Here is a 288,358-nt window from a genome sequence, read left to right on the forward strand (position 1 = left end):
GTTAACACCACACAAGTTCCACATAGTCACAGAAGGCAATTAATTAATCCTCCCTTCACGCTCAATGACTCTTTTGTTTGGAAGATTTTGCTGACCATTTAGCGACTAAATTCATTTACACACAGGATTGATGTAACATGGAGCTGACATCTGCTTTCATTGTATGTTGTTCAATTCCTACAATGTTTACTTGTGATGACATTTGCCTGACAAAAATGGCGCGTGCACTGTAAGTTATTAGGCACAAGGAGTGGCTGATTAATATAGAAAATGTATTTACTCATTGGAGTTGACAAATGATGACAGTGTTGAAAAAAAAGAAAACATTTTCATTCAGTGCTCAGCAATGGTTCATTAAGAGGATGTTTTAGGCTCAATGTGACGGAGTTCAGCAGTACTGTTCGGTTCTCATTTATCGTACTAACAATGATACTCCCATTGCAGATTAATGCTCTGTGTCCCCTGTCATGCCACATAAAATCTACTTTCATTATCTTCCCAGTCCCTCGACTCTGAAAGACATGACCACCAAATTAAGTGCTACTATGCCTTAGGCAGTTTTAGTGTTACTTCACTGCCACTTAGAAATAAATTATTTTCATATTGCTGAGGCAAAATGACAGGATGCAGGGTTTCATAAACCCTATACTTAGAAAAATAGATTTTACTCAAAACTTAATTTAATGATGTATGCATGATTTAATAATTGCATTGCAATATAGCACTGATCATATTGAAAGTCTAAAGTGATTCAGGTAACATTTTTCCTTTTTCATTTAAGAATAAACGTTCGTTGAAAGAAATTTTGCGCATGATAGTTTGCTGCTACCTGTTACAGGTATATTGTGCCAATGAAAGACATGTACTGGTAACAATTTTCCTTCAACAGTTTGTGAATGGGGAATCTTCAAAAACATAAGGTGAAAATTTAGAGGTAAATTGGAACATGCTATTTGAAAAATAGAGGTTGCCCAACCATTTATATATAGCTCATGGGCCACATTTTGGGCATCAAGACCAAACACCCAACTAGCCCAGGCAGCTCCACGCCAAATAAATATGTTGTTTCCAGTAGCTACCAAGCCACAATATCCATGGCACAGCCATAAATAAAGAAATATTCAATAAAGAAAAATTTATTTGGTTGGCCTCCCACTGATATAGAATGATTAACAGGAACTTCAACCCAACTAGTCTGAGCCAGTGTTTGTATTCCACACAAGCGCTCACCCTTCCTATTTCTTCACACATACCCCTCTACTATCTTCTACATCGTGAATGCATCACATTTTCTCTAAATAATAAAAATAATAATCCTCGCATTTGATATAACGTATTACCACATCGTTGAGACGTCTCAAAGCGCTTCACAGAATATACTGTAAAGTGAATTGACTGTATATTTTGTGGGTGAAATGCAGCAGCCAATTGCACACAGCAATTAAATACACTGATGCTATTTTCTTGAATCAAAACTTATGGCAGTGAGTTGTACAGTCACACAGCCTACTGAATGAAAATGTTCCTCCTGATTTCCCTATTAGATCTACTACTGGCTATCTTATGTGTATGCACTCTAGTTTGAGACTCACCAACAAGTGGAAACAGCCGAGCAACATTGGCCAAATCAGGTGGCCAAAAAGAAATAGATGGAAAAACGGAATTTACAACAAAAAGTAAATTCTCAAGAGGTTTATTTATCATAGCATCATAGAATCGTACAGCACAAAAAAAGGCCATTCGGCCCATCGAGTCTGTGCCGGGCTCTTTGAAAAGAGCAATATAACATCAATCCCACTCCCCAGCCCTTTCCTCATAACCCTGCAAACCCGTCCTCCTCAAATACCCGTCCATCACGTTTTTAAAAGTAGTTATCGAAGCGGCCTCCACCACGATCAGGCAATGCTTTCCAGATTTGAACAACTCGCTGCGGGAAAAAAATTCTTCTCACCTCCCCTCTGCTTCTAAATCTGTGACCTCGAGTCACCGACACACCCACCAGTGGAAACAGTTTTTCCCTTTCTAACCTATCAAATGCCCTCATGATTTTGAAAACCTCTATTAGGTCTCCTCGTAACCTTCTCTGCTCCAATTTAATATTTATATTAAACTATAATATAATTAAAGATAAATATTATCTTTATAATAGATAAAGATTATCCAGCCTTTCCTCATAATCAAGTTCCCACATTCCTGGTACCATCCTCGTAAATCTCCTCTGAATCCTTTTCATGCCTTAACATCCTTCCTATAGTGTGGTGCCCAGAACTGGGCGCAGTATTCTAACTGAGGCCTAACCAGTGTTTTATATAGGTTAATCATAACCTCCTGACCCTTGTACTCTATGTCCCTATTTATAAAGCCTAGTATACCATATGCCCTTTTTACAGCTTTATTTACCTGTCCTGCCACCATCAAGGATTAATTTACCTGAACCCCCAGGTCTCTCTGTTCTTTTACCCCCCTTAAGATTGTATCACCAGCCTATATTGCTTCCCTTCATCTTTTCTACCAAAATGCAATACCTCACATTTCTCCACATTGAAATTCATCTGCCATGTGTCTGCCCATTTTACCATTCTGTCTATGTCTTCCTGCAGTTGGCTACTATCCTTCTCACTGTTTACTACCCTACCTAACTTTGTGTCATCCGCAAACTTGGAAATGGTACTTGCTATACCCAAGTCCAGATCATTTATATATATTAAGAAGAGCAGTGGTCCTAATACCGATCCCTGGGAGACGCCACTGTACACTTCCCTCCAGTCAGAAGAGCAGCCATTCACCACAACTCTCTGCTTTCTGTCTCCCAGCCAGTTCTGGATCCATGCTGCCACTGTCCCTTTTATACCATGAGCTTCTATCTGTCTTACAAGTCTTTCATGTGGCACTTTATCAAATGCCTTTTGAAAGTCCATATAAACTACATCAACTGCACTACCTTTATCCACCCTCTCCGTTACCTCATCGAAAAATTCTATTAGATTTGTTAGACAAGTTTGCCATTAACAAATCAGTGCTGGCTGTCCCTAATTAACCTCGTGGACTGGAATTCGCCTGCAGGCTGTAGTTTGGTTGGCACTGCTTAAGTATACAAACCAAATTACTGAGAGTTCCACATATGTATGGAAAACTTCTGAGAGTTTATGTGGAAGTCATAGAAGACAATGTGCAGTATAGAGTGCGTAATCTCTCCCCTGACGGATGAACTCTGCTTACCTAATCCTGGACAGTTAAGATGTAGGTTGGCAAGTGTCAAGGCTTGGGTCCCCAGAGTGTATTTGGGTATTTCTGGAGTTTAACCAGTAATCAGTACTAAACTGGAGTGTCAATTTAAAGTATGAACACAAGTCCCAATGTGGAAATTTAACTCCATAACCTTCTAACCAAGAGATGAGAGTGCTTACATATCCTACAACCCATTGACATCTATTTTCGATTGTGTACTGCATCTGAAAATCATGGCTTATTATTATACTCATGTCACTATTTCTACTATGACAGAGGCAGACACTTCAGTTAAATGATATCCCAGATTATTATTATGCTAATTCTTGTTTTATTCTATGAAGAGCTTTGAGACATCTCAAAGACACGATAAGCCACTGCATCAAATGCAAGGGTTATTATTAATAATTATTAATATTTATCCAGCTATTTGCTGCCTAGATCAAGATGTTCACTGTCATGATTTGCTAGGTTGCTCCACAGTAGGTATTGTTATTGATAAGGTATTGTCTTGAAAAAGCCCCAATGCATTGAGCATCCTCCAGACATGTACAAATGCAATTTGTTGTTGATTTCTGAGAAGGTTTCTAATGCACAAGACGATTAATCAAAACACTGATACAAATAAACATGGCTACACACATTGGACACAAGATACAGGAAGTGTGAATAGGAGGATGATGATAGAGTGTTGCTATCCATCGTTGTCTTAAGTTTTTATAAATATTGCACTTATAGATACAATAGAACTTTTTAAAAATCATAATGATATCTCATACATTTGTACTTCACAAATATTATGCCACCAGTGGATTTCGGGAGATTATAAGGATATGAGATAGAGGGATGCAGTCCTTTAACCCTCCAGTAACCGTATGTTTTGTGAAATTTAGTGCCCAGTTGAATGGGCAATATGCACGCCAAGTATTATTGCTGCAGGCAATGTATATACCCCTACTTGCTTCATTCATAGAGCTCTTGATTAATCCCTTGGGAAAACATGTCATTGTATATTGATTCAATGCCAGATAATTTCCTGGTAACAACTTCTGATAAATAAATAATAAATAAATCCTAATAAATTCCAATGGCTTCAGTGCCCTCATCCAGACTACAACCAAAGCTGCAGAATTTCTAGTTCTGCAGTTAATTCAAATGTGATATGGCAAAGAATACATCATCATAACCATCATCATAATAATAATTCTAATAATAATACCTTCCTTTGACATGGTGCCTGTAATGTTGGGAGGATGTCCAAAGTGTTTCACAGGATATACTGTAAAGTATATTATGATTGTGCATTAGGTAGGCGAAGTCAACAGCCAATTTATGCATAGCAATGTCCCATGTGAAGTGAATGACCAATTTTATTGTGGGATTGTTGGCTAGGACACCAGGAGAAACTCTGTATCATAAGATCTTCAATGTCCACCTGGACAGGCAGATGGAACCTCGGTTTAATGTCTTAACATAACATAACATAACATAACATGTAGGAGCAGGAGTAGGCCATTCGGCCCTTCGAGCCTGCCCCACCATTCAATCATGGCTGATCTTCTAATCTAACTCCAGCTAATAACCTAACCCTGCCTTATCCCCATATCCCTTAATCCCCTTTGCAATAAGAAATCTATCTATCTCAGTCTTGAATATGTTCAAGGACTGAGCGTCAACAGCCCTTTGGGGTAGCGAGTTCCATACATTCACCACCCTTTGAGTGAAGAAGTTCTTCCTCAACTCAGTGCGAAAGGGCTGGCCTCTGATTTTAAGGTTGTGACCCCTGGTTTTAGTTTCTCCAACCAGGGGAAACAATCTCCCACTATCTACTCTATCATGCCCTTTGATGATCTTATAGGTTTCTATAAGATCCCTCTAATTCTTCTATATTCTAGAGAATATAGGCCCAAATTGGTCAGCCTATCCTCGTAACTCATCCCCTTCATCCCTGGTACTAACCTAGTAAATCTACGCTGCACCCCCTCCAAGGCAAGTACATCCTTCCTTAAATAAGGAGACCAAAACTGCACACAGTATTCCAGGTGTGGTCTCACCAGGGCCCTATACAGTTGCAGCAAGACTTCCCTACTCTTATACTCTAATCCTTTCATAATGAATGCTAACATACCGTTCACCTTCCTAATTGCTGCTGCACCTGCAGACTAACTTTCTGTGATTGGTGTACAAGGACACCCAAGTCCCTCTGGACGCTAACACATTCCAATCTCTCCCCTTCTAAAAAATAACCCGGTTTACTGTTTTTGCTACCTAGGTGGATGATTTCGCACTTCATATACTTCATCTGCCACCTACCTGCCCAATCACCTAACCTATCTATGTCTCGCTGCATTTTTTTAATCTCATCCTCTGTGTTGACACTTCCTCCTAATTTTGTGTCATCCGCGAATTTAGATATGTTAACTTCGATGTCCTCATCTAGATCGTTGATGTAGATGGTAAATAGCTGAGGCCCAAGGACTGATCCTTGTGGCACTCCACTAGTCACATCCCGCCGTTTATCCGTACTCTTTGTTTCCTACCCGTTAACCATTTTCCAATCGACGTTAATATGCTCCCCCCAATTCCATGGGCCTTTATCTTTTGGACTAACCTTTTATGCGGCACCCTATCGAATGCCTTCTGAAAGTCCAAATAGACCACATCCACTGATTCACCCTTATCTAGTTTCCTCAAAATATCTTCAAAAAACTCTGTGAGATTTGTCAAACATTTGTAAAGCCATGTTGACTTGGTCTAATTATATTGTGCTCCCCTAAATATTGCACTACCACATCCTTAATCAATGATTCTAAAAAATTTTCTATCACTGATGTGAGACTAACTGGCCAAAAGTTCCCCATCTTTTCCTTTCCACCTTTTTTAAATAGTGGTGTGACATTTGCGATCTTCCAATCCATGGGGACTGTTCCAGAATCCAAGGAATTCTGGAAGATCAGACATAAGGCTTCCACTATCTCATAAGCTACCTCTTTTAAAACCCTGGGATGCAAGCCATCCGGACCAGGGGATTTGTCACTTTTTAGTGCTACGTTTCCCTAGCACCAATTCTCTACTGATGAAAATTTCCCTAAGTGCCCCCTGTCCTTATCCCCTTGGTGCATCTCTATTGTTGGCAGACTTGTTGTGTCTTCTAGGGTGAAGACAGATGCAAAGTACCCATTTGGGGACCCTGCCATGTCCTTATCCTCCGTCTTACCCAAGGACAACACCTCCAACACTGCTGCACACCCCCAGCACTGTATTGGAGTGCCAACCTAAACTATATGAGTTTCAATGTGGGATGTGAACCCATAACTTCTTGACTCAGAGGAGAGTGCTACCAACTGAGCCAGGCTGATACACATATTCCAGGCTGCAATATATCCATATGCATTGTTGTTCTCTTAAGAATATGGAATTAGAAGGAGGTCATTGTGGCCATTGAGCCTATTATACGATTTATTGGATCATGGCAGATTATTTTAATTTCATCTCCCTGTCTTTTATCTATTTCCATTAATACCTTTACTTCCCAAAGTGTACAGCCACATTTGAAAAGCTTGAGTGGACTCTAATGTGTGGGATTTTCATTTCTTCCATCCAGTATGCAGGCAAAATTGAAATAATAAGAAAACATGTTTATTTCTGAAGGTTAATATATATCTGCTAATATTCAGTTAACATATATTATCTGTATAATAAGGATGTTGTACTGGAAGAATGCCTGGAGGACACTTTTGTCCAACAATATTCCACAGATAGTTTTAGTATATCAAGACCTCACTGGAGTCTCTTCCAGAGCTAGAGTGAACCTTGTGGTCCAACAGGAGAATTCACATAAGACGCATATAAAGGAGGGAGTTCTATTGAAACTTTGATTTGATTGGGGAAGCTGGAGACTGATGGATAAGTGAAGAAACTTACTTCTCTTTTCAAATAGTGCCAAGGAACATCAACATGAACAAGGAAAACTGGACTTTGGGTTAACATCCCCTCTGAAAGATGGCACATCCAACAAAACAATATGGAATTCCTCTGGTATGACATAGGAGAGTCAGTCTAGACAGCAGCTGAAATCCCAATGTAGAGCTTGAATCCACAATCTTCTGATCCAGAGGAGAGAGTATTACCAGCAGAGTACAGTTTATACTCAACATGCGATAGAGAAATGAAAAAAGATTGCAACATAAGGCAAAGTTGGAAGAGACGGGTGAGTGAAGGATCGCCTGTCAAATGATGTGCCTTTTTGAAAATTGTTCAGAATTCTGAGAGCAGCAAGAGAAAATGCAATTGGCAATCTATGAGAAGAAAGAGTGGGGAGGACAATGACTGATGCTCCAAGGCCATTGGGAAGCACAGAGACAACATCTGTTAGTGGTCAGAGCAAAGGGAGAGCTGAGAAGCCAAACTAGATATGAATCTGAAAAAAACTAACAGATAGCATGAATATCTGCAAATTTATATGGTGCAAAATAAAGCGAGATTAATGATTTGTTTAAATACAAATAATTTATTGAAAATAACAGAAAGTTTACACATTTTCTCAAGTATTGACATAACAGCATAGTTGTTGAGTTGGATCTTACACATTTTATGCACCTAGTATGTCTTTTAGAGTGCTGTATTGGGAAATAATACCTATTAGCCGGGTTATGGTTATATTAGGCTTATTGGAATTTATTGGGTACTAGAGTTGGATGGGTTGTGATCATTATGCAGCCTTGAGAGGGTTGTGGTTTCGGAAACTTGGCTGACTATGATCTTTGTAGTGGCAAGCAATCAGGCATGCAACATCCCACAGATGAGGTGGGATTGACTGAATTGAGCTTTTGGAAAGTGTCCCACTCCTCCTGATGTTTGCCCAGCTCCCAGTCCAGTCTGTACACCACTGGTAAGAAATTCCACCTGGGTCGAGATTTACTCGATTACTGTAGCATTTTAGAGTATCCAGAGTTTGGCACGTTCTTCAATTCAATCTTAACTCTGAAGCCAAATTTGTGTATTTCTCAGAATCATAGAATCATAGAAATTTACAACGCAGAATGAGGCCAATCAGTCCATCAAGTCTGCATTAGGTCTCAGAGCCAGTTGTCCATTCAATCCTCCTGCCCGCCATATCCCCATACCCCTGCAAGACTTTTTCTTTCATGTACATATCTGCTTACCTCTAGAAACCCATTATGGACTATGCTTCTATTACCTTACTTGGCAGGACATTCCATGTCCAACAACTCTCTGTGATAAAATATCACCTATGCTCTCCTTTTTCTCTTCTTGTCACATCTTATATCTATGTCCACTAATCACTGACTTTCCTAGCAGTAAAAGAATTTACGGAAAATGGATTTCAAAATTAAGGCTGCATTACGGCCAATTTCTGAAGACTCTGAAATCTACATTATTAGAGTATATCTTACCCAGGTGAAATGTCTCATCACCTTTTCTGTCTAGCAGATCCTTGGTTGGCTGGTTTATTAAGGTGTTGCTGAATGCATCATATCTGGGGGATGCACCTCCTTTGTATTATGAGTGAGAACTGTTCAAGAGGTTTCTTGCTCTGTTTGACACAGGTCAAGCTTTATGGAATTAGGACCAGAAGGAGAGGTAATGTACAGCCAGTCACAGGCTCAATGAGCTTTATGATCTCCACTTAATGGGCTGGAAATCAGGCATGACCAGAATGTTTGCAGAAGTGATTTAAAGAGAAAGAACACATGTAGGCGAAATACAAAACATTGAATAACTAAAAAAAAAGAAGACTGGAATTGAGCAAAGGGTGTATAGGCAATGAATGAAGATCAAAGTCCATCTCACACATGATCAAAAGCATGCTTGTAAGGCATTGCTGTACGCAAAACTGGCTACCACATTTCGCCCACGATATACACATACAATTCACTTTACAGTATTTCTTGTAAAGCACTTTGTGATGTTTCATTAATGTGATAAGGCTCTATATCAAATTCAAGAATTACATTATTATTAATAATAATCATATGCAATAACCATGATACTCCTCAACTGAAATGAAGTTTCAAAGAAATCAATTATTTAATTCCTTTTATCAATAATTGGTGTTAAATAACATTTATATATTAATAATAATATATAATAATAATCCTTGCATTTGATATAGTGCTTTTCACGTTCTTCTAAACATCTCAAAGTGCTTCACAGAATATACCGTAAAGTGAATTGACTGTATATTTATATTATATTAACTGTAATATACAGTTCTTGCACTATTATATGATTTTGTAAAGGATCTTCTACTACCTTAGCACAGATTGGTGCCCTTACCTAGACATTATTGAGTCACAGAAATGAAATTAATAATGTGGTTTATGGCTCGTTCCTCAAACTGATTGCATTTGAGGCTGGGAAAGACTTTAAAGTATATAATCTGAAGTGCTTTGGACAGCCTCCCAACATGAAAGGCGCTATACCAAACGTAAGGATTTTTATTATTAGTAGTAGTAATAGTATTCATTAAAAATCAAGCATTCTGAGACACAACCAGGGTGAAGGGTGTTATATAAATGCAAATTGTTGTTGCAAAAACATATGTTTTTTGATCCCAACCACCAGTTTGGGTGCAGATCCCTGACTGCCCAATGCCTTGGGATGTCCTCCTGACATGAAAGGCACTTACCTTACATTACAAATGTAATTTGTTGTTGCAGAAACGTATGGCAATTTATGTATTTGTTTTCAACATTTGATTGAGGTGTCAAAATAATGAAATGTTTTGACACAGTAAACAAAGAATGAACCTTCACTTCAGGTGGATTCCAAGACAAAAGGATATAATTAAAATTAGATTAGAATTAAAATTCAGTTTTTTTAAATGGATCATGAGAATATGGAATAGATTGCTTCAGATATGCACTAACATGAAGAGTTCAAGAGAGATCATTGCTTGGTAAGTAAGGATATCAAGGGAATGGAGAAAAAATGGGAATCTGGAATTAAAGTTGTCATAGACTTGCTGATAGCATAGATTTGACAGTTGAATAATAATAATAATAATGATCCTTGCATTTGATATAATGCATTATCACGTCTTCGAGACATCTCAAATCACTTCAAGAATATACAACAACAACAATTGCATTTATATAGTGCCCTCCACGCCGGGCGGCATCTTAAAGCGCTTAACAATGGTGCAGCCTGATGCTGAGCCAGGGGGAGGGCAAAGGTGACCATAGGCACGGTTGAAGAGGAAGCTCTTCAGGCGCAACCTAAAAATGGGGAAACAGGGGGTAAGGCAAAGCGATTGAGGGAGGGAGTGCCATATACTGTAAAGTTAATTGACTGTATATTTTGTGGGTGAAACGCGGCAGCCAATTGCACACAGCAGTGCCCACAGACAGTCATGGATTGAGTGACCAAATTATTATTATTATTATTACTTTTTTGAAGGAATTATTATCCCCTGAAAAGCAATCTGCCAATCGACTAACAACTGGACTCCTACTTACTGCTAGGTAAACAGAGGCATGTGGAGTAAGGATACTTGCCCAACGTTTCGCCCTGCCGTGAATCAAACCCAGGTCACTCGCTTCTGAGGTGAGTGCTCTAACCACTGAGCTACAGAATAGCCCGCTTTGCTTCTCTGTTCTTTATCTAATCTGTCAGAAAGTAACATCAAATATTTTGCTTCTCAAAAGCTCATCGTATTAAGTGTCTTTCTCTCCTCGGCAACTTGAATGGTGCATATTACAAGGTAGAGTCCAGAGTGGTTCCATTTACATCAGTGGGGCAGCCTTAGAGCCAATTTCCAGCAGCCCAATCCTAGATAAACATAATACTGAGCTACTGGAGGACTTTCCAGGTCTGGAGAGCTCTGGATTGACTTTCTAGCCAGTCTAAATTGCAACTCTTCATTGAAGTGTCTGGAGTTGCTGCAGGTGGTTTTTCCCTGTAACATGTATCACCAGAACAACTGAGAAGAAAGAGAGAAAGGAAACCCTAAATATCAAGGCTTTGTGAGGCAACACATTTTCTGACACAATATTCTTTCAGATACATCTGGAAGAGAGCAAAGTGCGTAAAAAGTACACCTCCCACATGTTCTTTCTTTATTAAAATGCAAATTGACTTAAAATAATAATGAAGAAACCCCTTAGTGATTTAAACAAGGTAATCAATAGAGATCCAAGTTTTACACTTCTCTTTCCCTTGCTGGCTGTTGCTCACCATAACTCAATAATATTGACAGTGGTGAAAGATTGGCTTAATCAACATGTACAAAATAAACATCAGGTAACATTGGTACCATTGTCAGTCACGATTTTCTACTCTTAAAACTCACCTCAGCCGTAGAATCACTCAGTGAATATAAAAGCAAACTTCATCCTCAGTACACTCATTCTTCATATGGATTACGGGGTAAGTTTGTGCTGTCATAAATTCAGTCACTAGGGTGAAGTACCTGAGTCTCTAACTGATGCTCTGAACACTTTCAAGGCATTATCCTTCATGGACAATGCACCTATCAGGCCTGTAACTCTTTATCTCATGTTTCTCATATATTTATGTTCAACAACGTACCAGAGTCAACTGACGTAAATGAAAATCAGAACATGTTGTGGGATGGGAATCAGTAAGTGATAATAATGGACTAATTATCTCAGCTGCAATTCATTATCTATTCCTGGGCTGTGGAAATGTTAGTAGCAGCAATAAAATAAATGGACCTTTCATCTATGTCCATTTGTTTTAATAATGTCAAAGGCTGATTCTGCTGCCAAATAAAAAAAATAAAGATTTGTTTTGGCATTTTTGTCCTTAATGCAGAAATGTGCCCAGAAACCTTAAGTCTTGCTCTAGTATGATATGACTGCAATGCTGTAATATTATTCTTTTAAGGTTTATTCTGCCAGAATAGCACTCTGTGGAACTGGCCTTGATTAAACAATTTTCTAGGCTTTTAGAGCCACAAATTCCACCCTGTAAGACCACTTTGTCTTAAACTTTAAGATTGTGCAGAATTGTGGAAGATTTTTAGTTCTTAAAAACTTAAGGCTGAATTGAAGAATTTTTCCACAATTTCAGTGCTTCACGTTATATTAGCAATATAGCACAACTTATAGTTTTGACTTTAATCCAAGATATGTTAAGGTACATTGCTTGCAAGAGCAAAGAAAACTAGAACAGGGCAAACAATGAGAATATGTTTCTCTAAATATCTTTGTAGAATATTTAACTCTTCCTGTGGTTTCTCTGCCTTGGACCAATCATGAGCTCAGAAGGACACCAGGACATCAATGAACCTGCTCTTGAACTGCCATCATGGAATCAAAATGCGAGAGCAAAAGTATAAGACAGCTAGTCATAGCTCATAGGAAGTTTAGGAGGAGTTTCTTCACAAAGAGGGCAGCGAGAATCCCAGAAGCAGTGGTTGAAGCAAAAAGCATTAACAACAACAACAACAAAATTACATATGTATAGCACCTTTCACGTTGGGAGGATGTCCCAAGGTGTTGGACAATCAGTGTTTCGGACCTGAGCTGGGGTTGGCATCTGGGAGAGTGGAGGGCAGGAGGACAAGAAGGGAGATCGAAGGCACAGTCGAAAAGGAGGGTCTTGAGACAGATCTTGAAGGAGGCAAGGGAGGAGGCGAGGCGGAAGGAGTGCTGGATGGATTTCCAGAGGGTGGGGGCAGAGTGGCTGAATTAACATATTAATATATTAATCAGAAAGCTTGATGCACATATGAAGGTAAAAGGAATAGTGGGGTATAGCAGACGGAAATAGGAGGGATGGAGGCTCGTGTGGAATATAAACAGCAGTGTGGACTAGTTGGGCCGAATGACCTGTTTCTGTGTTACACTGAACCTCACATAAGTCGTATCAGTTGGGACCATACGTTTAATATGATTTATGCAAAGTATGAGTTATGCCAAACTTGCATAGAATATAAACTCTTGAATGGGACTGGGGAAGATTAACAATTTAGGCGATTAAAATTTGTAGGCTCTGGAGTAAGAGCGGGGGAGTGAGACTCATTGGATAGCTCTTTCAAAGAGAGGCACAGGTTTGATGGCTCGAATGATATCCTTCTGTGGTGTAAGATTCTATGATTCTATGATTCTACGATTTATACAGATTAGACTTATGTGAGTTTTACTGTATATCATTCTATGCAATTCTATGTAGTGCTGTATCTCAGTGATTAGCGCCTTGGGACGTCCTCCCGACGTGAAAGGCGCTCAATAAATGGAATCTTGTTGTTGTTGTTGTATTAGAGCACTTGCTTCACAAGCAAGAGACCTGGGTTCGATTTCTGGCAGGTGCAAAATGTTGGGCAAGTTTCCTTACTCCACACGCCTGCGATTTCCTCGCAGTAAGCAGGAACCCGTTTGTTAGTCGATTGGCGGATTGCTTTTCCAGGGGTAATAATTCCTTCAAAAAAATAATAATAATAATAATAATAATAATAATGATAATAATAATATATTGGTCACTTCAATCCATGACTGTTTGTGAGACATCGCTGTGCGCAGCTGGCTGCCGCATTTCGCCCACAAAATATACAGTTAATTCACTTTTCAGCATATTCTGTGAAGTGCTTTGAGACGTCTCAAAGGTGTGATAAGGCGCTATATGAAATGCAAGGATTATTATTATATAATTTATACAGATCAGATTTATGTGAGTTTCACTGAATATCATTCTATGCAATTCTCAGCTTTTGTTTTCCCTTACCTATTCAGGAAACATCCTTCTCCAAGATCCATCCTCTTCTGATATTTAAAATAAATAATTTTGCTCAGAAATGTGAGGCTCAACCTCCAGGTTAGCAGTCAAGTAATGTATTGTCCAAAATGCCCCCAGGAAAATTGCATGCATGCATACCTTGAACTCATCATGTAAAGTAATCATTAAAGGTAATTAGTTGAGAAAATGGACTTTGGATCTGCCCTCTTCTATACTGGAAGGTATAGTAGTGTAAAAAATGGACACCCAGCAATTGTGGATGTGAATCTATCGTTACTCAAGGGCACACTGTGTTCAAGAATTAACATGTATCAACAGCTTACATTTATATAATACCCTTCACATTGGACCATTCAATACTCCTCAACCACCTCTCCTCCCATCTCAACCTCCAAGGTTCTGTCCTTGACTGGTTCAGGTCCTGCCTTTCACACCGTCTACACTTCGTCTCAGCTAACGGCTTCTCCTCCAGCCCCCGCTTTGTGCGGTGTTCTTCAGGGCTCTGTCCTCGGTCCTCTCCTCTTCACCCTCTACATGCTCCCCCTTGGTGACATCATCCACAGGCATGGGGTAAATTTCCACATGTATGCGGATGACACCCAACTCTACCTCTCTGCCTCCACCCTCAACTCTAGGACTACTAGTGTTCTGACCAACTGCCTGTCCGACATCAAGTCGTGGACGATGGACAACTTTCTCCAACTGAATGTCAGCAAGACTGAGGGCCTCCTGATTGGCTCGCACCAACGCCTCCGCACCTCAGGCGATGGCAGCATCAGCCTCCATGGCTGCACACTCAACCTCACTAAGCCAGTCAGGAACCTGGGTGTCTTATTTGACCCTGAACTGTCCTTTCTCCCCCACATCCCTTGCCCGACTCCACAGGCTCCCCATCCCTCAGAGGATCGAATTCAAGATCCATGGACATCCATGGCCTTCCCTCTCCTACCTCTCTGACCTGCTGACTCCATACCAACCTGCCCACTCCCACTGTTCAGCGGGCTCTGGCCTGCTCCATGTCTCCCTCCCGACCCGCCCTACCAACGGTGGCCGGGCTTTCCCCACACTCTGGAACTCCATCCCACAGTCCCTTCGCCTTGCTTCCTCCCTTGCCTCCTTCAAGGTCGGTTTCAAGACCCTCCTCTTCGATTGTGCCTTTGGTCGCCCTCCCACCTCTCTGCCTTCCCTTACCCCTACTCCACCCTTTACCCATGCTCGGATCCTGACCCCTGACTGTCCAGCGCCTTGGGACTTCCTCCTGACGTGAAAGTCTATAAATGTAATTTTTTGTTGTTGTTGTTCACATGAGATATCACAGTATTTCATTTCAAACTCTAATATTTGTGGTTAATATGCCCTTAATTTAATGCCTTCAATTATACTTGCATATCAGTAATGATAGTGCAATCTGAGTTCTCCGGTTCTAGTTGAAAGGTCCACATATCCAATTTTCTCAATGGTATCGGATGGGAATTTTATTATTTTTTGCCTTCTGGTCCAGCACTGGAGGGCTGTATTCTGTGATGGTCTAGGAAAGCTTGTATCTGCTGGTATTGGCATTATTTTCCTTTTCTGCAATTATCAGGTGGTCTGAATTTGAAATCTGAATTAATCTAAATGCTAATTCTCTGATATTCAGTAAATGTCTTTATTGTCATATTTCTATGGATATGCATAACTTTAGTGGGTTTCCACCTTCTGGGATTTGAAATTGACTAGAGTCAGCTCAATAGAAAGACTATTTTATTGTCTCTTGACTGTAAAATTGAAATGAGCTTATATTGGGTTGGAGTCTCAATTAATTCTTAATGGGCTCCCAGGAAAAATCTACCCTTAACTTAACATTAATAATGATAAATATTTTTTGCATTCAATATAGTGCTTTACCATGTCATCAAGTTGCCTCAAAGCATTTCACAGGATTGAATGTAAAGTGTAGTGACTGTATTTGTCTGCAACTGTGGCAATCAATTTGCACACAGTCATGTCCCATAAACATTCATGAAGTGAATGACCTGTTTTTTATCTGGGGGATTGTTGGTCAGGATACAGAGAAAAACTCCCTTCTCTTCTTCCTTCATTAAAATAATAATCCATGATGGCCCATGTAGGAAGTGTGTAAAAAGAAATTATTTCAGATTTCCAGCATCTGCAATATTTTGCCTTTTATTTAAAAAAATGTTGGTACAAGAATGGGAGATCTACTTAGGATTATTGCCGAGGTAGAGCAGAGGGAGTATCACCATGATATACCTGACTTGGGAGTACATGGTGATGGCATTGAACATCTGAAATAGACAAGAATTCCTCTTCTGCACAAACAAATCACTCATCCTCATAAGGCACCTTCCATTTATATATACAGTTTACATATTCTCTGTTTACCAACCGTAAGTAGGAGCCTGGTTGTTAGTCGATTAGCAGATCGATTTTCCGGGGGGAATAATTTCTTCAAAAAATAAAAATAATAAATAAATTAGTCACTCAATCCATCACTGTTTGTGGGACACTGCTGTGTGTAATTGGTTGTCACGTCTCACCCACAAAATATGCAGTCAATTCACTTTACAGTATATTCTGTGAAGCGCTTTGAGACATCTTGAAGACGTGGTAAGGTGTATATCAATGCAGGGAATATTATTATTATTATAAAAATCCTAGACTGATGATCATGTGGCACATAACAATGTCAAGGTGATGAAAAGTCTCAATATTGTTTTAATCAAATTTAACATTGGAAAACGCTAGGAGGGAAATGCAGAATAAATAAAAGCAGACCAGCAAATTAAAACATTGTCAGCTACCTGGAGAGAGATAAATCGATTGGATGCCTATAGCTTACTTGCCACTTTGCTACTGCCAATTTATATCCAGTTCTTCATCTTGTATTGATGCTATATCAAACCAAATATTGGCACATCATGCTGTTTTTATTTCAGAACTATCATGGTGGCATGTGGCAATCAATAGACCGCAGTCACCTCATCCACAGTCTAACCCTATTTGAAATGTTGTATTGATTCGTTTACACGATCTAGATTTCCAATGTGTAAAATACTTCCTAGAGAAAATAATATTCTTTCCCTCTACTATAGCTGTTGAATTATGCTGGATGATCATTCAATGGACACTGTGTAACCTTTGATATAGTATATAAGGAGTTATTTATCTGGAAGCCTGGATAGTGAGTGTCAGCAAGTTATATGGAAGGCATTACATATGAGACCAATTCAGTTCTCACTGAGCCTCTCCCCTTTCATAACACACTCTCTACTGGAGCTTTGTGGATAGAGTTTAAAGCAACAATTTAGCCCCTCCCTGGAGTGACAAGGCAAATTGATGCATTCCTGCTGATATTCTGCTCAGATCAACCAATCCAATACTTGGGGCATTACTGACCTTTATGTCTGATTTACCCATTAATTGGTCACATTACCTATTTAGCCATCCCCCAAAATGTCTTTATCTTTAGAAAAGCTAGTGTATAACGCAACACTACATTAGTTATCCCGGTACCTAATGTAGTAACAAGCAGAATATGATGCAAATTTAGGAATTATACGTCCAAAGCACAAAAATCATGAAAATTAGATACTTGTTTCAGTGCCCATGGACATCCTCTCGATGTGAAAGGCGTTATATAAATGGAATTTGTTATTGTTTCTGGCAATAAAAATGGCATTTAACATTATTATCTTATTAAGTACTTATGTATAAGCAAATCAACGGAAAGTATGTTGTGAGTATCACCTGGAATAAAAGAAACAATTAAATATTAATAAAAATCTCTGCGTATGATATAGTACCTTTTCACCTTCTCAAATGTTTTACCCACAAAATACACAGAAATCCTCTTTACAGTATATCCGATGATGCTCTTTGGAGCTCAACGACGTGATACGGCACTATACTGTGGAGTCCTGTAGCATATTGGTTAGATTCCTGGGCAGGGCAAAACATTAGGCAAGTTTCCTTACTCCACACGTCTCTGTTTACCTAGCAGTAAGTAGGAACACGGTTGCTAGTCGATTGGCAGATTGCTTTTCTCGGGTTAATAATCCCTAAAAAAAAATTTAAAATGTGATTACTCAATCACCACTGTTTGTGAACACTGCTGTATCCAATTGGCTGCCGCATTTCACCCACAAAATATACAGTTAATTCACTTTACAGTATATTCTATGAAGCACTTTGAGACGTCTCAAAGACTTGATAAGGCGCTTCATCAAATGCAAGGAATATTATTATTATTAAAGAGCACTGTACGATTGGCTGTAAAGTGTGGTGAGTGCGCATTTGAAGGTGAAGTCAAATGCATTTCGGGGAAAACAAAAAAATAGATCCAGTTGCAAGAAGGGTTACACACAGCACTGGGAATTTCCGCAATATTGCCCCTCCTCCTCTTCCCATGGATAAGTTTGGGAAACGATTAAAACTCGAGCAACTTTCAGTGCAGGAAGAAGCACTGAGGATCCTGACGTCAGAGTGTAAAGACCACAGGCATCCCGTGTAGGAAGTGGATGTCAGCTGGAGTTTGGGGAACGCTTATCCTTCAGTGTTTCACCTGTATCCACATCTTCTGCAAACTTGGATCGACCCACTGGAAATGTAATGATTTCGAGGAAATTTCCCTTCCATCCCATTCTGTGCTGGAGTGAAATCGAAAGTGGGGATAAGACATTTGCTGTAAGCCTGGTGATCCCCAGGTTATCCATCTGCCAGGGAATCGTGGAATCCATCTGATCTGGTAAGACTTTGCAGTGGAATAAGATGGAGTGCAATGCTTTTTGACTGACCAGATTCAACGTCAAGCTTTTTCTCTCTATATATATTTTATATATATATATATATATATATATTACGGGGGGTTGTTGTGTGAGTTTGCATTTCTTAACACAATCGTGCAATGTTGTGGAGTGTAACACGACTGCGGTGATTGCTAATGCTGTGAGAAATCGCGTCTGTTAAAGCACCGTTTTGCAAAAAAAAAGTGAATGCCAAGAATTCAGGAAGAGAAACGCCGGACTTGTCACTGCGTTTTCACCCCCTCGGGGGCATGGATCGGGAATCCCGTGGCTTGGAATATATATATATAAAAAAAAAGGAACGTGCACTTGCAGATGCCCCGGAAAAAAAAAGGCATCCCGTGATATTGCATTTTATTTTTACTGAAACGATGCGCTTCACTCCAGTGGCAAACACTCTCCGCCGCTCAGCAGCGTTGCGCTTTGCAATGCGAGTCCGGCTGACATGGGGGGGGGGGGTGGGTATGTCTGTGGCAATGTCGGAAAATAGCGACCCCAGGCGTCGAAGCGAAAGGCGCAGAATAAGGGTTTAAGAAGAAAAAAAAGAGCACCTTTTTCTTTGCACACAAAAGTGCCCATCAAAAGTGCTTTGGCGACTATTTAACGTGGTGCACCCAAGAAAGTAACTCGATTAAAACTTATTGCTTAACAGTCAGGGCGATCCACAGTTTGAATATCACATTTGTTGTTTTGAGTTTGCAGACAGGGTTTGTTTTTTTTTGGGTGGGTTCCTGTGTGATGGCAAGTGGAATTTGGGTTATTGCAGATTTTTTTTTAGATTCATGTCATTAAATCTTAGCGTTCAGCTAATTCTGCATTCACAACCTTTGCAGGAAAGCGAGATGAGGTGTGACCACAGATCTGACTCAAACTTCACCTGAAATTGTCCTTATCTGTGACTGGGTCATAAAATAAAATGACCAACTTGACCTTTTGTCCCCAAACAGGATGTCACCAATGTTGCAATGGTTGAGACCCGTCACGTTTTTGTTCCGACTCTTGTGTTACTTTGCTCCGATACCCACATCTATCGTTCTTGAGGATTTTAAAGCAGATCCCATTCCATTTCGTCCTCAGAGTTGCATTGCAACTCCCCGACTTTATTCACTGTAAGTGGTGTTTCATTTTTGACTTGTTCTGCGCCGTTCAAAGGGGGAAATGCAATAACCTCCATCAGAATATCCTTTGATTTTCTAATCTGATTTAAACGACTGCGTTCCTAACAATCCTTTTGCAACGCCTTTTCATTTAATGCACTTAAACCCCCCCACACCCCCCAAACCCCCCCCACCCCCCACCCCACCCCGTGCCATCCATTGCGAGAATTGGTCATTTCAAAGTCGGGTTCGGTTTCACGATCGAATGGTTTATTTTTCGGTGGTGGGAGAGAGAAAAAGGAAAAGGGGAGAACTGGCGAGAAATGCACTCTCTCGTCGGTCCGTTTGCAGGACTGCAGTCAGAGTAAATCAAAACTGTTGTCTCGCCCACTTTTCACGTACGCCAAAGCCAAAGCCAAAGCTAAAGCTAAAGCAAACGCAGCGGTGGAGAAGTGCAAGGTTCCCCAGGGAGCACTCGTTGCAACTTGGGAGCTAAATAGCTGTTGGGAAAGCTTTCAGTGAGTACTGCTGTGGAGGAGTGGGGAGGGGGTTGTTTCCATCAACCGTGCGCTGCTGCTCCCCGATGGGGATCGAGCTCCTTTGCATATACTGTACAGTCGCTCAATGCATTTCTTTGTGTTTGCATTTCATCGCTGTGGGGAGCAATGAAAGTACGGACGTCTGTTGGTATGTGTCGCGAATGAGACGGGACATTTCGGAGAGGATGCAACTCAGTAATTTTGCCGACTCGCGCTGGAAGGCGCAGTGAAGGGTCTAATATGTTTTTGACAGCAAGATTGCATTTGTATTTTTAAGAGAGATGTGTGTGTGTGTATATATATATATACTACAACACGACCGGTTGTGCTTCGTTATTTTGCGTAATAGAAAATAATGATATAATTAATGTTGGAGCCCCAATTGGATTGTTCCCACTTTATTTTGAAGCGATGAGAGCCATGTCCCCCCCCCCACCAAATAATGCACAGGTATCAAATCCGTCTGTAAATTTATCAATCGTGGGGACTGACGTGTGTGGGTGTAGCACTACACCATGTCAGCACTCTGCACGAGCTTTCCTTTCGCTGTGGTCCCTATCGATCTAAATCCATTGCAATGTGTGGTTCACTTCACGTCGCTTTGGAGATCGAAATGAACTGTTTGGGAGGAAAAAAAAAAGGTGTGTGTTAATCCATAACACGTTGTGAGATCGTTTTCGTCCGTTTGCACATCAGTTTGTCGGGATACGCAAAGGCAGTTTGCAATGAGGCAGCGCACTCGGATGTCATTTAAGTTTTCGTCCCAAAGTTTTTTTTTCCCCCCCAATCCGGGAAGATGCGTTTGCACTCGCATTCAGGTGGTGCTTCACTGCACCGACCACACGGTGCCCCGCAGTACTCCCGGTGTCGCCGGGGGGGGGGGGGGGGAGACCGTGGAAAGCATTGCCAGAGGAATCCTTTGCAGGTCAGCAGCGGAGGCAGAAACACGTCTTGCGGGAAAAATAGAGAGAAAGTTTATGGTTTTAAGTTACTTCGGAGTGCGCGACTACGGGTTAAAACTCCCCGACAGATTGTGATCTGTTTGGTTTCTTTCTTTTTTTTAAACGGGCAAACCCCCCCCCTCCAACACCCCCCCCCCCCCAACCCACACACACACACATACAACACACGCACACACACACGCAACACATGTGTCGCTGCAGTGTGCACAAGGCTTTGAGCGTCAGTTAACTTTCCCTTAAAAATCAGTTCCCCTGAAACCGAGAGAGAGAAAGAGAGAGAGAGAGAGAGAGAGAGAGAAAAGTTTTGAACAAAAGCCTTTTTGGACGGGGAGGAGGAGGTTTTGGACCTTCGGCATCAAACCTCAGGGGCGAGAAGCAAGTGGGATGGAGACATTGGTGGGTTGGTTTCTCTGCAATCCTCCCCCCTACCCCCCCCCCCCCCCCCGACCACCAGCTCCGATCCAGTAAAGTGCAGTTACAACGAAGGCAGCAAAGCGTGTGTGTGTGTGTGTGTACAATGGCATAAGGTGGTGGAGGAGGAGGAGGAGGAGGGAGGGAGCTGAGTGCTGAGGCCGCCCCAGCTCAGCCCCACAGCCACGCTGCGCTGTTGCATGCCAAGGAAAGGTAGTGCCGGGCACGGCGCATGTGGTGCGCGCTGAGGTGCGGTGAAGCGGCGAGGACTCAGGGGGTGGTGGTGGGGGGGGACAGGGGAGAGAGAGGGAGAGACACACACACAGAGAGAGAGAGAGGGGAGAGACCACCTCAACATGGTGCGAGCTGCTGCAACAACCCCTCTCCTCACACCGCGCCCGACGCCAACCTAACGCCGCTCCAGGTTTGGGAAGCACTTTCTTAACTGTTCAGGCGAGTTTGGGAAACTTTTTCTGCCCCCCCCCTCCCCTCCCCTCCCCCTCCCCTCTCCCCTCTCCCCTCTCCCCCCCACTCCCCTCTCCCCCCCTCCCCTCTCCCCTCTCCCCCCCCTCCCCTCCTCCCCTCTCCCCCCCTCTCCCCCCCTCCCCTCTCCCCCCTCCTCCCCTCTCCCTCCCCCTCCCCTCTCCCCCCCTCTCCCCCCTCCCCTCTCCCCCTCCTCCCTCTCCCCCCCCTCCCCTCTCCCCCCCTCCTCCCTCTCCCCTCTCCCCTCTCCCCCCACTCCCCTCTCCCCCCCCCTCCCCTCTCCCCCCTCCTCCCTCTCCCCCCCTCCTCCCCTCTCCCCCTCCTCCCCTCTCCCCCCTCCCATCTCCCCCCCTTCCTCCCCCCTCCCCTCTCGTCCCCCCTCCCCTCTCCCCCCCTCTCCCCCCCTTCCTCCCCTCTCCCCCTCCCCTCTCCCCCTCCCCTCTCCCCCTCCTCCCCCCTCCCTCTTTGAGAGTGTTTCATTGTGTGGGAGGTTGGTGTGTTGGTGTGTTGGTGTGTGGGGGGAGTTTGGGGTTTGCCTTACTTTGTAGCCTCCCAACACCACACACCGTCTGCCAAAGGCTACACTCGACACAACCGTGAGTTTTCCCAACTTTCCCCCCACACACGGTCTGTGTGTGTGGGTTGTGGTGGTGTTTTTTTGCTCAGCGCTCCATACAGACAGAGTTACTTTGGGAATAGTTTTGCTGAGAGTTCATTCCATTCCATTTCAGGCGTTTTCATTTGAACCATATCAGGGAAGAGAGAGGGAGGGAGAGGGGGAGGGAGGGAGAGGGGGAGGGAGGGAGGGGGGGGGGGGAGGGAAGGATATAGTCTACGTGAAAGGAATGGGAAACAGCGAGTTTGAGGAGGAATCATGATCCGAAAAGCAAATCTGGAACATCTGCTTTACTTTTACTGGTGGCGGCTGAAGAAAGGGAATTGCTCCCCCCCACCACCCCCCCCCCCCCTCCCCACACCACCACCCACCCTCTCCCCATCCCACCCCCCACACCACCACCCACCACCACCCACCCCCTCCCCACACCACCACCCACCCCACCACCACCCACCCTCTCCCCATCCCACCCCCCACACCACCACCCACCCCACCACCACCCACCCCCTCCCCACACCACCACCCACCCCACCACCACCCACCCCCTCCCCACACCACCACCCACCCCACCACCACCCACCCCCTCCCCACACCACCACCCACCCCACCACCACCCACACCACCACCCAGCCCCCACCACCCACCCTCTCCCCACCCCACCACCCACCCATTTGCCTTGATATGTCCACATCATTCGGTATTTTATTCCAAAGGCAGATTTGGGTTTTGTTTTACAAAAAAAAGACCAGCCCTCTGCACTTCATCAGCGAATTGCAAAGAAAGTGTGTGCAGATACACCACACAGTTTGGCAGAGGAGCTCGAACTCTGTTGGTATCGAGGGCTCAGTTACAGGAGTCTTTTGGGAAGTCAGGACAAGGGACCTGTGGACCTCCACAGAAGGAGATCTTAGGTTATATGTTAAAAGTTCTCTGATCCCTATCAGTTCGTTTGGGGGGTGGGGGGGGGGGGGGTGGGGGGAGGAAAGGAGATCGTAATTCTGAGGATAACGTGTGTTATTCCGAGTGTATGTTGTATGTGATTTGGAGAATCCTCAATTAATCTGGCTGTGTGTGAGTGAGTGTGTGTATGAGAGTGAGTGAGTGTGTGAGAGTGAGTGTGAGTGCGTGAGTGTGTGAGAGTGAGTGAGTGTGAGAGTGAGTGAGTGAGTGTGTATGTGTGAGTGAGTGTGTATGTGTGAGTGAGTGTGTATGTGTGAGTGAGCGTGTGTGTGAGTGAGTGTGTGTGTGAGTGAGTGTGTGTGAGAGTGAGTGAGTGTGAGAGTGAGTGAGTGTGTATGTGTGAGTGAGCGAGTGAGTGAGTGTGTGTGAGTGAGTGTGTGTGTGAGTGAGTGTGTGTGAGAGTGAGTGAGTGTGAGTGAGTGTGAGAGTGAGTGAGTGTGTATGTGTGAGTGAGCGTGTGTGTGAGTGAGTGTGTGTGAGTGAGTCTGTAGTGTGTGAGTGAGTGTGTGTGTGTGAGTGTGTGTGTGTGTGAGAGTGAGTGAGTGTGTGTATGGACATGTGTTACAGTGCAGCAGCAGCACTGAGAGAGGAGGACAGTCTGGGGGGGAAGGTTCTGCCCTGAACATAAAACCTTTAATGTTAAACCCGGCTCCTGGTTCAGATAAAATGTTAGCGTGGCACGTTACACATGCACAGAACAACCCATCCCACATCGCTTCTGAAAAAGATATTTTTATGGTGCTCTCCCCCCCCCCACCCACCCCCCAACCACTTAAGTTTTGACCGGGTAGGAAGGCGAAGACGCACATGATGAAAGACAGATCTTGCTGTTTATGGCTTGTGGGTTTGACGATTGATTTTTCCACCCCCCCCTCCTTCCCTCCTTCCCTCCCTCCCCCTCTTCAACCTCCAGCCTGAAAGTAAACGGTTGCGCAAAAATCATTCCCTCTTCTGTGATCCAGACGTCAGCAGCTGCCTGGACAGCTCTGAATCCTATTTAAAATGGTTCTGAGTTGAAATGCTTTCTTCATTGCAGTGAGTAGCTCCTGTGTGTGTGTGTGTGTGTGTGTGTGTATGTGTGTGTGTGTGTCATTTGTTCTGATCCCTCACTTATAAATCTGTACCCTCCACCTGACAAACTCCAAATAACTCACTCAGTGTTGCCAAAAAAAAATCAGATGATCGTGACGACGATTTAGTGTCCAACTTAACCCTGTTTCCATTTTGTTAACGTGTTTAACTCGTAATGTTGGGGGTTTTGACAAACTATATTTGCTGGTAATTCACAAAGGGTTTCTTTTGCGTTTTATTTTTATTGTGAAGGGGATGAAGGGCATGCACAAGCAAAGGTTAATTCAGTTGCATTTTTTTAGGAATTTTTTTTCATAACATTGCTTCAGGTTTGTGGTGACACTTCTTGGAAATCAGACATGCGACTGGTTGATTTTATATTTTTTTATTAAAAAAAATGTAATCTCCACTGAATTGAAATTTAACAAGTACGTAAGATTATAGGAAAAAAACTGCAACTTCAGAATTAATTCTGCAGTAGATGTTGAGTCATTTTTTACGACAACTTTGTATTGAAATCCCTGAAGTACATGACGTGTTTTCTGTCAGATTATTCCATTTTTTTTGAAATATTTGCATGTTTAATTCAGATTTACGATGCTCTTTTACTACCTGGCAATGAAGCAAAAGGTTAGGGACTGCTTGTATTCCTAATGGTAACATTTCAGCATCATTAACATTGATTTTGGTTGGTGGGTTTTTATTTAGTTTGCCATAATTGTGAAATCTCAGCAATTATTTTGATCTGATTAATACAGTGGACTATTTTGATCCTGCACTGGATGATTATTGTCAGGACCCTGTTTGGGAATCAGCAGCTTTGTTACAAGGCTATTCAGGTCTAGTGGGTTAACTAATGAGGAGAGGGGTAATGTAATGCGCTAAACCTTGTGTAACACCAGATTTTGCTTTCTGGATTTAGTATTGTTAATAATAATAATCCTTAAATTTGACGTAGCATTTTATTATATTGTCAGATAGCATTTCACAGGATTTATTGTAAAGTAAATTTGCTGTAAAAATCCAGGAACTATATTACAGTTTTTAAAAGATAATAATGATATATTATATCTGCTGCAGAAAATTATGTTTTAATTCTGTGTACAAATTGGTAGCAGTGTTATTTTGTGGTGAACGTTTTGAACTGTTCAGAATTAATGTAAAAGCAGTAAGGCTATAATGTAAATTTACAAAAGACATAACTGATAACAGTCATTCATTTTTAGAAAATTATCACTTAGTCTAAAAAAGCAGTGAAAAGGATTATGACGTATAAAATGATCAATAATGGAAAAGAAGACACAAAATTGACAGCATGGCATATGTGCTTCTGAATGGTAGTTCATCACTGGTAGTCAGGCACTACACTGATTAAGTTGAACCTTGGCAGAAACATAACTCTGTACAAAGGAACAGATTGCAAGAGTGGTGGCAGAGTGTGCCAATCCCAGTTTATCCATCAGTATTAAGGTTGGACATGGAATGTTGGCTTCATGGAAAGGACGCTGCTAATTCATAATTGTAAACTCGATAACCCCAGGTTCTCTCGCTGGACAATAACAAGGACTTCTTTTGTTTGAGTTCTTTAGCAGGCATTTTGCTGAGCAATAAATATGTAATATGGTTGCCATTGCCTTTTTGGGGGGTGGGGGGTGGACGGTGCATGTTTTTGTGATAAAGAGATTCCAAAGAATAACAGTTGGGGAAATTGCTGAGTACATTGGAGATAAGTTTAGTGCTCACTGGGACATGCCTGGGCGAGTCAAAGAAAGATCCAGAGTTTATTGCCCTTTGATAGTTTGTAAAACTTTTGGGTTGAAAACTGCAAAGTTTTCTATTCAGGTTATTTTAAGAATGTGGGAAAATAGAAATTGATTCCACGATAGTGTCTGAAAAATGTGAGTTTTGGATGCCAGTGACCACTCTTGAAATTCAGTAAAATGTCTGCTGGAATAAATTAGCTTCAAGCATAACCAGTTTTATACACACAAAAATACTATGTGTGGTGCTGCCATGCAGTTGAGTTAACTATAATAATAATAATAATAATCCTTGCATTTGATATAGCGCTTTTCACGTTGGGAGGACGTCCCTAAGTGCTTCACAGAACACACTGTAAAGTGAATTGACTGTATATTTGTGAGCGAACACGGCAGCCAATTGCGCACAGCAATGCCCCACAAACAGTCGCAGATTGAAAATGACCAATTTATTATTGTTTTTGGTTTTGGAGGGATTATTATTAGGCTCTGTGTGGAGTAAGGAAACTTACCCAAGGTTTCGCCCTGCCTGGAATTGAACTCAGGTCTCTCGCTTGCAAAGCGAGTGCTCTAACCACTGAGCTACAGGACTCCCGTTGCAGCCAATGTAAGCAAAACCAATGCCTGGAATAAATATACTATGACATAGAGGTTACTGAATGATTGGCAGAAGATTGTGAGGCAGAAATCCAATTGCGAGATTCAGATGGTATCTTGGAGTGGGTTTTCAACATTTGAATCCCTAGTTATTTTGGGGTTGTTAAATACACAATAATTCAACACCTTCCATGTAATGTAATGCAATATTTGTTGCAGTCACAGCACCTTGCCAGTATCACTAGAAAGGTATTCACAGAAGTCAAGCTCGACCACTCATTATGTAGAAATGTAAAGAACCTGATTTTGTCAATATGGCTCTTGTACCTTAACACGTTTCCATGCTCTGTTTAGATCAAAATTGTGCTTAAAAGAATATTATAATGGGAAGCACATCATCAAGCGCAAAACAATGTTACACCTTTTGTAGGAGCACTGTACCTGGTTTTTAGAGTAATTTGTTAGATATATGTCGATTTGAGCGTTCCTTTGATAGTCCTTTGGTGCTTGAGCCTTAATTTGGAGTAAAGACCCCAAATTTGATCTTGGATCTTTAACAAGTTAGCTGGTCATAGCTCGCGTGACAGAAGAGAAACACACTATAAGCTGTTGTGGCAGAAGAGAGAGACACTACAACTGAACCGAGTGCACCTGACCTAAGGAGGAGAGAAATCCTGTTCATAATTGCCATCCAGTAATCCTATTGTAAAGTGTATATGTGCAGGGGGTCAGGATGTCAGGTGAGGACAGGGAGGAGTTTGATCAATAGCCTACAGGCACATGCTGTGTAAGGTCATACTTAAAGAATGGCACTTAGGTGAGATACCTGGTGGATAAATTCAGCAGGAATTAGCATCTTCAGAAGAGTAGGTGTGGAAATTGGGGATGAAAAGGAAAATAAAATTATAGAACCTGCATCAAATTTACATATGATTGGTATTTATGCTTGGAATTTATTTGGGAGAAGTGAAGGGCATCTAAATTGGGGTGTAGGGTACTACATTGTGATTGCCCCACTGATTTCTGGTTGCTCAATGAAGGTTTAGTATTGAAAGCACCAATAGAAGCATCCAATGGCTAGATAATCCAAAGGAAGAAAGACAAAAAATTTATGACTGACTGCATTTTAAGCACTCCCGAGATGCTATCCTGCCTGAAGGGTGCTATATAAATGCAAGTTGTTGTTTTTTTCAAGCTTGTTAATAATAAATAATCTTTGCATTTGATACAGCACTTATAATGGTGAAAACTCCAAAAGCACTTCACGGGTAATTGATGTCAAGTGTAGTGGCTGCATTTCTACACAAATGCAGCAATTTGTGTACAGTGACCCAAAACATCTATGAATGATTGACCAGTTTTATCTCGGGGATTGTTAACTAGGACACTAATTATTGCCTAGAATATGTTAAGTAGTTTTATACAGGCACCAGGCATAAAAGTACATGTATTCATTGAAATATGCTGGGTTTTATGTTTGCTCATACACTAAATAAATGCCAGTTTATAATCCTGATATTGTTCCAATGGAAGTTTAATTTTTGTTTGTTATTTTTGCAGGTCAGTTGGTGATTAGTCGAGTATCACCATGGTGAGGTCCAGTGTACTGCTGATTCCTGTGCTGCTCTTGCAGTTATTAAACAGCTGTGAAGGAAATCGAAAGAAGGAGCAGGCTTCATCTGTACGGTTCACACAGCACCATTATACTGCTTATATATATGAGAATTCTGCAGCCAAGACTTATTTAGAAAGTCACCAAAAAATGGGCATTTACATTATTAACCCCTCATGGGAGTTTCGCTATAAAATTGTTTCTGGAGATACTGAAAACTTGTTTAAAGCTGAGGAGTACATTCTCGGGGATTTCTCATTCTTACGTATCAGGACCAAGGGAGGGAATACAGCGATCTTAAACAGAGAGGTGAAAGACCACTATCTACTGACGGTTAAGGCAGTTGAGAAAAAATCTAACACCGAAACACGGACGAAGGTTAAAGTGTACATTCTAGATACAAATGACTTGAGACCCTTATTTTCACCGACCTCGTACAGTGTGTCTCTGCCAGAAAATACACCTTTGAGGACCAGTGTAGCCAGAGTCAGAGCCACTGATGCTGACATAGGCACAAATGGTGAGTTCTATTACAGCTTTAAAGACAGGACCGATGTGTTTGCCATTCACCCCACCAGTGGCATTATTATGCTCACAGGGAGACTGGACTACACTGAGACCAGGTATTATGATATGGAAATCCTTGCAGCTGATCGTGGTAAGAAACTGTATGGCAGCAGTGGAATCAGTAGCATGGCAAAGCTTTCTGTTCACGTGGAGCAAGGTAATGAAAATACACCAGTCATCACGGCTGTTACTGTTACCCCTTCAGACACGGACAAGGATCCAACATATGCCATCGTAACAGTGGAAGATAACGACAAGGGAGCCAATGGAGAAATAGCCTCTCTAAATATCGTGGCGGGTGATCCCCTGCATCAGTTCAAAGCAGTGAGGTCAAGCCCTGGCAGTAAAGAGTACCGAATTAAAGCCGGTGACCAGGTTGACTGGGAGAGCCAGTCTTCTGGATATAATCTTACACTTCAAGCAAAGGACAAGGGGAGCCCTCCTCAGTTTTCGTCTGTGAAAGTTATTCATGTTACTTCTCCACGGTCAAAATCCTCACCATCTAAATTTGAGAAACCTGTATACAAAGCCAGATTGAGTGAGTTTGCACCCCCTAATTCTCCAGTTGTGAAGATTACAGCTGTTCCAATGTATCCGCATGTCAAGTATACTTTCAGTCATCAGCCTGATAAGTTTCGTATCAACCGTAACACTGGCCTCATCACTACCACTGGTTTCGTAAAGGCAGAGGAAGCATCCAGCTATAACTTTGAAGTGGTAACTACTGATGGACAAGCAGCGACAAAAGTGATTGTTGATGTGATAGATATGAATGATAATGCTCCTGAATTCACACAGTCCTCATACCAGGGCAGCATCAATGAGAATGTGCCAGTTGGTACCACTGTTCTGAGTGTGAGCGCCACGGATATGGATAACGGTGAGAATGGATATGTGTCGTACAGCATTGCCAACTTGGTTCCACCACCTTTTGTCATTGACTATTTCACTGGGGTCATCAGTACCTCGGAGGAGCTGGATTACGAACTAATGCCACGGGTTTATAATTTGCGGGTTCGAGCATCAGATTGGGGCTCACCTTATCGGCGCGAAGTTGAAGCTTTTGTGACTATTGTCCTAAACAACCTAAATGACAACAAGCCATTGTTTGAGAAGGTGAACTGTGTAGGAACTCTTCCAAGGGATCTAGGTGTTGGTGAGCAGATTACTACAGTATCTGCTATTGATGCAGATGAGCTACAGTTAGTAAGATACCAGATATTATCAGGGAATGATTTGGATCTGTTTGAATTAAACCCCAACTCTGGTGTTCTTGTGCTGAGCCAGCCTTTCACTGATGGACCTGGTGGAAAACAATCTTTTCACAGTCTACAAATTATAGCTACAGATGGGGAGAACTTTGCGACTGTCACATACATTAACATCACTGTAGCAAACAGCCATAAACAAGTTAATCTGCACTGTACAGAGACTGGAGTGGCCAAGCAATTGGCAGAAAAGCTTCTCCAGTCAAATAAAATCCACACTCGAGTTGACACCGAAGACCTGTATTCTGACACTCACTCGGTTAATCGCCATGGCCCAGTGTTTGTTAGCTCTTTTCCTAGTGCTATAGAGGTTCGGGAAGACAAGCCAGTAGGAATGAATTTACTGTTCATAAATGCAACAGATCTTGATAGTGGCTTCAATGGAAAATTAGTATATGTCATTTCAGGAGGAGATAGTGACAGCAAATTTATTGTTGATCTGGAAACAGGGTGGCTAAAGGTATTTGCTCAACTTGATCGGGAAGCAACTGATCATTACACCCTTAATATAACTGTATATGATCTTGGGATACCTCAGAGATCTACTTGGCGTCTCTTAGATGTTGTCATATTGGATGCAAATGATAACCACCCGGAATTTTTCCAAGATAGATATTCAGTAGAAGTGAGTGAAAACAAAGAGGTGGAGAGTGAAATTATTCAGCTTGAGGCCACAGACCGAGATCTGGGTGCCAATGGAGAGGTCAGATACTCAATTCTTACAGACACAGATATGTTTGCGATTGATAGTGTGACAGGTACAGTGAAGGTTGTAGGCTTGCTGGATCGAGAACAAATCCCTGTTTATCTACTGAAAATTGAAGCCAGGGATCAAGCTGAACAGGAGCCCCAACTGTTTTCCACAGTGCTGTTGAAAGTGACTTTGGAGGACGTTAATGATAATCCACCTCAGTTTTTTCCACCAAATTATCATGTTAAGGTGCGGGAAGATCTTCCAATAGGAACAGTTGTAATGTGGCTGGAGGCATATGATCCTGACCTTGGTCAAAGCGGTCAAGTACGCTACACTATGATAGATAATGGAGAGGGGAACTTTGATGTGGACAAATTAAGTGGAATTCTTCGTATTGTGAACAATTTGGACTTTGAGAAGAAGCAATTTTATAACTTGACGGCCCGTGCAAAGGACAAAGGACGTCCGGTTTCTCTGTCCTCGACGTGTTACATTCAAGTGGAAGTGGTGGATGTAAATGAGAACTTATTTGCTCCTGTTTTTCCCTACTTTGTGGCTAATGGATCTGTCAGAGAAGATGCTTCTCTTGGTACACTAGTAATGACCATAACAGCCATGATGATGACAAAGGAAGAGATGGAGAAGTTAGGTACTCCATAAGAGATGGATCTGGCCTTGGAGTTTTCAAAATTGACGAAGAAAAAGGTAGGCTCATTTAAGCCCCAAAACCTGGAGTAAAACAAATTTGTCTTTGTAAATCAGAAGTGTATGGTTAGATTTCTTTCCATTCCACTGTCCTCTTACCCTTAACCCATCTGTATTTTATCTCCTTTCTCTACTTAATTGTGATAGAATTTGAATTTCAGATGTAACTTAAGACTTCAACTTCCAGCTACTTGAGGTATACGAAAAGATGCTTGCTGATGATATCTGTTTATGTATTCTCTTCATTGACACTTACTGTAAAGAGTGTGTGAGGGTATGTTGGGTGAAGTCAACAACTAGCATTTATATAGCAGAGTATGGTCCCAGAGTGCTTTCAGCGGCAGAGCAAGATGCAGAGCCGGGGGAGTGGGGAGGTGACCGTAGGCACGGTCGAAGAAGAAGGTCTTCAGGCGTGACCTGAAGATGGGGAAGGCGGAGGGATTGAGGAGGAGAGTTCCAGAGTTTCAGGGCGTAGTGGTTGAAAGTGTGGGCACAGAGGGCACGAAGGACAAGTAAGAGGCTAGAGCCAGTCAAGAGGAGGCAACGGATAGTGGGTTGGGAGTCAGCAGGCCAGAGAGGTAGGAAGGTGCCAGGGCATGAAGGGATTTGAAGAGTGTAAGGATCTTGAAATCGATCCGTTCGGAGCCTGTGAAGCCTGACTAGAACTGGTGTGATGGGGGTATGAAATTAGCGCACGTGAGGATATGGTTGGGCTCAGTGTGATGTCCTGACAGTCAGATAGGTTGCCGATACTCAGTGTCTCTTGTATGAAAAATGATTACTTGAGAGAGGCCCTGGATGGTGGCTCTGGAATTGTAATGCTTCATGAATTGATACCTTTAATACCAGTAGAGGAGAAGATCATTTTTTTAAAAACGGAGAAACCAAAAGATTGCTCTCTTTGATGTAATGTTGCATTCCTGGAAGTGTCCATCTTGTGTCAGTTAGTATGTACTTTTTTCTCTGATTGTTGCTATTTACTGGATTGGGTATTCTGTCTGTGTTGAAATCTGAGAAAATCCTTAAACTTTGATAAGACCGTGGGAAAAATATAAGGGTTCATTGTTATTGCAATTATTTAATCATTGCAATATTGTGAATTACCTATCCAGTTAAAGCACAACTGCACAATTCTTAATTTCTGTAACATCGCTTTATGAAAGAAATGACAGTAGAGCCCATTATAAGGTGCTTCGGTGCTTTGTTATAGGGTGCACACTGATATTTACTTGCTCCAAAAATCCAAAATGTGTGCGCTGATCTATTGGCATTTCTAAAAGCCTCTCAGCACACACAAAACCTAAATGACAAACGTCAAGGTCATCAGTTTGCTGTCAACCTCAGTTCTGTGTGCTAAGTGACACCAGTGATATAAACCAAATGATATTGTGTTTTGTATTAGGCCTGGGTTCTGAAACTACTCCTTTTAGATAACAGTCTGCTGTTGTTAATTCTATTTCAAATTATTTCATTAACTTCTCTGGCAGAAATGTATCCAATGTGCCTATATTACCTCCACAGCTAATTCCACCTGCTGGATGTATATATAATTACATAATATAATCATAACCACGAGAGTCCTCTTTCCTGCAAACATTAATGGGGAGAAATTCTGTCTGGGGTTGGATTTACTTTATTGTAGCATTTTAGAGAATTCTGAATTTGGCAATTTGTTTAATTCAATCTTAACTTTGAAGTCGGTTTTCTGTAGTTCTTAAACGAATTTAAAGAAAATGGACTTCAAAATTAAGGCTGTATTTATGAATTTGTCAAATTCTGAATGCTCTAAAAAACTACATAAATAGAATAAATCTAGCGCCAGATGGAATTTCTAACCAGTAATGTGGAACAATGAAAACTGCCAAATTGAGTTGTTGTCAGTTATTAAACCTTCACATTATTAGCAAAATAGATAATGTACAGTGGATTAACTTGAATTTCCAGAATAAACTGAATAATAAGCAATAATCTTAATTCTAACACAACTACTAAATCAGTTTCATTATAGAGGATTGTCAGTGGTATGTAAATTGCGAGTTGGGTGCTGAAACTTAGTTTACAAATTATAATCTGTTAAAAATGTTTTATCAAAAAATATGTAAGTTAAATTCCTAAATAATTTACATCACCACATAATCCTTCAAAATATGTAGAAAATCTTCTACCATGTTCCATATTTAGTGTATTAGCGTAGAGATTTTCTTTGAGTCTATACTTATCTCCTTATTTTCACTGATCTCAGCTACAATTTTATTAACCTTTGAATCATTTATATATCTCTCACTTGAGGCACAGCCGTCTTTTAATGAGACACATATCTTGTGACCTGCGGTCGGTTATTACCACTTATCCAGCTCCTTGTATGTCAGAGGGTATGGTTTTGATGTGTTTTCTCGAAAGAGTTCTGTGGTTTTCTCAGTATTGATGTATAACACAAACCTCACTGCTGGAGACTGAGGCTTTTAAAGCTGCAAGGCAAAGAAAACTGCATTGAAATTTCAAATTTTTCACTGTTGCTTTTTGCAATAGTGTGTGATTGCAGTGAGGTTAGGGTAGAGCATGAAATAAATATCATGCATCAACTTCTACTTGGCTGGATTCATACACCCAAATATCCCTTGACGCTTTCAAGACTCCCAGGATACCTTCTGTTGGCTTGTTGGATAGCAATCTGAAATACCTCGGCTGCTGATGAATTCCCAAAGTTGAACCTTTTGCTTTGCTTGATACCAATGTGGCAGTACAACAACTTTATTTCAGATCTGACTTGAAAGACGAATCTGATCCATTCAGCTCTGTCATCTCGCCCACGTTTTGATTGTTTTGCTTGCAGCATGCATGTCCACATATAACAAGGCATCATCTGGCTTTTCAGTACAACCATTGTTGGTACCCAAGGGGTAGCAGGATCATCTATCTTCAATTATATAATTTTCCATCAGCTCATTTAACTTCTCAATTTTCTCGGAAGGGGAATAAGAATTTCTTATCTTGTTATGTGACAAGCTGCACTGATCTGTCTAAGTTGAGTTTTGTTCGCACACCTTACAGCTTACTGATGCCTTTGAAGTAAATTCCTTGCATATTTCAGCAGTGCTGCTTTCCTTCACTTTGTTTGTTCCGTCACCTATACTCAGCAATCCAACTCTGTGGTCTTAGGAATGACCCAGGATTGCCCTTTACTGTGCATACATTGCCATCTGTTACTTTTTTCTGGTTTTATTGTCCCTAGCACTAATAGAATTGTGCTATAACCATCTAGCATTAGTTGCACTGAACGTTTCTGTCATCTTAGATGCAAACAAGCATTGTGTTGGATTCTGTTGAAGCTGAACCTATCATTGGGTACCCTCTTAAGTACCTTGAAACACATCAATGTGCCCTCAACTCTTTTTAGCCACATCGACCAGTGAATCACAACGGGAGATGAATGCGCATCAAATACTGATAGCATAGGCATCATATAGGTCATGATCATAGCAGCCACAGAGACCACACGCACACATAGTCAAATAGATATTTGTTTAAAACTATTCTTTGCTGCTTTTGTTAATCCTCATTGTCAATATGTGTGAAATTGGAATATGCATAAAATTGAAGAGAAACGATTTCTTTCAGAAAATCCATTGTTTTTGTATTTATTCCTTCTGTTTCAGGAGATGTTTTCTAACCCCACTTGGCCACTTACCTCCCTGCTAAATATTTACCCAACAAATGGCAATATTACTTCCATAACTGGCTCCCTCTGCTGGATTAATATATGGTCATGTTATAAACTTAAACATATTGTGTAGTCATGTATTATAAACTTAATAATGTATAGTGGTATAAAATAACCTTAAACACTACAGTGAGCTTACTTGTAGAAGCAAATTGTTTGCATTAAAGTTGATTCATTTGACAGAAATGTATTTGTTTGAGATATAATGATCTGGAAGAATTGTGTGGGGCTAAATTAAGTCAACTTCAACTCATAAAGCAAGAAAACAAAATAATGAATTTGAATGAAGTTTGAAAGTGGTGATTTTAAAAGTTGCAGGAAGTTGAATGCTGTGGCTAAATGGACCAATTCTGCAGAAAATTGTTACTATTTTTCGAAGGGGAGACAGGGAGCATCGTAGAGGTCATGATCATAGCAGCCACCGGAATTAACCTCACTAATTTGCTTGACCCAGCTCACACTTTTTTTGGTGTGTGTGTTAACCACTAGCTAAAACTTGTATCCATAATAATTGATTCTTAATGCTGCAGGGAAAGCTCACTAGGTTTGTAAGCAAGTAAAACTTGTTTATTTCATTAAAATTGTAATCCATTTGATAGTAGCTTTAGCTGCATCACAAAGCTCCCTGAGGGGAAGAGAGATTCTGATGCTGTTCTGGCCAGATGAAGTTGTCTATTAATTTTATAGCTGGGATGTTGCTGTGCGTAAATTGGCTGCCATGTGTTTGCCTACAAAATACACAATTGCTACACATTACATAAATCCAGTGAAATACTTTGAGACTTCCTCTCAAGATTGTAGGCACTATATATAATACAATGATTATTATTAATATGCTGTTAATAAGCTGTTTCCAGAAAAAAACATTATTTATACCTTCTGACCGTCCCTGTTGCTCTTCTAAATGATATTCATTAATAATAATAATAATAATCCTTGCATTTGATATAGCGCTTTTCACGTCAGGAGGACGTCCCAAAGCGCTTCACAGAACACACTGTAAAGTGAATTGACTGTATATTTGTGGGCGAACGCGGCAGCCAATTGCGCACAGCAATGTCCCACAAACAGTCGTAGATTGAAAATGACCAATTTAATTATTGTTTTGGGTTTTTTGGAGGGATTATTATTAGGCGTGTGGAGTAAGGAAACTTGCCCAAGGTTTCGCCCTGTGCCTGGAATTGAACTCAGGTCTCTCACTTGCAAAGCGAGTGCTCTAACCACTGAGCTACAGGACTCATTCCATTTGTATCACACAGAAACACAATTCTGCTGACCATGTTTTGAAAGTTATTTTGCATTTTATTCAGATCAGCCTTCACAAGCTCTCTTGACAATTCACTGTACACTCAGCTGTCTGTAGCTATAAGTTACCTTGCACACCATGCATATTTGGACACCTGCCTTCTCAGACATGTGGTTTGAAGTAAATGCAAAATGATACGGGGTTGTAAAATAGCAGAGCACTGTCACAGGCAAAACAAAGACATTGCACTTGTGAAAAAGTTTTTTGTATTAATGTTTGTAGGTGTGAAATGGAATATGTTCTTGCAGCATGTCATTGAAATTTATTGAGTCAAATAGTAAACTGATTTATGTGGTAACAGCCTAAAGAACAATGAGCCATTAACAGTAGGTTAACAACACAAATCGTTATTAACAGTGTTTGCTCACAGCAACTGTAATGGGAGTACTTTAGGAAAAAGAATCTCATTTCAAGTGAGCATTATGATCCCAGTCATGATCTGTGCTTTCGTTTCCATAGCCATTTTCTGGGATTTTAAAAAAGAACACATATCTAATTCTGTGGTTGTTGGGAGAAGAATTCAAAGGTCCGACAGTTTTCAACGATTACAATAATTTTCTGAATGTCATAATAAATCTTCACGGGGCACAATTGTGGGGCAGTTTGAATGATAAACATAATGTAAAGCATTGTGGTTAAAAGAGCCTCCATTTTACATCAACCAACCCTGTCTGCAGGAGGTTGAGCAGAGCATCCCAATCCATTTACATTGAGTTGCAACCTGTGCAAGTTAAATAACCGAGAATCAAAATTCTTTACCGCACAAAAGATCCTTTGTTTTACGAAATAATTCAAAGATATTGTTTACCACTTGTTTTGTCACTAAGATTTCAATAAAGTATAATTATAGACCTAGATTTATTTTTACTGCAGCTGCACCATATCCTTTATTACCAATGGGGTTTTAGTATTTCATAGAAACAGAAGAATATACATAACTGAAAAGATTATTGCAGACTACCTCGCAATCCCAAAGCAAAAATAAGTGATGCTCCACTATTTCTCTTACTCCTCAAAAGATTTATTTCTTAAATAGTTACCCAATTTCCTTTTGAATTTGCTGTCTCAAAGGTGCCACTGTCTCCAAGGAAAGTGTATTCCTGATATTTACTGTGCAAAGTAACTATTAAAGTAGTTAATAATAATTATAAATTGTGACAATTATGGCAGCCAATTTGCATACAGAAATGTCCCACATATGGCCATGAAATGGATGACCCAATTTTATTTGGGAGAATTGTTGAGCATTATAGCAGGAATGTGAATATTTTTTCTGCTGCGTAAGATATCTGACAATAGAATTGTAAAAAACAGTACATAGTACATTTTATCCTTTCAGATCCGGGTTGTTCCTGGGGGAACATTTTGAGTTTTACAGCAGTAGTGGTCAGAGCAACTTGAGGGTCACATTGCACAAGAGCACACTGGCACAACATTAAAGAGCCCAGAATGCAAATAAGCCTACTGACATTTTTGATATAGCCACCACATTGTAGCTCTGTCCTCTTGTTTACCATTATAGATGAGAAAGTGTGCAATGTTGACCAATAGAAATCGTTGACTAGCCACTAGGCTGCAAAGACACCATTTTAGCAACATGCGCTAATTTTAGTAGAAAACCTACCTACTATCCCCCTACTTACCTGCCCGTACCCTCCGTTCCTCTGGCTCCGGCCTGCTCCACATCACCCGCCCCAACCGCCCTACCTTCAGCCTCTCAGCCCCGAGGCTCTGGAACTCTATCCCCCAGTGCCTTCGCCGCCTCCTCCCTTTCCTCCTTCAAGGCCGGTCTCAAGACCTTTCTCTTCGACCGTGCCTTCAGCTCCCCTCTCGACTCTCTACCCCCTCCTCGCTCCCTCCCTTCCCTCCCTCCCCTCACCATTTCCCCCCTGCTCGGGTCCCGACCCAACTGTCCAGCGCCTTGGGACGTCCTCCCTATGTGAAAGGCGCTCGATAAATGAAATCTTGTTGTTGTTGTTGACCTGCCAGAGCTGCCCTTGGTATCTAGCCAAAATGGGTTTGGATGTTGCTTGCCCTTTGCCGGGACGGGCCCTGTTGGAGCTGCTTGTTATTGGTTTGCTTGCTCTGCTGGCCTGGAGCGGTTATTCCAATTGGCCCAACTGACCACGATTGACAGCTCCCATCTCCAAACAATTTTGCTGGTGTTGCAATGGTGCTGAAATCTGATGTTTTCACCCATGTTACATGCTATTTTAGCAGATGACGGATAAGCAGTGACCTGGGGAATCCACATATTGATTCCCAATTCATCACATGTGGCTGGCTCATGGCTAACAGGAGACATCTGGAATAGTGTATAAAGTACTTAGTACTGTATGTATTTGCAACCCGAAGCTGTAACATTACAGTAGGATCAGTTGGTTTAACAAAATGGTGGATTAAATTGTAGCATTGGTAAAAGGATCTGAAATATTTTTTGCATGTTGATTAACTTTCTGTTTGATTTGAACATAAGGGCATCTTTGTACGAGGAACACAGTGCTTTACTGCTTCTTATAGGAATGTAGGAAAAAACATGCTCAATAGCACAGAAAACAATACACAATGTAGACTGGATCGTGAAATCTTAGGGTTCTCAGTGCGCAGTACTTATTATTAAGGTGGTTTTCTTTTGTTTAACTTAACAGTCGAGAATCACAAGGAAAAGGAATTCAATCCATAGATGGTAATGCAATTGCTTAGTGGCTTCTTCAGTGTGGAATGTTTCTGGTACGTGCTTATGGTGGGCTCGTGAATTGGAACTTATGAGGTTCTGCATTCTGTTTGTTTCCGTGGGAAAGCAGGCACATTGACTGAAGATCTACCCTTCACGGTGGAATTTGTTTTGCTTGTGTTTTATTTATTTTTACATTTTCTCCAATAGAATTTACAGAAAGTCCAGATTCCTGTGGAGCGGTCTTTTTTGTTTTAATTATTATTATTACATGGATCTCTGCTGCTCATGATAATAAATTGAAAGAATAGTAGCATCTAATTTAGTATGTTGTCAACAGCTTGTCATGGACATACTTTGGAGTCAATCCAGGCAGCAGGAGCTTTGCTGCTTGTGAACTATCAAAGAAGATGTAACAGTTCAGCCGCAGAACACAGTAACTGTAATCAGTGATATATGAAAGCAAATATTTCCAAGTTTGTAATTAAGATATAATTATAGACAAAAATAAAATAACAGCACGGTTTAAAAATTGCTCTCAAGAGGTGACAATCTGCCATTTAATAAGTCCCTTATGGGAGGATGAGTATGCTCAAATCGTCCTCCAGTTCAAACCATCTGTTTGCTTCTCAATTTTGTCCCAATCTGTTCTGATTCTACCGGTTGGTTTATGGGTAGAATGTCAATCGTGGTGACCCCTTTATTATTGGTGTTAAGGCTTAAGTATTGTCAGGTTATAATTATCGAACACGTGTTTGTTATTTTCAAAATCTCAGTTAAATTGCTTTCTTTTGCAATCACAATGATGCCTTCTCACATTTATTTGGCCAGTTAGACGACAATAGGTTTTATAATACAACTGATGTGAAAGCAAATTTTACAAACTTTCATAAAATCCATAAACTTTAAATTAAAGTTCATAATCTTCTAAGGTACAATTAACTGTGTTTACATACATGTTTAGTGTTAACAAATGTTTAGTGTTAGTGTTAACAGTCCTACCGGCAAGATTAAAAATTGACCTGGCGTTCTAATCCTGGTTAATAGAGTACTGCCTGTCCAATAAAATGTTCACATTCAATGCTCCCTGTTTGCTGATTTAGAACCTAATAGAACACTGATATGTCTTGTAGATCAATTTCCTGTGTGGTAATAATTAAACATTTTGTTTTTCACCTTGAAGTGATTTTCTTTCCCCTAATTTTGTCCAATAGGGATAATCATTTAATAAATACTTGCGTTGTTCATTTTCTTCCATGAATATGTCAGCTTCGCATCCAAGTTGACCCAGTAGCAAAATATCACTAGAACAGGTAACCATTTTTAGCACAGAATTACCACGCCCATGCTTCCCCTCCTCCAGTTGCTTCATCTTTTGAATGGTGAGGTATATGACTCAGGCTGTTTTATGGGTCGCAGCTTGCTTTGGTGACAAGAGAATTGCCCCCTGGGCCAGCTCTCTGAAGGAGCAAGCTGTGAAATTACCACGTGTGGTCAGAGGATTACTCTGGACCGTAAATAGAAAGCCTTCTTTACTCTTGCGGAACAAGCTTTGTACGAGGAGCACTTGTTAGCCTCATTTAGGCAGTGGCTGAATACTGCAAATTAAATCCTGGTTGTGTGCGTTGTGATTGAAGACCATTTAGATTGGGCCCAGTCTCAAGCAACCTTTTATCTTTATCTTTGTCTTTGAAGATGGGGCTGAAATGTTATGATTTAGTTAACACTTTGATCATTGGTAACTATCAGTAACTAGTGACAAGTCTTGAGGTTCTGTTTTAGCTGGCCTTTCACAGTTTGAGTGGTATAGTTTTTATCTATGCTGGTAAAATGACCACTTTTCTTTTGCATCACCTGCCACATTCTTCACACTGCCTGTAGACGGTGTAGCCACTTGACCTTCTTTTCCCAAAACTACTGCCATCCTGCTGTTGGGTGGGATGTGGTGGCCAAAGTTTGGATTCTTTTGTCTCACACTATGCACATCAGAAGCTGCCCGGCTGACTCTCATTCACACATATCATTGCAGTTGCTGTGCAACTAAACCTTGGAAAATCAGCAGTCCACAGTTGTATTTGTTCACTGTAAGTCTAACAATACTGTATCAGCTCATTGAAATGTGTGAGAAAATTACCAACGCTGGTGTTTTGCCATTGGTTGCTGTTCTTTCGTAATGATTATCAAATTCTATATTTGCTCAATGTATTAATAGTGCAGTAAAGGGCGGCCTTCGCTTTGTTACTAAACATAAAAATTATTAGATTATTAGGTGCCATCCTGTCTTATTTGGTAGCACCCTTGTTTAAACCCCATGTCAGGATTTTGAACTCAATCTGAGTTGATACTTCAATTTGTTTTTAGCAGGAGTGCTACATTTTTGGAGGTGCTGTCCTTTGGATTAAATTTTAAATTGAAGTGACATCTGTATCTGAGTAAATCCACCTGAACAGAGAAGGGAATTTCTCCCAGTATGCTGGACAACAATCCCCCAGATAAAATCAGTCATTCACTTCATGACTGTTTGTGACAGTTTGCTGTACGCAAATTGGCTGCTGTGTTTGCCTACAAAGTAAAGTCACTACATTTTACAGTAAATCCAGTGAAGTGCTTTAGGAAGTCCTCCATATGTGAAAGGCACTGTATTAAATGTAAGAATGATTATTAGTAGTATATCTATCCTTAATCCACAGCTTTCCCAAATAGTTTCAGTCCACCTACAGGTTTTGTGCATTTTGTGCAAGTGGGGGTTGCATTAATAATATCCAAGTTTAGGGTACAGACCAGAATTCTCTAGTCCCATTTATTTAAGGATTATATTTTATCTATTTTAAGTGCAAGCATTTTGTATTTTTGTTTGCCTTTTTGTGCGTGACCCTAGTTGGTTACAAGTGAGTAAACAATTATTGGAAGGCATTCCAAAAGTTGATTAAATTATTTATAGTTATATTAAACCAGAAAAAAAGACTTGCAAAAATTGTCATGCTGTGGTAGTGATTTCAAAAATGCTTTCAAGTACATTATTGGAAGGAAAATATTATTTTTATTATGCCTCCTAATTTCCTGAAGGTGCTGACTTATGTTGGAGTATTGTTCCAAAAGTGCCTGCTGCCCCTCTGGTACTTTGCCCAAGTAGCCTTACTGATTCTGCGAACCGAAACTGTGAGACTGTTTAACTGTGGGGTGCATCTCAGCCAAGCCTGATCTTATTCTCTTCCGACAGTTACACATGCACACTTTCCAGTGGTGGAGGTGTGTATGTGTGTGTGGGTGGGTGGAACTGGTGAGTGTCAGGGTCTCCACAACAACAACAACAACAACAAAATTACATTTTCATACATATATTTGTGATGATAAGCCATGGGAATCCTGGTTTGTTAAAACTTGTTTTTTAACACAGATATTTCAAGGCCTCAACAAACAAAATCAATTGGAATTTGTTAAATACGTACCTGTTAAATATTGATCAGTAACAGCAAGATGCATTCTGCGTTACTGCTCTTTCTGACTGCTAGCACTGAACCTTGTGTCTTTTATGTATGTTCTGTGAATGGGCATTGTTTGCTGCTTTTACTCCCTCCCTAGTGAAATATGGGACTGTGTTGCCTTTCTCTTTCTCGCCCCCGCCAATCTATGCCCTCAATACCAGCAAGTAAACGTGGCAAGCAGGGATGCGTTAGGGGAACATACTTGCATGAACACACAATTCACATAGCAGCCAGAAGAAGCAGTACTGTAGCATACAAAATAAAATACCAACCTGTACCAGGAAACTTTAACTATTGCCGACTTCCAGATTATTTGAGCAAGTATGTATTTCTTGATAGTATGTTGCCATGTCAAAATGTCTCAAAATGCTTCCTAGGTAATCGCTGATTATTTATGTTGGTAAAAATTGTGCTGCTATTTCCACCAGCAAGTTCCTACAAACAGCTACAAGTGAATATTCAGTTAATCTGGAGGTATTTTGGTTTTGAATAGTTTATTCAACATGCAGATTCAATCTCAGTTTAACATTTTATCTGAAAGGTGATATGTTTGACAATACAGAGCTCCTCTTACTGCAGTGTGAGCTGGAGCCTTGTATCAATTTCGGAATTGAGTTTATCCTCTGTGGCCATCTCAGTAATCTGGTTCTTGAGCCAGATGGGTCCATAGTACTCCATAGTACTCCATACTCCAAGGCACCGTTTATGACAATCCAGCCAGGCTTGCTTTTCAGCAGACTTGGAAGTTCAAACCATTCACTTGGGCATTTTTCTTTCTGGCTCCTATTACCCAGCAAAGCCAAAGTATTGAGAGATAGGGTGGTCCTAGATTGCCAAGCAGCAGAAACCTTGCTGGACTATCCTGTAAATAGAAATCTATACAGGTTTAGCTGGTTAAATGCAGTTTGGGGCCGCTGAGCTTTGGCTATTGCTACCCTGTGCCTAATACCTTCAGGGTACGTCCCTCAAAGGAGAGATTGCACATTCCATTCCAGACACAGAGAGATTTCCATGGTTAGGTAACATGCACATGTGGAACTCTCAATCTGCCTTCGAACACTCTTCATCATGGTGTGTTTCTGCACATGTCAGATACTCGAGAACCAAACAAATTCAGACGCAGAGACAAAAGTGCTAAGATCCGAGCTACACTTACACACCACTTAAAGTTACTCTTTTGTTTTTTTTCATTGCATTTTAAATTTTTTGTAGTTTTTTTTAAAAACTTTCAGTAATATCTCTGCTGAATTGAAAAATCAGGTTAGCTAAACTGATAGCAGGAAAGGCGGGACACTAATAGTCTTGTTCATATTTGGCTGCAGGGTCCCTTGCATCTCGCGTGCTGCCAAGAAAATTATTGATAGCACTGAAGGTCAGACCTCACTCGCACGTTTCTTTCATTAATCGCTCAAGCCAAGAGTGTGGTTTCTCTCCATTGATGAACACTGCCCCATGACCATGAATCGAATGAACCTTGTTTGAAAGATGTTGCCTCAGAAACACAGAGAGGCATTTGCAGTGGGTTAGAGTTGAATGTGGAATGAAACAATGTGGAGCACACTTCCTCTGTTTGAATTTGCTGCTTTCTTAGGCTATTAATTCCTTGATGTCTCAAGGGCAGTGCTCCATAGCAAGGCTTTAACAAATGCGAGAAGATGCTCATTTGCAATTCTTTTAAACATTTGATACTGATTAGCATTGTAGGATGGTCATATGATTTGGGCTGAGCTAAGCTGTATTTAACTCGCAGTCTATTTGAGAACTGGTTCAGTTGGAACCAATACTTAAATAGCTTGTGGCTGCTAATGCTTGCCATACACCCAGTTTATTTGTATCGGTTTTATATCAGTAAAGTCTGCACCTGAGTTCAGAATTGTTTTTGAATAATCCGGTCTGCTGTTTCTTCTTTCCCACTGAAATAAGTAAAAATAGAAAGCGATTGACGCATTTATAATAATAATAATCCTTGCATTTGATATAATGCTTTTCACATCTTCTAGACGTCCCAAAGCGCTTCACAGAATATACTGTAAAGTGAATTGACTATATTTGTGGCCGAACGCGGCAGCCAATTGCGCACAGCAATGTCCAACAAACAGTCGCAGATTGAAAATGACCAATTTATTATTGTTTTTGGTTTTGGAGGGATTATTATTAGGCGTGTGGAGTAAGGAAACTTGCCCAAGGTTTCGCCCTGCCTGGAAGTGAACTCAGGTCTCTCACTTGCAAAGCGTGTGCTCTAACCACTGAGCTACAGGACTCCCAACACTGAGCTACAGGACTCCAGTGCATTTCTTGCCCTGTTCTGTTGAAGATGCTGTGATTCTTTGATTGGATTTTCTAAGTTTTTTTTCAAATACAAATTGCAGGGCAATTTGTTTGCCTTGAATGAAAAGCTTAATATTCTCATCCTTAATCCATCATGATCTATCAAATTCTTTCCTTATCTCATTCTCACTTAAAATTGATAGACTTGCAATGAAAACAGATGAAAGGTCATGATAATGGATTGAAGCAATCCTGCTTAAGCAGAGGGATGCATTATTTCGGTTACCACACGCATAAACATAATCAAAATAAACATAAACTTTTTTACAGCTTGTTAAAAGGTTTCAAAATATATATATATATATAAACAATACAAAACACAATACAAAATATAGTGTCTTTCACATCAGAGGATGTCCCAAGGCACTGGGATTTTGTACTATATATGTTATATATTTGCTCCGCATACAGTTTTGTATCTATTGAGTTGGATGATTAGGATAACATTTATGATTGAACCTATCTCCTTGGAAAAAAACAATTCAAAACAGCAATACTCGAACTTCAATACAGTCGCTGTATAGCACCAGCAGGTAAAACTTGGGAATGTTACACAGCCAGTATTTGAACTTCAAGGCTTCATTACCATGGACCAGTGGAGCATCATAGTTCCATTTACAATGACCAACATTGGGGAATTCCACAGTAGGATGGGATTTTTCAGCTTTGGAGTCTTGCAGAATGAACAGAGCCTCTGTGGTCTTGGAGGATCATTCAACCAGAGGAAGTATTGCCCCAGGAACCCTTGCAAATTAATCGTTCCATGTGACTGACACTTGGGAGATAAATAAATGGAACATGAAGCCAGTCTTTTTTTTCAAATCATAATTGACACTTTTGAGTAATATCTTGCGATAATATCCAACTCATGAGCCATGTTCCTGAAATGAAACAGGCCTTCTGCTTTGTCACAGCTTAGGCACAGTGCTTCTCAGAGTTCTGTTTTAAAGGCGCAGGATCATCATTTTGGTTTACAATTCTTAAATTCATCTGTTCAGACATCAGACTATCAGTGGAGCCCAACTTGTATGTTTTTTTTCCCATAGGTGGATTCCGACCACCTGCTGGTAGTATTTGAAGTGTCTGTCAGTCTAATTGCTATTTTTTGAGAAAATGGCGGAGGCCTTCTACAAAGTCGAGATTCTTTTCTCAGATCTAGCAGAAAGCAATTTAAGAGAGGACACAACTTCTTGCACATAGTTGCGATGCCCAGGATACAAGGAATCTGACTGTGCCTTTAAAGACACCCAAAATCAACATCCCAGTCTACAATAAGGGGAAGGACTAACTTTTATTCAGTGTGGTGATGGTATGCGATCATCGAAGAAAGGTCACCAATGTGAACCTTAGGTATTTTGTAGGTTCACAAAACACACTGATGGTTGGTTTGTACTATGCCCAAAATTGTATGAAGACACTGCCCGAAAAGAGGCAGTGTCAACAGAGAGTTCTTGTCAAACCACCGTAACCTTTACCTTAAAGTATTCTAACTTCAGTTGTGTGCTGATGTCTAACCACTGCATAGAGATAAAGAGTCGGAACCTCGGATTTTCCCCTCTCTAACATAAGAAATAAACTTACCTTTGATGCAACATTTTTCACATTAGGAGGACTTCTCAACTGGCTTCACAGGATTTACTGTGAAGCACAGTGACTGTATTTTGTGAGCAAATGCAGCAGCTAATGTACTCGCTCAGTAATGTCCTACAAACAGCCATGAAGTAAATGGCCAATTTTATCTAAAGGGCCACTTAAAAGCAATGAGGTTCAGCTAAGTCCCGAGTAAATCAGTAGAGATCAGCATTCAAATCTACGACCCTCTAGTTTGTGTGGCCAAATGGCTCAATGCCTTTACCTACCAGGGAATTGAAAGAAGCATTGTTTCCATCTTTTTCATCACATATTGAATTCAGTATTAAAATTGAAATTGTACACAATATGAGACTTACTGAAGCGCAACAACACCGAGAGAAGCTTTGAAGTTCCTTTATATATGTGCTTACAGTAATGTGCGATTGTAAAAATAAAGTTTAGGTATGGAGTCTGCTGAAATAAGAAGACATAGTCTTTCAATATTTATGTCTGAAAAATGGATTGTCAAACTGGAGCTGTTGAAATAACTTCAAATGAGTGACAATGGATTCTGTCTGGGTTTGTACTAAAAGAGTTGCTGGACTGGAAATAATTGGTGGAATTTGCCCGCAGTCCCATTGGGCATCTTTGATTGCACCATTCTGTTCATTCATATGGTTTTATTCTTGTGGTGCCTGGCTTAACAATTGTTCTACTTCTGACCTAAATACCAGACATGGGACTTTCAGTTTATTTATGTGCCTCTGGCATTCACAGTGGGGTTGAGTAGTCTCCATGTTTCAGACACGTATGTGGACCATTTTTTCAGAACAAAAATAATTTAAAAGTTTCAACACTTTTGTCTGAAATCCAAACAGGTTGTGATTCCATAAGATTTGTTACTTTCTGATGTTTACTTTGACAAGAGAGTTTATAAAACTTTTTTTAAAATTCCTTTGTACATTGTAACATTGCCATAAAGTTGCATGATGAAAGCATTGAAGACTTCAAAGGACTGGTAGAGACACGACTGTTCTATAGTTTTTTCTGAAAAAAACTTACAGCGTGACAGTAGGTCAAGCTTACTGAGACCATTCTAAAAAATACTTAAGGAATATTTAAGGAGAATTTGTTGATTTAAAATTATTGTTTGGGGTTAATTGTATGATTCAGTGTATTTTGGCTGGGCAGTGTTCTTACATTGGGGGTGTTTTGCAGTCGTCGTTTTAATCTTGCATGGAATATTTGGCTTTAGCCTGTAAAATGGCATTTGAATCAATTATTATGTTGCCTGCATGGAGTTCTTGTTTATTTAGCTTGTTAAAAGAAGAATCCACATGCTCTTTTTCTTAAAAAAAGCTTGCATAATTTAATACACAGAGCACTCATTTGCTATCTCATAGTACAACCTCATTTTGAGAATTTAACCTGTATGATAAAAGCAAGCTTCAAAGTGCATGGTTTGTACTCCCGAGAGATAAGCCGTCACTTCTGTACAGAGATTAGTTTTTGTCTTTTGCCAGCCAACTGGATACCACTCTGGATGATACTGGATGCTCGTGGCAGGCTGCAGTTATGTAGAAATAAAGGTGGTGGTTCTTCTATCAAACCAGAGAGGGTTGCGGAGGGGGGAGACTGTACAAGGCTTCTGCAATGTGCATAATTGTGGGCTGAGAAAAGGGAGGCAGTGATAATTGGATTTATTTTTAAAAAAGCCCAGCTTCACTCCATAATTGCACATTCTGACAGGGTCCACTAACCTTCTGCCATGGCGAGAATTTCCCCAATAGACTTTAAATAATGTTAAAAGGAGATAGATTCCAATTCTTCAAAACCAGCATTGTGTTAGCTATGTGAAGGAGGAAAGGCTTATCATTGCAAGTGGAGACCATTATTACCACGCGGCCTTAACATTTCTGGATCAACATCGTGCTTCATATATGAGTATCCTACTCCCAATACACTCTGTGCTCCACCTCAGTAGAGTTCATTGGTAAAATGACTTAATTAGCAACTTGAGTTATAAATTTCCCCTTAGCCACATCACACTGAAGGATGAGATCTCATCCCCAATGATATACTGGGTCAAGCAAGGCAGTGTGTTATAATAATAATCTTTGCATTTGATACTGCAGATCTCATTGTTACGTTTAGTGACTATTTATTGTGCAAATGCAGCAGGCAATTGCATACAGTAATGTCTAGTGGACAGCCATGAAGTGAATGGCCAATTTTGGCCAGAATACTTTCTGTTTTCAAATAGTGCCATGAGATCTTTGAACAGGCAGACAGGTCCTCAGTTTAATGTCTCATCTGAAGGATGACACTTTCAGCAATGCAGCACCTCTCCAGGACTGCATTGCAATATCAGCCAAAACTTTGAGGTCAAAGTCCCGATGTGGAGCTTAATTTGGGCAAGAGAGCGTTACCAACTGAGCCAGACTGACATCAAATCCTAACTAGTGATACATTATGGTTTTATGTTGGAAATTGAATGGCCCTGGGGCCTTCAAATTGTCATCATGCCACCCTGTTTGAACATGAAATTGTATTAGGCTTTACCATTTAAAATCTCCAGACCACAGGGTCTTTCAAATCAGCACTGCATTATTTTTGTGGGCTCTGGAATTTTGCAGAGTGTGGAAGTCTTTTGAATGTGCTTATTCTGTTGAGACTGATGATTTATTCCAGCCCAAGGAATGTAGATACAAGAAGAGAGAACAATCATAGGATTTTTACTTTCTGTCACACAAACAACAACAAAAATGACATTTGTATAGTGCCTTTCACGTCAGGAGGACGTCCCAAGGTGCTGGACAGACAATGTTTCGGACCCGAGCTGGTTTGAATTTTAGCGCTCAAGTGGCTCTTGCAAGTCTGCATTGTAACAGTAAATATATATGATGTATGTGATACGGAAATAGTAAATATAAATTGGTGCATGTGTACAGAATATCCCATATGAACTGATAATTTACTGGAACAACAACTTGCATTTATATAGCGCCCTCCACACAGGATAGCGTCTTGGAGCGCTGCCCAGTGGTGTCGTTGGACAACGAGCAAGGGGGGAGATGATCGTAAACATAGTCGAAGAGGCAGATCTTGAGGTAGGATTAAAGGTAGATAAAGAGGGGTCGAGGAGGAAGAATTGAGGCAGCGATAGCCCAAGTACAGACATGGTAGTTTCAACATTAAAGAGGAAAAATAACATGATATGTGAGTTAAAAAATTACTGCATAGCAATAGCTTTGGCAAATTATGATATTCCCATATTTCTGAACAAACCATAAATATCATGTTACTTCCTTAACTGTGCAACAATTGTTTGATTTAGTACCTAATACTGAAATAGGGGATAATGGATAACCAGCAGTGACATAGGTTGTAACTCCTCAAGAGCTGACATTTAGGATTTCTAAAGATGGACTGAGTTCTCACTTCCATATTCAGGTTCCAAGAGCCTAGGATTTCATTTAAAGGGTTCAGTAAAAATAACTTAGAAATTAATCAGATTCAGATAATCATATTGACACAATTAAATCAGAAAAGCACAAAATTTCCTCATGGTTGTGCAAACCATTTTTCAAACCTCTTTTGCAGAATTGCAGCAAAGCAGCTTCTAAATTAATACTGATTTTGAAGACATTTCCAGAATATTATTTGAGTCTCATGTACTATAGGAGTTTTGATTGTAAGATTTGGTAGTAAATGTCAAGGAATAGCAGACTTCAGGTTATATTCATGTTGTTGGTCAGTCCTTCCATTTGATATAGCACCTTTTCAGGTCTTCAAGACATCTCAAAGTGCTTCACCGAATATCCTGTAAAGTGAATTGACTAGATTGTGGGGGGCAAAACACGACAGCCAATTGGGCTCAGCAGTGTCCCACAAATAGTCATGGTAGCATTCTTAACTCTGAGTTAGAAGGTTGTGGATTCAAGCCCCACATCAGGAATTGGAACGCTAGGAGTGTGCTGCATTGTCTGCAGTAATGTCCTTCGGATGAGATGTTAAACCAAGATTTTGTCTTCCTTTCCAAGTGGATGTTAAAGATCCCATTGCACTATATGAAAAGAGAAATTAGTTTCTCCTGGTGTCCTGGCCAACAATTACCCTAAATAAAATTTGTTACTCACTCTGTGGCTGTTTGTGGGACATTGCTGTGCACAAATTTACTTCTGTGTTCACCCCAAAATATAAATAGTCACACTACTTGTGAATCATGTGAACTGTTTTGAGATGTCTGAATGATATCAACAACAACAACTTGGATTTACATAGCACCCTCCACGCTGGACGGCGTCTCAGAGCGCTTTACAGTAACAGATCCCAGGACCAGGGGAGGGGGAGGAAGGTGACCAAAGGCGTGGTCGAAAAGAAAGGTCTTCAGCAGAGACCTGAAAATGGAAAGGGAGGGAGCGAGACGAAGGGAGTGAGAGGGCAGTTCCAGAGCCTCAGGGCATAGTGGCTGAAGACACGGCTGCTGAGGGTGGAGTGGAGGACTCGGGGGACGAGGAGGAGGCCAGACCCGGAGGAACAAAGGCAACGGGTACTGGTTTGAGGAGAGAGGAGGTCAGAGAGGTAGGGGTTGCAGAGGAGTGCAGGGACTTGAATACAAGGGTGAGGATCTTGAAAACGATCCTCTCTGGGATAGGCAGCCAGTGCAGTCTGGCAAGGACCGGGGTGATCGGGGCGTGGAGTTTCATAAGATTCCATATCAAATGATAGAATTATTATTTTAATATTTATTATATTACAGCTTCTGTCTACTATTTCAGGAATTTGATAGATCAGTTCTTACATTGATATATAATTCAGTTAACTGAAATAAACAATTAGAATGGATGAATACTGATTTAATGGACAGCAATAATACAATGGGAGATCATCTCAACTAAGAACTTAGCCTCAATTTCATTATTGTGTTATTAGTGTTCCATTAAGGACCTTGAGTCACTGACTGATATTAAATGTCAATTGATTATTTTCCACTAACTCATCTAAACTTCATTATGAATCAACATCAGTTAGCTACAGTCCCTTATTAACTTCCAAAGAAAAAAATCTCTTCCTCACTGGAGTGGATCAATTCTGGCACTATCAACCTTCAAGCACTTAGAACCAAATATTTACTGCTCTGCCTCAAATAGCGGGACATTAATCTTTAGGTGACCATTGGCACCTTTTATTGTCTTCTGTTAGAACTAGATCCCAACCTGGTGCTTCCAACATTGTGCTCAATTATAGGAAGTTGCAAAAGGCAAACATGGCTTTACTGGGAGAGAGGCAAGTCATCTCGCACTATGTAGGAGATTTGAGAAAGATTTAATTTTGAATTAAAAACTTCAATGTGAAATCCCAAAATGATCTTTAAATACAGTGAAACAACTGCTACTCTTTGCAAAGGACAGAAGCTTGCTTTAGAATCCAATTATGTTGAGCTTGTCTTTAAGGCATGTGTGCATTTACATTTCATTTGGGATTGGCAGTATATTGGGTGTGAACATAAACTGGCAATTGGCTTTTTATGTGGAGTTCGTAGAAGTGCTGACTTGGCAAGCAATCCTAAATCAAGGAAAATCATTTTATATTCTTCGAGATTTTTTATTAAATCTCAATCATAGGTAGAAGTATGCCTGACCACTTGCAAGCAAAACTGATAATAATGCAGCTTGTGCTACCTTTCTGTTTTGCATCACATAAATCTGCGTTGCATAATATATTAACAAGCGGGTGAGCAACAAACTCACTGCATGTAATGTGTCCTTGGCTGGTCAGTTGCATGGTTACGTCTAACCTTGTTCTCCCAAGTACTGTGATCACTTCTGTTCATCACATGGTGGAGTAAAAGCAGCATTTGCATATCATAACCTTGCAACAATAATACCCCAAATTATACAGTGGGAAGAAAATACCTGTTTGCAGTGGAGTTCAGGTTTTGTTTCAAAACAACAGCAATAAGAATCTGCACTTACCTGCATTTGAAAAGGACCTTTCATGTCGGGGAACAATTCAAAATGTTTTTCAAGTGTAATGTGAGACAGACACCAAGGAAGGATGGAAGTAATAACAATAATAAAAATAATCTTTTCATTTTATAATGAACATTTCACAACATGGCAACATCTTGGGGGAAGGTACTCAAATGCACAATTACAGAGGCAGTCTTTTTGGTAGTTTTGAAAGCAGTGAGAGAGGATACAAGACTAAAGGATTTTGTTAGGGAGTTTCAGAGAGGGGGAATAATAGCTGAAAACAGCCCTTACGGTGGATCAGAGGGGATTTGAGTTTGCAGAGTGAAAAGAGTGGGGGTGGAGGAAATTTCAGAGGTAGAGTGATGTGAGAGTTTGGAGGGATTTGACAGGCAGCAAGAGAAATTGATCCAGTGGTTGAGCCTTGGGTGGTTAGGGGTGCAAAATGCAGTGAAGCACATTGGCATGTTTGGATTTTAACAGTGGAACCCGGGCCATTGCTAGAGTAGTGCAGTTTCAACGAGGGTCAAATAGTTTTGAACTTGCAGCCTTGAGTTGTTTTGTGACTCAAAAAAGCATATTTTCCAATTATGAGAACTGGACATGTTATATTTGATGGTTTAAAAATAATGATGCTGGAAAATCTGATTCTCCATACACAGGCTGTGCTGGAAAGTTCTCATGCGGTGCAGATGCTATGGAATGTCTGCTCCCTTGTTATGTTTGAGAAGTTGATGAGAATTTGCTTATACAGTATATGTATGTGGCGGAAGGTTCATACGAGGGCAGTGGAATGCAGTGGCTTTTGATGGCAGGGCTTTAACTGCTCAATACACAATTTAAACAAAGAGAAACGTATGACAGGCTTGTTGGGGGGCATTCTCAGGTCTTTTAATCTGACTTACCACGGTCCGTTTTTTTAAAATAAATGTGGAAAGCTACAAAGGATTACTAACTCACACAAGCATTCCACATTGATGCAGGAAAGAGAGAGTGAAAGGATGCAGGGAGAGAGTGCGCATTCCAATCACAGGGAAATTTCCATGGGTAGGTGGTGGGCATCTGTGGAAATCAGTCTGGTTTGGATACTCGTAAACATGGTGATGGGTTTCCAGATGTGTCACACACCCGACTGATCAAAATAAAATGCAGAAACTTTGGGTCTGAAATACACATTGTTTGGATCATGTCACCTAACTGGTGCCAATTGGTTCTTCTGATGAACATACAAATATGAAAATAAAATGTAATGCAGTGTTAAGGATGAAATAATATCCATTCAATAAAACATTCTTTTAGGTAAAAGACTCCCTCCCTACCTTACAGATTTTTGGCCTTAATAAAATATTTTTCCTAACAATTCCTTTTCAGCATGAGGTTGGCTATTTTAGTCGCTGACGTCTTTCACAGGAAAAAGACCCGCTGAGCTTCCAGCTTCAAACTTAATATTACTGGTAAACAATTCATGGGTAGAGTGGGGGGGGAGATGATGAACTCAATTCTGTCCTCCACACATGCACACCTTACAGCAATGTTTTCTCAGCAATTGGGAGTGGAAACCCTGGTTATTTTTTTTCTTCCCTACTGAGAAGATGTTAAGGCCAGCATAGAGCTGATAAATTCTCCAATACTAAAGTGGTCATCTGGGTCTGCATTGTAACGAAGTACATCTGAAAAAATATCCAATGTGTCAAACCCCCTCAGACATCAGTTCCTGTGTGATGCTCCCTGCGCTGAGATAGTCGACTTCCAGAGCTGGACCTCTTCTACCTACTCTTCTTGTAGGTAGAAGAGAAAGTGTGAGGAAGGTTATTGTTGGACTGGAGGTATTGTGTGAGCAATGGTTAATTGGATAGAGAAAGCATGCAGACTACTGTGCAGACATCTGTCAGTTGATTGCTATGTTGCAGAGATAGCCAGTGCAGTACAGTACTGGTAGAAGTAATAGGGGGCAATGGGATAAAATATCACTGAATTGACACTACATTAAAAAGACAAAACGTTTTTGACGAAGGATAAAGGATAAGAATTGTAAATATCGAATTTGAAATCAAATGGAAATCAAAAACTTGAAGAATATGACCATATGTCATTTCCTATATGGTACACATGTTTGGGATGTGCAGGAGTCATCTCTAACGTCACCTTCTTCACACAGTGATGTCAGTGGCATTTCCTTTACATAATACATAGGGACAATGTGTGGGAAGCGGCATTTGCAGCATTTCCTTTGCACGGACACTATGGAAGAGCAGACATTGGTGGTAACATTGCAGCGTATGGTGAGGAAGTTGGTAAAAGTAGGTTTAAGGAATTTTTTAAAAAATATGACCGTTTAAACTTTCTGTGAAGCCTTTGAAGAAAAGTCATTGAAGTGGAATTCAGAGCATGATTTATTTATTCTGGTTGAGTGGTCAGAGAGGAAATTGAAATGTTTGAATCTTGGAAATAAGGAAGGAAATGGAGCATGTTAGGCCAGTCAGTGAGTGAGCTTCATGCAGCTCACAACTGCATCAACCGTTTTACTGGGGGCAACAATGAAGTAAACAAACAAACAAACAAACAAATACACAAATAAATATTCCTCGCATTTGCTATAGAACTAGAGGATATTGTGTGAGCAATGGTTAATTGGATGTCTCAATGCACTTCACAGGATACACCATAAAGTGGATGTACTCTACATATTTTGTTGAGAACGCGGCATCTAATTTGTATACAGCAATGCCCACAAACAGTCATGAAGTGGATGACTGTTCTTATTTGGGAGAAATGTTGGCCAGGACACCAGGAAAAATTTTCTTTTTGGATAGCGCCAAGGGATCTTTGCCATGTACCCTGAACGAGGAGATGGAGCCTCGGTTTAACGTCTCATCCTGAGGACAGCAATTGGAATGTCGATGTAGACTGTACAAGTTCCAAATCCCAATGTGGGGCTTTAACCCACAACCTCTTAGGTCAGAGGCGAGAGCACTACCAACTGAGTCAAGCAGTCATATAATACAGATCACAGCTTTATGGAAAATCTTACAGATTTATTTTGAACTGAATAGTGTTTGTTAACAAACAAAGGGGCTGAATAGTTTCTACCCATTTGAATTATAAAATAGTCAGTGTGGAATACTGACTATGGCATTTCCAGGCTCATTAAATTAAACTTTAAATGGTCACTCGTTTTTCTTTCTGTGTTTTCATTTTGATTAATTACATTAGAAAGGAGATCTGAAACATCATGTTTCATGCTATAGAATAACCTTTATATGCGCATGCAATTCCCAGGACAACGTGAACAAAACTAGGCTTCCTTGCCATTGTGAAATCCAGGCTTTGATTTCGGCTAAAGAATCGTATATTGCGAATGTTTCTTGTAGGTAGAGGAGAAAGTGTGAGGAAGGGTATTGTTGGACTGGAGGATATTGTGTGAGCAATGGTTAATTGGATAGAGAAAGCATGCAGACTACTGTGCAGACATCTGTCAGTTGATTGCTATGTTGCAGAGATAGCCAGTGCAGTATAGTACAGGTAGAAGTAATAGGGGGCAGTGGGATAAAATATCACTGAATTGACACTACATTAAAAAGAAGAAAAAAGTTTTTGACGAAGGATAAAGGATAAGAATTGCAAATACCACACTTGAAATCAAATGGAAATCAAAAACTTGAAGAGTATGACTTTCTGAGACTTTCATTCACAATGATTGCTGGTGAGGTGCAATTTTGATAGGTTTCAGGCTATAGAATTTTGTATTTTTACAATTGTACTTTCTTATATAACTCCCATCATATACATGTAGAAATAAAAGGTGTGTTTCATTATTGTTTGGCACATTTGATTTTTTTTATATCAGGCTTCTAAATATTGGTAAGATAATTTGTACATCGAAAGTAGTCAATACCCCTTTCGCTTTTGTTTATACAGAGTACAACAAAAACATATTTATATAGTGCCCCTCATGCAGGGTAATGTCTCAGAGCCCTTTACAGTGGTGGAGCACGACACCGAACCAGGGTGTGGAGTTTGTCTAGTAGGCACGGCTGAAGAAGAAGGTTTTCACATGCGACCTAATGATGGGCAAGGTGGAGGGATTGAGCGAGAGTGTTTCAGAGTTTTAGGGTATAGCAATTGAAAGCCCAGCCTCTGATGGTGGAACAGAGGGTACAAGGGACAAGCAGGAGGCCAGAGCCAGTTGAGTGGAGGTGAAGGGTAGTGGTTTGGGGAGTAAGTAGGTCGGAGAGGGGTTAGGGAGATGCCAAAGCATCAAGGGATTTGAAGAGAAATATGAGGATCATGAAATTGATGTGTTTGGTGATAGGGCCAGTGGAACCTGGCAGGAACTGGTGTGATGGGGTATGGAGTTTACTGTGGGTGAGTATGCAGGCTACAAAGTTCCAGATTAATTGGATTTTGTGGATAGTGGAGCTGTGGAGACCAGCGAGGCGGGCATTGAAGTAGTGATCTTCAAAATATTTTGATCATCATATCGTGAAGATTAGTTTGCATTTTTCAAGCTATTTATTCGACCGACACATGATGATTTTCAGCTATCAAGATAGTTTCAAATTATATACTGCACAAAGCAACAAAAGTCAAGTTGTGGAAATGGATAAACTGCAGTTAGTAAAATGTGCAATTGAGGGATAGAAAAGTATAATGTTCTTCAATATTCTTCAGCGTAACCCCATTATGCCAAAGCTGTGGTTAATTTTCTCTCTCCTTAGCCCAGCGTGAATACTGATGCCAATATCAGCACCTTACTGTTGCTCTAACTGAAACCGGCTAATTCAGCCCATTCTACAAATTAAATCTTTTGGGTGTGCTTGGCTTGAATAGCTGATTGCCACACCAGGCAATGCATTTATTCATTGAGATATTCGAGAAGCTGCTTCTGTGTATAACTTCTGCTAAAACTACGAGAAACTTATTTTTAAGTATTCAATCTATCCAGTGCACAGTTAAGCAGCACATAAATACTTTATTGCCATGGTTTCAGTTTACGACCTCATAATTCATTACTGTGGATTCACATTTGGATTCCATAAGCTCTTACCTTTCTAAACATATTCTACTTAACGGAAAATCCAATAACACAAGTTAAATGATAGAATTTTGCTGGCCGGATACTTATTTGGATCAAACTGTACCCCATCTCACTAGTTCTGGCCAGACTCCACTAGCTCCCTATCACCGAACAGATCGACTTCAAGATCCTCACACTCGTGTTCAAATCGATTCACTCCCTGGCACCTCCCTACCTGTCCGACCTCCTCACTCCCCAATCCACTACCTGGTGCCTCCGCTCGACTGGCACCGGCCTCCTACTCGTCCCTCGCACCCTCTGCTGCACCATTCATGCCTTCAGCCACTACGTCCTGATATTGTAGAACACTCTCCCTCAATCTTCCCTCTCTCCACTTTTTAAAGTCCCGCCTGAAAACCTTCCTTTTCGACCATGTTTATGGTCATCTCCCTCCCCCGGCTCGGAGTCAGACTCCGACACTGTTAAGTGTTCTGAGATGCTATCCTGCGTGGAGGGTGCTATATAAGTGCAAGCTGTTATTGATAGCATGTTAATTTTTCCTTTGCAATCTGGATTATTGTATAGCCAGGGTGAAACCTGTTGATTTTGCTCATCATATCTTGGGAGATTATTTTGCAGCTTTCAAGCACTTTAATTGATTGAAACATGATGATTTTCAGTGTACATGAAGTTTTAAATTATTAACTGCACAAAGCAACAAAAGTCAATTTGTGGAGTTTAATATACTGATATTAGTGAAATGAGCAATTGACAGGTAGAGAAGTATAATGTTCTTCAATATTTTTCAAACTTTGCTACTTGTCAAACGGGGCAGAATGTGCTTTTCCAGATGTGCATCCAGTATTTCCGTAAAATCTAATTTGCAGTATTCTTTGACTGGATCATTTAAGTCAGAATTCCCATTTACCAGTGGGAACTCCAGTTTGGAGGTAGATCGGATCAGAGCGGCATTCCTGTGATTCTGTGGCATACTTCAAGTTACAGGAAGATGTTCCTGCATGTACAATTCCAGTTTCTTATTAAGAAATTGTGTTAATAAATATTGATAGATTATATCTTCAAATCTCTTCATGATGCATCATTATTGGTACTGAATTATTATGCTTAGTACATTAAGGGACTAACATTTTTCTCTGTTGGTTGCGCAGGTACAATAAAAACTACAGAGCTTCTGGACCGTGAAACGACTTCACATTACTGGCTGACAGTCTATGCCACAGACCTTGGAGTCGTGCCTCTCTTCTCCTTCATTGAAGTCTACATTAAGATTGAGGATGTAAATGATAATGCTCCACAGACATCAGAGCCAGTCTATTATCCAGAAGTCATGGAAAATGCTCCCAAAGACACATCAGTTGTACAGATTGAGGCATTTGACCCAGATTCGAGTTCCAGTGACAGGCTGATCTTCAAGATTACTAGTGGCAACCCACAAGGTTTCTTCACGATGAACCAGAAAACAGGTAAGTGTTGACTTTATTTAGGATTGTTGTAACTAAATGCTTAGAAATGTCCTAATATGTTAAATCTCTGTAAAATGACAGAATTGGACTAATAGTTTGTGCTTTCTTATTGACAAACATCCTTAAGAATAAACATAGACGAAGCCCATCTGCTGGTTCCATTAGTGCTTCATAACACTGGCTGGAGCATAGGAAGTCCAAATTGACAAATTCCAGATAATCAGGTCACTGTTAATACTTCCCATACACCAGCTGGTATTATGAAGTGACCAGCACCTCGCGACGACCTTCTGACGTGAATGCAATTCGTTGTTTGTTATTGTGACGATGGGGCTGTCTGTCTACAAGCACAATGAAGGTGAAGAGACTGACTGGAGATCGTGCCCCATTATAACACTGTTGGGGATTTTATGCAACATCACCGCCTCCTCCACCCCTCCACTATCACATTATACCAGGCTCTAATATACATCTTTGAGGCCCACACTTTGCTGCAATTAGGAAAATGGTACTGACTATCTTGGCTACAAATGTATTTGTGCCTGATCGCATCTCCAGCTCATACACTGCCAGTTAAAACAGATGCTTAGACTTATATGGCACCATTCATATCAGGAGGATGTCTCAAAGTGCTGGCTGGGCACCCAAGCCGGGAGGTGGGGGAGCTGTCTTGAGTAAGTAGATGTTAGATAGTGCACAGATAGAAGAATATGCTTCTATATCTGAGATATTGTAACATTGACTGTCTCATTTAAAATAATTACAAATGCAACAAAACAATTTAATTGTATTTTAGAGCAGTTACACCCTTCAACAAATTCCTAAAAGTTTGTGGATATGGGGAATGTACCAGATAAGTATGTGGACTTTGCCCTGTGGTTTGGTAGTTTGTAATCCGTCTATCAGATATGTCTATCATCAATATCAGATATTGCTGTAGTGGAGAAACTAAGAGGAAGTTCCTGCCCAGGTAAGATAAACTGCACCCAGGAAACTACTGTACAATTATCAGTCCATTGTTTAGTGGAAGACCTTTAACCTTTACATTTTCCTTTGAATGTGTTAGTAATGCAACTCGACGATAAAGCAACATGGTTTGTTTCACAGGAAAAAGCAAAGAAGTGTACATTCCTGTGGTAATGCTTTAAAAGTGCATTAATGAGACTCTACAATATTTGCACGCACTGAAAATGTTAAAACTTGTTCTCCTACTAAACATGGAACTCCCATCAGCTTTGTGTGGGAAATGTTTACTGGACATGAGCCAGAGCTGAGGTTATAGTCTAGCAGCAGAGTGGATCCTGGTTATTTCCAAATATCTCACAGCCTTCATTAAGATATTCTTGTTTACATAATGCATGAGAAGTCACTTGACTGAATTGGGTGCCTAAGCGATAAAGATACATGATCAGAATATCTTTAAATGATAATAATAATCCTTACGTTTGATATTGCGCCTTTCGCATCTTACAATACAAAATTATATTTATATAGCACCTTTCACGTTGGGAGGACGTCCCAAGGTGTTGGACAATCAGGAATTTTGATGCGAGCAGGGGAATTAGGATCAGGGAAGGTAGAGGATAGCCGAAGGCTCGGCTGAAGAGGAGGGTCTTCAGACATGCCTTGAAGGAGGCAAGGGAGGGAACCAGACGAAGGTACTGTGGGATGGAGTTCCAAAGATTGGGGGCAGAGAGGCTGAAGGCCGGTCCCGGTGGTCTGTTGCATGATTCATTTTGGACAGTTGGATTGAGAGGCTGGATGGATCCAATGGTCACTCCTACTTGAAACTGATACTATAGACCGGAAATTTCAGCAAATCTTTGTCTTATAAATTTATCTTAAAAATGGAAGATGATACAAAACTGTATGGAAAATGTATTAATTTCGGTCTTAATTTGGAATTTGAAGAACTGAAGCAAATTACATTCAAAATAAGACTGAATTTAAGAAATGTCAACAACTTTGTGCATTATTAATTTTAAGACAAAGGAGTCTCACAGGTTGACCAGGTGGAATTTTAGGTCTTACATTGCTGTATAACACCTCAGTAATGTGGTCAAAGTCTGCTGATGTTACAGTGAACTGTCTCTAAATTGAGTAAAGATAACCCGCATCAACAGTAAATATATACTTTTGCATGCTTAACATTTCAAAGGTGAACAAGTAATTATGGGCGTTGCCTAAGTGATAGCGTTCTGTGGATCATCATGTTTGTTAGGTGTTAGCATAGATCATTCAGTAGTGCTCTCGCTTCTGAGTCAGATGCTTGTGGGCTCAACCTCCCACATTAGGGACTTTGAGCTCACAGTTTAGGGCAGTGGTGTCTGACCTTCAGTTGTTTGTGAAATATTCACAAGATTATTTTGGATGAAGAAGTCACTTTGGCCCGTCTGATCTTATCCTTCCAAAATACCTCCCATCACAGCATCAAGCTTTTTTTTAAAAATGAGTCCAGTGTTCTGGTCTTCCATATTCAAATAAGGCACCATATCAAATGCAAGGATTATTATTATCATCTTGTGATGACATCTTAACTGAAGATAGCTGAAGGCTCTTGTGCTGTTGTCAGCGGCTTTTTATTTCAGGCTTAAAACCTTTAGTCTTCACAGGTTCAAGGAGAAATGGAAGACTACAACACACACCATGAATTTAGCAGAAGATTAAAACTATGGCCTGTCAAACACAGTGCTATTTAATTTTTTATGAAAATGGATAGCATAGATATTAAAGAAAGAAGGGAATTTAATAAGAGAATTGTAATTTCTTCTCATTTTTGTTTCCTTAGAAATCATGCATTGTTTAGGTCTTTGACACTGTAGTTCCATACATCAGACCTTACAAGAATTAAGTTTATTAGTAGTCCCAGTTGCATCTTAATTTGAATCCATCGCAGAGAAGCTCAGCTCTCAATAAGGTGAAATCCTACTAATTCTCATTTGTACATTACTATGAATTTTGAGGCAATTGATCTGCCACTCGTCTATTTAATAAAAATATGGACAGAACGCATGCCAAGAAAGTTCATTTTAAACAAACTGTTATAACAAAACAATAAGGTTTCCATGGTTACAAACAGGACTCACTAGGCATTGAATATATAATCTGGATTCTACATTTATACTTGAAAGTAGATTTAATATTATAAATCTTAAAATAGAAATGAATGCTACATATTGGGGCTGAAATATTTGTTTGTAATTGCACATATTTTTTTCATTAGCAGACCTTGGATTGCACTGCCTTTTGTGCTATATTAAATTACTGTATCTGTGAAAACACTGCCACTCTCTTTAATCACTGAAACATTTCAGGTAATAGTTTAATAATAATAATAATAATAATAATAATCCTTGCATTTGATATAGCGCTTTTCACGTCAGGAGGACGTCCCAAAGCGCTTCACAGAACACACTGTAAAGTGAATTGACTGTATATTTGTGGGCGAACGCGGCAGCCAATTGCGCACAGCAATGTCCCACAAACAGTCGTAGATTGAAAATGACCAATTTATTATTGTTTTGGGATTTGGAGGGATTATTATTAGGCGTGTGGAGTAAGGAAACTTGCCCAAGGTTTCGCCCTCTGCCTGGAATTGAACTCAGGTCTCTCACTTGCAAAGCGAGTGCTCTAACCACTGAGCTACAGGACTCCACGATGGAGTTTGTGGATGGATCTCTTAAGAAAGGATAAAAGAAGCAATACCCAGATTAAGGAGGGTTTAGAGGTTGTGAATCATATGATTTATATGTGATTTGTTTAGTTCCAACCACCACCAATTATATATGCGAACTACAAAGACTAATGTTTTGTTGAGTCAAAATGTTCTGTGGATATGCATGTTAGTGTGCATCCACATTAAGATAGAATTTGAGACTTCCCAAATTATGCAAAGTCTTTAGGTTTAAGCGAATAGTGTTAAAATTATGACATGAGCAATTTTCAAAATATAATATCTGGCAACTAGATAAAGGTGTCACAATGTTTTGAATTACCTGTCCTGTAAAAATTAGTCTTGACGGTTTTGTCTTAGGTATGAAACGCGGAAGTTAATGTGACTACTTTGAGGAAAACATTGGTGTGTAGAAGTGCTGAGCTACTCCTGGTTTTCCCCTTGTTGGTTTGTATCATAATTAAGACCCATAAGCCCACTTCAAGGGATATTGCGTCCATCTCTGCCTTTTAATCTAGCGTACATATTGGTCAGGCTTCCTGATAGATATGCTTGTATTTTCCAACCATGTGAACTCCAGACTGGCCTGATTATATTGAACAAACAAAACATACTATTTAGAAATGTATCCAAAAAAGCACAATGTGGGTGGTCTTAATAAGATCCCTGAAGTTTTTTTCCAGAAAAAAATTGCTACCAACTTTAGTCTGTTTGCCAGTTTCTTTGATGTCTGCTGGATTAATGTGAAGGGAAGATTTTTATGAGAGGTTAAGGTCAGTGAAATTAGACATCGGCACCAAATGCAGAGGCAGCTGGTCTTTTTGAAAGGCAGATCGTTAAAATAAACTCTTCCCTTTTAGCCTTTCTGGAAGACAATATATGCTTTCAAACATTCTACATGGTGTTATATTTACAGTGCATCATTTTTTATTTAATGACAGATGATATTTATTCCTGAACAAAGGCACTGCTTTGCAGATGTGCTTTGAAAACATTATGTTTTTCTTTTAAAACAAAAATTGTAAAATATTTTGAGCAGCAAGCAATACAAGCCTCGAGTAAACTGGAATATTGTGTGAATATTGAAATGTTATGGAATAGAGCTGATACAAGAATATAAAACCACATTATCATTCCGTGTGAATATTAATAATTCTTTATATTTGATTCCTTTAATCTAAATATTTAATCGCACTTCCAAGTTGTATACTTGGCAATGCATTTGATAAAATATTATTTGAACTGCACTGACGTTGTAACAAGATCATGATTTTCATACATTTAATTAACTGGTCTACAGTTCTGTGCATGGATCTCCTATATAATTAATTACAAATATCCGCGTAGGTATTTGATGATAGAAAGCTAACAGAATTTGTTAGCTGTGAACTTTCCACACTCAGACTTCAAACCTAATTAGCTTAAAGTGCATTTTTTTTTGCAATTAATGGTCTGCAGTGTGTCATTTCCTTCTACGTCTGAGGAAATGAGAAAATTCCATTCAGAATATTGAAAGCTGAGGATTAAAGGATGGTCCAACTAATATAAAGTTTTACAGTGCATTCTTTGACGTCTTCTGGAAATTCATATCCATTCTCAATGGAATTTCTATAGCTTTGCTTTGAAAGGAATGAAATGTGTGTGTGAAATTTCTGCCCTTCTGTGGCGCCAGATAATCTTAAACAGTGCTCTAGGTCAGATCTTTGTTGCAGAGTTCACAGTGAAACCCTCAGCTGGACTAGGGATGGGGGGAGGGGCTTGATGCATTTAGCTTTCAGCATTTACACCATTACAAGCTTTACCTTTTAAACCTTGAACATTTGGAAGTCATTTATCTGTACCACAACTCTGAAAAATGGTTGGCTGATTGAATCATGCCTGTTTCATGTGTTGTTTCTTCTGAAATCAACACTGCTGTCTACATCATCTCATAGTGCCCCATTCGCAAACCTTTGCTGCTCTAACTTAAAGCTTTCAAAGTGTGTAGTGCATTGCTGAGTTTTCTTGAATGTTCTGAGAATGCCAATTGTGAGAAAACTGCAAAAAAAGGTTTATTTTCAATAGAATTAGCAAACGTTCTGTGATTCTGGATATAGCACTTTATCACATCTTCGATACATCTCAAAGCACTTCACAGAATATACTGTAAACTGAATTGACTATATATTTTGTGGACGTTACTTTTGGAGGGAGGGATTTATTTGTGCTTAGCAAAGAGATGCCATTTCTGCACTGTGCAACACTTTTCCACTTACTGCTTTCAATATTAACAGTAAGTAAATAATTATTTGTGTACAGAGTCAGGATGGAATCAAAACTAGTGGAGAACATGGCTCTAAATCTTTTGGGAAGTTAGATAAGGAGGCTAAATGGACCAGCCAGTGGTTTATTGTATGACTTCTTACTATGTAGCTATAAGTTTACATGTATTGTACACAACAATCCCTAGGTAGCCCAATCAGTCGAACACCAATTTAGGACTAGAAAGTGGAATTGAATCCTAATTGTCGTCTTGCCTCAGATTGTAGCACTCATGTCTCTTAAGTTCCAAGATTAGAGGTTCAAGCCTCATGTTAGGACTTGAGCTAATTGTCTAGGCTGATAATTTCATTGCAGTATTTGGTGAGTGTTGTACTAGGCTATAGAGCTGAATCTATTTCACAGGTTTCATTGATAACCCATATGGGCCATCCATGCTAACTGTAATATTCCACCCAAAAAACAGAAGGTAATATTTAATGCGTTGAAGATTTTCTGTCAAAGCTAATGTTTTTTGAAAACTGTAATTAATTTGTTTAATCCTAATGGTTAAGTTGCTCAGAATATAACATCTGATTAAAATCATATTGTGTGGTTTAAGATGCCATGGAAATAATTCTATACTATTCTGTGGTCTGGTGCCCACACAAATGTGTTAAACCTTTCTGTGCCTCAAGGCAGTTTTACTTATAGTCACTGGTGCAAAGCACTTTTTACAACACCAAATAAATATTAAAGAGCCAATTTCAGTCTCTTTCAAGCGCACTTTAATGTTCTGCACTAGAAATTTGTATAGCTAGAATGGAAACTACCTGACTTGTCATATACAAATTATTAGGTTAATCTTTTCCCTAGAATGAAGGAATGTCATGAAAGTTTCTTAAAACAATACACATAGCAGAACTTAAGGACTTACTTGAGTGATCTGGAACAGGTGTAAGCCTTTTTGTTGCACTTAAAACAAAAACACATTACTTTGTAATCTTCTGTGAAGTATTTTGCAACGTACAGGTCACAGCAGGTGTACCACTTCAGCTGAATCAAAAATCCAGTTGGCAGCACCTCAGACGCCACTTTAATGCAGCCACTGCTCACTCCCAAACTGTACACCACTGGCAGCACATGCTGCTACAAATTGGGAGAGAAGGGCTTGAGCATGATCCAGTATTAGTGAAATATATATTTACCCTCACATCAGAGTCTATCTGACTTGCCTTAAATTTGTTGTCAAAATTTGTTTGCCTTTATTGAAGCTGCCATTTCCTCTTAACCCATTAATTCAATTCAATTCCAGGCAAGGCGAAACCTTGGGTAAGTTTCCTTACTCCACACGCCTAATAATAATCCCTCCAAAAACCAAAACCAATAATAAATTGGTCATTTTCAATCTACGATTGTTTGTGGGACATTGCTGTGCGTTCGCCCACAAATATACAGTGAATTCACTTTACAGTATATTCTGTGAAGCGCATTGGGACCTCTAGAAGACGTGAAAAGCGCTATATCAAATGCAAGGATTATTATTGGAGTCCTGTAGCTCAGTGGTTAGAGCACTCACTTTGCAAGTGAGAGACCTGGGTTCAATTCCAGGCAGGGCGAAACCTTGGGCAAGTTTCCTTACTCCACACGCCTAATAATAATCCCTCCAAAAAAACAAAATAATAATAAATTGGTCATTTTCAATCCATATGACTGTTTGTGGGACATTGCTGTGCGCAATTGGCTGCCGCATTCGCCCACAAATATAGTCAATTCACTTTACAGTGTGTCCTATGAAGCGCTTTGGGACGCCCTCCCGACGTGAAAAGCGCTATATCAAATGCAAGGATTATTATTATTATTATCACATTGAATTCTACAAACTAGAGATGATGAGATGGCATTGGTAATATGAATGATGTTAGTTTTCCTTTATGTATTAAGATTTGTGGATTAGTTAGGGGGTTGGTTGATCCTGATGATCAAAGTACAGGGTGTGATCTATCAGCTATGGGCAGTTTGCCCTAAATCCACTCTTGTTTTTCCTGTGGTTAGTTTGATTTGTAGATGCAAAGCATAAAAGCTATTCTGTTCAAACCCTTTGATTTTTCCTGTCATCTTCTACACCAGAATAAGTTGAAATTGAGGCACAATATTTTTATCTCTTCTGAGTTTGTAAGACCTTTATATATTAAAATTTATGACTGCACAGAATTGTGGAAAATTCCTAAGTAAAGAATTTTCCACAGTTTTGCATGATCTTACATTTAAACGTCTAAACAGTTTTAAAACGAATGAGACTAAATGGAATTCCTGGTCTATGGATGGGTTAATTATCTGGTCATCAGCAGAACAGCTTCAGACCTTATTCAGATATAATGCTAATTGGGTGGTTGTGTGAAGGATAAGCGGTATCACTTTTCTTTGGAATAAAATGAAGATGATAACATTACTTAAAATATATGTTGGACTTTGAATAGAAGAGGCTGGCAGGGTGCCAAAGGGCAGAGGAAAGTTTAGAGGCACATCACAAAATGCATTCAGGTTTTCAGTCTTAAACCCTGTGAGGTGTCAGGTTTTCAGTGTTAACCCCAATTATCAAGTGTAATGATAATTATCATTTATTCTTCTGAAGCTGCTACATCAGAGGCTCTCTGAAAATGTATTGGAAGCCCACACTGCTGTTATTTCTCTTTTTCATCTGCCTCAATTTAGTTTGCTTCAATTGGTAGCACTCTCACCTGTGAGTCAGAAGGTTGTGTGTTATCCTCCTCATACTCCTGGATTTCTCCACCATGTTCAACACAGTCGATCATGCCATCCTCATCCACCGTCTCTCCTCCATCATCCACCTCAGTAAGACTGCACTCACTTGGTTTGAATCCTAGCTTACAAACCACCAGTACTACATTTACGCAAATATTTTTTCTTCTTGCCCCTGCCCGGTCACTTGCAGGTTACCCCAAGGCTCCATCCTTGGCCCGCTTCTCTTCCTCATCTATATGCTCCCACTCGGAGATGTCATTTGCAGACACTGGGTTAACTTTCGCATGTATGCGGATGACACTCAACTTCTCTTCCTCCAGCTGCATCCCCAGTCCTCTGATGTTCTGTCAGCTTGAATGACAGACATCCAGGCCTGGATGAGCGCTAACTTCTTGCAGTTAAATGTCAACAAGGCAGAACCCATTGTATTTGGCTCCCGTCGATGACTTCTGTCCTCCGGTTCAGACCTCCTCAACCTGCCTGATCTGTCCTTGAAACTCTCTGAACCCGTGCACAATTTAAGTGTCAGGTTCAATCCCCAGTTATCCTTTCTCCCCCACATCCGGTCCCTGACTAGGACTGCTTTCCTCCACCTCTGCCACATTGTCCGTCTCGGACAATAGTTCACTCCACAAGCTGCCGAAGCGCTTATCCATGCCTTTGTCACCTCGCTGGTCTCCCCTCCTCCACTATTCACAAAATTAACTAATCCGAAACTCTGCGCCCGAATTTTCACCCGCACTAAACTCTGCACCCCGATTACCCCAAACCTTGCCAAACTCCACTGGCTCCCTGTCACAGAGCGGATCCACTTCAAAATCCTCACTCTGGTGTTTAAATCCCTTCACGCCTTGGTAAACCCCTATCTCTCCAACTTCCTCTCTCCTCACAGCACTACCTGCTGTCTCCGCTGTACTTGCTCCATTCTCCACCTTGACACTTGAGTCCTCCGCTCCACCATTGGCAGCTGTGCCTTCAGTCACTACGCCCTGAAGTATGGAACTCCCTCCCTCAATCCCTTCGCCTTGCTTCCTCTTTCCCTATATTCAGGTTGCACCTGAAGACCTTCCTCTTCTACCCTGCCTATGGTCACCTTCCCTCTCCTCCTGGCTCGGCATTGGGCTCCACCATTGTAAGCGCTCTGGGATGCTGCCCAGCGTGGATGGCCCTATATAAATGTAAGTTGTGTTTAGTGCTCTAGCATGGAATAACATTCCAAAATGTAGCAAGCTAGACATCCATTCACTTGAAGGTAATACTTAGAATCTGTTCTTGGCATTACACTGGCAGAAATTCATACCTCTGTACATTAGCTAATGGTCTTTTATCATTTGAGTGATCCTTTGAGAGCCACACAGGCAGTAACATTCATATGTAGCCTGAGGGTATGACCAGTCACTCAATCTTTAACCTAATTTTAGCCTGCTTCTATGATTCTTTTGTTTACCACAATGGATTTGAATGGTCCCTAGATTGCTGGAAAATCATGCAGGAAATCTATCCAATTCTCCCAACAACTTCCCCTGCTTCCTGTAGTACTACAAATGGCAGACTGAAAGGAAGCCAGGTTGAGACCTACATAATGGCATACAGTTGATTGGAGAGAATACTATTTATTGTATTTTGTACAGGCGGGTCTGCAGTACACTAGGGCACTGCTGATGACAGCCTAGCCAGTCTAACTCATCAGTAGGAATTGGAAGGGCAGGGGCATATACAGTGCCTCCAATGTAGTGTCCTGGAAAGCTTGACAGTGGCGGAGTCTGACCCCGAGCAATGGGGAGAGGTACAGAGTTTTGGGGGCATGGTGGCTGAAGGCACGGCCACCGATGGTGGAGCGGAGGGGACAAGGGACAAATAGGAGGCCGGAGTCAGCTAAGCGGAGGCAGTGAGCGGTGGAGTGAGGGTAGGCAAATCGGATAGGTAGGGAGGTGCGAGGCCATGAAGGGATGTTAAACCAAATGAGAGGATCTTGAAATTGATCACTGCATTGAGTTTTCATCACTGCAACATAATGGCGGCTGCTCAGGCTACAAAATCAGTGCAGAGGAGAGCAGCAAGAATAATTCTCAGTGTTAGAGGAATAAGTTATGACCAATGATTAGACTAACTAGGGCTCTTCATCCTTGAAAGAAGCCATACCTTATGAAGGTATAAAATATTCTGATTCAAATTGAAAGTAAACACAGACCAATGCTATCAGATATGCCAATGCATTAGAGCAAGAAAGAGACAGGCTCAGAGTTGCAAAGAACAATTTCAAGACAGTTACCAGGAAGTTTTTTTTTACCCAGAGGATAATTAATAACAGGAATCGGTTACTGAGATGGGTGGCTATGGCCAAGACTGGAATCATTTAAGAAACAGTTTGATGCTGTAATGGGAGGATGGTGTTCTGGAAGGATGAGATCAAACGGGCCAAAAGGCCTTCTTCATCTAAACCTTTCTTGTGAACCTATTCACTTCCATTTAGTGTCAGACTGCAGCCCAGGTTCTAAAAGGGTACCACATGTTTTTATTGCAGCTGTGAAGTTCAGCTACCGACTGTGGCAAATTACATCAAAATGTTAGTCTGCAATAAATGAGTGCCAATACATTGCCAAGTTTATAATATATTTCATATCAGGAGCATTCATGAATGCAAGAAAGCACAATTATATTTCAAAGGGGCTACTTAAATACATAAAATATCCCAGATACAGGGTAAATATGCAATCTTTTACAAAGAGGCAAGCTTGTTAAACTTGTTATACTTCTTGGAATATTCACATTCCATTTATGTAGAGTGAGAGCAGGAAGTTGAGATGCATTGGATAGTCATATCACTATGATGTCAATGGGTGAGGGGAGGTGAAGAGACAACAGTGGCCAGGCAGTTTCAATCATTCGCACAGATTAACCACCCTATACTGCTGATGGGATCGTCGACTCTTTTCAATTAGAAGATCAGTGTGGACAGCAACAGAAGTTTTAAAAGGTGGGAGCTGTGCTGACTGTGGTTGTCCTGCATCCCTGCAAAGAAATTCCCTGATGTCTGGTTTATACTGCTGGAAGTGATAACCAGTTCGTCCCAGCATCAAAGCGATTAGGAGCAGGAAGTCTGATTTAAATTTCCTCCTCTGAGATTGCATTAACCATGGATGAACATATTGCATCTAAGTACATGTGCAGAGCTCCACTTAATGGAGCATGCTGTTCCCAAACTGAGGATCATACCTAGGACTTTCCCACTCGAAATGGCTCAAACACAATTTATGCTGTGATTTTTATGCTGATTTGGCATTTTTGTGCACCAAATCAACATACAGAAGCACATTATAAACTAACTATTAGATTGGAGAGTAGTTATTGGGGTTGCAACAACACTTTTTAGGGCTGGTATAAGAAAAATTGCAGTGTGATACTTAATATTCCTTATTGCAAAACCTCCAGATTGAGTCCCCATTTGCAGTCATGTGCTGAATATGGTCATCAGAATAAACATCATAGTAAGATTAGCTTTGGTGTTAATTTACTTGCAGTAAATCACCAAACATTTGCATCTTTGTCTGTTCTGTACTGTTAAACAGTTTTTTTTTCTCTGTTGACAATTTTCTCCTCTTTTCCTGAGGGTGTTTGAATTGTTTGAATTGTGCCAGGAATCATTTGGTAACTTGGCCAAGTGGCCATTATTCGGCTACGAGCTTTGACAATGATTGTCGGCAGCTATTCAGTTGCACTGGCATTGAGGCCAGAACTGACTGTGACTTTATCTGATGCCCACACATGTGCAACTGCTGTCGGGGTTGCCAGGAACCTTGTCTTCCTGAGCTGGCTGTACCATCAAAGAGCTCTGTTAACTATTAAACATAAACAAATAATATTGTACTCCTAACAAGGATTGTTAGGGTTAAGTTTGAACTTTTGCATTCATATTTTGGAAGAATTTACAGTCACAAAGCAATAGGAAAATCACTATTGTTGCTGGCTTTAGCTAAATTGAACTTCTTGTATTTGGATGAGTTTCTAGTTTCAAAACATTGGCAGATGGATGCAGGTCCTTTTTATCTGGAAATGTATTTTGGGAGACCTGATGCTAGGAAGCTAGACTTTTAGTTTTCATGTGCTCCCGCATTCCGTTATGGAAAATCTATGTTGGACAATAGCATACTCATAGTAATCCATGTCTAGGATTGATAATGATAATTTCTGTGTCCTTTCTTGCCTAAGCAGTAATGAAGGGTAAAAATGGTCTAGTTTCTATACTTAAAATGCTCGGAATAAGAAGCTGTGTAGTCATAGCAAATAGCAAATTAGTAAGTACTGGAATTAAAAAGATTACATGTACTAGGATAATAGTGTAGAATAGCGCAGTCTAACCTTTTGTCTGCTGAGGGCTGGATGCCGCATCTCAGCAGGGAAGCTGAGGAACCCCTGTTATAGCGCCTTTTGATATAGTGCTGGCTCACTTATAGCTGTAAGCTGAACTCTATATTGGAAAAGAGAGAATTAAAGAGGTGATCTTTTTGAAGTTTTTCCATCAGAACAACGACAGTAGATAACCTGGACTTGAGAAGAAATCCACAACAAGTAGTTACAGTCTCAAGGTCAGAAGAGCTGGAGATGGTTTTGATTTAATGGCTTTACTGGTTGATGTGTGTAACAGTTCACCTCAGAAAGAAGTGAACTTCAAGAGCAAATTACATTGTGTTCAATGTGTTCAAATGTAAACTGTTTTGATGGCTTAATGCAGGGGTGGGCAATTATTTTGGCTGGCGGGCTACTTCACGAGTTTTGGCAAACTTCGCGGGCCACACACTTAATATAGAGGCAAATGCTTAATAATAGCTCAAAATCAAGGCTTACACTTGTACATGCATAAAATAAAGTCTATATAATTGATATTCATTAAAATTAGTTTAAATAAAAATAACTCATTGAGCAGACATTTATTCGATATTTATTCACTTATTCACATATTGATGAGAATGTGAGAAGCTCACTCAATGGGAAGAATGAAAGCACTGATGTGATGTGTGTTAACCAGACAATTGAAGTCAGGCATTGTCTCCGTTGTTGCAATGTGGAGTACTGCTGCAAGGTGGTCATCAGTCATCACAGATCTGTGTTTTGATTTATTGAATTTCATCAAAGAAAATGACTCCTCGCATATGTATGTTGATCCAAACAGCATAAGCATCCTCTGCGGATGAGCATTTATTTTTGGAAAGGTATATTCATTAAGAGAGGCATAAAAACTGGGAAGCGGCACTGATTTGAATTACTACGCAAGCAATGGATCACATTGCAGGTCAATAAGCTCGAGTTGGAGGTCAAATGGGGCTTTGTCAACATCAGATAAGAAAGGTGAAGACAGGTCATTTCAACCAAATTGAAATGTTGGAATCGGCGAGAAAATTCGGCATGTAAGCCAAGTAGTGACAAAATATTCTTTGTAAAGCTTTGATCGGAAACAGTAATCTGCTACAAAGTTGGAAGGTGGGCGAATGGGGCTTTGCCAACATCAAATAAGAAAGGTAAAGACAGGTCATTTCAATCAAATTGAAATGTTGGAAACGGCGAGAAAATTCGGCATATAAGCCAAGTAGTAACAAAATATTCTTTTTAAGGCTTTGATCGGAAACAGTAATCTGCTGCAAAGTTGGAAAGTGGGCGAACAGCCGGTTTCCTATCTGACACGATAAAACAACAACAACATGGATTTATATAGCGTCCTCCACGACGGATGGCGTCTCAGAGCGCTTCACAGTAACAGATCCCGGGGCCGAGCCAGGGGGAGGGGGAAGAAGGTGACCAAAGGCGCGGTTGAAAAGAAAGGTCTTCAGCCGAAACCTGAAATAGGAAGAGAGGGGGCGAGGCGAAGGGAGTGAGAAAGGGAGTTCCAGAGCCTCGGGGCATAGTGGCTGAAGGCATGGCCGCCAATGGTGGACTGGAGGATTCGGGGGACATGGAGGAGGCCAGACCCGGTGGAGCAAAGGCAAAGGGCACTGTTGTGAGGAGAGAGGAGGTCAGAGAGGTAGTGGGGTGCAGAGGAGTGGAGGGATTTGAAGAAGAGTGAGGATCCAAAAAGAAATAATTTTATCATAAATTACTTGACACTGCAATACAAATCATGCACAAAGGCCCCGTTCCATTGCAGTTTTGAATTCAGTTCATTCATGTGGCCCATGATATCAACGGCAAATGCGAAATCAGAGAGCCAATTCGCATCATTCAGCTGTGGGAAATCCGAATCGTTTTGTTTCATGCCCAAAAATTAATCAATCTCTGTTCTCAGTTCCCACACTGTTTTCAAGACCTTTCCTAAACTAGGCCATCTTACATTTGTGTGATACAGAACATCTGTTTGCTCAGATTCCAATTCCTCAAGCAGAGTTACAAATTGGTTTAATGTAGTTTAATCCTCTTGCTTGAATGTAGTTGACCACTTTCGTAACTGTGTCCACGACATTGCTTAGTTTTAGAACACTCTTACAGATGAGCTCTTGGTGGATAATGCAGTGTAGAAAAACAATATTCTTTTGCCCATCCCTGGCATAATGGGTAAAAGCACCATTTGAGGTACAGGAGGTTTACTGGATACATTGGAATGGTAACACAGTAGAAGTCAAATGTCTTTGGTTGAATGGGAGAGGGATAAAATTGGAAGAGAAAATGTTGCTCGTGGGGGAAAAAAGATTTATGCTGATTGTGATGGGGATTGAGGAATATGAGATAGAGGGAAAGAATAGTTAGGAAATGGGCCAGTTCTGCTTTTCAGTCATGTTCATATCGATATTGCTTAAACCTTGAGTGGTTTTGCCTGATATTGCTCACTTTGTTGTCAGATTCATTTTCTCTATTGGTGCAGTTCATAAATGGTGAGCTGCGCCTATGAGTCTTGTGAACTGCTTAATGGAAGTGGGCTGATTAAAGGCCAGCAAGTCTAGTGAGATTTAGAGTGCCAGCTTCACATTATCAGATTTCCACGTGTGTAAGTCATAATTTATGGGTTGCATATATTACTGTGAAAATGGAAGCTATGCCTTATTTACTTAGTCTTAATAATAGAAGACAAAAAATTCTCTCTGTCCCATTTTCTTGTGCTTCTTCCTGCTCTGATGTTGTACGCTGAATGAAGTTACTCTTAATATTTTAATAACCCGATGGAGCCTTTATTAATTTTACTAAATTAAAAGTATAGATATGTATAAGTTATAAGAGATGAAATATGGGGATGATGAGAACAAAGGGAAAGAATAATGTTAGAAAATAAAGTCAGCCATAATCCGTTTGCAACCAGATATCAGACTGTTTTATTATTATTCGTTCGTTATTCCCCAATATCCCGATGGGTCAGACCAAAGGCCGGTACAATCAACAGATCTTATAACAGAATAATACCACCGTAGATATCTTGAGTTCAACACTGTGTCTTTACAGCACACAAGCTTGATTCTTCATGCTTTCAGTCTTCTTGCTTTACAGCTTTCAATTTTCCATCTGATATCCTCAGTCTTAGTGTTTCCAGCTCTCAGTCTTCCATCTCCCATACCCTTGTCTCCTCAGCCCGGGACGGCCCCATCTCCCGTACCCTTGTCTCCGCGACCCGGGACGGCCCCATCTTCTTTTAAGTGACTGGTTATTTCTTATCAGTATCCCGGGATGGTACCACGGTCCTCTAGTTTAAGCAACTTGCTCGTTAGCTGCTATTCTTGAGGGTTGCCTTTTGTTGCTCTTGAGTGTTAATCATGAGTGTCAGTCCAGTTGGCCCCCACACTTACTTAAAAGTTAACCCGTTCGCAACATCTATTATGATTCTAACATTATACAAAAAGTCTATATTCTAACAGTCCCCACCTTGATACCGAATGTACGTGAGGTATCACAAAACTACAAAAAGAATATAATACAAAGTCAGAAAAATAATGCAAGGTTACACAACCTGATAGTACAAAAAGACAGATAATACAAAGTAAGAAAAATAGTACAAGGTCACACAACCTGAGATGGAGGATGGTACTTCCAGGAGGCAAACTCTCTTAATGAGCTTTCTCTCAAGTTTCACAGCTCAGTCATAACCAACAGGTTATTTCGAGCGACCACAGTCACAATTGAAATACAACAACATTGAATTACTGTCGGTCCCGGTCCCTCTCCTTACCTGGAGGTAATAGAGGATTTCCCACTGACTGTTCGAACACCTGAAAGTTACTCTCATCACTTACGCAATTTCCACATCGACACACAATATATCAAATTATTTGAATGTCGATAACAGCTCTGCCTGCACAGTGAATTGATTGGCATCAGGGTTGACTAAGAGGTTGATATTTTAACAAGAATTATATTTTGATTTCTGAAGCATATTGTAGATTGGCAATGAATTTATTGTGTGCTGACTGGTTTCATCGCAAAAGAGATTGATGAGAATATTTTTTTATTTTTGGTGGGGAGCTTGTTGCAATCCCCTTTGTCAAAAATACAAAACAGAATAATTATTTTGCATCTGATGTTGTCACTTTGCCCTCTCTGAAGTGTTTTAGACCCGAAATCAACCTGGTATTTATTACATTCTGGTCATAATTTCCATTTTACTCCTTCTGTTATTTGCTTCATTGATCTAACAACGTTTGAATGGTGATCACCTCAAAAAGAAGTGAAGAACTGGTTATCCTTGCGAATTGGCAAGATCAACAAACTGGATAATTAGGTATCACGAAAAATACAAAACGACTACAGATCTAACTAGAAAATTGTTCTCTCATGAATTAAATTGTCACTATAGTACAACACTGCCAGACCTTTTCATTCGCTGCCACTCTCTAACCTGTTTTCTCTCTCAGACTGTCTCCCTCTCTACCTCCCTCTCTCGCTTTCTCTCTTTCACTCTGCCTCTCTGAATCTCTCTTAGTTCTCTACATTTCATTGTATAACTATCCTTTTCTGACTCTGACTCAATTCTACAAAACAGTATAAAGACTTGCTAATGTGAAATTTACGTTCACGCAAAAATCATGTTTTCTCTTGCCTGCATAAATGCAAATAGATCAATTTTTTTGCTGATAATCTCACAGCCGGTGTCCACTCCATCTCCAGAGCCCAGTGTGATAAACAGACATGCAGATAATTGATGTGCAGATTACTGTATGTGCTACTGCAGTCAAATTTTATACTTGAGTCAAAAATAAGAACATTTAATTGCCTGCTATCTATAACATTCAGTGAATTGAATATGTATTTTTTAACCGCAGGATCTTTCCGACTGAAAGAGAACCTTTTTTTTAATGAATCTGATTCATGTACCCACCTGATCTCAAATGTTGCCAAAACCCTTTGGCTGTAGCTTTTTAATGGCTGATATACCTAATCCACATGACTTTTTATTTAGTTTCACAACTGAATGAGCAGGAGATATTTTACTAATAAAGAACAGAGCAGCAACTGATTTGCTCTAAGCTTTAGCTTCAAGCCCTGAAAATTATGAAAATCTATTGTTCTGAGTGTACTAGTTCAAACGATTGAGAGCCCAGCAATCCCCCATGCTTGAATAAATTATCCAGATGAGGGGAGAGTGGAATAACAAATGCATTCTTACTTTGCGTTCTGACTTCACCTGTGATCCACACACGGCCAAATGTATGGTTGGGTATAGAAAGCCTGTCTTGTTAAAATGTTTTTTTCTTCAGTTAATGTATCACATGATCCTTTGTTAGTACAAAACAAGAGAGGTTATAGAAAGCACAGTCTACAAGGTACTGTGATAGAAACAGTGCAGCTTCATGTTGCAGACTTTGTTGAGGGACTATTAAATGGTATCTGCCTTTTTATCATCACCATTTCTAATGCATTCCATTTGGGTAGTCCTGTCTCTGTTTACATCATGCAACATTCAACCATGAACAATATGGCTTAATTTTTAAATTAAAGACTGGTGCTTGCTGGGGATATTGAGACTTGAGACAAACGCATGAGAACAAATTTGAACTTGGCAATACTATTGTCTACTCATCTGGTCTGGAATTGGAGTTGCTGCAGAGGAATGCTGACCAAATATTTCTTCCCACAACTGTGCCATTTGGCAGATGTTTGCAGCAAGAATTTTTAACGTGCAGTTATGCTTTTACGTTTCGCCCACAAAATATACAGTCACTACACTTTATAGTATATTCTTTGAAGCGCTTTGAGACGTCTCAAAGATACTCTGAGTGCTATATCAAATGCAAGGATTATTATTATTTATACTGGATGTGTCCCTGGTAGAAAATTAGCCTCACGCTTGGTTGCTGTGGCTACAAACCCCACCATAATGATAGAATAGCTCTGTGGAATGAAATACTGTAAAGAAAGCAAATGATCCTCTTTCAAAACAATTTAGATTCTTTCCACTGGATTGATATTTATGGCAAGGTATTAAAAGACAGTCTTTGAATAAATACTGTAAAATGTTATCCTATCCAACAAACCCAAGTTTTGCATTGTTTGTTAATGTTTTACTTAGTACTTCCAATCCTTACCGATTTTACCAAAAAGACTACATTTTAGGATTTTATTGGCGAAAAATTCCACCTAGATCTAGCATTTCAGATCATTCAAAAATTGGCAATTGTTGAAGTCAGTCTTAGCTTTAAAGTAGTTTTTCTTAAAAGAACTTACCAAAACAGCTACAAAATTAAGAGTGTTTAATGCAACCCTTTTATAACACACTTCTTTATAGTGAGAATGTGGTTGTTTTCATTGCACATGTGCATAGCTTGTCTGCTGTGTTCTCTATGGTATGAAAATAGAGTAAATCTAAACCCGGGTGAAATTTCGACTCCATTATGTTTTAAAGTGAAGATTTACTTATGTAATCAAATGAGTGTTTCTGGTAAAACTTATCAAAGACTTAAGCAGGTAGGGAGTAAGAAGTCCTGTGAAGGTGGACAAAAAAAATTGGAAAGCTTAGATTTGGGGGGAAGTGAATGTAGTAGTCTGTTGTAGAAGCTGCTTTATTACATGTTTTTTAAAAGAAAAAAATAATTCAGTGTAACAATGCAACACTGTTCTCAGTTTCACATAAGCTGACTTGTGGTGCAACCAAGAGTCATTAATTTCTGAATTGTGGCTAGAAGGTGTTGGCATTCAACTCAAAAATGACTCCTGCTTTCCCATAATACTATTTTAAACCTGACCAACAATAGGAAGGGGGGGGGAGCAGTTAGGGAGTCATATTTGAAGGTTTCAGCAACAACAAATAATATTTCCATGCTTCTGTAATGAAAAGTGCAAATAACTGAAACAAGAAAGATAGGTTCATCATCACATTCAAACATTAACCTAACCTCTCCTGATACTGATCAACTAGCAGTGCATATCCAGCATGATCTGGTTATTGCCGTTTCCAGTATGCACTCACATTGTATTGTATTTCATCCGTGCGGGCAACTAAACTAGCATGGCTACATCATTACCAATTCAGGGGAACAAATTGATTCTTTTGCATATGTGTCAATCTAGCTATTTGCAGTTTTAAAGAGATACATACATATGCAGTATTTTGCTTGATGTAAGGTTTTCTTTGTGTTTATAAAGGTAAATTCCAAATGGATGCATTAATTTGCTTTGCTTCGCAATGCTTTACTAATCTAACTACATTATTTCTTTTAGCATTCAGTATGTAGTCATCTAGGTTTCCTGTTTTCTGTATGTTTTTATGCCGATGAACAAATCCCAGTCTCTTTAACAGCCAGTCTTAATACACAGTAGTATTCCTGCCTCAGACAGATAGTGACGTTTCATGTAAATAAATAGCTGGTTGATTGATTACATCGAGAGCTAATTGCGGGCAGCTGTAAATGCAGGAGTTTGTTGAACACAGAACCTATTTATACAACTGTGATTTTCACACATGCTCCTACTCTCAGGAGATTTCCACATCTACATTAAGAGGTCATCATTTCAATGCTTTTTTTTCACACAGTGGCATGTATGAGTTGCTGTTGGTCACGTTTATTGTACCTATACATTCTAGTTGAGCATCAGGATGACACTATTTTCCTCTGAGAGATTTTTTGCTGTAATGTGAGGCTTAATTGGTTAATAAGATATTTGTTGGATAATGTGATTTTCTATTTATTAGTCTCGCTAATTTTATGTCTTGTTTGAAACTTAAAGCAGCTGTTATATGCAGGATTCATTGTGGCAGTTTGAGTGGTATAATTTTGTAATGTTGCAATTGTACAGAATTTGGCAAGTGGAAACTTCTATTTGGGAATCAGCTACCACTTAATACAGTAATTTTGAATAAAATGTGCCATTTGCAGTCTGAACACACTTGCAAGGTGGTATGTGAAATGAATTTGGGTGTGATAGGTTCACTGCTGTATTTGTTACGGCACCTAAACCAGCTGATTCAACTGGGTTGTAGAGGTGCTCTCTTCAGAATGAAACATCAAAATAAAACAATTTTCAAAAATAATAACCTGTAGAATGGAAGAGGATATATTACAATCATAAACATTTAGAATAAATGTACCATACTGATCTTTGAGAATGTGAATGCAATTTTCTAGTGGATGACTCTTAAACGTTATATGTACATACAAAATATTTCCCACAACTCAATATTTAGTGGTCACATTAGAAGATTTTTTTCACACGGAGTGTGGAACACCTTACCGCAATTGGCTGTTGAAGTTGAGCATTTAAAAAAAATTGAATAAATAGTTGAGAAAAATAATGTGAAGGGGTCTGAGGAAAGATTAGAACAGATGGCTCCAGTGGGGAGCTAACACCAGAACAGATAAGATGGCCAAGTATCCTGCTGTACTGTAATCAAAAGCTGCGATACATGTTATGATAATAATAATCCTTATATTTGATTTAGCACCTTATCACGTCATTAAGACGACTCAAAGCGCTTCACAGAACAAACTGTAAAGTTAAATCACTATATTTCGTGGACAAAACACGGTAGCCAATTGTGCACAGCAGTTTGCTGAGCTTGTTACAAGCCAGGTATTACGGCAAAAAACAATTTCAACAGGCAGACAACATTTGCTACAATACCACTTAAGTTTTGGAACATGATGTGGAATTTAGTTGAACTGTATGGCTTTTTAGCGTATGTACTGAGGTAGAAATGTGAATTCCCATGTGATAGCTTATTCAGTGGTGCCAGTGAAGATTAAATTTGGGATGTTTCTGTCATGACTATGTGCAGACTACCAATCAGACCGCATGATGTGTTGCTGCGACAGAACTGTGAATGTTTTATGATTGTACACTGAGTTGCGTGAAATAGTTTTCATACACAGAGTCGTCCGTAAGAAGATTACATACATAATCGAGTCTATGTTGTATGAAATCAAAACGCTACAAAACTCATTGACTCAATTTCAAATTGCAATACATGTATCGCTTCAAAATGCTACTGGATCTTCCCAATTGGCTGAGGCCCCTTACCCATAGTCAAAATCGTACAAAAATGCTTATTTTAGAAAAAAGTTAGAACGTTAAGTTGAAAAGATAATAACAACAATAAATGGACTAGTATGCAAGTCCAAGATTGCTATTACAATTGCCACCAGCCCTTCAATTCTCTTAAGAACCATATCCTATTGAAGCGGTATTCTTTCCTGTGACTCTTCAGAAATCCGTGTTGCTAGACTGCCAGATTACTAACATTTTGCTGGCCTTTTTAATGAAATGTTGCCTGTTAGGGAAAGCTACTTTTGAGTTATTTTCAGGGATATTGCTAAGTACAATTTTTGTGGTTGTCATTTTTTAAAAGGAGTAAATGTGTGGTCACTTTTATCTCTGAAGTTGCAGTTGCATAAAGGAAAGACTTTCTGCTTAGAGCTTATTGAAAATGCTGCAACATAACATTAAAAATGCAAGAATTTCAGTTAATCCATGAGCTGCCAGACAAACAGAAGATGAAATATGTTTTTCAATTGCTGTGTAGGTCAAAATTTAACCAGACGTGCAACAATCCTCAACAACCTCATCAGTGCAGCTCATCAAGTCACCAAGTCATCTCTTAACTCTACTGCAAAAGTGACACTATCTTCTGCTTTTGGACTGAATTCTGGCTTCTCAACAAGAATTTTTTCTTGTATAAACTAATCCAGATCAGTGATTTCTCCCCAAATGGGCCCCTTCGGTTCCCAGACCTCCCAAAGGCCAAATTTAGTTTTGCTCCTGTGGTATGTAAAGCCATAGATTAGTGGTTCCTAAACCGGTGCCAGTGTATTCCATTCAGGGCTATTAGGCAGCGCATGAAATAACTTGCAAAGAAAAGAATCGTGCACAAAATTGAATACAATTGTATTTGTAACTTAAAATCATAATTGAAATTGTGTATATTTGTATTTGCTTACCATAATGATCATGTTACTTCATTGTAGGGCTGTCACATTGTTACATATGGTATTCAGAATGCTCAAATTCTATTACATTTCTGAATATTTGACAGTCATTACTAAAGTGGAGCCAGTCATAAGAAATATTTCTGCAGCCATTTTATACTCGTTTGGAGTGGATTTATGCTCGTGCTGTCAAGGATGGTTTAGGACAGACTCAAATTCCCTATTCAATGTATGAAATCTATATACTGATGCATGGCTTTTGAGTGCCTGGATATGTGAGTTTTGTAGCCAATGTAGCTCAGTAATAATAATAATTCTTGCATTTGATATATCGCCTTATCATGTCTTCGAGACGTCTCAAAGTGCTTCACAGAATATATTGTAAAGTGCAATGAGTCTGTATTTTGTGTGCAAAACATGACAGTCAATTGCAGATAGCAGTGTCCCACAAACAGCCGTGGATTGAGTGACCATATTTTTAAGGGTTTATTACCCCCAGAAAGTGATCTACCAATCGACTAACAAACGGTTCCTACTTACTGCTAGGTGAACAGAGGAGTGTGTGTGGAGTAAGCAAACTTGCCTAAGCTTTCACCCTGCCCAAGTACTCAAATGACAATGACATTATTAATAAGCTGCTGATCCGGAGTGCTCAGATAGTTTTGATGCCACTTCATCATTCTGTTATTGTGCTCTCCTCTTTACATCATGCCTCTGAGTCAGAAGAGTGTGTATTCAAGCCACATTTCAGGGCTTCGAACTCATATAGTCTACACTGACACTCCAATGCAGTGCTGAAATGTTGCCTCCTTAGGATTAGATGTTAAACCAACATCTGACCGTTCAAGGTAAAGATCCCATGACACTATCCAAAAAGAAAAGAGAATTTGTTCCTGGTGTCCTGGTGAACAATCGCCAAATCAGACTTTCACTTCATGGCTGCTTGTGGAACATTGCTATGTGCAAAATGCAAGTTTTTTAATAATTTATTTTACATTTGTTTAGGCTTCCTTGAATTCAATTTGTGTAGAAATTTTCTGAACCCGAAACTGTGTCAAGTTAATTTGAAACATTTGTGTTCTGCAATCAGTGCTTTTTATTGAATTTACATTGCATGAAACTAAGCCCATACAGGTCTTTCTACAGATTCAATAACAAATTTATTTGCATTTCCAGGGTTAATTACAACAACTTCACGAAAACTAGACCGAGAGCAGCAAGCAGAACACATCCTTGAGGTGAGTGCAGGCTATTTGCTTCCTTGGTTTTCGATCAAGAAACCTAGATTACGTAAATTAACATGGTGATATGAGAAATATAGGATAATTATTTTTCTGGATATTTATTTTGCTTAATTTCCAATGAGTTTATGTCAATCAGATTTGGAGGGTTTTATATATTGGACAGTTTTGTTTGTGCATCCTAGTAATTTACAAACTGTATCAGTCATTCATTAGCGACATTAATTCGTTCAGAAGAACGCATATGTAAGAGTACTTTATTTTTTATGAATACACATTAGAGAGGCCGAACTTGGAACAATTTTTCAAAATACCCGCAAGAGTACCAATGGAAGCAGATATGTCAGAGGTGTGTGTAGAGCTGAAGTCATCTTTATAATCTACCACAAAATACTCAGCTACAAGAAAAATAGCTGTTCCTTACAATCAGTCTGAAAAGGGATCATGAACAATGTCTCAATTTACCATTCTACTACATCTGCTTTATTCAGTGCTTCTGAAAATGGCTAGAGGCAGAAGTGTATGAAGGATTTCCAGGGTTAAACAAGGCTGACCTTGTAAGAGATATTGAATAAAGCTCAAATTTTGAGAGAAAATGAGACAAGAAAGGTATTCTGTATATGATAAAATATTTCACAATAACGATGCTTCATGGTCATAATTAGACTCTAATAATCCATCTGTATTATCAAGACTTTCATGGTCTAGTCTCTTGTCGTTGATTTTAACCATTTTTGTACTGGGCTCTTTAAATGAACATCTGATGGACTGGGCCTGAAACAATAATGGAATGTCATGTATTGTGGATAAGAACTCAGAGAGAAAGACAGAGACAGAGAGATAGGCAAACAGAGTGGGAAGAGACTCAGAAGAGCGAGAGACGGATTTGCACAGTGGTACTAAGGTGACGGTACTGTGAAACTCCCGATGGAACCATTTTTTGATTAGCACTGTAGCCAATTTGTATTTTTGCATAAGAATCAGTTATCCACACTGAATTCACATAGGGGCGTAGCTCAATTAGTGCGGAAAATCAGTTCTCTACTGTATTGTTTATCAGTAAAAGGAAATAGATCTATGTTTGAGCAGAACTGACCTTTGTTTAGTGAGTTTTGTGGAGTGAGCAATTCTGAATAAAACAGTCAATTGGGTAAGTAACCTACAGTTTGACCCTTTTATTGAATCCCGACTCAGTACTGTAATCTCCACTTACATTTTTCTCTTAGATCTCCAAAATCTTTTGACAGGGTGTGGCACAATGCATTTTCAAACAGACCCTATCTTATGACCTTCTATCCAATTTATGTTTGTGGCTATCTGATTTCTTCCCAAATTGATAGGGGAACATCAATCACGTTTCGTTCAATTCCTTGAAGAGTGGAATTTATTTCGTCTCTTGCAAGTTTAACCAACAACTGACGCCCACATCTTCTTTCAGTGTACTTTTTTTTACTTTATTTATCTGATGATCAATCTTAATTCTTCATTCATCAACATTCTTAGTTTCACTCCAACCTCTGATCCGAAATATAATAATAAATAACATTTGCATATGATTTGTTGAAAGATCTCAAAGTGCTTCTGAAAATTGAGTTACATTTGAAGAGTAGTGATTGTTATTTATGCAAACATGGCAGCGAATCTCAGCTGACAATATCCAATTTACAGCAGTGAAAAAATAACCAATTCACCTATGTAGTTTTGGCGAATTTGGATGAAATGAGGAATATTAATCAAGATAGGGAGAACTCCTTGCTCTTTGTGAAGTAATGCTATGGGAGCTTTAACATTTGCCTGGAAAGGCAGACTGGACTACCAGATGAGATAACTTTATGACTTACCCAAAGGATATTTCCCACAATCCAGCACTCTGACAATACTGTCAATGTCAAGTGTCAATGTGGATTATGATTCCAAGTGTGAATTGTTAAAGCAACCAAGGATCGATTTCCTTTTTCAAGTCAAATGTATATATTTTCCCTCAATAATTCTTAACTCTGTATCAAGTCCCAATTTGTCTGGTGCTTGAATATTGCTCCACAACATAGAGAAACTCCTTCCAGCAAGCATTCTTTTTCATCCATGGGTGGAATACAAGATAAGACATCATTTACTCACCTCTGGTAGCTTTATCCTCTCTCAATCCGTCACAATCTGTACCTCTTTTATCCATTCCATTACGGTCGATGATTTTTATGTTGTTATTTTCCCTATTTTCTTTGTTATTTTTCCCAGCTTGAACTGTACCACTGCATATGGTCTTGAATCTTGTTGCATTGTTGTTAAATTGAACTAAAAAATTATTGTTTGTCTCAAACCTTTAACTTCTTCTGAAGACTTCTCAAGAACGTCAAGATTCAAGATCCTTGCCTTCCTCGGTCTTGTCTTCCTACAATCTACAGGCATTCAAAACCAGAATGTTCCATTATTTGTCACTTTATTTCTTTATTTTATTTCAGTGAGGTTTCAGCCATTCTGCCTCCGCTTTCTGGAATTCCACCCTCCGACTTGCTCTCTCCCTCCTCTCTTTCAAAGCACGTCTGAAAATGTACCTCTTTGAGCACAGTTTCTGTCACCTTTCCCCACACCCCTTGGCTCCTACAGCCAGCTCAGTTGCTCATCGAACACTGTGAAGTGCTGTGAGACGTCCTCCCAATGTGAAATGTATTTAAATATCTATATAAATGTAAATTGAATTGCATTGTTTCAGCCTTGGTGGTGTGTAGTGCATTGGGCATGATCCTTTCAATTAAATTCTCAACAAAATTAAGTAGGTTTACTCTTTTCTAGGTGTAGTTATTTTACCCATTCTTGTGCTTTATTTTGATGTGAACAGACAGCTTGACTCTTCTCTCTGATTAGTTACAGACCAGTTCTGTGAGCTGATCTAAAAGTGACAGACTGTTGGTTGTTGCAGGCGCTAAGGTGTCATTCAAGTAATTGCTTAATCTATTCAGAAATCTGTTATGTTCTCAACAAACAATGTGTAGAACACTCTTTTATTTCAGCTCACCAGTTACAATATCAAACAGTTTAACCAAAAACCCTTTATCCAGTTCTCCATGCTTCCTGCTTTTCTACCTCCTGATCCCCTTCCATTGGTCCTAGTCAATTGGTCCTTATTGTCTTAATGAGTATCCAACAAAATCTATCAAAAAATAAAACAACATGTAAAATATGTTAACATTCTGTTATGCAATACAAATGTTCACCCATACCTTGCAAAATTGAAAATGGTAGCATTACAGTGTTGCATTAGTTCCTTTATATTGCATTTTTTCCCCTTTTCTCTTCCACTGAGGCATAGTTTCAAGAGCAGCTGACACTCCATTACCTTACTTAAATGGTTATTATTCATGTGTGAGACTTTGTAATGAATACCGGCAGCGTATTCGACTGCTGAAAGCACCACAGCTTGAGTATGATTCTCCCGTTGCCTGGTGTTCACACATAGGCACCAGTAACATGGGTTTTGTATACGGATAGGGAGCAGGAATCCTTGCTAATTTTTCCATTGCTAACCTGGGGCTTTAAATCATTTATAAAGCCTCTGGTGCAACTGAGCACAGACCAGGGCTCGAAGCTTGAACTAAATGACCAAGGCTCTCACTTGAATGAACTTGAGGAGCTATTTGGGAAAGCTTCAAAGGCTGTTTTAAATTAAGAAATTGACTTACCTGCACTTCATGCTATGTAAAGTCATCAAAAGACATGGAAATAGGGTTGAAGCTTATAGACATTAGTATAGTTGAGTAAATATTTTGTAAAACATTGTATTTGTTGTGAGCCTGGATCATGAAACTTTTGATGCGTGACAAAGTGAGGGGATGGATAAATTAGGAATTTAGCTGCCAGTGGGGGGAAGAGGGAACAATATTTGCAGGTGATTAGTGAGAAAGAGCATATATTTTCAGCATAAATGGCAGTGAAAATGGCAGTGACCAGAATGACTTATCAATTGGTAATTTTTTTTAGTACAAAGGAAAATTCCAACCTGACTTTTAAGAGATCCCATGTTACAACAAAAACATCTTATAATTAAACACCATTGAAATGCATTTAAGAGTTCTTCTGTGGTAAGGATAAACTGGAATAAAACCTTATCATTGAATGTTCTTTTAAGAAAATATGAGAATCTGTTTACTTCCATTATAAGTGTGTCTAGTTACGCCACTATGGCTCCTGAGAGGTTAATATTTTGTTTAGATGAGATCACTTCATGCATCAGGAAATACTGCTGGTGTTAAACACTTGAGTGCGTTGCAGGGTTTGGGTTGATTCGTAAGAGTGTTCGGTTTGGTTTTTCTCTTGACTCAAATATTTGAGAGACCCGGTGGCTCTATGCACCATTGTATTCTTCAAATTGTCCATATGATAGCTGAGTGCAGGGCACCATATGAAATGTGCATGATTAGACAGGAAATTCATTACCTTGAATAAAGCTTGCTTTCTTTGGCTTTGGATGGCCAAGTCATCCATTGTACAAGTGGTAAACGGATCATTCATTACTCCACAAAACTACAAATAAATCCACTGCTGGGAGTGATGGATTGGAATATTGCTTTCACATATTTTGGAATACATAATGGTTGAGGTGTTAATCCATTTCAAGACATTTTAAGCATTTTAGTTTCCAGACGAACAGTTGTTAGACAGGGAGAGTTAATATTCTTTTTTAAACTTTATTTTGCCTCATGGGTTCATGTTCATGGATTTTAAATTTGATTGTACCTTTTATGTTTTTCTCTCATTTTCAAGGTACAGTAAACCTCACGTAAGTTGTATCAGTTGGGACAAAACATTTAATATGACATTCAAAGTATGAATTATGTGAAACTTGCATAACTTATAGGACATTCAACAGGACTTGGACAGATGTACTACTTAGGCAATTATATGATTTATGCAGATTAAATTTATGTAAGTTTTATTGCATTAATAATCCTTGCATTTGATATAGCGCTTTTCACGTCTTCTAGACGTCTCAAAGCGCTTCACAGAATAGACTATAAAGTGAATTGACTGTGTATTTGTGGGCATAATCCTGCTCTCTGACTCTACCAGAGGAGTCTCATGTGTAGTGTTTGATACACTTGACAATTAGCAGGTAGAATTCAGCATTGATGTGCATCGTCAGTCCTTCTCTCCCTCAAATGTTAATGGAACGTGAGTAAGTGAGAGTAATTGGGATTGTGTGGAAAAGAGACCTGGAATTTGTGATATGATTAAAGTATCATCTGCTTGGCTCCTTTGCAAGCAGTGACAAGATGTACCATTTTAGCTGGTGAAACTCCAGTGGTATTTCAATGCTTACTCTAGGATCCTCGGGCCTCGGCCCCTGCCAAGCTGTGCCTAAATTCTCCAGGATTAGGCAAATAAGGTATATCCCACAAAGGAAAGCGTGCTCATTCCATACCAAGCAAACAGAAACCATTCTAATGTGCAACTGTCAGCAGTTTGCCTTGGAGACTTGGTTTACCTTCAAAATACTGTCATCACTCCTTACAGTAAGATTGTATGAAGCTTCATAGATTAGTGACCTGAAAGGCACTATATCAACTGCACCGATTATTATTAGTATAGATTTTTGGCATGTATCAGACACTGGTTTACCAAAACAAAAGCGGTGAAAAATGTGAATTAAACAAAAACAAGTGTAACAATACTAGTGAAGAGAAATTCCACTTGGTTCTATTTTTACTCTGTATCATTTCAGAACACCCAGAATTAGTCAAAATGTTGAATTCAGTTTTAGCTTTAAAGTCTGTTTTTTGTGGTTCTTAAAAGAACTTACATAAAACCCTGTTGAGAATGAAGGCTGTATTTAAGTATTTGCCAAATTCTTGGTACTCTAAAATGCTCCATAAATATAGCAAATTTAGACCCCTGTGGATATTATTTATCTATTTATATCTTTAATTTTTTTTCTCTAGATATCTGTGACAAGGTTTAAATTACTGTAAAGGCTTCTTTTTGTCTCCTTTCTTTAAGCCTATACACTGGCTTGTTCTTTGTCAGCTAGAGCTTGTAGATAGTACTTTAAATTATCAACTTCAATGCATCTTATGTTTCCTTTATGTTTTGAGCCTTGCATATTCATAAACTGATAACCGGTGTGTTGCTAGGGCCTGGTTTTGTTGTTGCAGACCTAGCTGTCTTTCTCACTGCAGTCACTTTTACCTGATAATACCTTGTAATTTCAGGAAGGAAGAGACCAGTGTAAAGATCCTTTGTGTTAACAGGAAAGACACTTCTTCACCAGCACAATGGTGTCTGCTGTATAACTTTTTACCTAATGGAGATGCTTTCACTGTTAATGCTGGTGCATTGTTAACCAAATGACATTAGGCGCAGTATTTGCAGAGTCAAATGGTAATGGACAAATGCTTGAAACCTGATATTTTGAAGAATGGTTCAGGTAATTTTGTTCTCTCCTGGAGCCTTTAGTGGTCTGGGGGAATATTTAAACACTATTGATGAAAAAATCATAGAATAATATTGCAGTTACCATGAGATAAATGCTGTGCTTCAATAAAATAACAAATTAAATGTGCATTGACTAAATGTGCTTGTAAGCCTTTGAGTGTTGTGCAAATTTTTTTTTGATAACCAGTGTGACTTAGGTGTGCAGCATGACTGTGGTGAGTCGTGTCAATCCAGAAGTCGATCACTTTACTTGAACATCTGATTCAGCAGTTTCCCACTGTTAAGAAAAATACTTTCCACAGGAGTTTAATAAAACAAATGGAACATTTGGCTTGCGGGGGAAGTGGTGTGAGTGAGGTGAGGGAATAAAGAGAAAAGAAAAGTCTCCGTTTTATTGTGCATTGCATAATTGCACTGAATGCCTTTGTATCTGGGAATAAAAATGTATGAAACTCTTAGGTAATTCAGAGCATAGAGTGCACAGAAACGGCTGACAGGTGGATTAAATGTGTACAGAGTGGTACCATTACCTCTAAGGAAGATTCTTTTAACAATTTCATTAAACAGAGTTGAGGTGCAAGGAATCTCCTTGAACAATTCCCCACCAGTTGGAATCACTGACTTTGGTTATTTGAGCATAAAATGTAGAAATCCACTTGCTTGTGGACAGCATCAAGATTGGTTCATTTAAGAGTTGCCTCTCTGTAGTGTTAAACAATTTTGCCAAATGAGACCTACAGTATTTTCATATAAGCTTGCTCAACATGAAATAACTCTTCTGAGCAAAGAGCTTTTGATGATGCTCACCGCTGACTGGTGGTAATCTATTCAGACCACCATGTGTTGTTACTGCAGTATTAATGAAAGGCATAATTACGAGTGAAAGCAGGTTGGAAATGTTAAGACAATTTAAACTGAAATATAAAATCTATGGGAATTAATTCTGACTCATTTATATCACCATTTTAAAGTTCATGGTAAGCTTTGTTAATTGTCTGGCTACAGTAAGATTGAGTGTGCATGCTCTGGAGACTGAGTGAATCAGCAGACAAAGTAGCTGCTTTCTGATGCGAGCAAACAATTTAATCGGAAAATAACATGGTACTGTATGTTCAGATATTTAAGAAGTTGTGCTAGGCTAAATGAGAAGTGAAAGTGCTAGCATAGTTGTTTCATAATACTTGCGTGTGGTATGCTTTTGTAATGTCTAGGTACAACAGTGAATCCAGACTGGCCATGATAATATCATTTGTTATTGGAAGATAGCATACTTTGTGATAAGCAGTACAACTTGTTCAAGAGCAAAAGATCACTACTTAGCCAGTGGAGAAAAATGCTTCAGGCCTATGAACTGTGCAAACTGTCAATATTATTAAAATGATACATTACATTAGAATATATAGCACAGAAACAGGCCATACGGCCCAACTCGTCTATGCCGGTGTTTATGCTCCACATGACCCTCCTCCTGCTCTTCCTCAACTGAGCCTTCAAGCCTAACCTTCTATTCCTTTCTCCCTCATGTACCTATCTAGCTTTCCCTTAAATACATCCAAGCTATTTGCCTCAACAACTCCTTGTGGTAGCATGTTCCACATTCCTCTGTGTGAAGAAATTTCTTCTAAATTCCCCATTTGTGACTATTTCATATTGAAGGCCCCTGGTTTTGGTCTCCCCCACAAGTGGAAACATCTTCCCTATGTCTACCCTATCAAAACCTTTCATCATTTTAAAGACCTCACAAGTAACCTCTTACCCTCCCTCCTCTTTTCAAGAGAAAAGAGTCCAAGCATGTTCAGCCTTTCCTGATAGGTATAGGATCATCCTTGTGAATCTTCTTTGTATCCTCTCCAGTGCCTCTACATCCCTTCTATAATGTGGGGACCAGAACTGCACACAATATTCTAAGTGTGGTCTAACCAAGATATTATACTTTTTGTGGAGGTTTTTATCAACAACGACTTGCATTTATATAGCGTCCTTCACACCGGACGACATCTCGGAGCGTTTAACTTTGCGCTTGACCAATATACATATCAGTTTAGGAATGGAATTATTTTCATTGTTAACATCAAGGTCAGATATTAACAACAGCCACTTGAAGGGTGAATTCCACTTTACTCTGACCAACAATTGCTCATTCCCTATTGTGACAGTGTGAACTTTTCCTATTTCCATCATGATCCACACCCATCATTTTCTCTAGGATAACTGATAACTTCTGAACTATAGATATGTTATGCTGTGGTCCATCCAGAATGTAGTAGGAACTTGGTCAAGGTTCATTTCACTTTATAGCCTTACTGCTTTGGAGGAGAGAACATTGTCCCATGAGGAGACTGGATTCTTTCTGAGGCACCAGAGTTGGGATGGGGGTTGAGGGTTAAGGAGAGAATGACTGACACTCAGATTAAGTAAGGAACTCTGGCAAGTGAAATAAAAATAAGAAAACCATGTTTCATTTGCTTCTGAGATAGAAATCTTGTGATTTCTTTTGGAAGATGTGGGTTAGAATGTGATTTTCTAACTAATGTTTAAATTCTGTTTCTGTGATCACCACAGATAACAATCACAGACAACGGCAAGAGCCCGAAATCCACCATTGCGAGAGTGATAGTGAAGGTTCTGGATGAAAATGACAACAAACCCCAGTTCTTGCAGAAGTTCTACAAAATCAAACTTCCAGAGCGAGAAAAACCAGAACGAGAAAAATCCATCAAAAGGGAACCCATCTTCAGGGTGATTGCTGCTGATAAAGATGAGGGTGCAAATGCAGAGATATCATACAGCATTGAAGAGGGAGATGAGCAGGGCAAGTTCTTCATTGAGCCTAAAACTGGAGTCGTTTCATCCAAGAAGTTTTGTGCAGCAGGAGAATACGATATTCTTTCAGTGAGTACACCTGTTTGTGTATATGCAGAAGTATGAATGTGTTATTAGTTTAAAAAGTAAATTAGACCTGCTCAACAGCTAACTGAAACACCATAACTTTAAATATAATCCAATATTAATGGCTCTTAATGATCAAAGAAACCATAGAAGCAAAATATGTGCAACTGATTTAAGGTTGTGCAAAGACTACAAGGTTGGACAGCGATCATCTGATATGGTTCAGATCAGAAGTTACTGTTGAAACAGGCATTAGGTGGCCTTTTATGCATGAAGAGCCAGTCCATTTGGAGAATGCGCTGAGCAGACGCAAAACACACCCTCGGAGAAGAAAAAAACTGAAGTTGTCCTATACCATGGTGCACTGGCCTTTTTCTACACTTTCTATCCAGGAATAGATTTGGTAAAGGCCTCGGAAATGGTTTGCTTCCCTTTTTTCTTGGAGAATATAACGAGAGAAATAGATTGTACTATTCATTTGTAAATGATGAACTGCATTATTCATGGAAAGTTTTTAGTTAAAGTCATCATTTTAATTTGCAGATAAAAGCTGTGGATAATGGACGCCCTCAGAAATTGTCTACCACCCGACTGCACATTGAATGGATCACCAGACCCAAGCCATCATCGGTGCCCTTGGTTTTTGAAGAATCTTTGTTTTCCTTTAGTGTCATGGAGAGTGACCCAGTTACTCATATGGTTGGCGTAATTGCTGTTGAACCTACTGACACTGCACTTTGGTTTGATATCACTGGTAAGGAAGACATGTCTCTCCAGTAACATTTAATGGTATTGACTATGAAACACTTTCCTATTGGACCTTTAAATGTGATTTTCTTTGCAGTAGCATTGAGTTGGCCTGGGTAACACTTTTACTGGGTTTCATTTTTCAAAAAAAATTAAGTTTGCAGTTTTTTTTAAAATCATGTTGCATTCTACAAGCATTGGTACATAAGTAGAAAGTTGGCATTTTCTCTGAGTCACGGGGCTGCACTGTTGTGCCTGACAAACAGAAGATGTGATGAGGCGCTATATCAAAAATCCAATTATAAAACAAAGGTATCAGTGTAGAACTTCACTTGATGAATGAGTGGATAATCACTGCACACACAACAGAACATGTCAACCTCAGCATAGAGACAGTTAAAGTTAGAGTTAGAAATATGAGCAAACGTTGGACGAAAGATCTTATAGACTAGAAAAATTACTGCCCCAGAATATTCACAGACGGTGAGGATCTGACCCCCAAAACTGCCAGCACATTGATTGAATCACCCCATTTCCAACAATAACACTCCTTAGTAATGCTTGGGTAAATATCACAAGCTCACTTTCTTTTGTAAAAAAAAAGTTGAAGATGAGAAGTATTTACGTATGTTTGTTTTAACAGTTTTTTTTAAATGTTCGTGTCCAGCTGGAACAGTCAGGGAATGACACACTGAATTTTACTGAATGTGCATGCTTCAAATCTACAAGCTCATTTCCTCCTCACACTTTCTGGGGCAATTCTGAGTTTGCAGTTTGTTTCTTGTGAAAAACGATCACTCTTCTGGGTTTATGTTCAAATCAGCTGCCCTTTTTGAAAACTGAACAAGTCTATCAGTAAACTTGTTTCTACAGGCAACGATGATAGAGACAAATGAGATCACAGTTCACTAAAAAGCTTCTTGCCTGCAAAGTATCTCATTCGGCCAGGTTTTCACCGTATTATGTTACTGACTTCAGGCTTGAATCTTGGAAGAGTTGCCAGATATAAAGATAGTTCAAACTAAAACATGCAGAGAATGAAATAAATCAGTTCAAAAATCCAAAACATATCTATTTGGCATCTTAGAATTCTTTTAACAGCCATTGAATTATTGCCATGGGTACATTTAATTAAATTAATTTTCAGTGTTTTAATTATGCTTTCTTAAAAACACTAATCTTGTCGATCTATTTATTCAGTGTAAACCTATTTCTCATGTTGTTATTAATCTTTGTGAGGCATAGTTTGCATAAATTAGGAAATCATGGATTGCATTAATCTATCTGCATTGTATTGAACTTTTAACTGGAAATTCATTAACTTATCTAATTTCCTTTTTTTTCTATCCTTGCTGCCTTTTCTGTCTTCAACTGTGCTTCTGGCTCTGCAAGGAGGCAAACAAGCTAGAGAATGGTTTTATATCTTTCAGATGGCTTGTGACCTGAACTGTACAGCAGAAGGTATCTGCTGCCATCTCATAATTATACTTTTGTACTACATTATGAGATCTGCTAACTAGCTTTTTTGTTTTGTGTCTTGTTCACAAACCTTTCAAGAAATGTATTCCCTCCCGTAAAAATGTGTGCCCATACAGTATGTACTATACCATATGTATTTATATAAAACTGGTTTTAAGTGTGCAAGTTAGAATAATATACATTTTTATATTTTTCCCATATCTTGCATTAATTTTTCATTCTTTTATGTTTAATCCAGCACAATGTTGATCACTTTCACTATTAATAATTGTGCAGTTACTTATTTTATATTTTAGGTCTGATTTACATGAGTTTAACTATTTTATTTGTTAGACTTAATTATGGCTCAGGCAAATAGCAAACTACGTGCACACTGTATTAGTAGCCAGGTAACCAAGTGGGAGTTGTTCTGCTTTTATGAAAACCTTCATTACCACATTCCCCCCCCACCCTCCAATAAACTTGTTTCATTCCATTTCATACTCGGCATCACTGATAGTGATTCTGTTAGAAATGTAATAGAATTGGACAGCAACTGAAAGCAAAACAAACATTTTATTTAAAAAATATATCAGTGGAAATTGATAAGCTTTTGAACGCCTCCTTCCTGATTTCTTTTTAACACATAAGAAAACAGTCAGACCATTGTTGTGTGGAATTCAGCCATTGACTAGAGTGCTAACTTAACAACACCTTGCATTCATAGTAGGGTCTTGGAACGCTTAAAAACTACTGAAGCAGAAATTTGTGAGTGATACATTCTCACACCGAGGAGTGTATCTGTAACTTATTCCTGATTCATTTCCACACGTACGACAGACCTGTACAGAACAATTTTTACAATTGACATTTATATTGCACCTTTTATGTTGGGAGGACGACTCAAAGCGATTGACGACAACAACAACAAATTGGATTTATATAGCGCCCTCCAAACCGGACGGCATCTCAGAGCGCTTCACAGTAGCGGATCCCAGGGCCGAGCCAGGGGAAGGGGGAGGAAGGTGACCAAAGGCACGGTCGAAAAGAAAGGTCTTCAGCAGAGACCTGAAAATAGGAAGAGAAGGGGCGAGGCGAAGGGAGTGAGGAAGCGAGTATAGTGGCTGAAGGCATGGCTGCCAAGAGTGGAGTGGAGGACTCAGGGACAAGCAGGGGGCCAGACCCGGAGGAACAAAGGCAACGGGCACTGTTTTGAGGGAAGAGGAGGTCAGAGAGGTGGAAGGTGGAGGTGGAGAGGTGCAGAGGAGTGGAGGGATTTGAAAACAAGGGTGAAGATCTTGAAGTCGATCTTCTCTGGGACAGGCAGCCAGGGCAGTCTGGCAAGGACTGGGGTAATCGGAGAGCAGAGTTTGGTGCGGGTGAGAATGCGGGTGGCTGAGTTTTGTATAATCTGGATTTTATGGATGGTAGTGGAGGGGCTGTGGCGAGGAGGGCGTTTGAATAGTCCAGCCGAGAGGTGACTAAGGCATGGACCAGGGTTTCAGTGGCTTTCGGAGAGAGGTATTGGCAGAGACAGGCGATGCATCAGAGGTGGAAGAACGTGGTGCTGATGAGGGACCGGATATGGGGGAGGAAGGGTAATTGGGGGTCGAACCTAACGCCTAGGTTACGTACGGGTTCTGAGACTTTTAGGGGGAGGTTGGGTAGGTGGAGGAGGTGAGAACCGTGAGGCAATGCCACCTAACAGGTTTCTTGGACTTTAATCCATCATACACAAGCCTCAAACTTTTTCTGGGGAAAAAGGGTAAAAATTTAAAATTTATAGGGTCTTGGCAAGGGAAGTATTAAGATTTAAGTGTTCAGTGTAACCCCAAACCAGATGTTTAGATCACCACCTCTCAGTGATACAGAGTAATTGTAATTTTAAGATACTGATTAAATATCTCATTTAAAATAACAAATGTGAAGATGGAAATAATTATTAATACCTAATGAGTTTCTGCTTTCAGTGTGACTGCAGTTGATTAGCTTGTTCCTAGCTTGCAGCTGGCTTTTCTTTTACTAAATGCATTGAATTCATTTTGTTTTGTTGTGTAACTGAAAATTTTGGAAAAGCAGAATTAATTTCTTTCCAAATTGATTGAAATGATTGTGTTTTCTGAGTTCTGTGTTGAAACCAAACTATTGATTTCACATTGAACCTTCTCATATAATTTATTATTTGTAAAGTAGTAATGCAAAAGAATAGTCTGAAGTATTTACATGCTCAATTCTAATTTTGGGTGTAAACACCAGTCTAAATAGCCAGCTTCAGGTTTTTCCAAAATAATGCAGTGGGTAAAGTCTCGGAAAATGTATATGTTGTCAACTGCATGTAGTTAACAGTATTAATGTCAAATGAGTGAACAAACGGCTTTTGGCCTCTTTAATAGCAAAACACCACTGTTAAACAGGAAGGTTCATAGTGAAAGTAAAAGCTGCAAAAATAATACATTTCCAGTTCATTTATAAGTGCATGGGATATTTAAGTGTCACTCTGTATTGCTTAAAAAATACAGTGAAACAATATGCATGTTTTTTAAGTTGATCATTAAATTAATGGCCCAAACTAAACAATCAAAAATTACAGCAGTGTAAATAAATGGTGAAATTAGTTTTTTTAGAATTGTCCTGGCCTTGAGAGCGATTGTCACAGCAATTGCTAATGCACCATTTGATTTGTTTCAGTATACGGAATATAAATCTTGTGATTCTTGGCTATGTAAAGAGCTTTTCCCAAAATGTGTTGAAACATTGAGTTACGAAAAATATTTTATACAGTGCGTGACTGATCATAGGTGCCCAATAGTGAGGACAAACTAGAGAGTGCCAGTCTGACCAGAGATATTCAGTAGAACATACAAAAGACATTACAAATACATTAGATAGTTACATTTTGGTTAGCATGCCTGAAAAATTGTTTTTCATAACTGTGTACAAAAAAACATTTATGAAAAGCATTTAATATTCAAGGATTTGACTGGCTTATTTGGTAAAGGCAGCATTTTAACCGGCTTTACGTAATGAGGCCACACACCAGAAAGCCCTAAGTTTGATTCTGGACTGTTTCAGGCTAGTTGATCTCGGATTAGAAGTTTCAGGACTGTGAGGTCTTGGGTTCCTCTTGCTAGTCGCTTGAAAGCAAGCATGTTTGAATATTGTAAGAACAAGATTGGGATCATCTGTGATTCTTCTCCTCTCCACCCCCCCCCACCCCGCACCCCCCCAATCAAATAGGCTGATAACACTCACTGTTTGAACTCACACATTACATGGCTATTTGGTAGAGGTACAAAAGGGCATCTGAAGATAAGATAAACTAAGCTCTGGACATACTCTTAGTTGCAACAGCATATTATCAGTTGCGCCCAAGTCACCAGCCTGTAATAGTTATGAAGAGAGGGAACTATAAATCTGGTTCCCACTTTGATTTGCTCTCGCACTGGAAGTGATTGATCACTATTCATTATTCTTAAAAATTTAAGGATATTTTCCAAGTTGAATACTTAAAATTAGACATTGTCATTTATTCCTTGGGGTTCTTGTAGTCTGTTGATCCTCAAGTTCTGCTCCCATATATTTGGCAGTCCTATTTCCATATACAGCACCAGTGTTCTGCATGTGTTTCTCAGAAATTTTAACAAGCCATCTGTGAGCATGGAACAGTCATCTCAGACTCAACATAATTATTGCATGCATATTTTCTCACTTACCTCAGAATCGATTTCGTGCTACAAAACCACGGCTTCCTGACCTCATAATGGGGTCCATTACATGTCAATTAGTAAGAGTAGATTTTTTTTGCCACTCGTCTACAATGGAAGCCTCTTTGGCAAAAAAATCACTATATGTTTATTTTGCTACAAGCGCATTGTAGATCATTCTTTGGTTCTGTTACTGATGGAGTGTAACTTTGAGATCCACACTGTATGCAACTACTAGTTTCCACAAATCACCATTTCCTTGTTTTGTCCTTCCCTTCAGTTGTTTGTTTTTTGTCTGCTTTTCATTTCTTGAAATTTAATTTGCTTCCTTCCTCGCCTAATCAAAAATGTGATGTTATAGGTGTTCAAGTGGTTCAAAGGGTTCATAAATCATTGTTAGAGATTTTTAAAATGAAGTTCAAATTGAAGGTAATGTAATGGGTGTCTGGTAGCTTATAACTGAACCCTTCAGTTGCAGCCTTCTGTCTGCAACTGTTGGTTCCAGATTGGCTGATGCTTGAATTTGCTTGGCTCTGAAAAGTAAGTTTCACTAAATGGCATGAAAAGCCAACCTTGTTGAACTTACCTTACTTAAATGACATCTCCTATTCCAGGTTTATTGTTCAACAATGGCTATGCATATGGAGAAGTATGTAACTAAGATCCCCATCTCCTGCTGCCTAAAGCATCCGTAGAGCATACATATGTGTGTGTGTCAGGAGTGGGGGCCATAAGCAAAAATCAACAAATTATTTTCAATCTCACTAAATATGTTTCTATTTGCTGTGTATATTATAACACACTTTGCATTTAACTTTTTTAAAAAAATAAGGAATAGGCGTTGTCAATAATTGCTGAAAATTTTAATACTGTTAAACAAAAATAAATAGGAGAAGGATTATAAAATTATTTTGAATACAAATCTAACACAGATAGCACCTTCTGTGGTACTAACGTAGTTGAAGCCAGGTGTTAACATACCTCCCATTTCTCAAAAGTTCCCTGTTAAACACACAACCACAACATCAGACTGATTTTAATATGGTTTGAGAATCAATAGAAGTTTTAGCCACTGTTGAATGAATGCCCTCATTACATGGCTTAAATTGTATACTTGCAACTCTTGTTAATGAAACAGGGGAGTAAATAGTTTATTTGCATGCGATCAGATAGCTGAGCAGAATCTACTGATTTTATAACTATTCATATTATTTAATCCAGGTGGCAACTATGACAGCCGATTTGATGTGGACAAGGGTAGTGGAACCATCATTGTCGCGAGACCACTTGATGCAGAACAGAAATCGTATTACAACATGACAGTGGAGGCAACAGATGGAACAAAGACTATCAGCACTCAGGTAATTGAATTCCTGATGAAAAGATTGATCCAGGGAGAACATTTGCAGTCATTCATTTTCGCCATTAATATTAGAAGATTTTTTTTTAGAGAGTGGTTTAAGCTTATTACTGTTGAACAGTTTCAATAGCAAACTGTGCTATGCATCTCATAAAATCATAGAATTATACAACACACAATGAGGCCATTCGGCCTATCGTGCCCCTGCCGGCTCTTTGAAAGAGCTATCCAAATTAAACCCACTCCCCCACTCTCTCCCCATAGCCTTGCAATTCCCCCACACCCCCAAAATTTATCATGAGCCACAAAATGTAAAGCTTTCAAAGGAAAGAGAAAAAGAGGGCAGAAAAAACTATAATGAGGAACAATTTACTGTTGCAGAAGATTTCAGATAAATCCATATCCGATCCAAACATAAAAACTGACCAAAAATTATAATACCAATGTATCCTTCTTTGAGTCAATTGAGTGCATCAGTCTGATTCAGTTTGTAGCGCTCGCTTCTGAGTCAGAAGGTTGTGCATTCAAGCCTCAAATCAGGAATTGAAACTCATAATCTAGGTTGACACTGCAGTGCTGGATTGTTGGAGGTACTGCTTTTTGGATGAAACATTAAATTGATGTCCCGTCTGCCATTTCACATAGTACAATTTGAAAAGAGAAAGGAGTTGCTCCTGGTGTCCCGGCCAACAATCCCCCAAATAAAATTGGTCATTCACTTCATGCCTTTTTGTAGGATATTGCTGGGTACAAATTGGCTGCCACATTTGCCAACAAATAACAGTCACTACACTTTAGACTGTCGTGTAAAGTGCTTTGAGGCATACTTTATGAAAGGCACTGTACCAAATGTTAGGATGGTTATCATTTAGTCTGAATTGATATTGAAATCCAAGATTAACATTTATTTGGAAAATGTCTAGTGTATTAAAATATTAACTGGTAGAAACACCACAACATTCCACCTCATTCGATGATTAGTTTTAAATTCTACAGATGTTTGAGTTTTCTGTTCTTTGAGTCAATGTAAATATGATAAATGAGCATAATTTAGACACATCCTGAATGGCATAAACTGTTTTAAATATTAGGTCACAGAGTAGCAATTAGAGCACTTTAAGAGCTAATTGAGCTTCACCTAGAGCAGCAACATATTCAGCCTTGTCAGCATGTTTTGAGTTGCTGTGAAGAGCATTAAGTTTGCGTTATGGTAATACGATATACTGGCTGCAGGTTTCCCCATTAATTTGCAATAAAAATGTTACAATCACTAACCTTGAAGCAAATGCCATCACATGGAAGAATGGGGGAATCGGGCCTTCTGTGTCAACAAGGTAACCAGTGTTGATGCAGAACCCATTTAAAATATATATAAAAACAAAATCTAAGGTGAAGGATTCCCAGAACATCAAGGTACTTTGTATTTTTGTGTTCTTCTTAATTCTTGTTATCTATACAATATTTATAATTATTCTGTAAATACGTTTCACTAAGGCAATCCCACTTCCTTTTATCTAATATTGCCCCTCTTATTGTTGGATTCCAGTGCTCTCATGGGCTATCTTCTTACCCTGACTGACAGGTCGACAACGAGGCAATATATTTTTAAATAATTGAACAAGAGACACGAGGAAAAGTGCTTTGCATGAATTTTAAGAAATGGCAATGAGGGAGATACATTAAACTTAATTAGGATCCTTGAGGTTTAAGCTTGCATATGCACTTAAAATATATGCACAAACTGGCCCCAAGCCACATTTCCATAATTCACCTTAGACAGATGTTATATCAAATGCAAAAGTACTTATTCAAAGTTGTCTCAGCATAGAACAACTTAATATTTCAACCATCTGTTTTCTTTGCCAATTGTTGTTTCTTCATGTTTGAAACAATATAATCCTTGTATTTAATATAAATCTGGCATTTGCTATCTAGCACCTTTTACATCAGGATATCTTAAGAGTGCTTCACTGTAAAGTGTAGAGACTATTTTGCAGACAAAATAGTCGGCCAATTTGCGCACAGCAATGTACCACAAACAGCCATGAGGTGAATGACTAATTTTATCTGGAGCACTGTTGTCCAAACTCTGGGAGAAACTCCTCTCTTTTTGAATATTGCTATGGGATCTTTAACATGCATTTGAATAAGAATGCATGGATGTACTTACACAACTTAATAATTTTAGCGAAATAGAAAAGAATATATGAAAGCCCAAAAGGCCATAGTTTTAAGAAGTTCAGAAAATCCAGATGGTCTTTAGGCTAAACCAATGAGAAGTTCCAAACCTCTATTCCAAAGGTAATTCTATAGTATTTGTGCTTGGCTTTGGCTTGGCAGACATCTGAAGTAATAGTCTTAAAATGACAAGCTTAATTACTTGAAAAAATGCACACCAAATTACTTGGAAATTATGTTGTGCAAGTTCATAAATCATCTATTAATGACAGAAAATTTCTAATGAATCGGGTAGTCTTTATTTTCAGTATCGGCAATAAACTCGAACAATACTGATTAGTAATACTTAAAGCAGTTGATGTTTTTTTTTCTTCTTTAAGATTGCAATGTTAATTTTTTTTTAAGATTTGGATAATGGCTTTGGATCAATAATGTCTAAAGAGGTGTTTCGTAATTTGTGCCTTCTGGACTTTGTCTGGCAATAGTTCTAGCAGTAGAAACACAGACTGTTTAGTTTTAAATTTTATAAATGTGAAGTGGGAATAAATAAGTCTCAGGGCTGTCAATAATGCTTCATGTCCAGTCACATAAAGCAGCACTACAAATAAATTGCTGTAGCCGAGAAACAGCAGCGAAATGGTGGTCAACATTTTGCAGTGATTATTTGTTGCCTTGCATAGTATGTTCATTATGAGAGACTATATCCCCTTAATATAAGATTTGTCATCAATTGCAAGAAATGCTTATGCTACCGATATTTAGAAGTAGTATCTCAGTAATTAAACAACAACAACAATTTGCATTTATGTAGCACCCTTCACGCAGGGTAGATCCTGGAGAATTCTAAAGACCTGCTGGTGCACTGGTATTAAAATGTGTTGTGCAAATGTAGAGTCAGGATGTGGGTTCAGAGGCTGGATACATTCACAAATAGAGAAACGAAATCTGCTTAGCTACCAAATTGGCATTGGCAGTTTTGGGGAGAGGAATAGCAGGTCCCAAGCCTCCCTTTGGGTAGAGTCCTCCTCATCCTGATTCCCATTGGTCCTCAGACGTTGGCTCCTGAGTCCTGGCTCCGATTCCCTCTCTCAAAACTGACAACACAATATTATTGAACATTAAAAACAAACTTTGCTTCCCATCACCCTGATTCTACTTCAAATCTCTCGGCACACAATGCTAACAAAACATTCAACTTAAGCTACGGGCTTTATCTTCTGTGCATAAAAGTCTTGTGCAATTTTCATTAAGCTTTCACTTAAATAGTGAGAGTGTACTTGATTAGACATGGAACATATGATAATTTAACTAGAATGCCACTTAATTGGTTGTAGTTTGTGTCAGAATGCTGTTTTAAAGTGTAAAGTGCAAAGCACTGCTATGTTCCTAATTGTCACTTATGAATCTGAATATAGATGGTGAAGTACATACAGGTCCTTGTGTTTGCTGAACCTTTAAAAACAAAATTCAAAAATTATTTTCAAAAGGATCATCCAAACAACATCATCATCCAAATACTCCTTAACCCATATTTTCTGCTGCACCAGTTTCTACACGTCTTTTACTCTCAGTCTCGCCACTCTATGCCTATTCCATCTCCTCCAACAACAACCTGCATTTATATAGCATCTTCCATGCCGGGAGGCGTCTCAGAACGCTTACAAGCCCTATTATGTTACCAGAACCACTGATACTTCAGATTCTGGAACTTTGCTCATTTCTTACTTTTTCTGTCTCATTAAAGGTGCTGAGCCTTCAGCTACTCTGCTCCTGAAGTATCTTCTGAAACTTTTCTCACTTGCTGTCTGCATGTATTCAAAACCTTCCGGAAAAAAACATCTTTTAGCCTATCCTTTGGGTCAATATGTTTAATTTTCCCTTCCTTCTCCTTTCTCAGTGCTCCTTGTTTTATTAAGAGTTTGAGATATTGATTCTAAATGAACGGCACTATTTAAGTGCAGGTTGTTGTTAATAGAGCCCTTATTTCTGAGAAGCTACATAAACCAAGGAATGAATTTCCATTAGTTATAATATTACAGTGTTATTTAATGAGGTATCAATCAGTGTGCTCCTCAACCTCTTGTACCGGCAGCTAAGAGTTTAATTGTAGAACAAAAATACAGTATTAGTTACCTGTTATGGGATATCTTGTTTGAATTCATGGTTCCAGGAGGGGAACTATTTTTAAGAGCAATTTTTCCACCATTGTTTATACTGGATGAAATGAGAGTTCTTTATGATTCTTGTGCCAGATTTACTCTAGTAACTCTACAAATTTAGTACCAAATTCATAATGTATCACTGCAATTCAAAAACCACTACATTGCGACTTTGTCAAGGTGTGGCACTAGAACAGACTGTGCTGGCTCCACTTTAACAGCCAGACCAGAGTACGGACCCAAAATTAAATGCACCTAGTGACGTGGAAAGAGGTGGATTGCTTTTCCAGGGGTAATAATCTATTCAAAAAAATAATAATAAATTATTCACTTCAATCCACGACTGTCGAGAGACCTGAGTTCAATTCCAGGCAGGGCGAAACCTTGGGCAAGTTTCCTTACTCCACACGCCTAATAATAATCCCTCCAAAAACAATAATTAAATTGGTCATTTTCAATCTACGACTGTTTGTGGGACACTGCTGTACGCAATTGGCTGCCATGTTCGCCCACAAATATACAGTCAATTCACTTTACAGTGTGTTCCGTGAAGCACTTTGGGACGTCCTCCCGACGTGAAAAGCGCTATATCAAATGCAAGGATTATTATTATTATTATGGGGTGAAAGAAGCCAGAAAACAGGTTCTTCAGGTTTGTCAGATTCAAAACTGAACCATGGATGTTCAGTGTGGACCTGTGCAGTGCCATTTAAGAGTTTTAAAATAAATTTGGATTGACCCTGTAATTGGGAGGTGTGACAGTGGCAAAAATAATGAAATGTTATTGTTAATTTACCTTACTGACACTGGCATCCTCAGGCCCATGTATGTACAGTGTAAGAATAATTCACTCTATGAATTCAGAAGCTAGAACTACATAAATCTTGAAAAATACTCATTCCTCAAATGCTTAATGAATGAAGTAATTTTAACAAGGTCATACATGATGTCATGGTGATTTTCAGTGATATGCGAGACTCTTTTCATCTTCTGAATGGTTGGATGAACAGACAAGGGCTTTTAAAAAGTAAATTATAGTCAGCACCACATCTGTCCTCAGCAGTAGGAGTTGCTGGAACGACAGTGAGAACAGGCAGCTTGTGTTTTCTAAAGTTCTTGAACTGCTGGGGAGTAGTCATCTGAATATGAGGAATCTTTTGAATAATAATATTTTAGATTCCTCCTATTGATTTGAGAAAAGCGGTGAATGCATGAATGTTGCTTATGAACATTTCCCAGAAAACAGAAAAATAAATGAAGCTACTTGAACTGAAAATTGGTAATTCAGTCACTGTGACACACTGACTTTCAGTATTTGGTTTGGTATAGATACGTTGATTTACTCATTTGAAAAAAACATTCAATTAGCCAGTACCCTTTCAGCACCTTATAGTTCTGCAATAATAGTTAGCACTTTTTGTTAAAAGGAAGCATAGTACCATTACCACTAAGGTCGAAGAAGGAAAGTAAAAGAACGGGTTAGGTGATACTGACCTTGTTTTTAAAGAGGGAGGGGGGAGTTTCTAAGTATGGAAGAGGAAATAAATAGAGGAAACAAAAGAAAGTAGGAGAAAGGTGCACATTCTTTTGCAAAGTATAGAATTCATATTAATATTAAATAGCTGTATCACTCAAATGGCTATAAAATTGAAACGATGAAAGCTACATCTATCGATGATATGAATTGCCATTTTCCTATGGGGGGGGTGGGGGGGTCAGTCTTAAAATTTGCCTACAAAATACACAGTCACTGCATTGTGCAATGAATCCTGTGAAATGTTTTGAAGCATCATCTTGATGTGCAAGGTGTTCTATCAAATGCAAGTATTATTGTTATTTATGATAAACATGTTACAGAGAGGTGCAATTCTAGCTGACAAATGTACAATTTCACTTGATTTCAGGTTCACATTAAAGTCATTGATACAAATGACCACCGACCAGCATTTTTAAAACCAAAATACGAAGTGAATGTTCCAGAGGATGCAATGCCGAACACCAAAATCTTGCAAGTTAGTGCCACTGACAAGGATGCAAAGAACAAAATGATCTACACTCTGCAAAGTAGCACAGATCCTAGTAGCCTAAAAAAGTTTAGATTGGACCCTGGCACTGGGGCTCTCTACACTGTAGAAAGATTGGACCATGAGACCATGCATCAGCATGTCCTTACAGTGATGGTGAGTTAAAAAGCCATTTAATGAAAGTGGTTGAAGTTTTCTTAATTCATTGCAGCTTTCATTGTGATCAATGCCTTTGATTATGTTGCCGAAATAATGCTTGTTTCCTGGCATCAGGCTCTTTTCTAAAAAAGAAAAATTGTGGTCTTTATCAAAATGAGCATAGCACTAAAGGGGTTGGGAACATTTATGTCTACCTACAGCATTGCTTGCAAGTACCATGTGTTCCCAAATTAAATGCAGCATAACTCAGTCGTAGGCAAATTTCACTTGAATCTGCCAATAACAATGTACGTCAACGCCAACACAGAAGGATTTGAGTACACAAATGCAATATGCTCATTTGATTTTATCAGTTATTCTTTTAGCATCTCTAAGTGAGTCCGTTAAATGTTGGTGATTTTCAGGTGCAGTATTGCTAACGTTTTAGAAACTATCGATGCACAGACCCAGTTTTAAGAGGTGAGAGCGTGCTGTAACATTAGATCAGTTTGACTTGGTTTATCACCCACCACATAGAATCATAGAATTATACAGCACAGAAGGAGGCCATTAGGTCCATCATGTCTGTGCCGGCTCTTTGAAAAGACCTATCCAATTCAATCCCAATCCCCCACTCTCTCCCCATAGCCCTGCTAACTTGTCCTCCTCTCTTAAAAGCTGTTATCGAATCGGCTTCCCTTTCAGGCAATGCATTCCAGATCCGAACAACTCACTGTGTTCATATAGTAAAAAAAACTTCTCCTCACCTCCCCTCTGCTTCTTTTAACAACTATCTTAAATCAGTGCCCTCGGGTTACCGACCCACCCACCAGTGGAAATAGTTTCTCCTTGTTCACCCTATCGAATCCCCTCTTAATTTTGAAAACTTCTATTAAGTCTCATCTTAACCTTCTCTGCTCCAAGGAGAATAATCTTAGCTTCTCTAGCCTCTCCTGATAACTGAAGTCCCTCATTCCTAGTACCATCCTGGTAAATCTCCTTTGCACCATCTCCAATACCTTGAGTTCCTTCCTAAAATGTGGTGCCCAGAACTGAACACAATACTCTAGCTGAGGCCTAACCAATGTTTTATAAAGGTTCCTGACTTTTGTATTCTATGTCCCTATTTATAAAGCCTAGTATCCTGTATGCTTTTTTAACAGCTTTATCAACCTGTCCTGCCACCTTCAAAGATTTACTTATATGAACCCCCAGGTCTCTGTTCCTTCACCCCTTTTAAGATTGTACCATCAGCTTATATTGTCTCTCCTCATTCTTCCTCCCAAAATGCATCGCTTCACATTTCTCCGCATTTAACTTCATCTGCCGCATGTCTGCCCATTTTACCAGTCTGCTATTATCCTCCTCACTGTTTACTACTTTTCCTAGCTTAGTATCATCTGCAAACTTGAAAATTGTACTCCCTATACCCAAGTCCAGGTCATTTATATAGATCAAAAACAGCAATGGTCCCAATACTGACCCCTGGGGACCCCACTGCAAACTTCCCTCCAGTAATAAAAACAACCATTCACCACTACTCTCTGCTTTCTGTCTCCCAGACAGTTCTGTATCCATGCTGCCACTGTCCCTTTAATACCATGGGCTTCTATTTTGCTTACAAGTCTCTTATGTGGCACTTTATCAAACGCCTTTTGAAAACCCATATAAACTATATCAACTGCACTACCTTCATCCACCTTCTCTGTTACGTCATCAAAAACTTATCAGGTTTGATAGATGTGATTTGCCTTTAACAAATCTGTGTTGGCTGTCCTTTATTAACCCACATTTTTTTAGAAGAAAATTTATTTTGTCCCGGATTATAGTCTCCAGAAGTTTCCCCAATACTGACGTTAGGTTGACTGGCCTGTATTTCCCAGGTTTATCCTTCTGCCCCTTTTTGTACAGGGGAGTAACATTTGCAACCCTCCAATGCTCTGGCACTGCCCCGGTATCCAAGGAAGATTGAAATATTGTGCCCAGAGCCTCCGTTTTTCCCACCCTTACTTCCCTGAATAACCTAGGATGCATCCCGTCTGGACCGGGTGACTTATCTACCTTGAGCACTGACAACCTTTTTAGTGCCTCCTCTTGGTTTATTCTTATCTTATCCAATTTCTCTACCCTCTCCTCCAATACTATGGCATTGGCTGCATCCTCTTCTTTTGTGAAGACAGATGCGAAGTGCTCATTCAGTACGTCAGCCATGCCTTCTGCCTCCACAAGAAGATTTCCTCTTTGGTCCCTAATTGGACCTACACTACCTTTGATTAACCTTTTATTCTCTATATACGTATAAAAGGGAACCCTAAGGTATTTTATGTTACCCGCTAATCTTTTCTCATACAATCTCTTTGCCCCTCTTATTTCCTTTTTCAGTTCTCCTCTGTACATTTCATATTCTATTTGATTACCTTCTGTATTTTGGACCTGATATTTATCATGAGCCTTCTTTTTCTGTTTTATTTTAATCCCAATTTCCTTATTCATCCAGGGAGGTTTGGATGCCCTACCTTTCCCCTTTGTGGGAATGTATTTGTTCTGTCCCTGTATTATCTCCTCCTTGAAGGCTTCCCATTGCTCGTTAGCTGTTTTACCTGCTAATCTTTCTTTCCAGTCCACCTTAGCCAGGTCCCTTTTTGACTCACTGAAATTAGCCCTCTTCCAGTTAAGCATCTTCACTTGATTGAGTTGCTGATATTAGCTGTATCAGCGAAGATAGTAAGCACCTGGGTACTTACCTGAGGGAAAGCAGAGGTAATTGCCATCCGAGTCCCCTCTACCTGCTTTCATACATTTCCTAGCAGTCAAGTCAAAGCCAATGTTGTCAGAGGTCTGACAGCAAGTCATCTAACGGCTCTCTCATTGGGGAGGTGAATGGTATAAGTGGAGCAGCTGAAGGAAAGAAATACATTTTAAAAATAAGAGGATAATGGGGGAAAAAAGAGAAAGGTTGGAATTTAAATATTGGGAATTGACCTTTATATTAATTTATTTGTAATTCCCCACAGGTCCGAGATCAAGATGTCCCTGTCAAACGTAACTACTTGAGAGTTGTGGTTCATGTGGAAGATACCAATGACCATGCACCCTGGTTTACCAGCTCATCTTACAATGGTCGTGTGTATGAATCTGCTGCAATCGGTTCAGCAGTGCTTCAGGTTACAGCACTGGACAAAGATAAAGGAGAAAATGCCGAAATAATTTATACTATTGAATCGGGTATGTTTTCTTTCAATTGGTTTTGTTGGCTTGATATTTGTGAATCACTTGAGTTCATTTTTAGAATAATTGTATTACTTGATGGTGAAGAAAGAACAATGTATTTTGCTCATGATACACGGCTGGAGAAAGAAGTACTAATATTATAAAATTCAACATCCCAAAGAAGATGTATTGCTAACAACTGTAGGTAACAAGCGTTAAACCTACCAAGTGACTAAATTTCTTCTGTTTCGGAATAACAACAACAGCTTGCATTTTTATAGCACCCCTCATGCAGTGTAGTGTCCCAGGGTGATTATGGCAACTTTAAGCATCTAATCTGAAAATGGCAAGCTGTAATTATCTAAACTGTGGTGTTCTAACAGCACAAATGCAATTGAGTGTAATTTAAATCCTGGGTAGGAATATCACTTTGATTTTTTTTGAAGTATTGCCTTTTATTCTTTAAGCATTTATCACTTCAATGGTACAGCATACACCTGTAAATATATGTATAGATTATGGAACAACAACAATTATTTCTATTTATATAGCATCTTTCACGCCAGGGCACCTCAAAGTGGTTCATGCAGTGGATTGTAAGCCTGAGCGGGGGGAAGGGGTGAGAAAGTGTGGAAGAAACGATAAATCTTAAGACAGGTTTGATTTCAAGATCCTCATCCTCACCTACAAGGCCATTCACGGCCTTGCTCCCTCCTACCTCTCCAACCTACTATCCCCCTACCTACCTGCCCGTACCCTCCGTTCCTCTGGCTCCGGTCTGCTCCACGTCCCCCGCCCCAACCGCCCTACTATCGGTGGTCGGGCCTTCAGCCTCTCAGCCCCGAGGCTCTGGAACTCCATCCCCCAGTGCCTTCGCCTTGCTTCCTCCCTTTCCTCCTTCAAGGCCGGTCTCAAAACCTTTCTCTTTGACCGTGCCTTCAGCTCCCCTCTCGACTCTCTTCCTCCTCCTCGCTCCCTCCCTTCCTCCCCTCACCCTGACCATTTCCCCCCTCCTCTCCCTCCCTTCCCCCCTCACCCTGACCATTTCCCCCTGCTCGGGTCATGACCCAACTGTGCAGCGCCTTGGGACGTCCTCCTGACGTGAAAGGCGCTCTATAAATGGAATCTTGTTGTTGTTGTTGTTGTTGTTTTGAAGCAGGAAGAAGAGGGAAAATTTTGAACACCGCCATTGATCAAATAGATGGATTTGTTCTATTTGTTGTCAATTTATTGTGAATTATGCTTTGTAATTAGGATAATGGGAATACTGGTGTGATTGTCACAGATAGAGTGGCAATGCCACAGATATACTGCAAGCAGAGCAACATCAATTCTGTTTCTGCTTACAGTGATCTGAAAGTAAGAAAGTTAATGTTATTTATGAGTCAGTGTTTGATTCTGTTTAAGCAATACAGTTACAGAGCTAGAAACTGAGTAAATCAGAGGGGCAGAGAGAGAGAGAGACAGACAGAGAAAGGGAGAGAGACAAAGAAAGGCAGAAAAAAAGGAGGAAGGGTTGTCACAATCTGATACTTGAGTGACAATGGCAATCTTGATGGAAGAAGTTTGTATTTATATTTTGTATGTTAACCCATTAGCCTCACTGCTTCCATCTCCCTTTTGATATTTGTCCCAATCAGATATCAGGTATGCTGCTATAACAACCATAAGTGGGAAAAGAACTGGAGTACACTTGACATTTGTAAAACTGTATTCTAGAAGAGAATACAAATGAAATGAAGGGAAAATATTGTAGGAGAAAATTGGCAAAAATAGTGGTTTATTGTCTGATGTAGAAAAGGTATGAAAACTAAAAATAAGCTATCAGAAGCTGCTGTTTTCATTTCTTACCACAATCAGAAAGTTGCTACTCTTTTGAATTAATGTGGCGAAATACATCAGAAAGACATTGCAGTATAGTACTTCATTATTATTTATGGTGCTGTAGTTAACTCTGTAGCTGTCAGATGTAATTTTTTGAAAACTTCAAAGAAGCCTGAGAAGGCAGGAGCATTCTGATGCACTAAATAAACTGCTGGAAGCAATTTCAAATTGCTTCTAACAGTAAAGAGAATAGAAGCGGGAAATAGCGTTCAAAGTTCCCACTCCAGAATTGCATTGAGTAGGGCTGAGGAGAACTTTGTGTGTGCACAGCTAAATATGTGCATAGAGCTCCACTAACTGTGGCCAAACAACAGCCAGCCCATTAATAAAAAGAACTTTCAAGGGATCGTTCAGAGGGAAGGCCGAATCGATTTGCACTGTATGATTTCCTGGCAAAATCATCTGCTCAAGGTGGGTTAATCCGGCAATACAATCACACTTGGCAATCACAGGAATTATACTACTACTTGTGCCAACTTGGCATAATTCTCCTGTCAAATTAATACAAAACATGCAGTATAATTGGGGCACAGAATAACTTTGACATAGATTTTACTTTGAATTTTAAATTACATTTTCTTCAATGTGAAAGAATTTGCCTAGTAGACATTTTATTAAAAAAATTATAGCAACTTCTCATGTTAAAATGCTCCATGGATTATATAATGACTGTATTTGTACACCACACTATCAGCATACACAAGTATCTGAGGTGAATAACCAAATTGTGGAGTCCTGTAGCTCAGTGGTTAGAGCACTCGCTTTGCAAGCGAGACACCTGGGTTCAATTCCAGGCAGGGTGAAACCTTGGGCAAGTTTCCTTACTCCACACGCCTAATAATAATCCCTCCAAAAAAACAAAACAATAATAAATTGGTCATTTTCAATCCGTATGACTGTTTGTGGGACATTGCTGTGCGCAATTGGCTGCCACGTTCGCCCACAAATATACAGTCAGTTCACTTTACAGTGTGTTCTGTCAAGCGCTTTGGGACGTCCTCCCGACATGAAAAGCGCTATATCAAATGCAAGGATTATTATTATTAAATGATCTGGAGGATTATTACCTGGGAAATGCAAGAAATGCACTTCTCATTTCAAGTAGTTTATTGTGATTTTAAATAGTGTCATTGGATCTTTAATGTCCACCTGTACAGGCAGATGGGACCTTATTTTAATGACTTATCTGAAAAATAGCACCTGTGGTAATACAGGACTCTACTAATGCGGCACTGGAATGTCAGTCAACATTATTAGCTTGAGTGCTGACATAGAGCTTGAGTCCACCACTTTATGACCCAGAAGTGAGACCAACTGAGGCAAAACTCACACCTGTGGACAAAGTAATATGCTTTATCTTACGAGGGAAGATGGAAACTGATTGGCAACAGAAAAGAATCTGAAGTATCTTCTTATTGGCATAATCCCAAACTGACTTAAAAATAAGTGATGACTGCAACAGATGAATCGTTCTTTGTTATTTAAGAACCCTTTGTTCTGATGAGTTTAAGTAATTAGTTTGCACAGTGATGCACAAGAAATGTATATTCAAAATCCTTCAGGCATTTTTTTGATAACCTATTGAGATGCATTTTTTCTTATTTTCCCAGTATTGTGTTATGTACAACAACAATGATATTACATAAGAACATAAGAAATAGGAGCAGGAGTAGGCCATTCGGCCGCTCGAGCCTGCACCACCATTTAATAAAATCATGGCTGATCCTCTAACCTAATTCCATTTACCTGCCCTATCCCCATATCCCTTAATCCCTTTAGTTTTTAAAAATCTATCGATCTCAGTCTGGAATATGTTCAATGAGCATATTTGGGTGGAAAATATATCAAATGTTGAACTGAGCATATGGCATGCAACTTCTTCAGATGTCTGGAATGATTCAGGCCTTGTATTAATGAGACAGTCTGGCTTTGACTTTGTATAGAAGACAAATGTTCCAAAATACAGAAACCTCCCAACAGGGAAGTATTGAGATTCAGTAAGAATCTTTTCAATAGCAATGAAACATTTTCAGATGATTAAGATTGAATTATTTGAGTAAAAATACTGCTGCTTATGTGTCTAAGTGGAGGGGGGAAAAAACTGTCTGGAAGAAAAAAGAAGCGGTTGTGGTTTCAATTAGATAGTGCTGCTGTTTTAAAATTACGGCTCCAAAGTACGGCGTATAGTCTAGCCATTAATACGATTTGTAGACTGTGAAGTCCATTACACGTTTGCAGATGGGGAATTTGGCTTGTTTCAGATCACACTTAATAACATTCAGAACACAACCTTAGAAGCTTTAAGTAACCGTTTTTCATTTTAATTGGAACAGTTTTAAGGAGGGGGTTGGTGGGGGGGCTTTCCTCGTGGTGCTTTCTGTAGACAGTGACTGAGGAAAAAGTGATTAAAATGCTGACCGCACAGGTAGCTGATCTGAAGCAGAGGGAACATTTGACTTTAAAGCCAGAATGTTGTAAGTTACGAGTCCCATGGCTGTTAGTCACTCCAGCTGTATTGCCTTGTTTGGGTGAGTTCCATTAGTTCTTGGCTGGGCTGTTGGGCAGAACACCCTGTGGAGATGAGATGTTCCATGTTAAGAGGAAGGAAAATTGAACAGCTCACCCTATTTGAGCCCTGTTTCCAGCTGGGTGATCACAGAGTGTTGGTCATTGATGGCACATGTTGAGAAGTCTGTGGCCCAGACCCTTATTTTTTATTCTACTTTGAGACTATGGGGCCAGAACAGGCTCATTTTAAGCCTAGTATGGACATAGGTTTACTTGATTAAATCATATGCCAGTCAGATGCAGAAACATACATGGTATGATAACCTCATAGGGTGCCAAAGCATTGCCACATGCTTCTTGGGTTTCCAAAACAAGCAATTTAAAGTTCCCTGCTATCCAATTATCCTTTCTGTTTTGAGCAGTCCATCTTGTTATTCTCCCCACTGCAGTTGTGCACTTGAAATTCTTGTAGTATTTATTCTGCTCGCTGCTGTTCCTCTGCAGCTGATACCACAAACCCTTATTAAGCTTGTTTCATTTGACTGCTCAAAACTCTGTATTGAATCCCTATTTCCATGATTGGAGAAATAAAGTTTAGAAAGTAAGATATTTTCTTGGCGAAAGTCCCATTACCTTAAGATTCAGTGTCCTTAAAATAAATCAGTACTTTCTTTGAAAAGAGAGATCTTGTGCCATGGTGACTCCAACCGCAATGTTATTAATTGGAGGCATCAGATTGATAATGTCTATTAAAGAGCAAAAAATAACAACTTGCATTTGTATAAGAACCTTTCACTAATTGAAGCAATCCCAGAGATCAACTGTACAAATGCAAATATTATTATTATTAATTCCAACCATTTTATGCTGTGCTATCAGCCATTTGGTATTATGTAATTGTTTTTGAAAAAATGATAGGCCAAGATTCTGCCTTGTTTTACTCTGTAAAACCATCTTAATTTAGAATTGTGGAGGATTATTAAATTAAGTCTTAATTCTGTGAACTGGTTCTTGAAATAATTGGCTTCAATGGGATGAACAGGATGTTCATTACTTCTCAAATGCAGTAAAGGTCAAAGCAGCCTTTATGACACAGGTGTATTTTGAACTCACAACTGATGATTTTGATGGCCAGATTCATGTGGTATATAATTGCTTAAATGTGTCATTGCTATATTTCTTTCAGAAAGCTTGCACTGCTTTGCCATCCGTTATATGTATAAGAATATCTTACAGCAAATTCTGCTACTATATAAAGGAGCTCTATAGGTTCAAGTATTTCTACACAACCCTTCTTATTGCCTGACTAAATGAGATGGCAAAACTAATATGAACATAGTACAGTATCACAAATTGTTATGAATATTTCATTTATTTTAGCACAAGAACATAATCATGTTTCTTGGACAGATCTACTCATTCTACAATTATATTTGCCTAGATATTTTGTTTGGTAATTAAACTCCCATTTAGTTTGGTAACCATCTGTTTTGTTCTTTTTGGCAGGAAATATTGGCAATGGTTTTGCCATTGATCCAGTTTTGGGAACCATCACAGTTACAAAAGTTCTGGATCGTAGTATTCGGAGGCAGTATGAACTGATCGTCAAAGCAACTGATGGAGGGAAGATTCCAATGAGTGCTATTACTATAGTCCGCATTTATGTGACTATTTCAGATAATGCAGCACCCAAGTTTCTGTTGAAAGAATACTCTACAGATATCAGTGAAGGGGCTAGAATTGGAAGCTTTGTTATTTTAGTAACAGCATCCAGCCAATCATCTATTGTTTATGAAATAAAAGATGGAAACACAGATGGTGCTTTTGACATCAACCCTAACTCAGGTGTTATAGTCACTCAAAAAGCACTTGACATTGAACAATTGGCTTCATACACACTTACAATTCAAGCTACAAACATGGCTGGCTTATCTGCCAATATGATTGTTTTGATACACCTTCGAGATGAGAATGACAATATGCCAGTTTTCACTCAGTCTGAGTACACAGGAATCATCAGTGAATCAGCCCATATCAACAGCATGGTTTTGAATGACAGAAACACTCCACTGGTAATTCAAGCCATAGATGCCGATGAAGGATCCAATGCTCTTCTAGTTTATCAAATTGTTGAACCATCTGCCCAGAAATATTTTGCCATTGACTCCAGCACAGGTGCTATTCGTGCTGTGACACAACTGGACTATGAACAGAGCAGTATTTTTCATTTCACTGTGCAAGCATATGACCGTGGAAGCCCACAGTTATTTGCGGAACATGCTGCAAATGTTACCATCCACGTGATTGACGCAAATGATTGCCCTCCAGTGTTTGTTCAAGATTTATATGAAGTATCTCTGCTTATACCAACATATAAAGGAGTTAAAGTGGTTGTCTTAAATGCCACAGATGCAGATTCCAGTTCAAACTCTGAACTTATTTACTCTATTATTGATGGTAACATAGGGGAGAAGTTCATGCTGGATGCTCAGACAGCACTTGTCTCAGTAAAAAACACTACCCAACTGAGAAGCAGGTATGAGCTTTTAGTTAGAGTTAGTGATGGCCAATTTACAAGCAAAGCTTCAGTAAGAATAAATATTAAAGAAAGCAAAGAAAGCCATCTGAAGTTCACACAGAGCTCATACTCTGCTGTGGTAAAAGAGAGCTCCACAGATATAAAAACAATAGCCATCATTACTGCAGTAGGAAATGAAATGAATGAGCCCTTATTTTACAACATTCTTAATCCTGATACGAAGTTTAAAATTAGTCGAACTTCGGGTGTTCTTGCCACGACGGGCATTCCATTTGATCGTGAAGAGCAGGAAGCATATGATGTGGTAGTTGAAGTCAGTGAAGAAAAAAATCCGTCAAGAGTTGCTCACGTTGTGGTGAAGGTTACAGTCGAGGATGACAATGACAACGCTCCAATTTTTGTCAACCTGCCTTATTACGCTGTAGTCCAGGTTGATGCTGAAAAAGGCCATGTTATTCGAAAAGTCACTGCCATAGACAAGGATATTGGTAATAATGGCGAAGTCCACTACTACCTCAAAGAGCACCACGAACATTTTCAGATCGGACCATCAGGAGATATATCCCTAAAGAAGAATTTAGATGCAGATCTGTCAAATGTGGAGCACATGATTACCGTTGTCGCTAAAGATGGAGGGAAGGTGCCACTTTCAGCAGAAGTTGAAGTACCAATTACTGTTATAAACAAAGCCATGCCTATTTTTGAAAAGCCATTTTATAGTATTGAGATACCTGAAAACATTCAGTTGCACACCCCTGTTGTGCATGTACAAGCCAATAGCCCAGAAGGTCTTCGTGTAATTTATAGCATCATGGATGGAGATCCTTTCAGTCAGTTCACAATCAACTTCAACACTGGTGTCATAAATGTTATTAGCTCGCTAGATTTTGAAATGCATCCTGCTTACAAATTGACTGTAAGAGCAACAGATTCTTTGACTGGGTCTCATTCCGAGGTATTTGTTGATATTGTGGTAGAAGACGTGAATGATAATGCTCCAGTATTTGTAGAAAAAACCTACACTTCAACTCTGTCAGAGGCATCTGTGGTTGGCACATCTGTTGTTCAAGTCACGGCTACTGATATAGATTCTGGAATGAATAGAGTCATTTACTACCAGTTGGTAGAGGATGATACCAAAAATTCAGATTACTTTCATATTGACGGCAGCAGCGGCCTGATTTTGACAGCAAGAGTACTTGACTATGAACAAATTGAACGGTACAACCTCCTTGTTAGAGCACTGGATAGTGGAAAACCTGCTCTTAGCAGTGACATTGTTGTAATTGTGCACATCACCGATTTGAATGACAACCCACCACTATTCAGCCAGCTCCTGTACATGGCCTCAGTTAGTGAGCTTGCAGCTCGCGGACACTTTGTAACACATGTCCAGGCTTCTGATGCAGACGCTTCTGATGCGGAAAAGCTTCGATATTCAATTGTGTCGGGCAATGATCATATGAATTTTGCAATTGATAGTAAGTCAGGCATTGTTACCTGGACAAACTTGCATAGGCAGAGTCTGGAACCATCTTACAGCCTCAATGTATCTGTGTCAGACAGTGTATTTAGGAGTTCAGCTGAGGTTCGGATAACAATTATTAGTGCTAACTTTCATAAACCTGTTTTTCCTCAAAGTGAGTATGAAGTAGAGTTAGCAGAAAATTCTAATTTGAGAACACTGGTGATCAAAGTAAAGGCAACAGATGAAGACTCTGGGACGTATGGGAACATTGCATATTCCATTGTTAATGACTTTGCCAAAGCCAAATTTTTTGTTGATCAAAAAGGACAGATTTTTACTACAGAGAAATTGGATCGTGAAAACCCAGTTGAGAAGCTTATCACTATCACTGTTATGGCAAAAGATGGTGGTGGCAAGGTGGCTTTCTGCAATATCAATGTGATCCTCACTGATGAAAACGATAACATACCTCAGTTCCGAGCTGTAGAGTATAAGGTAAACATCGGATCATATGCTTCAAAGGGATCTTCAGTCATTCAGATTGTGGCGTCTGATGCTGATGAAGGTAGCAATGCAGACATTGTCTATTTTATTGAGGCAGATTCTGACAATGTTGAAGAAAATCTGGAAATTGATTCATTTTCTGGGGTCATTAACACCAAAGAAAGTCTCGTTGGTCTGGAAAACAATTTTTACAGTTTCTTTGTCCGAGCTAAAGATGGCGGAGTCCCACAGCAGGAGTCTGTTGTCCCCGTCTACGTTAGAATACTCCCACCTGAAGTCCCAGTTCCAAAATTCTCAGAGTCCCTTTTTACATACACAATCTCTGAAGATATTCGTATTGGAACTGAGATTGATCTGATTAGACAAGAAAGTGAACAACAAGTGACCTACAGTCTTGTGAAAGGAAACACTCTGGAAAGTAACAAGGATGAAATCTTTACCATAGAGAAGGACACTGGGAAATTAAAAACTGAGAAGAACCTTGATCATGAAACAACTAAATGGTACCAAATCATGGTCATGGCTCAGTATCCTGTTGAAGATTATGAGGTGGTTACTTCAGTGGATGTAAGTATCCAAGTGAAAGATGTAAATGACAACAAACCCATCTTTGACTCTGAACCATATAAAGCCTTTATTGTAGAAAATCTACCTGAAGGAACAACAGTGATCCAGGTGAAAGCGACAGATCTGGATTCTGGAACCAATGGTCTGGTGACTTACAGCTTGGCTCAATCTCAGGAGCTTGATCATATCCTGGAGCTCTTCACCATTAACAGTGAAACAGGTTGGATAACAAGTCTAAAAGAGTTGGACCACGAGAAAATAAACAAGTACAATGTTGTGGTTGTGGCATCTGATCGTGGGGAAAAAGTCCAATTATCCTCTTCTGTTGTGGTGGAAGTTACTGTTACTGATGTGAATGACAACCCTCCACGCTTTACTGCTGAAATCTATAAGGGGACTGTGAGTGAAGATGACCCACCTGGTGGCGTGATTGCTATCCTCAGTACTGTTGATGCTGATACTGAAGAAGTCAATAGACAAGTTACCTGCTATATCACAGGTGAGGACTTTGTCACAGTGCAAGTATTAAACGTTTTTTTACAACATTTGGGATTCTCTATATTAATTCTAATACATAGGAATTTAGGAACAGTTGAATGCTATGAAATACTACCCAGTGAAATCTCACTTCCAAGGCTCAGTTTACCCTCTCTGTAGATATCAACTCTAATGGTCTAATTAGCTTTAGCTTTAAAGTTGTAACATAAAACAAAGATTTTGCAGCAAGCTCATTTCCTAGAATAAAAAAATTATAATTTCATTTAGCTTCAAACATTGCTGAAACTTTTTCACTGAGGTTGACGCTGTTTGATTTTGTGTATATTAAGTTGATTGAACAATTGAATGAAGTTGTAGACATAACTTCATAATCACTGCTGTAGTCATCACATTGCCAAGTCCTCCATGGATTATAAATAAGATAATGTAGCTCAGTTCTTTAATACTATTATTAAATTCATTTTCAGGAGGAGATCTTCTAGGACAATTTGCTGTTGAGCACATCCAAAACGAATGGAAGGTCTATGTCAAGAAACCTTTGGATAGAGAGGTGAAGGACCACTATCTCCTAAACATTACAGCTACAGATGGTACATTAATGGCGAAGGCAGTGGTGGAAGTCAAAGTTCTTGATGCAAATGATAACAGTCCCATTTGCGAAACGGTAAGTGTTTTGGTCTAAGCACCGTCAGTTTGCACAATTGGAACACAAAAATATTTATTTAATAAAGGAAACTTGGCAGAATTTTGCAAGGTGATTCATCTTATAAATAGAATCTGTATGAAGATGGTGACTTTGTGTTCGAAGAAAATTATTTTTCATGACTGGGTAATTCTGTTAACTGGGTCCCAAATATAATTTATATAAAGATGAGACTTATGATAAGAACAAGAAAAAAAATTCTGTCTCATTTTATCGTCTTAAGTTGACTAGATGCATTGTTATTAGATGCATTATTATTATTTTTCTAGAAAAAGAGGGGTGTTAATGAAAGCCCTTTGGCCCATTTGATTTTATTCAAGACTACTAATTCCACAGGTTTCTCATCACAACGTCTAACTAGTTCATGAATGAGTAACTGGTTTCACTGCCTTGGGAAGTCCTCCTGACGTGAAAGGCGCTTTACAAATGTAATTTTGTTCTTGCTGTTGTTGTTAAAGAAGGGAATGGCACAAATGAGGGTTGATTTCAACACAGTAGGATTTCAGGGAGGTTTAAAAATATGTAGGATAATAATCCTTGCATTTGATATAGCACCTTATATCTTCGAGATGTCTCAAAGCGCTTCACAGAATATACTGTAAAGTTAATGGACTGTATATTTTGTTGGCGAAACGCAGCAGCCAATTATGCACAGCTGTATGGCAGATTTGAGAGCGCCAGTGAAATGGAGAAAGGCAAAAAGATTTTGTAGCAAATCAAGAGTATCAGACTTATCCATCTCAAAATAGCTTGAAATTTGCAGACGACTAAGAAGAAAAATATATTCAAACTGGATCTAGAATGCTCCATGCTTCCTCTCCTCTATCACCTTGGTGCTTTGATGATAGTAAGAGGCACATATGCATTGGGTTTCTATGTGTGTGTCTTAGTCACCCTGACTCAGACATTGACTTCATTTATTTATTGGAGAATTTATCTATTCCATTTATTTAAAGGGGACTGGCACAGATATGGTATTTTGCCAGAGGGTGAGATTACATTTCTAGTGATACTCAATTCATTGCTTCTTTTTCTGCTGCACCTTATTTTCCCTCTTAACCGCCATCAAAAATGTTGCATTTTATTCCTGAAATTCTGAGCACCAGTGTCCAAAATGGGAATTTATTTTCTCTTTCAAATGCTGAGAAGAAATCTGTTGCTCATTTCTGGCATTTTCTGCCTTTATGATTATCAGATTTTAAATGTTTATTTTCATTTTTGTTTAATTTCCTCTCAGTTTCAACTGACAGCTTCCACATTTAGGGTAACAGTTCAAAATCTTAATGGCGAACACTGCTTCTGTAACCTTGTGAGATCCAATGATCCAAGTTCCTTTGCAGCATAAAAAGTCACACACCCTTGCCAATCCTGTTTATTTCTCACATTATTTACAGCATTGTCTCACTCTTCTCCCAGTAGAGAGTTTTCATCTCTTCTTGTTGATTCAATCATGAGTTCAATTTGTAGGCACAACAATGTTCTTCTCAGCATCATCAACAGAGTCCAGAGAATTTCTTGCTTATAATTGTAAAGGTTCTCCTGGCTTCTGTCAGTTCTTGGAGTAGGATTCAAGTTCAGCTCATTCTTTCACAAGCATTTTCCAGCAGCTGATAATCATCAGCAAGACTTTGTGTTGTCTTCATTGAGACATAACGGTGGACAGTGTGAAGCCTGTTTTCATACGTCACTGAATGTATATCTGTGGAGTCCAAAGCACTAGAATAACAACCTTGATCACAGAGAGACATTACTTAGTCATTTTGCTTTCCTTCATCCAGGTGGAGTCCAGTGTTAGAGCACTCGACTCGCAAGCGAGAAACCTGAGTTTAATTCCCAGCAGGGCAAAACCTTGGGAAAGTTTCCTTACTTCACACACCTGATAATATACCCTCAAGAAAAAAATAATAAATTGGTCACTTCAATCCACGACTGCTTGTGGGACATTGCTGTGCGCAATTGGCTGCCGCGTTTCGCCCACAAATATACAGTCAATTCATTTCACAGTATATTCTGTGAAGCGCTTTGAGACGTCTAGAAGACGTGAAAAGCGCTATATCAAAAGCAAGGATTATTATTATAAGGATTATTATAATGCTTACATGCTTGCTGTTTCTTTTCCATGTGTGTTACTTTGCCTTTATCTGGATCCTGATAGGTTCTTAGATTTTGAAACAATTCATTGTAGAAACTGCTGACTAATCAAGAATTGGTATTTTTCCAACGCAGATTAAACTTTGAAGCTTTACATTTAACATGTTTTCTGGTAGCTAACTGGACTACTTCAATATTAATGAAGTGCTAAGAGGACAGTTGGCTCTTCACAAACATTGAAACTAACACTGGTATTTAGGTGTGGTCAGGGCGTTTTCTGGCACATACTGCTAAGTATGTATGAATAGAGCTCTGATTTCCCTAGATTTGAAATGTTGTAGACAAGCAGTGTAACTGGACATCTGTTAATGATTATCCAATCCTCTTTGCAGCCAGAGTCTCAGGATAACATGTCTAGACATATAGACTTAATGTTCTATTCAAACCCAAACGGCTATTGTCCTATTGTTTAGAATCATAGAAAGTTTTATTCCTTTTTCATAACTAATCTATAATTAGGCCTGTTATATTGCCTGTGTTTTGCTTTCGAACCATCCGTCAGTAGATCTCAAATCAAGCTAGAGATGGCATAACAGTTGATTACCGAGAGAGCCCAATTTCTCCCCATTCCAGGCAGGGCGAAACCTTAGGCAAGTTTCCTTACTCCACACGCCTAATAATAATCCCTCCAAAACCCAAAACAATAATAAATTGGTCAATTTCAATCTACGACTGTTTGTGGGACATTGCTGTGCGCAATTGGCTGCTGTGTTCTATTTCTATTTCTATTTAGCGCAGGGACAGGTTGGCTTTGCTCTAAAATTAGAAGCAAAGCAATATTTGTCTCTGTTTAATTGAAAAGTGTTTTATTCACCTCTGGACACAGGGAAAATAATCAATAATTGCCATACATCTTTAAAACCTTATATAACTCTTTAGGCGATCACAGTCTCACCACCTCAAAAATGAAATACAAAACAATTGCATGTGTTTTTCGTCATTTTTTGTAAAAACTAAGAAATATAGTAATTTCATTCAAGAACATTATCAACAAAGTAAATGTAAGGAATATTTGGACATCTTGCCTAAAATATATCCCACATTGTTTTAATATAAATTAGAATTGGGTGGATGCTTTGGAGTTTATTATTAAAGAGCACATGCTCCTTCCCTTCTCTTTGACCGTGCCTTCAGCTCCCCTCTCGACTCTCTACCCCCTCCTCGTTCCCTCCCTTCCCTCCCCTCACCCTGACCATTTCCCCCCTGCTCGGGTCCTGACCCAACTGTCCAGCGCCTTGGGACGTCCTCCCGACGTGAAAGGCGCTCTATAAATGAAATCTTGTTGTTATTGTTGTTGTTAGCAAGAATGTCCATTGATAGAAAAAGATGTTCTTTGACTGCAGGGAGTATATTTGATCTTATTTAGATGGTGATTTTGTTGATGTTTCTTCATGGGTTATCAGTATCAAATAACATGGATTAGTCTTTATCATGAGATCATTTGGGAATTATTCAATTATAGTTTTAATCCTCGTAGCAGTATGTTCCTGTGAATAGTATTTGTTAGTTCCAGTTCTGACACTATTAAAAATAAAACTTCTTTCTCAGTGGTCTGCAAAGCATTTTCCAATATCTCAGAATATAGCGTTATGTGTACTAAAAGCTGTCAAATACTTTGACCCGATGTTGAGAGACATTTTTGAGAGGTTTAGTTTGCAATGGCACCACTGTCTTACTATTTTCTTAATGTGTTAAGAGTTTCCATCCCAAAAATCTTGCCCCCAGGCTTATGAAGCTTGTACAACTTAGTTTGGGCTACAAACCATCTGTGCCCCATCAGAGCCATAATGACCAGTGTTACTATGGAAGAAGAACAGAACAACCTCAGTATTGCTGAGACAAATTATAATACCTTATTATTGCCATTAACCACTAAGCTTAACTTAACAACACAAATAGGGATTGAATCTGAGACCTCCTGTATTTTGTTTGTACCTTTTTGTTGCACCCATTTGCAAGACCAGTGGCATTGTGCAATTTACTCAGAATAAGCACATTTTCTGAAGGGTGTGTGTATCTAAACCCTTTAATTCACCTTGTAATAATGAATAATGGCCAGAAGGTCCTAAGGCCACTTTGCAGTATTTAGAACTGTTAGCTTTTGCTTCTGTTTTCTAACAAAAGGTCTGTCAACTTGATAGACTGCTTTCTATTACACTTACAGGTAATTATTCTCGGTATTTGTACAAAGCCTATAGCGAAACATTAAAAAGTCCAAAAAGGGAGTATGTTCAGATTTTGGAGTATATTCACTATCCCTTCAGAGCAGTCACTATTCTATTGTAACTTTTCTTAGCTATAAGTTTCAATCTTGTGGACCCTTAATAAACTACTACAACAAATAAATAGCCCTGTCCATCTGTTCTTGCGTGGATAAAGTGTATCTGAGATACAGACCAATAATAGAAGTAATGTATCTAAAAGAATACAAACATTATATGGAGGTTTCTGAGAAAAGCATTATTGGTATTAAAACAAGATGCTGAATTAACATTGAAAAGATTAAGATTGTATCAACATTACACCTTTATTTAGGTTCTAAAAAAACAGTGCTGCCAGCATACCTAAGTAGAATCAGACTATTTGGCTTTTTGCCATTGTACTCGGATTGTTGCACGTCCCTATAGTCAAATGACTGACCATTTGGTGACAGACAGTAAGAAACAGAAGAAATAATAGAAGTAAAGGCAATCTAAAATGACTGGCTGCAATGAAGCCAAAAAATGTAACGGAAAAAAAATTTAGGTAGCATTTTGAAATATTTTGGGTTTTAGTTGTGGGCTGAATAAATCGTGAGGAGCCACATCCTCAGAATGGTTTGGTATTATTTCAGCCTTTAGATCAAAAAAAGCAGATAGACAATTCCTCAAGTAACCATAATGTGTTTTTCTTCTCAGACATTATACACCGAGACTATTGCAGAGGATGTTCCTTCTGGCAAATCAATCCTACTGGTCTCTGCCGTAGATGCAGATATTCGTTCAAACGCAAAAGTCACTTATACACTTCATGGACCTGGAGCAGAGAAATTCCTACTGGAACCAGAAACTGGTGAGAATGTACACTGTTCCTTTGTATTTATTTCACAGATGACTGGGAAGAAATTATAGTTTTTTTTTGTTTTCCTGCGTGCTTGGATGATTAACGTTCTCCTTGGAATGTGTCCAGACACTAAGAATGTGCTGTACAAAAATAGGGGAACCGCATTATAGTGCCCTTCAATATTGCATGCTAACCCAGCTTTTAATAATAATGTAATAATCCTTGCATTTGGTAGAGCGCCTTATCAATTCGGAAGAAAGAATCAATTCAGAGCCCTCCATGGCCTTGCTCCTCCCTACCTCTGTGACCTCCTAACCCCCTACCAACCTGTCTGCTCCCCCTGCTCAGCGGGCTCCAGCCTGCTTCATGTCGCCCGCCTCACCCCACCATTGGCGGGTGGGCCTTCAGGCTCTCTGGTTCCACTCTCTGGAACTCCATCCACCTTGCCCCCTTCAAGACCCTCCTCTTCGAATGTGCCTTCAGTCACCCTCCTACCCCTACCCTCCCAGCTCTCCACCCCTCCTGATCCCAATCACCGGTTTGGGTGCGGATCCCTGACTGTCCAGCACCTTGGGAAGTCCTCCTGACATGAAAGGTGCTACACAACTGTAATTTGTTGTTTAAGACTAAAAGATATTGCAGTCTTAATATGCCATTTATTTTAGCATTTTTGTTCAAAGCATCTTTCCACATTTATTTCTATTTCGTATTAAACAATAGGTGAGTTGAAAACTTCAGCTCCACTAGATCGTGAGCAGAAAGACGTTTATAATCTTCTAGTGAGAGCCAGAGATGGAGGTGGCCGTTTTTGCCAGGCTGATATTGTTCTGATATTAGAGGATGTCAACGACAATGCACCCGAATTTTCATCTGATCCATACACCATATCAGTCTTTGAGAACACTGCTGTTAAAACAATGTTGACAAGAGTTCAAGCCACCGATCAAGATGCAGGTAGGAAAATTTCAGATTCCAAGTATCAATAAATGTTTTTCAATAATGGATCTATGGGGTGTAGTTGATGACGATATTTGTAATCACAGGAGAGATTTGGATGAAGAAAGTTCTTCAGCGATTGGATCCTCTTTCCAGAATATGTTTGTAACTCTTTTAAAAAAAATAGAATTGTGGTTTAATTGACTTATCAAGCTCTTTTCACCACATATACTGTTATGTGAAGAGGCAGATAAAAATTAACAATTGCATAAGCTACTCTAGTTGTAACCTCGAGGCGTAAGAAAGTTTGTTGTGAGAAATATTCTATATTGAAAGTTCAATTAAGGAACACTAAAGAAAACGCAAATCATGTATTGAAATTCCAAGAACTTTATTCTTCCTGGTGTAGTTTTAAGTGCATCAGGTGAATTTGTTAAAGGTTCTGAAACTTCATACTCTAAAATCTGGCAGATATAATAAGATAATGTATACATTTTCATTGTTTTCATTACTGGTGTAAGGATTGTAAAACTACAACTTATCAATGATCTGATGTACACTAATAATCATAACATAATCAATCCATCAAACAATGTTCTGAATTTTACATGTATTCATGCTCCATAAACATAGACCACGAATGCAACAATTGGGATTACTTTGCTGCCGATCAATGCTTCATTTTGTTAGAGAATAATGTAATAATAATGTAACGTGTTTGAATTTGGAGCTTGTCAGAATGTTAACAACAATTGAGTAATCGATAGGTAAAGTGAAATCACTTTATTCCATGAATCACATGAACATTGTTTCAGTCTCACCAGATAGGTTTATTTCTCTTTTATATATAAATTGAACAGACGAATATGATTAATTATGCCAAATACCACTTCTCTTTTCAACAAAAGTTATTAGTATTAGCAAAAGTGTTGAGCTATGATGGTGTCCTCTGTTAACTGGGTGGGCGGTTTCTGTGTTTTTATGGGTAATATACAAATATATATTTAAATAGTGCCTTTCACTTAGGGAGGACATCCCAAGGAGTTTAACAGTACTGGCTGGGCACTAATAATGATATTTAATTTGCCTCTTTTGAATTGTTCTGATTTTAGTAAACCTTTTGACTATAAAATGGTTGACTTGAGTTGTATGTTTGCCACAGGTGTTACTTAAACTGTGAACTGCCCATGCAACCAGTGATGCTCAACTGTACATGTAGTGATGTGATGTACAGTTATATTTGTTGTTGCAATAACACTTCTTACCAAAAACATTCTACACTACTTTCTGATTCTTTATTATCTATGATAATTCTGGTAACAGTATTCCCACTATGTTTCAAAACACAGGGTTGAATCGTAAGGTGCTTTATTCACTCGTGGATTCCGCAGAGGATCACTTTTCCATCGATGAATTATCAGGCATTATGAGTTTGGAGAAACCTTTAGACCGAGAACTCCAAGGTTCATACATCCTAAAAGTGAAGGCCACTGATCAGGGCTCTCTTAGAAAACTTTCATCTGTTTCCACAGTTTTGGTTTCTGTGTTAGATATCAATGATAACCCACCTGTATTTGAGCACAGAGAATACCTAGCCACACTTTCTGAGGATATTTCTGTGGGAACTGAAGTCCTTCAAGTATTTGCAGCCAGCCGGGACATTGAAGCCAATGCAGAGATTACTTACTCCATCATAAATGGCAACGAGCATGGCAAGTTCAGCATAGATGCAAACAAAGGTATTTATTTTCAAAAATAGCAATTGTAGTTTTTATTTGCTGATCATAAATTAATAGTATTGCATTGAACATTGTTAACCATTCAACAGCTAAAGTCTAATTTAAGAATATCATGTTTTACATGTATTTTGTAACACTGGTGAATGATTTAATTTGTTGCATTGTTTTCTTTAATTTGTGATTCTGTTTTCATGTGCGTGACAGGTACTATTTTTGTGATTGACAACCTGGACTATGAGGCAGCTCATGAATATTATTTGACAGTTGAAGTCACGGATGGCGGCACGCCTTCACTTAATGATGTAGCGACAGTGAATATCAATGTGACAGATATCAATGACAACACTCCTCAATTTAGCCAGGAAGTGTACATGGCAGTGATAAGTGAAGACGCCTCTCTGGGACAGCTCATTGTTGCAGTATGTTCAAACATTTCATAAGACATATCTATTCTTCATGTCTAAATCACCTGTACAGTTTAATTAAGAATGCATTAATAGCATGAGTGGAGAAAGAACAGATCTGTGATAAACATAGACTTTGGCTGAATAAAAATGTGATCATTCTCGCTATAAAAAAAATTTAAGTTAATGAAGTTTGAGAATATCTTCATAGAATATTTAGCATGGAGGAGGTAATTCAGGCCATCAGATCTTTTCTTTTGAAGTATGTATCATCAATTATCCTTATTTTATTCCAACACCATTGTTTATTTGTAAGAGAGGTATATCAGTTTTGAATAATTTAAAACAATTGAAGCAGATTATTGCAGACTACTGTTTTTGAACTGCACCAGTATTGAAATGTAAAATTTGTTGCTGAAACAACAATACATTTATGTGTGTTGGTGCAACCCTTATGGTGTTCATGACTCTCTTACTTAAGACAAAGTCTCAAAATAACCTAATTTGAATAATTGCCAAGATTTAGTGTGTACATGACAGAGAATCTCAAGGTTATAAAAAATTGAACTTTTAAGTGCAGGGCAAAAGCCCTGTTTCATTTATAATAACATATTTAATTACTTTCCTTTATGAAACATAAACATATGTGCCTGGCTGTGAATTCCATTATCAGGCTTGAGCTCTGATCATGCCAAAATATTTGCACTGAAAGTTATTTCCCATGAGGATGTACTCAAAATGTTTTAGTAGCAAAGCTATACATGCCACTGGATGTTAAGAATGCATTGAAAGTTTTAGGCAAATATGACAACACTAATGATTTTATAATTTTTGTAGGTCGTAGCCGATGATTCAGATGGTCCATCAAACAACCAAATCCGCTACTCGATCATTAATGGCAATCAAGGGAACCCATTTACCATTGATTCTACGAGAGGAGAAATAAAGGTAGCAAAACATTTGGACAGAGAAAAAGTAAGTAGATTTGAAGTGTGGTTCAAGCATATCTTATTCAGTATAGTTTGTCACACTATTAGCAGCTGTTATTAAAATAATAACAACTTCCGTTTGATGTTATCGACTACTTACTAATATTTTTTTCTTGAGCTCATGAAAGAGAAAATAAGATCCAGTAAGACAGTAAAGTATGTATTTATGGATGAAGCCTCTGTCTTGAATTTGCTGAAATGTGTGACATTTTAAAATTAAAAATAAAATTGTGTGTTCAAAAATAAAATAACGTAACCAGTGTGTTGTGTTTTATGAAGCTAAAGATACATAACCCTGAAGAACGAGAACACTCTTTCTGATCATAGATTATTACTTTTTTTCCCTCTACAATTTAGATTTCTGGGTACACTCTGATGGTACAAGCTGCAGACAATGGCAATCCACCTTGGATCAATACAACTATTGTCAACATCGATGTGACTGATGTAAATGATAATCCTCCTGTGTTCTCACAGGGAAATTATAGTATTATCATCCAGGTAAGAATGGTGAAAAAATTCAGTAGCAACCAATAAAACTTCTGAAATTACATTTTTAAGGCAGATAGTTATTCATTTATCAAGTCAAAGGAACAACTTTTTTTTTGCAATATCTTTTGGATCCGTGAACTTAGATTTTCAAACATTTAAACTCATCACGCATCGGTACATGACAGCTTTTCATTAGGAAAGCAGTAGTCCAGTGTGAAACTGAGAAGTACAATGAGGCAGTGCACTATGTTACAAACCATCCCTCCTCAGGAACAGATTAGAATGTAGTACATCCTCATTGCAGCAGGAAAAACATTGATTGATTTGTTGTATCTTGTCAGGAGTTGTCTATGCCTATTCGTGTTCATTTTCAATTGACTCAAATTTCTCCTACGCTTTACTACCACATGATTCTGCTGTGCACAATTGGCTGCTGCATTTCACCCACAAAATATAGTCAAACCACTTTACAGTATATTCTGCAAAGCGCTTTGAGACGTCTCGAAGACGTGGTAAGGCGCTATATCAAATGCAAGGATTATTATTTATCACTTCCCAATGGGTGTCATAAAGTGATAAATTTCCCAAGAAATTTAGATCCCTGGTTAGAGGTTTGGAGCTGTATTCAGTCCAGATTTCCATTGTCTGACTCGACCTAGAGTCTATGAATTAAATGCTTAATGCTAGTACTTTATAACTACTTGTCCAATATACTACCTGCAATTACCTATAAGAACTTAGACACTAAACGAGCTGTGGTGATGTTCAATGCAGTAGCCTACCAGCAGCATTTCTGTGATCCGCTGGCAGGAGTCAACATTTAAGTGAGGCTGAAATGGATAACGTCAGGTCCTCTTTACCCCTGAGATCAAAGATTGAGTGTGTGTGGAAAGCCCCATCCAACAGCCCCTCTGAGAATTGAAATTGCTCAAAACAGGAAATTATTTAGCTGGCAGCCTCTGAAGGCAAAGTCATTACCTTGTGCCTGAGTTTTTGATGCTGAACTATGTGAGTTATTAGGTTTATGTAGTTTTATTTCAAACTAGTTTAAATTCTGTTTTGAGGCGAGGAATAGAATTCAGTGTTCCTATATTCAGTAGCTTGCACTTTCCAAGCAGGGATTAACATTCCCGATTTTCATAACAAATTAAAAAAGGCAGAGCAACTAAGTAATTTGTGTAGTCTAGAGTGATATTTTTCACTGCTTAAAGGAGGAAATATTTTACCGTATGAATGAAACAATGTCCATTTTTTAGGAAAATAAGCCTGTTGGATCCAGTGTGATGCAGCTCGAAGTGATAGATCAAGATTCTTCACATAATGGTCCTCCCTTCACCTTTGCAATCACTGATGGGAATGCAGAGAATGAATTTCAAATAAATCCTCAGGGGTTGTTGACATCATCAGTCCAACTCAACCACAAGTTGAAGGATATGTATCTGCTGCAAGTACAGGTAAAAGCAACATTAAACCTTGTGAATTATTATAGGACCCCGGATGATTTGTTTTATTTTGTATTAATTGCAATCTACATAAAATCGTTACCATGTAGAGTAAAATGGGTTTGATAGGAAAATAAGATGTAAAATTAATCAGAAATGCCCATATTAAGAACATGTCATGTGGGAGGCTTCATGCTGTGATAAGGTGATCATAGATACTTACTTGCCAGAAGCAGAACAAAATAAATGGAGATTTTACTGAACGTAATTGGTTGGGTGGTACTGCATAGTGGAACAGTTTGAACCATTCATGTTAAAGACCCAAACAAGGTGGTAGCAATTGGGTAGTTACTGTAATATAGTTACAATAAATAAAACAGGAGAGAAACAAAGAAGATACACAAACTTTCTTACATGGGATATTACAAGAAATAATGTGGTAGCCAACCATGCAGCTTACTGCTATGAAACACTAATAACTTTTTAACAAGTTTTAAACTAGGAGCTCATATTCATTAGGGCTTCGGCTGACAGAGTTGAGGGCATGTCTGTGCCTCTCAAGTCTTATTGATGAGCAAGGTAGGTGGCCCAACTGTCACCAATGCTTTGGATTATTAAAAGCAGTCTGTATTTGTCTCTGGCACAGCTTTGAGAGATAACTTACTAAGTGCGTTGGACAGCTGTGCAGTTCGGAATTTGAGCACGGCAGCCCCTCAAATGTTTTTCATTGATAATCATTGTACATTAAAATCACATTTTCTGAGAGGGAACTCTGTTAGCACAAAACCTGTGAAATGCTACAGAGTATATGTAATGAAAATGAGCTTGGAATGTAAAACCTGTTTCTTATTTAGGTGACCGATAGTGGACGACCTCCGTTATCCTCTTCAACATTCATTACTGTTAAAATTATTGAAGAAAGTATTTATCCTCCAGCCATTCTTCCTCTGGAAATCCACATAGCAACTGTTGGAGATGAGTATTCAGGTGGTGTTATTGGAAAGATTCATGCAACAGATCAGGATATATATGACACTCTCACCTACAGTCTAGCTACAAACATGGGAAACTCATTTGCAGTCTCCAGCACCGATGGCAAAGTGATTGCTCATAAGGATTTGGATGTTGGACAATATCGTCTGAATGTCACTGTTACCGATGGCCGCTTTACAGCAGCTGCTGATGTGTTTGTACATATTAAGAAAGCAAGTCAAAATCTGGTCAACAATGCTATTGCCATTCGCTTTGCAAAAATTGCACCAGAAGAGTTCATAGGAGACTATTGGCGGAACTTCCAAAGAGCCTTGCGAAACATTCTTGCCATTAGAAAACATGATATCCATATTATAAGTCTACAGCCTTCTGAAATCCCTTCAAATTTGGATGTACTTCTTGCTATTGAAAAAACAAGCAACGAGTTACATCTCCCCGATGTCCTCTTCCGGAAGTTGAATACTTCAGTGGGAGACATTGAGGAAATGATGGGTGTCCGAATTCTGAAAATCATTAACAAGCTTTGTGCTGGCCTGGACTGTCCTCTTAAATATTGTGAAGAGAAGATTACTGTAGACAGAAACAGTATATCAACTCACAGCACTGCTAGACTGAGCTTTGTCACCCCGCGGCATCACAGAACAGCAGTCTGTCTTTGTAAAGGTAAGAGAGTATTCTAAGCTATGACTCTACAACTATGGCTACACAGTGAGCAATTGCTTGTCTCCTGGTTACGATTGCAAAGTCTCTTTAGTGTGTTGAGGATAATATTACTTTTTGGTGATGCAATGTGCCTCTCCCTGTTTTGTTAAAGCATCCTTGGGAACTGCTCTAGAGAGAATGTTATAAGATAGGGAGGAACCACATTATAAATGGGGAATTTTATATGTATGCTTCATTGTTGAGGAAATCATAGAAGTGCTTTTATATCTGAGAATACTAGATGGACTGATGCATAAAAGGAAGCTGTCTTATCTGAATGTGAACAATTTTTCAAGTTAGCAGAACAACTAGGGGCAAATATGCATATGTTTTAAAGTTGTGATTTTCCCCACAATATTCACAATTATGTGCACTAAATTGCTTTTGTGAATTTAATTTCAGCTAATACTTAAAAATGTTGATGCAGCAGCAGTAATGTAAAACAATGCATTTCACAGTTCTGTTTGACCACTATAAAGAGTAATTTATTTTCTTTATTGTTTTTAGATGGCAAATGCCCTAACATGCATAAACTGTGTGAAGGTAATTCTTGCCCTGCTGACACTGAATGTGTACCAGATACAAAGGAAGAAAGGTACACCTGTTTGTGTAAAAATGGCAAACACAGCCAGTGCTCTGGTAAGGATTTTCCCAAGCCTTTGTGAAATCTAACTCTTAAAAAAATCATTTCATTCATCATGATGGATCAGTTGACACTGAAAAGGTTCTACCTGTTACATATTTTATTTGGCAGGTTTCATTATCACCTATCATAATAGTAAATGTTGGTTTTAATTTTCAGGTGGGCCTTCTCTGTCATTCAACGGTAACAGTTACGTGAAGTACCGACTTGTGGAAAATGAAAACAAAGAGGAAATGAAACTCTCACTACGCTTACGAACTTATCATCCACATGCAGTTATCATGTATGCTAAGGGGACAGACTACAGCATTCTAGAGGTATGCTTCAAATAGAACCTAATGGACATGTGCAAATAAAGGACAAAGCACTAGACCATTTAAGCAGTAAGAGAGAAAATCAAGAACTTTTTGTGCAATTTCTGTTTCTCCTATGTTGCATTATTGGTTCACCTAAAAGGTATAATTTGCAGTTCAAAAATGTACGAGAAAGTGAACTTCAATTTAAAATGAAGATGTTTTTAATTGCTGTAGTGGTCTATTTCCTTTCAAATATAAATTGGTTGCATAAAACGACAAGTGTCATTATTCAGAAGGGCCTGAAGATACGTTGGATCATGTGGCAGGACCTGTAACAAAACATTCCCAAATGTCTCAAATCATGTGTCAGTAAGAATCGTATTTGTGTGTGCTGTTCTGAAGTACGAGGATGTGTAAATTATTTAAATTAAATGTGCATTTCTTTTATATTTGTACGAGGAATTAGGAAAAATGGAAGCTTCTGATTTTGAATAAAAAATTAAACAATACTGCAGGCTAAAACGCCTGAGATTTATCTATATTTGTGCAACTAAAGTTCATTAACTCTATCTAAATGTATCACCTTTTCACTGATATGTGTAATCCAACGAGTAAAACTAGGCAATTCCATTTATTATTCGCATTCCTGCTTTTCAGATTAACAATGGGAAGCTGCAGTACAAGTTTGACTGTGGCAGTGGCCCAGGGACTGTATCCGTACAAAGCAGTCAAATCAATGATGGCCAGTGGCATTCTATTTCACTTGAGGTGGATGGCAATTATGCAAGATTAGTGCTAGACAGACTCCACACCGCAGCTGGCACTGCCCCAGGTACCCTGAGAACGCTGAACCTAGACAACTTTTTATACTTTGGGGGCCATGTTCGACAGCAGAACACAAAGCATGGCAGGAGTCTACAAGTCAGCAATGGCTTCAGAGGCTGTCTGGATTCCGTTTTGCTGAATGGACAGGCACTACCTTTGAACAATAAGACAAAGATTAACGCAGTTATGGAGGAATCTGTCGAAATGTCTCCTGGATGTTCCCTGGTGCTTGCAGAAGGCTGCTCCAGCAATCCATGCTTGAATGCTGGTACGTGCTCTTCACTACGGAATGGAGGTAAGTCAAGAGTTTTAAGAACAAAGGAGAGTTATGTCACAGCAATGAATAATCTTTCAGATAACTTGTAAGGAATAATGAGGGATAATGGGTTTATTTATCTTCTATTGCAAAACAAGAATTCTGGGATAATCTTCACAAAGGATTTTGCTCATGCGATTGTTTTTGAAAAGACGATTGTACAGTTTGCATTTCCGAAACACTGCACACAATTAGTTCCAATCTATTCATAGAAGATTGGCTGTGTTTCTATATGGTTTGAATTGTAATAGTAAAGGGAAGGACTGGACTGTCTGTGTGATTTTACAGTCCTGAGCAGATATCGTACTCATCCGTTTTTTTTTGAGGGAGTTAATCAATGTACAATTAACTTTCTTTGTTTGGAGCCAGTTCCACTCACTGTAGTAACAAAAAAACATAAATCTTATAGACTCCTTTCAAGCATTTTAGTTGTAAAGCTTTTCCTCCAATGCTGTTTTCCAATAATCTAAATCAAATCATCTACTTGTCCATTAGAAACTCAAAGATGAGCAAACTGACAAAATTGAGAGTAATATAGTACATACTTGTAACTAAGGTTGCCAATTTTTCTGACAAGAAAAATAAGCTGCTGAATCCCAGAGTCATCGTTGTTCCACTTCTCTGAATTCCCTTCAGCTCCTCCATCTTTTGATGGAAAAATGCCAAAGCTGTATCTAGTATTCCAAATGTCTCATCAGTGATCTGTGCAAGATTAGAATTACTTCTTTTGCATTTTAGTCAAATACCAAGCATGTATTCGTAGAAAGAAAAGGGAAGGGTTGAAATTGGAGGAGAAATATTTGAAATTAACTATCTTGTGAGTAAAATATGGATTCAATGTCATTCTGATACAATGTACAATATTGAATAATTATTATCAACCTAGTCACGCTGCCTTTAGCAAATCGAGTGGTGTATGTTGCCAATTAAATTCTCATTCTAGTGTTTTGTGTATGTGTTGAAAAGACCATTGTTCTTATATTTGTGATGGAAAGTGAAATGTGATGTTCTGTAACTTGTGCAGTGTTTGTGAATTGCCTTTTGCCATTTGTTTATTGCATTGTTGACAGTTAACTGAATAAAGAAAAATAAGGCAGAGTTTGTCAAATGCTGTAAAAGAGCAGCTGCAATTTCTGTGCAGTTCTGCTGATGTGTTTGTAACAAATTATAAGGCAGCAAGCTTTTCTATTCAATACTGTGATAGGGTTCTTTGGAATGTCTAAATATTAGAATTGGCTGATGTATTTGGACCCTGGGAAGTATTGACTTCACACAGAATGAATAATGTTAAGTAATCAATGAGTTTCGTTTCTCTATAGAATATCCTGGCTGTCAATGCTAGTTTTGTGTATACAGTACAAAGTAGTATATCATACAAAGCTGCCGCAAAAATATAAATGTCTTACATTATTTTGGGTTATATTACACAAAATTGTAGCCACTCAGATTGTGTAAATGGGGTAGCTGATGTACTTAAAGTCGCTGGTAAGTGGCAGTGGCTTTATATTTTATTTTAAATCACTGTTTTTATGACAGGTAACTGCTCACTGAGCAGAAATGCATATCCTTATGAATAAACCAATTTCAGATCCTACACAAATTGGAAGCATCTCTTCCGTCAATTCTCATTCTAGAAGGAATCACTATATTTTTTCATATCACACCAGAAGATGTTAAATTTCAACAACCTCTATAAATATGCTAATACAGCATCACAAATGGCAATGCTCTCAACCGAGACATTTTTAATAAGTATTTAATATTGTTAAATGATAATAATCTCTGGTATTTTGTAGAATTATAGCACTGTAGAATTCTTCCGTAGAATTCTGGAAGAATTCTACATTACTGTAATTCTACAAAATACTCAATTAATCTTCAGATTATTGTTAACAGTCGTGACTTGAGTTGGCGAAAATGTCATTTAATAATTCACGCAGACCACTGATCTGTATGCTTGATGCACATTTTGATTATTTTCAGTTAACTAGCTGAGTATTGGGCATTTTGGTACAATATGTAGATGTGATTAAAAGGCAACATAATCACAATGCATTTGAATAATGGAATAGATTGAAAAGGGGATTTGTAATGGATTTTATTTTGTGGCAACAGAGGAAAGTGAAACTTAATTCATTTCAATATTGGTGTCGGCAACTACTGTATGACTATGGCTAATGATTTTTAAAATAATTTTGCAGAGTCAAGATAACTACACATAACACTTCTATTTAATGATGATTTTTTAGTTTGTGGAATTGCAATCCGATCGGAATTGAGGGAAGTGAGAATATTTCCTGTGTTTGGGATCAGGGGGAGGGGAGGAGTGGGGAGCGGATTGGAATCCTGTAGCCCAGTGGTTAGAGCACTCGGCTCACAAGTGAGAGGATCTGGGTTCGATTGCTGGGCGGAGTAAAATCTTAGGCAAGTTTCCTTACTCCACAAACCTGTTTATCTAGCAGTAAGTAGGTAAACACTGTTTGTCGATTTATGGATCGCTTTTTTAAAAAACAATTGCTGATGTATTTTGGACGCTCAAACCACGACTGTTTATGGGGACATTACTGTATGGAATTGGCTGCCACGTTTCGCCCACAAAATATACAGTCAATCCACTTTACTGTATATTCTGTTAAGCACTTTGAAACATCTCAAAGACATGATCAAGTACCGTATCAAATGCATGGATTATTATTATTTTTCTGTATTTTTACAGGTTATTTCTGCAAGTGTACACACATGTTTATGGGCATTCACTGTGAGGATAGAGTCAGCCCTTGTGCGTCTAATCCTTGTCTGTATGGTGGGACTTGCATTTCAGTGAATGATGATTATGATTATATCTGTCAATGCAGAGGACAGTATACGGGACAAAGGTTAGTCTTTCTCTTGTTTTCTAGATACCATTTAATTGCAAAATGTGAACATGTTTTGAACTGTTGACATCAAGAGGTATGGACGGTACGGTTATTTGCACAGTGAAGTTTGGAATTTTGAATACCTATAGCCTAAATTAATCTTATCCACAATATGACTGAAAGAAGGAGTCTGATTTTCTAGTTATTTTCCATAGCTGCAAGTGAGGTTACAGTATGGCAAGCTATGTGGTTTTCTGCTTCTTGAAAAAAAANCCTGGATAAGTCAGAATTGGGCTTATAATCACCAATGAAAGAAATCATGTTATCAAATATCAAAACAATAAATACAAGATAATGAGAGACTCTGAAATCATGATTGATGGTTAAATCTATTTACTTATCCCATGCACCTTGTCCTGCTTCTTTAAAAACTTACACTTGATGCAAATTAGTATATTTATGAAAGGTATTCATCATTCTTTCCTATAAAACTTGTAATTTAATTTTACTTCTGTAGCTTCCAAGGATATTGAAAATAAATAATATGGGATGAACGAACAGCCACGACAAGAAAGCAGTACACCTCAGGGGTTCTAATTTCTAGTTTTGTAATACCATGTGTAAATGCACATGTATAAACAGTACACTGATGTTCTTGGTTATGTACTAAAGCAATATAGGTGATTCTGAAATCATTTACATTGGTTTCTTCTTACATAAACGCCTGTAATTCCTTCTTACACATAAAGATAATACAGTCACAATTTCAGGTAAGAATAGTCCTTCTATATCTGATCCAACTTTCCAGGACGATTCCTTAAGCACATGTATCTCATAATCTAATAACCCTGAATGATTTTAATTTCCAGGAATTTTTCTAAATTCTCCATCTTCACTGAAACATTTCCACATTTTTTATCTGAGTGTAATTTTTTTCCCTTCCACTAAAAAAAGTCCACTTCCTATTTTGAAGCCAAATTATAAGCATTTGCACTAAAAATTATTTTTTGTTGCTAGCTTTGCAGAGTCCCGACATCTTGAAAATGTAAACCATTATTACTGCTGTATGAAATCATTTCCTCATTAATTTTTGATAAGGAAAAAAACAGATAATGCAAAATTGATGAATCCAATGAAATCATGGCAAATCTGAAATATGAAGATGTTTAAAACTTGATTTTCAGCAAAACTATAACCTGCTGATTTTAACTATAAGTGAGGCTTTGGAATTTCTGTTTTAAACTATAGAAAACTATAAAACGCCACTAATTCCCCAGAAATTAAATTGGTGTTTATACAATAAATAGCAAAAAAACATTGGAAATAGTTACTCAAATCCGAGGTGAGATTTTCTCTTTCTCCCTCACTCGCTATTGCTGGTGCCATGGTGTGCCAACTGTGCAGGATCACTCACCGTGTCCGATGAAGCGTTTGAGAGGACAGAGGCACTGAGTGTCCGTGAGGGCTCCTCCCTCCCTCCCTCTCTTCCCTCCCTTCCTCCCTCCATGTGCACAGGCGAGTATTCTCATTACTGTAATGAAAGCTTTCAAAACCATCAAGTTATAAAAACTCGAAAATTGGTAAGAAAATTAAATAAACCCGAAAGGTTTAAATTAATAAATCCCGAAAATGCCTCCGCCTTTTCTCCTTTGGTTGGAAATTGAACTGAAAACTAATAAACTGTTATACTGAATTGAAATGTCTCTATCTTGATTTTAGGTGCCAGATAGGTCCATACTGCAAAGATAATCCTTGTAAAAATAACGGTAGATGCATAGATAGTCTGGATGGCCCCGTCTGTGAATGTGAAATGGGTTACCGTGGAGAAAGGTTTGTATTCTCCAGTTTCCTAGATCTACAGCTTCAAATATATTTTCAGCATTTCTTTTAAGAAATTCCACTGTTCATTTTACTTGAACTTTTCCCCTAGGTGTTTGGCTGATATTGATGAGTGCCATGAAAACCCTTGCCAAAATGGAGCGAAATGTGCAAACACCTACGGCTCCTTCAACTGTACCTGTAACCGTGGGTACGATGGGAAACTGTGCACTGACACTTTAATGAACAAATATGTTTCCACACCCTGGAATATTGGCTTAGAAGAAGTTATTGGAATTATTGTCTTTGTGGCAACTATATTCATCCTTGTTTTAGTTTTTGTTGTCTTCCGTAAGAAAATTTGTAAACAGAAGCATCGCATGGAGGCTGCTGAGAAGCGATTAGGAGCTACTACATCTTTCTTGCAGAAGAACTATTTTGACTCAAAAATCACTAAAACCATCTACTCAGACATTCCACCGCAGGTGCCTGTTCGCCCCATCTCTTACACTCCGAGTATTCCCAGCGATTCCAGAAACAATCTTGACCGCAATTCCTTTGAAGGATCTGCCATCCCAGAGCACCCAGAGTTCAGCACCTTCAACCCAGACTCTCTACATGGGCACCGCAAAACAGTAGCTGTCTGCAGCGTTGCTCCAAATCTACCTCCTCCCCCTCCGTCTAACTCTCCTTCAGATTGTGATTCTATTCAAAAACCCAACTGGGACTATGAGTACGACAGTGAGTATTTCAACTAACTCATTAAAAATTAGAATATATCAAGGAGACAGTTATATTTCTTTATCGTTTCCTCCCCCCATTCTTATTGCACATGGTAATTCTTAGCCAAGAAAACAGGCAGGTAAATTGCTTCCCTGCCACTCTGCATGTATCAGTCTCTGCTAGGAAGTGCATGATACTGCAGTAACCTAGCTTGACTAGGCTGTCCTGCATTCATTTTATTTCTTCTCCTGCCCCTGCATTGTTTCCACTCATTCAAATCTATCTTAGTCTTCATCGCTAAATGTAGCACAATCGTTTAACTATGTCTATAATTGGATCATTATTTTTAGTCTCAGCATAAAATAGTCCCCAATTGCCACCTCTGATACTGACAATTGGGAAATTGTGGTGACGATCCATAACTTACTGTTCCATGCAATTATTTTAATAGCACTTCACACCTCTCCTATCGCTTTTCCATTCAAATTTACATAATATTGATAATATTAGCTGATTAGCACCATAAGTGCTGCTTTTGTGATCTGATAACATTTGTATGAACAGCATACTTTACTTGCCTTGATTTCTCATAAGAATTTTTAAAAATATGTTTTTCAAATTGTGTATCTATCAAACCTACTCAAGTAAGGTGGTTGTACTGTTGTTTGGTAAAAGAACATCTGTGTGCAAGGTTCAGGTAACAGGAATCCTGTATATCTATTTTGTTCATTTATAGCTAAAGTGGTGGATCTTGATCCCTGTCTATCAAAGAAGTCTCTCGAGGACAATGCTTGCCAACCTTTTAACACCCATGGAAGCATCTCAGAAGTGCAGTCCCTGAGCTCTTTCCAGTCTGAATCATGTGATGACAACGGTAAGAATTTCAGACATCAAAATCTATATTGTCGTGTTCTGTTACACTAAGCTGCCAGTTTTAGGTGACATTGAATTCTTATTGTAACTCAACACAAAATATACAATTGACCAAAGGTTTTAAAGGCAGTTCATTCCAAGTATCTCTATACATAATAGCTGAAGTTTTCAGTAACTGTTATATTGTTAGTGATCTTAAGCCTACTAAAATCACTGCTGGAGTGCTACATATTGAAAAACGTGACACTGGTCTGTGATGTCTTACTGCTTCTCAGATTTTAGATGTCTATTTCTCAAATGTGTTTTAACGGTCACTTGCTAAGTTTTTTTTTGCTATGGCTTCAGCTCCCATCGAGATCAGGTCTCCAGTGAGTGAGACCCGAGTTTAGCAAGTATCTGGTTGTAAGTTTGATTAAAGCAGTAAAGGAAGATGTTTCTGAGAGGGAAATGGGATTCTCTGATCTTGATTGATAGCTACTCAGTTGGCTGCTAGATTTCAGTAAAAACAGCAGCATTTTCATTTTAAATCTGTAGGATTATTTTGGCAAATTGTTATTTGACACCCAGTCCCCCCACAACTGTAAAACTATGCAATTCATAACATTTAAATGTGGTGTGGCTTAAAATAAATCAATAAACTTTGAAAAAAAAATTGACATCTCTTCCTCTTTGTCTACAGCATCTGCTATTGTCGACATTCATAAGAGTACTGCTGTGGAAATTGAAATAAGAGCCTATAACAGAAGAAAATTAGTTACATTTAAATGAAACTTCTCTAAGGTTATTTTGACTTTTTTTAAAAAAATCACTGAAATGAAGAACATAATCATCCACCATAAGCATTTTTCAGTCACTGATTTTTTACATAAAATAAACCATACATTATATCTGTATTTCAGTTGCTGTGAGCGAGGCAAGGAAGCCTGCTTTTTTTTTTAACTTTCTATTCATGCATTATATCGCCCCTCCTGCGATGCATATATATGATTAGGGAACCATTAACATTTGACAGCGCAATACTTACAGGTACAAATGATGACAAAAGTTCCGTGCTAGTTTATTTTGGGGATGCAGATTATTTGATATCAATATATAAAATTATATTAATGTGTTTGCCAGCCTAACCTAGTCAATTTTGTGGTGGAGAATGATACAGTGCGTTTTCAAAGTATCATCTCAGCTGTCAATTTCCTAATGGTTTTATCATCTTTATCAAGAATCCCATTATAGCTTTCATTACTGTGTAACATTCCCAGTAAAAAATAAACTCTCCTACAATCCTTCAGTAGGAAACGAGAAGTGAGTTTTGAAGTAGATAAACAATTTGTGATTTTTCTCCTACTTGAATTCTGATTTATGTGGGGTATTAGACTTGACACAATGAAGATCTATTTAAAATAAGCAAAATAATTAATTACATTAAATTTATATTACATATTTAATATAAAATGATCAATGCTTTGTCAAGAAATTCTCTGTCCAATGATGTTCTTCAAAGCAATTCTGTACAATGTTAATTGATTTCAGCTCTACTATCTCACAATTACTTTGTAGGCACTAAAGATGCCTCCTTTTTAATATTTCAGCTTTATTTTCCCCAGTGACATTCGTTCTGAATATGTTCATGTTTTCATAATCTACAAATCCTTAACCTCTGTTCATTGTCCTGGGTGCCTGCCAATCATAGAACCAAACATCAAGGGCAAGAATAGAGGTCAAATGTGAAAGTGCACATCATTACAGTACATCTGCACTAAGAAATCTTTAATATCTTCAGAATTTATCGTTTTTGATCATTTCCAGCTACACACTGTAGCTTACCTGAATTATTTTTTGTAAAACATTTAGAGCAGTAACTTTAAAACAGTCGTTATGCCTAATTCTGCTTTCATACATCTTCTGAAAATAGCAACAGTGAAGCCAGCAAATCAATTACAGTTACACATAAATAAATTGTAGCCTGCAGTAAATGGACACAATATGTGGCAAACTAAACTTATTAGCAAATGTTAACAACTGGAAGCAGATTTCTAATGTTTTATATTGTTTAGAAAGTAAAGGCAAAACAAAAATATGTATTTCCTGGAAACATACTTCGTGTATATTTCTCTTTATTTGTAAATTGATATTTTAAACAATGTCAAAGCAAAGGTAAAGTTGCTACACGTGTTCTTTGAAGTCTCTGTACTAACTGTAAATTTATTTCAATCTGCTCCTTCCCATTTTCTTTACAAGCTTCCATAGTGACAGTAATACACCTTGTCAATGCAGTTGTTGACTCGGTGGAACAAGAAGGTATAACTTTTTTACCAAGCTCAGTTATCAGTGTATTCTTAATTCTCAATATTTCTGTGTGTTACAAGTCTGTGATGCTGTCATATAAATCCAGTCAGAGTGCTGTTTATCCATTTAGCAGTATTTGGCATATATCATTTCTGTGCCTCAAAACTTGAATGCTGGGATATGATTTGAAAAAAGCAGTTTTGCATAAAACAGCAGAGCTCTCGAATTGTGATCAGACTTTTCTATTATCCAACACATTACCCACTTGCCTTTTCCTCTGGGCTTGCATGATGAACACCCAAGAGATTTTGAAGAAGCACTAAAACAGTTTCCATACTTTCTTGACATATTCTGAGTCATCTGTACATGAAATGTTTGAGCTTTGTTATTGATCAACAACATTTCTCATTTGCTTCCCTTCAATTTGTCTCCCTCTGCTTCTCTCATTCTTCTGCATTATGAGTACACTGCACATTGGCTTGTTCACCCCGTTTCAAATAAAAATCCTTCTGAGATTTCTCTGAAATATCATCACTGAGCAGTGAGATTTGCTGGTGGTGTTGGAAATGAATCAAGAAAAAATTGGGACAAAACCTTATTTTTCTGTTTCCTAAATTACTTCACAATGAAAATCCTGTAAAGCGCTTTGGGTCTACATGATTAGACTCTTTATCAAATCAATGACTATTATTATATGTAAGCTAGAATTCTACTGAAATATTTGATCTTGGAGAACCAGAAACATGGATTGAAAATCTAGTTTGGATTTGAAAATGCAGATCATCTTAATGGAGCACTGAATAATGTAGTCCTACCTTGTTCATTCTAAAAATATTCCACATATTCTATAAATAAATAATATATAGATTCTTTTCTCTTATGTATGAAAAAATCATTTGATCTTGTAGTGACACATGTCCTGAATAGAGGTGTCATCTTGGCTCTGTTTCTAAGGCTGCCTGATAAGATTTGTATTTCATTGACCAGCCCCTTTCTTATCGCTGTTTGTTGCTAACAGTGAATGGAGTTGGGAGGGCCGGAGCGCTTACAGTTCAAGCCTGAGCAAGGCCACAAATCTGCCACAAAATGGCAACTTGAGTCAAGGTTGAATGCAAACTTGTTTCATTGATTTGTAAGCATTTATTTAAAAAAAAGGAAATGGAAATTGTATTTAGATAATATAAAAGTGAAGCCTTATTCAATCAGTGTGAATTCAAACATAAAAACCAGAATATCGGCAGCATGTATTAAAATTAGACTTAAATATTTACATGTCTACAGTCCCTCTATGGAAGCTATGGCCCTGTATTTCTGGAATACTTAAAATTGAAGAGCTTTAGCAGTTTGCAAAATTGAAAGTGGGAGTTGTATGGATTCAATTGTTTCATTCAATTGCTGAAGGAAAATCTCACAGTGCTCTTTCAAATACAACTTTAAGCAATTATCCCTATTCTGGAAAACAGCACTTAACTGCTCTTTAAAATGTAGATATGTAGCAAGCAGGCTTTTCAATATTTGTTGTAAGCAAATACGTGGAATGTTTGTGTAAACAATTCTTTTAAAATCTTGATGCTTTAATATTCCATGTTTTCTTCCTCCCTTTTCTGCTTTTTGCCATCTAAAGAACCTTTTGCGGGTCATGACCTCAGGAATCCAAGAGGTGACTTTTGACTGCATGCCTTCTGTTATTCTTCCAAACTCACTTGATGCTGTTTGCTAATCTGTCACTTTAACCTTCACTGCAAGTTAACATGCATATCTGCAAGAAAGTTACAAGTGTTAATCTTTCATTCACGTGCCCAGTGTGTCATTAATATGTGGGGTAGACAATATAAAAGTTAAGCCTTATTCAAGCAGTGTGAATTCAAACACAAAAACCAGAATATCAGCAGCATGTAATAGGAAAGCACATGTTGAATTGAATTTACAATATATCCAGTATAATATTTCCTATTCGTTTAAAAACTAGTAAATGTTTTCCACAGCTGAGTGTGCCAACTGGCAGTTGACATGCTTTTAAAATTTTCATTTGAAAGTGTGTAATACTTTTTGCCTCTGAAATTGGTAATAGGGAGGATATTGCCCACCCCAGTGGTGTCCTGTTGCATCTGTAAAGCGTTCAGTCAGCACTAACATACACTACCTTTATTCAGATTGCTTTTATTGTACTTGTGATCTTCATCAATACAAAGCTTAAGTTCGATCTGGGAAATTCTAATGTGTGTTCTTCCTTTTCTATACAACAGCATATCACTGGGATACATCTGATTGGATGCCTAGCATTCAGCTACCAGGTATCCAGGAGTTCCCCCAATATGAGGTAGTAGAAAACCCAGCCCCACTTTATTCAGATCCTAACACCATCGACACAGACTACTACCCTGGAGGATATGACATTGAAAGTGATTTTCCGCCTCCTCCGGATGATTTCTCAATTCATGATGAGCTCCCACCTTTGCCACCAGAGTACAATGACCAGTTTGAGTCCATACAGCCTCCTCGGGATATGCCCACTGCTGGAAGCCAGAGTTCAGCAGCACAAAACAGGCAACGTTTCAACATGAATCAATATCTACCCCATCACCACTATTCAGCCGATCTCTCGGAACCTCAGATTGCAATCCCTGTTGGAAGCAGTTACAGGGGGGACTACCCACCCTACACGTTAACATACAATGGTGACTTTGAACCACCTAGTGTGGACAACATGTCTATGTCTGTGTATACATCCACAACCGCCTCTTGCTCTGATGTTTCAGCATGCTGTGAAATGGAAGAATCCGAAGTCATGATGAGTGACTATGAAAGTGGGGATGAAGGCCACTTTGAAGACGTGACTATTCCTCCACTGGATTCTCAGCAGCACACAGAAGTCTGATGGTGTAAGAAAAAATTAAAGTGCCTGAGCTTTAACTGAACTGCTCCCTGCTACAAGCTTCTATAATTCACCTGTACTCACTGTTGGTTTGCCAAGCTTTGTTGATGAGCTGATTTCAGCATGGCTGGAGTAGATCATACAGCATGTTCCAACACATCAGCAGTTTTGTTCACCTGGACTACTAGAACTGGCAAACATATATTTACATTGACTGTGCCATTTCAGAACATAGTTTTTGTATCAATATCAATGTGCAAAGTATGGAAGGATTTTAATATTTGGCATTATAGCAGCAAAACACCTTTTCAGTGTGGTATCTTGGTCTGTATTTATATAGTTCTAATAATACAGAGGTTAATTTCTTAAAGATTCTTTCCTCCCCATCCAGTCCTGCAGTTTTTTCTTTCTGTAAATGTAATGTACAGTTCTGATTTAAATAGTTCAAACTAGGTTTTGTAGATATTTTGTGCATTTGTTTCCCAAATTTTAGTGCTGTTCAAGTGTGTTACTACTTGCTTCGACACTGATGTACCCTGACAATTATGTACAAACTACTGATCGGGGTTTTATTCTTAAATTTATTCTTTCCACTGAATTTAAACATTTCACCAAACGTACCAAAATGCAAACCTGGTATGAATGAAGTTTTCGTTTGCTATGTTGTTTGGGTCTGAATACATGAACATGTCTTAACAGTGACATTTTTAATTGTAAATTGTGTGGATTTATTTTTCATTAAAAGGGGACCCACTGAATTTTTAGAACCAAAACTTTGCATAACTTGACAAAGACTTTCTAAAGTTCTCTTTATGTGATGCAATGGTCCTGAAAGTTTTTTTTAATGAAACTGCCATTCGCATACACTTACTTTCGCATTGATAATAAATTGTGGAAAACTAACTGCCTTTTGGTGTTTTTCTGTGAAATAAAATTAAATAGAGGACCTGGGTTCAATTTTCAGGCGGTATGAAACGTTAGGCAAGTTTCCTCACACGCATCTGTTTACCTAGCAGTAAGTAGGAATCTAGTTGTTAGTGGGTTGGTGATTGCTTTTCTGGGCGTAATAATCCCTTCAAAAAAAAATCTACACAAAAAGATTGCAGGGTGGGAAAACTGCAACCTTTACCTATGTGCAAGTTTACTGACTTAAACGATTGAGTGGTTCTTAGACTGATCCCCGATCACTGCTAAATTTACCAACTGTGGCAAGTGAGCTCACCGTACTCCTGCTGTTTGCTACACTTACCAACCTTAGTTGGAGATTATTTTCCTCTTCGTAAATTCAGACATCAAGCTTGGAGAATTTGCCAACCATTACAGAATCACTACCATTATCCTTGGGGTATGTCACACAAGCAACTGAGACTGGTGCACTGAGCTCCTATATCTAGATTAGAGATTCCTTACATTTTGTCATTACACTAAGATTTACTTGGTTTAATATTTTTATCAGCTTTTTCAACAGTTTTAAAGGTCTACAGCAAAAAAATTTCTTAAAGGTGCTTACACGTGCTGAGAATGTAGAGTGGAGCCTCGTTATGAGGCGTTAGTTGCCAAACCACATTATAACAGATTTGCGATAGCCAGTTTCACTGCACATCTGTGACTTGCCTACTTCAGTTCCTGTGCTGCAGGAAAACGGCCAACCTCTGCGTTATCAGGTTGCCACTGACATCACTTCTTGTGAATGCACATGTGCAGTACACAGGAAGTGATATCGGCGGTGACCTAATAACCTGAAAGTTGGCCATTTTTAGCACGGCAACAGCTCTGTATGTGGAACCCAAGCCATCCAGCCAACCATATAGGCATAGTGAATGCGGTCCAAAACACAATACAGTCAATCCACTTTACACTATTATCAAAAGAAAATCTGGACACCATCCATGACTGTTTGTGGGACGCTGCTGTGTGCAATTGGCTGCCGCATTTTGCCCACAAAATATAGTCAATTCACTTTACAGTATATGTGTGTTGTGCTTTGAGACGTCTCAATGATGTGATAAGGTGCTATATCAAATGCAAGGATTATTGATATACCCTGTGAAGCGCTTTGAGACGACTCAATGACGTGATAAGGCGCTATATCAAATGCAAGGATTTTTCTTATTATTAAAACCTACTTCTGCTATAAATGAATCGAGGCTACCATGAAGCACGTTATGGACCTGGAGTAGTCACTGGCTGCTCTGGAGGACCATGCTCCAGTGATCATTCATCATCTGAAAAGTTTAGACTTCATATTGGTAGGGCATTTGAAATGTCAGATGCATCCATCATAGATATACGGATTGCAGTCTACAACTAAATAGTTCACAGTTCTCAGGAGTGATTACCTGATAGGGGTCAGCAACAGAAATCCTTTTTGAGTGTGCATCCTTCATCCAAAACTGGAATTTAACCGTAACACCATCTCTCAATCAACTGATCTTGCTTCTTAGTGATCTGCAGAGCTCAACACAATACTGAGGCCATCATTTCCATCACTGTTCAGTTTACTGGCCAGAAAATAGGTACAGGGAGTAGAAAGATACATTTGTTAAGGTGGAGTTGGATGTATTTAAAATAACAGCCCTGAAAGTATAACATTAGTATGGGGAAAACAACAACAATTTCCATTTATATCGCATCCTTCTTGTAGGATAATGTCTTGAAGCAATTCACAGGGGTGCCAAGCAATTGGGAGGTGGCTACAAGTGTGTTCAAGGAGATTAGATCAGAGACTTAAAGGCAGAACGAGAAGGGACAGGAGGGAGGGAATTCCAATGGTGAAGAGGATAAGAATTGAAGACATAGCCACCGGTACTCTGATACTGGAACTCAGAGGGACCTTATGAAGATGTATAATATTTAAAAAACGCAATTGCAAAGTAAACCCCAAATAATATTTTAGGCTGTGCCAAGACAGTAGAACAAGACAATGCAGATTTAGTTTTTCTTTACCCAAAGGGTAATTAACAATTGGAACAGGTTGTTGGAAAGGCTGGTTGGGGTCAGGTCACTCGACTCTTTGAAAAATAGCTTGGTGCAAGAGAAGGCTTGACCTTCACAATCAGGCGAGCAGAATGGAGAGCGTCTGGTGAGCTGACACTGCAGCTCATATCCTCTCCCACACCAGGCTCCGCGAGCCTACCACCCTCATCCTCATCCGGCTCCACTGGTTCCCCATCTCCCAGAGAATTGATTTCAAGACTTGCTCCTCACTTTTAAATCCATCCAGACTTGCCCCACCCTTCCCTCTGAAACTCTGCTAACACGCCCGCTCCCTCCGCTCAGCAGGTACTGGTCTGCTTCATATACCCCACACTGCCCACCCCACCATCAGCAGTCGGGCCTTCAACCTTTCTACCCCTACTCTCTGAAACAACCCCATCCTGGAGTCCCTCCATCTCACCGCTTCCCTCGACTTCCTTTAAGGCCCATCTTCCTATTTAACTGCGCCTTCGATCATCTTTGTTTAAAAGAGTTAATGAAACTTCTGGAGCGTTTTTTCTGTTCAAAATAATGCCATGGATCTTTAACATCCCCCGGAACAGGCAGATGGGACCTCAGTTTAACACTTCACCCAAAAGATAGAATCTCTGACAATGCAATACTCCCCCAACATTGCACTGGCATGTCAGCCAAGTCTGGATACAAATGCCCAACCCAGGGCTTGAACCCAAAACTTCCAACAGAGGTGAGAGTGCTACTGAGATCATCCAGAACTCTGCAGCACGTGTCCTCTCCCGCAACAGGCACATTCCACCCACCCTCGCCCGGCTCCACTGGCTCCCCATTCCTCAGGTGATCAAGTTCAAAATTCTCGTCTTCACCTCCATGGCTTTGCCTCCTCCTACGCTCCAACCTGCTAACCCCATATCGACCTGTCCATTTCCGTCGCTCAGCAGACTGTGGCCTGCTTCATATCCCCTGCCCAGCCCACACCACCATCAATGGTCGGGCCTTCAGCTTCTCTGCCCCCACCCTCTGGAACTCCATCCCACATTCCCTTTGCCTCGCTCCTCCCTTGCCTCCTTTAAGACAGGCCTCAAGACTCTCCTCTTCGACCATGCCTTCGGCCACCACCCTGCCCTCTCTGCCCTCCACCTTCCCTGTCCCATGTTCAGCCCTTATGCAACTGTATCTTTATGTATGCAAGTTGTCCTGGAATAGCATAGTCCTCTTATCTTTCCAATTTCTAACCTCTAAATAAAGCCACGCAAAATCATAAAATCGTAATATACCTTAAGTCATAGACTATACAATAATATGTATTGGACAGATTTGATCCTGTATTGCTTAACGTCTTTAACATATGTGTGTGTGATGCAAAACATAAAAACACTTGATTAAACTATAGGTAAGAAAGTAGTAATGTTATGTTGGGAATATTTCAAGTAAAGGGGAGGAGATACAGTTGCAGTTGCAGAGAGGGGAATCCCCTGTTGTAGAGCTCCACCTAGAGGTGCAGTTGGTGTAGCTGGTACTATTCTCTTGAAGGGAAACTGAATAACAAAATGAGGGTTTGTGTGAAATAAATATATCTTACCAGCTAACTGAAGATCATTCCTTATGTTAGCTCCAAGAATTGTGGGAAAGAGGGAGTCCTTTATTTTTCACCCATTTTGTTAAAAACACTTGAAGGGCACTATATCAATGCAAGTTGTTAGTTTTTTTTGTTCCTACCTCTTCAAATTGTAATAATTTTCCTTTCTATTCCACAGATCTCCAGTGAATCTGGACTGGATGTAAGGGATGTTATTTGGATATTCGTTTTGAAAGTCATGGAATAAATTGAATTGTTGCCGCAATGTAACTCCGCCTTTCACATTGGGAGGACGTCCCAAGGCGCTGAACAGTCAAGGGTTTGCACCCGAGCAAGGAGTTGATATCAAGAGAGGGTGGAAGGCAAGAGGGATGAGGGTTGGATGATGTCCGAAGGCATGGTCAAAGATAAAGGTCTTAAGACGGGCCTTGAAGGAGCTAAGCGGGTGAGGGAGAGGGATTCCGGGATGGAGTTTCAGAGGGTCAGGGACAGAAAGCTTGAAGGCCTGCCAATAGAAGGACATCTCAAAGCACTTCATAGGATTTACTGGAAAGTGTACTGTACGCAAAAGCGGTGGCTAATCTGAGCGCAGAAATGTACCACAAACAGCCATGAAGTGAATTATTTGGGGGAATTGTTGGCCAGAACTCTGGGAGAAACTCCTTTCTCTTTTAAACATATGCACCAGTATTCCTTGCACATACGCAAGGCGCTTATTCGATCAACTCACATCTTAATGGCTGAAATATATCATCAGCTAGTAGAAATTCCTCTGGATCGAGGTGTATTTATTTATGCAGCATTGCAGAACATCCAGAATTTGACAAATTCTTAAATACAGTCTTAATTTTGAAACCCATTTTCCAAATTCTAGTCACTCTAAGATGCTAGATAAATTACAGGCAATCTAGACCCAGGTGGCATTTCAAGGTCTTATAGAATATAGAATAATAAAAAGTTTAGGCATAGAATAAGATAATTTAACCCATTGGGCCTGTTATGGTACTTGAGTCGTATCTACTCTAATTCCATTCTCCTAATTTTACACCTATTATTTTTATTTTCTTCAAGTATTTATCAATTTCTCTTTTAAATGCTGTTATGGACTTGCCCTTGGCTTGGGAGTGTAGTGTAGTGTGCAAATTGGCTTCCATGTTTATTTAGAAAACACAAAGTCACTACACATTGGAACTAGATAAGCATCTAAAAAGTAAATTAGAGGGGTATGGGGAACTGGCAGCCAAATAGGACTGAAAGGAAAGGATAATAATAATCCTTGCATTTGATAGAGCCCTTTTCACATCTTCTAGACATCTCAAAGCGCTTCACAGAATATACTGTAAAGTGAATTGACTGTATATTTATGGCCAAAACACGGCAGCCAATTGGGAAGGCAGTGTCCCACAAACAGATGTGGATTGAAGTAACCAATTTTATTATTGTTTTTTTCTTGAGGGATTATTATTAGGAGTGTGGAGTAAGGAAACTTGCCTAAGGTTTCGCCCTGCTGAGAATTGAATCCAGGTCTCTTGCTTGCGAGGCGAGTGTTCTAACCACTGAGCTGAAGGTTAGTGAGCCAGCACAGATATGATAATAATAATAATAATGATAATAATAATAATCCTTGCATTTCATATAGTGCCTTATCATGTCATTGCGACATCTCAAAGCAGTTGACAAAATGTATTGTAAAGTGGATTGACTGTGTATTTTGTGGGTGAAACGCGCCAACCAGTTTAACAATGGGCTTATTGGCTTTGTTCTTTGCTATAAATTTCTATAGTTCTACATTATAATAAATCAAGTGAAGCATTTTGCGACGTCCTCCCTATATGAAAGGCAGTATGTTAAATGGAAGGATTATTATTATGATTGTATTCATCAACCACAAGAATAATTGCACTGATGATGGGTGACCAGTAAGCAGTGCACAATGTCTGGGCTTGGGATCTAGATATGGAGCTCTGCCTGTCCTAATGTGATCAAGCAGTGAAAATGTGGCTTCCACCCACATCACTGTGAAACTACAGCCCACAATGTGTTATTCAGTGCAGTATAAAAGTGACATTAATATACTGTTATGTTCCTTTTCACTGTTTCTCTGTTCGTGAACAGAACATGCTAGCATTGTGATTCTACATATTATAAACAATAACCCATTCTGAAGTATGTTTTAAGGCAGGCAGACATCTCAGGGTTGGAATGACATTAACAAACAATCGGTGATTTAATCTCACATGTCACAGTCTTAAAAAAAAGTGATGTTTCCTAATAGTTTTGACGTGATAATGTCCTTTGATGTTATCTCAGTCTTGAAACATGTTGTAAGAACATAAGAAATGCTAGACAAAAAAAGGACCAAGGTCCATTTAATTCGCCTTCCACCTTCCTGGTGGTCGCATGCACATATGTTCCAAACTACCTATGTACTGTATCCCGTAATGTTATTTCCTAAAAGAAAACTATCTAATCCGTGTTTGGAGGAATCAACATTTGCTGTTTCAACAGTCTCCCTAGGAGCCTGTTCAACATATTTACTAAGTTAACTGCTTTGGGAAATACAACACCCTTTGATGTTATTATTCACATTGGAGAGCATCATATATAGATCGATAACAATATTTTCACCGTATCTTTTAATGCTTTTTTCTGTTTTTTAGCAATCAACTCGGTTACTTAAAAACTAAGTGCTCTGAGACTCTACCCCAAGTGAAGAGTGCTCTAGGAATGCAAGTTGTTGTTGATTGTCAACTAAGCCATTGTTGAAATATGTATTTATTTGCACAGTTAAAGGGATGGATTTCTGTTGCTTCTAAAATGTGCCCAAATAATGATGGAAAACAATGCTCACTCTCACCTATGCATCCTTACAGCACCAGCACCTTAGACTTACTTTGACCTTCTCCAACCTTACTCTTCTATTTGCCCCTTTGCTTACAAACTGCGTGTTTCCTCTCCCCCCTTCCCATTATCAGTGACTGAGCCTTCAGCCACAATAGAACCACCCTCAAGGATTGCCTCCCTCAATGTTGTCTAAAGAAATTTGAAAACCTTCCTTTTCAATTGTGGCAATGGTCATCTCCCTGCTCCATTATCTTCCTGCTCTGTGTCCAGGACTGTCTCTGTAAAGCACCTGATGTGGTGTCACTATGCTAATTCAAGTTGTTGTCGTTAAGTGTCACTGGTGATAATTATCACATCAAATATAGTTTTTTTTGACCCATCAACAACTAACTACAGTTAATTAGTCACAAGAGGAATTTAAATAAATGCATAAATAATTCTTCATTTTATATGACACCTTTCATGTTGGGAGGACAACTGAAAGGGCTTACTTTAAAGTACAGCGACCGTCTATTTGTAGGCAAATGGTGTGGCCAATTTGCAAACAGCAATGTCCTATAAAAATTGCCATGAAGTGAATGACCAATTTCATCTGGGAAATGTGGGCCAGGGCACCAGCAGAAACTCCCTTCTTTTTTCTAATAGTGCAGTGGGATCTTTAACATCCACTTCAACAGGCGGATGGAGCCTTAGTTTGATGTTTCATCTCCAACAATGCAGCTCACTCTCAGCACTGCAATGCAGTGTCAGCCCATTCCAGACGATTGTGAGTTCAAAGTCCTGAGGTGGGGTTTGAAATTCCAAACCTCTGACTCAGAGGTGACAACGCTACCAAGTGAACAAGGTCATTTTGACATATTTAATATTTAATACACATATTTAATACACAGATGCTATGGTTTCCATTAAAATCACATGAAATGTTCTTGCAATTCAGTGAAATGATAAGGCACTATATCAAATTTAGGAATTATTTAATATTTAATATTTCAAGCAACTTCATTGGTGCTGTTATAGTAATGAAAGAAATTGTTTCTTACTGACTTATACCACAAGGTGTCCCCATTGCTTTGTTAAGAGAATGAAAGTTAGAGGGTGTAGTTTGAATCCTGCTTTTACATCAAGCACATCAGTACATGAATATTTGTCTTTCAATAGGTCTCTCCTACTCCTGCACTTTTCACAATTTCACCCTTTTATACCACACTTGGGCATTCCAGTGGCACCACACATTTCCACTTGAAACAGGTATCATGAATCTTTCCACACTTATCATAAAAATAATAATAATCCTTGCATTTGTTATAAATCCTTGTCACATCTGCTAGACGTCTCAAAGCGCTTCACAGAATACGCTCTAAAGTGGATTGACTGCATACTTTGTGGGCAGCCAATTGCGCACAGCAATGTGCCATAAAGCAGTCATGAATTGAGTTTTTGAAAATAATTTTTTGGGAGGTATTATTACCCCCGGAAAAGAGATCCGCCATTCGATTAATAAAAGGGTTCTTACTTACTGCTAGGTAATCAGAGGCGCGTGGATTAAGGAAGCTTGCATTAAGTTTCACCCTGCCCGGAGCTCAAACCCAGGCCCTGGTCCTCTCGTTTGCAGCTGAGTGCTCTAACCACTATGCTCCAAGACTCCAAATTCTGGGCAGAATCTATCCTGCGAAATAGCACGTCTGAGAATCAAAGAGGCACACCAGACATTGATTATGATGGTTGGTTGTCTGGTTAAACTAGACAGAAGTTAAAACCTTCCTTTTTCCCTGTTTAGTAAGTGGTCTCTGCTCTCTCTCTCCCTCCTTGCTCTCTCTTTCCATACTGTTTAATAATAACATGGCTCAATCTGTGAAGAACATCCAAAGCAGTTTTGCAAAACATTTACGAAAAGAAGGTCCTCTGAGGGACGTTTCCTTGTGTCTGATATGAAAGATTGTCAACGACACAAAAGTGAACCCAAAAGAGTAGGATATGTATAATCTTGAATCATTTATTATAATGAATGTTAGATTGATTATTCCATGAATGTTTGGCGTTAATGCCGGTAGCAATGAACAATATGAAAAATGAGCAAAATCAGAATGTTGGAAGCCCTCAAAATCTAACAGTATAGGTGGGTGCCTCATAAGTTTTGCTCTGGGGCCCTAGGTTTTCATATTTTCTATGAATGACATGAATATAGGAATAAAAGGGCTATTACTTCGGCTGTGCATCTTTACTGACTACTACTTGTTTGAACCCACTTTTGTTCATCTTTCCCCTTCCGCACCTCCGTCAGCTCGGGTGTCAAGCCAGGATTGTTAAGCAGTTTAGGACGTCCTCTCTGTTTGAAAGGCTCCTCTTCCAAGTTTTCAGGTTACACTGATCCAGGTAGTATAATGAATGGTGAAAAGAGCAGGAAACTGCAAAAGAACATAGACAGTAGATTAAAAATAAAATAATGGCAGAAGCAATTCAATGTGGCAAAGTATAACTGGGTAATTATGAGCAAATAAAATTGGCAGTCTTGTTTGCCAACATAATACACAGTTCTCCACTTTACAGTATATTCTGTGACATGCTTTGAGACAAGCTCCCGGTGTGAAAGGTTCTGTATCCAATCTAAGAATTATTATTACTGATCAACACTTGTTCTACAAAACCTCACATGTACAATCTCAACATCTTGTTTTGACTGTAGTAAAACACTTGAAATTCCCAGCTTAAAAATGCTTCTCTTTTGACAAATTTGTCATTTGCTAGGAGATTGGGTAGTGGAATTGATCAACGCTTTGTCTTTCCACTTATAAGACCTAGTTTCGAATGCCATCCAAATCTCACAGGTCAAAGGCTAAAAGTCTCCTCTTTGTTAAGGTCCTAAGAAAATGAGTTTTGAACCATTTCAGACCAATTTGAAATAGGTGCAGGATTACATTACCAAGTAATTGATACTAAATGCTGTGAGGCATCCTCCCTATGTGCAAGGTCCCATATACATGTAAATTGTATTATACTAAACTGACAACATGTCTTCCAGGTGCTCAACGCTGACATAAAGTAGTAAATAATTATTTTCCCTGGCAGAACATTGATAAGAATACAAAATGAGCCAAAATTATAAATAAAGAATAAAATTGAGCATAGTTTCTATTTTCTGTTAAGTTTCACAATTTTATATTTTCAGATAAGGTTATGAGAGAAAATAGAAAGCTAGGCTTTTTTTTACAATTCCTGCTGCCTGTATTAGATTTCATTATGAATAAATGTTCTCTACATGCAAAAATATGGGAAAATACGATGATGAAGAATGATATTTTGGGCGTAAACTTATTTATTCTTTCCCCAAGTCTCACCAGATCATTGCAAGTTCCTGCAATGTTCCAGTTTACAGAGACCATTGAGCAGAGAGAGCCATGGTTTATACTTTGACATTGAGCTATGGAAAAGCTAATTGAAGATATTTTGGTCAAATTATTTTACAACTGTATTCTAAATTAATAATATTTGGATTATGATAAAATATCAGCTGAAGGACGACACTTTTGACAACGCAGTGCTTCTCTAGCCCTGCATTAGTGTCAACTCAGACTGGGAATTCAAAGTCCAAGTATGAGGTTGGAACCCAGAACATTATGACTCAGAGGTAAGAGTGTAACCAACTGAACCAGAATGATATGTACTGTAGTTAATTCTGATTTATTTTAGAGTTCAGATAGGCCTTAATCATCAGAGAAGGAGCTTCTATTTATCACTTTTTGTAGCCTGAACAATTAAACTTTCTATGCTTATCTACTTTTTTCCAGCAGCAGAGTTTTTTGCACAAGACTCACACAATAATTTCCACGAATTGGAAGTGCATGTTTATCTTGGTGCATTTAGCAGAGGTCTCAGCACTGAGCAAATCCCAGGAGCAAAGTATTCAATTGCAAGACAGCCACATTCCTCAAGAGTCACCTCATAGCAAAATCATCACCTTAAAAGTAAAACATGAGGCAGAACAGATGTCATTTCTAGTTTTACAATTACTGTTCTCTGCTGCGCTTTATGCTGAAGTGTCAGCTGAAAGTCTTTCATTTTGTTCAGTTATTATTAAAGTCACTGAGCTCCAACTCCTATTATGTTTTGGCATGTCACCGATCAGACATTAGGTGCTGGCATGTTGCCAATCAGACTGCTGTGCGCAATTGGCTGCCGTGTTTTGCCCACAAATATACAGTCAATTCACTCTACAGTATATTCTGTGAAGCAGTTTGGGATGTCTAGAAAATGTCTTGAAAAGCGCTATATCAAATGCAAGAATTATTATATTATTATGGTTGCAAGAGGTGACCACATAGCAGGAAGGACAGCTATTGTCTGTACAACAGAAAATAGATGGAGCGGAGCTCCAGCCAAAAAGGTAAGCTTTCAAAATGATGAGCTGACTATCTTGTTAGTTCTGTAGCTCAGTGGTTAGAGCACTCACCTTGCGAGCGAGACACCTGGGTTCAATTCCAGGCAGGGCGAAACCTTAGGCAAGTTTCCTTACTCCACACGCCTAATAATAATCCCTCCAAAACAAAACAATAATAAATTGGTCATTTTCAATCCACAACTGGTTGTGGGACACTGCTGTGCACAACTGGCTGCCGCGTTTCGCCCACAAATATATGGTCAATTCACGTTACAGCATATTCTGTAAAGCGCCTTGGGACGTCTAGAAGACATGAAAAGCGCTATATCAAATGCAAGGATTATTATTATAAGGATTATTATTCAAAGCTATACATGTCTATAGTTCTATGATTCTAATAATAATCCAAAGCACCAATTTTAATGCATGTCATTGAACTGCCCACATTATGTGAAACCAGCATATTTTGCACAGTGAATTCTGTATTCGTCCAGATGTAGATGTAAAGCAAACAGGAAGTCTCATTCAAATGTAGGCAGTATGGCTGCTATTGCTTGTTATCTGTAAGGGGATTATTGAGGAATGTACTTTTCTTGGAGGACCTCACAAGCAGGCAGACATAAGTCCTGTTTGTTACTCTACCCTTTGATGATTGAATTATTCTTTGCCGCACATCCAAGAAATAATACTAGATTTGAATGTTCAATGTCCACAAGCCTCTTTAAATAATTTTTTTCCATGAATCTGTGCTTTGTTCACACTGTGCTCTGTGAAGTATTGTATCATGTTTGTGAAGCATAAGATTTGAGAAAATAAATAGGATGGAAAATCTGTTTGTTATCAGAAACTAAAATGATAACCTTGGGATTCATTGATCCAATGAACGTACTTGTGGAAAATGGAGGATCAGAAGTAAACATAGTCTGAACCTAGTTTCTTTGCCCATTGAGGTACATGGCTTAAAAAACAAAGAAATACGACAACAACTTGCACTTATATAGTGTCCTTCACGCAGGGTAGTGTCTCAGAGCTCTTAACAGAGGTGGAGCCTGACTGGGAGCCCAGGATCGGCAAGAGGTGGCCGTAAGCACTGTCGAACAGAAATAAACTTTCCACAACCAACTATGAATAATTCAGACATTTTGAAATAAAATTCAACAGGCTGAATTAATCATAAACTGAAACTCAGTCATTCATTGCACCTGAGAGAAGATGATATGCTATTTTCATATAGCATTTTAAATGCCACTCTTCAACAACAACAAATTGCATTTGTATCGCATCTTTCACATCGGGAGACCGTTCCAAGATATTAGACAGTCAGGATTTGGATCCGAGCAGGGGGTTGGGATCAGGAGGTGTGAAAGACAGGTTTTTGTTTGAGAAGATTTTATTCTCATCATTTACCAACCGGCCTAATGGTTCTCAATAAACCCATTAGAGTATTCAGTCATTGCCTCTTCTCCATATTTGACACTGGGCTATTGCCCTTCATAATAATCCTTGCATTTGATATAGCGCCTTATCACATTGTCAAGATGTTTCAAAGCTGTTTACAGGATATGTCGTAAAGTGCAGTGACTATGTATTGTAACAACAACAACAAGATTCCATTTATAAAGCGCCTTTCACGTCAGGAGGACGTAAGGGTGAATGCGGCAACCATTTTGCGCACAACAATGTCCCACAAACAACCACTGAGTGAATGATTTGGATGGGGTTTATTGGCAAGAAAACCAGGAGAAATTCCCTTTTTTTTTGAATGGTGCCATGAGATCTTTAACATCCACCTGGACAGGCAGATGGGACCTTGGTTTAATTTCTCATCCATAGGACAGCACCTCCAACAATGCAGCACACTCTCAGCATCTCAGTGGAGTGTTATCATGGATAATATGGGTTCCAAGTGCTGATGTGGGGCTTGAACCCATAACGTTCTGACTCAGAGGGGACAGTGCTACCAACTGAACCAAGGTGACACAGCATAAACTCAGGCAGTATAAACAATGGGATCATTGTGGAGGTATTGATCATTTCAGTTTTATCAAAGCCTATAACTTCTAATCACATTCCCATCCAAATACTTATCCAACATCTTTCTGAACAAATTAATCTAACAAGTATTAGCTTTGGCTTCGAGTCTGTAGCACACACATTCTTTGTATGTGGAGCTATTTTCTTCTTATCTCTGGTCTCACTTGAGCTTCAACTTCAAACCAATGTCCTCCAGTTCCTTAAACACCATCAAATATTCTCCTTTTAGCAATATTCTGGCCTCATGATTCAATTGCAAAAATCTGATACAGAGGAAAACAATATCTTTTGGCTCCCATTTATTTTCTAAAGTTATCAAAGTTATCTTGATATTTTATTTTTATTCGTGCCTTCTGGATGTCAGATCTGCTACTGCCTGAACTCAAATAAGGTCTCTGTCCTTACGGTACCCTCCCGATTACCCTAAAAAATCTGTTTTAAAAATGGCTCCTGTGTATTACTGTCTATTCAACTTCTAATCCTATTCATCTTTCCTTTTTCTTGGAAATATGCTTAAGCTTATCCTACTCTAAAGAAAGTAATCTACTCTTCTCTTCAAACTATACACTCTGTTGCCGTTACTTCTGTGTTTTCTAAAGTTAAAAAGCTGGGTCAAGTCTTAAATCATACATCACATTGTAAGTTCTGATTTAACCCATGATCGCCAGAATAGTATTCATTATAGTCATTCCACTGCTGAGCTTGCCGGTGTTACAAACCTTGTAAATCCTCTTCTTGAGATCTTTGTGACTCTTTTATCATTGTCTTTTGACAAGCTCTGGCGCTGAATGCTTCAAAACAATTTACTGTCTTATGGCTCTCCGCCAAAACATAGTTTACTGCTATTTTGTTTTCGCTTCAATCTGCAATTGATGTTTCATCCTCTGATTCTTTTCCCATCAACTCCAAGGTTATTTGGGAGCCCTGTTCTCTCTCCATAGGGTTGAATAATGATTTTATTTGTTCATTATTCAACATTATCCAGTCTTTTGCTGATGATCCCGTTCTAAGTTATTAACACAGGATTTTAATCAGTATTGAAAAGGTATACTCTGAAAAATACTTTTGGATGTGCCAATGCAGCAGAACAAGAGAGATCAGTTTGGGGGCAGGGGCAATTTTGGGACAGACTCCAGGAAATATTTCTGAACCTAGATTGTAATTAACAACTAGAACAGGATACCAGGAAGAGTGGTTGAATCAGAATACTGAACTCAATAAGAAAAAGCAGCTTGATGCTGTAATGGAAGGCTAGTTAGGTGGGTATTCTGGAAGGATGATATCAAATAAACTGACAGGACATCTTCATCTGAACCTTTCTTGTGAGCTTCTGAACATCTTTCAAATTGCATGCCCTTAGTAAACATAATTCTCTTGCTGTGCAATGATTGAATTTCCTTCACGCCGCTCAATGGAACAATGGGACAGAGTAATAGTATTTTTTTCATTTCACAGAGACAATTTCTTTGTTCTTTTGCACAATTGATATTATCTCTTAATCTTCACCTCTTCACTGCTAATTATTTTATATCAATATCCCATGCTTATTATCTTATCTGAGACCTTAGCTGAGACCTGAAATTCCATCTCCTCTTAGCCTGTAAGACCATTTCAACAGTAACATAAACAGCACCCTTCACGTGACGTAGTGTCTCAGAACTCTTAACAGTGGTGGAGAAGGGGGAATTTCATCTTGAGTTTTAAAATCACGTAGATTTGTGAAAAATTCTTAACTTCAGCTTGAAGTTTGAAGCCAATTTTCCATAGTCCTTAAAAAGAGAGCGGCTTCCAAATTAAGACTGGATTTAAGAATCTTCCATAGTTATGCATTACCTTAAATTTTAAGGGAAAATGGTCCTATAGACTACAGCTTGGTGAAATGTTGGGCCTTTAATCACAACTGGAATTCTAACACCTCTATTACTGAAACAATTTCTTCATTCTTTTGCACAGCTAACCAATTTATATTATCTTTTAATTTTGATGACTCCATTCCTAATTATTTTATATCAATGTCCCTAAAACTCTTCCTCCTCTCTAAATCTCCATCATGCTGAAATTGCCTACAAACACACAGTTACTAAACTTCATAGTAATGTTGTGCTTTGGGAAATCCCACCAATGTGATAAAGAACTCTAATCTATCAAATCCAAGGATTATTATATATTATAATTTAAAACACATTACTTTGTTATTCAAACTCATCTTAAATTAGATTTAATATAATGACTTCATGTTAGGGGGATGTCTCAAAGTGGTTCACAGGATTTACACTGAAGTATAGTCACTATGTATTTTGAAGGCGAATGCAGAAGCCAATCATGTGGATAGCAATGGCCCACAAATTGAATGACCATGGAAGGTAGAGTTTCTAAGAAGGTCATAAATGGAGCAGAATTGATGAGAAAGCAATAGGAGTAAAGCAGATCAAATGTTAAATAAAGAATCATATCAGGCTTGAGACAGAGCAGCAGGATGTATATTCTTCATATCCTTTTCCTGCTCTTTACTGAGTGGTGACATGAGGAAGTGAGGAGAGCGATCTCATACCGGTGTTTAACCTTTAAGCTTAACAGGCGATTTTAAAATTAACCCCAAAACTCCCAGCAGAAGATCGCAGGTTTGCGAGTGTCACCGAGTGTTTTGTGAGAAAAGAGGGATCTTCAAAATGATGTGTCAGTACTCCCTGCACCCAAATTGGTGAAGTCTAAGCCCTTGTGGAACCAGGAAGGTGGTGACAACAGGATTTAAGTGAAGTCGGACTGAAAACCGGTATTACAAAACGGTCTGATGCAGAACTGAATTTATTGTTTATAAAATATGGTAAAACTCGCATAAAACCAACGGTGGTCGGGCATAAGTCGCCTAAGTCGTACATCTGAAGTTCTGTAGTGCAGTGGTTAGAGCACTCGCTTACAACCGAGAGGACACAGGTTTGATTCCCAGGCAGGGCGACATATTGTGCAAGTTTCCTTACTCCACACACCTGTTTACCTAGCAGTAAGTAGGAATTGTTAGTCAATTAACGGATTGATTTTCCCGGCTAATAATCCCTCCAAACAATAAATAAATAAAAATAAATAGTTATAATTTGGTCACCCAATCTATGACTGATTATGGGACACTGTTGGGCGCAATTGGCTGCCACATTTTGCCCACAAAATAGAGTCACTCCACTTTACAGTATAGTCTGTGAAGCGCTTTGACATATCTTTAAGATGTGGGCGTTATATCAAATGCAAGGATTATTATTGTTATTATTATTATGATGGATTTAAATCAAATGAGTCACAGCAAATTTGAGGCATTCTGTATTTACACAATCTTCCATCACTTTAGAACAAGTGGTGCTGCAAAGTTGACTTGATCATATCAAGTCATTCAAAATTTAATCCAAATCGAGCTTCCCTCAAGCACTTGCAATATTTACACATTCAATCCACTTAATATTACATTCTGTGAAGCGCTTTGAGACATCCAGAAGACCGTGATAAGGTTTTATATCAAATTATTATTTGATTATGATTATTTATAATTTTGCTGTCATTGAAGTCTGTGGTGTTTCACAAATTCTGCTTCATTGCACAAAAAAGGAAGCTGGTTGTTCAATGCATTTTTACAATCTCCAAATGTATACTTCATCCTCTTACAGTAAATTTGTGAATAACTGTCCCGTCACTGCAGCTTGTATTGCGCAGCAGCACCTGAGAGGGTTCATTGTTAATTAATAAGCACTTTTTTAGTGCCTCTGCCAATGCTAACAGAATTTTCTTGGGAATGGAGCTAGCCCATTCTATCTGTCTGTATGGACTCCAACTTTCGAATCAGGACTCTTCTGTAGATTAATTCCTTCAATTCCTGCAACAGTCAGATAAACTGTCATTGTCAGACACCATATTCAGCCACAACAGAATTAATTAGCATCTTGAAGTCCAGCTCTGCAGCCGAGACTGGTGCACAGAGTCTGGGTCAATAGCAATCAGCACTAAATGTAGGTCACGTCTGCTGGGAGTCTGCAAATCTCTGCAGAATGAATTTCCATTAAGTGGACATTGATGGTTTTCTTATCCTCTCTGAAAAACTTTTCTCTTCTTGTCTACATCTAAAAGATAAAAAGAGATGGATCAAGCATTACTCCAGTTGCACTGCTGAGGTAGAATCTTGTTAACCGCCACCTCTCTTCTCAACTGGTTGGTACTGATTCAGTTGCATGTTTGTGTTTAAGGGAACTGAGTTGATGTCAGCTTGTTTCTGCTGTGGTTTCAAACCCCATGTTAAGACTTGAGCTCATAGGACAGGTAACACTCTGGTGTAGGATTTGGAGGTAATGCATTTAAAAGCAAGAAGTCATACCTCTTGAAACGACTGGAATTCTTTCAATGAGCAGCAGAACAGAGTGGACAGAAATTACTTGGGTTATTAGAAGGCATTCAATAGCATTTATTCCACATGTGACACTTGTAAACATCTTTAATATTCAGGGAATGAATAACAAATTAGCTGGTTGGATTGAAAACTAGTTTTACAATAGGAGACAGTAATTAATGGAAAATGAAAAATGGTCCATCTGCGACTAGTGACAACTAGTGACAAACAGTCTTTTCTCAATTCTCTATCGTATATATCATTCGGTTTGGAGGAAAACTGTTCTTGTAATATTTTAATTTTAAAATTTACTGGTGATACAAAGCAATTTGGACAAGTGAAAACTATAAGGAGGATAAGTAGTATTCAAGAATATCTGGACAATTAAGTAGATGTACCAAGGAGGAGTAGATAGATTTTATGGAGTTAAATGGAATAACATATGATGTAATCAGAGAGTAAATGCCCACAATTGCAGCCACTGCTCTTCACAGACCTTTGAGTCATACTTTGAGATGTTCAGGAAGAAGTAAGCATCTTTACAAACTCAAGGATTAATATGATGATCATTAAATGCTGAATGGGTGTCCATTGGGTGGAGTTGGAAAAAGAAGTGAGTTGGCATTTTTGTTTTGACTAATAATTTTTGTTTTTGTTTTGACTAATAATTTGGCTGCAATTATAGATCATTCATTGATTCCAGGCAGGGCAAAACCTTGGGCAAGTTTCCTTACTCCACACGCCTAATAATAATCCCTCCAAAAAAAACAATAATAAATTGGTCATTTTCAATCTACGACTGTTTGTGGGACATTGCTGTGTGCAATTGGCTGCCGCGTTCGCCCACAAATATACAGTCAATTCACTTTACAGTGTGTTCTGTGAAGCGCTTTGGGACGTCCTCCCGACGTGAAAAGCGCTATATCAAATGCAAGGATTATTATTATTATTATTATGATTTCCAATCCACGAAAACTTTTATAAACAAGGCAAATTAAAATCTAGGTTCCAGAGAGAGCATTTGACTGTAGGTCAAATTATTCTATGTCATCCTAATGCTTTAGAACTTTGGGGATTCTACATTCAAAATGAATTGAAAAATTGGAAAATATTCCACGAAGAGAAATAGATCCGTGAAGGACAATTTCAGGACAATTCATCAACGGTTAGATTTTGCACTGTCTGTGAAAAAGTATTATTGTTTGGCTGAACAGCCTTGTCTCATTCCATGATTTATTTTTATTTTTACCTATTTTCTTCCCTCCTCTCCTGATGGCATTTAACTAACTTTTTTTCTCCTGTGATACAAATCCTCGTATGTCAGTCATCCTCTGATAACTTCTTCAAATGGTCATTATTCATATGTGAAAAGCATTACAGATTGGCTTGATTCTGTCTTCATATGAGCCTTTAGGAGAATGTTTCAGGCTTTGTTATGATCTTATTGATCATTATCATTAAGCACAATAGTCTCTAAAATACCCAAACAAAGAATCTTGCTCTAACAAACTTAATGGTTTTTCACCACATCTTAGCACTCTCACATTTGAAACATCTGACGATCAAGGGTTGTTCAGTGCTTCAAGACACTACTCCAGGTGAACAACACTTGAAGTGAATTTGTAGCAAACAGAAATGAAGGAAGTGCCTGCAGGGAGGAAACTTTTTAAATTAGAACTCCTGCTGCATACCTGAAAATATACATTAAAAGTGTTTCTAACCAGCTCAGCTCTGAAACTAGGGAGCGCAACAAAAGGGAAAATTTTGAAGCTTTGCCATCACATTGAGAGACGTGAATATACAGAATGTTCTGCACAGAGTGTTCATGGGATTAGCTGTGCCAGCACTGAAATGAGAGCAGCCTCCTGGACTGTGAGCTCAAATTCTGAGATGAGGGTTGAACCCACAACCTTCGCATTCAGAGGTAAGTGTATGAGACAGGTTGTAGATAGATATTTGCAAAAGAGGCATATTAAAAAGCTTGGGGAGTGAGTGCGAGATTGGAAATAGGTAGGGAGCGAGAAATGGTGCAGGCACTGATGATTTGAATGACCTGTTTTTTGTGCCACAATATTCCATGACATTATGGCTATAGGTTAGCATTTTGGGTGCAGTGCTTCACCAGAACTGAGTTTTGAGTTGAGTGTCTTGAAGAATGGCAGACAAAGCATTAATCCACGTTTCTCCTTCAGATGATGACTGACCTGATTTGCTCTGTATTGCCAGCACCTCCATTTCTGTGACATGGTTTTGCATGCTCAAGCCACAAGTTGCTCTTAGTAAGCAGGAGCCAGTTTGAACACATTGGAAGTAACAGTGTGTGAGTTTGCTGTAATTACAGATTGAGATGGAATGGAATTGAACTGTGAGAGGGTCAGGAGTTTCCCATGGCTGCCACCGGGGTGAGAATTCTAAAACGGTCACTCATTGCAACAGGAATTCCTGATGACAATATTCCCTTTTGATTGTCAAAGAGTGGAGAGATTTACCATTCCCTTCCAGGTTTGAGTCAACTGTTGAACTCCATTAATGAAAAAGATGAGTAGAGATTCAAACGAGTGCTCTGATGTTTAATGTCAGGTATCCACCCCTCACCCTCTATATAAAAAGCAAAAAAACTGAAAATAACACATTTGTATTCTTGGACCAAACTAAAAGAGGAGGTTTGTCTACAAATTGATACAGCTCACTATGAGAGAGATACAAATGGTGGGAGCAATTTTCTGATTTTCTGCAAACTTCAACTGACAATTCTTTCTGCAACTGTATAGGGCCTTGGTGAGTCAGCACCTAGAATATTGTGTGCAGTTTTGGTCTCCTTATTGAAGAAAGGACACACTCGCCTTAGAGGGGGTGTAGCTTAGATTCACTACGTTAGTTCCTGGGATGAGGGTTTTGACCTATGAGGATAGGTTGAGTAAACTAGGCCTATATTCTCTAGAATATAGAAGAATTAGGGGTGATCTTACAGAAACATATAAGATTCTTATGGGGTTTGACAGAGTAGACAGTGTGAGACTGTTTCCCCTCGTAGGAGAATCTATAACTTGAATATTCGAACAGAATTGAGGAAACACTTCTTCACTCAGAGGGTAACAACAACAACAACAAAGAGGATTTATATAATGCCTTCCACGCCGGACGGCGTCTCAGAGCACTTTACAGTAACAGATCCCGGGGCCGAGCCACGGGGAGGGAGAGGAAGGTGACCAAAGGCGCGGTCGATAAGAAAGGTCTTCAGCAGAGACCTGAAAATGCGATGGGAGGGAGAAAGATGAAGGGAGTGAGGAAGGCAGTTCCAGAGCCTCGGGGCATAGTGGCTGAAGGCACGGGTGCTGTTTTGAGGAGAGAAAAGGTCAGAGAGGTAGGGGGGTGCAGAGGAGTGCAGGGACTTGAATACAAGGGTGAGGATCTTGAAATCGATCCTCTCTGGGACAGGCAGTCAGTGCAGTCTGGCAAGGACTGGGGTGATCGGGGAACGGAGTTTCGTGCGGGTGAGAATGCGAATTCAAGGGTAGTGAATTTATGGAATTCTCTACCCCAGAAGGCTGTAGATGATCATGTTCAAGACTAAGATTGATAGATTTCTAAAGGATAGAGGGATTAAGGGATATGGGGATAAGGCGGGCAGATGGAGTTAGGTTAGAAAATCAGCCATGATCTTATTGAATGGCGGGGCAGGCTCGAGGGGCCGAATGGCCTACTCCTGCTCCTAATTCCTATGTTCCTATGACAGTTGGAATAATCAGATTTAAGTATATTTTTAAGCAGCCTCAAAAGAATTTCATTTACCCAAAGTATCCTTCTCCCTGATCTCATCTGTTGAGCCCACTTTAATGATTGCTTATTCACTGGTAGCTTCAAAGATCACATCAATACAGAAATAATGATTTGCAAGTAATTATCCTAGTGTTGGGTGAGTAGGAACAACAATATAACTTATACATTTGCATGTAATAAATACTCAATAAATATATTTTAAGTACCAAATGTATTTTCAGCACTTTTATTTCAGTGACATGATCTCTGCTCTGTAATTACTGTCATGTCACGTATGATAAATTTTCTAGAACCACTTTGTACAAACCATGAATAAGCACTCAGAAATCAATCTATCTTTGCCTTCCCTTTCAGCTGCACTTGTTTGTGAAGTTCACCTGTTGGATATTCTTCTAGCGGATACATTCATTTTTTTTCTAGTCTTGATTAATCCTGCCTCATTACTTGAATACAGGGCAACTACCAGAATAATTACATTTAAATTACTTTTTTTACATAACCATTGATATGAATGGAATTGGGGCCACAGTTCTGCTTTAATAGAAACTTGTGCATTGTATTCCTGTGTTAATACTCCATCATAATTTTACAAGGTCTCCTGCGTTAATTAGTGTGTCAAAAACCTTTCAAAATGTTTTTAATTATTTCACATAAAATGCAAATAGCTGTTAATTGTCCTCTTTGCTCCCTTCTGAAGAACACACTTATAACTCATAAGATATCCAGTCTTTTGAAGTTTAACTCTTCAGATGTCAGGTGAGGTACATGAAAGGAACTAAATTTCCATTTGAAGGAGTTTGTCAGGCATTTCTTGCTTGTTTATCACACTCAACACAATGATCCTTTTTTTTGAGTCAGCTGAATGCCTGACTCATGTAGAAACCCATCACTATGCTTAAGATTATCCAAACTAAACTGAGAGTTCCACACATGCCCACCTACACGTGGAGATTTTCCCTGTGTCGGAAATGGAGAGTGTATTTTCATCCGGAGGAATCCACAGTTTACCAAATTACAGAGAACATTATCGACACAGGGGTTGATAAGATCTTGGGAACAAGTCTTGGAGACCCAGAATGTGTATTACTGCTGGATTTAATAATAATAAAATAATAATAATCCTTGCATTTGATATAGCGCTTTTCACGTCTTCTAGACATCTCAAAGCGCTTCACAGAATATACTGTAAAGTGAATTGACTGTATATTTGTGGGCGAACACGGTAGCCAATTGTGCACAGCAGTGTCCCACAAACGCTCGTGGATTGAAAATAACCAATATATTATTGTTTTGTTTTGGAGGGATTATTATTAGGAGTGTGGAGTAAGGAAACTTGCCCAAGGTTTCGCCCTGTGCCTGGAATTGAACTCAGGTCTCTCGCTTGCAAGGCGAGTGCTCTAACCACTGAGCTACAGGACTCCACAATCAGCAGTGCTCCATTACACACTCCAGGGTCCCCAAACCTTGTCCCAAAGATCTTGTCAACCTGTGTCTAAGTTTCTTCAGTTTCACCATCAGCTCTTTGCTGGATATCTGATTTCCGTGTGATGGAGGACCTATGAAGGACAAATCAGCCACTGTGAAGTTCTAAAGGTCCAAGTTCGGAAGTCTGAGTAACAGGCTTTCTCAAGACTATCTCCTTAATCCAGTTGCGTAAACTGATCCAATTCACATCAAATTCATTATTGCATCTTGAATTGCATTGCATTGTTTATGATGTCTCAGGGTTCACACTAGATGAGTTAACACAGAAGTCAAAAAATGTTTCATCACTCAAAGGTTTATTTAACCATGAGATGGTTTATCACAATAGGCTATTGAAGTCAAGGTTATGACAACATTTAAAAGAGAATTGTATAGGTTTTTGAAGAAAACAATATAAAATGCGTGGGAAAACAGTAGGAAATTGGGATTAGAATGGACATCTCCACTGGACGAGCTAGTACCAACATTAGCTTGATAGTTCAAAAGGCCTTTCTGCACTGTAATTTCCATGATTCTGCATTGTCAGTATAGCATATACCCCTTTTGCTCATGGAAAAATAAAAGGCAGCACTCTGAATGCTATCATTTGACAACACAAATTCCTTGCACTTGATATAGTGCCTTAACACATTTCAAGGTGTCTCAAACCGCTTCCCAAAACTTACTGTAAAATCAATTGACTGTATATTTTGCGGGCGAAATGCGGCTGCGAATTGCAATAAATGAATAAAAAATATTATTACAATTCAAGTTCCAAATCTCTCAGTAAGGAGCCTATTTAAATACATCTGAACTATTTCACTTCAAAATGTCACTTTGTTTGCATCTTTGTCACAATTAACTTCATCAGGACTTTGAGCTCAGTCCAGGTTAACATGCCGACAGTTGGGCAAGTGCTGAATTGTTGGAGGTGCCATCCTTTAGATGAAATGTTAAATCATGGTCCCATCTGCCTGTTCCTTAGGTGGATGTTGAAGATTAAATGACATTTTTCGAAAAGCGAGGGAGTTTTTCCCAATGTGCAAAACCACTGCTGCATTTACATACAAAATCCAGTCACTGTAGTTGCTTTGAAATATTTCAGCATTCCAGGCAATGTATGAAATGCAAGGACTATTATTATGATAATTATTATTATTATTCTCCTACCAGGAATCTAGTGGGATGTAATTGCTAAGCATCTCCAGTTTGACAATGCTTCATGAGAATTTACTTGTTATTTACAGCTTCACAAAATGTTGCTATTCCTGCAGATCTTTCAGTCACTTCTAAACTTATTTCAGCCACAACATCTTCCTGCGTAATTCTACCTGCAACAACTGGAACACACGATCGATAACCTTCTTAATCTCCTTTTTTTAGGTTGGGCCTCTTACCTGGGGTTAATTTATGGTACAATACATGACCTGGCAGCAGTTGCAGGTTTACTTTCAGGCTTGAGAGCTATTGTAAATCTCAACCTTTGTTATCGTAAAATGCTGGTTTCCAATAATAATAATAATAATAATCCTTGCATTTGATATAGTACCTTTTCACATCATTGAGACATCTCAAAGCGCTTCACAGATTATACTGTAAAGTGGAGTGACTGTGTATGGTGTGGTCGAAACGTGGCAGCCAATTGCACACAGCAGTGTCCCACAAACAGCTGGTTTCCAATTACATACTGGAACACTGATGTCTCACTCAAATGTTCTAAACAGGCAGTCAGTGCAGAGATGGACAGGGACTGTGATAATAAATTGAAAAGAAATTATTTTAATTCAATAATGAGTTAAAATATTGGGGTTAAAAATGCGACATGATTTGATTACCACAACACACCCCCTCACTTTCACACTATTGCGTGAGCTTTTTTTTGGTGAAAAAAAGTTCTGTTAGTATTATTTGGAAAATTGTTCTTCTGAGTTCCTAATAAAGCAAAGTAGACAGCAGTGCTTGTCCAAATTAGTTTTAGTGATTTTATTTCGAGCAGAAGAAGCAGAGTAGAGATGAGGAGACTTTTTTTTACCTAGCAAGTTGTTATGATCTGGAATGCACTGCCTGAAAGGGTGGTAGAAGTAGATTCAATAACAGCTTTCGAAAGAGAATCGAATAGGAACTTGAAAAGGAAAAAAATTGCAAGGGAAAGACCGGGGTAGTGGGACTAATTGGATAGCTATTTCCAAGAGCCATCACAGGCACGATAGGCCAAATGGCCTCCTTCTGTGCTGTTGGATTACGATTCCAATCTTTGGCACTTCTCTTTCCTTCTCTAATAAGGCAGGATTGTGGAGGAGGCCGATCTACAGGCACGTTCTCATATACTTTCCATCCTTTCTGCAACACACGTGTGGCCCAGTTACGTTACTCTGTGACTTTCAGAAGATTGATCTTTTATTCATTGCCTTCCTATCATCCCCTAGCCGCTGAAGCGTGTGGAAAAGCATCATTCACGAAAAATACATTATTTCCAAAATGTGCCATTAAACCACGTGCAAGCAGTGCAGCCACAGCCTGCAGTGTGGGGCTGCATGTCAGAGCTGCCAGTTGCCTTGACAAGAGCTGGAGTGGTTTCCTCTGCCGCCTCATCATTTATTGAGCGCTTGATCTCAGGCTATTTTGCCTGTTAACCGCAGCAGCTCCAACCTGCATTCAACTCGCCATCAATTCGTTGAATGAGTTTATTTCCCTGTTTTTACTCCTGATCGTTTCGGTGCGTGGATTTACCTAATAATATTGGGTGGCTCTGAGCACTGAGCGGAGCTGATGCAGATTTTAATGGTGTGACAACTGTGTTTTTAAATCGCATTTTAAACCTAAATCCTATGCACAGGATATGTTAAGAAACACACATGCAGATAACCCTGTGATCTTGTCAAGATCATTGTCCGGTGTCTTTCTTTTTCTCTCTCTCTTTCTCTCTGTCTCCCACCCAAAACCAAACAGTAGGAATGGAAACATTACAGCTGCAGAATATTGCAATTCCAGTGACAGAAGATAACAGACGCTCTGTGTCCAGTGGATTGAATGAGATGGTGTGTGTGTGTGTGTGGGGGGGGATGGGGTGTGTGTGTGGGGGGCGGGTGGGGTGTGTGTGGGAGTGTGTGTGTGTGGGGGGTGGAGTGTGTGTGTGGGGGGGTAGTGTGTGTGTGGGGGGGGGGGGGTGTGTGTGAGGGGGGGGGAGTGTGTGTGTGAGGGGGGGGGGAGTGTGTGTGTGAGGGGGGAGTGTGTGTGTGGGGGGGGGGGGGAGTGTGTGTGTGGGGGGGGGGGAGTGTGTGTGTGAGGGGGGGGGGGGAGTGTGTGTGTGAGGGGGGGGAGTGTGTGTGTGAGGGGGGGGGTGTGTGTGTGTGTGTGGGGGGGGGGGAGTGTGTGTGTGAGGGGGGGGGAGTGTGTGTGTGAGGGGGGGGGGAGTGTGTGTGTGTGGGGGGGGGGGAGTGTGTGTGTGTGTGGGGGGGAGTGTGTGTGTGTGTGTGTGGGGGGGGGGGGGAGTGTGTGTGTGTGTGTGGGGGTGTGTGTGTGTGTGTGGGGGGGGGGGGAGTGTGTGTGTGTGTGTGGGGTGTGTGTGTGTGTGTGGGGGGGGGGGGAGTGTGTGTGTGTGTGTGGGGTGGTGTGTGTGTGTGGGGGGGGGGGAGTGTGTGTGTGTGTGTGGGGTGTGTGTGTGTGTGGGGGGGGGGGGGTAGTGTGTTTGCATCGCTCGTTGTGGATCCCCAGTGATTGAATGATCAGCGGAGGGATTAAAGCAACTTTTTAGATTTTCAGTATTTAATTTATTAATGATTCAGATCCCCCCCCTCCCCCCCTACTCCCCCGCCCCCCTCACCCCCTACTCCCCTCCCCACCCGCCCCCCAACACCCCTCCCCTTCTGCCCCCCAAACCCCCCCCCCCCGCCTAAACCCACCTCCTTCCACCACTGACCGAAACGTCCAGAAGTCATGGGGGGGAAAAAATAATAAAGAAGTGACATCTCGTTTCGATGCATAAAAAAGCCAAAGGAAGGAGAGCGGATACGTGGAGCGATGGAGGGAGTGAGCGGAGGAGCGGCTGTGGGGTCACAGCGGAGCGGTGGTTTGGAAGAGTGAGCGAGTGACAGTCAGTGGGGGACAGTCAGTGGGGGACAGTCAGTGGGGGGGACAGTCAGTGGGGGACAGTCAGTGGGGGGGACAGTCAGTGGGGGGACAGTCAGTGGGGGGACAGACAGTGGGGGGGCAGTCAGTGGGGGGACAGTCAGTGGGGGACAGTCAGTGGGGGGGGGACAGTCAGTGGGGGACAGACAGGGGGGGACAGACAGTGGGGGGGGACAGTCAGTGGGGGGGACAGTCAGTGGGGGACAGACAGTGGGGGGGCAGTCAGTGGGGGGACAGTCAGTGGGGGACAGTCAGTGGGGGGACAGTCAGTGGGGGGACAGTCAGTGGGGACAGTCAGTGGGGGGACAGACAGTGGGGGGGGGGGACAGTCAGTGGGGGGACAGACAGGGGGGGACAGACAGTGGGGGGGGACAGTCAGTGGGGGACAGTCAGTGGGGGACAGTCAGTGGGGGGACAGTCAGTGGGGGGACAGTCAGTGGGGGGGGGGACAGTCAGTGGGGGGGGGACAGTCAGTGGGGGGGGGACAGTCAGTGGGGGGGGGACAGTCAGTGGGGGGGGGACAGTCAGTGGGGGACAGACAGTGGGGGGGGGGACAGTCAGTGGGGGGACAGTCAGTGGGGGACAGTCAGTGGGGGGGGACAGTCAGTGGGGGGACAGTCAGTGGGGGGGGGACAGTCAGTGGGGGGACAGTCAGTGGGGGACAGTCAGTGGGGGGGGACAGTCAGTGGGGGGACAGACAGTGGGGGGGGGGACAGTCAGGGGGGGTGAGAGTCGCCTCCAACTTCCACCCACCACCCACCCCTTCCCTCCCACACTCCGACTCCTACCCATCCTCCCCTACACACCTTCGTACCCGTTTCCCCACCCTCTGTCACTGAACTCATCCTATCCCTAAAACCAACCACCTGCTCCCTTGACCCCATCCCACTCCACTCCTTATCTCCCAGCTCCACTTTCTTGCCCCACACATCACTGACATCATAAACCTGTCCCTCTCCTCTGGCTCTGTCCCCATTCCATTAAAAACTGCCATCATCACGCCCACCCTGAAAAACCCTCCCTTGATGCGTCGCAGCTATCAAGCTACCGGCCCATCTCCAACCTCCCCTTTCTCTCCAAGGTCTTGGAAAGAGTTGTCGCCTCCCAACTGCGCTCTTTCCTCTCCACCCATTCTCTTTTTGAACCCCTTCAGTCAGGTTTCCGTGCTGCCCATAGCACAGAAACTGCCCTGGTCAAGGTCACCAATGATATCCTGACCATCTGTGACCAGGGCTCCCTCTGTCTCCTCGTCCTCCTCGACCTATCGGCAGCATTCGATACGGTCGACCACGCTATCCTACTCCACCGCTTGTCCTCCCACCTCAACCGTCAAGGCACTGTCCTTGAATGGTTTAGGTCGTACCTTTCTCACCGTCTTCACTTTGTCTCGACGAATGGCTTCTCCTCCACCCCCCGTACTGTCTCATGTGGTGTCCCTCAGGGCTCTGTCCTCGGTCCCCTCCTCTTCACCCTCTATATGCTCCCCCTCGGTGACATCATCTTGGATTCAAGGAAATCCAGCATCTCCTCGCAGTGAAGGTCAGTGGGGGGGACAGTCAGTGGGGGGGGACAGTCAGTGGGGGGGGGGACAGTCAGTGGGGGGGGGGGACAGTCAGTGGGGGGGGACAGTCAGTGGGGGGGGGGACAGTCAGTGGGGGGGTAGTCAGTGGGGGGGGGGACAGTCAGTGGGGGGGGACGACAGTCAGTGGGGGGGGGACAGTCAGTGGGGGGGGACAGTCAGTGGGGGGACAGTCAGTGGGGGGGGACAGTCAGTGGGGGGGGGGACAGTCAGGGGGGGGGGACAGTCAGTGGGGGGGGGACAGTCAGTGGGGGGGGGGGCAGTCAGTGGGGGGGGGACAGTCAGTGGGGGGGGGGGACAGTCAGTGGGGGGGACAGTCAGTGGGAGGGGGGGGCAGTCAGTGGAGGGGGGACAGTCAGTGGGGGGACAGACAGTGGGGGGGGACAGTCGGGGGGGGGGGACAGTCAGGGGGGGGGACAGTCAGGGGGGGGGACAGTCAGGGGGGGGACAGTCAGGGGGGGGGACAGTCAGTGGGGGGGGACAGTCAGTGGGGGGGACAGTCAGTGGGGGGGGGACAGTCAGTGGGGGGGGGGACAGTCAGTGGGGGGGACAGTCAGTGGGGGGGGACAGTCAGTGGGGGGGGACAGTCAGTGGGGGGGGGGGACAGTCAGTTGGCGGGGGACAGTCAGTGGGGGGGGCAGTCAGTGGGGGGCAGTCAGGGGGGGGGACAGTCAGTGGGGGGGGGACAGTCAGGGGGGTGACAGTCGGGGGGGGGGGCAGTCAGGGGGGGACAGTCAGGGGGGGGACAGTCAGTGGGGGGGGACAGTCAGTGGGGGGGGGACAGTCAGTGGGGGGGGGGACAGTCAGTGGGGGGGGACAGTCAGTGGGGGGTGGGACAGTCAGTGGGGGGGGGGACAGTCAGTGGGGGGGGTGGACACGCAGTGGGGGGGGGACAGTCAGTGGGGGGGGACAGTCAGTGGGGGGGGGGACAGTCAGTGGGGGGGGGACAGTCAGTGGGGGGGGACAGTCAGTGGGGGGGGACAGTCAGTGGGGGGGGAACAGTCAGTGGGGGGGGGGACAGTCAGTGGGGGGGGGACAGTCAGTGGGGGGGGGACAGTCAGTGGGGGGGGGACAGTCAGTGGGGGGGACAGTCAGTGGGGGGGGGACAGTCAGTGGGGGGGGCAGTCAGTGGGGGGGGGGCAGTCAGTGGGGGGGGGCAGTCAGTGGGGGGGGGCAGTCAGTGGGGGGGGACAGTCAGTGGGGGGGGCAGTCAGTGGGGGGGCAGTCAGTGGGGGGGGGCAGTCAGTGGGGGGGGGCAGTCAGTGGGGGGGGGCAGTCAGTGGGGGGGGGGACAGTCAGTGGGGGGGGCAGTCAGTGGGGGGGGACAGTCAGTGGGGGGGGCAGTCAGTGGGGGGGGCAGTCAGTGGTGGGGGGGACAGTCAGTGGGGGGGACAGTCAGTGGGGGGGGCAGTCAGTGGGGGGGCAGTCAGTGGGGGGGGGGCAGTCAGTGGTGGGGGGACAGTCAGTGGGGGGGGACAGTCAGTGGGGGGGGGACAGTCAGTGGGGGGGACAGTCAGTGGGGGGGGGACAGTCAGTGGGGGGGGACAGTCAGTGGGGGGGGACAGTCAGTGGGGGGGGGGCAGTCAGTGGGGGGGGACAGTCAGTGGGGGGGCGGGGGGTGTAACTGAATGAATGAATGATCGCACATGTATGTAGGTGTGTGTGTGTGTGTGTGTGTACAGGATTGGAGGGAGGGATTGAATGAACGAAACGCACAATGAGTGAGGAGGGGGAGAGCAGAGCCCCGAGAGCTCACACTGTGCGGCTGAGGGGCAGAGCACTGACTGACTGACTGACTCCGCACCGCACGGAGGCAATGCTCTGACGGTGTTGGGTTACGAACCCGCACATCACACCGCACCACCTGATAAAAGGGGAGAGCGGGTCGGGGGCGGTGCGGTGCGGTGTCTGTCTGTCTGTCACTGCCCACAACAGCGATGCGATGGGTCCACTCGGCGGTATGAAGGTCCCGCGTCCGTCGGATTAAACAGTTTCTTTTTGCCTCAAAAAAAAAGTTAGAGCGCTATAGTTTTAAAAGAAAACCCCCCCTCATCCCCGCACCCCCCACCCCCCGCACCCCCCACCCCCCGCACCCCCCACCCCCCCGGGGAGATGGATCCAGACCTGCAAACTCCTCCGGTCAATGTCAGCCTCAGGGACCGATTGCAACACTAATCGGATTAATGTTGGATCGAGTCCTGGTTATTGATTTCTACTCGGAAACTAAACCATTAATAAAACCATGAACAGCAGCCTGGGCTGCCTCAACACGTCCGCCCTGGTACCCGAGCCCCTGACCCCGGACCGCCCGGCCTGGGTAGCCACCACCCTGGCCAGTTTGCTGATCTTCACCATCGCGGGGGATATCCTCGGGAACCTCCTGGTCATCCTCTCCGTCTACAGGAACAAGAAGCTGAGAAACGCCGGTAAGTCAACCACCACAAAAACAGGTCTGTGTCGCCCTCCATCCACACAGCCACAGCTGATTGCCCCCTGTCCCCTGCCCTGCCCTGCCCGGCCCCCTGCCCTGCCCTGCCCCCTGCCCTGCCCTGCCCCCTGCTCTGCCCCCTGCCCTGCCCTGCCCCCTGCCCTGCCCTGCCCTGCACCCTGCCCTGCCCCCTGCCCTGCCCTGCCCGGCCCCCTGCCCTGCCCTGCTCTGCCCTGCTCTGTCCCCTGCTCTGTCCCCTGCCCTGCCCCCTGCCCTGTCCCCTGCTCTGCCCCCTGCCCTGCTCTGCTCTGCCCTGCTCTTGCCCTGCCCTGCTCTGCTCTGCCCCCTGCCCTGCCCTGCCCTGCTCTTGCCCTGCTCTGCTCTGCCCCCTGCCCTGCCCTGCTCTGCCCTGCTCTTGCCCTGCTCTACCCCCCTGCCCTGCCCTGCCCTGCCCTGCTCTTGCCCTGCTCTGCTCTGTGCTTAGAGGATGGCAGTGTAAGAGGATGGTTTCTAAACTATTGCTGTTAACTTCTCAGTTGCAGTGCAGTTCACAGAAGGACATCTTCATCTGCTATATTTGCTTTGCAGTGTCTGAATTGCCAAAAGACTGTTTCAGTCTCTCTCTCTCTCTCTGTCCTAAAATAGGAATCTGCTCTTATTGACTATTATTCAGATGTGACATTATCCCGCACACAACTGTGATCGGACCAGTTATCAGGTTATTTAGGGTTGACAGGTGTAAGCAGAGGAGACAAAGCAAACTTCTTATCTTTCTGTTCTGTCGAAAGAAACTTACATTCATGAGTGGATCTGGTAACAATCGTCTCTATAAGTGTGTTTCTCTTGTGTTTTTTTGACCAGGTTTTTCTCTCCCACTTTTGTGAATGTGTTACATTTGTCCAGCATGAACCTTCCCCTTGATCGCATGAACTGAATGGTTGCTGCCGAACACATGCAAATTTTTTTAAAAAATGTATGAAAAAAAATACGAAAGCCTTTTCTCTGCTCTCCCAACTTTGGGAGTTTTGATAACTTGGTCATTTCATCCACACCTGTTTGCTGCTCAATACACTGCTGTGCGCAATTGGCTGCCGCGTTTCGCCCTCAAAATGTACATTCAATTCACTTTACAGTATATCCTGTGAAGTGCTTTGGGGCGTCCTCAAAAGGCACAAAACAAATGTAATTTTGTTGTTGCTGTTGTGTTAAGGCACTATATCAAATGCAAGGATTATTTGTTGCTGTTGCTCTTCTTGGCCAGAATTATATTTTAGTTCCAACGTTTTGATGTTTAAATGCAACATTGACACCTTTTCTTTGGCATCCCTTTGAAAATATATAATAACAATTCGCATTTATATAGCGTCCTTAGAGGGTGGCATCTCAGAGTGCTTAACAGTGGCAAAGTCTGATGTCGAGCCAGGGGAAAGGGAGGGAGGTGACCGTAAGCACAATCCAAGAGAAAACGATTTTATGTCAGTTTCAACCGCACATGCAATAACAGGAATGGCTAATACACAGTAATTAGTGAGCTTTGCTGAACCGAATATAAGACATTAATGTTTTTTTGGGGGAAGGTTATACTTTCACATTAAAACCCTGCCAGCAGTTCATTATGAGTGGAATAATAATAATATTAGATGTGATGTATCCGAGTGTGTGAGAGATGCTTGTTGATTTGAAAGGGAGATTATTTAGTTATCAAGTGGCTCAAAGTGTCCGGGGAAAAAATAGGCAGAGAATTTGCTTTTCATCACAACCGCAGGGGGTTGATGTGAGTCCTTACACTTTGGAGGAGCGATATGTGCAGTTGGAAAGAGGCAGAAAATGAGGTGGAGTCTCCTTACACTATAAGTCTCAACATCAGTAATACATCGCGTTGCTTTTTACAAACACATTTTTTAAATTTGGCATTTTTGGATGAATTGCTTCCTCTCCCTGAATACATTTGCCTATGATTTGTACATACATGGCCATTTACTTGGTTTCCTGTCATCTTTCAACATGACAATAAAATAGATGTCAGTATTTATTCAAAGGTAACTCATACTTCACTGTGGTATTTACATCTATTGAAGTTTGTTGAAAAATGTATTGCTTTAAAACAGTCCCATTTTGTAACAATAATACTTTGCCCCGTATCTTATGGCATTATATTTTAGTTGCAAATGCCATATGTAAATGACTGTAATTGGATGGATCATTTGCACAACAAAGCTAACAAGTGCTATGATTGATTATTTTTCACATGTGCTATTTTTTGGTATTGTTATGGATACATTTCCAAATATTTGGTTCTTACATTTCATTTATTTTTCAACATACATATAGAATGTGCAAATATTTATTTGATTGAAAGAAAACATGGTAATATTCAGGTTTAACTTGTAATACTCATCATCCGGGGCTGTCTTTAATGCATGGAATGTGGTTGTGAATATTGTAGATTAAACTGCATTGATCAGCATTGATGCTTACTGAAGAATGCCAAAGAATACTGGCTTTAAAGCAGTATGAATTTGAGACAAGATTTCCTTTGGGCATTAAAACAATGATTTCCTACAAAAAATGCAGATTTTTGCTTCTGCCTTATGTTTTAATCACACTCACTACTGTATTTAGATGTGCTTATTAGCTATTGATATATACAGAACAACAACAGCAACTTTCACTTATATAGCTCCCTCCACAGAGGGTAGCATCTCAGAGTGTGGAGTGCGCTATATAATGACTGTAATTGAATATAGGATTGTCTAACTTCTTATATTTTATATGATTCTTTTTAAACAAAACCTAAATTTCTCTTTATATATTGACTATTTTAGACTCTATGTAAATTCTCAGATATAAAGTTTGTCAAGCGAGGGATGGAAATACATAATTTTAAAAGGAACAAAAATGATATCTATGGAGGCATTGCTAGAATAATTAACTTCTGTTAGCAATAAAACTAAAAGAGAGTATCCTTCAAGATAACTCAATAGGTAATGGTTTCATCAATACACAATTGACCTATCTGGTTGGACAAAACAATAATACTGAGTATTATTCAACCCTCCTCTGGAATTCTTAAATTGATGTTTATTTGACCTCAGTCACCAATACTTTGATATCTGGTTTCATGAAACTGGCATTAATAACCACATCATATAAAGAACTTAAGAGTATTCATGGTGTTAATCATATTTTCAGCAAAGTACTGTCTTAGTAGGTGATTAAATCTATATTTCCTAAAATGCAGGGTATTTCATAAACGTTTCTAATGCATTGACCAAAACTAGTAGAAACCCACAATGGTTAATTAAGTCATGCACAATTGTCTCAATACATTGATTGGCAATGGAACAGTGCTGGAAATATTTTAAAGGAGCATTGGGTTTAGATTATTTTATCCCATTCCCCTTGCTATGCCGGATTGGGTGGGTTAAAATTGTAAAGGTGCTACAATTACTCAGCCACTATGCTTCACAGTAAATCCTGTGAAATGCTTTGAGATGTCTGGATAACATGATAAGGAGCTATATCAAATGCAAGGATCATTATATAAAGAACAATGTTTTTTCTTGGAATACAAAAGACATTATGTTTATTAACCATAGCTACAGCATTATTCATGGCTGTGCACAAGTTGTACGCCAAGTTTTCCCACAGAAAGTGTACAGTCACACCGCATTGGAGTACAACCTGTGAAATATTTAGAGATGGCTCAACTAGAAATTGCGATCCTGGTACTTTGTTTTGAATCCTAGGATTTGGGGAGTTTAATGCTCCAAAATTCCAGAATCCCGAGGTGCTAACTTTTACTTTGGAAAAATTGCCAGGGAATTCAGCCAAGAGTCCTGGCATTGCAAAGCAATCTCTCCCTGAACCAGTGACTGACTCACCTCCGTTCCTGCCTACATCAGCAACACTGTGGCCTGACAGAAAAACTGACAGCAAAAAATTAATTGGCACAAATAGATACAAAAAGAGACACTATACAAGATAAAAGGGTGCTTTGGGTGAGAAGTTAAATTAAGGTCCTGTCTGCCTGTTCAAGTGGACATCAAAACATTCTTAATACTGTTGAAAAGAGAAATGCGAAGGGTGTGTTTCTCCACCTGTGCCAGGCTTGCAGAAAAATATAATAATAATCCTTGCATTTGATATAGTGCTTTTCACATCAGGAGAATGTCCCAAAGTGCTTCACAGAATATACTGTAAAGTGAATTGACTGTATATTTGTGGGCGAACGCAGCAGCCAATTGCGCACAGCAGTGTCCCACAAACACTCATGGATTGAAAATGACCAATTTATTATTGTTTTTGTTTTTTGGAGGGATTATTATTAGGCGTGTGGAGTAAGGAAACTTGCCCAAGGTTTCGCCCTCTGCCTGAAATTGGACTCGGGTCTCTCACTTGCAAAGCGAGTGCTCTAACCACTGAGCTACAGGACTCCACCAAGTATAGTTTTTATACTTGGCGGCAATTTTATGTGAAGCTCTTTGAGACGTTTCATTGTTAAAGGTGTTATATCATGTGCAAAAATTGCCTTATTAACATTATCTGACTTCCAATTGTGCATGACTTTTCATGTTATGGGGTAAATTTGATATAATTACACTGGGTAGCACAACATTATTTGTATGTTTGTCTCATGGATTTGAGTCCATTTTTAATGAGGTACTGCAGTTTATCTGTCTGAATTGTGTTGCTATTGTCAGGAATTTTCTTGCAATTAATTTTCCATCACAACCTGTTGTCTGCTTCATGTTCTCTGCCATACCTGCCTCATTATTCGCAAGTGGGTTTTCAGCCATTCTGCCCCTGCTCTGCGGTACTCCTTTGCAGAGTCCTTCTGACTCATCCACTCCCTCCCCTTGTTCAAAGTCCATCTGAATATGTACTTCTTTAACCCCACTTACAGTCATTTTCTTCTCCCCACTTCCCTCACTCCCACCTCCAGCTCAGGTGTTAAGCATTGCCAAGCGCTTTGAGACATCCTCCCAACTTGTTTTAACCTGTGTGTCCATTTTATTGTGCTATCTATACTTATGATTTATGTTTGAATTCTAAGCTTTTTGGGCCAATGTCAATTTTTTAGAAGCTGTTGGTCAGATTTTGTCGGTTTTCTTTGTTGATATGTAAGCTGCTGATTATTATCATCATCCTCACATTTGATACAGTACCTTTCACATCGGGAGGATGTCTCAAAGCTCTTCAACAATAACAACAACAACTTGGATTTATATAGCGCCTTCCACGCCGGACGGCATCTCAGAGTGCTTCACAGTAACGGATCCCGGGACCGAGCCAGGGGGAGGGGGAGGAAGGTGACCTAAAGCACGGTCGAAAAGAAAGGTCTTCAGCAGAGACCTGAAAATAGGAAGAAAGGGAGTGAGATGAAGGGAGTGAGGAAGGGAGTTCCAGAGCCTCGGGGCGTAGTGGCTGAAAGCACAGCTGCCGAGGGTGGAGCGGAGGACTCGGGGGATGAGGAGGAGGTCAGACCCGGAGGAACGAAGGCAACAGGCACTCTTTTGAGGAGAGAGGAGGTCAGTGAGGTAGGGGGGTGCAGAGGAGTGGAGGGATTTGAAGACAAGGGTGAGGATCTTGAAGTCGATCCTTTCTGGGACAGGCAGCCAGTGCAGTCTGGCAAGGACTGGGGTAATCGGGGAGCGGAGTTTGGTGCGGGTGAGAATTCAGGTGGCAGAGTTTTGAATGATTTGGATTTTATGGAAGGTAGTGGAGGGGAGACTGGCGAGGACGGCGTTATCGTCCAGCTGAGAGGTGACAAAGGCATGGACCAGGGATTCAGTGGCTTTCGGAGAGAGGTATTGGCAGAGACGGGCAATGATTCGGAGGTGGAAGAAGGCAGTGCTGGTGAGGGACCAGATGTGGGGGAGGAAGGATAATTGGGGGATCTGCAGGATAGTGTAGCGACTGTAGATCTTGCAAGTGAAGATTAGACACATGTACACAAAATGGATGAGTGCTTAGTGAAACTCCAGAAATCATGAATTGTTCCTTGCACAGTATAGCATTACAGCTACCGTAAAGGTAATGGGCTCAGTTAAACTAATCTACTGCTCAAAGGCTTTCCAACTCTCCAAAACCATTCTTTCAAGTGCCAACGTGGTTATCCACTTAAGAAGTTAATCCTTCATATCATTCCATTCATGAACACTAAACTTTCATATTTCTAATAGTGGCTTTTGGATACTTAAAATTGTAGAACTATGATAATGATAGATAAAATGACAAACTACATCAATAAAAAGGTTTCCGCTTGTGCAATTATTTAGCAATAGTCATCAACACCTGGTTTTGAAGTAATGAATAAAATAATTAATATTAATAAAATTATTAAATCTAATACTTGATCTCAATAAACTAACAATCCTTTAAACATTATTTGTTTAGAATATCCTGTTTCAAGCTCAAATTTGTTATAACAGATTATGTTTTAATAAACAATGTAATTGCTTTGTTATTCTTGGCAGCGGAATGGCAAAAGACTATTTAAAATAAGCAAGGACCAAGAGCTTCTGCAAGTACTTGCCTGGAAGAGCTTCTTATTAAATATCCTTTTGAAGCAGTTGTTAAATTACCAGAATTTGGCAGTGAATATGAATATCTGAACAGCAAAGCCAAATTGTTCTCCATGTTCTCAGGAATGTGCAGGTGAATGGTAAAGAGAAATAGATGATAATACTGCTTTCTGATTACTCTAATAAAACATCATTAACAGCAAATTAATGCTCTGGTGAGAGACTCCTGGAGTACTGCATACAGCTCTGGTCACCTTGACATAGGGTGCTGCCAAGGTCCTACAGGAGAGCAATGAACATGATCCCCAGTGTTAGAGGAATGAACTATGGGCAATGATTGGACAAACTATGGCTCTTCAGTTTTGGAAAGAAAAGTCTCAGAGGGGACCTTCAAGAGCTATATAAGATTTTAAATGGGTTTGAGAAAGTACATTCAGAACAATATTTTTCAATGCACCAAGACAGCAGAATAAAAGGATGAAAATGACAATTTTAAAGCCAGGAAGTTTTTCTTTATCAAGAGGATCATTAATTAATGATTGCAATGAGTTATCAGGAAGGGTCGCTGGGACTAAGATGTTGGAGCTATTTTTTTTTAAAAAACTTGATTCTGTGAGGATAGAAGGTTGTTCATTCTGGAAGTATTAAATTATCCTTTTGAAGCAGTTGTTAAATTACCAGATTTTGGCAATGAATATGAATATCTGAACAGCAAAACCAAATTGTTCTCCATGTTCTCAGGAATGCACAGGTGAATGGTAAAGAGAAATAGAAAGTCTTCTTCATCTGACCTTCTCTTGGGATTTTGTGAATGTTATTAGATGATTAATGGATTATGCTTTACAATCTTCACGTTTTGTGGAAACATTTGCAGGGAAGGTCAGAAACTTCTTTGCACCTATTGATATTGGTACAGGTTCTACAATTCTTAAATTAATGTGAATCACACTCGATCTTACAAAGAAGGAAACTAAAAATGATGCTATTCTATTTCTCGTGGTGAGGAAAAGTAATTGAAAAATCAAGTCTTTAGGGAATTCTCTCTCTGCGATCACTGCTATTTTTCTACAATCAATCTTATCAGGATTTATTAACTTGCCATATTCTGACAGCTCATTACCATAATCTTTATCCTCCCTTAGTCCACTGTCAGAAAACTCAAGGGAATATTGTAAAAGTTATTTTTGGGCCAGGTCTAAATAATTATCATTTCTCTGGGTTAGATACCTCTGAATACTCAGAAAAAAATACTTTGCTGGTTTTGATATGCTTGAGAGTGGTGGGGAGGTGAGGGGGGAAAGAGAAATTCCCCCTTTCAGAGTGACCAAAATTAAATACAGACTTAATTTTGAAGCCGGATTTCCATAATTTCTTTTGCAAGTAGAAGGAGTCATGAAAAGAGCAAATGAGATATTATGTTTTAAATATTAATAATAATCCTTTCATTTGATGTAGAGCCTTATTACGTCCTCGAGACATCTGAAAGTGCTTCACAGAATATACTGTAAAGTGGATTGACAGTCATTTTTATTTGAAGGCTAATCTGGCAACCAGGTTGCACAGAGCAATGTCCCACAAACAGCCATGGAGTGAGTGACCCAGTTTTATTTGGGGGAATTGTTGGCCAGGACACCTGGAAAAACTTCCTCCTGTTTTCGAATAGTGCCGTGAGATCTTTTATCGTCCACCTGAATAGGCAGATGGTTTTACCGTCTCATCTAAAGAACGGCACCTCTGACAATGCAGCAGCCCACCAAGATTGCGTTGGAGTGTCATCGTAGACTATGTGAGTTCAACTCCCGATGTGGGGCTTGGACCCACAATCTTCTGATTCAGAGGCGAAAGTGTTACCACTACGCCAGTCTTACACACAATGCATTAAATACAACCACAGAACAAGAGCTTCAAAGAGAAGACTGCATTCAACAATTTACCATTTCTGAACACTGAAATGCTACATAAATACTTGCAGACGATCTATGTATCTCATTTTTAAAAATCTGTGCACCTATACCATCAGCTCCCATTTCTTCCACCCCATTGAAAATGTTACTGTGTGAAAATAATTCTTACATTTGATAAAGCATGTTTCACATTATGAGGACATTTCATTTTGCTTCACAGGATATACTGAAACTGTGTTTTGTACTCGGAACTCTTGAGGTCCTGTTACAAAATGTTTTGAAAGTGTGGATAGGAACATAATAATAATAATCCTTGCATTTGATATAGCGCTTTTCATGTCTTCTGGACGTCTCAAAGCGCTTCACAGAATATACTGTAAAGTGAATTGACTGCATATTATGTGTGCGAACATTTCTGAATATACAGAAGACATACATGATAAATGATGCCTAAATATTAATTTTAGCTTCCATCTAGAAGAAGCAGATTAAAAAAATATATTTTTAAAATGCTTCATCAAAATTAGAAGAATTAGAAAGAGACTGATTAACTGAACTAGTTGCCTTCTGCTTTGCCTAATGGCATTTCTGTGTTGTTCTTTTTCTCCCAAGTCTCATTTCTATTGCATCCAAATATTCTGCAGCTGGATTGACAGAAGTTCCCAAATTAGAATTTTACAACAACAACATAAACCACTTGCACTGATACAGCACCCCTCCGCAGGATAGCGTCCCAGAGCGCTTTATCTTGTTCTTCAGGTGCTTTAGTGGAGGAAGACTCATCACTAAAAGTGTCTCCAGATTTGCTGCTTGGTTTTCATTAACATTAGCAAAATGACATATATTATAGCAGGCACTAAGGAATATCAGACACTGAAGTGATTTCATTAGTGTTACTTCAGAAACTTGGTTAAATGGCTTTTAAATCCACTGCTTTTTGATGTTTGGATTTTGGACTTGCTGTCGTACATATGTTCAAGCAGATTAAAGGATCTTGGAACAAACAAAATAAATGTAGTTGATATCAGTAGTGTCCAGGCAAAACAGAGACAGCTATAGAATCCATAATGCTCTGAGGCACCACATTTGAGAGCTTTAAACCAACAAAAAAACAAATTACATTTGCATAGTGCCTTTCATGTTGGAAGGATGTCCCAAGGCACTGGATAGTTAGGGATCTGGATCTGCGATGCGGTTTGGGTTCAGGATGGGTGGAGAGCAGGGAGGGTTGGGTAGGAGGATGATCAAAGGTGTGGTCGAAGAGGATTGTCTTGACATGGGCCGTGAAGGAGACAGGGAGGGAGTGAGGTGAAGGAGTTCCAAAGGGTGGGGGCATAGAGGCTGAATATCTAACTGCCAATGGTGGGGTGGGGTGGGCCAGGCAGGGGACATGGAGCAGCCAGAACCTGCTGAGCAGAGGGAGGTTACCAGTATGGAGTTACCAAGAGTTAGGTTTTGGTAGGGAGGAGCAAGGCATGCAAGGCTTTGAATGTGAGGATGAGGAAAACTACCTTACTGGCCATTTTGAGAATTCATGTCCCCTGAATCTGACTGGGAGGTCTTCTTGCTTTCATGTAGGCTTAAACCTGTTTCCACCCAAATGTATGAGACACAGTTCAAAGCTCCCATTGTAATTTTGGACACCAATACAACTGCGAATATTCAAAAAAAAATGTTTCACCCACTGTCAGCAGCGATTGCAGTTACCAGTCTGTCGACTCGTACACCCACTTCCAAATAGTTGGAGGATTTGTACTGTATACATTGATTCCAGAGGAAGCATATAATATAATATGACACACAAACTGATCAATATGCTGTTACTTAATGAGTTTAACTGGCTGCTTATGATCACTGGTTTAAAAATAAGCTAACAGCTATAGGCAATAATTTAGTATTATTAATAATAATATAACAATAATAATCATCCTTGCATTTAATATTACATTGAGAAGCTGACAACATCTCAAAACCCTTCACATGCATTTGCTGTCAAGTGTAGTGACAGTATTTATAGGCAAATGCAGCATTTACATACAGCAATTTACATACAGCAAGGACCCACAAACAGCCATAACTACAAATTGACTACTGCATTAGCGTAATTTGCGAGTGTTTCAGGCATCAAAGAGTTGTGTCTGAGATATTAGATATAAGATACAGATATGAAACTTGTTTATGGAAGAGATCTGAGATTAGAGACTCTTTTAAACAGTTGAAATTCATTTTTTTTTAACCTATTTTGTCAATTTCCTGTGACCTACTTGTGTAATTGTAAGTCAGAAGCTGCAGAGAGATGCACAAAGGGGCATGTGAAGTGCCCTGAAATCAGTAAAACAAACATAACAAGGAAAACACTTAATCTTTTTTAAAACAAAGTGCTTTGCAAATATAATCCATACAGGGAGCAGGAAATTCACAAAAAATTCAACAATTTCTAATTTCAATGAATTTCGGATGAAAACAAATCCCTGGCTATAACTCAGTATATGATTGTTTCATTCAAAGGGAATTGACCATTTCTGGGGAATAAGTGGAATGGGAGTAATATCCATCAATCAAAGCTGCCTAAGACAAATTTGATCATATTAGGTGTCAGAGTGACTCAGTTGGTAGCACTCTTGCCTCTGAGTCAGAAGGTTTTGGGTTCAAGCCCCAAATACATTGAGTTTATAATCTCTGCTGATACCTGCAATACAGTGTATTTTCTGAGTACTGTATTCCAGATGAGACGTTAAACTCAGGTCATGTCTGCTTGTTCGGGTGGTTGTTAAAGGATCCTATGATATTATTCAAAAAGATTATTCTCATGGCACTGTCCTAGCAATCCTCCAAATAAAATTGGTCATTCATTTCATCGCTTACAAATACACGAGTCACTGCCCTTCACAGAAAGTATTTTGACACATTATAGGCACTTTATACAAAGATCATTATAATCGACAAAGTCATGGGATAAACTCCCAGCAAAGGAATAAAAATCAATGTAAATGGTGGGGGAAGCTGGATTTGTTTTGTACTCTGCAGTAGAGACAGAGGAATTAAATGTAATCCCAATAGAGTTTTAGTTTTTAGATTTTGACTTGAAGATTATGAAGATCATCGTGTTGGTGCATAGTGAATGTGTCTTAAAACAATTATCAGTGTGAAGACTCTTTCCTAATGGTAATTGTGTGAATTCAGTTCTTCTTCTCATTAAATTTATCATGTTTAATAAATAGCTTTTGATTGCTGGAAATGATGAGTGTGTATGGGCGAGTCTACTCGAGGCATTGCTCCTCAGCAGCACTGAAGTACAATAGAGAGATATGTAAATAGAGATTTCTGTATCCATGCAATGATACACAATCCTACCCTGTTAGCAGTAAAATTCTGTTTTCCAGCACAGTGTAAAAGGAAAATAAACACTGGCTGCATCAATAGAAATATAGTTGGTAACAGCAATAATTATAATTTCTTTTGAAAAGGTGATACATGAAATAAGTTTTAAAATGAAGTGAAAATTCTGAAGTAAGATTCTCATGATTTCAAGCCTGTAGTGAAAATGAGGTATTCCTTTAATGCCTCATATCAAAATAATTATATTCTGTTACGTTCTGATGAGAGACAACACTTCCATTGTATATATCTACGTCTAAGCAAGCTAGAAGCATTCTTTTGAGGTACTGAAGCATCACAAAAATCTCTCTTCTGGATTGAAGAGGAGGTCACTAGGACATTTTTGACTGATTGGGAGGCCAGTGGCACAGTATGGAAAAATGGACATTAATGCCAAATTGAAACAATAGAAGGTTGAAAATTATCACATCAAATCAGTTAAGAAACATTGTAATTTCCAGTTTATTACTAATGACTGGCCATGGATGTGAAAAACCTGATCCCCAACTTTGGCAGAATTGTGGTGAACTTGAGTTTATTCCTTCAATTACTGCAGAACATGACACTTCACTGTTGCTTGCCTGGTTTCGATTCCTATCTCTCTCACCGTCTCCACCTCATTGCCTCTAACGGTTTCCCCTCCAGCCCCTGGACTGTCACATCTGGCGTCCCCCAGGGCTCTGTCCTTGGCCCTCTCCTCTTTAATATCTACATGCTCCCCCTTGGTGACATCATCTGCAAACATGGGGTCAATTTCCATATGTATGCGGATGACACCCAACTCTATCTTTCTGCCTCCACCCTCAACTCCAGGACCACTGGAATTTTGTTGTTGTTGTTGCTTTACCAAATAGCGTACCAGCTTACCTTGGATCTAGTTACACCAGAAAGGTTCAACTCGGGTCTAATCTTTATTAACAGGTTGATAAGTGTGATAACAGATGTTTAGTGAAATATTACATCTGAGTGTAGATTTACTTTACGTAGCATTTCAATGAATATAGAATTTGGCAAATTGTTAAATATAGCCTTAATTTTGAACACTATTTTCTGTAAGTACTCTTACAAACTACAGATAATGCGAATTTTAAAGTTAATATTGAATTCATTACTTGCCCAGGTCTGAACAGTCTAAATTGCTGCGTAAATAGAGTAAATCTACACCCAAATGGAATTTATCCCCAGTGTTGCAATAATTATCTTAGAAAGTGATATTTACCACTTTGAAGAAACATTGCAGTTTTCACTCCATCGAAACATTTGCATATTATGTAGTGCTTTATCATGTCAGTGAGAGATCTCCAAAAACTTAACAGGATATACTGTAAAATGTAGTGGCTGTTTACTTGTAGGCGAACGAGGCAGCCGATTGCGCACACAATTGCTACACTTAACAACAACAACAACAAATTACACGTAGTGACTTTCACGTCAGCAGGACATCCCAAGGGCTGTAAACAGTAAAATCTTATGAAGCACTTTGAAACATCTTGTGATAAGATGCTATACAGATTACAAGGATTATTACTCGTAAATCAATACTAACATTCAGCATATGACTTATTGAATGAATATGAGGGAAGGAAACTAAATGGTACAATGCGTTAACATTGTCCTTTCACTTTCTAGGATCAAATGCAACTCAGAGGGATAAGATAAGTCATTTCCTTTTGGCAATGACCGTCCACTATCATAAATAAATTAAATTTGGGCAAATGTAATCCAATCTCCAGTCCAAAGCGTGAATTTTTTGACATGTTTGACATTAAATAGGCAAAAGCAGATAGAACTAGTTGACAGCAGGAAATGTAATTTAAGCTGTACTCTTGAGAGAAGGCTGACAAAATAATATGTATACATTGGGCAGCACTTATTCCTGAGTTCACACACAGTCATATTTAGAGAACTAAGAGTGTGTTATGTTCTGAGCTGAATGACATTTGATACAGTGTATTTGAAGCAGACAGTACTTTAAAACTCATCTCGTGATGCAGCACATGTCATTATGCAATATTACTGAGTACTAGCCAAAGTAAAAAATTCTTAGCGTTAAGATCATAGTCTTAAAATTTGAGATCAGACAAAGTCTTAAAAAGTGCCCGAAACCTACTTCCAAATTCAGATTGAGTTAACGTTGATTTTTCCAAAATCGTAAAATCTTAATTTGCAGAATCTTACATTCTTGACAATTTAAATATTTGTAATTTTGGGTCTCAAGTGGCTGTGAAAACAGATTGATGGGATGTGGGTAAACCAGAAAATGAAATACAACTTACCCTATTTTCTGGTAGTTGAGAAAAGAAGACTTATACAATCATGTTTTTGAACTTCCCTGCAGGATTCACGCTCCAATGTCAAGCGAGTGCATTAGGCAATAGCTTTTGGAGGCATGGTTTGAGGCATAATTGTTCAAGCAGTGCAGAGAGAGCTCATCTTCAAAGTTCAACTCATGTTTGAAGCTGACTGAGTGCAAAGCGTTTTCAATTCTGCAGCATCATCATCCTTGTTGAGGACATACACATTCTTAAAAGATAAAAAGATTTAAGAAAAAAGAAAAATTTATACGAATGAGATTCAGTACACACTGGAAAGAACTGGCTGCTTCATAAATAAATATTTTGAAAACTAGTTTCAGTAGTTCACAGATCTCAGCTTATCATTTAAACTTAGTGTTAAATCCCTTTTGCTGGCGATATGTGTTTGACTTCCATCACAAAAGAGGCTAGAGGTGATGGGCTGTAAATATAATAATTCCGGTAATGCAAGAGCTTATAAATGAAATTCTCCACAGGAAGAATATTCCTTTGTTGATGTTTGTCAGCTATCAAGTGGTGCCATTGAAATAGCATCAACAAAGTATGAAGTGCTGCTCAATGGCTGGCTCTGTCAGCACCACCAAGGTTTTCAATAGATTTTTTTTAAAAAAACAAGAGGTTAGAATTTTTTTTGTGGCCAGCGCATTCTACTGTTCCTTAACTTAATACATGTGTGGCAGCCTGGCTCAGTTGGTAGAACGCTTGCTTCTGAATCAGAAGGCTGTGTGTTCAAGCCACACTTTGGGACTTGGATCTTTCACAGTTCAAGCCCTCCACAGTCTTGCTCCTCCCTACCTCTGCGACCTACTAAACCTTTGCCAACCTGTCTACTCCCTCTGCTCAGTGGGCACTCGCCTGCTCCACATCTCCCATCCTCTCCACTCCACCATCGGTGGTCAGACCTTCAACCTTTCTGCTCCCACCCTCTTCATTCTTCATCTCAGAGCCCCTCCACCTTGTCCCGACCCTTGCCTCCTTCAAGGTCCATCTCAGGACGTTCCTCTTCAACTGTGCCTTTGATCAACTTCCCATCCCCATCCCCCTTGCTCTCCACCCCTTTTGATTCCAACCCCCAGCTGGGGTCCAACCTTTCACTATCCAGGGCCTTGGGACGTCCTCCAGTTGTGAAAGGCACTATATAACTGCAATTTGTTCTTGTTGTTGGAATTTGTTTAGTCTAGGATAACACTCCAATTCGTAATGGGAGTGTCCTTTGAATGAAATGTTAAACTGAGGTCCTGTTTGCCTGCTCAGCTGAATGATAAAGATCCCATGGCACTTTTTGAAAAGAGAATGGAGAGCCCTGGCCAGGAATCCCCAATTACTGCATGGCTGTTTGTGGGACATTAGAGTATTTAAACTGACTGCTGCATTTGCCCACAGTCACTGTATTTTACCATATATCCTGTAAGAACTTTGAAGCATCACCCTGATGTGAAAGGTGCTGTATCAATGGAAGAATTGTTATTTGTTATTAATTTTAGTTCTGAATATATGCCTTTTATCCTTAGGAAATGAAATAGTGCAGTGAATAAATCCAGTACTTTCACAAAGCGCACATAACCCTCTCAGCCAGCCACTCTGGCTCAGTGGTAGGAAAGCATACACACTCCCCAAAGCAAAACTTCAAAATATTTTTCCACCCTACACTTCCACTGTACCACCCTACAGTTCCTCCCAACTACCGTATCTCTCTTCTGATCAGAATCTGAATCCAGAATCAGAAATCAGAATCCATATTGGCTTCCAAAAGGTAACAAGATAACACCAAATGATTGCTTCTGATGGAGTATGAGTAGTTATCCATGAGGATAATTGGGAATAAACTTCATCTTTCTCGTTTGGCTCTCAGGTTCAATTATATAAATTCTTACATTTATACATCTATTCCTCAAAGAATTTTGAAGGCCACTGGAAACATTTTGCACTGTTTATTGATTATTTTAGGAAACCTGTTACGATTTCTTTGCAAGCATATTATATTTTGATCAGATGGGTGTCTTGCATATATGGAAACCAATTACCATGCTTAATAGTGACCAAACCAAACCAGACCAAACCAAGCCACAATTGTCTGGAATGGAATGCACACTCTCTCCTTGAAAGGATGCAACTTGCTTATCTAATTTCAGAGAGTATTTGGCACAGGTTGGCAAGAGCCAAGATTTGGGGATTTCAGAGTGTATGTTGGGGTACTGTTGGAGTTTAACTGCATAGCTTGCCATTGAGAGTAATGTTTGCACCCTTCACACTGCTTGTCTAGCTAGGACCACTCTAACTATTAGGGCTTTTAACAGTTTTAACAGATGCTGAGTGCAAGAATCACTAAAAAATCACTGGCTGCAGTCTTCCCTCCAAGTCATGCAGTGAGTCTGCCTGGCTTGTCTTTCATCTATAGTGCCCAAAAGTACTGCAGATGGACCTGACAGGCTTGTCTTGCAAACCTATAGGGATAACATTTTTGGTGTTTTACTATCACAAGCAATGTGTTATGAATCACTTTTGCTCCCCATGTTTCATGGCTAAATTTAATCCAGGAACAAAATAATTCATCTTTAAATGTTGTGCGCCTTGTTTTTAGAAGCCAGATTACAGGAAGCCTGTAGAATAGAGGCAGGTTGAAAAATGACTGTGGGAAGTGCTGTCTATCTGAATCAGTGTCATATCATACAGATAGGACTTCATTTCCATCTTGTTTAGCTTTCTGCCTTCAGCTGTTACGCAACTCCCCTCACATATGTAACCATGTAGTTTTATAGTAGTGGAGAGCAATCACAGTAAAGTGTTAACTATAGGCAACAAATGCTACAAGCTGGAAGGTAAAACACTGAAGCACCGGATTCTCAACTAGAAGACAAAATTTCATGCTTAGGTGACGTTCACATTCAAGCTTCACCCAAAGGGGTGATTAGTCTCAGCAGGTTCATCTGGCAAAGGGAGAAACGTTGGCTGGAAACGGTTCGTTTTCCATCTGCTGAAGCAGAAACCCTCCCCAAGGTCATCAAACTGTAGCACTGGTGTCTACAAACAAACCCGTCAGATGGTCTTTTCCCACCTCCCAACTCAGGAGGAAACAAGAAGAACAGAATTACATTTGTATAGCACCTTTCACATCGGGAGGACGTCCCAAGGTGCTGGACAATAAGTGTTTCAGACCTAAGCTGGGGTTCAGGATTGGGAAGGGTGGAGGGCAGGGGAGGAAGAGGGTGACCGAAGGCACGGTCGAAGAGGAGGGTCTTGAGACTGGTCTTGAAGGAGGCAAGGGAGGGGGCGAGGTGGAGGGAATGCGGGATGGAGTTCCAGAGGGTGGGGGCAGAGGGGCTGAAGGCCCGGGGGAGGCAGGGGACATGAAGCAGGCCGGAACCTGCAGAGTGGAGGGAGTGGGCAGCTTGGTAAGGGGTTAGGTGGTCACAGAGGTAGGGGGGAATGAGGCCATGGAGGTCTTTGAAAGTGAGGACCAGGATCTTGAACTGCTTCCTCTGTGGAGTCGGGCGAGGATGAGGGTGATAGGGTCGTGGAGCCGAGTTCAGGAGAGGACATGGGCTGTGCTGGATGATCTGCAACCTTCGGAGGGAGAAGTTGGGGTGGCTGACAAGCAGGGAGTTTGCATAGTCGAGCATGAACGTTATAAATGTGTGTACGAGGATCTCAGCAACCTGCGTTGTGAGACAGTGGCGGAGCTGAGCAAAGTTGCGGATGTGGGGAACGGTGGAGCGGGTCATGGCACATGATGTGAGGAGGTATGAAGGACAGTTGAGGGCTGAACAGGTTGCTGAGGTTCGGTATTGGCTCCATGAAATGTAGAGTGCATCCATGGAGCGAGATGTGTCAGTGCCCAGGGTATGGAGGTGCTGACGGGAGATAAGCAGGAGAGTCTCAGTCTTCTTGACATTCAACTGTAGAAATTTAACTCTCATCCTGGACTTGGTATTGACAGACAGTGTGTGAGGATAGCAGTGGCCCTGGAATTGAGGGTGGAGGCAGAGAGGTAGAGTTGGGTGTCATCCGCGTACATGTGTAAATTGAATCCATGTCTGCGGATGATGTCACCAAGCAGGAGCGTATAGATATTGAAAAGGAGAGGGACAAGGACAGAGCCCAGAAGGATGCCACGATTGATGGTGCGGGGGCTGGAGGAGAAGATGTTAGTGCCGACAAAGTGGAGACAATGGAAGAGGTAGGATTCGAACCAGGCAAGGGCAGGTCCCCAAAGATTAAGCTGAGAGGAGAGACATTGGAGGAAGATAGAATGGTCGACAATGTCGAAGGCAGCAGAGAGGTTGAGGAGGAGAAAGAGGCAGAGACCCCTGGTCGCAGATGATCAGAATGTTGTTAATGACTTGGACCAGGGCTTGGCCTTGAAGAGGAAAGGGAGGTTGGAGATGGACGATAGCTGGAGAGTAGGGATGGGACCAGGGAAGGTTTTTTGAGGATAAGGTTGTTTAGGGGGATGGGAAACAGTGCCAGTGGATAAGGAGAGGTTGATAATGTCGGTTAAAAGAGGGGCCAGGAGATAGAGCTAAGAGATGAGGAGAGGGGTGGGAATGCAGAGTGTGGGTGAATAGGATTGATGCAGGAAGCTTAAAAGAGGACAGATTAAAATATTACCAAGTATGCATAGTAACTCATATGAAGTCTGCCATATTAATAACTTTGCTTCCAGGTTGATTGCTTTACTGTGACATCAAATTTAACTGAGCTGTCTTGCAAAGATCAACAACAGATTTATTACTATTGAAATTGTGCTCTACAGGACTTATAAGCAAATGTGTACATACGGGCTTTTTTTTTCCAATTTTTCACTCCATCTCTTCTTCTCCTGAAGGTCTTTGACTAATGTTTCCATTGGTCTCTGCATTAACAGAGCCATATGCCAACATGCGCTATTGCAGTGAATGTTCCATCAACCTGTAGTTGAAATTCATGACACAGTGGGAGGCTATTTGACTATTGTTTAGTGTCAGTGTGCTAGTTCCAATTTTCTGCTCTTTTCCAATACTCTCATCATACCCGTCTTCTGCATGTACTATACACTTCCCTTTCAAATGCTCCCAATCAACTCTGCTCCAACAGGCAGCTCTGGAAAATCATTCCACAGCATGGCAACCCTCTGGGTGTATTAAACTGTCTCACACAATTTCACCAAGTTCACAAGAAAGGAAAGAAAAAAATAAATCGAAAGAAATGTGAGGATTATTAGAAGAAGGTCCTTCAGCCCATCTGATCTCATCCCTCCAAACTTGGGGGTGGGGAGGAGGGGGTTCTTTGTGGCTGGGGAAAATAAAGGAAAGCTGGTGAAAGCCCATCAGTGATCAGGATGGGTAGAAGCCCATGTGGTGTATAATAATAATATTATAATAATAATAATCCTTGCATTTGATATAGCGCTTTTCATGTCTTCTAGACGTCTCAAAGCGCTTCACAGAATACACCGTAAAGTGAATTGGCTGTATATTTGTGGAAGAAACAAAGCAGCCAATTGTGCACAGCAGTGTCCCCCAAACAGTCGTGGATTGAAGTGACCAATTTATTATTTTTTTCTTGAGGTCTGATAATGGTCTGATTCAAAAATCAAGAGTGCTACCAGCTAGCCATTGTAACTTGAGTGTCAAGATTTCACATAAGTCATCATAGCTAAAACAAAAACACTTGCATAATTTTTCCACTGAAATATCAATGGACTATCTTTATATTTCCCCTTTCAGCTTCTGCAACAGACACTTAATTACAAAATAAATAAAATCTACTGTTATTGCATAGGTTATCATTAAAAATGTTTTTAAAAAAGACAATATTTACTAACTTATATTTACTATTTACAAACTTAATTTATAAACATTGTTAAGGTCTAGTTGGGCTGAATGGCCTGTTTTTGTGCTGTAGGTTCTATGCAATTCTATCACTAGGGAAGTAGAGAGAGCTTTAAACTAATAAGGGGGGGGGAGTAACGGTTAAATATAAACTCGCAAAGCGAATAAGAAATCAAGGCTGCAGAGCAGAGTAACAACCTGGGAGATGAAGAACAGAATGTGTCAAGTAAGGACAAAGAGTTTTAACAAAGAAAATTGGGCGTTAATGAGTAGGGGAAATAGTAAAAGGTTAAAATTAAAGACACTCTACCTGAATGCACTAAGCAGTAGTAACAAGATAGATGAATTAATGGCACAAATAGAGATAAACAGGTACGATCTAGTAGCCATTACTGAGACGTGGTTACAGGGAGACCAAGGTTGGGAGCTAAACATTCCAGGGTACCTGAGGTATAGGAAAGATAGGCAATATGGAAAACGAGGTGGGGGGTAGCCCTGTTAATAAAGGATGAGATAAAAACAGTAGAGAGGAAGGATCTTAAGTCAGAAAATCAGGATGTAGAATCGGTATGGGTGGAGCTAAGAAACAACAAGGGGCAGAAAACACTAATAGGAGTAGTTTATAGACCCGTGAACAGCAGTTACAGTTTTGGGCAGAGTATTAATCAGGAAATTAGAGGAGCATATAACAAGGGTAATACAATAATCGTGGGTGATTTTAATCTTCATATAGACTGGGAAAATCAAATTGGCAAAAGTAAATTAGAGGATGAGTTTATGAGAGATAGTTTTCTGGATCAGTATGCTGAGGAACCAACCAGGGAACAGATTGTCCTAGATCTTGTAGTGTGTAATGAAGCAGGGCTAGTCAGTAATCTTGAAGTTAAGGCTCCTCTAGGGCAGAGTGACCATAATATGATGGAATTTAATATTAAGTTTGAGAGTGATGTAGTTAAGTCCGAAACAAGGGTCTTAAACTTAAATAAAGCCAACTTTGCAGGTATGAGGGACAATTTGGCTAAAATAGACAGGGAAAGTAGATTAAAAGATATGACGGTAGACAAGCAATGGCAAACATTCAAAGATATATTAGATAATTCCCAGCGAATGTATATTCTCTTGGGAAAAGTGATTCAACCGATTGAGAAGTTAAGGAAAGTATAAAATTAAAGAGGTCTATAATATTGCCAAAAAGAGCTGTAAATCTGAGGATTGGGAGAGATTTAGAGATCAGCAAAGGATAACCAAGAAACTGGTTAAGAGGGAGAAATTGGAATATGAGAGTAAACTAGCTAGAGATATAAAGACAGATTGTAAGAGCTTTTACAAGTATATAAAGAGGAAGAGATTAACAAAAGTAAATGTGGGTCCCTTACAGACAGAGACAGGAGAAATTATAATGGGAATAAGGAAATGGCAGAGTCACTAAATAAATACTTTGCTTCTGTCTTCACGTTGGAAAATACTAAAAACTTACCAGAAATAGTGGGGATAGTGGGGAACCAAGAGACTAATGTTAGTGAGGAACTTAAAGAAATTAATATCAGTAAAATAATAATACTAGAGAAATTGATGGGACTAAAAACTGATAAATCTTCTGTACCTGATGGCCTGCATCCTAGGGTTTTAAAAGAGGTGGGTGCAGAAATATGGATGCATTATTTTTGATCTTCCAGAATTCCCTGGATTCTGGAACGGTTCCTGTTGATTGGAAGATCGCAAACGTAACATTTAAAAAGGGTGGGAGAGAAAAAATGGGGAACTATAGACCAATTAGCCTGACATCGGTGGTAGGGAAAATTCTAGGGAAAATGAGTCCTTCTCAGATTGTCAGGTTGTGACTAGTGGAGTGCCGCAAGGATCAGTGCTTGGGCCTCAACTGTTTATAGTCTACATCAATAACTTAGATGAGGAAATAGAGCTTAATGCATCTAAATTTGCAGACGATACATAGCTAGGTGGGAAAGTAAACTGTGAGAAGGACACAAGGAGGATGCAAAGGGATATAGATAGGTTAAATGAGTGGGTAAGAAGATGGTAGATGGAATATAATGTGGGAAAGTGTGAAGTTATTCGCCTAGGTAGAAAAAATAGAAAAGCAGATTATTTTCTGGAGGGGGAGAGACTAGATAGGTACAGCAAGCAATTAGGAAGGCTCATAGCATGTTAGCGTTTATAGCAAAGGGGTTAGAGTACATGACTTGGTGAGACTGCACCTGGAATATTGTGTGCAGTTTTAGTCTCCTTATCTAAGGAAGGATATACTCGCCTTAGAGGGGGTGCAACGTAGGGTCTCTAGGTTGGTTCCTGGGATGAGCGGATTGACCTAAGAGGATATGTTGAGTAGATTACGCCCTCTATTCTCTAGGATATAGAAGAATTAGAGGTGATCTTATACAAACTTATAAGATTCTTAAGGGTCTTGACAGGGTAGATGGTGTGAGACTGTTTCCTCTGGTTGGAGAATCTAAAACTATGGGTCATAGTCTCAGGATTAAAGGTCAGCCCTTAAGAACTTGAGTTGAGAAAACATTTCTTCACTCAGAGGGTAGTGAATATATGGAATTCTCTACCTCAGAAGGCTGTGGATACTCAATCACTGAACATATTCAAGACTGAGATTGACAGATTTTTAAAAACTAAAGGGATTAAGGGATATGGGGATAGGGCAGGTAAATGGAATTAGGCTAGAAGATCAGTCATGATCTTATTAAATAGCAGGGCAGGCTCGGGGGGCCGAGTGGCCTGTTCCTATTTCTTACATTCTTATATTTCTTATATTCCAGCACCTTGGGACGTCCTCCCAATGTGAAAGGCGCTCTATAAATGTAATTTTGTTGTTTGTTGTTGCTCTTATGTTCTTATCACTGTTTTCTTCAAAGTGTGATTTCACTTTAATGTAGAAATGATAGAAATGTTCAATAAGTACTTTATATTATAATAATAATAATCCTTGCATTTGATATAGCGCCTTATTACATCATTGAGATGTCTCAAAGTGTTTCACAGAATATACTGTAAAGTGAATTGATTGTTTATTTTGTGCGTGAAACTTTCTTCATTGTTTCCATCAGAAGATCATGGATAGGGGGAAATGTAGGAATACTCAAGAATTATGTGAGAAATCATCTCCTTGATGTTAAATAACAAAAGAGATATTAGATAACATTTTCACCAGCAATAATTAAGGATCAGAATGTATTTGGAACATTACAGTCTCCGAGAGCATCACATTACATTAATAAGCCTTCCGAGACACCATCTGGAGTTAATGGCACGATAGAAATGCAAGTTGTTGTAAAACCTACTGCAATGCAAACTTCAAGTACTGCACTGTCAACTCATGTGATACAATGATTTCTATTTCAATCATTTTCTTTCCTTATTAGTTTTGACTTATAGTTAAAGCTTATGTAAGAACACACAAAGCACAAACGCTTTGCTACCGCTTGTTTCATTGCAAATTTCTCTTCACATATTTGGGTTCTGTGTGGAAATATTTGTCCTATGATAGTTTCCTTTCAATTGAATGAGTTCCATGCATGGTATCTACCTCAATTTAAAATCCTTAGATATGTGTACACACCATTTCACAAGGGTTATTCTTTCAATGAAATCAGAACATTGTCTTCTGGAGCATGGCCTCCCAAAAGGGAATAAGACATTTTGCAGGTTAATTGAAATTCTGTTGACGTTGGTTGTAAGGTTATTTCTCCTTAATTGGAAATCGCAAAAGCCTCTCCAGATTAAACACTGGTTGAACATTGTGCTGGACTTGTTACCCCAGGTACATCATTCATGTCTTAAGATAATAGTAAACCCCACTTTGATGCTTTTATTCTTGAACCATTTTTTACTCAGCAGGGATATATGATTCCCTCGAATTGATCTATAGTCACATTACTAATCCATTGATAGTCGGTGCTGACTTTGGGGAATTTTAATTTCTTTATCTTTAATTTATTGATTTGCTTCACACAGAGGTGCTTAAATATCATTCTTCAGTTGTCCATACTTTGGTTATATTTTGCTGATGCCTTTTGTGATTTTAAGAGCAAAGAGTATTTACATATTTGTCCAAGAGTTCCAGTGTTTTGAGGGCAGCCTGTTTTTCTAACTATTAGGTAAATAGCCCTGGGCTTCCAGGCAACTAGAGTCCAAGTTGTTATGTGGTAACATGGTATTGTATGATGCATTCAATGTGGTAATTATCACAGGGATTGCATTATGAAATGTCGCAAAGTTGTTCTCTACCGAGCCAGGCTATTCTCCCCCACAACCTGCATTGAGATTAGCTCATATTGAAAGCTGCCTTGATTGTAGAGATCAGCATTTAAGTGAAACTAGAAGAATTTCAAACTGAATTTAGCCGATATCCTGTGAAGCAGACTCAAATGCTGACTCTACAATATCAAATTCACATAGATCTGGTACCCAAAACTTCATTGATGTTTGTAAAACAGTGAGAAATGGACAATCTCAGCATTTTATCATGTCTAAACATCTCAAAGCATTTTACATAAATAACAACTGTCAAGTGTAATGACTGCTTTTTTTGTCAGGTAAATGTGGCAGCCATTTTGCCAAGAGCAAGGTCACAAAAGCAGCCTTTAGGTGAACTCCAAACAAAACAGTACTTCCAAATGCAAAGGGAAATTTCAGTACTTGATGGCCAGAGCAGGTTACCAGGAAGGGTGATTAAGGCTCATTTATTGAACTCATTTTTAAAAAAAATTGCTTGATGAGGACAGTAGGGTAACTATTCAGGAGAAATCAATAAAGACAACAAATTGCATTTATATAATGCCCTTCATGTGAGGAGGAGGTATCAATGTGCTGGACAGTCGATGATTTGCACGTGAGCTGGGCATTGGATTCGGCATGGATGGGGCCAAGGTTACGGAGTGTTGGGTGGAGGGAGGTAGTCAAAGAAGAAGGCGTGGTCAAAGAAGAAGGTCTTGAGATGGAAGCAATGGAAGGGGCAAGGTGAAGGGACTCTGGGATGGAGCTCCCGAGAGTGGGGGCAGATAAATTTCAGGCATGACCACCGATGGTGAGGTGGGCAGGGCAGGTTTGTGAAGCAGACCGGTACCTGCCGAGCGGTAGGAATAGGTGAGTTGGTAGGGTTTTAGAAGGTCACGGAGGTTGGGTGTGGCAAGACGGTGGATGGATTTAAAAGTGAGGAAGAGGATCTTGAAATCAATCCTCTGGGAAATGGGGAGCCAGTGGAACAAGAACAACAAAGTACATTTGTATAACGACTTTCACATCAGGAGGATGTCACAAGGTGCTGGAAAGTGAGGGATTTGGATTTGAGCAAGGGATTGGGATCAGGAGGGGTGGAGAGCAGGGGTAGGAGGGTGACTGAAAGTGCAGTCGAAGAGGAGGGTCTTCAGGCGTGCCTTGTTGGAGGCAAGAGAGGGAGTGAGGTGAAGGGACTGTGGGATGGAGTTCCAAAGGATGAGGGAAGAGGGGCTGAAGGTCGGACCACAGATAGTGGGGCATGTAGCGTGGGGGACTGGAGTGGAGGGAGCAGACAGATTAATTACAGGACTATGCAGTCCTGTAGTTCAGTGGTTAGAGCACTCGCCTTGCGAGCGAGACACCTGGGTTCAATTCCAGGCAGGGCGAAACCTTGAGCAAGTTTCCTTACTCCACACGCCTAATAATAATCCCTCCAAAGCAAAACAATAATAAATTGGTCATTTTCAATCCACGACTGTTTGTGGGACACTGCTGTGCACAATTGGCTGCTGCGTTTCGCCCACAAATATACAGTCAATTCACTCTACAGCATATTCTGTGAAGCGCTTTGAGACATTGAGAAGACTTGCAAAGCGCTATATCAATTGTAAGGATTATTATTATTATTAATTTGGAGTCAGCAAGTCACAGAGGTAGGAAGGAGCAATCATAGTTAATGTGATAATTATCACATCACATCATGCATCTCGCCCCATCAATTCTAAGTGTTCAACTTGGCTGTTTTAGTTGTAGTTTGAACATCATGGATAGCTCAGTTGGACAATACTTGGAACACGAATGCTCTGCATTCAAATCCAGGTGAGTTTTCCATCATTTTGACAAATTGAATTTAGAAGTATCCTCTTTGTGGGATGAGACAGATAACCCAGAGGCTATATAACTCCAAAGAAATAGCAAGTGTGATAATGCAAGCAGTTGCACAATTATCTTGGGTACAATTTAAGGCTGCCTGGTGTGTTTGGCTCCTCAGTGAAACTTGTAGGTATAGACAGGTCTTTACAAACCAAAGCCCTAAGCAGCAAGGTTAGATAAGTTTTGTACTAACTGGTTACCCGTTTCTTTAATTCATGGTTAAATTGGACATGATTTTCACAGCTGAATGCAGGAAAGCATTAGTATAACATTAAAAATCCACTCCCATCGTAAACTCTGTTATCTATTTTGAAAGCACTTAGAGGAGTGCAATCTCTTCACATTAAATAGCAGTCTGAGTGAGTCTCAGCCACCTGATGGTAGAGCAAACACTTATCCTAATGGCATGGAAACAGCTGCCTCTTGACACAGGGAGAAGACTGTGGTCTCCTCAGGGAGCCTGAGCAGCAAGGAGTACTTTGGCCCTGTGCCAGGGGAGAATGGAAGCTTGTTGCAAGGGACAGGAGAGCAGCCCCTAGGGCAGGGCAGACTGGCCCCTCAGTTAGCAGGAAGGGATAGTGAGAGTACCCTCAGTGTGTGAGTGTATGGAGGAGTCGAGTAGTAGAGCATTAGTGAGTAATCTCTTTTAGTAGACTTGCTTTCAGTGTGCAGGGCAGCAGAGTGGCTCACTGGTGAGGGAATTCAAAGACTGGTCTTTTGATTCAGAGACTGCAATACATCATAGTTCATGACAGCAATTGACAGGAAAGATAACATTGCTCTGATGGTTTAACTCGACTGAAAACCAGTAGTCTATATGGATTTGACTTTCATTATAAAATGCCTTTCTCTTAATTATTTTCACTTCTGTGAAGCGCTTTGAGATGTCTTGATGATGTGATAAGGAGCTATATCAAATGTAAGGATTAGTATTATTTTTTTTATTTTATTAGTCTTTTTTGGTCTGGCAATGCAAATCAATAGCAACTTGCATTTAGATAGCATCCATCGCATAGTGGTGATGTCTCATAGTGCTTAAATAGACACATATAATGTTTATGAGTATCTAAACCAATATGAGTGTTTGATATATATATGCCACCTGTAGCTGGTAATCTCCCTGTGCCTGGAATGGAATGCACACTCTCTCCCTGGAGGGATGCACTGTGTTAACTTAATTCAGGAAAGTATCAGGTGGCTTGTTGAAAGCCAAAGCTTGGGGACCGTGGAGTGTCTTGAGGGAACTGCTGTGGTATAAACAGCCAAACCTGGATAGATTGCCATTGATATCATGGTCTGGTAGGTTTCTTGTTGCTTGTCCAGCTAAGACCATGCTACCTATTAATACTTTGGCTTGTAAGATTAACAGGAGTTAACTGTGAAGAAACCCACCCTAGTGATCAGTCTGTCCCCACAAGTATTGGTAATGAGTCAGGCTAGCTGGTCTGTCATCAGCAGTGCCGACCCACCTGGCTCAGGAACCAGCCCATCAAGATCACCACAGAGAATTGACTCGATTCCATATTATCTATTGATGCCCAAAGGCAAATGTAAAATGAAACCCCATCATTGGAACACTGGAGATTATCTTTGCTCATAATTCCCTAATCTTTTTCTCTTGCAACTATGTTCAGAAATGTTAGATAAATAAAAGTAACATTTTACTCAGCAGTTTCTGATCACAGAAACCCTTCCAACTCCAGTGCATTTTGATCCATAGGTAATAAGAGCTCACGATATTTCATTGTGAAGTCGTTCCATATAGCACAGTCTACTGAACTGTCTATTGGCACTTTATTGTAACAGATTATTCACTAAACTCCATTGTTCAGTCACCTGTTGTAGATGTTTTCTGATTCCATGGGCCATCACAGTTTAAGACTGCAAAACAGCTGAGTGCTCCATGGGGTGTAAAGTTAAACAATGAAGTCTATAGAACTGCAATAAACCTATTTGAGGGTTACTGCAGGTTTTCACAATCCATGACCTCACCGTCGAGGAAAATATCGACACCCTCGCCCTCACCAAAATCTGGGTCACCTCAGGCGACACCTTTCCACTAGTTGAGGCCACACCTCCAGGTTACACCTTTCACCAAACCCCATGGCCTAATCACTATGGCGGTGGTGTGGCTCTCATCTCCCGGTCCCTCCTCGGCCTTTCCCCTTACTCCTCCGGAACTTACCCCTCCTTTGAACACCTTATCCTCTACCACCCCTTCAGGCTTTCCTTCAAAATCCTCCCTGTTTACCATCCACCCAAGCCTTCCCCCACCTTTCTCTTGGATATCTCCACTCCCCTATCTTCCCTCTGCTCCGAACACCTCCATATCTTAGGCGACTTCAACCTCCACTTCACCCCCTCCTGCTCTACCTCTGCCGACTTCTCCTCCCTCCTCTCTTCCCTCAAACTCTCTCTCCTCATCCACTCCCCCACCCACAACCGTGGCCATCCCCTTGACCTGGTGATTACCCGGGGCCTCACCGTTTCGGACATCACCATTGTCGATAAAACCATCTCGGACCACCACTTCATCTCCCTCAACACCTCAGTATCCCTTCCTCTTTCCCAACCATCCAACATTACATACCGTCCATGGAAAAAAAAATTCTCCCTCTCCACTACCCTGGAGTCATCTGCACTCCTACACCTCTGGCTCTCACTGACTGATCTCCTCTCCTCACTCTTCTTTCTCCACAACTCCCTCTACTCCATTCTGGACATCTTTCCCCCCCTCACCTCCCGAACTGCCTCATAATTCCCATAAATCCCCCTGGTACACCAGCCATCTCCATTCCCTCAAGGCACAAGTGCGAGCTGCCGAACGCGTCTGGACCAAATCCAAACTAACGGTCCATCGGCAAATTTGGCTTCACCGCAACCAAGACTTATCGCTGCGCTCTTGCCTCTGCCAAATCCTCCTTCTATGCCTAGGTTATCTTGGAGGCAAAGGACAACCCCAGGCTTCTCTTTTCCACCACAAACCATCTCCTCCGTCCACCTTCCCATACCTCGCCCATCCTCTCCTCAAACTCCAACTGTGAGGAGATGCTGAACTGCCTCGAACCTAAAATCGAGAGGATACATTCAGCCACCTCAGCCCCGTTCACAGCTACCCCCACATCAACTCTCCATCATGACTCAACCCCACCCATCCGCCCCTATACTCCTTCGACCCTATCTCTCCCTCCTCCCTTACCACGAATGTCCGCAAACTCAAACCCACCACCTGCTCCCTCTATCCCTCCCCACCTCTCTCCTCATCTCCCAGCTCCAACTTCTGGCCCCTCTCCTGTCCGATGTCATCAACCTCTCCTTGTCCACCGGTTCAGTTCCCATCCCCCTAAAAACAGCCGTCATCACCCCCATCTTGAAAAAACCTTCCCTGGACCCATCTCTCCTCTCCAGCTACTGCCCCATCTCTAACCTCCCATTCCTCTCCAAGGCCCTGGCACGAGTCGTTGCGTCCCAGCTCCGCTCCTTTTTTTCTCACCATTTCCTCTTTGAACCCCTCCAATCCGGCTTCCGCGCTGCCCACAGCACGGAAACAGCCCTGGTCAAAGTCACTAATGACATTCATCTGTGACCAGGGCTCCCTCTGCCTCCTTGTCCTCCTCGACCTCTCTGCCACCCTCGACACTGTTGACCACTCCATCCTCATACACCGCCTCTCCTCTTTACTTAATCTTCGCAGACGTGCCCTTGCCTGGTTCGATTCCTATCTCTTTCACCGTCTCCTCTTTGTTGCCTCTAACGGTTTCTCCTCCAGACCCTGCACTGTCATATCTGGCGTCCCCCAGGGCTCTGTCCTTGGCCCTCTCTTCTTTAATATCTAAATGTTCCCCCTTGGTGACATCACCTGCACACTTCCGTTAACTTCCATATGTATGCGGATGACACCCAAATCTATCTTTCTGCCTTCACCCTCAACTCCAGGACTACTGCTGTCCTGACATCTGTCGGACATCAAGTCCTGGATGAGGGCAAATTTCCTACAGTCGAATGTGAACAAGACTGAGGCCTTCCTGATTGGCTCACGCCAGCGCCTCAGCACCTCAGGCTGTGGCAGCATCAACCTCCATGGTTGCACACTTCAACTCACCAAGCCAGTCAGGAACCTCGGTGTCTTGTTCGACCCTCAACTGTCTTTTCTCCCCTACATTCAAGCCATGACCCTCTCTGCCTTCCCTCACCTCCGTAACATCACCCGACTCCACCACTACCTCACCCCTCAGGCCGCTGAAACTCTTGTTCATGTCTTCATCACCTCCAGGCTCGACTATGCAAACGCCCTGCTTGTCGGCCTTCCCAACTCCTCCCTCCACAGGCTGCAGATAATGCAGAACTCTGCAGCTCGTGTCCTCTCCCGCACCAAACTCCGTGACCCTCTCCCCCATTCTTGCCGGACTCCATTAGCTCCCTATCCTTCAGAGGATGCACTTCAAGATCCTGGTCCTCACATACAAAGCCCTCCATGGCCTTTCCTCACGCTACCTCTGCGACCTCCTAACCCCCTACCAACCCTCCCCCTCCCTCCGCTCGGCCATCTCTGGCCTGCTCCACGTTCCCCGACCCACCCGCCCCACCATTGGTGAGAGAGTCTTCAGCCACTCTGCCCCCAACCTCTGGAATTCCATCCCCCAGTCACTCCGCCTGACCCCCTCCTTAGTCTCCTTCAAGTCCCGCCTCAAGACCCTCCTCTTCAACCATGCCATCGGCCACCACCCTTCCCTTCCCCTGCCTCCCCCCCCCCCCCCCCCCCCGACCCCAGCTCGGGCCTGAAATGCTGTACTCTGACCAGCGCCTTGGGACATCCCCCCGAGGTGAAAGGTTCTATACAAATGTAATTTTGTTGTTGTTGTTCTCACAAAACCCTTTATTTATAATTCAATACAATACAAATTTGCATTTATATAATAATAATCTTTGCATTTGCTATTATGCCTTTTCACATTGCCGAAATCTCAAAGCGCTTCACAGGATATACTGTAATTGGAGTGATTGTGTATTTTGTGGATGAAATACGACAACCAATGGTGCACAGCAATATCCTGCAAATAACCATGAAGTGAGTGACCAATTTTATTTGGGACATTTGTTGCTCAGGACACCGGGATATTGTGCCTTTCACATCAGGAGAAGATGAAAGTTGATAGTCCTGACTTGGCACCTGAGTTGAGGATTGGAGTTGAGTGGGGTGGGGTGGAGTAAGGAAAGATGACCAAAGACGCTGTTGAAGAAGAAAGTCTTGAGACAGAATTTTAAAGAGGTGAGGGAGGGTATGAGTCAGAGGAACTCCGGAATGGGATACAGGTGGGATATTGAGGGGAGTATGCAATGTTTAATGTGATGATTATCACTAGTAATAATAATCATACTCCATTCTGCAATATTCCCATAGTAGAGTAAAAGTGATTTCAAATACCAATCATCCACGATCATAGAGAGACTTTGTACATTTTTGTGTTCTTTAAATTGTTAACACAATTTAGTGATGGAATTGGTTCAAGGAGTCCCATAGTATAGTGGTTAGTTCGCTCGACTCAGAAATGAAAGAACCTCGGTTTGACTCCTGGGCGGGTCGAAATCTTAGGCAAGCTCCCTTACGCCTCCTTCCTCTGTTTACCTAGCAGTAAATAAGAACCCAGTTGTTAGTCGATTGGCAGATCGCTTTCCGGGGGTAATAATCCTTAAAAACAATTAATCACAGTCCTGTTTATGGGACACTGCTGTGCGCAGTTGGCTGCCATGTTTCACCCACAAAATACACAGTCAATCCACTTTACAGTATATTCTATGAATAGATGGGTCAATGACTTGACTATATCAAATGCAAGTATTATTATTATTATTAAATAACTTAAGGCTGGGAGGTGCAGCCCTGTTTCTCTAAATCCTGGCTAACTGTCATTCCTGTGCCTGGAGATAAGTAGTCACATAAGCCAGGAACATAAGATGTGCCTAGATTGATATGTTTGCTCTACCAGTGTTGCTGTGTTAGAGAATTAAACTATATTAACACAGGATTAAAGCAAATGGGCAATAATACAGTTGTAAAAAGGCTGGCTCAGCCTGTAAGCCCGGCTCAGCTGGTAGCACTCTTGCCTGTGAGTAAGAAGGTTGAGGGTTCAAGCCTCACGTCGAAACTTGGAGCTCATTGTAAAGGGTGATATTCCAGTCCAGTGCTGGGGGTTATTGCATTGTCAGAGGTACCATCCTTTGGAGGACATGTTAAACTGAGGTTCCGTCTGCCTGAATTTCTTCTAATGTCCTGGCCAACAATCCCCCAAATAAAATTGATTATTCGGAGCTGCTTCTGGGTCATTAGAGTGTGCAAATTGACTACCCAAGTTACCTATAAGTTCACAGGCACTGCAATGTTCAATAATTGCTGTGTAGTGTTTCATGCTTCAACACGATAAGGATTTGCATGAAATGGAAGAGTTAAGATTATTATTATAGGAAGTTTTAAAAAAAAGCAATGAACAAATTCTGTTGAAAAACTCCTTCACTATTGAATTGGGGTTAAAAAAAAATGTTTTAAATATGTTATGGGAATACCTGAAAGTATTTGTAATAATAATTTCATGGAGAAATTCATATACATTCAGAAATAATCTTTATGCAAAGCTAAATGTACACAGCTTCCTTAAGAGGTCAGTTTTCTTGGCAGAAGTATTTGTCATCAGTTAATTCACGTTTATACAAGTTCAATGCTTGAATTAAAGGTTAACTGAATTAAAGATTAATACCCCCAAATACAAAAAGTGGTCCGAAGTTAAACCGAGACCCCATCTACCTGTTCAAGTGTATGTTAAAGATCCCATAGCACTATTCAAAAAAGGGTGTTTTTCCCAGTGGCCTGGCTAACAATCCTCCAAATACAATTAGTCACTCCTACTCCATGACTACTTGTGGAACATTGTTTGTTGTGCACAAATTGCCTGCTGCATTCGCCTACAAATACACAGTCACCAAACTTCACTTTCAGATATCTCAACGACATAATAAAACAGTATACAAATGCAAAGAATAAATATTGATCACAAGTCAAGTTAAAATTGTAATATGTAGTTTTGGCAGCCTGCTTCTGCAAGATATTAAAACATAGGAATGGTTCAAAATAAAGTAACATATTTGAATGAGACAGAAAGGGGACCTGATCCATGTATTTAGCTTTAACATTTTAAAAGTATTAGGTGGATCTAAAGATTAGAAGCTTCCCTCAGTACCACTGCCAAAACTAAAAAAATTGATGCTATGTCTATTGATTATTTGGGGGAAAAAAACTAGATCGATATCAGCTTGAAAAGGGAATAGAAATGTAGAGTACAATAGATTGCTGTGTAACCATATGATAACTATCTGCATGTCTACTCATGTGGAAGTGAAGTTGGACTGTGATGCTGGCAGCATTTTCTTGTCTCGCACATGCATATTATATATCGCAGAAGATAATTGTTGTGTTTCAAGTTCACATTTTTAGTTGTATCAACTTCAAAATGAGTGTTTGGTGGAGAGATCTGATCCTTTCAAGTACAGGATTAGAGCGATGCAGACAAACATACACAGGCGGATAGAGGAAGAGAGAGACAAATACACACACAAACAGTCTTGTGAAGTTCTGATATCTGCACTGGTTCCATATCTACAATTGGAGAGGCCCCAAATAATAGTATGGATATTTGGCTCTCTTCTTTAACGTATTTACAGACACAATGACTCCTGTGCTGCTAGACCTGAGGCCAAGGGGAAATGTTGACTGTGGAAGGAGACTATCGGAGAATAGTAGAGAAGTTGGTATGTTGGTGTGGTGTCCATTGGGTTAAAGGAAATGTCTGTGCAAATCTTTCCTCAGAAAATAGTCTGTGAAAGCAATGGGTTTGATGTGAGAAATGACATGTTCTCACTCCATCCTTTTTATGTTCTTGTATTGAACGAGCTGTTGCAGCAACCAAAGGATCCAATATGGAATGTAGATTGACACACAGACAGGCATTTCATCTTTATTAGTATAGATAGATTATTATATAGAATTATATACATAAGGGGAGCGAGAGGGCCTAAACCCCAGCCCCGGGTGAGACCCCGACACGAGCCCAGGCTTCACCCTCCCCGGCTAGTTGCTGCTCGGCCGTGGCCTGGAGGAATCCGGAAACCCTGTGGCCTTACCTAGCCAACTATCACCCGCCACCGGCCCAACTCCGACGTGGCCCAGCCCAGCCCAGGGCGGCCCAGGAAAAGCAGCCGAACAACTGCCGTCAAATGCTGCTCGAGGCAACTTTCACCTCACCACCGCCATCTAGTTCCTGCCTCTTGGCTTCGTCTGAATGCATGTGTGCTGCATGCATGCTCTGTGCTGCACAATGCCACAATGCCACTGGGAGTTGGTGCGGCCACCAGGTGTAATTGCAATATTCATGTAACTGCCATACATGTGTGATAAGCCTTTTTTTAATATAGCTCATCAATGATGGGAGATCCCTGAGAAAATTATACCCACGACAATCCCCCATGCAAGAGCTTTCCGATGTGGTATAAATCATGTCTCTACGTCGATCGGTTATTGAGTTCTTAGCGGACACAATAACCCCTGAATTTGTGCAGAAGGGTTCCAGGACCCTACCCCTGTGAAGGGCACTATATAAATGCAAGTTGTTGTTCCATCCTGTTGGGTAGTATGCTCTTAGATGGAGAAGCAGTGGGAAGCTTGTCAGGCAGTGCTCTCAATGGCAAGCTATGCGGATTTAAACTCCAACAGTACGCTAACACACACACTGGGCTCCCCAAGCATTGGTTCTTGCGAACCCTTATTTAATACTCACTGGAATTAGGCAAGAGGAATGTGCCTCTCCAGCAAGAGAGTATGAATTCCAGACACAAGGACATTTCTATCTGTAGGGGGCATATGCGCACAGAACTCTCAGTCTGATTTTGATACTCTTACGCAGTGCTGGCCCTCCAAACATTTGCACTAATCTAGGTAGGGCCATGTTCGATTGGTGGTGTGTTTCCAGAAATTCAACCAAGAACACTTATTTTGTTGGCCGACCAAAATAATTGGGCACTACTACTCTAGTGATAGATTTCTGCATGTGTCAGACACCGGCTGACCCAAAAAATAAATTGCTATCTAATTTAAAATTAATAAGAAGATATATATTTATTGAAAGGTTGAAATGTAATGCTTCACAATTTGGTGTGATCGCATCCAATGCAATATAAACGCTGCAGCATGGAAATAGACAAACATTGTAAATTATTTTGGATTACCTATGACTTCTACCTAATACTTCTCTGGATATTGCACATAATCTAACAGAAAATGTATTTGAAAATTAAATGAATTCATAATAATTCCTGCAGTTGATATAGCACCTTAACACATCGTCAAGATGTCTCAAAACATTTCACAGGATTTTACAGTAAAGGGTAGTGACTGTGTATTTTATAGGTGAATTTGTGATCTATTTACATTTCCTAATAATCAGTTATTTCTGTAGCAAAATATAGCAGAAAAACTTTCAGCGATTTCTTTCTCATTCATCCATTCAATTTCTCAACAAGCCTTTACAGTTCAGCTTTATGGCTGCATTTGCGCGGATGTGTTGAGCTATCCCCAGCATCAGACAAAGACAAGCATCAGTTTGGCAAGTTTTCTAAAAAAAATCAGCTTATCTCAAAACGCAACGTGTCTTCATTGCCCAGTGACACATTAGTTCAGCCCACAGCCTCAGAACTATTTATTCTGCCATGTTATTCACTCAGGCACACAAGCTTCCCTAATGCATCTATGCCACACATAGCTGAGAGGCAATGTATGTCTGTTTACATTTTATTGATAATAATTAATATTATGATAATCCTTGTATTTGGTGTAGCATCTTTTACGTCATAAAGATGAATCAAAGCACTTCACGGGATAAAGTTAAACTGCAGAAACTGTATTTTTGAGGTGTATGTATATTAAAACTCAAAGTATAAAGATTATACAGGGGTATGGGGAAAGAAAATGGGGCCAAATGGCTTTTTTCTGTGCGCTATGTTTCTATATTTCTATGAAACCAAACTACTGAGAGACCCTAGCTTCAAAGTTAAGCCTGCATTTCAGAATTTATCAAATTTTGCATGTTTTAAAATACTAAGAACACAGAGTAAATGTAAACCCGGATGGAATATTTGTTTCTGCAATCCAAATCCAGCTCAGGATCAAACGTCATAGCTCTCACAATTTAGATGTTTGTCAACATAAACAGCATACAGACTTACAACAAATCCTCTCTCCTCCCACGACCACATGCATGCAGCTCTCAATGCCTGACTTATGAATCTGTCCATACACAAATATTTTCATGGAATATTTGCATGGATGCATATTGCATAACTCATCAAAAAATCATATTACCCAGTACATATCTTCATGTTTATTTCTTTTTAAAAGGTAGGTTGTGTAGCAGTCGTCTGCCTACAAAATACACAATGTCTGCACTTTAACTTTATCCTGTGAAGTGCTTTGATTCATCCTGATGACGTAAAAGGTGCTATACCAAATTCAAGGATTATTATAATATTAATTATTATTATCAATAAAATGTAAACAGACGTATATCGCCTCTCAGCTATGTGTGGCATAGATGCATCAGGGAAGTCTGTGTGCACTAATATACATACACCTCAAAAAATGTCTCTAATCTTTTGGGTTCCTTTACAGTCCTTGCTCTCTGAATGTATTCAAAACTCTTAAGCATGGTAATGCTTTTCTGCATGTGTCAGACACTCAGCTGACCAAAACAAAAAACGTATATGTATAGATTAAAGCCCCAAAAAAGCTTTTACGTATCTTAAAAGATTGAAGACAATAGGATTTCAGAAATAACCATGTTTTCATTTTTTGTAAGAGTTTGCCTACAAAATACAGAGTTACTGCACTTAACAGTAAATCCTGTGAAGCGCCTTTCAATGTCTTCCTGACATTAACAGTATTATATCAAATGCAAGATTATTGTTATTGAGTTGCATCTATCAAATGTGCTGATGCACCTTCAATCTACTCCATATAGCCCCCATTCAGATGCTGTTTTTCTCCATCACCGCATTGTCCATCTCTGATCCTAGTTCACACCTATTACCACTGGAACCTCATCCACACCCTTGTCACCTCCTGCCTTGATTTCTCAAACATACTCCTCACTGGTCTGCCCAGTTCCATCATCCACAAAATACAGCTGCTGCAAAACTCTTCCTCTATCAGTAGCCATGTCTTCAGCCACAAGAGCTACAATCGCTGGAACTCCCTGCCTTAATCCCTCCATTTTGTCCTGTCTTTATCTGTTTTTAAATCCCACCTGAAGACCTACCTCTACAACCACGCCTATGGTCACCTCTCCCTTCTCCCTTGCTTGGCATCCATCCTCTGCACTGTAATGTGCTCTGAGATGCTATCCTATGTGTATATAAATGCAAGACATTGTTGATTTTGTTATCAGATCATTGTTACTGAAATTTGTTTAAAATTACAGTTTTGCTTTAACTTGCAGAGTTATAACTGAAATGCATGGTAATTATTAGGCAAAAGTTAATGTGGAATGCTTACACATCTTTCTCTTTTTTTTGAACAGGAAATATATTTGTGGTCAGCCTGGCGGTTGCAGATCTAGTTGTGGCAATCTACCCATACCCAATGGTCTTGACATCAATATTTCATAACGGCTGGAATTTGGGCTACATGCACTGCCAAATCAGCGGTTTCCTGATGGGTCTGAGCGTGATCGGATCAATTTTCAATATCACCGGCATAGCCATCAATCGATATTGTTACATCTGCCACAGCCTCAAATATGACAAGTTTTACAGTGACAAGAACTCCCTGTGCTTCGTGATCCTCATCTGGGCCCTGACGTTTATAGCCATTGTCCCAAATTTGTTTGTAGAATCACTGCAGTATGACCCAAGAATCTACTCCTGCACATTTGTGCAGTCCGTGAGCTCTGCTTACACTATCTCAGTGGTATTCTTTCATTTCATCCTGCCCATTGGCATCGTCACCTTCTGCTACTTGAGGATATGGATCCTCGTAATACAAGTCAGAAGACGGGTGAAGCCAGACACAAGGCCTAAAATCAAGCCTCATGATTTACGGAACTTTGTGACAATGTTTGTGGTGTTTGTGCTCTTTGCAGTCTGTTGGGCTCCTCTTAACTTTATTGGTCTAGCTGTGGCTGTCAATCCAGACACCATTGCCCCAAGGATTCCAGAATGGCTATTTGTAGCCAGTTACTTCATGGCATACTTCAACAGCTGCCTTAATGCGATCATCTATGGACTTTTGAACCAGAATTTCAGGAGAGAGTACAAACGAATTATAATCTCAGTGTGCACCGCAAGGATTTTCTTTCCAGAGAGTTCTAATGATGCACCCGACAGAAATAAAAGCAAACCTTCTCCTCAAATGACCAACAACAATCAAGTGAAAGTGGATTCTGTCTGAATGATTTATGCATTCACTCCAGTGTGCCAAACAATAAAACAAAATAAAACAATATAGAACCAATGTAAAACATATATTATAACTGATGGAAATATCAATATATGTTAAACCTATGTTTTCATATATAAAACTTGTTACTTTAAGGTATAAAGGATGACACAAAGATTTATTTGCATGTCAGCGCATAAGAATATTAGCGCTTACACGAGCAACACATGTAGTTTACTCATGTGGCATTTTCACACAGAAATAAAAGTTTTTTTCAATAATTAATAAGCTCGAATCAACTGCTTGATGCACAGTAGCAGACGACAGTAATAGTAATGAAAATGTTCAGAGCAGAAAGGGTGACACTAAAGAAAGAGACTACACATTATTTCAGCTTCAACTGACAAACTTAATTCATCTGGGTATCTGAGATCCACCAGTTAAAATTGCCTTATAGTGTTTCTTCCTTTGAGATTAGTCACAAATATGCTAAGATCAGATATTGGGTACCACAGATTTTATAATGCAACACTTGAAAGAGAAGCTTGGCAATGCATAATCATTTTGCATTTGAATTTCAGAATGACAAAACAAATGTAAATAGTATATTCAGAGCTTGAAATGTACCCCAAATATACAAATATATAACAAATATACAAGTATATCATTTTTTGAGAAACTCAAGCCCATTTGCTTTTCAGAAAGGGAAGGAGTATTTTAGAATGATTGACCATTTCAAAAGAGTAAAAATTAAGCATGTGATATGATCGCAAGTGTTATTATCATACACTACATTTTGCCCCATATGTATTTTATTGGAATAGCAAATAAGAGTTTATTAGCATAACATTCAGTATCTTTAAATTGAGACAGGTGTTACAGAGATTTGTAATAAGAATCCTCCATTAGCTTGGATAGGGTGCATGCTCTACTTTTATATTAAAATTAATTTAATTTTGCCAGTGGTATTTTTACAGTATTTAGTACAATTGTTTTGATTTTAGTGTAAGGACAAAGATTTGTGAAATTCTACATTGCTTGTATCTGCACCTAAATTTGAATTATCAAGAATGCACAAGACAAATAGGGGGCACGAGTGACCATTAGACCACATGTGAAACAAATACGTTTCGAAAAGAGAAGGGAGCTTATCCTGGTGTCATGGCCAACAATCCCCCAAATAAAATTGGTCTTTCACTTCATAGCTTTTTCTGCATAAAATATCTGCTGCCTTCACTTACAAAAACACAATCATTACACTTTACAGTAAATCCTGAGGCATCCTCTTGACTTGAAAGGCCCTGCATCAAATGCAAGGATTATTGCTGTTATTAGTTTCAAATTTTGGAGTTAGTTCTCAAAAGAAAAGAAATGGATTTTTGATCAAGGGCAAGGTATGTGACCAGGGTAGTGCCACACTGAGCTCTTAGCATTTTAACACTTGGAGGATTTTATCTCAATATACAATTGTTCGCTAATATCTCAATTGTATTTCTGATAACTGCATTTTTGTAAATAAATGTTTCAAATTACTTGCCAACGCAACATATTCCTAACATGTTGTTTTTCCAAGAAAATATAATGAAAATAAAGTGTATTGACTTTCATTTAAAAGTAATTCAGTTACACTAATAAGTGAAATTGACATCCGTATACTATGCAACCCAGAATATATATTCCCAAATGGATCACGGTACATTTAACATGTGTAATTCATGCTTTTTTAAAAAAAATTACACCATAATATATCTTTTTATTTCAAAATCACCAAACAAATGATTATATCATATTTCAAAGTCTTGTTGTTAAACAAATCAATAAAATTGCTCTTATTCTTTAAGTGTTTCAGTGGTGTTCACCTAATGTCAATGATATTGTTAAAGTGTTATTTTATAGGATAATTTGGGAGTTCATTTAGCTTTAAAAAATTCAAGTGTACACAAGCCATAGGGTTGCTTAACTGAAATCTGGACTCTAATGCTTGGCATACCCAGAATCAATTCGTACATACTGATGCTTGTAGGGTTAATTTGCACCCAATATTCCTCAATTCAAAATTCAGTTTATTTCACACATCAGCCTATCTCACATTTCCTATTCAGAAATATTCAGAAATATTGCAGATATGTACAGAAGAGAGGGTGAAAACGAGGAATAGCTACAGTTCTGTTTTGGTGGATTTTAAAGATTCCATGGTACTCTTTGAAAACAGAAGAGAGTTTCTCCTGATGTTTCTTCTGGCTACTAGAATTCAAATAAAATGTAATCATTCACTCCATGGCTGTTTGTGGCACATTGCTGTGCTCAAATTGATATATCAAATGCAAACAACAAACAAACAAAATTACATTTGTATAGCGCCTTTCACGTCGGGAGGATGTCCCAAATGCAAGGATTATTATTATTACACAAGATAGAAAATATTTAGTTTTCCATCTTGGCCTCCTTTAGTAACAACGAATGTTTGTGCCAGAGAGAAATAAGAGCAAACACATTGGTGTAAATTCATATAAGGGTTACTCCTCTTGGCCCATTCATGTCTTTTCAGAGAATTTGCACGTTGCTGTGTATAAATTTGCTGCTGAGTTCGCCTACCAAATCACAGACACTACACTTTTCAGTAAATACTGTAAAGCACTTTGAGCCGTCTTTCTGACAGAAATGTGCAATATCAAACGCAAGGTTTATTGTAATTCATGGCTTCACGATTTATTCTTTCAACTGTTTATCTCAACTTGAATAACTCAAAAGCAACTCTAAGATGCATTTAAAAGACCATCTTACCATGGTATTTTCATTTCCAATAGTTGGCTCATAAACAAACATCTTCACGAAAGATTTTTGAATCATGTTTTGTGCAGAAACTTGCCTGGGGCAGGGAAGCTATGATGTAGGTGTGCTTTGAACTACAAAACTTGGGTTTGAAATCAACATGGCTTAAGCGATTAGAATAAACTATTATTTCTCCCAAAGGGAGCAGTGAAAAATGAAGCATTTGAGATTGACTTAACATACTCCTTCAAATAAAATGTGGAGAACAACAAGGTTTGGATTGAATAGAAAGGTCATACGTTTTGGTGTACACAGATTGAGAGAATTAAATGATGTACAGGATCCAGACACTGAGGTTAATTCTACCTTAGTTACAATAACTAGGTTATGTCCACCTAGATTTATGCCCACTTTATTCGAAGGGACATAAACCTTAGACTTTGCAATGCTTCTCTTCTAACCTGGTTGACGTGAGTCCCTATTTCAAAGGTGACTCAACCAAGTCAGAGTCACACACAGACAGGTATTCCCAGTTAACCTCAATACCTGGTAACTGTAATGTTTAATTGAAGTCTGCTCACATTAGTAGACCTACAACTACCCTCTGAACATAACATAACATAACATAACATAACATAACATAACATAACATGTAGGAGCAGGAGTAGGCCATTCGGCCCTTCGGGCGTGCCCCGCCATTCAATTATGGCTGATCTTCTAATCTAACTCCAGCTAATACCATAACCCTGCCTTATCCTCATATTCCTTAATCCCTTTTGCAATAAGAAATCTATCCATCTCAGTCTTGAATATGTTCAAGGACTGAGTGTCAACAGCCCTTTCGGGTAGCGAGTTCCATGCATTCACCACCCTTTGAGTGAAGAAGTTCTTCCTCAACTCAATGTGAAAGGGCTGGACTCTGATTTTAAGGTTGTGACCCGTGGTTTTAGTTTCTCCAACCAGGGGAAACAATAATAATAATAATAATAATCCTTGCATTTGGTATAGCGCTTTTCACGTCGGGAGGACGTCCCAAAGCGCTTCACAGAACACACTGTAAAGTGAATTGACTGTATATTTGTGGGCGAACGCGGCAGCCAATTGCGCACAGCAATGTCCCACAAACAGTCGTAGATTGAAAATGACCAATTTAATTATTGTTTTTTTTTTTTGGAGGGATTATTATTAGGCGTGTGGAGTAAGGAAACTTGCCCAAGGTTTCGCCCTCTGCCTGGAATTGAACTCAGGTCTCTCACTTGCAAAGCGAGTGCTCTAACCACTGAGCTACAGGACTCCACAATCTCCCACTATCTACTCTGTCATGCCCTTTGATGATCTTATAGGTTTATAGGTCTTATAGGTTTCTATATTGCTCTGAGTTGACTCCAAAGGATCCTGACAGTGTTGTGATTAGGTGCCACTTTGATGAAACTTTGGCCAGAAGCATGGATTGCCCCTGCACTTCCATTTGCTATGCAGATTCCTACCAATACAAGCTGTGCAGATCTTGCTTGGAGCAAGCTCTACTAGGCTGTACCAAAGCCGTGAGAATTCCCAGAAAATCTGGGTGGTGGTGAAGGATGCCCATTGCTGTGTCGAGAGGATGTCCCAATGTGGTGGACTTTCAAGGGTTTGCACGCAAGCTGGCGGTTGGAATCAAGAGGGGTGGAGGGCAAGAGGGTGAGGGAATGACTGAAGGTATGGTCAAAGTGGAAGGTATTGAGATGGATCTTGAAGGAGGCGAGGGAAAGAGAGAAAGGCTAAAGGCCTAACCACCAGTGGAGGGGCGGGAAGGGTGGTGAACATGGAGCAGACCAGTGCCTGCTGAGTGGAGGGAGCAAAATTGCCATTTACAACTCTAAACCTATGTCCTCTTGTTTTGTTGTTTGGTGCATCCTAAACTATTGTTCTGAGTTTACTTTTTCAATCCGATTTAAAACCTTACACACCTCATCCCCTCTGAGCTGTCTTTTCTCCAGACTGCAAAGCCTGACCATGTGTGAACATTGGTCATTGCTGACAGCCTATGTTTCTGGATAAAGCTGCATTCAGCTGCTGTAAATCTATATGGCCTAAAATCTGGTTTCAAGCAGGGAAACAAAGATGCAACAATTGAAAATTGCCACTGCTATATTTGCTGTGAGCCATTCAGCCTGTTTTATAGATTTATGCATTCACCTCTATGTAATGCTGGCTAGGTAATCAGATAAGGGTGAATACATGCCTTTAAGTACACTTCCAATTCTTACACCATATAAAAACAGAACTGTGCACCAATAACTAAAATAAATTATTTACACTGTGTTTTAAAATACTTAATACAAACATGTTTAACATTTGGGATTATTTATTCTTAAAGTTACGGAGAATAATCTTGTTAACCACTAGCATTGACAATCTAATCAGTTTATTTTGCTCCCAGCAGTGGTACACATTTCTATTTGAAATATTCTTAAACAAGCAAGTTTAGGCTCTGGACTGCAAGCCTATCCTTGTATATAATTAAGAACAATTCCTGCCAAAAGAACAATAATTGGACAGTACCAAAGCAGTTAAGCCAATTCACCCCTGCACATTCACATCTCCTGCAGCTATTATCAATGCCCTTGCTTGCCTGCTTCTCCAGGCAAGCAACGGCATTTTTTTCTGATGGATGCATTTTAAATTGAACTAATTTCACTGCACTATTTATGTATTTCAAATGCTGTATTACCAAAATATTTTTCCATATAATTACTTCTATCCCATTGTAATGCATAGGTGACAACTTGGCTCAATTATCAGCAATCTCACCTCTGAGTCAGAAGATAATGTATTGAAGTCCCAGATTGGGACTTTGAACTCATAGTTCAGACTGATCATGCATTGCAGTGATTGGGGAGGCACTGCATTGTCAGAGGTGCTGTCCTTTGGATGAGATGTTAAATGGAGGTCCCATCTATCTGTTCAGGTGGATGTTCAAAGTTATTGCACTAGAGGTTGACAGGTAGTTTTCTGGTGATGCAACGTGCACCCCCACCAGGGTCTGTAAACCTATCACCCCCATCCTTGCCCGGATCCACTGGCTCTCCATTCCCCACATGATAGAGTTCCTTGTGGTTACTTTCAAAGCCCTCCATGGCCTTACTCCTCCCTACCTCTGTGACCTGTTAACTCCATACAGAGCTGTCTGCTCCCACTGCTCAGTGGACTCTGGCATGCTCCATGTCCCCCATCAGCGTGGGCCTTTAACCTTTCTTTATCCACCCTTTGGAACACCATCCCACAGTGCCTTCACCTCACCCCCTCTTTGGCCTCCTTCAAGACACGTCTCAAGACCGTGTCTTCATCACCCTCCTGCCCCCACACTCCCTGGCCTGCAAACCTCCAGATCCCAACCTCCAGCTCAGTTGCACATCCTTGACTGTCCAGCACCTTGAGATGTCCTCCCGACACGAAAGGCGATATACAAATGTAATTTGTTGTTGCTGTTGACCAAAGGAAATGTTGCCTGCAAGGAATCTGAAGGTGACAGGATACCCCAAATTCCATTTCAATACTTTTTCTGGTCAGCAGGATCACTCTGTGCTCAAGCCTTGGTAACTTCGTCCCCTTGCATGGTAATTATGGCATGTGACCTTGTAAAGCTTGTGACCTTGTAGAGGGGGCCCCTTGCATGTTGGATGGTAACTGAACTGATTCCCACTCGCTGTTTCTAGGGAAGATGTATGCCTCCACCGGATTAAATAATGCTACTGAACCAATGCTCAAAATCCCCAAACTGACATTAATTTTCTACATTTCAATAACATAATTTCACACTGTCATCTCTTAAAGCATTATCCACCCCCCAAAAAAAAGTATTTTTCATTTCATATCTGTCAAGGCAGCAGGACAAGATGTCGTTCCCAAAATTCAGTGTTGTGAGAACGATTTTAGAGCTGACACCGGGGATTATCCCTTTATGCAGAGAGTGATGAACAGCTGAAATGTGTTACCAGAAAAATGGTTCAGGTCAGCAAACCGTGAACTTATTTGTGAAATAGCTTGATGCTGCAATGGGAAAATGGTAGGGTAAGTATTCCAGAAGGGAAAGATCAAGTGGGCTAAACAGCTTTCTTCACCTAAAGCTCTCTTATGATATTGGTATCTTATAATCTTATGATATCTCTGGTGAAGTTGTTGAACTGTTCTTATTTCATGTTAATACTCATATTTGAGAGTCACATACATTCTGTTGATGGAACACTTCCCTTAAGGCAACAATGTTTTCATCTCTGATCCTTAGAGTGGTGCTCTCAGTTAGAGTATTGTATGCAGTTTCGGACCTTGTCTAAGAGGGAAGACGTAAAAGCAAGAAAAAAATGCAGCATGGATTCATTAGGATTTCACCAGCGATACAGGATTTCAGTTATCACGATAGGCTTGAGAAGTCAGGACCTCGTATTTATTTGTTGGATTCTTTTCCAGGAAGCTCACTCTCAGCAAGACGTTAAATAAATACTAAATGAAGCATCACAACAACAAAAGGATAATTTTATCTTATCGACAAACCGCAGCCAAACCGTTATTGTTTGTTGATAGGATAACTTTGGTGGTTGATTGTTAAGCCATTCCTTGTCATCGTTTTTTGGGGAGGGTTTAAGATTCTGAAAGGTTACAATAATAAATTTCAATAAATTCCTGTCCACTGGTTAATGTAGTAATAATTAGAGGATACAAAACCACAAGAATAATTGAAAGTGAGGAGGAGGTCGAACAATGTCTTTGTGAAGAGGATGTTGAGAATGTAGAATTCTCTGACACAAGTGACTCTTGAGGCAGAATCTACAGATATAGAATCATAGAATCGTAGAATCGTACAGCACAAAAAGAGGCCATTCGGCCCATCGAGTCTGTGCCAGCTCTTTGAATAGAGCAATTAATGTCTATCCCACTCCCCAGCCCTTTCCCCATAACCCTGCAAACCCGTCCTCCTCAAATACCCGTCCACCGCGTTTTTAAAAGTAGTTATCGAATCGGCCTCGACCACCCTTTCAGGCAATGCATTCCAGCCTCGAACAACTCGCTGCGTGAAAAGATTTCTTCTCACCTCCCCTCTGCTTGTTTTAGAGACTATTTTAAATCTGTGACCTTGAGTCACCGATACACCCACCAGTGGAAACAGTTTTTCCCTTTCTAACCTATCAAATCCCTCATGATTTTGAAGACCTCTATTAGGTCTCCTCATAACCTTCTCTGCTCCAATGAGAATAATCCCAGCCTCTCTAGCCTTTCCTCATAATCAAGGTCCCTCATATATTTAGAAAGGAAATAATAATAATATCAACAAAGGAAAATGGAAGAAGTCTCAAAAAGAAGGAACATTAAAGGGTAAGGAGAGCAAGCAGGAGAATGGGATCAGATTGTCGTGTGTGAGAAAAAAACACTGGGGCAGGCTTTAATGTCCTATTTTTATGCTGAATGGATTTCATGGGACTGCTTGTCGGTAGATTTTAGTATAGCATCATACACAGCATGAACCAACTGAATCATCACAACTGCCTATTCATAAAGGTTAGTTTAGGTTGCTCCTCTATTGAATTTATTTTGCTTCATTTACTCAGTGTGGTGCCACATTCCCTTTTAATGGTGGGGTAAAAGTTACTATGTTTCCTAGCTCATTCCTTTGACAAGGAATGGCTTAACAACCACCCACCAATGTTATCCCTATCAACAAACAATAAAGGTTTGGCTGCGGTTTGTCAACAGGATAGAATAATCCTTTTGCTTTGTGATTCTTCATTTAACTTCTTGCTGGGAGTGGGCTTCCTACAAAAGAATCTGACAAATAAATACGAGGCCCAAAGTAAACATTGAAGTAGGAATCAGTAAATCAGTCAACAAAGGAACAATTCAACCCAAAGATCAGAATGGTTGAAGGAGAAGCAAAGATACTCTATTATATTAGGAGTATTATTATATTATTATTATATTTTGCAAATACTCTATTATATTAGGAGCTGGATTTCTGTCCAGCACAGCAATATTTGCTTCAGAACACTTGCCAGATGTGTTCACTTTATGAATAAATAAGTTAAATTAAAAAAAAGTTGAGCGCTCTTTTTAGAGAAGTCAATAGATTTTTGGCAGTAAAGCAAAGCATTGATTTTTTCTTTAGTTTCTGTTAATTATTATGTGATAGCTAATGCAACACATTTTTGTTAAGTCTTCTTTATTAATAGAGAAATCTTTGGAAAAAATATTATTTTCTGTGATAAACCATAATCTTGTTTGGGTCCCAGTTGTATTGTAATACAAGAAACAAAGATTAAAAATGTATGAAATCAGCATAAATTCTTCTTGAAGTGACCTGTGAATACAAATCTTTTTCTCTCTTTCTTGATATTGAGTGTTCAACAAGTTAAATCTGCATCTTGAAGACGTGAAAAGCGCTATATCAAATGCAAGGATTATTATATATTTATTACTTTCAGAATACGGTAAACTCCTGATAACTTGACCCTGGCTTATCTTGTTATTACCACTTAAGTCATCATGCTGCCAATATTCCGGCTGCACTTATTTGTATACATATAAATATGCCTAACTCCCCACTCTGGATAATTTGTCACTGAGCCCTTTTCCCTCGGAGTGACAAATTATCAAGAGTATACTGTAGATCAACTTGCATTTTGTGGTTTAATGTGAATTGACTAGTCTCTAGTCTTTATACACAGATAATGTAGCAGATGCAAAGGGACAAATATGTTTCATCATATGATCTCTAATGAAACCCATACACCATTGTATTGCAATTAGGAACGACAGCTACGTGAGTATTGTTGTACTTGTGTTTTAGGGGCTATATATCAAGAGCCATATATCTTTACAGATAGCCTGAGATGGGACTTATGGAAGCTTTTCCCTTACCACTGGCAACTATGAAAGAAAAGTTGAGCGTGGAGATGTGTTGAAAATGCATTATTATTTACCTGTGGTTAACTGGAAGTAAGTCACACTAACCCAGCAGATCTGACTCAACCTATTTTTAGTGTTTCTCGGGATCCAAAACTGTAAAGCGCTCTGAGACTCCATCCGGCGTGGAGAGCTCTATATAAATCCAATAGACAGAGCTGCATCCTTGTGAGAGAAAACGGAACAAAGACCTTCTGTATTTGTTTGCTAAATCCAGAGACTGAAATGTGAAAACATTCCCAAGTCCCTGAAGGTGCTACTCTATTAGTTAATACATATGTATTGAGACATTTACAAACATCTTGAGCTTTCAATTCAGTATAAAGTATTGTCAGACATTGTTAAACTCAACTGGCTCCAAGGTGACATGCCCAATAATGGAATGCCGAAATTGAGCCAGCCATCTGTGGCAGTCTAGGTAGTCTGGTTCCAGACTGAGCAATGTGGGTCCGTAGTATTCCAGGGAACTGATGATAGCATAGCCAGCCTGGCTCATCGGCAGGAACTGGAAGGGCAGACCAGTCACTGGGGGCAGGGAGTCTTCCCACTCAGTTCCTGTCAACCCTTCAAACCAAAGCCCTAATGGATAGGGAGGTCCTAGCTGGACAAGTAGTGGTAAATCTTGCCGAGGAGCAATATCAATTGTAAGCTATGTGGTTAAATTGGTTAGACTCCAGCAGTATCCCAATGCACACTCTGGGGACCCAAGCCTTGGCTCTTGCCAACCTCCGCATAGTACTTGCCAGAATTAGATAAGTTGGATGTGCCCTTGAGGGAGAGAGTGTGCATTCCATTCCAACAATTTATCTCTGGGATTTCCATGTGTACGTTGGATGCATGGATATCTCAGCTGGGTTTGGATACTCTTAAGCATGGTGATGGGACGTTACCCTGCGTGAGGGGCGCTATATAAACGCAAGTTGTTGTTGATAGGTTTCCGCATGTGTCAGACACTCAGCTAACCAAACAAAAATCAATCAATAATGCAATGACAAGACAAGCTAGGGCTCTTCAGTCTTGAGCGAAGATAACTCAGAGGGGACCTCATAGAGATGCATAAAATTATAAATGGGATTGAAAAAGTAAACATAATTACTCCATTAAGACGTATCATTACAGTAAAACAAGAGAATGTAGGTTTAGAGTTGTAAAGGGCAATTTCAGGACAAATACCAGGAAGATTTTCTTTATGCAGAGGGCAATCAACTATTGACGAAAGGTCATCGACCAGAAACGTTAACTCATTGATGCTGCCTGACCAGCTGAGTGTTCCCAGTGACTTCTGTTTTTATTTCAGATCTCCAGCATCTGCAGTGTTTTGCCTTTTTTTCCTATTGACTATTGAAACAGGTTGTCAGAAAAGGAAGTAGAGGTGAGGAAATTAGACTCATTTAAAAAGCAGCTTGATGCAGTGATAAGAGCAGGGTGTTCTGGTGGGATGAGATTGAATGGCCCAAAGTGCTTCTTCACCCAGGGATCTTGTGATAAAGCAGCTGGTGGAAATACATAACGTGGGTATTATGGGATGTCGATTGGGACATTTAGTTTCTATGTCTCAATTCAGTAATGTCAAGGATTTCTTGGCTTCATTGCAAGATCAAAATATAATTTATGTGTCAAAACATGATTGTCTGTTGCTAACAATCCTCCCTTAACTCTCTTTAGCTCCTTCCCCCCTCTCAGGTGCTAAGCCATCTGTGTAAAGCACTTTGGGACATCCTCCCATCATGAAAAACCCCATCTAAATGTAAATTTAATTGTGAGAAATCTTAAGAAAAAATCCTTCCCTCTAAGTCAATGGGGTGTTCAGTCCCAATTTCCAGTTGATTACCCATTCTTTAAACACCACCTGCAAAAATTGAAGAATGCTTTAAGAATATAACAGTTTTTAACTTCTTTATGCAATAATGCTCAAGGATTGTTGGCAATCTCTGATAGTTTAGGTATTGCAGGGGAATGCAAACCGATATTCAACAACAACAACTTGCATTTATATAGTGCCCTTCACGTGGAGTGGAGTCTGACCCCAAGCCAGGGTGAGAGGGATGGGGGAGGTGACCCATTTGATTGTGCGAAAAGGAAGATCTATAGGCAGCATTTGAAAGTGGTGAGGGAGGGAACAAGGCGAAGGGATTGAGGGAGGGAATTTCAGAGTTTCGGGGCATAGTGGCTGAAGGCACGGCCACCGATGGTGAAGCAGAGGGGACAACGAATAAACAGAAGGCCGGAGCCAGCCTAGTGGAGGCAGTGGGTGGGGGAGTCGGGGTTAAGTAAATCGGGTAGGTAGGGAGGTGCGAGGGCATGAAGGGATTTGAAAACGAATGAGAGGATCTTGAGGTTGATCTGTTCGGTAATTGGGAGCCAGTGGAGCCTGGCAAAGACTGATGTGATACGGGTTCGGAGTTTTGTGTGGGTTAGTATCTAGGTGGTGGAGTTCTGAATTAATTGTATTTTATGTATGGTGGAACTGGGGAGACCAGCAGGGAGGGTATTTAAAAAGTCCAGCTGGGAAGTGATGAAGGTGCGGACGTGGGTTTCGGCTGCTGTGGGTCTGAGGTATGGACGAAGGTAGACAATGTGGCGGAGGAGGAAAAAGCAGTCCTAGTCAAAGGAAAGCTGTGGATCGAACTAATAGTATTCCTTTGGTGAAGACCATCGGTCCTCTTTATAATTGATAATAATCCTTGCATTTGATAAAGTGCCTTATCATGAGGTAGATACGTCTCAAAGCACTTCACAGGATATACTGTAAAGTGGTTTGACTGTATTTTGTGGGCGAAATGCGGCAGTCAATTTGTGCATAACAATGTCCCACAATGAACCATGGAGTGAGTGACCAACATATGGACCAATATATGGGGGATTTTTGGCCAAGTCACTGGGAGAAAGTCAGATCTCTTTTCGAATAATCCCATGAAATCTTTAACGTCCACCTGAACAGGCGGATGGAACTTCGGTTTTAACTTCTCATCTGAAGGACAGCATCTTCGACAATGCAGCAACTTCACTTATATTAATTGAGGACAAGCAAAATTGAGAGCAGTGTTGAACTTAAATTTCTAACCAGGGTTCAGGGGAATGAATAATATATCTTAGGATAACCTGCAATTTAATGATCTTTCCTTTCTTATTTCCTTTTCAAATGCTTTGTACAAACATTGACAAATTACTCTATAAGCTCACTCTTTCAGGCTAAAAGGCTTTTTGAAAATAAATTAATGTTATAATATGTGAGTTATGTTCAGAAGTACGCACAGAAGACTTAAAGATCATTTTTAAGGAACTTGTCCACCATGCATATCACTCAAAGCTCTGAAGGGGATATACATCTACCTACAGCAGACATAGTTTACTGGGAAAGCAAGTAGTGATTAGTGGTGATTGTATTTTTGTAGGTGACAAATTTTATAGTTGTCCCTCAGAGGGAGGGATCATTTCATCATTAAAATCACCACAGCACATTGTTTTATGACCGAAACTACCTTAACTTCCTTATTAAATGAAACTTCACAAACCAACACTAAAGGCCCAGTGGGAGTGAGTGGAGAAAAATAATATTCAATAAATGAAGATATAAAGGGAGAAATTCCATCTGGAACTTGATTTACATTATTTCAAAGCACCCAAAATTTGGGAAATTCTAATTTTGAAGCCAGTTCTCTTTAAGTTCTTTTACAAACAACAGAAAACCGAATTCTACAATTTCCCGAATTCTGGACATTTTGAAATGCCACGTAGAGTAATTGTAAACCCAGGTGAAATCTCCCGCCCGCCTTCCCCACCTCCAACCATGACAAAATGATAACAAGAATAGCACATCCAGGAATTGCTCAGATGCCTTTTACTTAACATGTGATTTATTTGAAGAGGCAAAAACATTGCAAATTATAAAAGAAAATATTATTTGAAAAAAACATTTAATAATAATACTAATCCTGCATTTGATATAGCGCCGTATCACGTCTTCGAGACATCACAAAGCACTTCACAGAATATACTTTCAAGTGAATTGATTGTATATTTTGTTGCAGCTAATTGCCCACAGCAGTGTACCATAAATAGTTGTGGATTGAGTGACCAAATTATTTATTAGGAATTCAGAATGAGAAAAGGGGATTAAAAATTACTGCACAGAATCAGCTAGAAAACCAAAAAAAACAATAGTTGAGAATTGACAACAGGAAGATGGTAATAGCAACATTTATTATAAATATAAAACTATCACATATCTAAAAGCTGCTTTGCAATTTCTAACGAGATCCCTTAATAAACCAGAAATAAATCGCTTTGAATACTGGAACTCAGCTCCAAAAAAAATCTACTTTCCGAGCAAAATTCACACAGGTTGGCATGATGTGCTACCTTTGTGCCACGTTTAAAGAAAATGGCACAAGGGAAGAAGCTTACCCTTTACCCATCACAGCCATCCAGTTACTGGCTCATCTCCCACCTCCCTTTTCTGTCTAAGGTTCTTGAGAGAGCTGTTGCCTCCCAGCTTTGCTCTTTCCTCTTTCGAATTCAAGATCCTCATCCTCACCTACAAGGCCATTCATGGACTTGCTCCCTCCTACCTCTCCAACCTACTATCCCCCTATTTACCTGCCCGTACCCTCCGTTCCTCTGGATCCGGTCTGCTCCACATCCCCCGCCCTAACTGCCCTACCATTGGTGGCCGGGCATTCAGCCTCTTAGCCCCTAGGCTCTGGAACTCTATCCCCCAGTGCCTTCGCCTTGCTTCCTCCCTTTCCTCCTTCAAGACCGGTCTCAAGACCTTTCTCTTCGACCGTGCCTTCAGCTCCCCTCTCGACTCTCTACCCCTCCTCGCTCCCTCCCTTCCCTCCCTCACCCTGACCATTTCCCCCCTGCTCAGGTCCCGACCCAACTGTCCAGTGCCTTGTGACGTCCTCCCGACGTGAAAGGTGCTCTATAAATGAAATCTTGTTGTTGTTGTTGGTTCCTCTCCTCCCACTCCCTCCATGAGCCTCTCCAATCGGGTTGTTTGCCATGCATCAATTGTGACAAATACGTGGAGGAATTTCTGATGATGTGATGATATCACCAGTGCTAATTACCACACCAGACAATGCACTTCATCATATGTCACTTTTTACTTCATTTGTGGCGATGTTAGTGAGCTGGATGCTTCAGAGCTGAAGTGCTCCAAGGTGACACGCCAAGGTAATCTCAGCACTCCAATACCAGACAGATCTTTAGTACTCCAAAGCACAATTCATGGTGGATCAGCGCTCGTGGGTCATTGGCGGAGCAGACCAGTCATTTAGAATGGGCTCTTCTCATTTGGCTGGTGTTAACTTCGACAAAAAGACAAAGCCCTAACTAGTAGGCTAATCTAAAATGGATTAGCTCTGGGAAGTTTGCCACTGCTCTACAATGCTAACGTGTGCAATCTTAACTGGTTAAACTCCAAGTTTCCCAATGCACACTCTGAAAGCCCGAAGCCCTGGCTCTTGAAAACTACATCTAAACTATACAGTGGAGTCCTGTAGCTCAGTGGTTAGAGCACTCGCTTTGCAAGTGAGAGACCTGAGTTCAATTCCAGGCACAGGGCGAAACCTTGGGCAAGTTTCCTTACTCCACACAGAGCCTAATAATAATCCCTCCAAAAACCAAAAATAATAATAATAATAATAATCCTTGCATTTGATATAGCGCTTTTCACGTCAGGAGGACGTCCCAAAGCGCTTCACAGAACAAAACAATAATAAATTGGTCATTTTCAATCTACGACTGTTTGTGGGACATTGCTGTGCGCAATTGGCTGCCGCGTTCGCCCACAAATATACAGTCAATTCACTTTGCAGTATGTTCTGTGAAGCGCTTTGGGACGTCCTCCCGACGTGAAAAGCGCTATATCAAATGCAAGGATTATTATTATTATTATATAAACTCTCCAGGTTTAGGTAAGTATGTCCCTCTGGAGTGAAAGTGTGTACAACATACCCTTACAAAACTTACATACCCTATTCCTCTGCTCCCCCCCATCCACACACATATGTACACACATACACCAACACCAGCACACATGCACACACACACACACACACCACTCACACATCCACACTCACATGCACGCACACTCGCATGCACGCACACACACACACACACAAACATGCATGGCTAACCGTGCAGTTACATCAAGGCCTGCTGTGCACCTACTGAACAAGAAGAACCTTAATCATAGTTATCCCATAACAATTAGTAGTTTACAGATCTAACAATAGTTATTTTGAGAAGTCCCAAAATTGTAGGAGCAGTGTTAAATGTTAAGATTGTTACTTTAAAAAATGTTATTATTTCTTTAAAAACTTGATAGTTTTGTCCTTTAACTCTCAGACTCCTGCGTATCTGAATTTTTTTTTAATAATTCAGCAATACGTTCTAAAAACTAAATAATAGAACCGATATGTTTTTGTGAGAAACCATTAATATTACCAACAACTAAAAGAACATTCTTCTTCTGCTTCTCTCCAGTGTTCTAGTGCTGCATGAACAGTGACTGAGTGGGTGAGCAAACAGCTTATTGCTTGCCTTCTGTCAGTGCTGCTCTGAGCTGCCTGCTAAATGGAAGAAGCCAGTTCTGTACAACGCTTTGAGATATCCTCCTAACATGAAAGATGCTATATAAATGCAAATTGTGATTGTAAGTGTAATAACCCAATAAGCTGTCCAATCGTCCTTGCTTCTCACTGGAAGACACCTCTCCATCACTAAAAGTGGTTACTGAAGCTGGATCAATAGAATTGTTCAAAAGAAAACCGCACAAGCACCTGTGCCAAAATAATATTAAACGATCAAGGGGGAAGATCTGGAAAATGAGATTAATAAAAAAAGCATCACTTCAAAGAAGTGGGTAGCAGTTGTTACAGACACACACAGATACGAGTGGCCTCCTATTGTGCTAAAAATGTATTTTTCCATGATTCTACGTTGATATGGACACAGCACCGCAGGTGGAAAATTGTTAGCGGAACCCCCCACCGGTCTGTGGCACTGTCCTCTTACTAAGTATTTTTCAATCAAAATACTTACTGTTGTGGTTGGACATGCTGCAATTTTGAGGAGAAGTCTGTTGCCCATAAAAGCTACATTGGCTCAACCAGTTGACTTGATTGGTGTTGATTGATTTAAGACCAGTTTCCCACTGGCTTTATCTCTACTTACAGTAGATAGCAATGGAATTCAGATGCTTCTTTGTTAACTGCTCTGTTCCCTGACAGAAACTAATACGTTTTAAACTGTCTAATCTTTCCTGCAAGTAGCACAGCCACGGAATGAGCTTTTTGTTGCATAATTCAGTGCTCCCTAGAAAAGAAAAGCCCTTTCCACTGACCTACACTACTGTTCTTACCACTGGAGACGTACAATTATCATGTCCACTTGCTTACTTTCCTTCTCTGAGCTCCAATATTAGTTTTTTTTATGAGAGATAGAGAAAGCCTTCACACATCGTTACATACATTACTTTTATTAGTGAAGACTATATTCATCTGCTGTTGGCTCCTTCAAAATTACAAAAGAGGTTTCGATGAAGAAGACCCTTCAACCCATATGATCTCGCCCTTCAGCCCATATGATCTCATCCTTCCAGAATGCCCACCCTACTAACTTCCCATCACAACATTAACATTGATTACAATGAAACCTTTGTCTCGTATTAATCGCCAGGAGGATGGTAGCAATAAATTACTGTGGTTTTCTCTGCACACACCTGACAATAGCTAGGATATTATGGGAACTTACTGTTGCTGAGGGAAGCAACGGGGTCTGTTGCTCTACTGCCATGTATTTTGCCTTTAATGAAAAATTACATTTTGCTGATTATTGTACTTGTGTAATTTTCTTGCTAGAAATAAATAATGTCTGTCGTTGTCTTAGGTTAGAAGACAATGAAGCAGTGTATGTGTTCATTAGGTGACCTTGCATGCCTTATCTAATAATAATAATCATATTAGTATTATTAATAATATAATTCTTGCATTTGGTATAGTGCCTTATTACGTTGCTGAGATGTCTTAAAATGCATCACAAGATATACTATAAAGTTGATTGACTGTGTATTTCGTGAACAAACCCAGCAAATTTTATTTGGGGAATTGTTGGCTAGAACACTGGGAGAAATTCCCTTCTCTTTTCAAATAGTGCCATGGTATTATCTTCCTGACCGGACCTCGGTACAACATCTCATCCGAAGGATGGCACCTCTGTTAATGCAACACACCCCAGGACTGCATCAGATTGGCAGGTTAGACTATATAATTCCAAGTCCTGTCATGGGACTAGAATTCACAACCTTCTGATTCAGAGGCAACTCAGCCAGGCTGTTAGCTATATGGAGAAGGAATGTTCAAACAAGATGCTTCTTGTTAGGTGAGCAGTAAAAATAAGAAAACGATATCTGTGATTCAAACCAGATGGTCTTAAAGGTCGCAAAAACATGTTTGTTCATGTATATATATATATTGGGCACTAAATAGCCTAGAGTTGGAACAGACCTGGGAAAGAAGATGAAGACAAGAGAAGAAAAGAAGGTACCACTTAAAAGAGAAGAAAAACTTCTTTGACTACCTTTTCTATTTTCCGGATTTGTAACTATGCCTTTCTGTTCAATTGATACTTTTGCAACTCAACAACAACAACTTGCACTTGAATGATGCACATAATTGATTGGAATGAAAATGTTTATCATCTATTGAAATTCACTCATACAAGGATTTCTACAGAAATGTTAATACAAGGTTTTACAAGGCTTAGGGGAAATGAGGACAAAACTTTAGTGCCTATTGTGCTGAACAGCAACATCACCTTTGTTTTCTTAATTAAGTTAAGGTCACTGAAAATATCTTGAAAATTGGAAACACCTATTAATTACAAAAATAATAAAAATTCATTGTCGTGGAAATTCTGATAAATCTTAACTAATTGAATACATTAACACATTAAAGGGCTAACATTCCACTTCTTCAAACCTAATAAAACTATTCAGTCTTAAAATTAAAGAAATTGGGGATAATAATTTGTTGAATCTTTGGAAGCCAGTGAGTTTTAAGAACTACAGAAAAATGACTTCCAGGTTAAAGTTGGATTTAAAATTTTAAAACAAATAACCTTACAGGCTCAAAGTAGTTATCATCCGTCCTCCATATGAAACATTAAACTGAGTTCCCACTGTGACAGTGGACATTAAAGATCCCATGGTACTACTCAAACAGAGAAGGAAGTTTCTCCCAGTGCCCTGGCCAACAATCCCCCCAAATAGACATTCATGGCTATTGTGGGACATTGCTGTGTCCAAATTGGCTATTATGTTCACCTACAAAATACACACAATATCCTGTGAAGGGCTTTGGGACATCCTTCTGATGGGAAAGGTACTACATCTAATGCAAGGATTATTGATATTATTATTATTATCATTACAAATTTTCTATTTTGTCACTGTTTTCTGCTAGATGCTCACTTCTCCCTTCATTGCCATGTTTTGGAGAACACAGCAGAGTGATAATTAATTTTAGAGGTTTTTGAATGAATAACTGGGTTGAATAGTCAATTGTCTATTCTGATCCATTGTCTTCAAATGGCAAATGCCTCTTCAATTAAAATCCTTTTATTTTCCCAGGAGCTCTGGTTTTAAGTAAAAAATATATTATTTAAAACCAGTTATGAATAAATAATGATGTAATATAGTGATAAGTAATAAAGGAGTTATAAATCCCATCAAAACACAAAAATAAAAAAATGTGGTCACTCAATCCATGACTGTGTGTGTGACATTGCTCTATGCAATCGGCTGCTGCATTCCGCCCACAAAATATACAATCAATTCACTTTACAGTATATTCTGTGAAGCGCTTTGAGATGCCTTAAAGACGTGATAAGGTGCCTTATCAAATGCAAGAAGTATTGTTATTATATTTTACCTGATCTCTGCTAGGATTCTTAGCTTGTGCAGTGGTGACATGAGGCAGGGTGTGCCCACACAGCCCACAAACCTCAGAAGCCATAAATTCATTCATGCCCTCCTGACACTTGACAACATGTAGCATTCAGGATGAAGGAGTTATGCTTATCCTTCCTATTGATAAATGTCATTGGTTCTGAAAGCCGTCACAATGGTAATATGAGTGTAACCACAGAGAGTTGTGATCTTTCAAAATTCAGCTATGATATGAATTTTGTGCTGCCTGTGAAGCTGTTGGTGTTTGTTGTCAAGCAGGATGCACACCTGGGGCCTTGGGGGAAAAGTGTTTCAGTGCCATTGCTTATCTTGTGGGAGACAGACACTTGGCCCACTCCTGAGACATCTCCTGTTGTTGCTGTCTATTGCATTGATATCAAAGGCATTGTTTATGTTCACTGGAGTGATTCAGCCAACTTCACTTAACAGATAGCACAGCTCTATCACAGCTCCCTAGGAGGTTGTGACTTCTCACACAGTGATGCTTGGTCATGCCAAGGCACCTTGCTCATTTGCAGAATACATGCTGCCTGTTGTAATGAGTGTAATGACTTTGAGGCATTATGTGTCTTTGATGTCCTTTGCACTCCAATGCTTCCCTTACCTCTTAAATAGCCTACAGTCGATTCAACACCCATTCTGCCTGTTACAGCTTAGCTGAAGAATTTCATGTGTTTGGCTCTGTTGAAAGTATGCGAGAGGCAGCCAACTCCATGAGACTCTCTGAGGAAATTTTATGCAGGTATCAATCTTTGGCAGCATATAACAACCTTATTATAAGTCCCTGGTATACATAACAGTATGAAGCACGTGAATATAAAACGTAAACTCTTACCAATTTCACATCAATGCCACCTCATTTAAAAAAACAGCCAGCGGTTTCTGAATTTCATTTTGTTCATTTGCCAAGAATGTTTTCTTTTCAAATTGTTTTTGCAAACACGGTTTACCAGCTCATCCATCCTTCGGGTGAGATGTTAAACCAAAATCTTACCTGACCTGCTTGTTCAGTCAGACGTTAAGAAACTCATGGCACTATTCAAAAAGAGAACAGAGCTTTTCCCGGTGTCCTGGTCAACAATCCCCCACTGTGATCAATCATACACCTCCTGGATGTTTGTGGAACATTGCTATGCATATATTGCCTGCTGCATTTACCTATAAATATACAGTTATTGCACATAACAGTAACTACTATAAAGTGCTTTGGGGCATTTGAATGTGATAAGGCACGATATAAAATACAACGATTATTATTAATATGATTATTATTATTAAGAACCTGGGAAAGCAGAAATATTGATAGGGCAGAAGTGCAAAATAACTCAGTGAAGAGAATCAGCAGATAGAAAGATAGATAGAAGAAATCAAAATTATTTTGTTATTAGTATAGCATTATTTATTTCTATTTACTTCTATTCAGCTGGACCAGAGTGGTGGAGTACACGAGGATTTTCCATGCCTCAGATGAAAAATGTACATTGAAACCAGTTATCTAAGAACAAAAGACCTCCACAGCTCTGTTGCTCTACATGCATGGAGAGAACTGATTCAGAGTCTTCTTTAAACCTTGTTAATTTTGTTAAATAAAGCATGAAGTAATGAAAAAANTTATGCCTAGTCTTCACTGAGTTGGATCATGAAGCACTTTAAGGACTTAGATTTCTCTTCATGTCAATGGGTGAAAAGCCTGAAGAATGGAGCCTGGATTTTATGAAACATGTCGGACTAATTTACTATTTTTCTAATATGTTATGTTTCTTTCTATGTTATTTTCCATTATGAGTAAATTTCATACCTCTGGTTCCAATGACACAGGAATTTTAGTTGTGTGACCTCAGGTGTAGAACACATTGTCCTTTTATAGACTTAAAAATGCAGAAGGGATTCTGACCGTATCTCCACATCAATAAATAGGTTAAGTTTTGTGATATTTGTATTGAAATAGTTGGGAGAAATCAATATCAACAACAACAACAACAACAAGATTCCATTTATAAAGCGCCTTTCACATCAGGAGGACGTCCCAAGGCGCTGCACAGTTGGGTCATGACCTGAGCAGGGGGGAAATGGTCAGGGTGAGGGGAGGGAGTGAGGAGGGGGGAAATGGTCAGGGTGAGGGGAGGGATGGGAGGGAGCGAGAAGGGGGAAGAGAGTCGAGAGGGGAGCTGAAGGCTCGGTCAAAGAGAAAGGTTTTGAGACCGGCCTTGAAGGAGGAGAGGGAGGAAGCAAGGCGAAGGCACTGGGGGATAGAGTTCCAGAGCCTCGGGGCTGAGAGGCTGAAGGCCCGACCACCGATGGTAGGGCGGTTGGGGCGGGGGACGTGGAGCAGACCGGAGCCAGAGGAACGGAGGGTACGGACAGGTAGGTAGGGGAATAGTAGGTCGGAGAGGTAGGAGGGAGCAAGGCCGTGAATGGCCTTGTAGGTGAGGATGAGGATCTTGAAATCAATCCTCTGGGGGATGGGGAGCCAGTGGAGGCGAGCGAGGGTGGGAGTGATGTGATCGCGAAGCCTGGTGCGGGACAGTACACGAGCTGCAGAGTTCTGAATGACCTGCAGCTTGTGGAGGGAGGTGGCGGGAAGGCCGGCGAGGAGAGAGTTCCCATAGTCCAGCCTTGAGGTGACAAAGGCGTGAACCAGGGTTTCAGCAGCGTGAGGGGTGAGGTAATGGCGTAGTCTGGCGATGTTCCGGAGGTGATGGAAGGCGGTGCCAGTTGTGGTGCGGATGTGAGGAAGAAAGGACAGCTCAGGGTCGAACAAAATGCCGAGGTTCCTGACTGGCTTTGAGAGGTGGAGAGTGCAGCCTTGGATGCTGATGGTGTCGGCGCCTGAGGTGCGGAGGCGCTGACGCGAACCAATCAGGAGGGCCTCGGTTTTTCGCACGTTGAGCTGAAGAAAGTTGTCTCTCGTCCAGGACTCGATGTCGGACAGGCAGGCTGTCAGGACATCGGTGGTCGTGGAGTTGAGAGTAGAGGAGGAAAGGTAGAGTTGGGTGTCATCCGCATACATGTGGAAGTTAACTCCATGTTTGCGGATGATGTCACCAAGGGGGAGCATGTAGAGGGTGAAGAGGAGGGGACCGAGGACAGAGCCCTGAGGGACTCCACATGAGACAGTACGAGGGGTGGAGGAGAAGCCATTCATCGAGACAAAGTGAAGACGGTGAGAAAGGTACGACCTAAACCACTCAAGGACAGTGCCTTGAAGGTTGAGGTGGGAGTACATGGGAAAGAGTTGGAGAGGCCAACAAGCAGGGAGTTTGCATAATCGAGCCTGGATGTTATGAATGCATGTATGAGGTACTTGGCGGCCTGCGGTGTGAGACAGTGGCGGAGCCCGTCGATGTTGCGGTGGTGGGGGAAGGCAGAGTAGATTATGGCATGACGTGGGGTAGAAAAGATAGTTGAGGGTTAAACAAGACACCAGGGCTATGAACTGGCTCGCTGAGGTAGAGTTTGCATCCTTAGTTGGTGATGCTGTCCCCTGAGGCGGGGAGGCGCAGATGGTAGCCAATCAGGAGAGCCTCGGTCTTGCTGATGTTCAGCTGTAGAAAATTAGCTCTCATTGAGGACTTAATGTCTGACAGATATTCTGTCTGGAAAGCAGTGGTCCTGGATTTGAGGGTGGAAGCAGAGAGGTTGAGTTGGGTGTTTAAGTGCTCTGAGACATCGCCCGGCATGGAGGACACTATATAAATGCAGTTGTGGTTGCTCTTGTCATCTGCATACATGTGGAAGTTGACCCATAAGAGGGAGCATATACAACAGCAACAACACAATTACATTTGCATAGTGCCTTTCATGTTGGGAGGAGAGTAGCGGGAGACAGGGAGAGGTATATGATGATTAGAGTGGTTTCAAGGAATTCCAGCATCTCCTCGCAGTTGATGTTGGAGGATGGGGGCGGCGTAAGCAGTTGGGCAGACGAGCTAGTTGTTTATGGAGAAGAGGAGACTGGGGTTGTTCTTGGCCTTCAAGATTGTCTTGGAGTAGAAGGACAATTTAGTAAGTGAGGGCGAAGCAGTGACTTTTGATAAGGTCCAGCCAGATCTGCCGATGGACTGTTGAGTTAGCTTTGAGCCAGGTGCATTCAGAGGCATGCACGTGTGGCTTGAGGGAGCAGAGATGGCTGGTGTATCAGGGTGACTTCCATGAGTAGGATGCAGTTTGGGAAATGAGGGCAGCAAGGGCATCAAAAGTGGTGGAGAGAGAGCTGTGGAGAAGAGTGACTGAGGAGGATAGATATTTGCGGGAGGAGTTCAGATGACTCCAAGGCAGCGGAGAAGGAGAGGAGTGGGAGACTTTTGTCCAGGTGCAGTAGGAGGTGGAGTTGGGTACTATTACAATGCAAGCCCCAATACTGAAATTACCCTTCTGTTAAGGAAAATAATCAATCTGGATTTAGATTTACCTTAATTGTGTAGCATTTCAGAGTATCCAAACTCCATACCCCCATCACACCAGTCCTTGCCAGGCTCTGCTGGCTGCTAATACTGAATGGATCAATTTCAAGATCCTCTCACTCGTTTTCAAATCACTTCATGGCCTTGCACCTCCCTATCTATTCAAATTGCTTACTCCCCACCCACTGCCTCAGCTTGGCTGGCTCCGGCCTCCTTTTTGTCCCCTCATCCCCTCTGCTCCACCATTGGTGGTGGTGCCTTCAGCCACTATGCCTCGAAACTCTGGAATTCTTTCCTTCAATTCCTCTGCCTTGCCCCCTCCCTCCCCACTTTCAAGTTTATTTTTGATTGTGCTTACGGTCACCTCCCTCTCCCCCTGGCTCAGAGTCAGAATCCGCCACTGTTAAGCGGTTCGGGATGATACCCCGCATGAAGTCCCGTGGAGTCCTGTAGCTCAGTGGTTAGAGCACTCACTTTGCAAGTGAAAGACCTGAGTTCAATTCCAGGCAGGGCGAAACCTTGGGCAAGTTTCCTTACTCCACACGCCTAATAATAATCCCTCCAAAACCAAAAACAATAATAAATTGGTCATTTTCAATCTACGACTGTTTGTGGGACATTGCTGTGTGCAATTGGCTGCCGCGTTCGCCCACAAATATACAGTCAATTCACTTTACAGTGTGTTCTGTGAAGCGCTTAGGGACGTCCTCCCGACGTGAAAAGCGCTATATCAAATGCAAGGATTATTATTATTATTAAGGTTGCAATATAAATGCAAGTTGTTGTTGTCCAGAAATTGGCAAATTGTTGAATTCAGTCTTTAACTTTGAAGCCAGATTTTGATAATTCCTAAAAAGAAGCAAGATAGAATTTAAAGATTTGTCAAATATTGGACAAAGTAATTGCTCCATAAATTTCTTCTTTAGTAGCTTATTTTCCTTACCATTAACTTGCCAACTTAATAAGTTGTCATCTAATGTTGGGAATACAAGAGATGGATAATAAATGGATGTAATTTCTAACTACATAATAGATTCTAATTGTGTTAAATGCAATTTTTCCCATCTATTTTTAATGGGTGAGTGTCCACTACTGTATCATTTTGTTTTCTTTGTAGGAGATACAAATCTAACACTTCTTTACACTGGGGAGAATCAGGCTGACAATCGGTTTTGCTCCCCAAAATTGAGTCACTTCACTCCTACCAATAAAGAATATTTTACAGAGCTGATAAAATATTAAAGGGAAATTTTCCTCTTACATTTTCTCTTTGTTTCTCTTGATTTGTCTCCGTAAACCAAATACAAACTATGTAAAGATGCCAGGGTCCCGGCTTGATCTTTGAACTACAAATATGTACTGATGTGTTATTAAGCATTGGGCAGTGTTGTGTAAAGAACAAATTACCTGCAGTGCAACATGTGACGTATTGTGCAAGAAAAGTCAATTACTTGTAATTAATAAACCTCTTTGATTCCTACAACTGGGGTAATTGTCAACTTGGATTGAAGAAAAGAGTTATGTGAAGCATGAATATTAAATGCATAGCATAACTCAGTCCCAGATATTGTTATTTTTCTCCACTAATCTTCCCCTTCCTTCCTTAAAGTGTCTTAACTCCTGCGGGCCGAATGCTGCTAATTGAACCACACTGATTTAAGCTATAGGAACAAATGTATCATATTAATCAAACTAGCCAGCATATTCACTAATCTACCTTTGTCTGAAAATTCGCTGATAATAATAATAATCCTTGCATTTGATATAGTTCCTCATTATATTGTTGAGACATCTCAAAGTGCTTCACAAAATATACTGTCAAGTTAATTGACTGAATATTTTGTGGGCAAAATGCGGCAGCCAATTACGCACGGCAGTGTCCCACAAACAGTCATGCATTGATTGACCAAATTATTATTATTTTATTTTATTCATTTATTTACTTTAGAAGTGATCATGATAGTGATTTTTTTGTTAATGATCAAAATTATCATTGGGGAGAACAAGCTTGCAGGGCTATGAGGAGAAATCGGGTGGGATTGATTTGGACAGCTCTTTTCACAGAGCCGGCACAGACACAATGGGCCGAATGGCCTCCTTCTGTGCTGTATAATTCTATGGTACTATGATCAGATTCTAAGAATGAAGAATAGATGAAGAGGCCTGAAGACTTGCTGGTTTGGAAACTGGAAAGTGGTGACAGATCTGCTGGGTTAAGAGAGCAGAAAACCAGAGTCAAAACACTTTAGGCAACAGAACTAGAAATAAAGAAGGATTTTTTGTGTGATGCTAAAATGTTAATACCATTTGCTTAGCTGCAAAATTCATTGCACAGGTATTTAAGTTGAGTTATAAAATAATGAAAGAAGCATAAAACTTCTACAGTTCTTATCAGCACCTGAATTTCAGAAGAATAAACTGCAACAGAGCTTGAAGTTAGTGATGTACTAGTCTTTAATGTATTTGTGCTGAAGGCAGTTTCATAGGAAAATCATAAAATGGATTATTCAATGTGGGTTGCCATGTCAACAATCATTTCCTTACAGGCACAAAGCTTTATTTGTTATATGCAAGATTAAGTAATCTTGCATATAACATTATTGTGTTCAAATCCCTTCACTCTCTGGCACCTCCCTACCTCTCTGACCTCCTCACTCCGCATCCACCACCAGGTGCTTCTGCTCGACTGGCGCTGGCCTCCTGCTCGTCCCTCGAATCCTCTGCCCCACCATCGGAGGTCGTGCTTTCAGCCACTACGCCCCAAAACTCTGAAACACTTACCCTCAATTTCTTTGCCTTGAAATTGAGATTAGTGATGGTAGAAGGATGGAGGTGCGGGAATTGTCTTTGATAGTTGATAAATAATCCTTGCATTTGATATAGAACTTTTCATGTCTTCTAGACATCTCAAAGCGCTTCACAGAATATAATGTAAAGTGAATTGACTGTATGTTTATGGGTGAAATACAGCAGCCAATTGGCAAATTAGTGTCCCACAGACAGTGGATTGAGTGACCAAATTATTATTATTATTTTTTTTCTTGAGGTATTATTATCAAGAATGTGGAGTAAGGAAACTTGCCCAAGGTTTCGCCCTGCTGGGAATCAAACCCGGGTCTCTCACTTCCGAGGCGAGTGCTCGAACCAATGAGCTACAGGATTCCATAAAGGAATGGAAGAGAGACTCCACTCTCATGATGGAAAGATGAGATGAACTATTTGCAATTCGATCTAAAAATTAAGGAAAATCAGTACATTTTTAAAGATTATTTTTCATTCCATTATTTACCTCAATGCAAATAGTAAATTAATATATTTTTTAAGTCAGTCATTAAGTTTTCAACACCAATGCTTGTCTGATTTCCTCTCCTGACTAAAGATTGTTATCTTTATCTTTTTTTCTGAGCAGAACAGTTGGAGCACTGGAGTAGGACCGTGAAGTGTGGGACTCAAAGGTTGAGAGGCACTTTATAAGCAGAGTAGTGTCTCTCAGGCCCATGAAAGGCACTCAAACCTAATCATTCAATCCCTCCCATACACTCACTATTAGTAGAGTACCTAATAGAACTGATACATCAACAGTTGGCTGAAACAGATATGCAGCACAAAGTATGATAGAGCAAGCTTAAAACATGCAAGCTTATAAATAATATTAATCCTTGAATTTGATATAGCGCCTTATCATATCTTCGAGTGCTTGATATATAGAAATAAATACATTATTCTGAAAGCTGAACTGGTTACTTTTTTTCTTAAATGTTTAAAGTAGCTGATGATAGCTGAGTTATTTTAGTTACTCTAAGAAATGTCCGATATCAACAACAACAACAAATTACATTTGTAAAGTGCCATTCACATCGGGACAATGTCCTAAGGCACTCGACAGTCATGGATTTGGACCCGAGCTGGGAGTTTGGGATCAGGATGGGTAGAAAGCAGGGAGGGTAGGGGTAAGAGGGTGACCGAAGGTGCGGTTGAGCTGAATCGGGAAAACATAGCTAAAGGTAAAATTCTGATATTAAGTTTAGATTGTCTTAGATTGTTATTATAAGAAATAGTTAAGAAATATCACAAATGTTTCAGCTTGGCTCAGTTGGTAACAGTTGGGTCAGAGAATTGTGGGATTAAGTTAAGTACCAGAATTTAAATTCAGCTCAGGTTATGCCAGGCTCCATTGGCTTCTTGTCACAGAATGGATTGATTTCAAGATCCTGACCCTCACTAACAAATTACTTCTTGCCCTCGCAACTCCCTACTTCCAAACTGCTCTCACCCCACTCCTCTACCTGTCCTCGTCCTCTTCGCTAGGCCAATTCAGGCCACTTGAACGTCCCCTGATGCTTCACAATCAGTTGCCGTGTCTTCAGTCACTCTACCTTTGGAACTTTCTGCCTCAGTGCTTCAACTTGTCCTCTCATCTTCAAATCAGACCAAAAAACATTCCTTCTCCACCATGTTTATGAAACCTTCCTGGGTTGGCGTCAATCTCCACAACTGTTCAAGTTGTTAACCCATGTGAAGGGCGCTCTATAAATGCAAACTGTTGTTGTTCATAGTCTAGGTTGACCCCTCAGTGAATACAGAATGAACATTGCAGTATCGGAGGTACAATGTTTCACATAAGACATCAAGCTGAGGTACTATCTACCTGTTCAAGTGGTCATTTGAAGATCCCATGATATCACTTGAGACACTATATTTCTCCTGTTTCCATGGTTGACTACCCTCCAGTCAAATCAATCGTTCACTCCATGGCGCATTGTAGCACATTGCTGTGCATAAAGAGGTTGCCACAGTTGCCTCCAAATAGAGGGACCGCATTAGATTTGAAATACTTAGAGATATTTCAATGTTCTAGGTGCAACAGAAGATGTATGGACTATTACTATAAATTAGTCCCAGTGCAAGTTACTGAAAATGTAAACAAAATACAAATAGTTTTCTAGTGAATCAAATGGAATTAAAATGTCATTATTCGGGAATGGTACACAGACAAGCTAAATCTGTTGCTGGAGTTTCTAATGCTCTTCAGCTCTCTGCTCCACAAGTCTCTTTCACAGTTGAATATCCTCTCAATCATTTTGCCTTTTGATAGCCCAGAATGCTATTTGCGTTCTTTATTACTGCCTCAGAGGATGGTAGGGTGTGCATTCTGGATCGACAAGATCAAATGGGCTGAAGGGTCTCCTTCATCCTTTGAGGATCTTGTGATTTGATGGTTAATTTGCACATCCCACAAACAACAATGAATCTGAATTTAACCTGAAATTTAATTAGGGAGGAATATTGGCTAAGGGAGAAAGGAAACTTGGCCAAAGTTTCACCCTGACGGGAATCAAACCCAGGTCTCTTGCTTGTGAGGTGAGTGCTCTAACCACTGAGCTACAGTGTTTATCAATTCTATCATTCTATATCAATTATATAGAATATGCAATCTTAGAATGTTCAACCTTCAATTTTCCTTTCTCCCTCAGATGTGGTAGACCAAGACTGTTAAAATGTAAATATATAACAATTTCCATTGAGTTCTTTTTGTTTCTCAGTTATATCAATAATAATGCTTGCATTTGATATGGCATTTATAATATTTAAATTTCTCCAAGCACTTTGCAGATAATTATTGTCAAATGAAGACACTGTATTTGAAGACAGATGCGCGATCAATTTATGCAGAGCAATTTGCCACAACAGCCTTGAAGTAAACAATCAATTCATCTGAAAGATTGCTGGCAGGTACATCAGTAAAATTTCTTATCTTTTTGAACAATGCCTTGGGATTTTTAACATTCACCTAAATAGGCAGGTGGTTTGATGCCTCAGTTGAAAGTCAAGCTTCTCAACGTTAAAGCGCTCACTCAGCACTGCACTAGAACATCAGCCAATACTAAGAACATAAGAACATAAGAATTAGGAGCAGGAGTAGTCCATTCGGCCCCTCGAGCCTGCCCCGCCATTCGATAAGATCCTGGATGATCTTCTGATCTAACTCTAATTACCTGCCCTATCCCCATATCCCCTAATCCCTCTATTTTTAAAAAATCTATCAGTCTCAGCCTTGAAAATGTTCAAGGACTGAGCATCTACAGCCTTTTGGGGTAGTGAATTCCATAAATTCACTGCCCTCTGAGTAAAGAAATGTTTTCTCAACTCTGTTCTAAAAGGCTGACCCTTAATTTTAAGACTGTGACCCCTGGTTATAGATTCTCCTACCAGGGGAAACAATCCCTCAATGTCTACTTTATCCAGCCCTTTAAGGATCTTATATGTTTCAATAAGATCTCCCCTACTTCTTCTGTACTCTAGAGAATACAGCCCTAGTTTATTCAGCCTATCGTCTTAGATCAGTCCCCTCATCCCAGGAACTAACCGAGTGAATCTACGCTTCACCCCTCCAAGGCAAGTATGTCCTTTTTTAATAAGGAGACGAAAACTGCACACAATACTCTAGGTGCGGTGTCACCAAGGACCTATACAGTTGCAGCAAGATTTCCCTACTCTTGTACTCTAAACCTTTTGCAATGAACGCTAACATGTCGTTCGCCTTCCTAGTTGCTTGCTGTACCTGCAAACTAACTTTTTGAGACTGGTGTACAAGGACACCCAAATCCCTCTAATCACTAACACTATCTAATCTCTCCCCCTCTAGAAAATAATCTGTTTTTCTATTTTTGCTACCTAGGTGAATAACTTCACACTTCCTCAAATTAAATTCCATCTGCCACCTACTCGCCCACTCCCCTAGCCTATCTATATCCCATTGCAATCTTTTTGCATCATCCTCAGAGCTTACTCTCCCACCTAGTTTAGTGTCATCCACGAATTTAGATACGTTACATTCAATGTCCTTGTCTAGATCATTGATGTAAATTGTAAATAGCTGAGGCCCAAGCACTGATCCTTGTGGCACTCCACTAGTCACATCCTACTAATTCAAGAATGACCCACTTATCCCTACTCTCTGTTTTCTACCTGTTAGCCACTCTTCAATCCATGCTAATATGTTCCCATTAATCCCGTGGGCCTTAACCTTGTGCAATAGCCGTTTGTGTGGCACTTTGTCAAATGCCTTCTTAAAATCTAAATATACTACATCTACTGGTTCCCCCCTATCTAACCTGCTAGATACATCTTCAAAAAACTCTAAAAGATTAGTTAAGCATGACTTCCCTTTTGTAAAGCCATGTTGACTCTGCCTAATCTTGTTATGGTCTTCCAGGAATCCCATATCGACATCCTTAATTAAGAACTCAATAATTTTCCCTACCACTGATGTCAGACTAACTGGTCTTTAGTTCCCCTTTTTTTCTCTCCCACCCTTCTTAAATTATGGTGTTGTTTGCAATCTTCCAATCAATGGGAACCGTTCCAGAATCCAGAGAATTTTGGAAGATCAAAGACAAGCCATCCACTATCTCAGTAGCCACCTCTTTGAAAACCTTAGGATGCAGGCTATCGGGTCTAGGGGATTTATCAGTTTTAAGACCTGAAACCTAAAACCATTTCTTTACTAATATTAATTTCCCCAAATTGCTCGCTAACATTGTCTTCTTGGTTCCCCTCTATTCTTGGTAGGTTTTCAGTGTCTTCTAAGGTGAAGATAGTAGCAGAATACTTGTTTAATGACTCTGCCATGTCTTTGTCCCCTACTATAATTCCCCCCGTCTCTGTCTCTAACGGACCCACATTTACCTTTGACAGCCTCTTCCCCGTTATATATTTGTAAAAACTCTTGCATTCTGTCTTTATGTTCTTCACTAGTTTGCCCTCATATTTCATTTTCTCCCTCTTAATCACTTTTTTCACAATTTCACAATCACAATATTGATCAAGATCCCACATTGCACTTGAATCTACAACCTTCTGACCCATAAGGGAGAGTGCTTTCAATTGAGCTAAGCACTCTCTTCTTGTTTCCTGCTCTTACCAGAATTTGTGTGAAGGTGCTATTGTTCTATAAGGACTGCCACCTATCTCTTCAAAAAGTAGGCAGAGCATGAAAGAACAGTGAGGTCATTTAAAGAATAAGTGGCCTTGAAATATTACAAAGTTTAAAGAAATATAAGTGTTAAACAGCTTCATCACATCAATTCTTCAGCAATGCCGATTGTAATAAAATTCTATATCCATTCATTTAAACTCGAGAAACTCAGTCTTTTTTGTTCTCATAAGAGAAATCGTGTGACTCAAAAGGCAGTTATTTTTGTACATCATAAAATAAAACCAATATTTTAACAATGGGAAATTAGAAAATATGTAAATATCAGTTAAGTTTGGAAACCAACAAGCCTACTTGTTGTAACTGTGGCATTGCTACCTGCAAAGTGTTGGCTAACACTATAAAAATAGAAACAGGCGTAGGCCATTCAGCCCCTCGCACCTGTTCCCCCATTCTATAAGATCATGGCTGATCTTCACCTCATCTTCAATTTCCCACTCTTGCCCTAAATCCCTCGATACCCTTACCTAACAAATGTCTATCCATCTCAGTCTTGAAAATTTTAATGGATCCAGCATCCAAAACCTTTGAGGGAGAGTCTAACTGGCTTCCCATCACACAAAGGATACAGTTCAAGATCCTGGTCCTCATCTTCAAAGCCCTCCATGACCTTGCTCTCCCCTACCTCTGTGACCTCCTAACCCCCTACCAACCTGCCTGCTCCCTCCGCTCAGCGGACTCCGGCCTGCTTCACATCCCCCGCTTCGCCCCCCACTCCACCACCTGCTATCTCCGCTCGGCTGGCTCCGGTTTCCTATCTGTCCCTCATCCAGTCCGTTCCACTAACTGTGGCCGTGCCTTCAGCCACTATGCCCCCAAACTCTGGAACTCTCTACCTCAATTCTTCTGCCTTGCCCCATCCACCTCCAATTCCCACCTAAAGATCTTCCGTTTTGATTATGCTTATGGCTCCCTTCCCACTCCCCCTGGCTCCATGTTGGACTACAAGTTGCTACTCAGAAGGACGCTATATACATGCAAATTGTTGATGTTGTTGTAGAAAGTAAGAGGAAAACAATAACAATAACTTTTATTTATATAGTGCGCTTCAGATGCAAGCAGTAAGAGCTGGGGGCAGACGGTTGAAGACCATGATTGAAGGCTCGGATGACGACAGCAGGACGAGAAGAGAAACCCGGGTAGAGTGGCTGAGAGCTGATTCGAGGTCAGTTGGTGGGAGGTAACCAGGAGCGGTGGCAGCCGGACAAACTGAACAGTTCCAGTGTGAGATCAATGCCGGAGTGAGGTCAGTGTGAGAGGTAGGGCTTAGGTCTTGGGGATCAGGACCAGCAGCTAGTGATAGGCAGGGCCAAGGTCTCGGGGGCCGAGTGGTGGCCATTACTGGGTTCAGGCGGAGCCGCCATTTCACAATTTCCCACCTAAATCCCTGTGTGATGTCATGTCCGCCTGCCAGGTTTGAATCCCTGGAACCAGATATATTTAGTTTATTGTATCTTCTTCCCCAGCTTTTTCCTAACAGACTGCTCGGTGTCATCTTCCAGGTTGGGCAACCTGGTGGATAACACAATGATTGCCCTGCCCCCTCTCTCCGCTCTGCACCACCTCTAGCCACCAACCCCTCCACTAAGTCTCCATGCAAGTGGGCTGACCATGCCCCGCTAACCGCCTGCCTCAAGTCTCAGTGTGCGCATTTTGGCTGCCGCCCCAACCTGAGCTGCTTTTCCCCCAAAATACCTCCATCCCTGCAGCTCTCCTGCTCGGTCCTCCTTTCTCTCCATCCTCCTCACCTCCTATACCCACTTAACCATCCCACAGCCTCCCTCTGCTCCAGCCTGGGAATCCTCCGTCAGACTCACCATGTCACTCAGCATTGGGTCTAGCAGCAGCCAAACTGACTGCCCCATTCCCCACAATCACCACAAGCCCCACAGGACCCAGTCCCCGGAGGCCAACCTCTCCTCACTCAATCTCATTCCCATCCTCCCTGCCAATCAGTCCATTATGCCCTCCCATCTTACACATTCCTCTGCCAACTGTCCCCTCCGCATTGGCTTTCAAACCGCACCCTCTGCAACAAGGCTGTGACTATCGTTGATAAAAATATCAACATCACGGCCCTCACTGAAACCTGGATTACCTCAAGGGACACCTTCCCCCTCACTGAGGCCAAACCACCCGGCTATATCTCCCACCATACCTCATGTCCCAACCGCATGGTGGTGGTATGGTCCTCATCTCCAGGACCTCACTTGCTCTATCCCCTTACTCTGCTTGTTCAATCCCCTCATTCGAGCACCTTACCCTCTACCATCACTCCAAACTTTCCCTCAAAATTCTCCTAATTTACCGTCCCCCAAAACCTTCCCCATCTTCACCTCTGATGTCTCCATCCTCCTAGCTTCCCTCTGCCTCTGTTTTGAATGTCTTCTCATCCTCGGCGACTTCAACCTTCACTTCATCCTCTCCTGCTCTATCTCCTCGGACTTCTCCTCTCTCTCACAACCTCTCCCTCCTCGTCCACTCTTCCACCCATGTTCATGGCCATCCACTCAACCTGGTGATTACCCAGGGCCGCAGTGTCTCAGAAATCACAAGCACAGACAATGCCATCTCTGATCACCATTTCATCTCCTTTAACTCCTCAATCACTCTCCCCACCGCCACCAAACCTGCCTCCATCTCCTATCATCCCAGGAAAATAATTTCACCGCAATCCCTCTCTGCTGCCCTGAAGTCATCAGAACTCCTCCCACTCTGGCCTACCTCCCGCACTGATTTATCCTCATCGCTGACTCTTTTCCACAACTCCCTCTCCACCATTCTTGCCCCCCTCACCTTCCGAACTGCCTCCTCCTCATGAACCTACACTAGCCACTTCTCTTAAACAAGCCTCCAAAGAGGCCCACATTATTTTAAGCATTATTGACTATCCAATGTCCTTGTATGCTCTGGCTATAGTTTGAAAGATGATAGCAGTATGAAGGTTGAGTATTTTTGTCAGATTAGAAATGATGGACTCTATTCATATACTAATCTGTCCACATGCTGAGAATCTACATCACAAGTAAAATGGGAAAAGCTTGCATTATATCATGCAGATGGCATGTAATAGCAGGAATAGCATTACAGCTGTGTTCTAATTTCTCTTGCAACACCCAGGACTAGCTGCCAATTTTGGGGGGATTTGACAGGAGAAAATTAATAGGATAATTGACCGGAAGATAACGTTTGACAATAATAAATAATTATCCTTGCATTTGATATAGCATTTTAACGTCAAAATGTTTCTGTAAAGTATTCAGTCCCTGACCAAGACTGTTTTGCTTTACCATTGCCACATCTCTCCATCCCCCACACCAGATGTCACCGAAATCCTCATTCACACCTTTGCTATTTCTCAACTTAACATCTTAAATGCACAGCTCACAGGTCTCCATAGTTGGCTCGACTCTGCCAATGCCCTACTTGTCAGCCTTTCCACCTCTTCCCTCAAAGCTGCATGTCATCCAGAACTCCACAGCTCATGTTATCTGCTGCACCAGGTTCCGTGACCTCATCACACCCACCCCCGCCCGGCTCCACTGGCTCCCATCTCTCAGAGAATTGAATTCAAAATTCTCATCCTCACCTTCAAGGCCCTTCATGGTCTTGCCCCCTCCTACCTCTCCGACCTGATAACCCCTTATCACCTGTCTGCTCTCTCCGCTCTGCAGGCTCTGGCCTGCTCCATGTCCCCCGCCCGGCTCGCTTCACCATTGGCTGCCCCCACCCTGTGTAACTCCACCCCACATTCTCTTCGCCTCACTCACTCACTTGCCTCCTTCAAGGCATGTTTCAAAACCCTCCTCTTTGACTGTGCCTTTGGCCACCCTCCTACCCTTTCTGACCTCCATCCTCTTTGGTCCCACCCACCCCCACCCCCTAAACCCTGACTGCCCAGTGCCTTGGGACATCCTCCCAATGTGAAAGGTGCTTTACAAACAAAATAATGTATTTTGTATAGTTCCACTATCCATAAGCTCCAACTGATACATAGCTCTACAGCCAGTATTATTTTGTTGTGGTCATTACTGGGCATGTTGTGGGTAAAACTTCATTCCAACTGGCTGCTCTTGACATTTAATTTACACCCTTCCTGAGATGATAATTCATACACTGGCATTAACATTCACATGTAGAAAAAATTGACTGTTTTTACTTAAGAACTCTTTAATTCTTTGGGGTTAAATCCACTGGAATTTAGACCCTTAAACATCACAATTTTATCGCTTGTTTCAGCAAAATTTACACACCCAACATTTCTGCATTTATTTTTCCATCTTTTCTATCAACATTTCTATTCAACCCTTAAATGCAGCCATTACATTTTTCAATTTGGGGCCACTACCTCTTTCCTGTCAAAGCTTCTTGTGATTCATAGAGCCATTATAATGAGAACTTGGTTGTAACTTGGTTGTTATGTAGTCATATCTTTCCTTCTGTAGTGAAAGCTCCGATGGATAGAGCAACCCTGAAAGTTAAGCCAATTTCATATGCGTAACATTTGTGATTACTTCAATAAATGACCAAATATAGATTTGGGGATCTATTGTATTACATGTTGATACCAGATCAATCATCGAGATCAACTCCAAATTTAAAATGAGGGAAAGAGAGTGAATATAGCATGAAATATAACAAGATAATTAAATGACAAAATATTTAACATGGAAAACTACAGTATGCTGTAATTAATTGCACATGGAATTTGAGTTATGAAACATGTCATGTGAAAAATGTTAAAAAAAAACTGGTAGCATTCAAGGAACAATAGTGAAAGATATATAATACCAGCTCCAAGTAGTCCTAATTGTTCCCAAACTAATTGAGGATTGGAATAGATTATCTTTGTACTCTTAGAACAATGTTTTTTGATTGCAGCTGAGTGAAAGCAAATTACTGGCAGATCAAACTGATGTTTGAGGAAATCTGAAAAAATATAATTAATTGTGATGAAATTATACATATTTGTTAGCATAAATGTATAATTGGGAAACAAAATCTATAATTATTCATCTGAAATGAATTTGTCTTCAAAAGAATTTAACTTGAAGTGACAAGAAAATAATAATTGAAAATTTCCATGAATAATAAGTGTTAAAATTTGGATCAGGCTATAATTACGAATACAGTTGTAATGTTAGAACAGCAAACGGTAAGTAATAATACTTGCATTTGGAATAGCACTTACATCTCAAAGCGTTTCATAATGTTTTTAGGAAGTGTAGTGACGAAGTATTTGATGGCGAACACAAACGTCAATTTAACCCCTGCAATGTGTGGCAAACAGCCATGAAGTGATTCATTAATTTTGAGCTGCACGATTGTTGGCAAGATATCAGTTGAATTTCACTTGTATATCTGAAGTTTTGAGTTCTCTAAGGTCCACCTAAATGAATGGAACATAGGAATAGGAACATAGAAAAATAGGATCATGGCTGATCTGTATCTCAACTCCATTTACATGCCCTTGCCCCATATCCCTTGAAATCCTTACCTAATAAATATATATCCTCCTCAATATTAAAAATTTGAATGGATCCAGCATCCACAGCCTTTTGGGGGAGAGAGTTCCAAATTTTCACTATGCTTTGTGTGAAAATCACCACCCTTTGGGTGAATGGGAACTTAGTTTAATGTATCATCTGAAAGATGGCATCTCACACAGTACAGCCATGTTTCAAACACTGAATTGGAGTCCTAGACATTCATCTCAGAATACCATGTGGAGCTTGGAACCAACAACCTTCTGACTCAGAAGAAAGGGTACCAACAGAGCCAAGCTAACACTTGAAGGTAGGGAATTTGTTCAAGTTTGGGAATCTTATGAAAATATATTGGGATTTCAAAACAAAAAAGTGGCTAAAGGGGAATCTGACTGAAAGAGGTCATAATAAATGAGTGCATCGATATTTGTATTCAGTCAAATCAGAATAACAGACTAGATGAGATTGATTACAATCATGATGTGAGTAATGATATTTGACTTCGAGAAGTCAGTTTTGTCACTGTGAGACAATTGTTGGTGTTTTGTTTGTACCAGGGGACATCGATTTCAAGATCCTAAGGCTTGTTTTCAAATCCCTTCGTGCACTGGCACCTCCCTACCTCTTTGTCCTGCTTACCCCCCAACCCACAATCCACTCGACTGGCTCTGGCCTTCTGCACATCCCTCGTGCCCTCCTTTCCACCATTGGTGGCCGTGCTTTCAGCCTACTACTCCCTGAAACTCTGGAACACTCTCTCTCTATCCCTCAGCGTTGTCACTTTCTTCCCCATCTTCAGGTCTCGCTATCAAGCAGTCTGGGATGCTACCCTGCATGAAGGGTGCTATATGAAGGCAAGTTGTTGTTATTTAAGATAACTGGCAAAAGAACCAGAAGAGAAATGAGGCAATATTGTTTTACAAAGAATTGTCATGGTCTGGAATGCACTGCCTGAAATGGTGGAGAAAACAGATTCAATACCAACTTTCAAAAGGGAATTGGATAGGTACTTTAAAAGGAAACAATTGCAAGGATATGGGGAAAGAGCCGGGGAGTAGGATTGATTGGGTAGCTCTTCCAAAGAGCCAGCACAGGCACAACGGACCAAATTGCCTCCTTCTGTGCTGTAATATTCTATAATTCTATGGCTCATAAAATGATAATATGATTATTATTATTATTATGATTCTATGATTCTATACTATATTGTTTGTGAGCCCAATCCAGGTGGTGCAATGTTTATTGCAGGAAAATCTGGACTACACATTAACACTGCCAAATTCATCAATAACATTGACAATACCTGTAATACAACAGCAACAAAATTACATTTGTAAAGCGCCTTTCACGTCGGGAGAGCATCCCAAGGTGCTGAACAGTTGGGGATCAGGAACCGAGCGTGGGGGAGCAGGGTTGGGATGATGGAAGGCAGAGGTAGAAGGGCGGCTGAAAGCGCGGTCGAAAAGGAGGGTCTTTTGTTGTTCCTTGAAGGAGGCAAGAGAGGGAACAAGGTAAAGGGATTGTGGGATGGAGTTCCAAAGGGTGGGGGCAGAGAGGCTGAAAGCCCAGCTGCCGACGGTAGGATGGGTTGGGTGGGAGACATGGAGCAGCCCAGCCTGCTGATTGGAGGGAGAGTACAGGTTGATAGGGGTTCAGCAGGTCAGAGAGGTAGGAGGGGGCAAGGCCATGGAGGGTCTTGAAAGTGAGGACGAGGATTTTGAATTCTATCCTCTGAGGGATGGGGAGCCAGTGGAGCCAGGAGAAGGTGGGGGTAATGGGGTCACGGAGCCTGGTGCAGGAGAGGACATGAGCTGCAGAGTTCTAGATGATCTGGAGCTTGTGGAGGTAAGAGTTGGGGAGGCTGACAAGGAGAGAGATATACTTGCATCTATTCAGTTATTACGCTCTGAATCTATGGATCTGCCTGCCTTTATCCCTCCATCTTGCTCCTCTTTGCCCATCTGCAGATCACATCTGAAGACTTTCCTCATCGACAATGCCTTCAGTTACCTCCCCTACCTTTCCAGCTCAGCGTCAAACCACACTGTTAAGCACTCCGAGACGCTACCCACGTGAAGGGTATTATATAAGTTCAAGTTGTCATTGTGTTGATATCTACATTCCTGTAACTCTCAGACATTTAAGTAATTATTGCTGAAAGGTACCAGCTGAGCATCAGCTGCATCTGTATATGGTGCCATGCAGCTAAAGGTAACTCAGTCTGGTTCAGTTGGTAGCACACTTGCCTCTGGGTCAGAAGGTTGTGGGTCGAATTCTTTTGTTGGGATTTGATCTCATAGTCTTGGCTAACACTCCTGCGCAATTTTATGAGAACATTGCCGGAAGTGCCACCTTTTGGATGAAATCCTTTCTGTTTGTTTTCAAGAAATTAAAGATCCCATGATACAATTCAAAAGAGAAGGGAGTGTCTTCTAACCCGAACCCTATTGATCATTCACTTTATGGCTGTTTGTAGAATTCAGATGCCATTAGAAAAACAGGTCACAACATTTGACAGTAATTACAACAATACACTTTTTTTTCTTTGTTTCTTTATTTGTTTGTTTTTTCTTTCTGTGTCGTGTAACATAATTGCTTGTGCTTAGAACATCTCCAGCTTATTTTGAATTTAATAAACTTTTATTTTACAGATATAAAATCATTTTAATAGCCTCATATTCATCCACTTTGAAAGAAAATGATCAAAGCTAGCTAGTGTTTTCTTTGAAAATAATCACACTAATTGAATGATTCCACAAACCAGCACTTAATCCAAACAGCTTCTACTGAAATGCTAAAAGATTGATCAAAAAAGACTTTATTGCTCTCAGCAATGGAGAACTAAATCAAATTAGTCACTTTGCAAGCTCTGAAAAATGTTTTCTTTTCACTTCTTACAATGCGCAGACTATTCAAATTCCGAGTTCTTCAAAAAAGGTGACATGGATGAACCTGGTCGACATGAAACCTTAGAATGATTGCAACACAGGACGTCTTTTGGGTCAATGCATTTGTGCTGGTTCACTGGAGAAATGTATTTTAACCCCATTAAACCTCTCTTGCGCTCTACCGTTTAATATGGTCAAAATAGGCATAGCTTAGAATTCTGATACATTCTCGCTGTCTGAATTGCAGATTTTGAGCTAAAAGAGAACTATCTTGCAGGTGATATTTTGTTTGTTGGTAAAAATACTGGGTAAAAATTCCATTCAACTTTAGACGTCCTCCCAACATGAAAGACATTATATAAATGAAAATTATATTGTATAATTATAAAGTATAATTTAGCGATATGTGACTTTACTGGGAAATCCCAATGGTGCTGATCTTAGTCAAAGATATTAATGATGGGAAAGATCCTAATATATTTACAAGTGGAGAATCAAGGGGTCAGTATTCTGTGTGTTGCATTGCAGCTACCAACTTAATAATAATAAAATTTGCATTTGATATACAGTAGCACAGTGTTACGATATCAAGTTATCTCAAGCACTTTCTAAATTTTTACTGTGAAGTGTAGCGACTCGTCATTACAGATGCTTAACTCTGTACTTCCAAGAAACTAATAAGCACATTGAGGGATTTTGTTCTTTGCGGGCATTTGATCAACTCATTTTATGATTGCATAGTCAAAATTCCTTTATTACTATTATTAAATTGGTAGCTGCAACGCAACAGATGGCCTACCACCTAATGATCAGAATTTCGCCCCTGGCATATTTGAACTGTGGTGCTCTAAAGCAAAATTAGCCATATCCCTTCACCTTAGTTCTTAACAAAAATAAGTCTTGAGGTGAGATGATGAAATTCCTCTGGTCACTCCTTCAGCATCTTTGAAGCAAAAATCTTTGGACATGTCCCCTTTAATAACTACTTAAACAGGCAGAAGGAACCTCTGTTTAACATCACTGAACTGTTTGCCTAAGCTGTTATCTTAAGTTCTGATGTAATATTTTGTACCCACCGCCTTCTAACTCAGAGTCACCAACTGAGCGAAGCTGATTTGGAAATTGCAGGAAGGGTTATCATTGCCACTTCTCAAAAGGAATTGGTTGACAGAAAGGACACCTACTTGGAAATGTCTGGTTCAACGGACTTTCATGCTACAGCAAGGTTCACAGGGAGTTCACCAAGCTTCAAAGTGTACCCTTGTGTGATGCGGCTTTAGAAATACATAATGAATAATGTATAGGAAAGATTTAAAACAGCAGTGGACGATAATAAGCAGACTTTGACAAATTCCTAAACTGGTTACGAGCAAAAAGCATAGAATCAATGAAAGTTCACAGCACAGCAGGAGGCCATTTTGGTCCATCTGTCTGTACTGGTGCTCGCTCCCCTACTATCTGGTCCAATTCTTTCTATATTCTTTTCCTGTACTTTTTAAAATCCAATTTCATCTCAATTCATATCTTCTGTTGTTTCGGCTGCACAGTTATACAAATGTAAACAATACTATTTTTTAAACGTAACATTCTGTGATTAGTGATATTGTATATTGTCCCATGAACATAATTATTAATCATTTCTCTAGGTCAATTGTTTCATGTCTGCCCATCGAACTTGGAATCATAAAGAATAATACAACAAATAAACAGGTCATTTGGCCTATCTAGTCCACGTTGATGTTTACACTCCATGTAAGCCTTCCCCTCCTATTCCCCTTTCGTACCACCTTCACTCTGTAAGAAATTCTCTGTTACATAAGAAACGTAGGAATGAAAAAAGAACATTCAGTGTAGCAGAAACAAAACAGAAGTCACTGGGAACACTCAGCAGGTCAGGCAGCATCTGTGGAGAAAGAAAAGTGAGTCAACATTTCGGATCCACGACCCTTCGTTAGAACAGGCCCTTCCTCTTCACTTTCCTTTCTCGATAGATGCTGCCTGACCTGCTGAATGTTCCCAGTGACTTCTGTTTTCGTTTCAGATTTCCAGCATTTGCAGCATTTTGTGTTCAGTGTAGCTGGCCCATTCTATCCTCAATCATTTCACAAGTACTTCATTGGTAGTCTTCCCTCTCATCCATAATCATTTGATATCCTACTGGAATATTTCTCTATATTCTTCAATTGAACTCCCCAAGGTAAGAGGTAAGAGTCCCAGAATATCTGTCTACCAAAATACACAGTTTACCCTGATCTGCCTTCCACTACTGTTAGTATGACAGACCATGATGTCTATGGAATACAGCATCAGCTTTCTCAACTAATATTTTTATAATTCCCAGTCCCTTTCCTAAAGGTTTATTATTATTCTATTTATATATAGTGACACAGTCAAGTTATCTGCGAAAAATATGATCCACTTCTTTATTGGCCTACTTGTAGAAATTTATAAAGACTAGAAGGACTTTAGATAATAGGCACGCATTTAAATATTTTGTTCTCTTACCATGACATTTCTTTTTTAAAAAAATGCAATATGTATCAGGCTGCTATGAAAATCAAGTGTATCCTCTATTTCACAGTGGAAACACTGAAGCGGATGCACTGAGGTGACAGCACAAAGAAATGCATTTTGGAGCTGCCAAATTACCTATTGTTTGCTTACAAAATAACTAGTCACAGCATTTTACAGTATATCTTTTGAAGCACTTTGAGACCTTCTCCCAATGCGAAAGGCTCTATATCAAATGTAAGGATCATGATTACCAGTTGGCTACTATTGTTGTAAATGTGGAGTCCTGTAGCGTACTGGTTAGAGCAGACACCTCTCAAGCGAGAGGACCTGGGTTCATTTCCCGAGCAGGGCGAAACCTTAGGCAAGTTTCCTTACTCCACACGCCTCTGTTTACCTAGCAGTAAAATTAACTGGTTGTTAGTTGATTGGCGGATTGCTCTCCCGGGATAACAATCCCTTCAATTTTTAAAAAGAAATAATAATTTGGTCACTCAATCCACGACTGTTTGTGGGACACTGCTGTGCGCTATTGGCTGCCATATTTCGCCAACAAAATATACAGTCATACCACTTTGAGACATCTCAACGATATGAAAAAGCTCTATATCAAATTAAAGAATTATTATTATTATTAAATGAACTTAAACCACTTGTAGGTTGGCAATACCTTCTTATGAGCCTTTCAGAATGCTTATTGCAGATCAACTTATTATTTATTTGTAGATCGACAAATCAGCAACTGAAGTGTGTGCCCTTGCAATCAAGCCTATAATTTATCACTTACACCTTTGTTCAGAAACACCTATTTTCAAAAAAGCCTATTTTTTTTTAAGCCATTCAGTGGAAAATTAAATATCTACTGTGGTTAATGGGCTTGTAGGTCCCTTGGAGTTTTCCTCACCAAGTTCCCGAATTATGTTTCAAACATCCTGCAAAGTTTGTTTCCATACACAAAATGTATGAATTGTTATATCCATCTTCAGAGAGAATAACAGGAATAGTTTGTAGTTAATTGTATATTTTTGGAATTTTCTTAGTTTACATTTTCTCAGCCCATTGTAAACAGCTGCTTGTGGCCTTTAGATAACCAGTCATTTTTAATTTTAAAGTTCCTCACATTCTGCAAATATCTTAATTTATATAATTTCTATTGTATTTGCCATCTGTAATATAATTGTACACAAATTATATTGAAGAACTGATTGCTTTGGAGAAAGAGATATGTAGCACAGCCTTATCTGAAATGCCAGACATAAATTCTCCTTTTCCTATGGTTTACAATTGCTCTATTAAAAATGTTACACCTTAAGCTAGGAGTAAAACAATTACAAAAGCAGACTTTATTTAACATTTAGTAAAAATAAAGCTTATGAATGGTATAGCATCAACAGGATGTGCTTCCTGAATTCTTATCTGTGGCTTCACTGAGAAGCACTTCTTTGTGAAAGCAAACTGCATGACTTTTTAGGGTGTGGTGTAGCTGGCCATAATCAAATCAGATTTGTATAACTTTCTTAAAGGCAAATGCACAGCCCACAAAATGTGCCATTAGTTGTAAATCAATTAGGTTTCACTGTCGGAGATCAGTGTGATTCAGTCTTCGGGCACTTTGACATGAGGATGCCTTAGTCACATGACTTACAGGAACGTTAGGTGCTATGTTCATTCAGATGTTTATTCCATTTGCTGTAAATAGTATATTTTTTCAGTTACTAATTCAGATCACTGCCCATTGCTGTTCAACAGTTTCTTTACTGGCTTCAATATTATGAGATATTAGACCTTGTAAGGCAACTTTCATGAATGGATCTGTTTATCATCTATGTACCACATTACTGTTAAACTCAGAATTTGATCCGTTTGAAGCCTGAAATTCTACTGTATATAAGTCTGTAAGACCAATCTTAAAAGTTAAGATCACATAGAATTGTTACATTTTTAAAACAGTCTGAATTTGGAAGCCACTTCTTTATAAGAACTGAGGAAAACTAGCTCCCAAATTAAGGCAATTTTAAGGCATTTCCACCATTCTGCCCAATGAAAATTTTGAGACAAAATCCCCTAACAGGATAAGAAAATGAAGATGGAATGGCAGACCACTGACTTCTTATGAGAAGAGATAGGTTTATAACAAATTGCACTTTGATTTAATATCTGATGATTACCCATAAATTACGATTATTATTAAATGGTAACTCCGGCCTGCTCCATGTCTCCTGCCTGACCTGCCCGACCATCGGTGGCCGGGCTTTCAGCCTCTCTGCCCCCACACTCTGGAACTCCATCCCATGGTCTCTTCGCCTCGCTTCCTCCCTTGCCTTCTTCAAGGCCGGTTTCAAGATCCTTCTCTTCGACTGTGCCTTTGGTCGCCCTCCCACCTCTCTGCCTTCCCTCACCCCTACACCCCCCCTCCCCCATGCTCGGGTCCCGACATCTGACTGTTCAGCACTTTTGGACGTCCTCCCGATATGAAAGGCGCTCTATAAATGTAATTTTGTTGTTGTTGTTGCAATTATTTTCTCACCTCACGCATTTCAAAGTCAGTTTAACTGAGATTTAAATAGCTGCATCATGACAAAAGCATACATTTTAAATATGATGAAATGAACTATTTTATTCACCAGGCAGTTCTCCAGACTTTTATTTATACTTCCCTTTTCATGACCGGAGATTTAGTGATTCGCCAGTTCTACAATATGGATCATGTCTCCATAAATCTACAGTCCTAATTGTAAATGTATTGTAATTGTGATCATGTAATTATTTCCTTTGATATATGCTGTGTGTAAATTCCATTATTCATGCAGTCATTTGAGCGGGTACAAAAAGTAGTTAGGCTGAATGTATTTATGAATGTATTTACTTTGGAATTCAAGTCTTACATTTTGCTGATCATGTTGAAACACAAATCAATGCATTCTTGCGTACTTATTTATGCTATTTTTGTAAATGTCATTTCATGGAAATAAATTGAAATAATGGAGTGAGTTTAGCAGCACATTCAATATTTACCCCAATGAATGTGACATTTTTGTTCAATGTGATAAATATACCATTCTTGAGGAGGTGTTCATGAAGGCCTGCCACGGTATTGGACATCTGGCTCATTAAATATGGCTTTTGACAGCCAGTTAGTGGGGCACTAGCTTTTTATTAACAGAGCAATCAGCAAAACTGGGATCCCTCTAATGTCAGTCAAAAGCTATAATTTGTAAGGCAAAAATATAATAAAGTGGGGCCCGCATTTATGGACCTATCAGTCACATAATTGACATGGCCATCAGGGGTTTCACCTCTGGCACCTTCAATGTAATGAAGATCTAATGTGCTGCTGAAGTGACCCCAATGTAATATTTTATTGCTGAGAAATTCCTTTCTCGAATTGGACATCACCTGTTCCCTTTCATTCCCATTTATTGTGTGGGATCTTCTGCAAATGAAGCAATGATTCTCATAAGTTTAGATTTGGTGATGGCTGTCATGACATTTGGGTGGACAGGTTATTTAACTACCGTATTATTCTAACCAATGTCCCCTCATCCCACACTTGTATGATGCTTACCTTGGCAATTCGCTGCAGGTCATTGTATTTTTTCATGACCTCTACATAGGTTCTTACGATGACACTGGCAGCACTGATCCGGGATGTGATCTCCTCCCCTATTAGACACCTCTTTCTGTGCCCGGCTATGATACCAGAACTCTCAAGTATTTCCTTCTTGAAGTATAATACACTCTCAGTACCCTGCTGATGGATGAGCCATCATTTGTTGTACTCGCTAATCCTCCAAGCAAGTTGGTAGTAATGTATATATGAATGAAAGCAGCATTGATAGCCACCAGACATGTTCAGGCAGTACATAACACCTCTCAGCGCCAAGACGCTATCTGAAGGGTCCTATTTAAATACAACTTGTTATATTGACCCCCACATCAGAGTTTCAATCTGATAATGGCTTCTGATTTACTGTGGTGGAGCCATCACATTTAACACCTTCTAGAACCTGAACACTAAAAAACAGAACACTCACCATTAATATGTTTGGTATAACTAAAAACACCCAGCACCATCCGTACCATTTTATAGAAGCTATGTTGATTAAATGAAATTTCGATCCTAAAGTGTTTACTATATATATTACAGCATGTGTCAATATGCAGTGACGTAGTAACCATTCATTGATAATTATTACTTAAAAGTCCTCTCCTTTGATTTACTACCACAGAAAGTTATATTTTGCTACTGCAAAGAATTTGTCTTGCTGAGTTTAATAACAAACATTGATTTCTGTCCCGTTACCTAGGTCATTCACTATTTGAGAGTTGAAACAGCTCAGTAGGGAATGTATAGATCAGCCAATAGTAATAGTCTCTTGGCATCTTCACTCGGCTCACACTGTATTTGAAATGACGGCTCTGACCTTTTGTGACTGAACATTCATTAGTGCTTCATTACATCTTGCCTTGTACTTATTGTGCATCTCAAAGGATATCAGTGGTTGTGCTCTGAATTTTGCATGAATAATATACATAGTTTTCTCTGCTTCTCTGGTCCGAGGAAGAGATCCATATGTAAAATATCGAGGAAGGTTTTAGCAATATAAAACCATAAAAATTCTTAAGTAGAACATTTTTAATAAAATACATGTTGCTAACAGAAAATATCAGTATGTGTAGTTTTCAATGATGATGTAATAACATTTTTGTTTCGAGCAAACTTTTAATCAGAAATATTTGCAAAAAGGCACACGACAAGCATTTGCACTGTTCAGAACAGAGAGCTGTTGCACCATAAATAACCCCAGCACTCAATTTGATAGATTTTTCAGTGTAAGATATTTCTGACTGTCAGAGCATATAAACTTTCCTGACAAATACATCAACCATAGCTGTGCCAATTTAAACCATTTGCTTTTATGATTCTGCTAGCATAACCTGCCATTGCTTCATATATAAGTGGGTGAAAATGCAGCAGAACAGGAAAGTACAGGATTAGGACTTCAAAGCAATTTCAGGACAGACACCAGAAAGTATTTCTTTACCTGTAGAGTAATAAGTGATTAGAGTGGGTGCGAGGAAGATTGGCTGAAGTCAGAAGCTGGATTCATTTATGAAACAGCTTGTTGCTGTAAGTGAAGGATATTAGGGTGAGCATTTGCCACTAATATCCCTATACAGTATATCCTGCGAAGCACTTTTGGAGACATCTTACTGTCGCTCAGTGGTTGGAGTCCTGTAGCTCAGTGGTTAGAGCACTCGTTCGCAAGCGAGAGACCTGGGTTTGATTCCCGGCAGGGCAAAACCATGGGCAAGTTTCCTTACTCCACACGTGTGATAATAATCCCTCGATAAAAAAAAATTGGTCACTCAATCTACGACTGTTTGTGAGGCACTGCTGTACGCAATTGGCTGCCGCGTTTTGCCCACAAAATATACATTCAATTCACTGTACAGTATATTCTGTGAAGCGCTTTGAGACATCTAGAAGATGTGAAAAGCGCTATATTAAATGCAAGGATTATTATTATTATTATCTTGACAATGCGATAAGGTATTACCCTGTATATCAAATGCAAGGATTATTTTTTATTACATTCTGGAACACCGAAATCAAATGAACTGAAGAATCATCTCCATCAGTACCTCTTCTGTGAACTCTTGTGAAAGCATCATCAAGGACTGAGACAAATATATTAATAGTATCTTTTATGGTTTGGGCACAATGGAAGACAAGTGCATTGTAGTATTGGTATATTTTCATTGAAATCCTGCTCTGCAGAGATCTCACAATCTATTGGCTAAATAGTGCTCTGCTGTGAACTAATTGCTTTTCACATGAGGCGTGTGTAGTAAGGAAACATGCCTAAGGTTTCTCGCTGCCCGGGAATCGAACTTGGATCCTCTTGCTTGAGAGGTGAATGCTCTATCCATTATGCTACAAGACTCCAAATACGCTATATGGCTCCAAATACGCTACATATAATAATAATAATAATAATAATAATAATAATCCTTGCATTTAATATAGCGCTTTTCACGTCTTCGTGATGTCTCAAAGCGCTTCACAGAATATACTGTAAAGCGAATTGACTATATTTGTGGGCGAAACACGGCAGCCAATTGTGCATAGCAGTGATCCACAAACAGTCGTGGATTGATTGACAAAATTATTATTATTTTTTTCTTGAGGGATTATTATCAGACGTGTGGAGTAAGGAAACTTGCCCAAGGTTTTGCTCTGCCGGGAATCAAACCCAGGTCTCTCACTTGCAAAATGTATGCCAAAGGAGCAGGACAAGGGGTCAAAGCTTTAGGATTGTGAATTACAATTTTAGGATAAACAGCACAAAATATTTCTTTACATAGAGGGAAATTAACAGTTAGAACTATTAAACAGGCAGGGATGAGCACTGTACTCATTTATGAAACATCTTAATATTGTAATGAAGAACATATTCTGAAGAGATACCATGAAATGGGCCAAAGGTTCTTCTCTTTCTGAACCTCTCTTGTGATCATCTTTTGAACCTTTCAAGCTCCTATTACTTCATAATGGACTTTATTGTAATTATGTGTTCTCTAGTTTGTGTCAATGGTTCAATATTGTTTAGAGTTATAATCTGACATCTTCTGTCTAGAGAGTTGACACATTGTGAACTTTTGTCCTCCAGTCTTGGCAAACAAACTATATTGCATTGTTTCCTGGCCTAAATGTAATTATGGACTAATGGTTACTGTATTCCTTTTCTTATTCCTTATTCCTTCAATCACTGGATGCATTTCTCGATTATCCCACAAAAGAGATGAGAGTTTGAGTGTTTCAGTGTTCTGAACAACAGTCCTCTAAATAAAAAAAAATTTCTTCATGGCTGTTTTGAGGACATTGTTTGTGTAAATAGGCTGTCCCTTCACCTACAGATACACAGTCACTGTATGTTCAAGTAAATCCTGTGAAGACGTTGAGACATCCTCCTCATGTGAATGGCACTATATTAAATGCAAGGACTAATATTTATCATTTAAAAATGAATCAATTGAATGTTGGGAAAAAATTGCATGTCTCATTATAAACTTTAAGAACTGGACCTACCTATAAGTGAAACAAAGCAGCAGTCAGAAACCTTGCGGCAGAGAGAATATTCAGATTATCTAAGAGGATAGATCCATTTCTACCCATACATCAATATGAACAGTTGTTGAGCTGTCCAAAATAAAATATGCACTTTGAGAATGCCATTCCTTCCAAGAAAGACAACACAGCTGAATACAAAACAAGGACAACCTGTAGGCGGTGAGAAGGCATTCAGAACAGAGGTAGAGGAAAGCATGAAGGGCGGAGATGTCAGAGATGAAGGTGAGGAAGGGTTTGGGGGGGGGACAATAAATCAAGAGAATTTTGAGGAAAATGTTGAAGGGATGGTAGAGGGTAAGGTGCTCGAAGGAGTGGAATGAGCCGGAGGAGTAGGGAGGTCGAGCAAGTGAGCACCTGGAGATGAGGGCCACACCATCACTATGGCGGTTAGGACATGATGTATGGTGGAATTTAGGGATACACATAAGATGAACTAAGATGCTAGACAGATGGCTAGAGGGAATCTTTGAATATCTGAACTTGAAACATCTGAACAACAACAACAAATTACATTTGTAGAGCACCTTTCACGTCAGGAGAATGTCCCAAAGCACTGGATAGTCAAGGATCTGCACCCAAGCTGGTGGCTGGGATCAGGAGGGGTGGAGGATAGGTAGGGCTAGGAGGGTGACCAAAGGCGTGGTCGAAGAGGAGGGTCTTGAGACAGGTCCTAAAGCAGGTAAGGGAGGGGGCGAGGCAGAGAGACTGTGGGTTGGAGTTCCAGAGGGTGGGAGCAGAGGGGCTGAAGGCCCGCCCACCAATGGTGGGGCAGGCAACAACAACTTATATAGCACCCTCCATGCAGGGTAACGCTCAGAGCACTTAACAGTGGTGCAGCCTGACTCCGAGCTGTGGGTGTGGGTGGTGGAGGTGGCTGTAAGCACAGACAAAGAGGAAGATTCTGAGGTAGGACCTGAAAAACGGAAGAGAGGGGGCAAGATGGAAGGATTGAAGGAGAGTGTTCCAGAGGGCGTAGTGGCTGAAAGTGCAACCTCTGAAGGTAGGATGGAGGGTGTGAGGAATGAGCAGAAGGCCGGTGCCAGTCGAGCAGAGGCGCCGGGTGGTGGATTGGGGAGTGAGGAGGTCAGAGAGGAAGGGAGGTGCCAGAGAGTGAAGGGATTTGAAAGAGATTGTGAGGATCTTGAAGTCGATCCGTTAGGTGATGAGGAGCCAGTGGAGCCTGGCTAGACAGGGCACGTGAAGCAGGCTGAAGCCCACTGAGTGGAGGGAGCGGACAGATTGGTAGGTGGTTAGGAGGTCACGGAGGTAGGGAGGAGAAAGGCTGCAGAGGGCTTTGAAGGTGAGGACTAGGATCTTAAACTGTATCCTCGGACTGATGGGGAGCCAGTGGAGCCTGGCAAAGATGGGTGTGATAAGGTCACAGAACCTAGTGCGGGAGAGGACACGGGCTGCAGAGTTCAGGATGATCTGCAGTCTGTGGAGGGGGGAGTTGGGGAAGCTGACAAGCAGGGAGTTTGTGTAGTCGAGTCTGGATGTAATGAATGCATGGATGAGGGTCTCGGAGGCCTGCGGTGAGAGACAGTAAAAGAGAATGGGCAATGTTGCAGAGGTGGGGAAAGGCAAAGCTGGTCATGGCATGGATTTACTGTGAATCTGAAATAGATAGACAGAGGGTATTGTGAAGTTTATTTAATTTTCAAATACTGACTCCATCAAGCCATCATAAAAATAATGAGCTCCAATAATGGAAATCACTGCCAATTGTTCTAAACATAAGTCAGTGGCTTTGTAAAGGTGTGGTAGATCAGGCATAATCTGCACACCTAGATATTGGAATCCATACCTGGTTCATGTAAATAATGTTTCCAAATCCAGAGGAAATCAGCAACTAGCACCTAATAATTTCTGTCTTTTTAAACTTAGTGTGTGCCCCGACAACAACAATACAATCTATCTTAATAAGAAAAGACATGCTGTGAGAAAACTATAAGTAACCATAAGTAAGATCCTGCCCTTTTTTTTGCAGCTTGGATCCCTCAAAATGCCAATTGTTTAACATCGAGAGCCAACAGAAGCCGGGATAAGAGCAACTGTGTTGTATTCTCCTTGTACAATATTTGAAACAATTCAGAGACTATTCTGTTGGTAATTACCCAGGGTATGAGAATCAGGTAGTTGCAAGAAATGCATCCGGTAAATATCTTACCTAACACCATTGAACAAAACATTGCTTGCAAAAGCATTCAAGAATTGTTTTTGTATGGTGGAATTGTATTCTGTATTAATCCTTGCATTTGATGGAACACTTTAGCAAGTCATGGAGATATCTCAAAGTGCTTCAAAAGATATACTGTAAAGTGCAGTGACTGTATATTTATAGGTAGATACAGTATCCAATGTTTCACAAACAGACATAAAGTGACTATTTTTTTCTAAGGACTAAGTACGGATTGTAAAAGAGATCATTTTAATACATACGGATAATAATAATAATAATAATCCTTACATTTGATATAGTGCTTTTCACGTCGGGAGGATGTCCCAAAGCACTTCACAGAATATACTGTAAAGTGAATTGACTGTATATTTGTGGGCGAACGCGGCAGCCAATTGCGCACAGCAATGTCCCACAAACAGTCATGGATTGAAAATGACCAATTTTTTATTATTGTTTTTGTTTTTTGGAGGGATTATTATTAGGCATGTGGAGTAAGGAAACTTGCCCAAGGTTTCGCCTCTGCCTGGAATTGAACTCAGGTCTCTCGCTTGCAAAGCGAGTGCTCTAACCACTGAGCTACAGGACTCCACAATACACTCCACTTCATCTGCAGTCTATTTTATATTGGGGCTCAGGTTGTAGGTAGACTTTCTTTCCTATTAACTCTCTAATCACCCCCCATCTTTCACTGTTCACCTAACACAGAATCAAATCTTCCATTGATTCAAAGCTGTGTATAATGCTTAGTATTTAACTGTGCTAGATTGAATATGATGCTTTGTACTACTAGACGTCACTGGGTCTAGGCTCAGATAAATTTGGTTCTTTTGATCAGTAGGAATGTAACCATTCATTCATGCAGCCAAATCTTGGGCTCAGTATTCCTTTCAAGATACTGACCAGCCTGGTACCAACTAGAAAAATTCCTTGAAATTGAGAAATCAGCTTAGTGAAAACATCAGGAACCATGAAGGAGAGCCTAACACATCTTTGACAGATCTTTTTTCCAGCCAATTCACATATCAAAAATTAGTTCTGGTCACAACTGGAACAATGCATGCCCTAGAGTCAACAGAAAACAAGACTAATGTTAGAGAAATATGTTATATTTTATCAAGATTTTATCCCTCACCATGGAAAAACTGGGGCCAATTGAGCCTCAAAATATGCAGGTTTGTTCCACAGTGTTTGAAAGACTATATGGATTGGTGTGGAGCAAGATCTACATAGATACATATGCTGTCCCTGGAAGATCTGAGCATTTGCCACATTGTGATGAGACAAGCTCACCACCAAGCTTGTGTGTTGATGCACTGCTGGAGTTCAACCAACTAAAATGCATAGCTTGCCATTGAAAGCTAGAATCACCTCATCTATTAAGGTGTTGTTCTCCAGGATTAGCAGGATCTGAGTGGGAAGAATCCTTGCCAAGATTTAGTCACAGTGATTTCCTTAATTAGTAAGGGGAAATTGTCAAGCTGAATAGGGGATGACTTCCCTCTGGTAACTTATCCAAAAACAAGAATAGATTGAATGCACTCGCAATCGTGTTTATTGAGCATGATTTGTCACATACAATAAGCTTTGATCATTTAATTGAATGTTTGCAACTATGAAGTTATCCAAGAAAGTATTTTAAAATGGTATTGTTGAATATTTTGTGTGTATAGTTCAAAGGGCCCCCAAATGTGATCTGGTTTAGGGCCCCCTGATCTCTTTAATCTCCTCCTGGATATTATTATAAAGAATCAAATAGATTTTACATGTATTATTGATGTGGCTATCCCAAGCCATCACAATGTGGATAATATGGAACTAGAGAAAATCAGGAAATACATTGTTCTAGAAATTGAAAGTGGATGCATGTGCCACTGTAAAACAAAGTTGCTATAGTCATTGGTGCAACTGGGACAGTTAATAAAACTATTCAAACATTGCTTGACAAAATATACGGTGGACAAAACCTCAAGCAAAATTAGCTATTTTAGAAAACTCAAATGTTTTAACTTCCATTCATATATAACATGGCAGTATTATTGGTCTGACATTACTGAAAACCACTTGGAAATTACCTCTACAGAGTGATTTAATCTATAGCAACATAATAATAATTATTACATTTGGTATAATGACTTTCACATCAGGAAGCGATCCAAAAGTGCTTCACATGATATAATAATAATAATCCTTGCATTTGATATAGCGCTTTTCACGTCTTCTAGACGTCTCAAAGCGCTTCACAGAATATACTGTAAAGTGAATTGACCGTATATTTGTGGGCGAAGCGCAGCAGCCAATTGCGCACAGCAATGTCCCACAAACAGTCGTGGATTGAAAATAATCAATTTATTATTGTTTTGTTTTGGAGGGATTATTATTAGGCGTGTGGAGTAAGGAAACTTGCCCGAGGTTTCTATCTGCCTGGAACTGAACCCAGGTGTCTCGCTTGCAAGGTGAGTGCTCTAACCACTGAGCTACAGAACTCCACAATATACAAATATAAGAATGCTCCCTTCATTTGATTACTAGCAATTACTTTGTGGTTGTGGTTTCTTGAAAAGTGTAGATCAGATTATTATTTGGAAACTGTGCCTAAAGCAAATTCATCAATATATTTAAGAATAAATACATGATGGAGTGAAAACAGAAAATAGGTGTATAGGAAGAGGGATTAGGAGGGATGGAGGTTCATGTGGAGTCTGAACACTGGTACAAACTAATTGGGCTGATTGGCCTGTTCCCGTACTGTAATGTTCTATCTAATTTTATTTAATGTTTATTCAGTGGTACACTGCAATGCATTCCCAGAGAAAGGATTGCTACATTTCCATGGGGAAGAATGATAATGGTGACCATATGTTACATTTCTCTTTTTTGATTTTAAAATGTGTTTATATTTACTTTAGAATAAACATGCAATAATAAAATTGGATACATTTGCCACAATCATGAGGCAGAGCCAGATTGTGTCCTTGGTGAGGTAAAACAGTGTCCATTTTCAGTCTCTGAAGAGTCAAGCTTTTCTGCCAAGAAATGCAATTGGAACTCAATTCTAGGTCTTGAATACATTGTGTTGTGTAGTACTGCTGTATCGCTTCATTAATATTGTTAGAGTTCATTGTGTGCACCAAAGTACACAAGTGTTTTGAGCACTCATGATAATGGATTTCAGTCTTCTGTTTAGAACCACAATTGAAGATTTATTTCAGAGCTGATCACAAGACATCAGGTCTGTTATATTTCCTGTGGTGTTAAACAGTGTTACAGGCAAGGTCGGACTGGCTATAAGGGAAATCTCCCAAGTGGCCCCAAGAATGGTTCTTGAGTGTTCCCGTGATTGGCTTGCAATACCACCCCAGAGTCCGACAGCTGAGTGAGTGACAGCTTGGACCAGTCAATCATTGCTCAGAGCTAACCCTCCTTGATGAGTGACAGCTATGATAGCCAACCATTCCCTGGATCCCAACCTCCTGTTTAAGTCCCGGCAAAGTTTTTAAACGCGCAGATGTTTTATGCCTAATCGGTGCCTTCCCAAATTGCAGCTATGGCATCTCAGCACCCCCCATTTTACCTGAAAATCCCTAACCCTTTCGGGGAGCTAGTCCACCTCTTACAGATTGATAATACTAATCTGTGGCAGACTTTTGTTTTCAATCTACCATACCATGCTACCACACTAAATATTCAATGCTGATCAGATTTTGCCGGGTAAATACTGGATTAAGGTATGCAAAATTCTTTTCAAATATGACTCCTAAAACTGGAAATTTCTTGGTATTAGTTCGATGGAACGAAAATATAATAACTCACTGTGCAATTTATCTTCCATACCAGTCACCTTTGGAAAGCATTTGAACATTTGAATGAGATTATGAATTGCTGCCAAATTATGGACAATTTTGACTACTAGCAACTGCTTTGATATTACAGAATCATAGAATTATACAGCACAGAAGGAGACCATTCAGCCCATTGTGTCCGTGCCGGCTCTTTGTAAAGAGTTATCCAATTCAATCCCACTCCCCCGGTCTCTCCCCATAGTCCTGCAAACTTATCCTCCCCAAATAATTATCTTCTTTTTTTAAAAGTTGTTATCGAATCGGCTTCCACTACCCTTTCAAGCAATGCATTCCAATCCGAACAACTCACTGTGTGAAAAAAATTCTCCTCCCCTCTGTTTCTTTTAACAACTATTTTAAATTGGTGTCCTCAGGTTATCGACCCACCCACCAGTGGAAATAATTTCTCCTTGTTCAACTTTTCAAATCCCCTCATAATTTTGAAAACTTCTATTAAGCCTCCTCTTAACCTTCTCTGCTCCAAGGAGAATAATCCTAGCTTCTCTAGCCTCTCCTGATAAATGATGTCCCTTATTCCTGGTACCATCCTGGTAAATTTCCTTTGCTCCCTCCAAAGCCTTGACATCCTTCATAAAGTGTGTCATAACTAAACACAGTATTCTAGTTGTGGCCTAACCAGTGTTTTATAAAGGTTCATCATAACTCCCGAGTTTTGTATTCTATACCTCTATTTATAAAGCCTAGTATCCCGTATATTTTTTTAACAGCTTTATTAACCTGTCCTGCCACCTTCAAATATTTACTTATATGAACCCCCAGGTCTCTCTGTTCCTTCACCCCTTTAAGATCGTACATGTGGCTTATATTGTCTCTCCTCATTCTTCCTTCCAAAATGCATCACTTTACATTGCTCCACATTAAACTTCATCTGCCACGTGTCTGCCCATTTTACCAGTCTGTCTAGGTCCATTTGCAGTCTACTACTATCCTCCTCACTGTTTCCTAGTTTTCCTAGCTTAGTATCACCTGCAACCTTGGAAAGTGTACTCCCTATATCCAAGTCCAGGTCATTTATATAGATCAAAAACAGCTGTGGTCCCAATACTGACCCCTGGGGAACCCCACTGCACACATCCCTCCAGTCAGAAAAATAACTGTTCACCACCACTCTCTGCTTTCTGTCTCCCGGCCAGTTCTGTATCCATGCTGCCACTGTGCCTTTAAAACTGTGGGCTTCTATTTTGCTTACAAGTCTCTTATGTGGCACTTTATCAAACACCTTTTGAAAATCCATATGAACTACATCAACTGCACTACCTTCATCCACCCTCTCTGTTACTTCATCAAAAACTCTATCAGGTTTGTTAGATATGATTTGCCTTTTACAAATCTGTGCTGGCTGTCCTTTATTAACCCATATTTTTTCTAAGTGAATTTTTTTTTGTCCCAGATCATAGTCTCTAGAAGTTTCCCCACTACTGACGTTAGGCTGACTGGCCTGTAGTTCCCGGGTTTATCCTTCTGCCCCTTTTTGTACAGGACAGTAACATTTGCAACCCTCCAGACCTCTGGCACCACCCCGGTGCCCAAGAAGGATTGAAATATTGTGGCCAGAGCCTCCGTTATTTCCCCCCTTACTTCCCTCAGTAACAGAGGATGCATCATGACTGGACCGGGTGACTTATCTACCTTGAGCACTGACAAACATTTTAGTACCTCCTCTCAGTTTATTCTTATCTTAGCCAACTTCTCTACCCTCTCCTCCTCCCAATGTGAAATTACATACAAATGTAATTTTGTTGTTGTGTAGTTTTCTCATCATCACACAAACTCCAGGCCTGACCTGACTTTATGTAGTTACTTTTCAATGGTGCTTGTCCAGCTTTGCACACATCCTTTAAAAGGGTCTTAATAAGATACGTGGCCTTTTTCTTGTTCTGGAAACAAAATGCCTTTTTTGAAAAATACGTAATTCAGGATGAGTTGCAAAAAAATTGTTTGTGTAAAAAATATGATTCTGTCGTTATTAAAAAATCTCAATTTTTTTGCAAGCATTGCATAATGCCTTAGCATCATTTGAAGAGTTTTTTTNAATAAACACAGTGTGTAAGAGCTGCATTTCAAAGCTTCCAAAAGGTTACTAAATAGTTTTTGAAATTCATATTGCTAATGCAGAATAAAGCCTCACTAGCGGATACAGTATTGCTGATAAAAAGAAATCCTTGTTTCTTGCAGGCAATGTGGGAATGAGTCAACTACACATACAAAAAATATTTTGCAAATTCTCTGAAGTCTCATCACTTACGCTGGCAGCTTGCATGTTGCAGCATTGAGTCTCACAGGTTCAGTGATAGTTGAATAAAAAATACTCAAGATTCAGAAACATGTCTTTAAAGAGACAATAAGCAGTTTTCTCAAGAAAAATAATTTGACTAAACATTTTGCTCAGCGTTAGGCTTATTGGTCAAAACGAATTGTGATGGGAAATCGCATCAGAGGCTGACATTATCAAAGGTAATCAGAATAACATAAACAGAATTTTTACCCCATAATATGGATTTTGATCTGTATGAGATTCTCGTTGAATTGGATTTAGGGTTATGAAGCTTCTAATAAATCCCTCATGGTTGGATTGCTGGGTGTAAGCATGCTGCCTGCATGTGGTAATAGTTTCTACAGAAGGTAAATTAGCTGAGGGGTAAACATTTATAACAATGTGATGTGTTAAGCAGCACCTATTAATCTAGTAATCAAGTTACCTTATGTCATGATATTTAACACATTGATTTGCTAGTTATGCTAGAGATGAAATCCACATACCTTTTGCAACAGTTGCACTATAAAATGCTAGTTAAGGAATACATTTGACTTGAGGCATTTGTTTATTTGGGCATTTGCTTCATTGGGTATTGAGCATTTTTGCGATTTATAAAGCCAGTACCTCTTTAACCAAAGGTTCATTGCCGTGAGGCTGAGGTCTAATTCGCAGCATCTCCAACATGACCATTGAGAATCATATTATTCAACACACCCAAGGGACAGTCGGCCACATAGGTAATCCAAGTCCAAGCTTTTCCATTCCTGATGAATCGATTAACTCTGTCAAATATAGCAGTATAAATATCTACTGGACAACAATGTTGGATGATGCAAGACTAAGTACAAACTGTAGAAAGTGTGGGTTTTGGAAGACCACAAGATTGTTTTGGATGAAGAAGGCCCTTTGGTCCATCTGATCTCATCCCTCTAAAATATGAATATTTTCATCCTCCGAGCATAGTATCAAGCTGTTTTTTTAAAAAAAATGCTCCAGTGTCCTGTCCTCAACCAATCCTTCTGGCAACTTATTTCAGTCACTAATTATCCTCTAAGTAAATAAAAACATCCAGATATCTGTCCTGAAAATACCATTTGCAACTCTAAATCTATGTCCTCTTGCTCTGCTGTCTTGGTGGATCCTAAACTATTCTTCGGCGTTTATTATTTCAATCCCATTTATAATTGTATATCTCTATGAGGTCCTCTCTGAGTTGTTTCCTCTCAAGACTGAAGAGTTGTAATTTATATAATCTTGCTCATACCACATTCATCTAACACTGGAGGTCATCTTTGATGCTCTCTTCAAACAAACAGACTGAACAGCCTGTTCTTGTCCATGCTTTCATATGTTCTTATAATAATTCCTGATAGTCAGAATATTGCTGCAAATATTTATATAACACAGGCCAGAAGCCCTCAAACGTTTAATGTAAATGAATGGAAAACAACCACATATTGTAAAAATTGAGAAAACCTACAGTGTATTAGAGATCATGCTGTTTATGTAAGAGTAATATCAGATTTTGAATATGTATTTTGTTAATGTATTTTTATAGTAATTATTGAGCCTTTCAATTGAGGGTTAAAGAACCTAGTAGGCTGGGAATGGAATGGATTATTTATTTAATATTTTTATATATTTCTGTTGAAACCAGGAAGTCGTGTCTCTTAAAATATGGTCTATTTAGAACTACAAACAAGAAATTTCCATTTAAACAATGCAACAAAAAGTCACATTTGAAAAGAAAATTGAAATAACCATCACTTTACAAATGGGCCTCACACAGCATAATGGAGCTATTTGTTACACAAAATGGAGACATCCTTTCCAATTGGTTTCTAATTCACATCCTGCAGACATATTCATACATTACCAAATTATGGTATTACTCCAATATGATTCTTATTGATTTATATCATTGATTTATAATTATGGGACAAGTCAAATTTTCTCATCTGCTTTCTAGTTCACTTTTTTTTATCATGAAGCTTAATGTAGTAGGATCTGTCAAATAATGACATTGGTTTGATGAAATATTGATTAAATATGTGAACAGTATATCTTGAGCACTTTATGTTAAACATAGAAAAAAATTCATACCTACTTTAGTACCGGAGTTGACCAGACAGGCAGTCAATAAGTGTTTTAAGTTAAAAGCAGGCCAGATTTTACACTGCTGTTTTTACAAGCTTTGTTCACAAATGGTTAAAGACAGTAATAATTTCCCCACATTAAGCTAATTTTGCACGACAGATTCAGTTCATGCTTCAGCTGTCTGAACAACTGCTGGCACTAAACTGTTAGTGAGCTTGACATTGCTTTAAGCAGTTGGTATATAACAGACTCCATTCAGTTAAGCTGATAGCAACATTTGCTTTAGAAAGCCAAACAATGCACATAGCAATTATATGAGATACTGCACATAGTGGGATCATGTTTATGAAAAGTTCCAGAAATTGAAAAATCTAAAATATACATCCCTTGCTCTTTCATGAAACACTTGGTTTACAGGCTGGGTGTCAGGCAGTGTCTCAAGGTGCTAAATATCCTTGGTATCTTCTCTCCTTTTTTGAGAAAAAAATCCTATTCACAAGTATGTTAAGAAAAATTTTCATTTATTTATTAATGATAAATATTATTTCACAGAAGAAATAACATTGTATCATATGCAATTACTTATATTTTCCACTGGCCATACAATGTAATGTTTCATATATACATTATCATACATTGCCACAAGCAATATAATTTTCCTTCTAAGAAGTAAAATGTACAAAACCAAGCAATATAATTGAAATCAAATGAAAAACTATAAGAATGAATTGAATATCGCTTACTTGATTCAAGATAAGGTTTATATTGATAGCTGAAAACGTTAAGCATTTAATTTCTTAATTATGAGTCTTGTTAAACACAGCATAAAAGATATTTGAAGACAATGCAGATAATTGTTTTATAAAGATATTAGCATCAGAAATCCAATTACTGAACTGTGGAGAAAGCATGTGCCTTTGGGAGATACCTGCCCACGACTCACTAAACTGTAAAGGATTATTTTTTCTGGTTCAGACCAGCTAATCTGTCACATATCAACAATGCAACATTGGCAAATGTAATCAGAATACTTTCTTGAAAATGTCTTTAAATATTGTGTTATCTTGAACCACACAATGGTTTTGGCAGTTGTACATATATTGGACCTGAGATTTGTTGGCTTGCTTGCTAGTTTTAGTTATAATTCTGATGTAAAATGCTGATATGTGTAAATAAAACAATTGTCCACCTTCAGGGCTACTATCAACATACCCCTTAGAAATTTCACCCACAAATATACAGTCAATTCACTTTACAGTATATTCTGTGAAGCGCTTTGAGATGTCTAGAAGACGTGAAAAGCACTATATCAAATGCAAGGATTATTATTATTATTAAATGAGAATTAAAACCTTTATTCAAAAGAAAGTACAAAATGCCAATTTAAAATATGAATTCTATTTTTATAACACCTATCAAAACATCTCAAAATGTTTGATAGTATTTACTATCACATGCAGTGACTTTTTTTTTGCAGGCAGATTTGGCTGACATTTTACACACTTTACAGTATATTCTGTGAAGTGCTTTGGGATGTCTCAAAGACGTGATAAGGCGCTATATAAAATGCAAGGATTATTAATATAACCTGAACATTGTGGAGTCCTGTAGCTCAGTGGTTAGAGCACTCGCCTTGCAAGCGAGACACCTGGGTTCAATTCCAGGCACAGGGCGAAACCTTGGGCAAGTTTCCTTACTCCACACGCCTAATAATAATCCCTCCAAAACCAAAAACAATTAATAAATTGGTCATTTTCAATCCACGACTGTTTGTGGGACACTGCTGTGCGCAATTGGCTGCCGCGTTTCACTCACAAAAATATACGGTCAATTCACTTTACAGCATATTCTGTGAAGTGCTAAGAGACGACTAGAAGATGATACATTCTGTTAACAAGAGTGAGATCACATTTCTCCAATAGCTTTTAGCAATACTAGACTTGATATACTTTCATTGCTGCTTTATTAATATAATCATTAGGCAGCTTTTCTCCCCATTTAATGAAAATGAATGTCAGTCCTATTGTGTCTTCATATGAGAAGATAATAATCGAGTTATATTAAATTACTTCGGAGAAATAAATTAACTTTGAAAGTATTGCTCTTTTGGGGGTGTTCCAGTAGAATATCAGTTACTGTGACACTGCTTGTTTTATAAGGCTGGGATTAGTTGGCTTGAGGGGAGTTTACTGAAATGTAAAATTCAAGTATGAGTATTGTGTTTACTACTCACACTATATAGCTGTTTGGGCTGCGGGGGGGTGCGGGTGTGCAGTCTGGGGGGGGGTTGCAATTGTAACGGAAAGTGCCATGTGAAGCTAGTGAGGATAGTTGTAGGGTGAAGTCTGGCTGCATACAATATATGAGCACGCAAAGTGCTTGACAATTCTGACTGGGAACCAGAGTAGAGTGTGTGTGAGGAAGGGAAAGATGACCGAAAGCATGTTCAAGGAAGTACCTTGCGAGGTGTACCTTGAAAGATAGGAAGGAGGGAGGGAGCAAGTAGAAAAGTCTTGGGAATGCAGTTTCAGAGAGTGGGTGCCAAGTGGTTGAAAGCCAACATGCGAATTGTGTATATAGAGGGGGATGTACGTCTTCACAGAATAGAGGGGAAGTCACACTTTTTACCTCTTCCAAACATAATTTTAGCACAGAAGGAGACGATTCAACCAAATGTGCCAGTGATTGCTAACTGTGTACCTGAGCTATCTTATTCCATTTTCTTCCTTATTCAAAATATCCTCATTGAGTAATCCAATACCATTGAGATGGGAAGGGAACAGATTACTTGTCAACATTATATCTCACAATGGAGTGTGTTGGAAGGAGACCAATAAAGGGGAAGAAGCCAAAATGATCAATATCTACCTGGCTAGTACAACAACAACAACAACAAGATTGCATTTATATGTCAGGACGACGTCCCAAGGTGCTGGACAGTTGGGTCGGGACCCAAGCAGGGGGGAAATGGTCAGGGTGAGGGGAGGGAAGGGAGGGAGCGAGGAGGGGGTAGAGAGTCGAGAGGGGAGCTGAAGGCACGGCTGAAGTGAAAGGTCTTGAGACCGGCCTTGAAGGAGGAAAGGGAGGAGGCAAGGCGAAGGCACTGGGGGATGGAGTTCCAGAGCCTGGGGGCTGAGAGGCTGAAGGCCGGCCACCGATGGTAGGGCGGTTGGGGCGGGGGATGTGGAACAGACAGGAGCCAGAGGAATGGAGGGTATGGGCAGGTACGTGGGGGGATAGTAGTTCGGAGAGGTAGGAGGGTGCAAGGCCGTGAATGGCCTTGTAGGTGAGGATGAGGATCTTGAATTCGATCCTCTGGGGGATGGGAAGCCAGTGGAGGCGAGCGAGGGTGGGAGTGATGTGGTCGCGTAGCCTGGTGCGGGACAGTATATGAGCTGCAGAGTTCTGAATGACCTGCAGCTTGTGGAGGGAGGTGCCGGGAAGGCCGGCGAGGAGAGAGTTCCCGAAGTCCAGCCTTGAGGTGATAAAGGCGTGGACCAGAGTTTCAGCAGCGTGAGGGGTGAGGTAGTGCCGTAGTCTTGCGATGTTCCGGAGGTGGTGGAAGGCAGTGCCAGTTGTGGCGCAGATGTGGGGAAGAAAGGACAGCTCAGGGTCGAACAGAACGCTGAGGTTCTTGATGGGCTTTGAGAGGTGGAGAGTGCAGCCTTGGATGCTGATGCTAACAGTATATCAGTACAGTCTTTTAATCTCTAGCATCTGTGTTTCAATACAATCCGGAGTGGTGCTATAAAAGGTATGTGATGACTCTAAAAGTCCTAAGTAAAAATAGATGTGGTGGTCCCAGATCAGTTTCTGCTCAGCTAATATCACATCACAATCACTCCTAGCATGGAATTGATGTGAATTGATATTGGGAGTCTCATAGACAGGTCATAAACATGGATGATGGATAAATGAAAAAAAGGCAGCATGAAATGCTCTTTCAAAACTGAAGTTCAGATATATTTTGGGTATAGGGAAGACGTAAGAAAGCTTTATTTTGCACTCACCCAATGCTTTCTCTGACATTGGAAGTACTTGCTGCTGGTGGGAAAAAAGGGGAAAAGATTGATCATTTATTGTGATAATCCTCACCAGTGATATTATCAAATCATCCAAAAATACAGTTAAATGAATCTCATATATATATTAGCTGGTTGTGATAATGAAGCCCCCCTGATCTTTGCCATAAAGTTAGTCCCACAGTTTGCTTAAAATCCTGACTGCTGGTTGTGACTTATTTTCAGCAGTGATAGGAAGGCTTCCACTGGTGACAACTGTGGAGGGCAGCTTTTCAGTTATTTTACTGATCCTCACAACAAACAAAATCCAGGATCAGCTTTAATGCAATAGGAAAATCCTGCTCATGTTTGCTGTAGATCTGCACTTCAGTCCCATGTCTGTTGCAGTGTAAATAAGTGGGCCCAATGGCTAATGTATGAATATGTGACACATCTGTTCACACTTTTGGGGATCAGCCGGGTGTCTGACACATGCAGAAACATCCTTAAGAGTCTCCAAACGAAACCAATCTGTTCACATGCATATAATTAATTACTATTGAATAATAATTGTCATGTGATGTCCTCTGATATGCTAAGACAGAGGATTCTGAACTTAGGTCTTTGTGGACTTGGATTGAAAACACATTGTCGAACAATTGCATAGTTATGCCAGTTATAATTTGTGGTATTTTGCTAACAAGATTAGAACTGATGTCAGTAAGCATTTCTTCACACAGACGGTTGTGAAGATATGGAACAGTCAACCCAGAAATTTGTAGAGGCAGAATCAATAGGAATGTTTAAAAAGAGATAGATGCTTGGGTAAAAGGTGCGTTAAGGAGTAATGGTGAAAGGGCAGGACTTTGGAATTAAAAGATCTGTTAAGATCTAATAAACTGTGAAACAGGTTCAATAGGTTGAATGGCCTTCTCTTGTTTTCCTATGATTACCTAATAAGAAATCCCATTGGAATTCCCAATATCGACTCCTGAATAGATGGTTTGGGAGCAAAGTTCCAAGAGAAAGTGTGACGTACCACCAATTCCCAGAAGAAGTTTGTACAACTCAAATTCCTTTTCAGGGAGCTCAGTATGAAATATCTCCAATTAAACAACTTATTGAATTTAAATTGCCATGTTGTGTTCTGGTGTTTCCTAACCTATTGCCGACAGTAAGTTAAGGCATTTAATTGAAGTCAATTGAAGTTAATTACTTTAACAGCTCCTTGTTATCCTAGTTATAAAGTTGGAAAATGTCAACTAAAATCAAGTCCACAGGCAAACCTGAGTGATTGACTCAGAATCACAAAAATTCGTGACACAATAACAAATAATAATAATCTTTGCATTGGATATAGAGCCTTATGAAACCACCCACCTGCTCCCTTGACCCCATCCCTACCCTTTCCTTACCTCCCAGCTCCACGTCCTTGCCCCTTTACTCACAGACATCATAAACCTCTCCCTGTCCACTAGCACTCTTTTCACTCCTTTAAAAATGGCCACTATCACTCCTATCCTTAAAAAGCCCTCCCTAGACCCATCCCTGCAGTCAAATTAATGCCCTATCTCCAACCTCCCTTTCCTTTTTAAGGTCCTGGAATGAATCATTGCTTCCCAGCTTTGCTCCTTCCTGTCCCGCCACTCCCTTCATGAACCCATCCATCAAGTTTCTGTGCCACCCACAGTACAGAAACAGCTTCGGTCAAAGTGACAAATGACATTTTTCTCCATCTGTGACCAGGGCTCCCTCTGCCTCCTCTTCCTCCTTAACTTCTTTGCTGCCTTCGATACCGTTGTCCACTCTATCCTCCTACAGTGCGTCTCCTCTCACCTCAACACTCATCGTTCTGTCCTTGAATGGTTCAAATTGTACCTCTCACACAGTTTCCACTTCATTTTCACAAATGGTTTCTCCTCTAGCCCCTGCACTGTCTCATGTTGCATTTCCCAGGGCTCTGTCCTTGGTCCCCTCTTCTTCAATATCTATATGCTCCCTCTTGGTGACATTATCCGCAGACATGGGGTCACCATCCACATGTACACGGATGACACCCAACTCGACCCAACTCTACCCAACTCTACACTCTCTCCCTCCACCCTTGACTCCAGGACCACTGCTGTCTTGACAGAATGTCGTCAGACATCAAGTCCTGGATGAGAGCTAACTTTCTACAGTTGAATGTCAACAAGACCGAGGCTCCTGTGCACACCTCGGGCACTGACAAAATCACCATCCATGGTTGCACACTCCACCTTACTGAGCCAGTCTGTAACCTTAGCATCTTGTTTGACTCTCAATTATCCTTTCTACCTCACATCCATGCCCTAACCCGCTCTGCCTTCCCCCAACTCCGCAACATTGCCCGGCTCTGCCACTGTCTCATACATCAGGCAGTCGAGACACTCACATCCAGGCTTGACTAGCACACTCCATGCTTGTAGGCCTCCCCAACCCGTCTCTCTATAGGCTGTAGATCATCCAGAACTCTGCAGCCCATGTCCTCTCCCGCACTAGGCTCTGTGACTCTATCACCTCCATCCTCGCCCGACTCCACCGGCTTCCCATCACACAGAGAATACAGTTCAAGATTCTTGTCTTCACCTTCAAAGCTCTCCATTGCCTTGCTCCCTCCTACCTCTGCGACCTCCTAACACCTTACCATCCTGCTCGCTCACTCCAGTTAGCACGCTCCGGCCTGCTCCAAGTCCCTCACCTCTCCCGCCCCACTATTGGCAGGCGGGCCTTCAGTCATTCAGCCCCCGACCTCTGGAACTCCATCCTACAGTCCCTCCACTTCACCCCCTGCCTTGCCTTCTTCAAGACCTGCCTCAAGACCCTCCTCTTTGATCATCCTCCTTCCCCCCTGCCCTCCACCCTACCTGATCCCGACACCAAGCTCGGGTCCGATACACTAATTGTCCAGCACCTTCCATCACCTCCGAAACATCGCCAGACTATGGCACTACCTCACCCCTCACGCTGCTAAAACTCTGGTCCACGTCTTTATCACCTCAAGGCTGGACTATGGGAACTCTCTCCTCGTCGGCCTTCCCGGCACCTCCCTCCACAAGCTGCAGGTCATTCAGAACTCTGCAGCTCGTGTAGTGTCCCGCACCAGGCTTCGCGACCACATCACTCCCACCCTCGCTCGCCTCCACTGGCTCCCCACCCCCCAGAGGATCGAATTCAAGATCCTCATCCTCACCTACAAGGCCATTCATGGCCTTGCTCCCTCCTACCTCTCCGACCTACTATTCCCCTACTTACCTGCCCGTACCCTCTGTTCCTCTGGCTCCGGTCTGCCCCACATCCCCCGCTCCAACCGCCCTACCATCGGTGGCCAGGCCTTCAGCCTCTCAGCCCCTAGGCTCTGGAACTCTATCCCCCAGTGCCTTTGCTTTGCTTTCTCCCTTTCCTCCTTCAAGACCGATCTCAAGACCTTTCTCTTTGACCGTGCCTTCAGCTCCCCTCTCGACTCTCTACCCCCTCCTCGCTCCCACCCTTCCCTCCCATCACCCTGACCATTTCCCCCCTGCTCGGGTCCTGACCCAACTGTTCAGCGCCTTGGGACGTCCTCCTAACGTGAAAGGCCCTCTATAAATGGAATCTTGTTGTTGTTGTTAATATTCACTATAGGCAGAGCACTTGAAATCAATGTAATTTGTTCAAATTATTTTCTGTCATGGCTCACAGAGAACCTCCTTCTCTGATAGTTCTCAATATAACATCGGAAGCCTGTCTCTTGCATGATTCCTTCTCCACATTGCCTTCTTTCCACATGCCAGCATTTTGCCCACAAAATACATAGTTATTTCACTTGATATATTCTGTGAAGTGCTTTGAGATGTCTCATCAACGTGATAAGGCCCTACATCAAATGCAAGTATTATTATTTTTTATTACTATCTTCCATTGCTTCTCTCCTCATTTAGAGAATTACATCAGCCACATGTCATGCAAGAACGAAGATATGAACACTCAAGGTTTTGTGTGCTTTCATTGTTAAAACCTCATCTGATTATGATTCAGTGTTGGTGCCATGACATTTTACTATAGAGAATATGCTTCTTGATTTATGTAATTGGATCCAAATCAATAATTATGTTAATTGTGTTTTTTTAATCTAGCAGGATTAAATATTTACTGCTGTATTAAATCTGGATTTGAAACTTGTGAACTGTCATTAACACTAAATAAAGAGCTTTGCAGTTCAGGTCTAACCAACTGTTATGGGTTATTTTATTCTCAATAAAGATCTCATGCACCAAGACAGTAGAACAAGAGGACATAGGTTTAAATCTGCAAAGGGCAATTTTAGGACAAATGTCAAGAAGCTTTTCTATATTAAGAGGATAATTACTGACTGGATCAGGTTGCTAAGGAAGGGTGTTTGAGGCAATAACAGTCTGATCCTGTGATAGAAGGATGGGAGGGTGGGCATTCTGAAGGGATAAGATGAGATGGACTGAAAAGTCTTCTTCGTTCAATACAATCTTGTGATCCCAAATATTTGTTCTATGATTTAAGACCATTGACTGATAATTCAAGATTGTGAGCTATTTTCGAAGTTTTAATGTCGATCTTTCTCTGGAAGATGATTTTCCAGGCTTTTTTTTCAATTTCGCTCAATCTTAAATTGTAAGAAGATGTTCTTAAACCTAAAGTCTGAAAACTATCAAGTCTTCCAAAGTTCAAAATTCAATGTAATTTTTGCCTAGAATACCATTTTGTTTTAAAACTTAAGAAAATTCCTAATTCAATACTAATTTCGAAGATGTTTTGCAATTGTTCTTGAAAAGGTTCATTTCCCAAATTTAGGTTAAATTTCAGAATTTTTTATTATGCTGTTTGTAGAAAAATGACACATTATATATTAATGCAAAATTGTCTTAACAGCTGTGGTTAGGTGGAATTTCAAACCACTCAAACATAAAATAATGCTATTATCTTAGTGCTGCTTGAAGCTCATACTTGTTTTGGGTTCTTTTTCATGTGAACATCTGTACTTACTGCTAGAGTCCCTCCAGTTGGTCTTCTGTCCTGGCCGCAGCACTAGGTTAGCCCTGGGCAAAGTTATGCACTCTCAGCTTGTGACCTTGTTCTATGAGACCACTCTGTTGTCGAATATTACAAGTCCAGCATGAGCCTTAACTTTCTTCAGCTTAACAATTGTGTAGTTGAAGTGTCACCCACATTTCTAACTGTCCAAGGCAGAACCTCAATTTAAAGCCTTTGTTTGTACATTGGTCTTTTTTTTTATTGGCCTTATTTCTGGACAGTGAAGCCAAATAATGTAGAAGGAACTGTTGTTGTAGTACTATTTTTGATAAAACTGCCTGGTTTGCCTGAAGCTAGAATACTTCCAGCTGATAAACAAAAGAGCAGCATTGATATAGAGTTGTGTATAGTCCATGGGTTTTTAGCTAGGTTCCTGTGTCAGCAACTGAAGGTCAAATGAAGGCTATTGCCGGGGTAATAAAGGCAAATTCTGGACACAAAATGTAAAGCAAAAGCAATGTATTCTATTGTTCTGTGTATTCATCATTCTTAAACTAATGTATTGGGAACTTAAACCAAAATCAAGTCTGCTGTTCAGGTGGATGATAAAGATTCCATGACACTATTCAAAAAGACTGTCTTCAAAAATGACTATGTATTGTGTGGCTCCGCCAAATAAAATTGATCATTTGCTACATGGCTGTTTGTGGGACATTGCTGTTATAAATTGTTTGCTGCATTCACCTTCAAAATACACAATTACTGCACTTTAAACTTGAGAAAGGCTTTGAGATATTTTGACAGCGTGATAAGACCCTGTATCAAATGCAAAGATTATTTTATCGGGTTGATCGATGAGACTACTGAAGCTGATGAAATATCTGACAGTGAGCAAATGGGGTGCTACATAAAGTGCAATGTAATTGAGAGAATTAATGAATGAATGAACATGCCAGTATAAAAACAGGTACCAGCCCAAGGCATGACACACGTGTTAGAAAATCTGCTCCTGACAGAAAATAATTACTGAAACAGATTATTGCTTTTCCCTGAACCGCAATGCTAAATGAATAGTGGGATTGATTTGGATAGCTTTTCAAAGAGCTGGCACAGACACGATGGTCCAAATGGCCTCCTACTGTGCTGTATAATTCTACGATTCTATGATTCTATGAAGGCCATCTTGGCCATGAAGCAACTAATAATAATAAAAATTATCCTTACATTTTGATACAGCACCTGTCAGTTTGGGAAGACATCTCAAAATACTTTACAGGATATATTGAACCTGACTGCATCAATACATATGTCTATATGTCAGGTACAACCATAATGCAACCAAGTGTATTATGTAAAAATGTACAATATAAATAATAATAATCCTTGATATATAACATTGTTGAAATATCTCAAGACGCTTTGCAGGATGTTACTGTGAAGTAACATAGTATACTGAAGTATACTGACTATGTATTTGTATACAAATAAAGAATTAAAGGTTCCCAAAGTTGGTAGTAAATGTGATAACAAA

At 40.1% G+C, this 288,358-nt stretch overlaps 2 protein-coding genes across 2 annotated transcripts; both read left to right on the forward strand.

The window, feature by feature from the left end:
* Positions 1-22,060: 22,060 nt before the first annotated feature.
* fat1a (FAT atypical cadherin 1a) lies at positions 22,061-148,174 on the forward strand. The gene is given in 30 exon segments (XM_042342327.1): positions 22,061-22,188; positions 28,812-32,005; positions 32,008-32,097; positions 59,345-59,659; positions 83,843-83,904; positions 92,896-93,225; positions 93,766-93,976; positions 100,353-100,492; positions 106,733-107,008; positions 110,005-110,215; positions 116,099-120,169; positions 120,636-120,832; positions 125,920-126,073; positions 126,785-127,018; positions 128,350-128,739; positions 128,944-129,158; positions 129,981-130,118; positions 130,490-130,633; positions 131,881-132,078; positions 132,921-133,722; positions 134,269-134,400; positions 134,564-134,721; positions 135,358-135,820; positions 138,558-138,717; positions 140,419-140,529; positions 140,630-141,258; positions 141,977-142,114; positions 144,349-144,408; positions 146,021-146,056; positions 146,643-148,174. Coding segments are annotated over 29 exon segments (13,863 nt in total). The 5' UTR covers positions 22,061-22,188; positions 28,812-28,839; the 3' UTR covers positions 147,275-148,174.
* Positions 148,175-178,614: 30,440 nt separating this feature from the next.
* mtnr1aa (melatonin receptor 1A a) lies at positions 178,615-217,361 on the forward strand. Its single transcript, XM_042336848.1, has 2 exons — positions 178,615-178,798; positions 216,470-217,361. The coding sequence occupies exons 1-2, from the start codon at positions 178,615-178,617 to the stop codon at positions 217,336-217,338; spliced, it is 1,053 nt and encodes a 350-aa protein (XP_042192782.1). The 3' UTR covers positions 217,339-217,361.
* The last annotated feature ends 70,997 nt before the right edge of the window (positions 217,362-288,358 follow it).

This window comes from Callorhinchus milii, unplaced genomic scaffold, assembly GCF_018977255.1.
Source record: "Callorhinchus milii isolate IMCB2004 unplaced genomic scaffold, IMCB_Cmil_1.0 Scaffold1, whole genome shotgun sequence".
Taxonomy (NCBI): Eukaryota; Metazoa; Chordata; class Chondrichthyes; order Chimaeriformes; family Callorhinchidae; genus Callorhinchus; species Callorhinchus milii.

Excerpts from the sequence above, each read along its gene's own strand:
- mtnr1aa (XM_042336848.1), top strand. The coding sequence starts at position 178,615 with ATGAACAGCAGCCTGGGCTGCCTCAACACGTCCGCCCTGGTACCCGAG. Across the intron at positions 178,799-216,469 it reads CAAGAAGCTGAGAAACGCCG|GAAATATATTTGTGGTCAGC; the intron begins GTAAGTCAACCA and ends TTTTTTGAACAG.